This window comes from Schistocerca gregaria, chromosome 8 (assembly GCF_023897955.1).
Source record: "Schistocerca gregaria isolate iqSchGreg1 chromosome 8, iqSchGreg1.2, whole genome shotgun sequence".
NCBI classification, from domain to species: domain Eukaryota; kingdom Metazoa; phylum Arthropoda; class Insecta; order Orthoptera; family Acrididae; genus Schistocerca; species Schistocerca gregaria.
The window spans coordinates 290,652,705-290,941,062 of NC_064927.1; the positions used below are offsets into that span (position 1 = coordinate 290,652,705).

A 288,358-nucleotide genomic window follows, 5' to 3' on the forward strand; every position below is an offset into this window, starting at 1 on the left:
GGTGACACATGTGCAGCAAAAATCTATACTGCAAGAACGCAAAATTTGCTGCATGTGATCACAGAAATGCATGACATTGTCATTACATCAGAACCACTTCCCGCATTTACATCTATATCTACGTGATGAGTCTGCTACTCACAATAAAGTACCAGACAGAGGATTCAATGAATCATCTTCGAGCTGTCTCTCTACCTTTCTATTCTCGAACAGCATGTGGGAAAAATGAGCACTTAAATTTTTCTGTGCTAGCCCTGATTTATCTTTTTATTGTGATGATCATTTCTCCGTACCTAGGTGGGTGCCAACAGAACATTTTTGAAATCGGAGGAGAAAAATTGTGATTAAAATTTCATGAGAAAAAACCATTGCAATGAATAATACCTTTGTTTTAATGATTGCCACTCTAATTCACATATAATGTATATGGCACTATCTCCCCTAATTCACAATAATACAAAATGAGGTGCCCCTTATTTGCACTTTTTTGATGTCATCCATCAGTGCCACCTGATGCGAATCCCACACCACACAGCACTACCACTTTTTTTTGGACTGTGGCAATATTCCAGGATAGGGCGGACAAACATGGTGTAAGAAGTCTCTCTAGTAGATGTGTTACACTGCACCATCTAAGTGTTCTGCCAATGAATTGCAGTCTTTGGTTTTGCTCTACCCACAACATTATCTATATGACCATTCCAATTTAGGTTATTTGTAATTGTAATCCCTAAGTATTTAGTGTAATTTACAGCCTTCAGATTTGTGTGACTTATCTTGTAATTGAAATTTAGTGGATTTCTTTTAGTAATCATGTGAATAACTTCACACTTTTCTCTATTCAGGGTCAACTCCCACTTTTCTCACCATACAGATATCTTATCTAAATAATTTTGCAATTCACTTTGGTCATCTGATGACTTTAAAAGATGGTAGATGACAGCGTCATCTGCAAACAACCTAAGAGGGCTACCCAGTTTGTCTCCTACGTCGTTAGTATAGGTTAGGAACAATAGAGGGTCTATAACACTTTCTTGGGGTCCGCTGGATATTACTTCTGCTTTACTCAATGACTTTCCATGTATTACTATGAACTGTGACCTTTCTGACAGGAATGAAAAATCCAGTTGAACAACTGAGGTGATATTCCAGAGGAAAGCAGTCTGGTTAGAAGATGCTTGTAAGGAACAGTGTCGAAATCCTTCCAGAAATCTAAAAATATGGCATCAATTTAACATCTCTTTTGATAGCACTCATTACTTCATGAGTATAAAGAGCTAGTTGTGTTCCACAAGAACAATATTTTCTGAATCTGTGCTGACTATATGTCAATAAATCATTTTCTTCGAGGTAATTCATAACGTTCGAACACAGTATGTGTTCCACAACCCTATTGCAACACGTGTACACATGGTCACACAAATGCATAGCATCATTGTTTTATCAGACTTGCTTTCCACACGTGAACATGCAGTCTGGGAATGTGTGCCAGCTCTTGATCACAGCAGAATCAGCAACATATGTATACGTCAACAGTTATGGAAACGTGTGACAGAATCAGTGACGAATGTGCATAAAATATGTAATGCGACATTTTTCAGAAGCACTGTGCAGTGATTTCCACAGAAATACACTGCATATATGCAATAAAAATCATTTCTGATGGAATGTGATAGTTGTCAGTATGCTGTTGATATATGTAATGCATTCTGCAGAAAATACAATTTTTGCTAAACAACTTAGTGATATTCCCAAACAGAGAGAGAATGCACATGAAATCCAGACACTGTGCATCCTGTAGGCTGACTCACACAGCAAGGTTCTTCTCCTCTCATGGCATTCTGTTCCCCAGATATTATCAAGCCACTGTCAGCTTGTGAAGTATTAGTATGGACCGTGTAGTGTAGTAACATTGTTATAAATATACAGATACTAAAGCAGCAATGAAGGATGCTCTTACATGTGTCGCACCACTACTCTCTTTGTTTTTTCCCTTTTCCTAATGTTAATTTGATCCTGGTAGGGCTGGCAGAGCCATTGTGGCTACAGAAAGAGCAGCAACTGGAGCAGTTGCAGGTGGTGATAAACCAGAATGCTGACTTGCTTCATACCAACTCTACCTGTGGGGGAGAGGGGGGGGGGGGCGGTAGGTGCCCATCATGCAATTTTCTTTGCCATCAACACCACCTCCATGCCATTATCTGTTTCATTGAGTTGACAGAAATGTGGCAAAATTACTTGCACCAGTTCTTGCTGCACTGTGCAAATGGCAACACAGTTGCAGTTTAAACAGTGTCACAAGTGGCCAGAGCAAAACGTTATGCAGCCTGGATTGTTGATCTGCAGGGCCTCTCACACAAGTGTTGTTTTCAGCATTCCAAGTGCACTAACTCTAATGGGTGTTCCAAGTGCACTAACTCTAATGCAGACTCGCTAATTCGGGACGTCATTGTCTGGTTAGCTGCTGATCCCAAGGTTCAGACTAGGACACTGACCATGTCCAACCCTTCATTAGCTGACATTTCCCAAATAGTGGAATCATATCACTTTATGGTAGTGGCAAGGGATGACACACCTGATAATTGGCAGGTGGCACAATTAGGTATCCACAGTAAACAGTCCGCTGTGTGCCGCGAGATAACTCAGGTGACCTTGCCTCCTGCCAGGTTGCTGTGTGCTACTGCCATTGGCGATTCCAGTGCAGTGGCATTCATATGCTGCCTGTCCTCACCTGTGCTCCATGCTAACCTCACTATGTTTGCACTGCTTAGAGTCTAATTCCTGCCAGTGATGTTTTTTGCATCCTTTGTATCATTCTCATTCCACTTGGATGAGGAAGTACTTCTGTCCCAACTGACATTTGCTGCATGTTTTCCTCATGTGGAGGCCATGTGTGGGGTAAGCCATTAGATAGGCCATTTGGCAACTGTTTATGATGGTTGATGTGCCATGAGCTACTCATTGGATGCCCCAGAGTTTTCACTGTACTCTGGGGCTGCCTCTGATGCCCCACACATGTCGCCATAGTGTATTTTGCTGGTGTTGGTGGTGGATGGACAACCACTCAGATTTCAGGTAGATGCAGGGGTGGTGGTCAGTCTCATTAATGTAGATATAAACAGGCTCTTTTGGATGCTCAGAGTTGGAATGGCCACTCTATCAGTTTATGCCTCACAATAAATAGCACATTTCTTTGTGGGGGCTATTCTCCAACCCAGTGTATGAGAAGTACGTGGAATGGCAACTTACATTGTTGGTGATCAACTCACTGTTGGAGCAAAATATCTTTGAGCTAAACACTCTTTTTGATTTTGTCTTTCAGATCATTGATGAGGAGCATTTAGTGTCTCAATACATTTCTTTTCACAATTTGCACACCTTACCACAGTACTTACAGTCTGCTGTTTGACAATACCTTGGGCCATGGCAAAAATTTTGAGGCTCATGGTTCTCTTAAGCTGCCAGCTATATCTAAATTGTTATCTCCACCCTATTACCTTCTCCAAGCATGGAAAGATAAAGGCAGAGTTACAACATTGGCAGGATCAACACATCATTTCTCCCACTTTGTTGAGTCGCTGGGCCACCCACTTACAGGTAACTCAGAAGCATGGTGGCACTGTGTGCCTTTGTGACAATTTTAAACTAGCTCCCAAATGCAATGTATTGTAGATTTGTATCCCACTCTGGAGCAGGAGTAATGGTGAGTCAAGTTGTCAGAGGGAGAGAGGGACAACTTGTGTGATGCTCACCTAGTTGCCACCGGATGTGTTTTCTCATACCTTTCTGGTCTTTAACCCCATCTTTTGACTTTACAATTTTAATTACTTGCCCTTTGGAATCTCGTTTGCACCTGGAAGTTTCAACAACATTTGGAGCAACCGATTCAGTACATTTTCTGTTGTGTGAATTACCATGATGATACCAGGGTAATGGGTGCTTTTCGGGAGCATCTGTCAAACCTGCAGTTGGTTTTACAAAGTCTCCCGGAGAATGGCCTTCGCTGAAAACTGGAAAAATGTACTTTTTTTCCCCCAAAGGTGTATTTCTTTGGACATGTGCTTAGTGAAGATAGATACAGATGGCCACACCAAAGCCATCATCAAAATGCCAGAGCACAAGAATAAGTAGGAGCTCCAGTCTTCTTCGGGCAGGATTTTGTATTATGCTCAGTACATTCTGTGACCCATGCACTTCTGCCAACCTCTTAACCAGCTTCCTCAGAAGAGCATTAAGTTTGTCTGGTCTGTGGACTGTCAATAGGTTTTTCAATGTCTCAAGCAGTATTTATGCTTGTCTCCTTACCTGGTTTCCTTTTGATGGGTAACCTCAGCAGTGGTAACCGAATACTTAAAGGATAAGAAGCACCTTTGTCCTGCCAATGGCCTTTCCAAAGAAGGTGGAGGAGCGGGTAGTTTCAGGGCATTATCTTGCCTTGGAGTTGTGAACTGCCCTTAAAAGGTGGAAGAATCAGCAGTGATCAATGGCATGAGGATGCAGAAGGCAATGGAAACCACTGCATTAAAGATACATAAAGTGTATCCACAGGACATATGGCCTATAACTGAAAAACTTTCATGAGGATCTCTCCATTGGCAAAAGATTCTGGACTAGTCCCCCAATTGGATCTCTGGAAGGGAACTGCCACAGGGGAGGTGACTGTGAGAAAAAGATGAATAGCCAATGAATGGGTAACATTCTATGAAATGGGGTGTGGAATGTCAGAATTTTGAATGTGTTAGGGATGCTGGAAAACCTGAAAATGAAAAAGCTAAGGCTTAATCTAGAGATAATAGGGGTCAGCAGGTTGCTGTTACAGATGGAAAGGCAGAGATATTAATGTAAGATGGGATGGTAGGGGTGCTGATCAACATTAATGTGATTGAGGAGCACAAGAGGTGTAGTGATTTTAGTGGTAGGAGAAGAGTGAAGAAACTGGTGATAATAGGGATAGTGGTAACAATGTGGGAAATGTAATAAACAAAGAAGCCAACAACAACATAATAAAATGAATTATGAAGATGGTAATGACACGAGGACTATGGTGAATTTGATAAAAACAAAGTAGATGGAATAAACAGAAGTTTAGTGTACAATATTGCATCTGAATAGAAGAGCCTTAACAAGGTGCAGAGTAGTAACTGAGAAACTCTAAGCACCTGTTGCTATTTTGGTCAATTTTAAGCTGAAAAGCCTAGTCAAACCAGCAGGTACCAAATAAAGAAAGTAGCTCATTTCCTCATATCCAGACTAATGGCACTGTGCTCAATGATGATGATGATAAGTGGTACTACATAGAAACTGCCAACAAAACTCAGAAGAACTTAAAATTATAAATTCGTACCTGCTTACTTGAAGTTATTTCAGTTAAAAACACAATCATTTAAGGATTGTAGAAGCAGTTTGTGTGTTGTCTATAAATCATGTTCATGTTCCTATCCAATTATTAATTTTTGGATTCTATTAGATACTCTAATCACCACTGTATAGACATTAATAATCATTACGTAATTTCCAGCGTAAGTTTGAGAATTTGATCAGATATACTGCTTGTGAAATTCGCAAATACGGCAGTGTACACAAATGTGCTAATATGAAAGAATGCTTGTCTGGTTATTTTGTCTCAGGATTGTTTTTTGTGATTCAATAGAGCTGTGTCATCTTGATACTAATTATATATAACTGTATTGCTAAACTGTTGCTTTGGTGTATGTAGCCATACATATTAAAATGCTGATTCCATGTCTGGGGAGATGCATTGGACCTGGATTGAATCTACCCAGCAGATTGATGATGGCCCGCTTGGTAAGGGAAAGCGCCGGTAGATAGGCACAATAAATAAAACACACAAACACACACACAGAATTTCTAGCTTTCGCAACCGGCGGTTGCTTCTTCAGGAAAGAGGGAAGGAGAGGGAAAGACGAAAGGATAAGGGTCTTAAGGGAGAGGGTAAGGAGTCATTCCAATCCCGGGAGCAGAAAGACTTCCCTTAGGGGGAAAAAAGGACAGGTGTACACTCGCACACACACACACACACACACACACACACACACACACACACACACACATATCCATCCGCACATATACAGACACCAAGATATATATATATATATATATATATATATATATATATATATATATATATATATATATATATATATATATATATAAATAGAAAGAAACTTCCACATGGGAAAAATATATATTAAAAACAAAGATTCCAAGACTTACCAAGCGGGAAAACGCTGGCAGACAGGCACAAGAACAAAACACACAAACACACACACAGAATTACTAGCTTTCGCAACCGATGGTTGCTTCTTCAGGAAGGAGAGGGAAAGACGAAAGGATGTGGGTTTTAAGGAAGAGGGTAAGGAGTCATTCCAATCCCGGGAGTGGAAAGACTTCCCTTAGGGGGAAAAAAAGGACAGGTGTACACTCGCGCGCACACACACACACACGCACACATATCCATCCGCACATGTATATACTTTTTCCGTGTTAAGTGACAGTATATTTTCTCTCGGAACTGTAAAACTTATGAATCATTTCAATGGTTATGGTTTCTACAGCAACTTAGGATTTCCGGCACTATAAAAAACGTAACTGGGTAAAAATAACATGTTTTGGAAAGTTCTCTGATGTGCAGCAACATGTACACTGGATATTTTCATATTGCTAAAGTATAAATTCGCATTCCACCAAACACGGCATGTTACTCTCCAAAGTAGTTGAGTATTTAGTATGTTACAAAGCTAAATGTTTACATTGCCTGTCTATACTGATAATAAATCTGGAACACTGCAGTCGTCTGTTTGAACGCACTTCTCCAAAACTACTAAAATTTTCATGGAGTTTTTGCAGGTAGCTTGACCACTGCTTGGGGTACTGTATAGATTTTAGTTAATCAAAAACAGATAATGGAAAAAAGATATCAAAATTTAAATTTTACTAAATGCTTCTTGTCTGTCTGTCTGCCTGAACACACTACTCTCCAAAACAGCTACACAAATTTTATAGGGTTTTCACTGGCAATTTCAGTATAGCTTGTAACATCATAAAGGATTTATTTTATTCAAAAAAAGTGCAGAAAAGAAAGATATCTTGATTAAAAGTTTTATCCATGCTAATATCATACAATGAGGTGACAAAAGTCATGGGATAGTGGTATGCACATAAAGAGATGGTGATAGTATCATGTACACAAGGTATAAAATTGCAGTGCAGTGGCAGACCTGTCATTTGTACTCAGGTAGTTCATGTGAAAGGGTTTCCAAAGTGATTATTGCTGCACAATGGGGATTAACAGACTTTGAATGCAGAATGATAGTTGGAGCTAGATGCACAGCACATTCCATTTCAGAAATCTTTAGATAATTCAGTTTCCGAGTTCTGCAGTGTCAAGAGTGTGCTGAGAATACCAAATTTCAGGTATTACTTCTCACCATGGATAATGCAGTGGCTGATGGCCTTCATTTAATGACCAAGAGTGGTGATTTGTGCAGAGTTGTCAGTGCTAACAGACAAGGAACACTGCGTGAATGAACAGCAGAAACCCATGTGCTTTGTATGACAAACATATCCATTACAACAGTGTAGTGAAATATGGTATTAATGGTCTAGGGCAGTAGATGCTTTTACTAACAGCATGACATCACCTGCAGTGCCTCTTCTGGGCTAGTGACCATATCAGTTGGACCCCAGGCAATCGGAAAACTGTGGTCAGATGAGGCCCAATTTCAGTTGGTAAGAGCTGGTGGTAGGGTTTAAGTGTAGTGCAGACACTGTGAAGCCATGGACTCAAGTTGCCAACAAAGCACTGTAAAAGCTGGTGGTGGCCCAGTGATAGTGTGGGCTGTGTTTACATGGAATGGACTGGGTTCTCTGGCCAAACTGATCTGATCATTGACTGAAAATGGCTATGTTTGGCTACTTGGAGACCATTTGCAGCCATTTGTGGACATCATGTTCCCAAACAATGCTGGAATTTTTATGGATGACAATGTGCCATGACTCTGGGCCACAAGTGTTCACAAAATTCTGGACAGTTCGAGTAAATAATTGACCACCCACATTGCCCAACATGAATCCCATGGAACATTTATGGGACATAGTCAAGACATCAGTTCACGCATAAAATCCTACACCAGCAACACTTTCACAATTACAGATGGCTATAGAGGCAGCATGGCTCAATATTTCTGCGAGGAACTTCCAATAACTTGTTGAGTCGATTCCACAGCGAGTTTCTACATTATGCTGGGTAAAAGGAGATCTGACATTGTATTAGGAAGTATCCTACAACTTTTGTCACTTATGTGTAAATGTGAAAGTAACTCTGTCTGCCGGCCAGTGAGGCCGAGTGGTTCTAGGCGCTTTAGACTGGAATCCCGCCTCAGGGATGGATGTGTGTGATGTCTTTAGGTTAGTTAGGTTTAAGTAGTTCTAAGTTCTATGGGGACTGATGACCTCAGATGTTAAGTCCCATAATGCTCAGAGCCATTTGAACCATTAACTCTGTCTGTTAGGTTTTCATGACTAACCTGCTGGCCTGATTTTGATGAGATTTGGTATGGGATTAGCTTGAACACTTAGGAAGAACACAGACTAATTTAGAAAATGTGTAGCACCGGTAGAAGATACTTACTGATTTGAAGAATACTACATGAATTGTGGATAAATATTTACTCCTTGAAGAAGCTATTTACTCTATGGAACTGAACGTATAGTAGCTTAATTACTATTGCTCATCATAACAAAGCTACTGATATACAAGTGCAGCCTTGGGTAAAAGCTACACTGTGCAGCACATGTAAAGGATCACTTTTTCAAAAACCCGTAACTGACTCCCATTGCGATGTGTATGTTTGAAATTTGGCTCAGAGGTGCCAACAACCTTCCTCTGTAATGATGAAAAACCATGGCACTGTGTGGTATCACCCTTGGGCTCAATGACACACACAAGAAAATGCCAGAACTCAGCAGTTCATGTGATGTGTGACGTGACTTAATGTTGTCACATTGGCACCACATTTTGTCAAAATTCTGCCCAATGGACCTGTCACATTATGGGAAGGTTGTCACATCTCATCTTACCCACCTTTCAACCCTTCTTTTGATGCCTCTGCAATGGAGGTCATAATGGCAATACCCAGTGTTGAAATCATGTTTTTCACATGGGTGGCTGAGAAAAAGATCTCAGACACACTGCCACTAAGAAACAACATGAAGAGGTCTCAGGGTGTGGCATAGAGGGTGTCATTGATACCACCATTTTCCTCGGGGCATTGATTTTGGCACATTTTGTAATTATGGTAATAATATAACGTCAGTAAAAAATTTGTACAGAATTTGTCAAGTGTGACATAGTTGAAGATCTTACATTATGTGTAAATAGAGTGAACTGAACAGCTGTATGAGTATTGTTGACTGCTATCATGAAAATTATACACACACACTTGTCAACCTGTTTAGTTTTATTTGGAATGACTGTAATGTTTGAGTATGCACACGCTAAGGAATTATCTGAATGGGATGGAAATCAGTTGATGTGATGTACTTGTACAGACAAATTAATGATTGTTGTGATCTTCAGTCCTGAGACTGGTTTGATGCAGCTCTCCATGCTACTCTATCTTGTGCAAGCTTCTTCATCTCCCAGTACCTACTACAACCTACATCTTTCTGAATCTGCTTAGTGTATTCATCTCTTGGTCTCCCTCTACGATTTTTACCCTCCACGCTGCCCTCTAATACTAAATTGGTGATCTCTTGATGCCTCAGGACATGTCCTACCAACCGATCCCTTCTTCTGGTCAAGTTGTGCCACAAACTTCTCTTCTCTCCAATCCTATTCAATACTTCCTCATTAGTTATGTGATCTACCCATCTAATCTTCAGCATTCTTCTGTAGCACCACATTTTGAAAGCTTCTATTCTCTTCTTGTCCAAACTAGTTATTGTCCATGTTTCACTTCCATACATGGCTACACTCCATACAAATACTTTCAGAAATAACTTCCTGACACTTAAATCTAAACTTGATGTTAACAAATTTCTCTTCTTCAGAAACGCTTTCCTTGCCATTGCCAGTCTACATTTTATATCCTCTCTACTTCGACCATCATTAGTAATTTTGCTCCCCAAATAGCAAAACTCCTTTACTACTTTAAGTGTCTCATTTCCTAATCTAATTCCCTCAGCATCACCCGACTTAATTCGACTGCGTTCCATTATCCTCGTTTTGCTTTTGTTGATGTTCATCTTATATCCTCCTTTCAAGACACTATCCATTCCGTTCAACTGCTCTTCCAAGTCCTTTGCTGTCTCTGACAGAATTACGATGTCATCGGTGAACCTCAACATTTTTATTTCTTCTCCATGGATTTTAATACCTACTCCAAATTTTTCTTTTGTTTCCTTCACTGCTTGCTCAAAATACAGATTGAATAACATTGGGGAGATGTTACAACCCTGTCTCACTCCCTTCCCAACCACTGCTTCCCTTTCATGTCCCTCGACTCTTATAACTGCCATCTGGTTTCTGTACAAATTGTAAATAACCTTTCGCTCCCTGTATTTTACCCCTGCTAACTTCAGAATTTGAAAGAGAGTATTTCAATCACCATTGTCAAAAGCTTTCTCTAAGTCTACAAATGCTAGAAACGTAGGTCGGCTTCTACTAGTTTTTCCATTCGTCTGTAAAGAATTCGCGTTAGTATTTTGCAGCTGTGACTTATTAAACTGATAGTTCGGTAATTTTCACATCTGTCAACACCTGCTTTCTTTGGGATTGGAATTATTATATTCTTCTTGAAGTCTGAGGGTATTTCGCCTGTCTCGTACATCTTGCTCACTAGATGGTAGAGTTTTGTCAGGACTGGCTCTCCCAAGGCCATCAGTAGTTCTAATGGAATGTTGTCTACTCCTGGGGTCTTGTTTTCACTCAGGTCTTTCAGTGCTCTGTCAACCTCTTCATGCAGTATCGTATCTCTCATTTCATCTTCATCTACATCCTCTTCCATTTCCATAATATTGTCCTCGAGTACATCGCCCTTGTATAGACCCTCTATATAGTCCTTCCACCTTTCTGCTTTCCCTTCTTTGCTTAGAACTTGGTTTCCATCTGAGCTCTTGATATTCATAGAAGTCGTTGTCTTTTCTCCAAAGGTATCTTTAATTTTCCTGTAGGCAGTATCTATCTTACCCCCAATGAGATTACCCTCTACATCCTTACATTTGTCCTCTAGCCATCCCCGATGAGCCATTTTGCACTTTCTGTTGATCTCATTTTTGAGACGTTTGTATTCCTTTTTTCCTGCTTCATTTTTATATTTTCTCCTTTCATCAATTAACTAATTCTTCTGTTACTCAAGGATTTCTACTAGCCCTTGTCTTTTTACCTACTTGATCATCTGCTGCCTTCACTACATCATCCCTCAAAGCTACTCATTCTTCTTCTACTGTATTTCTTTCCCCCATTCCAGTCAATTGTTCCCTTATGATCTCCCTGAAACTCTGTACAACCTCTGGTTTAGTCAGTTTATCCAGGTCCCATCTCCTTAAATTCCCACCTTTTTGCTGTTTCTTCAGATTTAATCTACAATTCATAACTAATAGATTGTGGTCAGAGTCCACATCTGCCCCTGGAAATGTCTTACAATTTAAAACCTGGTTCCTAAATCTCTGTCTTACCATTATATAATCTATCTAAAACCTGTCAGTATCTCCAGGCTTCTTCCACGTATACAACCTTCTTTTATGGTTCTTGAACCAAGTGTTAGCTATGATTGAGTTGTGCTCTGTGCAAAATTCTACCAGGTGGCTTCCTCTTTCATTTCTTTGCCCCAATCCGTATTCACCTACTACGTTTCCTTCTCTCCCTTTTCCTACTACCGAATTCCAGTCACCCATGACTATTAAATTTTCGTCACCCTTCACTATCTGAATAATTTCTTTTATTTGCTCATACATTTCTTCAATTTCTTCGTCATCTGCAGAGCTAGTTGGCATATAAACTTGTACTAATGTAGTAGGTGTGGGCTTCATATCTATCTTGGCCACAATAATGCGTTCACTATGCTGTTTGTAGTAGCTTACCCGCATTCCTATTTTCCTATTCATTATTAAACCTACTCCTGCATTACCCCTATATGATTTTGTGCTTATAACCCTGTAGTCACCTGACCAAAAGTCTTGTTCGGCCTGCCACCACACTTCACTAATTCCCACTATATCTAACTTTAACCTATCCATTTCCCTTTTTAAATTTTCTAACCTACCTGCCCGATTAAGGGATCTGACATTCCACACTCCGATCCGTAGAACGCCAGTATTCTTTCTCCTGGTAACGACATCCTCTTGAGTAGTCCCCGCCTGGAGATCCGAATGGGGGACTATTTTACCTCCGGAATAATTTACCCAAGAGGACGCCATCATCATTTAATCATACAGTAAAGCTGCATGCCCTCGGGAAAGATTACGGCCGTAGTTTCCCCTTGCTTTCAGCCGTTCGCAGTACCAGCACAGTAAGGCCGTTTTGGTTATTGTTGCAAGGCCAGATCAGTCAATCATCCAGACTGTTGCCCCTGCAACTACTGAAAAGGCTGCTGCCCCTCTTCAGGAACCACTCGTTTGTCTGGCCTCTCAACAGATACCCCTCCGTTGTGGTTGCACCTACGGTACGGCTATCTGTATCGCTGAGGCACGCAAGCATCCCCACCAACAGCAAGGTCCATGATTCATGCGGGGAGGTTTACAGTTTCAGAAAAATTGGATCATTTACTCAAGAGAAAGAGCTTCATAATTTGAGTAAGTCAATAATGCAGTGGTCTAGCTCTGACCCTTATGCTAGTGGTTATACAGCTTAGCATTGGTTGATAAGAGTTGTTGGATGTCCTTCTGAGGGATGTCACGCCAAATTCTGTCCAATTAGCATGTTAGATTGTCAAAATACTGAGCTGGTTGGAACGCCCTGCACAAAATACTCCAAACATACTCATTTGATGAGAGATCTGGCGACCATGATGATCAGGGTAGGGTTTGGCAAGCACAAAGACATGCAGCAGAAACTCTTGCTGTGTGCAGAAGGGCATTATTTTGCTTAAATGTAAGCTTGCCATGATGGGCAACAAAATGAGATGTATAGTATCATCACCATAATGTTGTGCTGTAAGGGTGCCACAGATGAAAACCAAAAGGGTCTTGTTATGAAATGAAATGTCATCCCAGACCATAATCAGTCCTGGTTGTCAGGCTGTATGGTGGGTGACAGTCAGGATGGTATGCCACCACTGCCCATGGAGTCTCCGGACAAGACTTCACTGGTCACCAGGACTCACTTTGAAGCAGGACTTATCACAAAAGACAATTCTACTCCAGCCAAGACATGTCTGGAGAGGACCAGTGGGATATCGATCTGAGTGTCACCTGCCACACAGCTTAATAATCAGTGGTAGTTTGGTGTGCCATTTCCTTCCAAACGGGTGGATCAGCATGTTATTGACTTGCACAATTTGTGAAGCTCTTTCTTGTGAATAAATCATCCAATTTATCTGAAGTTGTAATCCCTTGTTTGTCTGACATTGTACCTCACATCTACTGATTTCCATCCCATTCATATAATTGCTGTATGGTGGGTCATTGTTTTGTCTCCTTTTCTGTCTTAGAGTGTATGATTGCTTCTGAATGCTCAATCTTTGTATTTTATGACATAAAAATCTGACCTGTCCAATATCATGACATATTTGCTGTACAATTTTTATTAAAAACTGGCCAGGTGGAAGTAGGACTCACACGCTGAGAGTTCCGTGCAAACTTCTTTATGTATATAGACAGTCCATCATTGCAGGAATCAAGAATCTTGACAATTTTAGCTCATTATCAACACTGATACTGACAAGATTTCAGTCTCAGGGATTCCAAGACTTTTGAGAATTTCTTAATTTCGTGTTTGAAGCTGAATAACAAATGATAAAAGAAATATTTTTTCATGTGATATAATTACAAGCTAACAATTTTCTGATTTTTTTCCTTTACTTGTACTGTGAAATCTTTCTTCTAGTCTAATTTCATGAATCTTTAACAAGGGGAAGTACTCCTAAGTTTCGAGTGAGTGAGTTTGTGAGTATTAAAATACGTGACATAAATGGTCATATATTTTTATTGTATTGACTTAGAAGCTAATACCAAGGTACCATAGACCTCCATCTGTAACACAAATTTCACTTGATATGTCCAACTGTTCCTGAGATAAAGGAGTCCTAACAGACAGATAGATAGCCAGACAATTTTATTTTATTTCATTTTTGTGTGATATAATTACAAATTAACAATTTTCAATTTTTTTTCATTTGGTTGTAGTGTGAAATCTTGCTTCTTGTCAAATTTCATGATTCTAGATCAACAGGAAGTACCCTAAACGTTTTGATGAGTGAGTTTGCGAGTCTCAGAATGAGTGGCATAAATGACTGCACTGACTTAGAGGCTTCACTTTTTTACATTATCAAGCAATCATAGACCTTAATACATAAAAAAAATTCAACTTGATACCTTTAACCGTTCCTTAGAAAAAGGGCTTGGAAAAGTTGGACAGACATCCAGATGGACAACAAACTGAGCTTATACACATAAAAAAATGTTTGCATCACCTCAGTTCTGAGAGTTGTGGAACCTGTGCCAAAATTAGGAATAGAGATCAACATAAACATCATTTCCGCCCTTTTAATTGCTCACAAAAACCACACCGAGCATGTTGTACTACCATACAGCGAGACCTTCAGAGGTGGCAGTCCAGCTTGCTGTACACACCGATACCTCATCACACCCAGTAGCAAGTCCTCTTGCATTGATGCATACCATGCATTGATGCATGCCGGTATTTGTCATGGCATAATATCCAGAAGTTCATCAAGGCACTGTTGGTTTACATTGACCCACTCCAAAACAGCGATTTGATGTAGATACCTCAGATTAGCTGATGTGTCACATTGTCCATAAACAGCCCTTTTAAATCTATTCTAGGCATGTTCAATAGGGTTCATGTCTGGAGAACATGCTGGCACTCTAGTTGAGATGTCGTTATCCCAAAGGAAGTCATTCATATGGGGGAGAAAATTGTCATACATGAAGAGGAATGCCTTGCCAATATGCTTCTGATATGGTTGCATTATTGGTTGGACGGTGGCATTCACATATTGTACAGTCATTAAAGCATCTTCCATGACCACCAGCGGGGCATACGTTGGCCCCACATAATGCCACCCCAAGACAGCAGGCAACCTCCACCTTGTTGTGCTCATTGGACAGTGTGTCTAAGATGTTCAGCCTGACTTGGTTGCCTCCAAACACGTCTCCGACGATTGTGTGGTTGACGGCATATGCGACACTCATCGGTGAAGAGAACATGATGTCATTCCTGATTGGTCCATTTGGCATGTTGTTTGACCCATCTGCACCATGCTGCATGGTGTCGTGGTTGCAAAGATGGACCTCGCCATAGACGTAGGGAGTGAAGTTGCGCATCATGCAGGCTATTGCAGACAGTTTGAGTCATAACATGATGCCATGTGGCTGCACAAAAAGTATTATTCAACATGGTGGCGTTGCTGTTAGGGTTCCTCCAAGCCAGGTAGCGGTCATTGACTGGAAGTCAACAGCTGTCAGACCCCCTCCGTGTAATAGGCGATGTTCATGCATGGTTGTTTACATCTTTGGGCGGATTCAGTTACATCTCTGAACAGTTAAAGGGAGTATGTCTGTGATACAATATCCACAGTCAACGTCTATCTTCAGCAGTTCTGGGAACCAGGAAGACGCAAAAAAATTTTTGATATGTGTATAAGGGTTCCATTTTTACCAATTCAGATATGGAACCCTGAAAAGGGCTAATGAAGAATACAATACAATGGAAAACACAAAAGTGACAACCACATGCTCTGTTGAAAAAGCTTACAAATCTAGAGCTCCATGCACACAACACAAAAGGAGGGATCTACATTCTCACTATGCCAAGTACAATCCTCAGGCAGAATGGCACATTCCATGCAGAAAGAAATTATATAATAAATTGCCTGAGCATATAAAAACAAGAAAACAAACTGCAAAATTAAAGACATTTCTACACACCTGTCTCTTCAGTAAACATTTTTATAGTATGAGTATTTGTTGGTATAAAGAAGTAAGATATCATCCAACTCATTTTCATCAAGATGTCGCATAAATTGTAAAAACCTTTCAGTTTTTAAAACTGTATCTTTTATACCAGAAACTATCCAAAAATTGAGAGCTTCTCAGGCAGCAATGAAAAGGTGAATCGTGGGAATCATTAATAGAGACTGGGAAACAAACAAACTGATCAGGCATAATCAAGATTGTAATACAAACAAAATAGTCGTGAAGGGAATATTGTATCCAAATGGATAGATGGGCTAAGGAAGCATAGCAGCTTAGCACATGAAACATGGTGGAAACAAGGATACTTATAAATAAAGGCTGGTATGATGAATGTTTACAGGCAGTGGAATAGAAAAAGGAAGCAAGAGTCAAGTGCTTACGGCAAAACAAAATGAAATGAGGTACTACATAAAGAAAAGATAAGAGAGGCTGAACTGATATTTAGAAGAAAAAAGGGAAGTCATAATGAGAAAGGTAGAGGTGGAAGAGTACTATCAAAGGCAAGACAACAACAAAATTTATAAGAAAATAAAAAAAGGGCACACTAGACCAGAAAACAACAGCATGTAAAGACAAAGAGGGAAATTAGCTAACAGAGAAACAAGATGTTCTAGATAGTAGGATAGAAATCTTTAAGAAAATTCTGGGGGGGCAGTCTGCCAGTGGTGAGCAGCCTCACTCTACTACACTGCAGTTCTAAAGACAAAAGAACCCATAATAGAGGAAGTACAGAAGTAGCAATCTGTCTAAAAAATTACAAAGCACCAGGTACTGATAGAATACCTGCAGCATAGGAAAAATATAGGGGAATTGGTCTCCGTAAGTGGAGTCACAAACTTATCAAGCTGTTATAGAATCAGGAAAGAATCCCAGAAGAGTGGACCTTTAGGGTAATCCAACCAATCTACAATAAAGGGGACAATTATTTGAATTACTAAGAAATTACCCTGCTGAATGTAAGATTCTCTCTAGAACTATCTATAACAGGCTCCCCACATGCAGAAGGGATTCTGGGAGAATATCATTGTGGATTTTGGGCTAATAGATTAACAACAGATCGGATATTTATGCTGAGGCAAATATGTGGAAATGTGTATGAGTATGATATTGAGCTTCATGAACTCTATGTAGACTGCAAGCAGGCCTTCAATGGTAATGATAGAGCAGAAATGCTAAATGACTTGTTACTGCTTGGTACATTGTCTAAGTATGTGTCACTTATCCAAAAAATATTGGCGTGTGAGTGGATGAAGAACTAAGTAAATGTTTTAGCATTAGCACAGGAGCCAAAGGGATTTCTTCTCTGCTATGCTTTTTAATGTGACTCTTGAAGTAGCTATTCAAAAGCTTCAAATATCTGCTTACAAGAGCATAAAGTCAACCAAGATAAGTGCATCTACTGATGATGTAGCAATTGCTCATAGAAGAAGAGTTTCACAAGAGTTAGCTCAAAGAACCCACACTATCTTAGAGGCCGTGATACTGATGAAATGAAAGCTACATACATAAACGTTACCAAGATGGAAGATAATAACCTGCCGAGCGCCCATGTGCTGAGTTGGGCAAATGGCTTGCACACACGGAAAAACAAGGATATGGTGGAGTAGAGCCACTTGGCAAGTAGCTTATACAGCCCATGTCTGCCTGCATGTGAGTTGATGGGGGGCTTGGGGGTGCCTGTGCCCCCTAAAAAACATTGGAACAGCTTGTGTTGGGTGATAGTGGATGATGACGAGCTTATAAATTGTACAATAAACAGAAAATGATGAAGCAGAAGAAAGTAATTAAGAAATTCAGTAATAATGTAGTATTTGGAGGAGGCTCTGCTGATGATTACTAGAGGTATCACATGGAAAATTTGATTCATACAAGTGAATGGCTTCCAAGTCTACATTTATAGTAACCTAATACAGTTACTGGTTTGCTGTGAACAGAAGATCTCAATAAGATAGGTCTTTCAATAATTTCTGATAGTTTTTTTTCTGTAGATTTTTTTCAAAGTGCACTTTGTCTAAAATGGTAGGTTCTCTAATTATATGTTAGTTGTGAAAACAATACAGGAAGCAACTCCTTAGGCTAACAGAGTTCAAGTGGGGCATGCACTGGAGTCTTATGTTTGTACTTCAGAAATAGTTTACTATTAGCACTGCATTACTAACAGGAATTTTCAATATTAGAATTAAAATATTGGGCAATTTACAGACAGTGTTACTTTAAGGGACATTCTTAATCTAGTTATGAATATACCAAACTCCAAATTTCCTGCTTCCTTCCTCCTAGGAAACATAACTAAAGGTGTATTGTTGAATAAAGATTTGTATTAAATGATTTACAACAGTAATAAAGTGTTTTAAAACATAATATGTCTGCAATAATACCACCAATATTGTTTGAGAAGATGTAAATAACCAAGTAACTGTAATAATTCAGTATGTTTGTTTGAAGTAATCCCAAACAAATGTTTAAAAAATATTATTTTGTTTTTATTAGAAGATTAGTAGCATAAGAGCTACATAACATGCAAAGCATGTAATACACAAAAAGTTCATTCAGAAAACTCATTTTGTACCAATCATCAGGTTGGAATGGGTCCATAATCACTGCTGGGATGATTCTGGAAATGCAGAACTATCCTGGAAAAGGAGATAATCATTTTTTCAGTAAATGTATGAAACCTTTTATAAGATCCATGTATGATAAATTTTGTTCTCACTTTGTCTGTGTAAAAGTTATGCCCAGAAAATTGAAAGCAAAAAAATCTATAAGAATATTCTGTACAAGTCACCAAGTACAAGGAAAATGAAATATTATTAATTCAAATTTCAGTTATATAATGCAGTAAGCATAGGACATAGGCATGGTACAATGGGTAAAAGAGATTTCATCTGTTACTAACACAGAAACTTCTTGTCAATGTGAACTACTTGCTATAATTGAGAAATACCAATAGTGTCTAAAAACAATCAGTCTCCTAACTGAAACTTTATGGCAGATGGAGACTGTATGCAAGACCAGTACTCGAATCCTATGGGCTTCAAGCTCCAGTCTGGCACACAATTTTAATCTGCCAGGAAGTTTCATATCAGCACACATTCTTTCTGGAATCATCTAATTTTCCATAATAATTGTGGTTGTTAATGGGATCCTGTCATTATCCAATATGCTTCCTATATTTACAGACTTATCGAATGAAACATGAATGAGGTCAAGTATTTCATGTACAAAACCACACATTGAGCAATAAACACAGTACTCTTCCTCTGTTTCTATAGTACAATGGCGAATTAAAAGTTAGAGCACATAATATTGAGAAATGTGAAAGGAGCTTTGAACATTATTGTTCACCTGCAGCAGTCAGGATGAAAGAGCTATAAATCTGCACCACAGGTCAACATTTTACTAGCTATACTGTCCATTAGGGCACTTAAATCTGGGAAGCAACTGCTTTAACATGCTTGCATTTCATTTTATTTATTTTTGTGTCAGCTCATTTTAAATAACAGGTAAAAAGAATTGGAATATCAAATACAAATAGCAGTTAATGCCTAAGTTAAATAACAAGAATTTGAAAACCAAATACAAGTTATAAATACAAGAAACTCTTTAAATGTGTTAAAACATAATAAAGTGCATTTATTCCACCTGCACTAGTTCTACTCCTGTTAAATAACTAACTTTTCCCCTCTTAACTTAAGACTGTGTCCTATTTATACATGTAAAGTATACAGATTGTGTTCCCAAAACTGCCGAAATACTGTTTGTACAATATTTTACAGAATTTCATTACGTATGTCATAGTTTGCAGTCTCCTGACATATTTGGTTTTGCCTAAAAGTTTGTTAATTGGGGTAAAATTGAAATTGTTACTACATTAAGTAATCAGCAAATTAACGTGAGCTAATCAGTAGCTATGAGAGGATTGATACTGCTCATTAGAAAGCCATGATCTTTGTTTTTCCAGTAACTAGTTTCATTTTTCAAAAAAGATCCTTTTCACATGAATCCTTAAACTAGTTTGATTTCATGATTTGACTTTATATTTTTGCTGCCCTAAATTTTTAATTCAAAAGTCTATCTGGTTATCTAATTAAGTCACTAATTAAGAATTTAAATAAACTGGAAAAAAAAGGAAATTTAACATGAAAGTTGATAGCAGACTGTGTAGGTAAATGCCTTAAACTTTCTTCTAATACATGGTTAATTAAAATTATTAGGGGAATCAGTAGGATGATTGTTGTTGTTGTTGTGGTCTCTGTCCTGAGACTGGTTTGATGCAGCTCTCCATGCTACTCTATCCTGTGCAAACTCCTTCATCTCCCAGTACCTACTGCAACATACATCCTTCTGAATCTGCTTGGTGTATTCATCTCTTGGTCCCCCTCTACGATTTTTACCCTCCACACTGCCCTCCACTACTAAATTTGTGATCCCTCGATTTCTCAAAACATGTCCTACCAGCCGATCCCTTCTTCTAGTCAAGTCGTGCCACAAACTTATCTTCTTCCCAATCCTATTTAGTACCTCCTCATTAGTTATGTGATCCACCCATCTAATCTTCAGCATTCTTCAGTAGCACCACATTTTGAAAGCTTCTATTCTCTTCTTGTCTAAACTATTTATCATTCATGTTTCACTTCCATACATGGCTACACTCCATACAAATACTTTCAGAAACGACTTCCTGACACTTAAATCTATACTCGATATTAACAAATTTCTCTTCTTCAGAAACACTTTCCTTGCCATTGCCAGTCTACATTTTATATCCTCTCTACTTCGACCATCATCAATTATTTTGCTCCCCAAATAGTAAATCTCCTTTACTACTTTAAGTGTCTCACTTCCTAATCGAATTACCTCACCATCACCCAACTTAATTCAACTACATTCCATTATCCTCGTTTTGCTTTTGTTGATGTTGATCTTATATCCTCCCTTCAAGACACTATCCATTATGTTCAACTGCTCTTCCAAGTCCTTTGCTGTCTCTGACAGAATTACAATGTCATCGGCGAACCTTAAAGTTTTTATTTCTTCTCCATGGATTTTAATTCCTACTCTGAATTTTTCTTTTGTTTCCGTCACTGCTTGCTCAATATACAGATTGAATAACATCGGGGAGAGGCTACAGCCTGTCTCAATCCCTACCCAACCACTGCTTCTCTCTCATGTCCCTCGACTCTTACAATTGCCATCTGGTTTCTGTACAAATTGTAAATAGCCTTTCGCTTCCTATATTTTACCCCTGCCACATTCCGATTTTAAAAGAGAGTATTCCAATCAACACTGTCAAAAGCTTTCTCTACATCAACAAATGCTAGAAATGTAGGTTTGCCTTTCCTTAATCTAGCTTCTAAGATAAGTCATACGGTCAGTATTGCCTCAAGTGTTCCATCATTTCTACGGAATCCAAACTGATCTTCCCCAAGGTCAGCTTCTACTAGTTTTTCCATTCGTCTGTAAAGAATTCGTGTTAGTATTTTGCAGCAGTGGCTTATTAAACTGATAGTTCAGTAATTTTCACATCTGTCAACACATGCTTTCTTTGGCCTTGTAACACTAACCAAAATGGCCTTGCTGTGCTAGGGGAAACTACAGTCAATCATCAGACTGTTGCCCCTGCAACTACTGAAAAGGCTGCTGCCTCTCTTCAGGAACCACACGTTTGTCTGGCCTCTCAACAGATACCCCTCCGTTGTGGTTGCACCTACGGTATGGCTATCTGTATTGCTGAGGCACCCAAGCCTCCCCACCAACGGCAAGGTCCATGCTTCATGGGAGGTAGTAAACATCCACTGTTTACAGTACACAGTTCATAAAACTATAGTCACTTATGTGTCGTTCTTAGAGTGGATCATGAACACATTGAATGTAGGCTTGACTGTTACACACACTTTGACAAAGAGATATTAATTCAGTGTTAGGTTTGCTACATATTGTTATCGAGAGGAGTGACACAAAGATGTTACTGGCGGCAGGCTTTAATATGGAGAGGCTGACTGGAGGATAGCTGAGTGTGCATTGACTTTAAAGAAATAAGTTTACAAGGTGTAACACAAAATGTTTCTATGTGCTTTTAATACATTGAATGCTGTTCTCAGGCTGACTGCATCAAGGGTTTGCACAACTATTTATAGACCTGTGTAGGAATGATAGTTAAACGTGGCTATTACATTTATTTTGTAATGAGAACAAGGTCAAATTTTGAAGCAGTAGGATGATACTGTTTCGAAATTTGACCTTGTTCTCATTATTAAATAAATCTAATAGCCAAGTTTAACTATGATTCCTACACTTGTATATAAGTAGTTGTGCAAACCCTTGATGCAATCAGCCTGAGAATTGCATTCAATGTAATAAAAGCACATAGACACATTTTATGTTACACCTTTGTAAACTTATTTTATTTCAGCTATCCTGCAGTCAGCTTCTCCATATTAAAGCCTGCCACCAGTAACATCTTTGTGTCACTCCTCTCTATAACAACATGTAGCAAAGCTAACACTGAATTAATATCTCTTTGTCAAAGTGTGTGTAACAGTCAAGCCTACATTCAATGTGTTCATGATTCACTGTAAGAACTACATATGTTGTTGTTGTGGTCTTCAGTCCTGAGACTGGTTTGATGCAGCTCTCCATGCTACTCTATCCTGTGCAAGCCTCTTCATATCCCAGTACCCACTGCAACCTACATCCTTCTGAATCTGCGTAGTGTAGTCATCTCTTGGTCTCCCTCTATGATTTTTACCCTCCACGCTGCCCTCCAATACTAAATTGGTGATACCTTGATGCCTCAGAACATGTCCTACCAACCGACCCCTTCTTCTGGTCAAGTTGTGCCACAAACTTCTCTTCTCCCGAATCCTATTCAAAACTTCCTCATTAGTTATGTGATCTACCCATCTAATCTTCAGCATTCTTCTGTAGCACCACATTTCGAAAGCTTCTATTCTCTTCTTGTCCAAACTATTTATCGCCCATATTTCACTTCCATACATGGCTACACTCCATACAAATACTTTCAGAAATAACTTCCTGACACTTAAATCTAAACTTGATGTTAACAAATTTCTCTTCTTCAGAAACGCTTTCCTTGCCATTGCCAGTCTACATTTTATATCCTTTCTACTTCGACCATCATCAGTAATTTTGCTCCCCAAATAGCAAAACTCCTTTACTACTTTAAGTGTCTTATTTCCTAATCTAATTCCCTCAGCATCACCCGACTTAATTCGACTACATTCCATTATCCTCGTTTTGCTTTTGTTGATGTTCATCTTATATCCTCCTTTCAAGACACTATCCATTCCGTTCAACTGCTCTTCCAAGTCTTTTGCTGTCTCTGACAGAATTACAATGTCATCGGCGAACCTCAAAGTTTTTATTTCCTCTCCATGGATTTTAATACCTACTCCGAACTTTTCTTTTGTTTCCTTCACTGCTTGCTCAATATACAGATTGAATAACATCGGGGAGAGGCTACAACCCTGTCTCACTCCCTTCCCAACCACTGCTTCCCTTTCATGTCCCTCGACTCTTATAACTGCCATCTGGTTTCTGTACAAATTGTAAATAGCCTTTCGCTCACTGTATTTTACCCCTGCCACCTTCAGAATCTGAAAGAGAGTATTCCAGTCAACATTGTCAAAAGCTTTCTCTAAGTCTACAAATGCTAGAAACGTAGGTTTGCCTTTCCTTAATCCAGCTTCTAAGATAAGTCGTAGGGTCAGTATTGCCTCACGTGTTCCAACATTTCTACGGAATCCAAACTGATCTTCCCGGTCGGATTCTACTAGTTTATTTTGCAGCTGTGACTTATTAAGCTGACAGTTCGGTAATTTTCACATCTGTCAACACCTGCTTTCTTTGGGATTGGAATTATTATATTCTTCTTGAAGTCTGAGGGTATTTCACCTGTCTCGTACATCTTGTTCACCAGATCGTAGAGTTTTGTCAGGACTGGCTCTCCCAAGGCCGTCAGTAGTTCCAATGGAATGTTGTCTACTCCGGGGCCTTGTTTCGACTCAGGTCTTTCAGTGCTGTGTCAAACTCTTCACGCAGTATCGTATCTCCCATTTCATCTTCATCTACATCCTCTTCCATTTCCACAATATTGTCCTCAAGTACATCGCCCTTGTATAGACCCTCTAGATACTCCTTCCACCTTTCTGCTTTCTCTTCTTTGCTTAGAACTGGGTTTCCATCTGAGCTCTTGATGTTCATAGAAGTGGTTCTCCTTTCTCCAAAGGTCTCTTTAATTTTCCTGTAGGCCGTATCTATCTTACCCCTAGTGAGATAAGCCTCTACATCCTTACATTTGTCCTCTAGCCATTCCTGCTTAGCCATTTTGCACTTCCTGTTGATCTCATTTTTGAGACGTTTGTATTCCTTTTTGCCTGCTTCATTTACTGCATTTTTATATTTTCTCCTTTCATCAATTAAATTCAATATTTGTTCTGTTACCCAAGGATTTCTACTAGCCCTTGTCTTTTTACCTACTTGATCATCTGCTGCCTTCACTACTTCATCCCTCAAAGCTACTCATTCTTCTTCTACTGCATTTCTTTCCCCAATTACTGTCAATTGCTCCCTTATGCTCTCCCTGAAACTCTGTACAACCTCTGGTTCTTTCAGTTTATCCAGGTCCCATCTCCTTAAATTTCCACCTTTTTGCAGTTTCTTCAGTTTTAATCTACAAGTCATAACCAATAGATTGTGGTCAGAGTCCACATCTGCCCCTGGAAATGTCTTACAATTTAAAACCTGGTTCCTAAATCTCTGTCTTACCATTATATAATCTATCTGAAACCCGTCAATATCTCCAGGCTTCTTCTATGTATACAACCTTCTTTTATGATTCTTGAACCAAGTGTTAGCTATGATTAAGTTGTGCTCTGTGCAAAATTCTACCAGGCGGCTTCCTCTTTCATTTCTTTGCCCTTTTCCTACTACCAAATTCCAGTCACCCATGACTATTAAATTTTCATCTCCCTTCACTATCTGAATAATTTCTTTTATTTGATCATACATTTCTTCAATTTCTTTGTCATCTGCAGAGCTAGTTGGCATATAAACTTGTACTACTGTAGTAGGTGTGGGCTTCGTATCTATCTTGGCCACAATAATGCGTTCACTATGCTGTTTGTAGTAGCTTACCCGCATTCCTATTTTCCTATTCATTATTAAACCTACTCCTGCATTACTTCTATTTGATTTTGTGTTTATAACCCTGTAGTCACCTGACAAAAAGTCTCGTTCCTTCTGCCACCGAACTTCACTAATTCCCACTATATCAAACTTTAACTTATCCATTTCCCTTTTTAAATTTTCTAACCTACCTGCCCGAACTACACATAAGTGACTATAGTTTTACGAACTGTGTACTGTAAAAAGTGGATGTTTACAAAATAAGCTGCCACTGATAATTATCACTAAGTGTACATGCTAACCTGTTTTATATGAAATACTAATACTTTTAAATTGGTCATCACCCAAATGTGGTTTACAGAAATAATTGGGCCAGTAAGTCAAATTTAAATCTATGGTGGGGCTGCTGTTACTGAACTGTGAGATCACAATCTAGTTTTTCAGGTATGAGACTTCAATTCTATGAGTGTCACCAAGAAACTTTAGTCTGCACTAGGTTAGCACACTTACAGTGTCTCATAAGTGTTCTTCAAAATAATGACCATGGTGTATGTGATAAATTTAACGCGTATGTCCCTTCCCGTAATCTCATTGGTATTTTGTTTTCTCGACTGAAGGTGGGTCTCAGAAGTATTTTCTTTATAAATTATTAATTCAGATGGACCCATAAAAAGAAATCAAATGAATGAAGATCCGGCAGTCTACCTGGCCAATTCATTGTACAAGAAAGTAATTGCCAAGGTGGCATTGCAGTGTGTTGCAGTAATACACTGATCAGTGAGAACATTATGACCACCTACGTAAGAGCTGGTATGTGCACCTTTGGCACAGTTAACATTGATGACACTTCATAGCATGGAAGCAGTGAGGCCTTGGAGGGAGTTGGCAACACATCTGCACACACAAGTCACCTAATTCCTGTAAATTACAGGGAGAAGCACTGATGAGCTCTGACACCACATTCACTCACATCCCAAATGTGTTTGATCGGGTTCAAATCTGGTGAGTTGGGGGGGGGGGGGGGGGGGGGGGCAACACATCAATTGGACCCCACCACTGTGTTTCTCGAACCATTCCATAACACTCCTTGTCTTGTGACACAGGGCATTATCTTGTTAAAAAATGCCACTGCTGTCATAAAACATGATCATCAAGAAGGGGTGTACATGGTCTGCAACCATTGTATGATACTTCTTGACAAGCATGGTGCCTTGCACAAGCTCCACTGGACCCATGGAGGCCCTTGTGTATGTTCCCTAGATGTAATGGAAGTGCCATCAGCTTGTCTTCATCCTGCAGTACAGGTGCCAAGGTGCTGTTCCCCTGAAGATGACAGATTTGCGCCCTCTCATTGGCATGATGAAGAAGGTATTGGAATTCACAGACCATGCAATGTTCTGTTACTGTGCTGATGTTCAATACCAATGGTCACGTGTCCATTTCAGTCATAGTTGCCAATGCCATGCTGTTAACAATGGCACATGGATGGGTTGCCAGTTGCGGTGGCCAGTCATTAGGAGTGTTGGGCGCACTGCATATTCAGACACACTTGTATTGGTTCAAATGGCTCTGAGCACTATGGGACTTAACATTTGTGGTCATCAGTCCCCTAGAACTTAGAACTACGTAAACCTAACTAACCTAAGGACATCACACATCCCTGCCCGAGGCAGGATTCGAACCTGCAACCATAGCGGTCACGCGGTTCCAGACTGAAGCGCGTAGAACCACATGGCCACACCGGCCAGCCCACACTTGAATTCTGCTCAGCAGTAAAATCTGATTTAGTTCTGCCACAGTTCCTATTTTACCAGTCTGATCAGCCTATGACATCTGTCTACCGTAATGATGGGTGACCGGCTTACTTTATGATGTCTGGACATGGTTTTACCTTGGGTTTGCCACTGTTGAAGACATACACCGCAGCACTTCTTGAAAACCCAACAAGTTCTGCAATTTCCAAAATGCTAGTGCTCAGTGTCCGGCACAATATGCCCTCAGTCAAATTCAGATAGATCATCTGCCTTCCCCATCCTACAAATAGACTGCACGCTCACTAATACTTCGTGCAATGTGTGTATGTATGACTAGCAATGATTCCTCATCAGATGGCACTGCTATGGTCTCGATGGGTTTATGTTGATAGTAGGTCAGTGATCATAATGTTCTGGCTGGTCAGTGTATGCAAGAACTACATCTTGTGTGTGCAGTCTCTGACAAAAAAAAGTCCTGGTTGTTACTGTTGTTAAGTTCAAGTGATTGATAATGTGACAATAAACTTGACCTTATTCATAGTTGTAAATTTGAAAATATGGCTGGCAACAGAGTAGCTTGTGGCACATTATAAAGAGAAAGTTCTCTTCTGCTTAAACTATACGTTGCTGTATTTGTTACTGATCTAAAGACACATAGTATAAATATAGAGTAGATGTTTGAGGGCACTCATTGCATAATTTATTTATACCACATTTTGTCTGTATGCTAGAAACATGTGTCTAGTGGAGCAATCTTATGATTTATTTCGGTTTCTGATCCTAGAGGAGTATCACATGGATCAATCAATGCACAGCCACTGAGGATGAATTGAGCAGCCCCACAGACCTCTAACAGATGCCTGTGTGTACTTATATGGAATTCATATCTGTTGCATCCGAAAGATTCAGAGAAATGACTCTTCTTGTGGTGTTTGACTTGACTGGTTATCATGATCTGGCCAGTATTATGACAAAGTGGCAAATGTTTACTGTATGAACTGCTATTGGTACTCGTACTTGTCTAATTAGAAATAAATCCTTCTATTGTTAAGCACAGGGTGTGTACACAGACAAGAAAAGAAAAATTCCTGGATTTTTCCCGGTTAAAATTACACTTTCACCCCAGGTGAAAATACACCTTTTCCATGTTAAGTGACAGTATACTTTTCCTTGGAACTGTAAAACTTATCAACCCTTTTAACAGTTATGGTTTTATACATAAGCATAGGACTTCCTGCCCTTTGGTTTTAAACCAAACTCAGTTAAAAAAAACTTTTTGGAAAGATCTTTGATGTGCAGCAACATGTACGCTGCATATAGGCAGTCAGAGATCATGTCACGCACTCTCACCAGCTGATGGCAGTGGATATTCAAAGCATAGGACACAAGATGTAGTCAGCCAATAGCAATATCACTGTTAAGTAGTGTGTTCACACAAATAGGAAAAGTTAATGGTTTAAATGAATATACATAGTGTTGCTACAAGTAAAGCAAAGCTTTCACATATAATATTGGTGTCAAAGATTAATAAGCTGCAAGAGAAGCTAAGCTTTCACATACAATGTTGATCTTTTTTTGCATGAGTCACACTTTAAGGTACATCACACAAATGTGCTAGTAAAATTTTTAATAAAGACATAAATGTCTGATCTTCTGGGTTCGAAATTTTTCTAAATGGCCATCCTCAAAGAGTTGATTTTTAAATGAGAACCAAAAGCTCTGTGATTTAAGAAATTCATCTTACATTCTCACACATAGTTCGTCTTGCATAAAAGGATATTTACTTTGAAAGTAATGCTTTTCAAACAACCATTCGCAATATTTTCCCACGACCTGTTAGAAGTGGGTTCCTTTCAGTAGTTGCTAGAGAGCGCCAGATAATGGGCATCACCACACTTGTGCATCTATGATGTTGCAGGAAGTCCATATGTTTGTAAGAGTAAAACATTAAGAGATCTTACATTATGCCATAAAAGAAACAAGACATCAGAGGATACCCCAAGAACATGGGAATTTTGTGAACAATACTAAAATGCATACTTCGGCTTAAAGTGCACATTCATATGTCCATATTCGGTTGTAAATTTTCTTGGAGTACCAGTACTGTATTATCTCATGTTTGGTTCTTTATTATGGCATAATGCCATATGTGCTAGAAGATGAAAACATGCACTTCTGAAATGCAGTGAATAGTTGAAACTAGCCAATAATGTGGAATTAAGCACTTTGTTTCAAATAAATTGATTGCCTCAGTGGAAAGGATTAATAAACGTGAAATTTCTTTAGCAAACTGACAAAAATAACTTCATTGTTCTGCAAGGTGATTAACACTTGACTGTCAGAAAGGTGGAAATAAAATAAAATCTAAAACTAATAACATATTTTAGTTTTCCGTACTCATGTCAATGTATTTTAATTCAGTTGATAGCTCCTGGGCACAGAAATTCATTTTGTTTTCATTTGACGTGAGAGCAATAAATGAAGAGGAAACAGCAAACTCATTAAACGTAAATGTGGGTCATGTGGGGATTATCCACCTCCCCACGATAACTCAGACTGCTTTGTGCATCTATAAATGTAGCAGGTTTCTCCAGTATGGGGACCACTAGCCTTGCCTGAGCCAGGCTGTTCTGGCATGTAGAGGTCCTCACCTACCATCAGCAGTCAGCAGCCATAGCAATAGCAAGTAATATCAATGTGGCATCACCAGACCATAATGGAGAGGTTTTCCATTATAGTGGGCTCTGATGGATTCAGAGACATTCAAGCTGAGCTTCAGTTCATCAACAGCCTTCTTACCAACATTCAGTGGATGCCCAGGTTGTCCCTTTATCTTCAGAACCAGCTCTTGAAGGGTATCAGCTGCTACCAAGACACTACTTGCACAAAGTGGGTCAGTACTACCCAACTCTGTGGGCTGAAAATTGCAGGCCTATTTATTCTGGACTAATGTTGATTCCTTTCCCTGCCATCCATTCACATAAAAAAGGGATATTTAGTACAGGCACTTTGCTGGCAATGAAGCATACATGACACTTGATTTACAAATGGTTTGTGTTGTAACATACCACTCCACAGTTGCAAAATGTATCCCTACAACTTCTTACCAATGAATGACGTGAGTTTTTCTAACAGCAATTATGAAGCTGTCAGTGAAGAAGTTGATCATAGATTTTCAAGAGGGCAGGGTCTGAAAATTATTTAATTGGGTATGATTCTTCAATTTCTCCAGGCGTATTTTACGATGAAATAAATCTTGGGTGAACAGCCTGGTATGAGTGTGCATAGGACACAATATTTAGGCAATCGACCAAGTTGCCTTCATCAGGTCATCAGCGCATCTGACGATGGCAACGTAGTCGATTGCCAAAATATTGTGTCCTATGCACACATACCAGGTTGTTCACCTGAGATTTATTTCATCATTTAATTGGACAGATAAAAAATCTACTCACCAAGTGGTGGCAAAACACACACATAAAAGACAGCTGTAATTGGCAAGCTTTTGGAGCCAATGGCTTCTTCTTCAGGCAAAAGGGTTGAAGGGGAAGGAAGGGGGCTCAAGGAAAAGGACTGGAGAGGTCTATGAAAAGGGACAGATTTCAGGAAAGTTACCCAGAACTATGGGTCAAGGGAGACTTACCATGTGGGATGAGAAGGGAAGACTGAAGTTCTGGGTGATTTCCTAAAATGTACCCCTTTTTGTAGACCTTTCCAGTCCATTTCCTTCACACCTCTTCCTTCCCCTTCAACCCTTCTGCCTGAAGAAGGGGCCACTGGCTCCAAAAGCTTGCCAATTCCAACCATTTTTTATGTGTGTGTTCTGCCACCGCTTAGTGAGTAGATTATTTATCTATCTAATAAAATAAGATTCACAAATTTGCTGCCAAGAATTTGCAGGGGTACATAAACAAATTTCATACTCTACAGTAAGGCTTAATACTTTAAAACAAAGTAAAGATGGAGATGAAATAGCACTCTGAAGTTCTGCTTTCACAATAAAGAAATGTGTGATTTAACTGAGAGAGGGGGAGAATGATAGAGAGAGAATTCTGGTCCAACCTGCTGGAGATGGTGGTCTTGTGTGCATGAGTTGTGCTTGCTTGTGCGATTGAATGTGTGTGTATTTCTCTTTCTTTCTTTTTATGAAGGCTATGGTCAAAAGTTAACGTGAAAGTGCCTTTCCTTACATTGTAGATACTCCAACCTGGAGTTTCCATTGTTTGATTTAAACAAACCAGGACTTCATTCAAAAGCAATTAAAACCCTAGTGTTGAGTTTACCTAACAGCAATTATGAAGCAGTCAGCAAACAAGTCTATCACACCATTCAAGAGGATTCAGTCCAAAACTATGAACAGGTAATAAAGCATCTCTATGGATTAACACATCCAGTGAAATGAAACCCCACGTGTTTCACAGCTTTTGTTTATATGTACAGAATGGACGAAAGGTGCTGATACACAGGTGTTACCGTGTATCACACAGCCTTTAATCTTGTTTCAGGAGACTCTCCACTCCTCCTTTTTATATTAAATTAAAAATTCATTCATCAAATTGGCATTTAACTACTAAATGAAACTGAAAAATCTGCCTATTATTCCTAATTAAAAGAGAGTCCCAGGAGGAGTACAATAGCTTCTTAATTGTCCTTCTCAGAAAAAAAGAACCGTCTGTCACAATTTATAATTTACAAATTAACTCCGCCTCTTCTGTGGTTCCACCAAAAGGAACAATTCTGTGGATTTGGGTCCCACTAACTCCCTGGAGTCAGAATTAAACACGGAAATAACTAACATCTGAAGAGATGTTTCCCAATGCAGAAGCCTGCTTCTCAGAATTATCTTGCTGTCACAGGTGGCACATCAAAGAGAGCTTAACCAAGGGGCTGAAAGCAGTTGGCACATGAATCGGCTATCTCTTGTCAATGGGAACTGCCCGCAAAGGTCCCCAAGTTTCCTTAAATGTCTATTCTCCAGGAAGTGATGTGGCACCGCCTTGTAACTAGTGACCGGATGTAGATGTAGCCTTGCAATGCATCCAGTGAGCTACTGCTGCTGCCTGACAAGAAATTTGTTGGTCCATAGCTCTCATGCGCATCCTGGTGGTCTGGGAATACACTAAAATATCCAGCATGGCTGCTATGGACTGCATGCATGTTGCAAAAATCACATTTATTTTGATAGACTGAGAAAATGTATGTTCTCTTCATCTGTATACATGCATGATTGTTCCACTTTCTAACAAGTTCATTTCTATAAGTCTGGGGTCAAGTAACTTAGATTTTACTTTCATTATGCACAAATCCCTAATCCAATCATTTAGCAGAGTATGTTTGAGCAGTTTAGTAAAAACTATTCAAAGTGATATGAAATGTGTCATGAGCTTGTTCATCTGCATAATACTTTCCAATACTACAGACACCCAGGATAATATCATCAAAAAATTCTTGTAGTTGGTGGACGGGATAATGGGGACCAAAAACCAGGTTTTTATACATTTTTTAAACAAGTAACATCAGTGTTACAAAAGAAACAATCATCTGGACGGTGACATAGAACACATTTTCTTCATATCATCTGCGGCGTCTGGCATCTCTGGCTTACATAGATCAGCCAGTTTATTTCCCAACAATGTGAAGCATATTTTCTTTGCCAAATCTTGATGCTTCTCAGTTATTCACCCAAATAGCTGTGAACATTTCACTTGGCTTCCTTGTTAGGGGAAGTGTGATGGCCTCTTACTGAATCTGACTAGTGGATTAACATTGAGGCATGAACTGCTGGCCAGCCTGGATGTGGGTTTTAGGTGGTTTCGTACGTTCGTCTAATCGAATATTGAGCTGATCCCTGGGTACTGCCTCATTTACATGATTTGCAAAAATTTCAGAACCATTCACACACTTTCACATGTTCATTATGTTTCTTAATTACAAACTCATCACAAATGTAGCAAAAACTGTCAGGGCAATTCTTACTGTTGTTATCAGTCACTGTGCTAAACACATGCACTAAAAGGTAGTAAAGTGAGGCTATATTGTTACATAGCAAATAGCTACAACTAAAGAATAACACCCAAAGAGCTTGTCATAATAGTTAAAACATACACTAATGAGCCAAAACATTATAGTAGGTTTCCAGAGGCATGTGGCACAATACGTCTACTAACAGGTCATGATTTATCTTACATTACAGGCCAGTGGCTCATCGGTGCAGAGCTGCAATCACTCAACAGAGGAAAGTCCACTGGACCTGACAGGATACCAATTCCATTCTACACAGAGTACGCAAAAGAACTTGCCCCCCTTCTAACAGCTGTGTACCACAAGTCTCTAGAGGAATGGAAGGTTCCAAATGATTGGAAAAGAGCACAGGTAGTCCCAGTCTTCAAGAAGGGTCATCGAGCAGATTCGCCAAACTATAGACCTATATCTCCGACGTCAATCTGTTGTAGAAATTTAGATCATGTTTTTTGCTCGAGTATCATGTCGTTTTCGGAAACCCAGAATCTACTCTGTAGGAATCAACATGGATTCCGGAAACAGTGATCGTGTGAGACCCAACTCACATTATTTGTTCATGAGACCCAGAAAATATTAGATACAGGCTCCCAGGTAGATGCTATTTTCCTTGATTTCCAGAAGGCGTTCGATACAGTTCCGCACTGTCGCCTGATAAACAAAATAAGAGCCTATGGAATATCAGACCAGCTGTGTGGCTGGATTGAAGAGTTTTTAGCAAACAGAACACAGCATGTTGTTATCAATGGAGAGACGTCTACAGATGTTAAAGTAACCTCTGGTGTACCACAGGGGAGCGTTATGGGACCATTGCTTTTCACAATATATATAAATGACCTAGTAGATAATGTCGGAAGTTCCATGCGGCTTTTCGCGGATGATGCTGTAGTACACAGAGAAGTTGCAGCATTAGAAAATTGTAGCGAAATGCAGGAAGATCTGCAGTGGATAGGCACTTGGTGCAGGGAGTGACAACTGACCCTTAACATAGACAAATGTAATGTATTGCGAATACATAGAAAGAAGGATCCTGCATTGTACGATTATATGATAGCAGAACAAACACTGGTAGCAGTTACTTCTGTAAAATATCTGGAAGTATGCGTGCGGAACGATTTGAAGTGGAATGATCATATAAAATTAATTGTTGGTAAGGCGGGTACCAGGTTGAGATTCATTGGGAGAGTCCTTAGAAAATGTAGTCCATCAACAAAGGAGGTGGCTTACAAAACACTCGTTCGACCTATACTTGAGTATTGCTCATCAGTGTGGGATCTGTACCAGATCGGGTTGACGGAGGAGATAGAGAAGATCCAAAGAAGAGCGGCGTGTTTCGTCACAGGGTTATTTGGTAGCCGTGATAGTGTTACAGGGATGTTTAGTAAACTCAAGTGGCAGACTCTGCAAGAGAGGCGCTCTGCATCACGGTGTAGCTTGCTCACCAGGTTTCGAGAGGATGCGTTTCTGGATGACGTATCAAATATATTGCTTCCCCCTACTTATACCTACCGAGGAGATCACGAATGTAAAATTAGAGAGATTTGAGCGCGCACGGAGGCTTTCAGACAGTCGTTCTTCCCGCAAACCATACGCGACTGGAACAGAAAAGGGAGGTAATGACAGTGGCATGTTAAGTGCGGAGTATAAATGTAGATGTAGATGTGGTGCCCAAGAAAATCCCAGATGTGTTCGACTGGGCTCAATTCATGTGAATTTGGTGATCAAGACATCAAATGTGAGTTCATTATAATGCTCCTGAAACCACTGTTTATACCTAAAAAATAAAGGGTTATATCCGTTTTATAAAAATCTAAAAATCTGGGCCCCAGTAACAGATGATGTTGATGTATCAACATGGGAACATGTAGAGATCATCTGCTGCAGATCCCCATGTCCAACAAAGTGGACAAGACAGTGTGCTCCAAAGCACTTGTGCTGCACCAGCATTAAACTCTACTGCAGGCTGTTGCCTAACCTGCTTTGTGCAGGAGGAAAATCTCCAAGCCCCATGTTCTATGATGAGGTGTGGAATCCTGCATCTTGTTATGCATTCATGGTTTCACCATCCTTCAAGCATTTTCCATAGATGGTCACAACAGTTGCACATGAGTAGCCAACCAGCTTCACCACTGCTGAGATGTCTGATCCAAAGTGCAGGTTCATAACAGTCTATCATTTCTCAATTTGAGTAAACTTTAAGTGGCAGATAGACACATTGGGAAAAGATTGCTAGTTACTTTTTAGGTATCTTAATTACTGCAGAAACTTCAAGAAGAAAAGGGAAATATAAATCAAATGCACAATACAGCTGCTACAAAACGGCAAATATATTTTAGGATAGCAACAGAAGACAGTCATACGCTACACAGCATACAGATTAATATAAAAATTCCACTTCAACACTTACCCTAAATGTTTATATTGTGGAGTACTTTACTTGACACATTTCAATTATGATTTAAAATATTCAATCCAGACACATGGCACTGGTTCGGTGAGAATATCTGCAGCTTCCTGCTGCCCAGAGCATGCTCGATGGCTAGCTGACCTTCATGAATTTTCTCATGAATGTAGTCATGGTGAACATCAATAATCTTTGACCTCTTGTGAAATTGAGTACTTTTCCCAGATCAATGGCATTTTCATTATGAACAAGAAGAACAGGAACACTCTGCAGGGGTGAAATTTCTTCATAGAGCTTGGATGGCCATTTTCCTTCACTTGCATCTTCACTGGCATTCACATATTCTGACTCAGTTGTTGAATGTGATAAGCACTGTTGCATTTACTGGCCTACGTAATCATTCCCCCACAAAATCTCACACTCACTCTGCTATTATGCATCACATTGCTGGATCACTGGCATAGTCAGCATCAGTACATACAGTGTAATTCAGGAGGAATGCCACATAATTTGTGAGGTGTACTAAATGTGAAAATAAACCAAAGAAGTTCTTTGAACATGTGCCTGATCTTCAATCATTATGGAACTGGAGTAGACTGAAGACTACACACATCCAAGAATGGATATGAAAACAAGCATGAAAATTATTTACCAAATTGCTTTGCAGACACTGTGATGGACAGAATAATGGTGGGATGGATGGCTGATCCACCTTACAAGAAGTGTGTGGGTTCTCCAATGGATGGCAGCACTGTGATGTCACACCAAGGCAACAGCTGCAAACATACCTAGAGTAAAATTGTAGGTTGGCTCAGTGAGTAGTTGTGTGGCCATGTGAGTGTCATGTCTGAGTGTTGTTTAATTGAGAACGTCTGCAGTATACATGAATACCAACATGCAGCATATGTTCACCCATGCACAATATGCAGACACGTTTTTTTTTTTTTTTTTTTTTTTTTGGTATGGATACTGTAAGGGAAGTGTCTGTGCAGCTGTGACAGATACCAACATGCAACATGTGTTCACCCATGTACAATATACAGACCTTTTTTCTGTATGGATACTGTAAGGACAGTGTATGTGCAGCTGTGACAGAATACCAGAGATGTTTCGCTGAGTGATGAACTCCTGGGCCGGGTATTTTCCGGGGTTTTCCAAACATTACATGAATCCAGAACACTACCCTTTTCTCAACTGACTGGACAACTTCACATTCTGATGTTATGTGTATACTGGATAGTATTCCAGATTCATGTAATGTTTGAAAAATTTTGGGAAATACTCTGGCAGATGGTGTCCATCAATCAGGGAGACACCTCTGGTATTCTGTCACAGTCACAAGAGTGCTGCCATTACAGTACTGTACACAAACAACATGTCTGCATATTGTGCGAACTTGCTAAATTACATAACATTCAAGTACAACAAGCAAATGCCCTCATGGCTGCTCACTGATCCATCTCACAACTGCACACTGGGTATGCTTGCAGCTATTGCCTCAGTGTGACGTCACAGTGCTGCCATCTATTGGAGAACCCCCAAACTTCTTGTATGTTGGATCAGCCATCTGTCCCACCATTATTCTGTCCATCACAGTGTCTACGCAGCATTTTCCCACCATTATTCTGTCCACCATAGCGTCTACACAACATTTCAGTAAGTAATATTCACACTTGTCTTCATAATCATTCATGGATATGTGTAGTCTTCAACCCACTCCAGTTCCATAACAATAAAAAATCAGATACTGTTTGATTGAAGTTGACACTGGACTTGTCTCTGTCATGTTAAACCATTGAAGAATGTCTGTAGAATAACTTTTTTGATTAACCTCTGCTCAAACTCACCTCGACCAGTTCACCACCTAGTGCAACCAGTGGCTGCATTGCATCCACCCTTCCAAGACCCAGGCCGGTTGTACCATCTGCTACTTCTGGCTCCACAATTTTTACCTACCTTTATGTTCGTCCTGTCCAACTCACTCCTACCATGAAACACCTTGGCCTCATCCTCGACTGCCACATCACCTGGGCTCCCCATCTCCTTACGATCCAACACAAAGCTCACAATAGACCAAGCCTCCTGAAACTCCTGCCCAGCCAGACATGGAGACTGTATCCTTCCACCACCCTTCACACCAACAAATGCTTGATCAGCCCTATCTTTTGTTATGACAGCGTTGCCTGAATTTCCAACCAATTCTATAAAGCCCTCATATGCCCTGCACTCTGTCTCGCCTTCCGTACCTCCCCAGTCCCCCCACCCACACCCCCAACATTTGAGGCTTTAATGAAACAAATTGGTCACATGTGTATCACTCAAAGTATTTCCCATCCCTGGCGACTACTTTCTCCCATCTTTTGGGCAGTGTATAAATCAAACATTGAAAAAATTGTTCATCTTTTGAAGTGATCCATGAATCTATCCAATTTGTGACTTCTTCATGAGATCAGAAGTGTTCATCAGACAGGCCCTGCGCCATTGATCTAAACAGGTGATAGTCAGAGAGAGCAATGTCTGGAGAATTCAGCGGGTGGGATAGGACTTCCCATTTTAACGTTTCCAAGTACGTTTTGACCTCTTTTGCAACGTGGGGTTAAGTGTTGTCGTGCTGCAAAATCACTATATTGTGCCTCTCGCTGTATTGTGGACAATTGTCTTTTTATGCTCTGCTCAAATGCATTAATCGTGTTCAATAACGAGCACCTGTGATTGTTTCACTTGGTTATAACACCTCATGGTACACGTAGCCGATCTGGTCCCACCAAATGCAGAGCGTGATCTTGGAGCCGTGAATATTTGGTTTGGCCATCAATGTGGAAGCATGGCCAGGATATCCCCATGACTTTTTGCAGTTAGGATTATTGTAATAAACCCATTTTTTGTCCCCATTCACAATGTGATGCAGAAATCCCTTCTGTTTTTGCCTCTGAAGCAACAGTTTATAAACACACAAATGCCGTTCAATGTCTCTTGGTTTCAGCTCACAATGGACCCAAGTTCCTTCTTTCTGAATCATGCCCATAGCCTTGAGATGTTTTGAAATGGCTTGCTGTGTCACTCACACTAATCATGCCAATTCTTCTTGAGTTTCTGCATCTTCGAAAACATTCTCTCTTCCACCACTATGTCGGTCTATGACGTTAAAATCACCGTTCTTGAAGCATTGAAACCACTCATGACACGTTCTTTCACTAATAGCATCCTTACCATAAGTACTTGAGAGCTTTTGATGAGACTCTGCCACTGTTTTCTTCATATTGAACAAAACGGTAACACATCCCGCAAATGATGAGAATTAGGCCTGTAAACAGACATTTTCAATCAAGAACAACTTTTTATGATGCAGACACACATTGACTAATGTTTGAATGAGGTTATGTTGACCAAGGTCAAAGCCAACTGTTTGACATCTGCTATCGGTTTCTTTCGACCAATACTTACCACTGTTATCACCTATCGGCAAACAGTGGAAGCAAAGTTGTACACCTTGTATCTACATCTACATCTACGTCTACATCCATACTCTGCAAGCCACCTGACGATGTGTGGCGGAGGATACCTGAGGATACCTTTAGTACCTCTATCAGTTCTCCCTTCTATTCCAGTCTTGTATTGTTTGTGGAATGAAGAATTGTTGGTATGCTTCTGTGTGGGCTCTAATCTCTCTGATTTTATCCTCATGGTCTCTTCGTGAGATATACGTAGGAGGGAGCAATATACTGCTTGACTCTTCGGTGAAGGTATGTTCTCAAAACTTTAACAAAAGCCTGTACCGAGCTACTGAGCATCTCTCCTGCAGAGTCTTCCACTGGAGTTTATCTATCATCTCCGTAATGCTTTTGCGATTACTAAATGATCCTGTAACGAAGTGCGCTGCTCTCCGTTGCATTTTCTCTATCTCTTCTATCAAACCTATCTGGTCCGGATCCAACACTGCTGAGCAGTCTTCAAGCAGTGGGCAAACAAGTTTGCTGTAACCTACTTCCTTTGTTTTCAGATTGCATTGTCTTAGGATTCTTCCAATGAATCTCAGTCTGGCATCTGCTTTACCGACGATCAACTTTATATGATCATTCCATTTTAAATCACTCCTAATGCCTACTCCCACATAATTTATGGAATTAACTGCCTCCAGTTGCTGACCTGCTATGTTGTAGCTAAATGATAAGGGATCTATCTTTCTATGTATTCACAGCACATTACACTTGTCTATACAGAGATTCAATTGCCATTCCCTGCACCATGCATCAATTCGCTGCAGATCCTACTGCATTTCAGTACAATTTTCCACTGTTACAACCTCGCCATACACCACAGCATCATCTGCAAAAAGCCTCAGTGAACTTTCGATGTCATCCACAAGGTCATTTATGTGTATTGTGAATAGCAACGATCCTATGACACTCCCCTGCGGCACACCTGAAATCACTCTCACTTCGGAAGACTTCTCTCCATTGGGAATGACATGCTGCATCCTGTTATCAAGAAACTCTTCAATCCAATCACACAATTGGTCTGATAGTCCATATGCTCTTACTTTGTTCATTAAATGACTGTGGGGAACTGTATCAAATGCCTTGCGGAAGTCAAGAAACACAGCATCTACCTGGGAACCCGTGTCTATGGCCCTCTGAGTCTTGTGGACGAATAGCGCGAGCTGGGTTTCACACGACTGTCTCTTTCGAAACCCATGCTGATTCCTACAGAGTAGATTTCTAGTCTCCAGAAAAGTCATTATACTGGAACATAATACGTGTTCCAAAATTCTACAACTGATCAACATTAGAGATATAGGTCTATAGTTCTGCACATCTGTTCGACGTCCCTTCTTGAAAACGGGGATGACCTGAGCCCTTTTCCAATCCTTTGGAACGCTTCGCTCTTCTAGAGACCTACGGTACACCGCTGCAAGAAGGGGGGCAAGTTCCTTCGCATACTCTGTGTAAAATCGAACTGGTATCCCATCAGGTCCAGCGGCCTTTCCTCTTTTGAGCGATTTTAATTGTTTCTCTATCCCTCTGTCATCTATTTCGATACCTACCATTTTGTCATCTGTGCGCCAATCTAGAGAAGGAACTATAGTGCAGTCTTCCTCTGTGAAACAGATTTGGAAAAAGACATTTAGTATTTCGGCCTTTAGTCTGTCATCCTCTGTTTCAGTACCATTTTGGTCACAGAGTGTCTGGACATTTTGTTTTGATCTACCTACCGTTTTGACATAAGACCAAAATTTCTTAGGATTTTCTGCCAAGTCAGTACATAGAACTTTACTTTCGAATTCACTGAACGCCTCTCGCATAGCCCTTCTCACACTGCATTTCGCTTCACATAATTTTTGTTTGTCTGCAAGGCTTTGTCTATGTTTATGTTTGATGTGAAGTTCGCTTTGTTTCCGCAGCAGTTTTCTAACTCGGTTGTTTTACCACGGTGGCTCTTTTCCATCTCTTACGCTCTTGCTTGGCACATACTCATCTATCGCATATTGTACGATGGTTTTGAACTTTGTCCACCGATCCTCAACACTATCTGTACTTGAGACAAAACTTTTGTGTTGAGCCATCAGGTACTCTGTAATCTGCTTTTTGTCACTATTGCTAAACAGAAAATTCTTCCTATCTTTTTTAATATTTCTATTTACAGCTGAAATCATCGATGCAGTAACCACTTTATGATCACTGATTCCCTGTTCTGCGTTAACTGTTTCGAATAGTTCAGGTCTGTTTGTCACTAGAAGGTCTAATATGTTATTGCCACGAGTCGGTTCTCTGTTTAACTGCTCAAGGTAGTTTTTAGATAAAGCACTTAAAAGAATTTCACTGGGTTCTTTGTCCCTGCCACCCGTTATGAACGTTTGAGTCTCCCAGTCTGTATCTGGCAAATTAAAATCTCCACCCAGAACTATAACATGGTGGGGAAATCTACTCGAAATATTTTCTAAATTATCCTTCAGGTGCTCAGCCACAACAGCTGCTGAGCCAGAGGGCCTATAGAGACATCCAATTACCATGTCTGATCCTCCTTTAACCATGACCTTCACCCAAATTATTTCACATTTTGGATCTCAGTCAATTTCCTTTGATACTATTGCACTTCTTATCGCTATAAACACGCCTCCCCCTTCACTGTCCAGCCTGTCTCTGTAGTATACATTCCAATCTGAGTTTAGGATTTCATTACTGTTTACGTCTGGTTTCAGCCAACTTTCTGTCCCTATTACTATATGGGCATTGTGACCGTTTATTAATGAGAGCAGTTCTGGGACCTTTATATAGACACTCCTGCAGTTTACTATTAGCACATTAATATTGTTATTCCCTCATAGAGGCCTTCGATATACTCTTTCCAACTATCCACTGTTTCCTCAGCATATAACAGTGGAAGTCCCGTTGTGCTCTTAAGGTTACACCCTTTGCTTTTAATTTCACTGAAGATTGTTTTGACTTCCCTATATGCTGAATCACATTTTTCATGCAGCCATTTCATCTTAGCTTCCTTGCACTTCCTGTTTATTTCATTCCTCAGTGACTTGTATTTCTGTATTCTTCAATTTCCCTGAACATATGTACTCCCTCCTTTCATTGATCATCTGAAGTATTTCTACTGTTATGCATGGTTTCTTCATAGTATCTTCTTTGTACCTATGTTTTTCTATTCAACTTCTGTGATCACCCTTTTTGAGATGTTCACCCCTTTTCAACTGTACTGCTTACTGAAGTACTCATTACACTTATACCTGTAGCTGTAAAGAACTCCAAGCATATCTCATCACTCATTAGTACATCCATATCCCACTTCTTTGTGTATTGATTCCTCCTGACTAATCTCTTAAACTTCAGCCTACTCTTCATCACTACCACATTCTGATCTGAGTCTGTATCTGCTCCTGGGTATGCCTTACAATCCTGTATCTGATTTCGGAATCTCTGTCTGACCACAACGTAATCGAACTGGAATTTTCCCATGTCACCTGGCCTTTTCCAAATATCCTTCCTCCTCTTTTGATTCTTGAATAGAGTATTTGCTATTACTAGCTGCAATTTATTACAGAACTAAGTTAATCTTTTTCCTCTCTCATTCCTTGTCCCAAGCCCTTATTCTCCTGTAACCTTTTCTTCTACTCCTTCTCCTACAATTGCATTTCAGTCCCCCATGACTACTAGATTTTCATCTCCCCGTATGTACTGTATCACCTTTTCAGTGTCCTCTACACTTTCTCTATCTCTTCATCTTCAGCTTGCAATGTTCGCATGTATATCTGAACTATCATTGCCGGAGTTGGTTTTTCTAGATTCTGATAGCAACAACCCTATCATTGACCTGTTCACAGAAACACACTCTCTGCTCCACCTTCCTATTCATAACAAATCCTACTACCGTTCTACCATTTCCTGCTGCCGTTGATATTACCCTAAACTCATCTGACCAGAAATCATTGTCTTCTTTCCATCTCACTTCACTGACACCCACCATATTAGGACTGAGCTTTGTGTTTCCCTTCTCAGATTTTCTAGCTTCCTTAACATGTTCAAGCTTCTGACATTCCATGCTTCCAATTGTAGAATGTTATCCTTCCATTGGTTTTTCAATCTTTTTCTCATGGTCACCTCCCCATTGGCAGTCCCCTCCCAGAGATCCAAAGGGGGGCTATTCCGGAATCTTTTGCCAATGGAAAGATCATCATGACTCTTCTTTTCAATTACAGGCCAGATGTCCTATGGATACATATCATGTGTCTTTAATGCAGCAGTTTCCATTGCCTTCTGCATACTCATGCCATTGATCATTGATGATTCAGTTACAGACAGTTTTTGTTTGTGATTGACATGTTGACGCATTATTTTTAATTTGGCCAAAATCCAATGCAACTGAACATTTCAGCTTCTTTTTGCTAGTCAACTTCTCGCATTTATTGGATGTAGTAACATTCATGCCAGTGGTACCATCTGCATTTTTTGTTTCTTTAATGTTTGCCTTCGTAACAACTGTGCAACTAACTTGTCTCATTTCCGCCTCTGAAAAGCACGACAACTTTTTTAAGATGTTAACATGTCCATTAAATGTTTTAGTATCTGTTATTCTTCAAGTCTTGCCCATCATGTTTGTCAAAGATTTTCGTGACTGACAGGCAGTTTGTCAACTAGCCACACCATTAAAGATGATTAAGAACCAAGTTTTCAAAATGAGTGAGATGTGTCACCATGTCATTGTCTGAACTCGCATGAAAATTGAAGAATGTGCAGTGTGCTTTGTTCTCTCAGGTCAGACACATCATGTAGATTATTCCACATCTCGTGCACACTCTCACATGCAACCAACAATGTCATGACTGCTGCTGTGACAGTTCTGATAATGATCTGACTCACTGTGTGATCGATTTTGTCCCATGTTTTTAGCACACCATTGAATGCATCTATTTGTGCTGATGTTGCATCCACTGGCAAAGCCACTGGTTTTCCTATGTTGCTAATACACACTGTCTGATGCAAATAATAAATTTTGTACTGCAAACTTCCATATGGTCTAATTTTCAGACCCACACAGTTTCTCAATACCACAGAAATCCATTTCTACCCAGTTCACATATATAGCTGCAAAAATTCCATATGGATACACGAAGCAATTGTTCATTGTATGCAATATGAACCACATGTATTGCACAACACATGCTAAAGCCATTCTCATAAAATAATGATCCAGGAATAATAAACACATTCTTCAGCCATAAATAGTTCCACAAATACATCTAGTCAGCTAGAGGCCCTGCCACAATTATCAACTACATAATTTCCAATAAGGAAACTTGTTCGTTAGTGAAAGATTTGGGGGTCTTCAGAGGTCCAGATGTCTCTTCAGATCATTTCTTGCTAGTTTCAAAAATTATTTAAAAGATGACAGTATTATGAAAAGGATAGTTGCTATTCAACATATAACTGGGACACATATAGACACAACAAAAAGGCTGTCAAGCAAAGATTTCAGCCAGACATGCCTTGGGCAGAATTGGACAACACACACACACACACACACACACACACACACACACACACACACACACAAACCACAGTTTGGTCTTGGCAGCCAGAGACTGTGGTCATGTGTGTGTGAGTTGCGTTTGAAGTGTGTGTGTGTGTGTGTGTGTGTGTGTGTGTGTGTGTGTGTGTGTGTGTGTGTGCGCATGTGAGTTGTCTAATTCTGATGAAGGCTGACTGGCCAAAAGTTTTGTTTGACAGTCTTTTTTTGTGCCTATCTGCAACTCAGCATCTCCACTATATGGTGAGCAGCAACTATCCTTTTCATAATATTGTTATTATTCCGTTCTGGATTTTCCATTGTTTGACTGCTTAAAAGACCGGAGGTATCCTCCAAACAAAAACAAAACAATGCTGAACCAACATTTAAAGTATATTTACTTCAAGAAGAGAGTATCCAATTACTATATCAGAAAAGGCTTGAAAAATATGTTAGTTTAAATATAAAAGCAGATAACATTAAGCAGAAACAGAATAATGTAAAGGAAGTTCTCACTACAAGGAAGAAAAGCTTTTTCAAAAGGAACCAGTGATACTGGAACAATGAAACAAGTAGCCTAATTGAAGATAAGAAACATGCCTACTTAAACATGCTTAATTGTGTGGACAATTGAGATCAGAGACTAGATTATAAAAGGAATTCAGTTTTAGTAAAAAGGAAAGTCAGGCAAGTTCAAAAACTTAGTTGGGAAAATATATCGCAGATATTGAACATGATGTAACAGGAAGACATGACAAAGCATATAAAGTAATGAAACATTTAAATAAAGAAGATAAGGACAATCTGCAGATAAACACTGTATCTGAATGTATTTGGTTGCAATGCTGTAAAACACTCTGGATGGATATGCAAGATATACAGGTGGTTCTGTCTGAACCAGATAGGAACAAAGACTTAATAATGTTGGAGGAACTACAGGATGCAATAACATCTACCAGGAACAGGTAGACTACAGGGCATGACAAAATCAATATAGAAATGATAAAATACCCACCAAATATTGCAAATATAAGAACACTCAATTTTATGAATAACTACTGGCAAAGTGGTTATATACCGGAAGAGTGAAACGTAATCCAGATATGCACAGTTTATAAGAAAGGAAGTGGGTATGAATGTCAGAACTACAGTGGTATTAACCTTCTGAATTCATGTTGTAAATTGTATGCTACAATGAAAAACAACTATCTTGAAGCACTGAAATTGTGTTATCTGTTGCCCAACATGGTTTTCGAAATATCAGATCATGCTCAGACTGTATCTTCTCCATGGCACAACTAATAGAAAAACATCACGATTCAGATTACTAACTTTTCTTGCCTTTATTGACAATGAAAAGGCATTTGATATACAAATCAAAACAAACTCTACGAAGTTAAAGAAACAGAGGGATTACATCTCATTTTATGATGCTGTACAAGATTTATATATGAATAACAAAGTACAAATAAAAATAACAGGCCACAGACATAATATGACTGAAATAAACAAAAAGGTTAGACATTGGTGTCCCCACTCAGCCACTCTTTTTAATATGTGTGTTGAAGATGTAACCAGAACTTGGTTACAGACAATACAACATTTTAAAATTAATGATATAGATGTTTCCTCAGAGTCTTTCATGGTGGCATGTCTGAGTAAAATCTTCTTGGTTTTCAAGCCACGCCAATTTTTTTTTTCTTTTTCTTTTTTTTTCTCTTGATGACAATGGTGGAGATAGCCATCGAAAACTCAAGAATTTTATTCAAATTGATGTGGCTTGAAAACTGAGAATATTTTATTCAGATGTGGATTTTAATATACTTTTTTTCTGATGACCAAGTAATTGATACTCAGAATGAAAATGACTTAAAAGAAGCTGTCTTCAATTGAAGTACAGTAGCCAGATAATACAATCTGAATGTCTCAATCACAAAGACTAAATCTGTAGCATTTTAGGCTTTTACATATAATATTGGTCATTAAAAATTTTTGCTGCTTTTTTCTGAGAGTGGTGTTAGCAGGACCCTAAGAGCACCAGCTTAAATTGCAACAGCTGAATATTTCTGACAAGCACGATTACAAATTTCACTGTTGTACCCTGAACATTTTGTGGGTTAGCTGATAGAATACATGTTTCGCCGAGAACTTCGATTTTTTCCATAGTAAAGCCAATTATGTGTGAAACTGCTTAAGATCCCACTTCGCACTTTTTTTATGGGCAGTTATTCTTTTTCCCATTATTACTGAATAATTTGGAATCTATGAAAGAACTGCAATAAATATGAAAAACTAATCCTGAAACTTGGTCTTTCATAATGCTTGTTACCTTTTTAAGACATAACATAGCACAAATGTACCAGTAAAATTTTAAATAATGGCATAAATGGTTGATCTTCTGAGCCTGAAATTTTTCTAAGTAGCTAGTCCTCAGTGTTGAGTTTTGAATGAGAGTAACACTTCTCAATTTAAGAAATACATCACATATTCTCAACTGTAACATAATTCATCTTGCACAAAAGGAAACTTACTTTGAAAGCAATGCTTCTCAAACTACCATTCAAAATATTTTTCCATGACTTGTTAAAAGTGTAAACAGTTGTGACGTCACTTTCACTGAAACAAGGCCCGCAAGAAAGGCACATCAGAAGGAATTTGTTGTTACCAAGTGTTGCATAGTCTTTAACAAATTTTGCTGTCAGCAAATGCTTGGGTGTGCACTGTGTTTTGTTATTGTAAGTAGTGCATTTTCTTTTTAACTAAATTTTACTTTGATGTTATTCTCTCATTTAGGGCCACGCGGGGTAACAACACAGTCTCATGTGTCTTGCCACAGTTCACGCAGGTTCCCCCCTCAGAGATTTGAGTCCTCCCTTGCACATGGGTGTATGTGTTTTCCTTAGTGTAAGTTAGTTTAAATTAGATTAAGCAGTGTGAAAGCCTAGGGACTGATGACCTAAGCAGTTTGATTCAAAAGGAACTTACCACAATTCCCAAAACTTCTCATTTAGATTTTACTGCTGCAGTATTAAATATATTGGTTGTGGTATTAAATCAGGGCAAACAATGAAATACAAAATAAGTTAGACCTATTTAACTATTTCTGTGAAACTTTACGCAGAAATTGGGAAAGAAAGTCCACAGAGATACTATATTAAAGTTTTACATGGTTATTTCTGTACCAGCACTGTTTTATGGATGCAATAACAGTACTCTTACGAACACAGAAGAAAAGAGAATAGAAGCAAGTGAAATGAATTTCCTTAGAGATGTGGCTGGATACACTTTGATGGAGAAAAAGTGAAATAATGACATCTGAGCTGGCTAGAATATGCTAAACATAACTTATATAATAAAAAATGGCAGTTAAGATGGAAAGAACATGTAGACCATAAGCCAGATGCAAGAATTAGATTAGATTAGATTAGATTTACTTTCATTCCAATTGATCCGTAGTGAGGAGGTCCTCCAGGATGTAGAACATGTCAGAAAAACAATACATGACAAATATTTACAACTCAAACAAATAAGCTAATGTACCATTCCACAGGTCCCAAGTGGCATGGTCATCATTTTTTAATGAACGCTATATGAAAGAATTATTTTACAAATACTAATGCACTGAATTTAAAATAAAAAAGTTGTTACTTATTTATAAGGTAGTAAACGTGTAATACATCTACTAAATACTTATTTACAATGAACACATTACTGCACTGCACTGGTGCGGAAGTTAGATTGTACTTACACACACACACACACACACACACACACACACACACACACACACACAAATCAGTTGGTTCTACTGAGAAATTCATCAATGGAGTAGAAGGAGTTGGCCACCAATAAATCCTTTAGGCTTCTCTTAAACTGAATTTCATTGCTTGTTAAGCTTTTTATGGCTGCTGGCAAGTTATTGAAAATGTGTGTTCCTGAATAATGCACACCTTTTGGTACGAGACTAAGTGATTTTAAATCCTTGTGAAGATTATTCTTATTTCTAGTATTGATCCCATGAAATGAGCTGTTGGTTTGAAAAAAGTGATATATTTTTAATGACAAATTTCACTAAGGAACAAATATATTGGGAAGCAGTAGTTAGTATCCCTAGTTCCCTAAACAGGCTTCTGCAGGATGTTCTTGAGTTCACACCACATATAACTCTTACTGCATATTTTTGTGCCCAGAAAACAATGTAAACCAAGAGGCAAAAGATCTTTTGGAAGACCAATGATGAGAGGGCTTGACCAGTTTTGAAGGAGACAGAACAGACCAAAATTCCCAATTCTTGATGTAGATGAAGATATGCCTTCCTCACCACACCACATGCCCAAAACATGACCAGGTTGCAGTGAATCTCACAGTAGGCAGAGATCTTAATATTTTGGCTTATTAGTGAATACCAATCTGTGCAGTAACTGCCATTAAAATTTCAGTTTCATATTATTAATTCAAAATGTATAGGAAATACATGTAATCAGAATCACTAAAAAGAATTTTTAAATACTAAGTGTTAAGTGTAAAGAAAATTAATTTCAAACTGCCACAGTCAAAAACTTTTCCCTTCATTGTTTTTCCTTAATCAAAATGAACTTGTGTCACTGGTGTCCTAAAAGATGTCATAGTTCTTGTTCTTATTTGATGAGTCATTATGGCTTTTTATATTAATTATTGAATACCTACTGAAGTCAATACACGTTGTCAATATAGGTTGGCCTATATGTGGTCATATACGTACCTCATAAGGACAGTAGACACTGAATAAATCACAGCTGAGATAAGAAAGAAGGCACTTGGGAAGGTGGCAATCGTCCCACTGTAAATCTGACTATATATGGTAGCTGCTAATAAAGGTGTTAATGCCTCTGCAGCTGCTGTCATTGAGAAAATTTTCCCTATAAAAAAGAAAAGAAGAAAAATCACAGAAGTGTAGAAGTGTTAAATGACATTTCAAACATAAAGAGTAGTATTTCCATTTCACATTAGGTGAAGTAAACTAATGGTAAAGTTAACTTAGAATTTCTTTGTTAAGAAGAAATTTCTGTCTGTAACTATGTGAGATATATGAGACAAGTAAAATTCCATCAAATGTAGTGAATAATGTAATACCTCTTATTCCAAAAAAAAACTCATAGAAGCTGAGTGTGGAGAAGTTTGGTTTGGGTTATGGAGAGATGTAGGGTCCTTCACGGCTGTATTGACTCTAGGACTCATCTTAAAAAATGAGTTGGCGAAAGGCAAACTTATGTTTATAGAAATTGTGAATTTGAAGAAAGGTTTTTGACTGCGTTGAGTGGAACACACTCTTTGCAATTCTGTAACAGGGCTTACACTCTTTGAAATTTGGAAGGTACCATGGCTGAAACATGAGGAGTGAAATGTTATCTACAACTTATTCAAAAACCAGCACACTGTAATTTTAAGTCAAGAGTCAAAGGACATGAAAGGGAGACAGTGGTTGAGAAAGGAGTGAGACAGGTTTGTAGCTTGTTCCCAGTATTATTCACTCTGTTTACTGAGCAAGCAGTCAAGAAAACAGAGGAGAAATTTGGAAACGGAAATGTAGTTCAGGGAGAAAAACTAAAAATTTTTAGGTTTGTCTAAGACACACTGAGAGACGAAAAAGAACTTAGAAGATAAGCTGAACAGAATGGATAATGCGTTGAAAAGAAGTTATAAGTTTAACAACAACATTAGTAAAACAATAGCAAGGGAATGATCTCAAATTGAATCAGGCGATATTAATAGAATTAGATTACTAAATGAGTTACCTATTAAAAGCAATCGATGAGTTTTATTATTTGAGCTGCTCAGGGGAACAAAATGGTAAGCACCAAAATCACAGTTTCGAGATACAGCGCATCTAAAGTTTCAATTGATCTGCAAATCTGAATAATTTTTTTTGAACAGTCCTCTTATCCTGTAGTGATTCTAACATCTATCTTCTACTATACAGACATAAATGAAAATCAGAATTGCCTAAAACAAATGAAATATACAAAAATTATTATATTACCATACACCATTAACAACACATAGTGATAGAACATTACATATTAAATTTTACAGTGTCTTTAACACTTTACTGAAACTGCAAAACCATTCATCACTCTCATTATTCATGTCTCTTTCATCTAAAACTGTTGGTTTTAGAGACAAGGAAAATCCAACATGGACAGGAGGTATGTAATTTAGGAGTGACAGGACGTCAGCAACTTTCTTCTTTTCAATAAGCCTTGGCCCATTGTATTTAAGTCGAAGCGTAGCAACTGGTCCTAGCCTTCCACTTTTCCTGAAGTTTATTTCATGCCAAATGTCATGACAAAAGTCTCGCTGATGAATAAAGATGATGGATATTCGGAGGTCACCTTCCACCTACATATTTTCCTTAGGTTGACATCTCGATCATCAACTGTCTTCTTTCTGAAGACAAACGCTTCTTTAGAGTGTTGTATTTGATACAAATCCCCTCTTTTCATATTATATATACAAGCCAACTTCTTGATGATCTCGCACCACTTATCTGGACTGTACACATCTTGTACTTGTCGGCGAACATAATTTTCAATTGTACTTCACGAACATAATTGTATGTACATGCACTTACCATTATGTTTGTGAAACGTACTAAAGACAGTATATTTACATATTAACATACCTCCGAGTCATCTGAATCGTTAGGAATGTATTCTGGATCCCTCTCGAAGATATTAGTATCATTGGAAGTATATTCCTCGTCTTCTGCCATGTTCACTGTTGCCATAATCTCAGAGATGTTTTTACTTGCAGCCATTCTCTCTGTCACTTACCATTATGTTTCCGCAACAGACGGACAGTGGCGCTTACCATTAAGCTCCTCCCTGACATCTGGTGAGTGAATTTGGAACTACTAGTAAGTTTACTACATTGTGCATCCCACAGGTGGTGTCATTAGCCATCTACCGCAAAATACACGGTGATGGCGCTTACCATTATGTTCCCCCGAGCAGCTCATTTGTGCAGAGAAACAGTGGACACTGTCCAAAGTAGAGAGGTATAAAAAATTAACAGAAAGAAAATTGTTTCCACAAAAGAGAAATTTGTTAACACAGAATATAATTTTAGGTGTCAGTATGTTTATTCTGATAATGTACCGAGAGTGTAGTCTTGTCTGCAGGTGAAACAAGAATGATAAACAGTTCAGACAAGAGAACAGTAGCTTATGGAATGTGATGTTATAGAATGGAGTAAATTGGGTAACTAATGAAGAGTTATTATACCACATTAAATCAAACTGGAGAGAAAACCAATGTATGGCAAAACTTGACTGAAAGAAGAAATAAGTTTATAGAAAACATGGTAGATCAAGAAATTTTCTGTTTGGTAGTAGAGGGAAGAGTGAGGGTTAAGAATCATAGAGGAGACCTAGGCTTCACTACAGTAAGTAGGTTCAAATAGATGTAGGCTGAAGTCGTTATGCAGAGATGAAGAGGGAGGGTTGCACAGGGCAGACTAGATTGGAGAGCTGCATTAAAGCAGTTTGGACTGTAGACCACCACCACCAACAACAACAACATATTGACCTACAGATCTGATATATTTAAATTTTTCTTGAGACTCATGATCCTGTCATGGGGCCCTAGCTTTAATTTACAGCTAGCTTGAGGATTTTTCCAGCTCAATACGTGTGTGTTGTCCTCATCATTATCAACATGCAAGTTGTCAAAGTTGTGTCTTGCTCTGTCTGTATAAGTTTGGTGTCATTCTGCTTTTGACTGGATTTGAGTTAACAATCTAAGAAAGCTCTTTGAAAGTGGACATAGACAAAGAAAAGAGCTTGAAACTGTATATTTTGATTTTTATCTATGACATTGTTAAAATATGTATTAAATAAATTGTAGAAGGTCAAATAAACAATGATTTATGACTGAAGAATGTACTCCAATCTGTGTCATTCAAGAACACCAGACTTATAAGTGATATTACACAACAATACCACCTGTAGACAATGTTGCTGCTTTACAAAGTACAGTGAACTTTTTAAGTATTGTCTGATGCTACTTCTCTTGCACCTACAAATGCATTGCTGTGAAACAGTTTTAGTGCTGAAGTAATGTTTATTAAATTTAAGTTTTAGAAGACATGTTCATGAGAGAATTGTGTCATATGGTCTAGATGTAAAGTGTGTGCGTCAAAACAAGGTCATGGACTGAATACCAATTGGAGCACAAAGTTTTTAGCCTGTCTTTTAACTTAGCATGTACCTCTCAATGACATGAAGATTTCTCAGAAATGACATGCAATTCCGACTCCTCTTTAAAGTGTAGGTTCTCTTTGTCAGTTGGATAACTTAACTAAGTAAGAGACATGCAACTTGCTGATGTGATGTCCAATTTGAAGATCTGCAACAGCCTATTGAGCTACATTAAATCATTATTACCAGAATCAATTCATATTACCTTCTTCTATACATATTGTAAATTAAAACCAGAGAGAGAGGGAGATAGATAGAGAGAGAGAGAGAGGGGGTGAGATCCACATGTAGGGTGTTAGGGGAATTTAATGAATACTTTTCATTGATGCCTATTGTCAGCATGAACTGGTATTAACTGCAAAACCCTGCACCCTTAAAACAAATGTCAAAGTAAATAGACTAGCTCCACGAGCCCCAATATTGTATAGATAATGCTGTAAAATTTCTTAGGTTTGAGTACTCATGCCCCAAAGAAAGAACTTGAGATCTCATGAGGTTTACCTTCTTGTGAATAAATACAGCACACTGCAAGTCTGAAAACAAAACGATATGAAGGCAGACAAACCTGATGTAAACATCAATCAATAACAAAACAGTGCAAAACCAGGCCACAATATATATATGTAATTTTGATGGAGAATTGTATGGTAGCATGTTTAGCCATTGATATCAAATTTCCCAACAATTTGTCACATTAAAAGATACCAGAAATGACACATTTGAAGAGAATGTGATTTATTTCAAGAAGTCCCTTCCGTACAGCCTAGCCACCCGTGGTCAACTCATCCGCAGTGGTGAGCAGTCCCTCTCTAAATATACCAAGGGTCTCACTGAAGCCTTCACTGACCATAATTATCCTCCCACCCTTGTACAAAAGCAAATCTCCTGCGCCTTATCTTACCAGCCTCCCACCACCTCCCAAAGTCCCACAGTCCGGCCACAATGGAGCATTCCCCTCATAACTCAGTACCATCTGGGACTAGCGCAACTGAATTACATTCTCTGCCAGGGTTTCGATTACCTCTCGTCATGCCCCGAAATGAGAAGTGTCCTACCCACTATCCTTCCCACCCCTCCTACCATGGTACTCCGCCATCCACTGAACCTACACAATATACTTGTCTATCCTTACACAACCCCTGCTTTCAATCCCTTACCTCATGGCTCATACCCCTGTAATAGACCTAGATGCAAGACCTGTCTCATAGATCTTCCTACCACCACCTACTCCAGTCCGGTCACTAAGATCACCTATCCCATCAAAGGCAGGGCTACCTGTGAAACCACTGTGCTGCATTCTATGTAGGCATGACAACCAACAAGCTGTATGTCTGCATGAATGGCCACTGACAAACTGCGGCCAAAAAACAAGTGGACCACCCTGTAGCTTAACATGCTGCCAAACATGATACCCCTCATCTCAGTGACTGCTTCACAGCCTGTGCAATATGGATCCTTTCCACCAACACCAGCTTTTCTGAAGTGGGAAGGGGGGAACTTTCCCTGCAATACATCCTGCATAACCCTCCTAGCCTCATCCTTTGTTAGTCACTTCCTCACCCACCCAGCACCCTCCCATTTCCCATTCCAGCACTACACAGCCGTCATTTCACCACCACACCCAGTCTTTTAATTTATTTTTATTTTGTTTCTCTCCTTTCCGCTACTTACCCCACCCCCCCTCTGCACCTACTCTTCTATCCTCCGTCTAAACTGCAACACTCCATTGTCTGCCACTCCCACCATATTACCCCTTCCCCTCCCCACCCCAGCCTCCTCCTTACCCCCACCCAGTCGCCATTCCCATCATGCACTGGTGCTGCTGCTCACAGTGTAGTTTCAGCTCTCTGAGACTGCAGATGTGTGTGAAAGTTGCACTTGCACGAATGTGTGTGCGTGCAAGTGTGTATGTGTGTCTACTGCTGACAAAGGCCTTAATGGCCGAAAGCTATGATTATGTGAATCTTTTTATTGTGCCTATCGTGTCTCAGCATCTCCGCTATATGGTGAGTAGCACCTTTCCCTCTCTCGTATTGTTACAGTCCACCCTGGATTTTCCATTGTTTGATTTAATGAACAACATTTGTTTTACAGTCTCTCACTTACCAATATCTTTCCCAGGGACCACCTTAGCAATAATTGTGCGGTTAAGAGGTCCTGAGACTCCAGAAAACAATCCTACAGCGCAGCCTGAAACAAAATATTTCCTTCCTATATAGAAATATAAATTGCTGCCATGAATAATTGTATAGGCATTGTGATTGGGAGACCATAAAGAACATAACATTGCATAAATATGTTGGGAAATAGTTTTACACAATGAAATAATTAACAAAAGTACATACAAAATTAATGCAAAGGAAATATTACACCCTTCCAAGCCTTGGTAGGGAACTAATATTTTCTACTCTAAGGCAGTACATCTGTTATTTTTATGGAAACTATTACTTCTCCTTGTTGGGCTAATACAATTAAACAAAAACTAAGTACAATTAAACAAAAACACTCACCTAAGTACAGGATTCCAACATTTGGTGCTGCAGCAGATATTAATGACCCTAAAATTTTTGTTATGTAGCAAATTGCAGACACAGCTGTATCTGATAAGCCTACAATTTTACTACATATATGCAGTCCACTGATCATTGCTGAAAGTAAGTTTGAATTTTATTAGGTAACTACAAGAAATGTAACTGACCACTTCATTTTCTTCTTAAATTTGAATACTTACCAATAACTCTTGCAAGTATTACAACACTGGTAAACAGTGAGAATTCCTGAATATCCCATCCAAATTTCTTGTTTGTGAAGAGGAAGTAGACAATATTTTCCCCTGCAACATATTTTCATGACCAATACATTATCTGTTATAACTTCAAGTTGAACAAATATATTTCAAGGAAGACACAATACATGAAAGTCACAGATCAAGTAAACAGAGTAAGATGTGTGTACACTTTAACAGTCAAATCATAACTGAGTCCATGTCTAGTGGCTGCTGGCTGGCTGGCTGCTTAGGTGACGCTGCTGCTGCATGGCTGGCAGACAGCGCCACATGTAGAGGATGCGCGTAAGTGCGTGGCGGCACTTTGAAAGACTGGCGAGTCACAATATTATCTACTTTTCCTATGAAGACTTAGTAATTGTTATGGTAGGGAAGCAGTAATAAGCAGTGTATTCTTTTGTTTTTTATCCATAGTAAGTCATGTGCACTCAACACCAATTAAAGGACAAAAACAGATTACATGCTCTAACAGCAAAAGAAAATTATTCCAATCCAAGAAATAACTATTAAACCACTCACAATCCATGGTTAAACTATTAATTAGCAAAACCAATCTCAAAGAAATGAAAAGAGCAGAACAGGTAAGAACCAAGTTTGGTACAAACATTGATTTTTTTTCACATGAAACTTATTCCCCCCCCCCCCCCCCCCTTTTTTTACTGTTGTAAATATATTCCTCTTCTTGTTGCAAGCTGTGCTCATAATAGATCCAGTTTTAAAGTAAATTAGATTCTACTGGATCCTTTCAGTAAAAACCAATGCTGATCTTTGTTTTGAATTTATGTTAATGAATATAAACAATATATGCAGCTGTTGCTCCAGATTGAAAATAGTCATGTTTATAATTACACTGTTTGTAAAGTGACACATTCTTTGCTAACCAAACAGTTGGGGGATTCTACTTGCTGAAGCTGTAAGTGGGCTGAAAATTTTGTTATTTCTTTACTGACAGATTGTTATCAATATTGCGACACCAAACTTGGATCTGCGATATTTGCAAACTGGGGGAAAAACTTGATAATGACATCTCCCCCTTCCAGTGTTAGAGAGAGAAAGTCAAAAATTTTAAAAAAATCAAATTTTCAATAATATGTTCATTTTGTAGCGCACACCTTTCTAAAGAGTTTGATTAGATTATTTTATATTTACTTTCATTCCAATTGATCCGTTGTGAGGAGGTCCTCCAGGATGTGGAACATCCATAAAACATATGTTTTACATAAAACATATGTTTGAGCAAATGTAAGATGTGTTATTTGGTCTTACGTGAGCCAAACAGCAGTGTCACACACTTTCACACAGTGTTTTTCTATCACACGTCACTGTATTTCACTCAGCAGGATTCAAATGTGTATATTTGGTAATGGAAGCCATCAAACCTGTATTCAGGATAGTGGAAAGTAAAATGACTGTGGTACCTCTCCTGCTCCCGGGCACCCAGTTTGAAATCCTATGATTATCTGTAACTGTGAGAATAAAAACTCTTCAGAAAATTAGTACTATTTATTGCCTATTAGCTAATAACTTTCTGTTTTGTGTGATGTAAAATTAAATATAGCAAACATAAAACCAGTAAAGACAAGAGACAAATCTTGGGTCGCAGAATTTTTTTTTATCTAATCTTGCTAATGCTTTACAAAGCATGCTTTCCTTTTTGGAAAAGAATCTATCACCTCCTCAAAGTTCATTAACGTTTTGCTACATGAAAAATCAAAATGTCATTGTCTAATACTGAAAAAACTGTTAATATGAATAATACCCAAGACTGATGTGGTTTCTTGATTTGACTATGTCTATTTTGTCACTGCCCACTGGAAAAAGTGGAAAAGGCCTTTCTAATATTGCAGCAATTGTAACACATATCAAATAAGTGAGACTGTTTTGGTACCAATGGTCATTTTTATAACGATGTGATATAAGTCACAAAGTACCAATATCAAATGCCTATTAGGCCTACTACAAGCAAAAAGTTTTATGTTAGGAAATAGTTTCATATTTCATTCATACACTCTAGTTTCTCAAGCAAGAGATCGAAAAGTAGTAATACAAAATTTTTATATAAATTAGAAATCATCATATTCCTCCATATAATTTTGTGATGCCTCTGTTTCTTCTCCTTCATTGTTCCAGAATCACTGCTTTAGTTATCCCATGTTTGTTCTCCAGTTAGATGTTATTACGTGTTCATGCAACGCATTTTCCAGGCTATTCCAAGAATATAACTTAAGTGGCTGGTAGGGACTGTACGACTAGCCTTTACTAGTGTAGCAATCTGGCAAACATTTTCTATCAAAATTTCATTTTCTTGGGTACATTGAGAAGATAATATGTAATCTTTCTTACCTGTTATTCCTGTTAGTCATTTATTTCCACTTTGGTAGTCTAAACCTATGGATTTCACTAATAATTATGACAACACTAAATCATTCATACAAGCATTCAATCACATAAACAAACAGTGACTGGCATTCGCCCATTCGGGTTTTTCTGCTCAGCTCGTATAGCCCCATCCCCTTCTGTCTGCAGGAAAGTTTATTTCTAGACACGATGGGGATTCCCATGGCAGAGACATCATGTACACTACACACACATTCAAAAATCAACTTATGATTTGTTCAGAAATCAGCTAAGAGTGTATTAAAACATGTTCAAAAACCAACAGGCATACATTTCAAAATAGTATGAATAATCGATAGACCAATGTGTGTTGGACGCTAGGCACTTTGTGAAACAAGGTTTTTTGCTTCAAGAATAGGAATTTGGTGCCCCCTGAAATTGCCGACTGGCGGAGATACTCCAGTTTGCCCCCCCCCCCCCCCCCCATTAGATTTGCACCTGTATGACACAAATCTTGTCATGGCCATGGGAGTTTGCATATAAGTGGGTGTGACCTATTTATGAAAAAGAGCAGTGTCAATAGCTAGTGTGAGTGTTGTTTTCTGCTATGAGTTACTGTGCTCCATGCATTGATCCACTATAGGTGAATGGTTGCCTTTGCCTTATTTTACATACTGTGACACATCTGACATTCTTCTGGTAACATTTTGTTGTTACTGATATCATATTCCCATTTCTCATTTCTGTCTCTCCTACAACCCAACAATTGGTTCACACTAAAGTCCAGGTCAAACAATAGCTGGATACCCAAGCTAGACTTCTCTTTCTTGCAGTGGGTAGCTGGAGGCCATGATTTTCCACAGAGACAACAGCAGTCAAGTGTCGGACATGTCAGAAGAAACTTAAAAACAAATTATCTGGTGAAAGAATAAATATTTTTGTGGGATACACACCATACAGAATATAAAAATGTTCTGAGAAAAATGGCAAAGTAGAAGGAAATACGCGCAAGTCTAAATCAAACAAGTATTAATTTATTCCATACTAGCTGTTCCCAGCCACGTGCTCCTGTGGCTCAGTCTGGTTAAATGGAAAAGAAATAAATGAGAAAGCACATGTTTCTAATCTGCATGGGATTGGATCTACATGGTTATCTCCTTCACCTCCATATCTCTGTCCTTCTCTCTCTCTCTTTGTCCCCATGCTCCTCCTTTCTCCTCCCTCTGTCCATATCACCTTTTCTCCTCTTTCTCTGTTCGTCTTCTCCTCTCTCTCCCTCTCTTCCTGTCCCCTGTCCCTCTTTCTCTGCCCATCATGTCCTTGCCCCTTTCTATGTATCTTAGGTATAGAAGAGACTGGAACAGCACATTACGTCCACATGCTAACACCTTTTTATTGGTCTTTTTCACTGATGCACATGTACATTACCCTTGACAGGATGTTCGAAGGGCGTTTCATAGGACGTGGAGGACGCGTAAATTGGCCAGCCCATTCTCCTGATCTTACACCTGTGGACTTCTTTATGTGGGTTACGTTAAAGGAGAATGTGTACCTTGATGTGCCTACAACCCCAGAGGATATGAAACAACATATTGTGGCAGCCTGCGGTGACATTACGCCAGATGTACTGAGGCTTGTACGACATTCATTATGCCAGAGATTGAAATTGCGTGCAGCAAATGATGGCCACCACATTGAACATCTACTGGCCTGATGTGTCGGGACACACTCTATTCCACTCCGTAATTGAAAACGGAAACCACGTATGTACGTTTACCTCACCCTTCATGGTAATGTACATGTGCGTCAGTAAAAAAAGACCAATAAAAAGGTGTTAGCATGTGGACGTAATGTGCTGATCCAGTCTCTTCTGTACCTAAGGTCCATCACCATTCCCTTTGGAGCCCTATGTAATTTGGTGCTCTCCGATACACACAAACGAACAGTGGAGGAGTGGTACTCAAGCGTCAACTTTAGGTTACAATATCTCTGGATGTAATTAACATTTTACAATGCAACAAACATCACTGATTATGTATTTGTTTATATGTTCAGATGTGCTAACAAAACTAACGGGGTTCCATTTTTAAAAAAACGTATGTTTGTGTTAAAAAACATACTTCCATGCATTTTTTTATGGTTTGTATTAACCAATTACACTAGCCCCTCTCCACACATTCGATTTGTGGAATCTATTCGTCAGTATTTGATGTGGTTTACGAAACATATCCAGCGGTAACGTTATGTTGTTGTGGTCTGCAGTCCTGAGACTGGTTTGATGCAGCTCTCCATGCTACTCTATACTGTGCAAGCTTCTTCATCTCCCAGTACCTACTGCAACCTACATCCTTCTGAATCTGCTTAGTGTATTCATCTCTTGGTCTCCCGCTACGATTTTTACCCTCCACGCTGCCCTCCAATACTAAATTTGTGATCCTTCAATGTCTTAGAACATGCCCTACCAGCCGATCCCTTCTTCTAGTCAAGTTGTGCCACAAGCTCCTCTTCTCCTCAATTCTATTCAGTACCTCCTCATTAATTATGTGATCTACCCATCTAATCTTCAGCATTCTTCTGTAGCACAACATTTCGAAAGCTTCTATTCTCTTCTTGTCTAAACTATTTATCATCCATGTTTCACTTCCACACATGACTACACTCCATACAAATACTTTCAGAAATAACTTCCTGACATTTAAATCTATACTCGATGTTAACAAATTTTTCTTCTTCAGAAACGCTTTCCTTGCATTGCCAGTCTACATTTTATACCCTCACTACTTCGACCATCATCAGTTATTTTGCTCCCCAAATGGCAAAACTCATTTAGTACTTTAAGTGTCTCATTACCTAATCTAATTCCCTCAGCATCACCTGACTTAATTCGACTACATTCCGTTATCCTCATTTTGCTTTTGTTGATGTTCATCTTATACCCTCCTTTCAAGACATTGTCCATTCCGTTCAACTGCTGTTCCAAGTCCTTTGCTGTCTCAGACAAAATTACAATGTCATTGGCGAACCTCAAATTTTTTATTTCTTCTCCATGGATTTTAATACATACTCCGAAGTTTTCTTTTGTTTCCTTTATTGCTTGCTCAATATACAGATTGAATAACATCGGGGATACGCTACAACCCTGTCTCACTCCCTTCCCAACCACTGCTTCCCTTTCATACCCTTCGATTCTTATAACTGCCATCTGGTTTCTGTACAAATTGTAAATAGCCTTTTGCTCCCTGTATTTTACCCCTGCCACCTTCCAAATTTGAAAGAGAGTATTCCAATCAACATTGTCAAAAGCTTTCTCTAAGTCTACAAATGCTAGAAACGTAGGTTTGCCTTTCCTTAATCTTTCTTCTACGATAAGTCGTAGGGTCAGTATTGCCTTCCCCGAGGTCGGCTTCTATCAATTTTTCCATTTGTCTATAAAGAATTTGCGTTAGTATTTTGCAGCTGTGACTTATTAAACTGATAGTTCGGTAATTTTCACATCTGTCCACACCTGCTTTCTTTGGGATTGGAATTATTGTATTCTTCTTGAAATCTGAGGATATTTCACCTGTCTCATACATCTTGCTCACCAGATGGTAGAGTTTTGTCAGGACTGGCTCTCCCAACGCTGTCAGTAGTTCTAATGGAATGTTTTCTACTAAAGGGACCTTGTTTCGACTCAGGTCTTTCAGTGCTCTGTCAAACTCTTCACGCAGAATCATATATTCCATTTGATCTTCATCTACATCCTCTTCCATTTCCATAATATTGTCCACAAGTACATCGCCCTTGTATAGACCCTCTATATACTCCTTCCACCTTTCTGCTTTCGGTTCTTTGCTTAGAACTGGGTTTCCATCAAAGCTCTTGATATTCATGCAAGTGGTTCTCCAAAGGGCTCCTTAATTTTCCTTTAGGCATATTTACTCACATTTAGAGGCTAGATCTGTAAATAGTATTATAACAATATCGTTCTGGAGCATCGTTTAGTAACAGAACAGCAGAAAATGTGACACCCCTAGAACAGTGGGAAGGTTATTTAATCCCTAGTAGTATTTGCATTAAAAATCCATTCGTTGTTGTGGTCTTCAGCCCTGAGACTGGTTTCATGCAGCTCTCCATGCTACTCTATCCTGTGCAAGCTCCTTCATCTCCCATTACCTACTGCAACTTGCATCCTTCTGAATCTGCTTAGTGCATTCATCCCTTGGTCTTCCTCTACAATTTTTACCCTCCACACTGCCCTCCAATGCTAAATTTGTGATTCTTGATGCCTCGGAACATGTCCTACCAACCAATCCCTTCTTCTAGTCAAGTTGTGCCACAAACTTCTCTTCACCCCAATCCTATTCAATACCTCTTCATTAGTTTCATGATCTACCCACGTAATCTTCAACATTCTTCTGTAGCACCACATTTCGAAAGCTTCTATTCTCTTCTTGTCCAAACTATTTATCGTTCACGTTTCACTTCCATACATGGCTACACTCCATACAAATACTTTCAGAAAAGACTTCCTGACATTTAAATCTATACTCGATGTTAACAAATTTTTCTTCTTCAGAAATGCTTTCCTTGTCATTGCCTGTCTACATTTTATATCCTCTCTACTTCAAGCATCATCATTTATTTTGCTCCCCAAATAGCGAAACTCCTTTACTACTTTAAGTGTCTCATTTCGTAATCTAATTTCCTCAGCATCACCCGACTTAGTTCGAATACATTCCATTATCCATAATATGGTTACAGTACGACCTTTATTTCTTCCATTAATTTCAGTGTCGTGTGACCATTTCAATTAAAACCTTAACACAAAGTTCTAACAGTTTGAGACTGATGTTTTGGACACAATATTTTGCTTTGCTGCCCAGAAATATGACCTATTTCTGAAGTCCCTAACATTTCTTCATTTCTGTCATATGTTTCCAAATACTGAAATCACACTTTGAGCAGATTATTGGTATTTTTTATCAACAGATGGCTTTTTTGCATTCCTCACAGATATAAGTGCTCTCATTAACCTTGCTCATTCCAATTTAGTACACTTTTTGCTTTTTTATTTATCTGGTCCTACAGCCACTTCTTCATTCAATTAGTTTCCTTGCCCCTGTCCCATTCTTTGTTCTAGATATACTATATGAAATTTCCATGAAATAGAGGAAATTCACAAACTGTGGTACACTACTGTAGAAGAAATGAAGAAAAGTTATTATGTTTCATGGAAAATGTTAAAAACAAATTTTTTTATTGCTGAAATAAAAGTTGACAGACATCCTTCAACTGCTTTTACTGTTCTAGTACTAATAAAATTCTTTAGTGTCTATTTATTTTCACGTTATATCTTTTGACTACTGAAAAATGAATGCTTTCCTCTTTTGATTATTTGATTGTAGATGAACCAAGTGTTTACTGATGCCACATTTAGAATATTGGAAAAACACAGACCAACCATTTATTGCAAACACCTTTCATTGAATATTTATGAATCATTTGATGAATGACATGCACATCACACCTTGTCATGTTATAGACGGTAACAGCTTTTGTTTTCTTTTTTCCTTCTGCACTCACTGCTGCTTTGAAACATGTGCTGGAAATAATGACATTCTTATTCTTTTTGCCTTCGTACACTTTCAGAGAGCATTCTGTCTTATCAGACCCTTTCAAGATAATGGTAGAATGTACCCTAATACTGTTCTTCTTCATGCAGTTGGGGATTTCTAAGTGAATCTTGTTCACCAGCCCCTCTAAAACAATGTTTCTTTCTGTCTGAGTTTCTCTGCAAGCTGAAAGGATGTGAAGAAGTTGTGTGTGTGTGTGTGTGTGTGTGTGTGTGTGTGTGTGTGTGTGTGTGTGTGTGTGTTTTATGATAGACAGCATCAGTTCTTTAAAAATAAGTTAGACAGCACTGATCATGGAGTCATATGCTGCAGATTCTCCTCTCTCCTTCTGTTCCATCTCTGGCTGCCATCTTCACTGTTGTAGTAGTTGTATCCTGATATTGTTGTGGAAAGATTGGTGATGGGACATCACCTACTGATATTAACTCCTCAGTTTTGCTACTTTCATCACCTGCTAACTATGGCACAAAATCAGCATCTGAATCTGGGTCACCTTCTCATTAAGTATCCAAGTTCTACAGAATATGCAAAATCTCTTTGTTAGTAAGATCATAAACTCCATCTGAACATACCTTCAAAGGCCCAATGATACCAACTGACCACTGTGTTATCCATGGACCAAAGGCACCATAGGATGTGGATACGGAGGGGCATGGAGTCAGCACACTATTCTCCAGGCTGTTGTCAGTTTTCATGACCTGCAGCTCCTACTTCTCAATAAGGTAGCTTCTCAATCGGCTTCACAGGGACTGAGTGAACTCTACTTGTCAACAATGCATGGCAAACACAAACTGTAACCCATACAATTGCTTAGCCACACCTGATGGTGCTTCATTTTGGTGATCTGACAGGAACTGGTGTGTCCACCATGGCAAGGCGACTGGCAGTAAGACCATGCTGATGCAAAATACTTGGAAACACCTACTACAGGGCAAGAAACACTGTTTAAATGAGGAGATGAGTAACAACAGCAGTATATGGAACATTACTGAAATGTTACTTTACAATGTCAAGGACAATAAAAAAAGTTAAAAACTGAATGTATTATTACATAAATAAAAGTTATAAGTTGTCTTCTGACCTGTGTCACTGTTCAGCTGTCTATTCAGTAAGTAGGGAATGTTTTGGTCTGACACTGCTACGTGCGCACCGATCGCATATGTTTTGGTATGTCTGTGCTCGGCAGCTCAGTCGGCATGCAATCCGTGACAGTGGCAACATCTCTGTGCATCTGTTTTTTTTTTTAAATATTTGAATTTGAAATGCATGCTGCAATAGAAAATCCTGCCAATTGTGAGGTGCAGTCTGTGATACGGTTTTTGTTGGCAAAAAACCTAAAACCTACAGAAATTTATCATGAACTGTGCGAAGTGTACAGAAACAACGTAATGAGTGAATATTCCATCTGGAAATTCGGTTTTAAAATGGCTGAACCAATGTTCACGTTGAAGAGAAGAGTGGGCACTCGAGCTCTGTGACTGACGATCTTGTCACTGAAGTTGATATTTTCCCTCATCCACCCTACAGCCCCGATCTTGCACCAAGTGACTTCCACTTGTTTCCCAAAATGAAGAACTGGCTTGCAATGCAGCACTTTGATGATGACGTGGAACTCCAGGTGGGCATGACTCACTGGCTGAAGTCTCAGGCAGCAGAATTTTAAGACAAAGGCCTTTCAAAGCTTGTCCACTGCTATGATTAGTGCCTCAATGTGTTTGGTGCCTATGCGGAAAAGTGGTATGTCAGTCGGTCTTTCAGATGTATGTAATAAAATGTATTTCTTGTACGTAGTTTTTTTCTAATGGCAAATTGTTCAAATTATTCATGAGGCAGACAAAAATAACTGAAAAAACTGTCTTCACAAGACTTCAAAAATTCTTCACGGATTCATTTGGAAATACAATACAATGTTGCAATCAAATACACATGTGTTTCTATGTACATACTAGAGTGCCATATAGTATATAAATTATGCATACACTATACACAGAATAAATAAAAATGTAATAAATATAACATGTATTTACATATCATATGGTGCTCCAGTAGGTATATAAAAACATGCTTATTAGAATGAAGTGTAGTGCCACAATTTCAAAGGAATCAGTCAAGAGCAATCAGAGATTTCAGATTTTGAACAAATAAACATGAGACTTTTGCTAAAGATGTATCCCCTTTTTCTACTTAAATAAAAATGTAAATATTAGTCTGCACAAAATCATAAATCTCTGAAAGTTTTTTACCGATTTCTTAAATGTCCAAAAGGTCTTCACCTATTCCTTTCAAATTTTGACACAACATTGCATTTGAATACACATGTTTCTTATATACCTACAGGTGTGCTGTATGGTATGTGAATATATACACAATATACATAAAATCATAGTTATAACTGTCTGCATCAAAGGGAACAAAACTGTACATTTTTACAGCAGAGCATTTTCTTATTCACAGTCAGTTTTCACAGAAAAACTGTACACTGTTGTTGACAAACGTATATAGTCTATGCCTGTCTGAATGTTCAATAGAGTATCATGACACTGAAACATTTCCAGCAAAAATATCTAAAAAAAGTTCATGACTGATATACGTCAAATTTTAAATTATATGCATACCGTAATTTAGAGTAAATCAGTAAAGAACTTTTAGAGATTTTTGCTAGCAATGTTCACTATTATGATACACTACTGAGCACTCACACAGGCCCAGACTTTATATTTTTTTAAACAACAGTATACAGGTTTTCTGTGAGAACCAACTGTGAGAAAGAAAATGCTCTGATGTAAAAGTGTGTGGATTTGTTACTTTTGTTGCAGCCAGTTTAACTATGATAGCCATGCATTTAAACCATTAGACAAATTATTTCCCCCATACATATCCTTTCTCATTATACATATTCTTCAACATAAATTGTATACAAAAAATGTGCTGTTTTGTTTTCTACCCCATAGATAGTTACTACAGAAAACAAGGAAGTTGTATTCCCAGCGTATCACCTTATGATTAGGCAGTAGTACAGAATCTGAACTTTCAATAACAACAAACAAGTCTTAATGTGTGAAGACTGGGTGGGAGGAGAGGAAACGGATACAGGGGTGGGAGGATTGGACGTAGAGAGTAGGAAGGAGATGGACAGATAGAGGGTGCAGGAGGAGATGGAAATAAAAAGTGAGGAGAAGATGGACAGAGAGATGGGGGGGAGGTGATGGATAAAGAGAGGGGGAGGAGGAGATGGACAGAGACAGAGGGCACAAGAAGATTAGAACATACATCCAACTTCCTTACATATTAGAAATGTGTGGTTTCTCTTTTCTTTCTTTGGCATTTAATCAGACTAAACTACAGCAATGTATGGTAGTGTACAGCTAGTAATAATAATAATTGATTACATAATGATGTAATAAGATGTAGTTATATTAAACAATGGAAACTACAGATTGGAATGTCAACAATATACGGAAAATGATGGATTGCTACACACCATAAAGATGACTTGTTGAGGTGCAGACAGGTACCATGAAAAGACTGTTACATATTTAGCTTCTGGCCAGAGCCTCCTTCAGAAAAGAAAACACACACACATTCCTTCACACAAGCACACACACCTCACACACCCTACCATAGCCATCAGCTTGCAACGAAGGCTTTGAGCTAAAACTAAATGTATAACAGTCTGCAACTCAATGTGATATCTTTACAGTGAGCAGCAATATATGATTTTCCTTACACTATTTGTAATTATATTAAGATTCACACAATTTTGGGGGGACAGGCGTTCTGGTGTGCAATATTGAACATATGCCTATCTTGATGTATCTGAGTAATAAAAGAACACTTATCTATGGAATTTGTGTCCAACAGATAATCACACTCCAAATCCTACCTATTGCAATACCATTACTAGTAAGATCTACTTTAGCCCACCTGGTTAGCTCAGCGATCTAACGCATGGCTTTATGGATTGGAAATGAGCGTCTGGTCCCTGGCACGAATCCGCCCATCAGACTTGTGTCGAGGTCCGGTGAGCCAGCCAACCTGTGGAAGGTTTTTAGGTGGTTTTCCATCTGCATCGGAAAATGCAGGCTGTTTCCCATAATTCTGCATCAGCTACACTATGTTGGCAATTGCTCCACAAACAAGTTCTCCACGTATGTGTACACCGCCATAACTCTACTACGCAAACATAGGGGTTAGGCCAGTGTTACACTATCAAATTTCTTTGTCCAATACCTTTGTCAAAGAAATTTCATGGTGTAATAGGGAACTTTGTCAAATGTTGCCAAATATTTGGTCAAATCTAGGGCCTCGCTGTAGATTTGATAAAAGAAGTGGCTTGTCTTCTGTTCACTGCAATGTGACATTCTTAAGTAATTGATGTCCTCCACTATAAGCCCACGTAACAAGTTTTGTTGAATGCTTTTATCATGTCATTGAAAAACCACGGCTTCCCCCAGGTAGGTTTCCTTTTTTTCCCTGCTTCTCTTCCTCTTGTGCACACAGTGTAGTAGTGCAGTTGTGGTACTTGCAACTCCTGTGGTTAATAAGAAGTTGTTGTCAGCCATCTTGAACTTTGACAAAAAATATGATGACAGTGTAATACCCCTTCTAGTGCTACGTCAAAGATCTTTGTCAAATATATTTTAAGGAATATTGGATCACATCTTTGATCAAATCTTTGACAAACAAATTTGATAGTGTAATACCGGCCTTACACTCGTCTAATGCGTCTAATGTTTGACGTTCCTGGGAAAGAGAGGGGGGGGGGGGGCACCGGGGGCTGAACTGCACAATAATCCTGAAAGAGTGGTTTCAGTGTAGGGCAGCAGAGGGCAGCCCCCGGTTAACATACAATGAAATACAAGATTTTTTGTTTGTTTTTTTTACTACTAAGTTTGGTAATATACAATACCTTATGGCAGAAGAAGCTCTGTTTCACAAATTTGCAATAGATTCTTAATTCCATCACCAATACCTGAGAACTTTGAAAGCCAGAGCTTGGTTTCTGCCACTCACATTGGCCTCAATTCAGATAAATTACTCTTGTCAGTATTGTCCTCTGTTTAATTTATCTGCTTTTCAGAAATTACTGCAACCAGTCGCCTTTTATGTAGATGTATTTTATTTAACCATGACCGGTTTCGAGCTGCCTAGCAACTCATCATCAGATGGTATATACCATCTGATGATGAGTTGCTAGGCAGCTCGAAACCGGTCATGGTTAAATAAAATACATCTACATAAAAGGCGACTGGTTGCAGTAATTTCTGAAAACCTTTTCACACCACAGTCACAGTGTTCCACATCCACAATGGATAAAAGTCTTAATTTATCTGCCTCCACCCTATTATGTCAGTTATCAATTCCCATATATTAATTTTTATTTCATACCATTTACTTGTTTTACAGTTTATCATTTGGATATACTTGCTCCTGCAATACTTTCTTCTTTCATTTTTATCTATTGTATGGTACCCTCACTTGTCTCACTAAGGTTTTACTTTCGGTTTATGTTTATCTTACCTTGGATGTGTTGAGTGTCTTATGTGGCTGTTATAAAATTTTTAAGTTTTGAAACTTATTAGTCATGTGCAGTTCATTGTTGAATTTTCTCTTGTATTACTTTGTTTCTGTGGTGTCACCGCCAGACACCACACTTGCTAGGTGGTAGCCTTTAAATCGGCCGCAGTCCGGTAGTATACGTCGGACCCGCGTGTCGCCACTATCAGTGATTGCAGACTGAGCGCCGCCACACGGCAGGTCTAGAGAGACTTACTAGCACTCGCCCCAGTTGTACAGCCGACTTTGCTAGCAATGGTTCACTGACAAATTACGCTCTCATTTGCCGAGACGATAATTAGCATAGCCTTCAGCTACGTTATTTGCTACGACCTAGCAAGGTGCCATGACCAGTTTCTATTGATATTGTAAATCATGTACCGTCAAGAGCGATGTTCATCATTAAATGGATTAAAGTTAAGTATTCCACCAGCTACGTCTGTTTTTCTCAATTCTAATTCCCTTGTCATGTTCCAGACCTCACGCCAGCCTGCATGAGCTAAAACGTGTGCATTTCGGCCTCCTTTAGCAACCCTGTGTTGGCTCTCCTGCCAACCACAACATTGGCGACGAGAGTAAAAATGTTCTTATCTAAATTGCCCTGATTTACTTGTGTAATGGCTTCGCCAAAATCTCCAGATGTACTGTCCGAATTTTATTGCTTACAGAATCAGCAGACGCAGGCCTTACTGGATGCCCTTGGACAGCTCGACCAGGGTCAACATGCAATGCAAAACGATGCGGCAGCAGCTGCTTCACCGCTAACGCAGCCACAACACGCTGTTGCACCCACTTTTCGACCTTTTGATGCTGCACTGGATAGCTGGATGGAGTGGTCCCGCCAATTTGGATTCCATCTCACCGCCTACAGAATTCAAGGTAACGAGCGCCAGCCTTTTCTTTTGTCATCCGTCGGTGTGCAAACCTACCGTGTGATAGTCAAATTATTTCCCTGACGCGACGTAGCAACTCTGTCCTACGATGAAATTTTGTCTGCATTAGATGCATATTTCAAAGAATCAGTCAATGTAGTTGCCAAACGATATACCTTCTTTCGTACAAAACATACGGCACGTCAGACTAATCGGGAGTGGGTTGCAACCTTGCAATGCCTTACTAGGGATTGAGCTTTTGAGTGTCAATGTGGACTCCCTTATTCAGATACTATGGTACGTGATGCAATTGCACAGAATGTTTCTGATGTTCGTATAAGGGAACAGATTTTGAAACTAGTCAATCCTTCCCTTCAACAAGTGATGGACATATTGGATCGGCACGACACACTTGACTTTGCAGAGGAATCATTTGAAACTTCGCCAGCCATGTGTCAGTTTAACCAGCCTGCCGGGCGAGCTGCACGGAGCAGTAAACAGCCCTCGCGCAAGGCCGCGCCGCTGCCGCCAGGCTCTCAGCCACGTATGCCACGCAGGCAAGCAAATGCAATGATCAAATCATGCCCGCGGTGTGGTACTAAACATTTGCGTGAGAATTGCCTGTCATGCCAAGCTATTTGCTTTTATTGTAATTAAAAAGGACATGTTCAGAGTGTTTGCCAGAAAAAGCTTCGATCAGAAGCTCAAATCCGTTCCAGGCCCTTTGTTTCGCGCCGGAATCGGAATCGAACCAAGGATACTCAGGCTCGTGAAAATTCGCCAATGGAAATTCATGTAGTTCATTCCACTCCGCCCAGTGCCACTATCTCTCACAGTGACTGTGTTCGTCCCAAAAATAGTGTGCGTCGACATCGCCGGAACTCCCGTCAAGTCGCAAGTGATTATGTACCAGTGTCAGTTCACGTTGCACGAGACAGTCGCTCTTGTCAGCAGGACAATAAACTTTTTGTAGACTTGGACATTAACGACAAAGTGATACCATTCCAGCTCGATACCGGAGCTGCAGTTTCACTGATCAACCAAGACACTTACAAACTGCTGGGCACACCTCCATTGCGTTCTGCAAATGTTAAGTTACATAGCTATTCAGGTCAAAACATCCCAGTGTTAGGACAGTGCAGCCTTCTTGCAACATACAAAGGACAAATCAAACTTGTGTCATTTTACGTTCTTCGTTCTTCTCCTGCAGTGAACTTGTTTGGTTTCGATTTATTTCGGTTGTTTAACTTGTCTATAGTAAATAAGGTCCTATCAGTGAACCAAACTGTGCCTTCAGACAGTGTTTCTCATCTATGTGATGAATTTGCAGACATTTTTGCACCAGGCCTTGGTTGCCCTAAGAACTATAAAGCGCGTTTGGAACTGAAAGTATACGCACAACCAAAATTTTTCAGAGCACGCAATGTTCCCCATGCATTGCGTGATGAGGTTGCAAAAACATTAAACGATTTGGAATCACAAGGTGTAATTGAACGTGTGCAGGCTTCTCTCTGGGCATCACCCTTAGTAATTTTGCCAAAACCGTCTGGAAAATTGAGACTTTGTGTGGACTTCAAGGCAACAGTGAATCCACAACTAGTGATTGCAACTTTTCCTTTACCCCGCCCGGAAGATCTTTTTGACAAACTGTGCCCGGGTAAATATTTTTCAAAGTTGGACCTGGCAGATGCGTACTTGCAAATAACTGTGGATGAAGAATCCCAGCGTGTTTTGGTGGTTAACATGCACCTTGGGTTGTATCAATTCAAACGACTGCCATTCGGGTGTGCATCCACCCCTGCATTGTTTCAACAATATCTACAAACTGTTTGTGCGTCGGTCCCTACTGCAGCAAATAATCTGGACGATATTGTGATCTCCGGAAAGATGGAAGAACATTTGGCCAATCTCCGAACATTATTTCAGGTCTTGCGACAAAATGGTCTTCGATCGCGAAAGGACAAATGTGTGTTTTTTGCTCGGGAATTGCCGTACTTGGGACATGTACTCAATGCCCAAGGCATACATCCCAGTCCCACGCACCTTCGTGCCATACAAGACTTGCCTTCGCTGCAGAAGTTGAAGCAGCTACAGAGTGTGCTGCGAAAAATTAATTATTTTCACCGTTATATACCATACGCCTCTTCCATTTCAACTCCGCTTCATTGCTTACACCGTAACGGTGTTCCCTAAGTCTGGACGACAGAATGCGAACGCGCCTTTCGCCAGTTGAAATCGGCGTTGCTTTCCAATACTTTCCTTACTCCATTCGATCCCCAGAAGCCCCTCTTGTTGATGGTGGATGCATCGGATTTCGGGATCGGTGCTGTGCTTGCGCACAAAGATGGATCGCACGATCGCCTTATTGCCTTTGCATCCAAATTGCTCTCGTGTGCGCAAAGAAATTGTTCACAGATCAAGAAAGAAGCATTGGCTCTCGTATTTGGTGTTACAAAGTTTCATGATTTCTTGTATGGTCGTCACTTTACCATAATCACAGACCACAAACCTTTGACATCGCTTTTTCATCCGACCAAGCATGTACCTCCACGTACAGCGCAGAAATTCATTCACTGGTCTATTTTCCTCTTGCAGTACTGCTACAATATCTTGTATCGGTCCACTGCCAAACACGGAAACGCCGATGCGTTGTCCCGCTTCCCTGTTGCTGAGGATAGGGCATTCGATTCCTCCGAACTTGCTTGCATGTTCATTGATGCGGAAACCGATGACGTGGTCGAATCGATTCCGATTGATTTTTGTCGTGTAGCTACAGCCACAGCTGCCGCCCTGTCCTTTCTCCCGTTCTGCGTTTTGTTGCCACGCAATGGCCCTTGTCAAAGTCACGGATCGGGGACCCGTTGGTTTGCCGATTTTTTGCTCACAAGGAGAGACTTCTTGTACGACGTGGTGTTTTGGTGTTGCGTTCTGATAATGATCAGTCCAGGGTCGTGGTACCACTTTCGTTACAGTCCTCTGTCTTACAGCTTCTCCACCAAGGACATTGGGGTATAGTGAGAACGAAACAACTTGCTCGTCAGCACTGTACTTGGTTCGGAATCGATGCCGCTATTACGAATATGTGCTCTTCTTGCATGGTGTGTGCCGAACAACAATCAGCACCACCGCAGAAATTATTTGCATGGTCAAAAGCCACTTCCCCTTGGCAACACTTACACATTAATTTTGCTGGTCCATTCTGGAATGCTCGATGGTTGGTTGTGGTAGATTCATTCAGTAATTTTCCTTTTGTTGTCCGGATGTCTTCCATGATATCATCTGCCACCATCGATGCATTATCTGCTATCTTTTGCATTGAAGGTCTTCCACAGACTATTGTTTCCGTCAATGGCCCACAATTCATGTCAGCAGAATTTCAGTCATTCTGCAAGGCCAATGGTATTCAACATCTGACGTCCGTGCCGTTTTAGCCACAGTCGAATGGTGCCGCTGAACAACTGGTCAGGACTTTCAAGTCACAGATGTTGAAGTTAAAAAAGCCGCATACTCGGAAGGACGCGTTATTGCTCTTTTTGTCCTAGTACCGCTCTCACCCCGAGATGGTCGCTCGCTGGCTGAGTTGCTCCACGGTTGTCATCATCGAACCTTGATGTCTTTGCTACATCCGCCACATCAGGTTCCTGTGCAGCGGCAGACACCTGCTTTTGCTGCAGGCAACGTTGTCTACTATCGCCACTATCGAGGTTCACGGTGTTGGCTCGAAGGGTGCATTCTTCGCTGCCTTGGACGCGCTATGTATCTGGTTTTGGGAGCCTCTGGTGAGGTGCGTCAGCATCTCAATCAGCTGCGCCCCTGTCGTCGCACGGGATCTGTCGCTCGCCGTCTGCTTTCAGCGATGGTGCCGTCCGGTCAGCGTCCTGGGGACCCATCTACTGGCTCGCCTCAGCCCCAGGTGTTACTGACACTGCCTTCCATTTTGCCCCATGGCGACGCGCCACTGCCGCCGCCGGTTCTCTTGCCAGCGTCGCCCGCAGTGGACGCGTCGCTGCCACCGCCGGGCACCTCCCTGTGTAACGCGCCGCCGATTGCTTCCCGTGACCAGTTGTCATCCGACATGGAACTCTTGCCCGCTCCGAACCATATGTTGTCTTCGCCCGACCCGATGGAGGTCGACCCTTCAGCCCCTCCTGTCTCTCTACAGGCACATACACCGCATGTTGGCGTGCACCCTGGAGCAGGTTTTCATGCGTTTCCTAGCTCCCCGCGGTCCGAATGGCAGGGTGCGAGTGGCACAGCCTCGCCTGTTGTTAGGCTCCCCACCTCATCGCATATGTCAACATGCGGTCCTCCCCACGGCGGGCGGAAGTCTTATGCTACAACCGTATGACGATTTGCAGGGGAGGAATGTGGTGGCACCGCCAGACACCACACTTGCTAGGTGGTAGCCTTTAAATTGGCAGTGGTCCGGTAGTATACGTAAGACATCGTACTGAAATATTGCATTTCTCTGCTGATACCGGGCAAATGATTTTCAAGTATAATGTATGACCTGTATGAGATTACACACAATAGATGTATGAGTACAGGTCATAGATGCATGGTTGATGACATATGGAAGTTTGAGTCTGGCCATGAGTTGTGCACAGATAGCCAAGTGGTATGGCAACCGCTCATAATAGGCAGGAAATCTGGTTATGAGTCCCTGTCATTTAGATAACACATTCTGCTGTAATAAAAGTATTGGAGGGTACCCCTGAATTTGTGTGTGTGTGTGTGTGTGTGTGTGTGTGTGTGTGTGTTTGTGAATGAAGCCTGACACAACCCACAGCAACACCATATCCGCTGTAGAGGCATGTTAAGTGAAGTAACAAGTGGCCAGGAATGAGTCTAGACTGAGACCAGGGACTAACAGTGCCATTTAAAGAGTAAACTAACTTTCAGATATTGTTTTTTGATGGCCACAATTTTACACTTCTGATCATTTAAAGCAAGTTTCGAATCTTTGGACCACTTTGGAATCTCATCAAGAGCTGACTGAATATTTATGCAGCACCTTTCAGACAGTACTTCAATATAGAAAACTGCATCCTCTGCAAAAAGTCTGAGGCCACTATTAATATTGTCTGCAAGGTCAGTAACATACAACATGAACAGTGAGTGTCCCAACACGCTAATCTGGGGCACATCCAAAGTTACTTCTACATCTGACAATGACTCTCCATCCAATGTAACATATTGCATCCTCCCTATCAAAAAATCCTCAGTCTATTCAGGAATTTTGCTTGATACCCCATATTATCATACTTTTGACAGTAAGTGTTGATGTGATAATGAGTCAAATACTTTTGGAAATCAAGAAATACTGCATGTGGCAAACTACCTTAATGTAAAGCTTTCGGTATGTCATGTGAGGAAAGTGCAAGTAGGGTTTCGCACAAACCATGTTTTCGGAATCTATGCTGGTACACATGGAGGTCATTCAGATGAGATACCTCATTATTCTGAAATTCTACAACAAATCAATGGCAGGGATACTGGATGGTAATTTAATGGACCACTTCTACTACGCTTCTTGTGAACAGGTACCTGTCCTTTTTTTCAACTACAGGGAACAGTTTTTGTTTAAGGGAACTATGATAGGTTATAGTTAGAAGACGGACTATATCAGCCACAAATTCAGTATAGACTCTGGCAAGGATTCCATCAGGCCAAGGAACTTTGTTCAATTTTAATGATTTCAGCTGTTTCTCAACACCACTGACACTAACACTTCTTTCACTCATCTTTTCAGTGGTATGAGGATTAAATTGGGGCAATTCTCCTCGGTTTCCTTTTGTAAAAGAACATATAAAAATGGAATTAAATATTTCAGGTTTTTCTTTGCTGGTCTCAGTTTCAGTTCTTGTCTCATTCATGTGTGAATTGACTGTAACCTCAGTGGTGCCTCTAACAGCTTCTATGTACGACCAAAATGTCTTTGTCTTTGTGAAAGACCATTTGACACTTTTCTTATATGGTATTCATTGAAAGCTTCAAGCATTGCTCTCTTGACAGCCAAACATGTTTCATTTAGCACCCTATATCTGTAATCCTATTTTTTTTTCCACATATTATGCAGTAGTCTCTGTTTAGAAGTTTCTTCACAGTGACTATACACAATGAAGAGTCCCATTGGAGTACTGTGGTAGGGAGGAGCTGGTACAGAAGAAAAAAAAGAGGAAAAATAAAACCATAATGGGTACAAAAAAAGACAAACAAATGCAAGAAGCAGAAACAACAGCGTGGCTATATATCGGTATCTTAAAGAGAACCACCAACTGATACAGTAGTGAAATACCTTAACAAGAAAGGAATACTGGTAAAACTAGAAAGTGAAGAACTGCACACACTGGGTGACTAAAAAGCTTTCAAAGTACGCAATTCGTTTGAAAATCTACAAATCACACAAGAACCAGAATTCTGGCCTCAAAACATAAAAGTACGTCGATTTCGTTTCCCAAGACGATCAACGGAAGAGGGAGCAGAGCTCAACTAAAACTAGGAAGAAAACCAGATAAGTAAGAAATTCTGCAAAACTCAGATCTTGCAATTCTAACAGAAACCTTCCTGATAGACAACTGTAACATAAAGATTTCTACAATTATCACCTAATGGCAAAGAAGGGAGAAAGAGGATGACCCATGCCCACCAAAAAAATCATAAAACAAGAAAATAGTATGCTAGTAGAAGCAGCAAACATAAATATAATTGCAGCCTATTTTAAACCGCACCCAAATGCTGTAGAAATAATTGATGAAATAGTCACACTCGTGAAACAATGTGACAGCAAAACCACCATTACTGCAGGTGATCTCAACTGCAGAACAGACACAGAGAACTATACAACAAGACTAGCCATTGAAACCCTAGAAGAAGATGATTTCACCCTACTGATCGATAGACAGATACCTACATATATATGCCACAATGGGAAAAGCACCATTGATATCACATTAACAAGAGGAGAAATAAAAGGAAGTATTCAACCAATGACTCAATCACTCTTATAAGAAAGCACATTCCAATGAAGTTAAAAATAAATAACGTCACATCACCACCAGCAAAAAAGACCCACCAAATCACACAAAGAAAAATAGATAAAGAAACATTAACAAACCAGCAAGAACAAATAACACAAATAGAAACTTTAATAGAGGATGGAGACCTTGAAAAAACAACAGAAAAAATAGAAGACCTCCTAAAAAATTCAGTGATACAAAGAAACCCAAAAATAAGGACGGCAAAAAGATGGTTCGATGCTGAATGTTACAGTAAAAGGAACACTGTTCTAAGAATGTTCCACAGATTAAGAAACCAGCACAATGATAAAACATACAAACTGTATGCAGAAGAGAGGAGAATCTACAAAAAACTAATAGAAGAGAAGAAAAAAGAATACATAGAAAGAGAGGCAAAAAGAGAAGCGGTTGAAGCAGAGAAAGACCCATACTTAGCACCAAGACCAAGAAAACTGGCTTATACACCAAATATAGACACGAAGGAATGGGAAGACCACTTCAAATGAGGAATCAAAACACCCCCAAAGAAAGAGGAACAACATCAAACTAAGGAAAAAGACAATGTATGGGAACCTCTAAATGAAGAAGATGTAAAAGAAGTAATAAAAGCACTGAAGAACAAGAAAGCAGCAGAATCCAATAATATATATAATGAAGATGCAAAAGAGGCTCTCCAACACGTATGGATCAAACTATTCAACAAATGCTGGGAACTTAGAAGAATTCTGACCTAATGGAGACACTCGACAATAAAAGTTCTCTACAAAGGTAGAGGAGACCCAATGGACCCAAACAAGTACAGAGGCACAGCTCTGAAAAATACTCAATTCAAGATGGTTTCAAAGATAATTGCACAAAAAATCAAAGCTGTGTGGACAGTCATCTCCCACAACGACAAATGGGATTTAGATCTGAAAAATCAACACTTACGGCAGTCAGGCTCCTTCTAAACAACATTGATGAAGTGCTACAAAAGAAACAAATATTCTACACAGTGTTCATAGACTTTACCAAAGCCTTTGACCTACTGGAAAAGAGATCTCATAGTCCGAAAACTGGAAAACGCAATGGGAGAAGACAGTGTATGGGCAAGAATAATTAAGTCAATCCTCAAATACAACTTAATTACAATATCAGACAACCTCTCTTTTTCAGACCTCATCCTCCAATCAAACAGAGTCTTACAGGGTGACCCAATGACCCCTTTGCTGTACATTCTTGCTACTGAAGAAGTACTGGGAATTGCAGAAAATGAAGAAGGTGTACACGTATATGCATACGCTGACGACATAGCTGCAGGTTCGACAGATATACGGAAGCTGCAGAAAATCATTGAGAAAGTAGGCAAATGGTGCAGTGAACGCAAAATACACATAAACATAACAAATACAGAAAAAGAGGTGAAACACCCAAGAAGAAATCAACATCAGAGGTCTAAAAATAAAAATATCATCAGAATTTAAATACCTAGGGGTGACATTGCAAACCAACAGCCATATGCTTCACAAAACATACAACAGAATGTGCAGCCCAAGCAATGATAGCAATACATGAAAAACATCCGCCTACTCAGTCTAGAAATGACCATGAAATTACTCAACGCAAAAATCTTGCCAATCCTGGCCTATGTGATGGAGGTTATACGGGACCAGTTGACAGAAAAAAATCTAGAAACATTAGAAAAGGTTAAATTGACTTATCTAAAAAGAGCACTAGGTCTCTCAAAGACAATAAGATCTAGACTAGTGTACCTGCTAACAAGAGAGACATTCCTAATTGACAACATCAAATTTTGATATATGTTGCCACACACCAGAGCTTCCAGAAATCAACTGAAGATCATGGAGGACAAACGAGAAAAAGTATGGCCGGAGTTCTATGGCACCGAAGCAATGACAAACCGCTCATGGACAGCATCGAACTTCAACCTGCAAAACGTTGTAACTAGATTTTCTATTCACAGCTTTCATCATCTAATTTGCAAAAACAAAACTTTTCACGACCCAACCACAACCTGTGTATATGAACTGTGTAATGAAGCCTGTGAATGATACCACATAGAACTGTGCAGTAAAAGAGTGAAATCAATAAATGAATATGCAAAAATATAAAATGTAAATATAAATGTAAAATGTTAAGCAAAGTAACTATAATTGCCTATTTGGCTGCAATTTTATTAAATATAAAAAATTATGAACTGTTCCACTGGGTACATGAGTATCCAGTGTATTGTCAACTATTCTTTTGAACTTGAGCCATAGTACTTCTACATGCTCCTGCCTTTTGCTGAAAATTTAGAGTTCCTCATTGAGATGTGTCACTACTGCATTTTTATCTAGTTTACCGAACATATATATCTTCCTACTTGTTATGACTGTCCTTTGGACTTTGGTAATCATTGTTGCCACAAACATTCACCATCACTGACATCAGTTTCGACTCTGACACCCTCAAAGAGATCAAGTCTATTCGTTTCCATTATGTCCAATACATTTCCATTGTCAGAGGGGTTCCAAACTAGCTGTTCTAGATAGTTTTCAGAGAAGGCATGATTCTTAGGATGTTTTGCACATTAAAAAAACTAAAATTTTTCCAGTTAATTGTTGAATGATTAAAGTCTCCACCAAAGATTACTGTATGATCGGGGGAAATTATGTACAAGCAAACTCAGGCTTTCTCTGAAGCTTTCAGTTATATTATGAGATGAATTTGTGAGCTATGACATGTCTAAAATCAGCCAATATTCTCAATGCATCACATAAAGATGTGACATCACATGGCTATTTATCACTTTCTGATTTATCTCATAATACAGGGTGATTGTAATTAAAGTTAAACTTTCAAACCACTGTAGAAATAACACCACTGGTCAGAATGATATCAAATTGTGATGGAATATTATAGGAGAAGAGGGAAACGTATGAGAGGAAGAAAAATAAATGGTTACAAACTGTAGCAATAGATGGCGCTGTAAACATCATAATTTAATAGTGGTCGACTATAAATGACAAATGAATCATATAACAATGCCTAAGTTGTATGTTTGAAGTTAAACAAATTGTATTACTCAGTGTGCATGGGTGTACAGGTGTGATACTGTTAGTTATGTAAGCCCATCCACCACGGCAAAGTCATATCGCATCAGATGGGAAAAATCGGTTCTTAATTGTCCCAAGGTCCAAAAACCACATAAAAAGCACCAATCAAAATCAAATTGGATTATTAATTTCCATGTGACTGGCGTAAAACATGTTCAATATGTTGTCCACCATTTTCTGCAATAAGCTGAAATTGAAAAACAGCATGTTCCACAACTGATTGAAGTGTTTACGGGGTCACATCCAGAAAGTGTTGCACAATGTGTGCCTTCAATGCAGATAATTTTGCAGTCAGAACACTGAACACATCTTTCAGATAGCCCCACAGCCAGAAGTCACACAGATTGAGACCAGGTGATTGGGATGGCCAGGCTGTAGGGAAATGCCACTTCAGTAGTTGCTTAACTGGATTTGCAATGTGCGGAGGTGCACCATCTTGCATAAAAATGATCCCATCCACACATATACGCTGTTAGAGAGCTGAAATAATGTGGTTGTGCGAAAGACATCCTTAGCACTTACTAGTGATGGTAAAGGTAACAGGACTGGAAGCACATGTTTCTTTGAAAAAATATGGCTCTATGATAAATGATGCCATAAACCTGCACCACACAGTGACCTTTTCAGGATGAAGTGGTACTGGTTGATTTTATGTTGCCCATATTTGGCAATTCTGTGTATATCCAGTCACGTGGAAGTGGGCTGCATCTGTCCATAAAATCTTCCAAGGGCAATCATTGTCCACTTTCATGCAAGCAAGAAAGTCTAAAGGAAAGGTCTCTCCTGCTGGCAGGTCAACAGGAAGCAACTCGTGCACATGGGTAATTTGGAATGGAAAGAAAGAAGAATGTTTTGTAGGATTTTGTGCATGGTGCTCATAGGTATGTCCAATGTTCCACGAATTCTCCATGCACTATACATTTGCACACCACCACTCATCTCCTCCTGCATAGCTGAGGCCACTGCTTCCAATGACGTCGAATCAATTCATTTCCTCCCCCTACCAGGTTGCACACCAAAAGAATCCGTCTTTTCTAATCTCCAGATGATTTTCTTCATATCCACGGCAGTCATCGGACCAATGCCTTTTTTCAAACCCTCCAGCGTCCAGAACTTCTGCAGAGTGACATGTGCACAGTCATCATTCTTGTAATACAGCTTTACAAGCAGAGCGCGATCCTGGATTAAGAGAGTTATGGCAAACGTTGCAGAGGCGAAAGGAGTATAGGACATGTGCCTGGTGTATTTATACCAACTTCAATGGGTCGTGCACATGACAGGTGTTTTCATTTACGTATTCTGACACATACAACACCCTCTATTGATCAATTTTCACACTATTTTTTTTTCTTCTGCCATACGTTTTCCCCCTTCTCCATTGCAATTTGACATCATTGTGACCAACAGTGTTTTGAAAGTTTAACTTTAATTATAATCTCTCTGTACTTTGAATATTGGTTGTTTTGTTTGGAACATACAATTCTCAAACATGGTCCTCCATCATTAAACCTTGAGAACAATTTGTGATATGCTAAACTCAAAAGTATGTCTGATTAGTAAAACTACAACATTAAGTAGAATTATATTGAAAGAAAAACTATAATGGTTAATAATACTATAACAAGATCTTCTAAAACCACAAGTGACGAACGGGTACAATGTACTTCCTAGTATGGTATTAATTTCCGTAATGTACTTAACTGCCCATTGCAAATATGATTAAATAGGCATGATGCTTTTATAGACATAAAAAGTAACACACCTTCTATAGAAACATCAGTTACAACAAGTGCAGCAATTATCAAAAAAATTATAATACGTCCATTGTTTGGCCTCCATCTGAAGCAAGTATATATCATGTCTTTCACCATTCCGCACTGAAAGAGTTCCCCAAAACAGCAGAAATGTGGACAGCTTTGTGTGTTCCCAGCCTGTAAAATCACAGAGAAGGTATTTTTTTCAAATTTTCCATAATTTAATGTCTCACAAACAGAACAACAGGAAACAAGAAGACAACACTAGATGAATTTAGTGTCACACTTAAGAGCCACTGAAAATGAGAGTTAAAATAGTTATGTAACATGTTCAATAAATAAGTTGCTAATGGATACACATCTTAAACAAATAAAAGTATACATTTGAAAAATTACTTTCTGTCTCTTCATGGCCTCCTTATACATTAAATAATTTTTCTCTTCATTTCATATGCCCTTGAAACACACAGAGATCGTAACATGTTCAATAAATAAGTTGCTAATGGATACACATCTTAAACAAATAAAAGTATACACTTGAAAAATTACTTTCTGTCTCTTCATTGCCTCCTTGTACATTAAATCATTTGTCTCTCCATTTCATACGCCCTTGAAACACACAGAGATCTCCTCTTGTACAGTTTCACTGTCTTGCAATAACATGCATCCAAAATATTAGATGGATTTTGATTTTACTCATGATGGATACAAGATTGTTATTGTTAAACTCAATGTTAAAATGTAGGCTCAACCACCATTCGGTGAGATACATTCCAATATTAGTGGCGTTATCTCACTGGCACTTATTGGCAATCATTTCAGAAATTAACTGATTTATGAACTTCTTTTCGGAGCCACCTGTGGTGTAAGTCCTCACAGTTCACCAATACATCTAAGAGCTACAAGTTAACTGACTCTAGTCAAGACAACCATTTCTCACAATAGCTGAACGTCCACTGTGACAGAATTTCATCCATTAACTTTTTCAGGAGGAGCATTCTCTCCTCCTTACTTCCAGCTGATGACAAATAGCACTCCTACTACTCCATACTTTGATTTACCACAAAGGATATGATCTCAGCTAAACAGTATAGGAACCATGTGAAAGAGATGAGCAAAAATGTTGATAAATAAATAATTTTTTGCATTGTTAGGAAGTTGTTCTCATGAGAGATGTTGCATAATGGGAACATACAAATGGAAGTTGCTGTATTATTAGCAGTACAAGGAAAAGCATGGTCATTCATGATCAATATCTCTGTAGTGAAAGGGTCTGTCATTTCCAACAAACAATCTTAAAGAGTTTCCTGGTAATGTTAAAGTACACGATTGTATTAGAACATGTTCTCAAGGCTGGAATGCTCTAAGCTGGATGCCTTTTTTTTTAGTCTCATATGACTGAGCATCATTTTCATCATGGATGGTGTTTAATTCCACAGGATGTGCAAATGTAAGATATGGAGTTATTGGTATGTTTAACATCACTCATGTCCAGTGAGCACACATGCCATGGAAGCATTTTTGATGTAGCTAGCTACTCAAGTGAATTTCTTTAACAGGTGAAAATAAGGCTACCCAGTGATAATCATATCCTCTGCCTCTGTTATCTTACTCGTCTGTACCAGTAGACTCCAACTGCCTTGACTGTTTACTGTTGGCACTGTGACACAAATTATGAATGAGTAGTTTCCAGTACTCTCAGGAGTAATGGAATTTTATTTAATACTGGGCTAACTAAGCATGTACATAATGTACTAGAAGTGCTTGGACTTTATCAGGAACTATCTCATGTTAATTTCTGTTTTGGCCCATATAAAGTTCCACCAAGAGTTATTACAATTTGGTTTCACAGATTAACAGACAATTTAAATTTGTTGTTACAGAAGTTTATTTTTCTTCAGTAAATGCTGTTGGACCTTAGAGAGGGTTTCAACTCTGGCAATGAGATGGTTGTAGTTTTGATTTACCAAGTCCTGCTTTGGATGCTAAATTTCTTGAACTGTGGCAGTAGCAGCTATACAAGCATCAGGAACTCACACATTTAACTACACAATAGTTCAATGCGGATTCAGTCACAGGCACTTTCAGCCATCCCAGAACATCAGTCATTTAACAAGGCTCAAGAAGACTTGAGAAAAATATAAAAGATACCTTTCATTGCATGACCAGTTGTGTCCCGATCACCAAAAATGCCTTTTTTGCTATCTTCAAATCCACAGGTATATTACTTGGTTCATAATTAACTGCATTGTCTGGCCCATCTGTATTACTGTTGTCTGAATTATTCTCTTTATCAAATATTCTCTTTATCACCAGATTATATTGTCAACAGAATGCATGTGGTAGTGGCAAGGCTTGAATTGTTATCGCCTTGGAGTGTGGAGTATCAGAGGCTGAGATGAAAATTTAAAACCCCATGTGAGTGGAGTAAATTACACATGGATAGCTTATGTGATGTAGTCATTCATTTATCCCCTGATAAGGATGTCTGCATACAAACCTTCATACTGCCTGACCCCTCTCTGCCAGAAGTGCAGTAAATTGCAAGTTCATTTGTAGTACCGCAAACAGCTTATCGAACTTTCTCAGCAGACTTTGATATTTTACATGTCGTCCAGAGCTGTAATGGTACAGCACAGTGAGTTGCTGTTAAAGAGTCTCTGATGGTAAATAAATTCCATACAGCAGCAGTCACCTTGTCACATTCTCTGCAATCCCGGGCTACTACCAGGCATCAACTGGAGTGATATACTTTATTTCCAAGTTGCCCAGATTGTTTCTCCTTGCATCACAGGCACGAATGTACAAATTATGAGGAGGGGTGTCATAAGTGTTTGCACAGATGTGACATTGCAGAAGTATGCCACAGCATGGCAGCATCAACCCCAGACAGTTCAAATTAATAACATTTCAGGCAGTGATCAGGTGCTAGTATTGCATAAAATTTTCTTACATGCAGCAGAGCTAGACATTCCAGTGACTTTTTTGTTGAATACTGGTGCATCAGCTTCAATCATAAACCTGTGTATGTACTTTAGTAATGATGTTCCCTCGCTCAGTGAAGTGCAATCAAAGCTGTGGACATACAGCCACATTACTTAGGTTATGTGCAACTGATGCCCACTTACAATAAGGTGTTTGTGGCAGATCTTTCAATCAAGAACATTTGACTTTGATGCATATTTCGTCACTGAATTTGCATTACACCATGCATTGCACTCAACTGGTCATTGGTACCCTGTGTTGTCATTGATATACTTTGTACAAAATTTGCACCACAATTTTAAACATTTATGGTGAAAGCAATTGAATTTCAGGTCCACATTGTCTTAAGGCAAATCCGAGATTTTTTAAGGCTTGCCTGATTCTGTTGGCCATTAAAGGTAAGTTGAGACTGAACTAGATAGTCTAGAACAACAAGAAGTTCTCTCCCCATTTTCTATAGTCATTGGCTTTCACTGTTAATGGTGGCTAGGAGACCTTGAGGGCTCTCTATGTTACTGTGGACACTTTAAGGAAACTATTAATACTCATGTTGACTTTGATCTTATCCTTTGGCTCATCCGAATGAGCTTTCTTCTAAGATTTCATGAAGAATATTTTTGTCTTTTCAGAATCTGATCTAGTAGAGGTTTAGTGCCAGCTGCCTGTTGATGAGGACTTATGGAAGATTTCAATCTTGAACATATCATTCAGCCTGTATCAATACAGGGCTGTTCAAGAAGAAGGAACAGATTCCAAACATTTATTGCTTTCAAACTACAAAAGATAGAAACACAATTCCATCATTCCTGAAAAGAGAAAAGATCAAATTTTTATGCATTCAGTGTGAGCACCCTGTGTTACACAGCAAACATCAAAATGGTGGCTCATTTCCTGCCACAAATGAAGCAGCTGGTCTCTCATTATTGAGTTCATAGTTTCCACAATGTGATATCACAGACTTTCCAGACTGTCAGGCATAGAGGGGTTAAAAATGCAATCTTTTATGTAATCCCAAAGATGAACATCACAATGTGTGAGGTCTGGAGACCTGGGAGGCCACTGGTAATGAAGTTCTTCTTCTCATCCTCCTCTTCCAATCCAACGTCCTGGAATGATGTCATCCAGGTAACATCAGAATGCTTAGAGAAATGAGGTGGGGCACAATCTGGAATGAAGATGAAGTCATCTGAATCATCCTCAAGTTGAGGAAATAACCAGTTTGAAGCATGACTAGATAGGTTAGGCCTGTCACAGTTTCCTCCATGAAGAACACAACAGTGCCAATGTGGCTGTGATTGGAACATCTTCCTAGACTGTTCAAATTTTAAACTGTTGTCTATCCAGGAACATTGGAATTATGGTGCTACCTTTTATAATTTGGAAGATCTAAATGTTTGAAATCTGTTCCTTCTTTTTGAAAATCCCTTTATAACAGCTTGCCTTTTTGCGTGATTAGGTCCTCACTACATTCCTGTTACATAAATTGTCTCAACAATGTCTTGATCATTGGTCACACAACACAAGAACGTTTGCACAATCCACATCTTGTTTCTGTGGCCCTTGCACAGAGAAGCTTTATGTGCAACTTTTTCAAATGTGCCTTCTTTCAACTGTGGTCACTTATGTAGATTGTAGCCCGAGTGAAGAGGGCCTATCGAACACAAATGAACATGTAGAGGCTATTCCGAATGTGCTTGTGCCTAAATCTATTAAGGATCTTAAGTACTTATAGAAAAAGTGAAATACAATGTATGATTTATTCACCAGCCAGACTTCACAGCCCAATTGAAAAATTGTCTCAATAAAAATGGAGTATCTTTTCAATGGTCCAAAAAGCCCAATAGTGAAATACTACACGATTTATTCACCAGCTGGACTTTGCAGCCCAACTGACAAACTGTCTCAGTAAAAATGGTCCAAAGAGTGTCATTGTGATTTGCAGAAGTTGAAATTGGCCCTCCAATCAGCGCCTTACCTTATGGCTTGACAGGCCTCCTTGCCATTGATGTTGGCAACAGATGAATACCCACATGGTTTTGGCTCTCTCCCATGTTAATGGACAGTACACTTACTCTAGCTCATGACATTATTAACCAGATCATAAACGAAGTGTTGGCTATCATTTTTGGTATCCTCAAATTTGTCATTTTTAATAATATTTTGCTTTTTCTATAAATACTTCTTGTAGATCCTTAATGGATTTAGGCACAAGAACATTCTGAATAGCCTCTACATTTTTTTATTTTTTATTTTTGGTGTCACTCAGTTAACAACCTAAACAAGTGGCCACAGTTGAAAGAATTCATATCCAACCATAAACTTCTGTTGTCATTATTTGGCCCTAAGGCAAAATTGCCAGAGTTTGTGGAACATGGCCTTTATCAATTGGCTCTCAATTTCACAAATTTTCAATGTTCCATTCACTATAATCATTCTAATGGCATGTTCTTTCTTAGCTTCAAGCAGGCCGTGATCCAAAATTTGACCCCAAGGAGACAGCTTAATTTCAGTTAGATAAGTACTCTCCCAATTCTTACGACAGCCTGGAGGTGCAACCTGCTGCTCCAACAGGTCTTGGGTCTTGAAATATGTCCAGTCACATGGCCTAACAAGTTCTCAGATAACCACCTGGCACTCATCACCCCCTCTCCCCCTCCAAGAGCACCAGGTTTTGCAATGTGTGGTGCTGCTAGTGAAAGTGCTGTGTGGTGACACCATGTACTCAGTGATGTTATGTGCTTCAGTTCATGCATTGACCCCAGTGAGGGATTGCAAGAATGAAGCAACTGGAAAGCCACTGTTTCTACTGGCCTTATATGGGCAACAATGTTGTATGGGTTGTGCAACAGTATGCTGTCTGCCAGGCATATCAACTGGCCTTATCAAATTCATGCCGATTTCATGGGAAGTTTAATTGGATCCAAGTGGTTAACTGTTGTGAACTCCTTTCACTTCCCATATTTTAGCTGCCTCCACCAGACAACATGGCGGGAGCCTTCTAGTGGATATTTGCAATAGGAGGGGCGCTCTCCTGCAGGTGACCTACAATGGTTCCCAATTCACGTTGGCTCATTTGCACCCACAATGGAATTAAACATCTTACCCCATACCCTTTCCATCCAGCCTTAAACAGATGGGCAGAATGGTTTGTATACAATTTCAAAGTAATTATGTTTGAAAATGTAGCCTATGGCTAGTGTCCTTGACTAGTTATCAAAAAGTCCTGTGTCCCGGGTTTGCACCTCACCACTGCTTAAATTTTTAATAAAAAACCATCAGCAGTGGGAGCCAAAGATTTCCTGCATAAGAAGTCACTGTTGTTCTGCCAATGGCTCTGTCAAAGAGGGCAGAGGAGCGGACAGAGGTTCAGGGCAGTCCCTTACCCTTGGGGTGGAAAACTGCCCCTAAAAGGTGTAAGAATCAGAAATAATCAATGGCATGAGGATGCAGAAGGCAATGAAAACCACTGTGTTAGAGCCACATAATGTGCATCCACAGGACATGTGGCCTCTAATTGAAAAAGTATCTTGATGATCTCTCCACTGGCGAAAGGTTCCAGACTTGTCTCACATTCAGATCTCCTGGAGAGGCTGTCAAGGGGGAAATGACCATCAGGAAAAGACTGAATAACCAATGAAAGGGTGTCATTCTATGAATCAGAGCATGGAATGTTTTAGGCATGGTAGGGAAGCTAGAAAATCTGAAGAGGGAAATGCTAAGGCTCACTCTAGATATAGTGGGGGTCAGTGAAGTGAAGTAGAATGGAGACCAGGATGACTGATCAAACAAGTGTAGGGTAATATCAACAGCAGCAGCAAATGTTATAATGGGACTAGGACATGTTATGAATAGGAAGGTACAGTATATAGTGAGTTACTGTGAACATTTCAGTAATACAGTTGATGTTATCAGAATCGACAACAAATCAAAACCTACAACAATAGTTCAGGCATACATGCTGGCATCAGAGGGAGAGGATGAAGAGATAAGGAAAGTGTCTGAGGATTCTGAATGGATTATTCAGTATGTAAAGGGAGATGAAAATCTAATAGTCCTGGAGGACTGGATTGCAGTTGTAGGGGAAAGAATAGAAGAAAGGATTAATGTAGAACATAGGGAAGGCAGTAGAAATGAGAGAAAGACTAATTTCTGCAATAAATTTAAGCTAGTAATGGCAAATACTCTGGTTAAGAATAACAAGATGAGGAGGTACACATGGAAAAGCCAGGAGATATGAGGAGATTTCAGTTATATTACACTAGGGTTAGGCAGAGATTCCGAAATCAGATATTGGGTTGTAAGGAGTACCCATGAGCAAATATAAACTCAGATCACAATTTAGTAATGATGAAGAGTGGGCTGAAGTTTAAAGAGACAAGTCAGCAAGAATCAATGTGCAAAGGACTGGGATACATAAGTTTAAGGAATGAAGAGATATGCTGGAAGTTCTCTGAGTCTGTTGACACTGTGACAGTGAGTAGCTCAGCAGGCAGTTCCAGTTGAATATCTCCAAAAAGAACAATCACAAAAGTTGGTAACAGAAGAAATACTTCAGCTGCTTGATGAAGGAAAGAAGTACAAAAAAGTTTAGGAAAATTGAAGAATACAGAAATACAAGTCACTTAGGAAATAAATAAAAGTACCTGCATGGAAGCAAAGATAAAATGCCTGCATAAAAATGTGAAGAAATCAAAAAAGAAATGTTAGTTGAAAGGACTGACTCAGCATACAGAAAAGTTAAAACAACATATGGTGAAATTAAAAGCAAGGGCAGTAACATTAAGAGTGCAATGGGAATTCGACTGTTATATGCAGAAGAGAGAGTGGATAAGTGGAAATAGAGCACTGAAGTCCACTATGAAGGGGGGACTTGCCTGATGATTTGATAGAAGAAGAAACAGGAGTAAAACAGGAAGAGATAGCAGATACAGTATTAGAACCAGAACTTAAAAGAAATTTGGATGACTTAAAATCAAATAAGACAGAATGGGCATATAACATTCCAGCAGACTTTCTGAAGTCATTGGGAAAAGTGGCTACAAAAGGACTATTCACATTGATGTGTAGAATGTGTGGGACAGGTGACATACCATCAGACCTTTGGTGCATGATGCACATAATTCCAAAGACAGAAAGACCTGACAAGTGCAAGAATTATTACACAGTCAGCTTAACAGCTCATGCATCCAAGTTGCTGACAAGAATAATATACAGCAGATTGGGAAAAACAGAATCTGTTAGAGGAGCATCAGTTTGGCTTCAAAAAAGGTAAAGGCGCCAGAGAGGCAGTTCTGATACTGTGGCGGATAATTGGGGCAAGCCTGAAGAAAAAGGTTTCCATGGGTAATGGATTAATAACGGAACATAGGTAGCAAAGATCAAACAAGTGAGAAAGCCATAATGTTGGATTTATTATTACCTGCCACTTTCACAATTTGTTTGATATGAGCACCGAAGATGCCAACAAGATGCTGCATCCATAAAATCACATGATCAATAGTTGCTCTGAGTAACTAGTTCTTGTTTACTGGTCTTCAGATCAGGTAGGAGAGTGAATGTGTCCCTGATAAATGCATTCTTTTATATATTCCCATAGCCAAAAGTCACATGGATTCAAATCAGGTGATCTTGCAGGCCATGCATCTGGGCAACCTCTGGAAGTAACGTTTGTGGAAGGTTGCATTAAGCAGATCTTTTACTGGGTGATCCTCATGAGATGTTGCTCCATCTTGCATGAAAGCAGTAGTTTCCACACAGCTGTGCTCCTCCAAAGCAGGAATCACATGTTGCACAAGGAGGTCTCAATAACATGCAGACATTACAGAACATCTGACAGGCCTTCTGGGTATATTCTCTTCAAAGAACGAGGGACTGAGAATAAAGGTGCTTGTAATCCACACCACACAGACACAAATGGTGAGTGCAATGGCTGTTTGTGCACAAAATGTGGTTTAATAGTACCCCAGATGCAGCAGTTCTGTGTATTCATTACATCCTGTAGTGTAAAATGTGCCTCGTCTCTCCATAAAATATTGCCTAGCCACATGTCATCTTTGATCCATCCAGTTTCTAAACATTGTTGTGAATCATGTGGTTTCAGTTGCTACACTGTCTGGAACTTGTAGAAGTACCAGCATAAAATAGACTGCAAAGCTTTCCATAATGCACATCATCATGAAACTCCACTACATGGGTCATTGGATGCACGGTCATTTACAGCAACAGCAACCTTGTCAATAACTTCGAGTGGTATAGGATGCCGTCCTCTTCCAGATGCCCTACTAAGCTAGCAGAAGTTTTCAAATTTCATCATCATCACCTTCCATAAACCATTTAATATCACTGGGCATCTTCTCAGACCATTAAGTCAGCAGTACTCTCTTAATGCAGTATCGTAACTGTTGCTGTTCTCATAACACAGTTTCGCTAACAATGAATGATCTCTCTCTCTCTATAGCCATACTGTTTACTCACATTATGGCTGATCAAATGTCCATCAGGCGAACAGTAAACAGAGCCAGATTTGCACCTAGCTGTCACAACTGGAACTAATTTGTTTTCCAGCATAAACTGGTCCCAAAAAAATAGATCTCTATGAGTAGTTGCAGTTCAATTATAACTGGCCAGTACTGTCTGTGTGCAATATGGCAAATTGCATTCATCTTGAGGGACATAAGAAGTAAAGTATTACTTGAGGCAGAACTCCGAGTCTGTGTGTACTGTTTGATTTTATTGAGTTATATGTTACACTGATTAGTCACTTTGTGATCATAATAAGAGGTGAGATGTTGATTAGTCAATTGGTGATCACAAAACATGGTGTGTTTTCAAATACTCTCCATAATCCACAATGGGGATATTGACTGATCAGCCAGAACATTATCACTGACCTACTATCGATACGATAGCAGTGTTACCTGATGAGGAATGACTACTAGTCAGACACATGCATGGTGCACATAGTACCAGTGAGTGTGTGCCTGTGTGTAGACTGTGGAAGGCCTGTGATTTATCTGAGTTTGACCAAGAGCAGATTGTGATGGCCCACAAACTTGGCATGAGCATTTTGGAAAATGCTCGACTTGTTGGGTGTTCAAAGAGTGCTATGGTGAGTGTCTTTAACACAAGTCAAAGCCAAGGTGAAACCACATCCACATATCATGGGATTGGGCAGCCACACCTCATTACAGATGTTGGAGATCTTAGGCTGACAGACTGGTAAAACATGACATGTGGTGAACTGTGGCAAAGCTAACATCAGACTTTAATGTTGGGCAGAGTACAAGTGTGTCTGAACACACAGTGCACTGAACACTTGTATTGATGGGCCCCAACAGCAACGAACCAGGCATGCGTCTTCCAGGGGGACAGCTACCAACAAATGCACTATGGGATGGAAACAAGTTGGCAGCACCTCCATTATGCTTCGGGCAACATTCATGTGGCCCTCCATGGGTCCAGAGAACCTTGTGCAAGGAGCCATGCATGTGTCATTGTTAATATCATGACACTGACAACTATAACTGAAATGAGTGCATGACCATCTGCACTGGATACTGGCACAGTGGCAAATCATTGCAAGGTCTGATGAATCCTGATACCATCTTCATCATGGTGATGGGAGAGAGCGAATCCTATGTCTTCCAGGGGAATAGCTCCGGATATCTCTACTGTGGGACAGAGACAAACTGGCAGCCACTCCATTATGCTCTGGGGAACATTCACATGCACACCCATGGGTCCAGTGGAGCTCATACAAGGTACCATGATGGCCAAGGCATATCGTATATTGGTTGTAGATCACATACACCCCTTCACGATGATCATGTTTCCTGATGGCAGCAGCTTTTTTCAACAAGATAATGTGCTGTCTTACAAGGCCAGGTGTGTGATGGAGTGTTTTGAGGAACACAATGACAACTTCCAATTGATATGCTGGGCCCCCAACTCACCAGATCTGAATCCACTTGAACACATCTGGTATGTGATCGAACATGGTGTCAGAGCTCATCACCACCCCCTCCCCAGAATTTACGGGAATTAGGTGAGTTGTGTGTGCGTATGCAGTGCCGTATCTCCAGCAATCTACCAAGGTCTCATTGCTTCCATGCTATGAGGCATTGCTGCTGTTATCTGTGCTGAAAGTGGATGTTAGGTAGGTGGTCATAATGTTCTGGGTGATCAGGGCATATCATGTACTAGCATGTGACAATAGCCTGTCTGATAATAGTATATATGTCAAAATTGTCCAATAATACATTATTTAATGAAGAGGCAGCCTTACTGCAAGAGACTACATTTTAAAATGCAGGAATTTACTAAAAGGTGAGCATTGCAAAGGGTATAGTCTGACAGATCTATTGCAGTGCTTTCCATCTGAACAATTACAGCACTCCAACATGGCAGCAGTACCATGATGTATCACAGTGTAGGGTGCATGGTACAGTTACTTGTAGCTGTCAAAAGCACAGCTGTGGCATTCTGCAAGGGCCAGGTGAGAGGCACACACGTATCAATACCAGATTTTGGTGCAACTGGCACTTCCAACATACTAGTTATGTGAGTACATGTGATGCCAGTATTTGATGTGTGTTACTTATCTTATGATATCATTTAAGATATATAGAAGAATTAATGATACTTTATTTTAAAGAATATGGTACACTACACTTTTTGAAACCACATATTTACTAGTACTATGTAAATATACAGTGTTGCTATTAGGGTCAAGAATATGGCAGCAGAAAAATCTTGGAAATCAACCTAGGCTAATACATACAGATAGGGGTGTCAGATAAAAGAGATTGCTGAGACATATCTTCTGATGTTCTTACCTTTGTCAGCAACATCATATGCTAATGAGAAAATAAATTTTATTACAATTTAATGAACAATCTCTTTCATTAATGAAAGATGTCAGCTACATGTTATAACATTGTGGCAGCTGCTAGGTAACTATCATACACGCTACACATTATTTACAGAATATACATTTTATATAATTTTGTTAGGTTACTTTCAACCAACAAATGTTTTGATAATTAAAATTGCTCTTAGAATGACATGCCACTTTATCTGTCAGTAATAACTTTTCATCAATGCTAATAATTTAGGCAAATTATGTAATAATACAAATTATATTTTTATTAGTTATTATAAACCAACAAGTAGTTGCAGCCTATGAGTAAATAAGGACCAGCCTGAACCAGACGAGGGACTCAGTTTTCAACTATGCCAGAAGTGGGAGCTGCATTATTCTGCATGGCATTTTGGACACACATTTCTGTTGTGACTCAGTGTTATTCACAGTCATGCTCTCAGTGTTTGTGAAAATGTCACAGTTGAGTCACTCTACATGGTGATTTCAAGAATTGTGGGTGCTGGTTGCATGTTGAGTCCCTTTACATAATCAAACTTATTTGTCAAATTCACATTTATCTATCCATGGACTTGTCAAACAAGCTTGTACCCAATCCAACAAGTTTGTCACTTTAACCTAATTTCTGAAGTGGACACTGTTCATGTACACATACACTAGTGATATGGCACCAAATGCAGATAAAGCACTTCAAGCATTCTCTCTGGCAATGTGTTTAAAGAAGGAGCAAACAAGACACTGATCAAGTGAATGGCTTCAAATGAGAGAGAAATAGAGCTGTGAAACACTTATCACAGGAAATAATTACATCAGCTTTCCCTGAATGGAAAGTAAAACTTTTAATAACTTCTTTAGAGTTACTTCAATCTAAAGTTGAGAAAGAAGTTACAAATATACAAAAATGTATTCTTTTTGCTCGGTCCTCTAATGACCGGTCATTGAAATATGACAGTGTGGGTGTATATAGCCTAAACCATCCATGGAAGTACCTGAGGGCTTCAATTTCTTAAAATTTTTATTGATGCATCACTTGTACATTGTGCATACAATACTGATTTTCTTCCTAACCTCTTCCTGCATAATTATGGCTGGGAAAGGTGTGACAAATCTACCAATTTGGTAACTGCTAGTGCTATTTTGTTTTTATTGTTCATCATAATTTCTGTTGTTGCATGGAAACTCATGATACAGTGAGATAAATTGTAATAAAACTTTTCACTAAACATATATGATGAAACATCAATACAAACAATGTCTGCCATTTTGTCAAATTTCCTGTCACTCAAAATGTTTCTCAAACATGGTACATATTTGATAAACATGTCAAACAGCACCATACACATCCAGATCTTTGAGAAACCTATCAAAGTTTGACAACTTGTTTGATCATGTATGAGAATCTTTAGAAGTTTTCATGAGTTAGCTGCAGTAGAAATTTGTATTTATTTGTGACTTGACAAACAGTTGCATTTTGTATTTATTTGTGGCTAGTGCTTCACTCTGGACTTGTAATTCTTTGAGTTTGCTACAATTGGGATCTATGTTTATTTCATGGTGCAACTAACAGTTAGGAAATTATTTATTCTTTGGGTCCAGAACACTGATTTACTTGGGCCATCAGTGCTCAAAACTTAGAAATTTCACAGCATTATCTACACTGTATGGATGCTCATGAAGGTTTAACATTTGTTTTAAGCTCAATTGGTGCACCATTTTGCTGTTGACACCAGTTCCTGCACACAGTAGGCATCAGTGAAGAGTGTTACTGAAACCTCATTAAATAAGCTTTTAGTTTAAATATAGATAATAGCATAAACTGTAGTTTGGTTGCAATTCATTTCAGGTATATATTAGAGGAATATTTTGTTATTATCAACTAGGCACATTCAGCAATATAAACTAAACTAACTCTGTCTGAACAGGCCTTGGAAAGCCCAATGGCACCAACCAACTGCTGTGTCACCCTCAGCCATAGGCGTCACTGGATGTGGATATTAAGGGGCATGTGGTCAGCGCACCACTCTCCCAGCCGTTATGTCAGTTTACGAGACCAGAGCCACTACTTTTAAATCAAGTAGATCCTCAGTTTGTCTCACAAGGGCTCATTGCATCCCGCTTGCCAACAATGCTCGGCAGACTGGATGGTCGCCCATTCAAGTGCTAGCCTAGCCCAAAAGTGCTCAACTTCGCTGATCTGATGGGAACCGGTGTTACCACTGTGGCAAGGCTGCCGGCTGTTCAGCAGCATACTCTGATTAAAATTACTCTGTGACTGACAGATTGTGGCTGTCAGGGGCAGTGTTGCCAAGGTGCAGGCATCCATGCTTCACAAGCTGCTGCATGTACCTACTAAACAGGCAATACAGTGAGCATATGATGCTCAAGAAAGAACAATGATTAGCTGGTGGCTGGACCCTACCACTTGACTTGCAGAAAAGTCAGTTACAAAGTCATTTTAATTGGAATATAGTACTAGTACTGTATTGCCACATTGATAACACAGTTATTGCGGGTGTAAAATTAGTATCACCAAATTGTTGTTTTTATTCAGTACACATAATATGAGGTATTACCCTGAACTGATGTGGCAAAAGGTCTGAGAATGTTTTATGCTTCACTGCAGAGATTTATGTCTACTGAAAGGGTGACTGTTATTCAACAATCAACATTATTTCTATTAATTAGCCATAAACCAGCAGTGACATACAAACAAATAGTTTGAAGTGGAAATAAATTTAATGCAAATAGGCCAGAAATGCTGTAGGCTACAGCAATCTTCCTCAGATTTGACTACTCTCTTTTTCCATTAACAACTGCTTTTGAGATCTCTCAAATGCAAAAGTTAGATGAGAAATTTTATTTCATTGTATATATCTTTTTGTAACACTTTCAGTGTAGATTTTCATTAGGAAAGGCAAGGATTAATTTCAACAAAAGTGACTATCAATATCAAAATGTGATGTGCCTCTGAGATAGTTACATTTAACACAAATAAACACTTCTCAAAAACTGAAACTACACAACATGCAAGACTGTAGAAACCTCCACTCTGTTACAAAAGTTCCAAAACTATGTGCATGACTCATTCATTCATCACACTTTGAAGATCCCATAACAAAGAAATACTCTCTAGGTTGTGGAATGAGCCAAGATAAATGAACCATATTAAATTTTTTTTTTAAATTATCATTGAACTACCACAGGACTACACCGTTTGTGATTGCTCAAGCAAAATCTACCACTAAAATTAAGAGCAAATCTGTTAGATTGAAAAATGTTGCTGCTTCATCAGTTGTATTAAACAGCTTTTGTTTCTCCCCTAGGGCTAGTTTAATGTCTACATCACTAAACAGATATTTGATACAGAACATAAGTCAAGGTTGTGCCATTAGAAGAGAAGCCTGTTAACATAAAAATGCGAGACATGGATCTAAAAAGAATCTTCAGTCCCTGAATATACACAGCCCAGTCATATTAATATGACCACCATCTATGTTTGAGGTCAACATGTGATAAACCACTCACAGACAGCAGGGGGCAATGTAAGCAGTGGAGGGTGTATAAAGCATGTCGGGGGTACGTGGGAAACAGTCAGCCATTGTCATAATCCAGAAATGGAATGATTTATATGACACCCAAAAGTACATGACTGCTGGCTTTCATGCCAAGCATGGAAGCATTTCCAAAATGATTGAGTTTATAAAGTGTTTGCATGGTGTCATAATTAAAGTATACTGTGCATAGCAAGATGGCACTATCCAAAACTGGCAAAGAGGCAACTATGGTGCACCGCAGTCAATAGAGAACAACAGCGAATGATGGCTATGGAGCTGTATACAGGTATGTAGATATGCAACGTTTGAGCAACTGACAGCCCAGATGAACCACAAAGCTACCAAAAGTGTCTCCTCAATGACTCTTCGGCAAATGTTGTTGCATATAGGTTTCCACAGCAGGTATCTGGCTCATGCACCCATGCTGACTGCTGTTTATCAGTGACAAAAGCTGAAGTTTGCATGCCAGTACCACAACTAGATGTTCACTGAGTGGTGAGCCAGTGTTATCTTCTGGGGAGTATTACGGTGGCATAATGGATCAACACAAGTATGCATCTACGCTTGGAGACCATCTCCATCCCTACGTGCAGTTTGTTTTTCCTCAGCACAATGGCCATCTACCAACAGTACAATGCAATGTGTAACACAGCCCTTAGTGTATAAGTGTGGTTGGTTCAAAGAGCACCAGGATGAGTTTAGCATAGTCCCCTGGCCACTAAACTCTGCAGATTTAAGCCCTATCAAGAATCTGTGTGACCACCTCGATTGGGCTGCTTGTGCCATGGATCCCCAGTGAGAAACCTAGTGCAGCTGGCCACAGCACTAGAGTTGACATGGCTCCACATCAGTGTTGGTACATTCCAGAATCTCATTACCTCTCTTCCTGCACATCTCATAGCAGTCCACACTGAAAAATGTGATTGTTCAGACTTTTTGACAGGTAGTCACTAGTGTGACTGGGCAGTGTAAATAATCATACACTGAAATTATTTTGATGTGTTGTATTGAAAGTGTGTAAATCATATCTCACATGAAATGGATTCTTGTGTAAATTATAGTTCAGAAGAAATGGACTCTTGCTGTTAGCAACAAACACAATTAAGGAATAAATATTGTAGAAAGTAAGTGTTATAGCTCCAAGACTACTGAAGAAACCTCTGCAAGATCTGCTGACATGTACTTTTACACATCTCTTACTTATTGGTTTTGACGAAGAAATACTTTGCTTATTTTTGATATAATTCCCTAAAAGACAACTTCATAAAGAAACAGAGAGTGAAAATTTAGCTGTAAAATATAAGCCAGCTCTGACCTTCTCATTGATAAAAGAAGAGACACTTCTAAGGGCAAAATATGCTAAAATAAACTTCTTATTTATGTATGGACTCTACATTGCCATCCAGTTCTACCTGAATTAATTATACACATACTGTTGTTACTGAAGATTTTCTGGCATTGAGCACTATTCAGCTGCAGAATGAGTTATTATTTAAATTCTGAAATCACTATTTTCACTTAATTATAGATTGCTTTAGGTTATAATGTGGAGGAATAATAAATTATGGCAAAGAATACTACAGATCTCTCTTCCCCTCCCCCCCCCCCCTCCCTCTCTCAATGTAAACAGCCTTCTTTAAGTAATTAATTAGGTAAGTTTAAAGTAATATTAACAGCTTGTATGTGTTAACAAATGTGATTTAACTGATTTAACTACACATGAAGTACTTCTTTTTGACTCACCATTGGTTTGAGAATAGATTCTTGAACAAAACATAGTACATATAAGAAGGATGTAATGCAGATGACAGCTGAAGTCATGTAAACACCAATGTACCCTGATGCATCAAAAAGTGGTGTGACCCCAGCATTACCAAAGAGTAGGCTCATATATATACAAGCATCAAGCATACCAAGCCTGTAAACAGAAAAGCTGTTCATATTCACAATACAGCTGAGAACTAATGTAATATTAACTTGCACAAAGCCTTTCCATTTCTGTTGTGATTTCTAAAACAAATTTGCAATATTTTGTTGTAAACTTAGATTTGTCATTGTCTGTGTACAGGACTTTAGAATGGATGCCCTGATGTAAGAAATGTCATACTATGAAAGATTCTACTGAAGTGCTTTGCCAGTTCCTTCCTATTACCATTTATTCAAAATAAATTTATTGAATGTGAATATCTAGGCATTGACTGTTTTAGGTATAGACATATTACCTGTTAGTGACATAAAATTTTTGCCAGTCCGGGACTCAAACCCAGATTTCTTGCCTATCATGACTAAGCATCTTAATCATCCATGCACACCTCCCAGACTGGCCCAAACTTCCATATGTAATCTACATCACTACACCACTACATACTATACCATAGTTTGGGACTGCTCATGACAGGCAGGAAGTCTGGCTTCAAGTACCAATCCGGCACAAGTTTTCATAAGCTACTAATAGGCTGTGCATCTATGCTTAACACAGCTGATGCCCAGACATCTGCAAATTTATTTTGAATTAATTTAGGATAGTTATCAATTATCATTCCTGTCTGTTTGTCCAGACATACACACAAATGTTATCAGTATTATGAAAGGGATAGTTGCTACTCACCATGGTGAGTAAATATAATCATTTAGTTTTTTCACTCTAAATTAGTGACTCTGTATCCAGTACATTTAATTGTAGTTGTAGAAGACTGCAAAGTATTAGTCTAAGACCAGACGGAATGTCCCCACAGATAAGAAACTCAAAATTGTAGTGGTCAGCCACTGAAGCATTCAAAACCAAGTCCCAAAGTTTGAAACTTTCCTAAAAAGCAGTGAGACTCATATAACATTAGGTACAGAAAGCTGGTTAAAATCCAGATGGAAGATCAGTGAATTTTTTGGGCAAATCTAAGTTTGTATTGAAATAATAAGCCAACAGAAAATGGAGCTTATATATTTGTCAAAGTAGACAGGAGACTCAAATCCAAAAAGACAGAAATTGAAGCTGCATGTGAGGTTTCTCAGCAAAACACACTATCAAGGGTGTATATAAACTTATAACTTGGTCCTTCCAATGATCAACAGACTCATCCCAAGATTAACTGGAAACTTTAGAGAAACCACCAGCTTACTAATCATAACGCCATCACTGAAGGAAAGATTTAGATAGTTTATTAAGTGCCCGGCAAGACAAGGCAACCTCTAAAACAATATTAAATGCTTCCTCTGAAATCTACTTAAAGAAAGCAATTCAGATACCCACTCATGACAGTAATACATTAGATGTAATAGCAATAAATAGACCTAATTGCTTTGAGGATTCTCATACTGAAATTGGTAGCAGTCACTATAAGGCAGGTTTTATAACTATGATAACAAAAGTAAAAAGGATAAGTTAACTAAAACATGTTGAAGGTGGATCAAGCCACAGAGTGTCATATCTCGGAGAGGTAACAGTAGCCTTTTTCTCTGGCTAGGAGCACTACAGGGACTGTGGCTCACATTTAGAATAATAGTTGATTATACACAGGAGGTACCCTCCATGGTATACAGTCAGTACAAAGAAACTTTTAAGAAAACAGTGACTAATGCATATTAGATGTAAATCAAAGCACAGGGCTGTAGATAGAGAAATTCTGAAGCAAACATTTGGCTACCAAATGAGCGATAAATGAAGCTTTCAATGACTACTTTAGCAGAATCTTACTGAAAGATCTCTCACAAAACCCAAAACAATTCTGGTGATACATAAAGGCTGTCATGGTCCTGAAGTTCAGTGTGCAGACACTAATCGATGTCACAAAAACCAAACTGCAGGTAATAAAGCAGCAATATACATACTAAACACTCCTTTCTAAGCTACAAGAGTTGTTGTTGTGATATTCAGTCCAAAGACTGGTTCCATGCAGCTCCCCATGCTACTCTATCCTGTGTAAGACTCTTCATCTTGAAGTGACTACCTACTGCAACCAAAGTCCCAGTGAATATGCTTACTGTATTCATCTCTTGGTCTCCCACAATGATTTTTACCCTCCACGCTTCCCTCCAGTGAAAAATTGGTGATCCCTTGATGCCTCAGAATGTGTCCTATCAACCAATCCCTTGTTTTAGTCAGGTTGTACTACAAATTTCCTAATCTAATCCGATCAGTATCACATGATTTAATTCAACTACATTTCATTATCCTCATTTTGCTTTTGTTGATGTTCATCTTATATCCTCCTTTCAAGTTACTGTCCATTCCATTCAACTGCTCTTCCAAGTCCTTTGCTGTCTCTGACAGAATTACAATGTCATCAGAAAACCTCAAAGTTTTTACTTCTTCTCTCTGGACTTTAATTCCTACTCCAAATTTTTCTTTTGTTTCCTTCAGTGACTGCTCAATATACAGATTCAATAACATTGGGGATAAGCTCTCACTCCCTTCTCAACCACTGGTTCCTTCTCATGCCTCTTGACTCTTACAGCTGCTATCTGGTTTCAGTATGAATTGTAATAGCCTGTCGCTCCCTGTATTATAGCCCTGCCACCTTTAGAATTTGAAAGAGATTATTCCAGTCAACATAGTCAAAAGCTTTCTGTAAGTCTACAAATACTACAAACATATGTTTGGCTTTCCTTAACCTATTTCTATGAGAAAATGTAGGGTCAGTATTGTCCCGCATCTTCCTACATTTCTGTGGAATCGAAACTGATATTCCTCAAGGTTCCCAAGGATTTCTAGTAGCCCAGGTCTTTTTACCTACTTGATGCTTTTTATCTGCTCCATGCTGCCTTTGCTATTTAATCTCTAAAAGCTACCCTTCATTCTTCTATTGTATTCCTTTCCCTTGTAATGAATCATCCCCCTCTAACATTACCTTTTTTTATACACTCCTGGAAACTGAAATAAGAACACCGTGAATTCATTGTCCCAGGAAGGGGAAACTTTATTGACACATTCCTGGGGTCAGATACATCACATGATCACACTGACAGAACCACAGGCACATAGACACAGGCAACAGAGCATGCACAATGTCGGCACTAGTACAGTGTATATCCACCTTTCGCAGCAATGCTGTGGAACGGCTTGCCATGCCATTTCCACCTGGCGCCTCAGTTGGACCAGCATTCGTGCTGGACGTGCAGACCGCGTGAGACGACACTTCATCCAGTCCCAAACACGCTCAATGGGGGACAGATCCGGAGATCTTGCTGGCCAGGGTAGTTGACTTACACCTTCTAGAGCACGTTGGGTGGCACGGTATACATGCGGACGTGCATTGTCCTGTTGGAACAGCAAGTTCCCTTGCCGGTCTAGGAATGGTAGAACAATGGGTTCGATGACGGTTTGGATGTACCGTGCACTATTCAGTGTCCCCTCGACGATCACCAGAGGTGTACGGCCAGTGTAGGAGATCGCTCCCCACACAATGATGCCGGGTGTTGGCCCTGTGTGCCTCGGTAGTATGCAGTCCTGATTGTGGCGCTCACCTGCACGGCGCCAAACACGCATACGACCATCATTGGCACCAAGGCAGAAGCGACTCTCATCGCTGAAGACGACACGTCTCCATTCGTCCCTCCATTCACGCCTGTCGCGACACCACTGGAGGCGGGCTGCACGATGTTGGGGCCTGAGCGGAAGACGGCCTAACGGTGTGCGGGACCATAGCCCAGCTTCATGGAGACGGTTGCGAATGGTCCTCGCCGATACCCCAGGAGCAACAGTGTCCCTAATTTGCTGGGAAGTGGTGGTGCGGTCCCCTACGGCACTGCGTAGGATCCTACGGTCTTGGCGTGCATCCGTGCGTTGCTGCGGTCCGGTCCCAGGTCGACGGGCACGTGCACCATCCGCCGACCACTGGTGACAACATCGATGTACTGTGGAGGCCTCACGCCCCACGTGTTGAGCAATTCGGCGGTACGTCCACTCGGCCTCCCGCATGCCCACTATACGCCCTCGCTCAAAGTCCGTCAACTGCACATACGGTTCACGTCCACACTGTCGCGACATGCTACCAGTGTTAAAGACTGCGATGGAGCTCCGTATGCCACGGCAAACTGGCTGACACTGACGGCGGCGGTGCACAAATGCTGCGCAGCTAGCGCCATTCGACGGCCAACACCGGGGTTCCTGGTGTGTCCGCTGTGCCGTGCGTGTGATCATTGCTTGTACAGCCCTCTCGCAGTGTCCGGAGCAAGTATGGTGGGTCTAACACACCGGTGTCAATGTGTTCTTTTTTCCATTTCCAGGAGTGTATATAGAGATAACTGATACCATGCAAACTATTGATTATTGCATAGGTTAAAATTATCACAGGTGTTTCACTAAAAGAATTCATATGTTTTGGATATGCTGTATTATATTTCAGGCTAAAATTTATAAAAAAGAAATTGATGTGTTACAATCGATATGTACAAACAGTTAAAATTACTCTTATTTTAAAAATAATTGAAATTACAAAATTTGTGACAAACTTAAAATTCATATTATTAATCGTACAATCTAATACTAATTATAATAATTTGTTTCTGGATTTATTTATGATGTAATGATATAATTTGTTAAAGGCTTTTCTCCTGTCAAGAAAGTTTGTAAGCTCTTTTACTTTGTAAACTCTTTGGAAATTGTGAGTACTGCGGAATTTAAGTAGTGGTGGGCATGACTCTGATGGAAACGCACATATTTTACTAAACTTGTCAACAACAATGTAATTAATGGTTTTTTGAATGAGGAAATTGTACAGTCAGTGTGATTTAGAAGAATAGGATAAAATAATAATATATTCATTCATAGCAACAAGCAACTCTTCAACAGTTATTTGTCATCAAGAACATAAGAAATCAAAATTTTCAACTATAAGGATATACTCCTAGACAAGACTTTGAGCCATTGACAACGAGATAATCAAGGTAAGTAAAAAGTTCTACTTTTGTACATCTTTCCCCTCCAAAATAGTTTGAAACTTTTGTAAATAACAGAGAAATATAATGGTGATGTGTGGGAGGGGAAGATCACACCCTGTTCTTATCCATAGATTCTTAATGCTCCCTCTGAAACCCTCTGCAACAGTTTATCCAGGTCCCATCTCCTTAAATTCCTACTTTTTCGCAGTTCCTTTAATTTTCATTTACAGTTCACAACCAATAAATTGTGGTTTTAATCTGCACTTCATAACCAATAAAGTGTGGTCAGAATCCACATCTGCTACTGGAAATGTCTTCCAATTTAAAATCTGGGTCCTAAATCTCTGTCTAACCATTATGTAATCAATCTGAAACCTTCCAGTGTCTCCATGCCTCTTCAACGTATACAGACTTCTCTCGTGATTCTTAAACCAAGTGTCAGCTTTGATTAAATTATGCTCTGTGCAAGATTCTACCAGGTGGTTTTCTCTTTCATTCCGTTCTCTCAGTCCCATTCCCTACTGCTTTTCCTTCTCTTTCTTTCTGTATTATTGAATTCCAGTCTCCCATGACTATTAAATTTTCAGCTCCCTTAACCAACTGAATAATTTCTTTTATCTCATCACATGTTCCTCAATCTCCTCCTCATCTACGGAACTAGTTGGCATATAAACTTGTACCACTGTGGTGGGTGTAGGCTTCATTTATATCTTGGCTACAATAAAGCATTCACTATGCTGTCCATAATAGCCTATCCATTCCTGCATTACCCCTATTTGATTTTGTATTTATAATCATGTATGCACATGATCATAAATACTGTTACTCCTGCCACCGAATTTCACTAACTTCCACTGTACCTAACTTTAATCTATCCAGTTCCTTTTTTAAATTTTCTAACCTACCTGCCTGATTAAGGGATCTGACATTCCACACTCCAATCTGTGGAATGCCAGTTTTCTGTTTCTCCTAATGACAACATCCTCCTCAGTAGTCACCACCCACAAATCCAAATGGGGGACTGTTATACTTCCAGAATATTTTAACGAAGAGGATGCCATCATCAGTTAACCATACAGAAGAGCTGCATGCCCTTGAGGAGAATTATGGCTGTAGTACACCTTGCTTTCAGGTGTTTGCAGAACCAGCACAGTAAGGCTGTTTCGGTTGTTGTTCCAAGTCTAGATCAGTCAATCATCCAGACGGTTGCCCCTGAAACTGCTGAAAAGGCTGCTGCACCTCTTCGGGAACCACATGTTTGTCTGGCCTCTGAACAGATACAGATACCCTTCCATTGTTGTTGCACCTACGGTAAGGCTCTCTGTATCATTGAGGCATGCAAGCATCCCCACCAATGGCAAGGTCCATGGTTCATTATTTTGATATAATTTTCTGAGAATTCAAAACTGCAGCCTTTTCGTAGAAAAACAGGTTTAAAAATGTTTGGGAGATTGTTGAACTTGAAAATACATTGTATTCCATACTACATTGAATATGGCGGATGAAAAAAAGAGGAACATTTGTTCATTCTAGAAAACTAAGTTCATAAAGGATTTTAAAGTTAATTTTTTAAAAGTTTTGTTCACTATTTTTAGAATTTTTTTGAAAAGAAATAATTATTTATTGTACAATAAATCATCAACTATTTTCACTCACTAAAATAAGTACAACTAGGTACATATAGATTAAATAGATGAGTAGAAAAAGTACAGCACTTCTGGCTCCAGTTTGAAATGTTAAACCATTCTGTTTTCATTTTTGTGGCTTCAGTGTTGCTTACTGATTCTCATAAAGTTCCATATGGGGATACACACTATTCTCAACGGAGTCCAGTGTGACTTACACTACTGATGTCATTAAACAAAACCTAAGTTGAAGCAAGGCCCCGGGAGTAGACAACCTTCCATTAGAACTACTAATAGCCTTGACCAAACGCTACCATCTGGTGCAATATGTATGAGTTAGGCAAAATACCTTCAGACTTCAAGAGAAATATAACAATTCTAACCCCAAAGAAAGCAGGTGTTGACAGGTGTGAAATTATCGAACTATGAGTTTAATAAGTTAAGGCTGAAAATACTGAAAAGAATTCTTTACAGATGAATGGAAAAATGGGTACAAGGCGATCTTGGAGAAGATCTGTTTGGAACACATGAGGCAATACTGACCCTGTGATTTATCTTAGAGAAAACTTTTGATAATGCTGACTGGAATACCCTCTTTCAAATTCTGAAGGTGGCAGGGTAAAATACAGAGAGCAAAAGACTAGTTACAATATGTACAGAAACCAGATAGCTGTTATAAGACTTGAGGGGCATGAAAGGGAAGCAGAAGTTGGGATATAAAGGGTGTCCATAAATTTCCATAACAAAGTTCTAGAACATGTAGAGGGGACTGAGTAGACAAAATTTTGAACTGTAACCTAACACCAGATGGGCTGATGTCATTTGATGTTCATCTTACCTCTCTGACCTGTTTTAGCCTTATTCATGTGTCTGTGACTGTTTAATGACATCAATAGTGTAAGTCACACTGGGCTCCATTGAGAATAGTGTGTATCCCCACATGCAACTTTATGAGAATCAGCAAGCAACACTGAAGCCACAATAATGAAGTACAGAATAGATTAACATTGCAAACTGGAACCAGAAGTGCTGTACTTTTTCTACTCACCTATTTAATCTATATGTACTTATTTGTACTTATTTTAGTGAGCGTAAATAGTTGATGATTTATTGTACAAAAAATAATTATTTCTTTTCAAAAAAATTCTAAAAATAGTGAACAAAATTTTAAAAAATTGTTAGGGCAACATGATGGATTATACACTTGCAGTATACACTGACATGATCCTTCTGTAGGATGAAGCACACAGTAACAGAAGAGCTGCTTGTTGCCTTTATCAAGATCATTATCTACAACATGTGACTACATTTGATACTCTTTTCACCTCAATTACACAATGGCTTTGAGGAAGGGGTACCTTCACTGTCAGCAGGCATGACTGTGGTACTCAAGGGAGGCACCGAATGTCCGAAGTGGAAGAGTCTATGCTGCATCACATTGAAGGGAACCCATCAACGAGTACACAAGCAGTTTCTTTGTTTATTAATGAGTGGAAATGTAAAACAAGTGATGTACTGGATCACACCTAACATAAGAGGCATTCAAATGAAATCCAGTCACTAGTGTAAAGTAACGGTAACAATTTTATTAACTCAAAACTGTAGTTATACACATTAAACATACTCAAAAATAGTCACCAAAACTGATTGCACATTTTTCCCAGTGTGACACTAGCCCGTTGATTCCATCCTTGAAGAAGCTAGTAGGCTGCTGTTGGATCCAGACCTGAACCCAGTCACAAACTTTGTTGTCTGTTGAGAATCGATGTCCGTGAATAGCTTGTTTTAGAGGTCCAAACAAATGAAAGTCACACAATGAAAGGTCAGGACTGAATGGTGGATGTTCCAACATTACCCAGAAAAACTGTTGCAATGTTGTCTTCACCACATTGGCCGTTTGTGGGTGGGCCTTATCATGCAGGTGGATAATGCCATTGGACAACATGCCTCGGCGTTTCGACTTGATGGCTCGTCCAAGATTCCGTAAAGCGGCTTGGTTATGCTGGGCATTGATGGTGGTTCCCCATTCTAGGAACTTGACAGCAGTGGGCCCTTTTGGTCAAAAAAGGACATCATGACCTTACCAGAACTGGTGTGCATGGCCCTTGATTTATTTGGAGGTGGTGAAGTACGTTTCCACTGCTTGCTCTGATGCTTGCTTTCCGGTTCAAAATGGTGACACGATATTTCATCACCCATGACAATACGTGACAGAAAGCAATATTCCTCCTCACGATAACATAGCAGATGACTCAACAACAGTGCCACTATTAGAGTATAGTGCTGTTCAGTGGTCAGTTGGGAGGGAACCCACTGCAAATAGATTTTTCAAAAGTTCAAATGTTGATGCATTATGGTGTGGGCGGTACCCACGCTAATACCTAGTAACCAATGTATCTCATCCACTGTGATTCTGCAGTTGTCCAAGACTAAAGCATTCACTTCTGCAACCATTTTCGGTGTGATGAAACGATGAGCCTGTCCAGAATGAGCATCATCTTCCAGTGACTTGTGCCTCTCAAGGAATCACTTGCACCATTCCACAACATTCAAATGACCCAGACTGTACTCACCACACACATCATTCATCCATTGATACATTTCATGGCCTCCAACTCCCTTTGCCACCAAAAATCGAATCACTCCTCATTCTTCCTGCTTACTAGCCTGCATGTTCAGTAGTGGACGATAACTTGTGTGACCACCTTCTCTTCAACATGAAATGACATTGGCACTATGAAACATCAAACGGTGCATACACATCAGTCTCTCTACCAGTAGATGGTGCCACTATACCCACAGATACATGGTGCCACCTTAAGTGTAAGCCAAAGGTAGACGTGTTGCCCAGGTTTCATTTGAATGAACCTCATACGTTACTCATTACCAACAGGTTTTCAGGTGGTTGTAGCACGGGAACAGTATGTTTTTGGACATGGGTTCCTATTCAAAATATTATGCACTCATTTCATTCAATACCTAGAAACTTGTAACAGGAATTTCTGAGCACCCTGTAGAAATTAGAGAAAGTGGCATTGAGAAACAGCTAAGACTGCTAAAATGAAACAAGGCTCTGAGGCCTAGTGAAATCCCTGTCAGATTCTATGCAGAATTTGCAATGAGATAGTCACCATTTTAACTACACTACTGGCCATTAAAATTGCTACACCACAAAGATGATGTGCTACAGATGCAAAATTTAACTGACAGGAAGAAGATGCTTTGATATGCAAATGATTAGCTTTTCACAGCATTCACACAAGGTTGGCACCAGTGGCAACACCTACAATGTGCTGACATGAGGAAAGTTTCCATCTGATTTCTCATACACAAACAGCAGTTGACTGATGTTGCCTGGTGAAACGTTGTTGTGATGCCTCATGTAAGGAGGAGAAATGAGTACCATCACATTTCCGACTTTGATAAAGGTTGGATTGAAGCCTATCATGATTGCAGTTTATCGTAGCGTGACATTGCTGCTCGCGTTGGTCAAGATCCAATGACTGTTAGCAGGATATGGAATCGGTGGGTTCAGAAGGGTAATACAGAATGCCGTGCTGGAACCCAACGGCCTCGTATCACTAGCAGTCGAGATGACATGCATCTTATCCGCATGGCTGGAATGGATCGTGCAGCCACGTCTCGATCCCTAAATCAACAGATGGGGACGTTTGCAAGACAACAACCATCTGCACGAACAGTTCGACGACATTTACAGCAGCATTGACTATCAGCTCAGAGACCATGGCTGCGGTTACCCTTGACTCTGCATCACAGACAGGAGTGCCTCCGATGGTGTACTCAACGACGAACCTGGGTGCACCAATGGCAAAACGTCATTTTTTCGGATGAGTCCATGTTCTGTTCACAGCATCATGATGGTCGCATCCGTGTTTGGTGACATCGCGGTGAATGCACATTGGAAGCATGTATTCGTCATCGCCATACTGTCGTATACCCTGGCGTGATGGTATGGGATGCCACTGGTTACACGTCTTGGTCACCTCTTGTTCGTATTGACAGCACTTTGAACAGTGGACATTACATTTCAGATGTGTTATGACTCGTGGCTCTACCCTTCATTCGATCCCTGTGAAAACCTACATTTCAGCAGGATAATGCACGACCGCATGTTGCAAGTCCTGTACGGGCCTTTCTGGATACAGAAAATGTTCGACTGCTGCCCTGGCCAGCTCATTCTCCAGATCTTTCACCAACTGAAAACGTTTGGTCAATGGTGGCCGAGCAACTGGCTTGTCACACTACACCAGTCACTACTCTTGATGAACTGTGGTATCGTGTTGAAGCTGCATGGGGAGCTGTACCTGTACACGCCATCCAAGCTCTGTTTGACTCAATGCCCAGGTGTATCAAGGCCGTTATTATGGCCAGAGGTGGTTGTTCTGGGTAATGATTTCTCATGATCTATGCACCCAAATTGCGTGAATATGTAATCACATGTCAGTTCTAGTATAATATATTTGTCCAACGAATACCCGTTTATCATCTGCATTTCTTCCTGGTGTAGCAATTTTAATGGCCAGTAGTATATAATATGTCCCTTGAACAAAAAACTGTGTCCAATGGTTGTAAGAATGCTCAAGTTGAAGGTGTCTACAAGAAGGGTAGGAGAAGTGGTCCACAAAACTACTGCCTAATATCATTAACATCTATCTAACTGTTGTGAAATCTTAGAACATATTGTGTGTTGAAGCGTAATGAGGCACCTCAAACAGAACAACATTATCTATGGCAACCAGCACGGATTCCAAAACCATCAGTCATACAAAACCATTCTCAGGCTTTTCTCACATGACATCCTGAAAGCCATTAATCAATGCAATTAGGGGGATTCTGTATTTCTTGACATCCAAACAGCAGCTGACATAGTACCAGACCAAGGTTTATTACTGAGAGTACAATCACATGAGGTATCAAATGAAAGTAGTGACTGTACTGGATTTTATGGTAGAGAGAACACAACATGTTATCTTGGATGAGGTATCACTGCTAAAAATAGAAGGAACTTCAGTCATTTACCAGGGAAACTCATTGAGACCCTGTTGTTCATATTGTATATTAATGACTTGGAAGAAAATATTAATAATAACTTCCCACAAAATTGTACTTATAAAGTTTCAGGGACCGGTATTACTTAAAGAATTTAGGAATATGTTGTTCTGCAAGTATCAATCCCATGGAGACCACAAAGACAAGACTGGACTAATTACAGCAATAATAAGGCATTTAAACAGTCATTCTTGACATACTTCAAATATGAATGGAATGAGGTGAAACTCTAATAATTGATACAATGGAAATTACCTTCTCCCATGCACTTCAAAGTGATTTGCAGAATATGTATCTAGACGTAGGTTAACTTTGAGATCAATTCAGTCACTTGAATATATTACTGTTAAATGTAAGCGACTATTGAATTTGCATTTGAGAAAAGAAGAAGAAATCAAAGGAACTCTTTCCAGAAATATACTTTTGAGCAATTAATTTACAAATATCTTTTACTAATCTACAGTACTAACAAAGTAATGGTGACAGTGTGGTATGGGACAGAATTCAAAAAATACTGGATAGGTTGAGAAAATGTGGTCATGAAACTGCAGCTTACAGTTCACAGACTTATGTTACAGGACAGTCCATTCCTGTTCATATTCTGAGAGCATCCCAGATGCGTCCAGTATAGTTGAAGTCAAGAGGCCTTATGGACTGTGCATGTAATCTCACATCTGCACATTACTTAAATCTTTCTTGATACAATTTTGAAGTGATAGGATGTGGTTAAGTACACTGTTCAAAATCAAGAACATGGACATGATATTCCTACAGGCCCCTGTATTATTCACTTGAAAGAAGCAAAGGTAGTCATTCAGTGTACCTATTCAATGTCTGCAATAACTTGCCAAATGAATACATCATCACAGGGCAGAACTGTAGTCTGTTGGTAAGAGTGACATGCTCAACAAAAATGTTCCCACAGATTACATGAAGGGAAGTCTCATAGCATTACTTTTAAATTACCATATTTATTTTTACTGTCTACTATTTTGCTACACCACCTTAAACCTATAAATTTCCTAATTGCCCTCATTCAATTAGATTTTGTTTTAACCATTGTTGAAATGTTCCTCTTGTTATTGTGGTCTCGAAGGAAGTATTCATGGCCACAGTCCACATGCTTCAGGTGCGATGCAAAGTTTGCTATACAATGTAATTAGATCATCATAGGTGAAAGCAACATTGTTTCGCAGACACCATGTGCTCTTCACAATCCTGTAGTTTGCTAATAGCTGCAAAATGATGCTTACCAGACTTTCTTAGTCTCCTGAGTAACATTAAGTAATTACAACTCCTACTCCACAGATATGAGCGCTGTTGCACTCTCATATGACTCCATAAACATCTACAGCCATTGGACCAAAATATACTGTAGCTATGGTTCAATTGATTTTTGCCTCTATAGCGAGTGTTCTCATTGATTTTTCTGCCTATTGTACAACTATTAATCACTTAATGTTCAGAAAAGTTCCGACAATATTATAGGAAAATAAAGCTAATCAGCATAAATAGGCAACAAAGAGAGCAGTTCAGTTAGATGTCGTCTGGCCATGTCTTCCATAAATCCATTAGATGCCATTGTTCATCTTGTTAACACAGAAATTACATGCCACTATGATTCTGTCTTTTGTGTGGTCCTTAAACATAACTTTCTCCTACCAGGGTTACAAATGGTATGCTATTTCTTCTCTAATCTGCTTTGGAATTTCTGTGCATATACCTCCTACACTTCTTTTATTGCTTCTTCTGAGTATGATAAATCTATGTACCAGGTTAAACCTAGACTCTGTATATGTGGAATCTTCTCTCTCTGTCTGTTTGCCAACTTTATAATCATTTCTCACGTTTTGCAACTTTGACTTGCCATTATGTTATCTGCTCAGATTTTCTCTGTTCTGTACTTGCTTCAAAGCTTCTGCTTCTGAAGAAAGTGTAAAGGTTTAAAATTCAGAAATATAATTTTTACCTCTGAAATTACGATAGTTTTGGTATCACCTCAAAGTGCTTACCCTGTGACCAAGCTTCTGGATTCAATACAAGGCCATTCTACTTCCTTATTTCTATCTTTTTACATTGTTAACCATCCATGAAATGTACTAGGATACGTGAAAACATGTACTTCAGTCTTAAATATTCAGAAATTGTCTCTGGGTTTATTATACTGGATATATAAACACTATTAAATGTATTATGTTATGAAGAAAGACTATTTACCTAACACTCCTTTTGTCCTCTGGAAATACATCAGCGATGTAACTGTTGGAACCTGCCAGTACTGAAATAAAGCCGCCACTCAAACCAAGAGGAATGGATGCAGGAAGGAAGTACTCTGGTGCCAAGTCTTTCTTCATTGACAATGCACCATAAATGATGTATGTAATACTATAGCCTGAAAAATAGTAATTAAGTTGCAGCATGCTTCTGTGAATATGTATACAGATAGCAAAGAATGGCATAGATCTCCTACAAAAGAGTTATTGTCACAGTTAAAAGTTTCAATGTTTGTATTACGTTTTCAAAAATTATTCTTTCATATCTTTACAGTCACATATTTAACCTGCAGTGTGTAAAATACCAATTGCTGCACACAGTCTCCTTTTAAAGTAGGGAATGAAAAGCTGTGCCTAGTTTTTGGATTGGGATAATTTGGCAGAGAGTGTAGGTTGCACGTTTGTTAGTTGCCAGAATAAGTGCCACTGAAATATTAAAAAGAGCTTAATGGGTAACAAATTTGATGTATATCATGATCAAGTGTGTACTGCATGTTTATTATCAAAAAAGTTTCTGAAAGAAGAAACAGGGTGGTGCAAAATTGAAATCGCATATGGAGCAAGCACATCATTGTACAAACTGTGAGAGCAGAGATCTCAACTTTTCTACTGCAGGACATGTGCTGTAAAGGGTATAATGTGCATATTCAGTAAAACTATGTATCATTTTACATGAGTAAATGGACATCCGAGACGGAAACAATGGTGTTGCAAAAGTTGTAGTGTACATTGCCTTGGGCAAAACAATAATGAAAGACTGCAAAGACGAAATCATTTCCATGCTGTTAGAAGATATTAATGCTTTAAAATATAAATATGACAATCTCAAGTAACAAAACAGCGAATATGATAATAAAAGAACCAGTGAATTGTTATTAGCTACTAATATTATGCCTTGGAGCAAAAAATGTTATGGAAGATGTAAAAAATGCAGGAAAACCATTAAAAGTGGTATTGTATGTGTGAAGTGTGAGTCAAAATTTCACTTTCAATGTGCAAAGATAGACTCCTTGTTGAAAGGAAATGAGAACTTCACAAAAACATCGAAGTGCAATATATGTACTGATATAATAAATAGGCCAGCAAATATTCCTGTAACAAACAAATTTGAAGTGCTTAGTGTCAATAGCAACAATAATGCTTTTGCAGGACACACTGAACATTGCCAAATACCAAGTGTTTCAATAACTATTCTCAGGAAGACTACTGTTTCCAAACATGAACATGAAGATATAAAAATTTCACGTGGTGCTGTCCCTGTTCCTGAAAACATCTGCAAACATGGTTCAGATTGTAACTGCCTGAGAAAGCTTGTAATTTTTGCTGACAGCCACGGATGAGGGATTGCCTCTTGAGTAAATGAAGTAGCGGAAACTGTGAAGGCAACAGGCTTTGTCAAGTATGGGGCATTGCTGTCTCAAGTATCAAAGTACGTTCATTCGGAGGATTATGTTGTACTGTTTGGTGGCTCAAATGATGTGTACCAGAATGAAACTTTAATAGCCTACCAAGAACTAAAGAAGTACTTCAGTTATCTGGGCCAGACAAATATTATATATGTCAACATTATACACTGATATGATTTACTGCCCTGGTCTTGTGTGAACAAAGAGATCAGCACTGCAAATGAACAGCTCTCAAACACAAACAGTCAGTTTGCAAATGTGAATGTTCTAGACATCTGCAGCATTGGTCAAAGATCACATATGGCCTTCATTTGAATGGCCTTGGGTAAAAATTCATAACTCAAAAAACAGTCGAAACAATCACATGTAATTCTATCATGTCAGATGCAAGAAAAGTTACACACACACACACACACACACACACACACACACACACACACACACAATCTTGTATCTCCCACTACAAAAGAGGAATAGTGAGTATTTGCCACTGTAGCATGTTTCTATAGTAGTTAACACTTAAAGAAAGCCATTTTTAGATTAGAGGATAGGGAAGTTACAGAGTAAATGCTGTACCCTTTAATAATAATTTACCTCATGTCAAATCTAACATTATGAAATCTGTAAGAAGTACAACAGATTATCTGAATAGCCTAAAGATATTTCACCAAAATACAAGAGACCTTTTAAATAAAGAAGAGGGACTACTGCTTTCTCTTCAAGAAACAGCTGACACTGATGAAGCTATTGCTGATGTGTTCTGCCTAACTGAACATCAACTGGAAGATATAGAAATCAGTCAAATACATTTAAGTAGTTCTAGAATTGTTTCTCACTACTGCTGGACCAACTTCAGGAAAGGTGGTGTGGCAATTTATATTCACAATACTCTTAGATCACAAACCACAGATGTAGCTCAGTAACATATCGAACAACATTTTGAATGCTGCACTGTCAAATTAGAACTGGAAACTCAGTTCCTCATAATAATTTCAATTTACAGGGCTTATGTGGGAAACATTAAAATGTTCCTCTTGCAGCTAGAATTAGTTCTTACAAAACTTTATAGGAATAACAGTCAGATTACAGTACATGGCAATTTTAACATTAATTTTCTTTCAAATAATAACAGCCATAAACAACTGGAATCATTCTCAACTCTCAACCTACTCCCGATGGTTTCATTCCCAACAAGATTATATGACTACAGCAAATGCTTGATAGATAATCTGTTACTAGATCCCACAAATTACAATGATGTAAAAACAAGAACCATATCTGATCACAATGCTCAATTAACAACCTCAAAACTGACCAGTAGGAAAACAAAAATTATCACACCCAGGTTAAACATATTAGAACAATAAATATGGAATCTACTAGCTTGATTAGAAACAGTTTACATCATGAACAGTGGGAGGAAGTGTACCAGGCAGTTACGATAAATGAGAAATTCAGTTCATTCCCGGACTTACTTCTCAAACATTTTCAGCAAAGACAGGTTAAAATGAAATCAATCTGTCTTTCCCTCTCCTTCCCTCTCATACCATCGCTTTCTCGTTTGGTAAGTTACAGCATTTTTGTTTTTTCCCTCTATTATATATATAGAAGGCTTCACTTCCTCATCCCCTCAAACCCAGAACTTCCCACAGAAGAACCCCAAAAGTGCCCCACTTGTGACAGGATACTTTCCGGAACTGGATCAGACTCTGAATGGGGCTCTCTAGCAGGAATATGACTTCCTCAAATCCTGCCCTGAAATGAGATCCATCCTTCATAAAATCCTCCCCACTCCACCAAGAGTGTCTTTCCGCCATCCATCTAACCTTCGTAACCTCTTGGTTCATCCCTATGAAATCTCCAAACCACCTTCCCGACCCTCTGGCTACTACCCTTGTAACCGCCCCTGGTGCAAGACCTGTCCCATGCACCCTCCCACCACCACCTACTCCAGTCCTGTAACCCGGAAGGTGTACACGATCAAAGGCAGAGCCACATGTGAAAGCACCCACGTCATGTACCAACTACACTGTGAAGCCTTCTATGTGGGAATGACCAGCAACAAACTGCCCATTCGCATGAACGGACACAGGCAGACAGTGTTTGTTGGTAAAGAGGATCACCCTGTGGCTAAACATGCCTTGGCCAGCACAATTTGGCACAGCGTTACACCACCCGGGTTACCTGGATACTTCCCACTGACACCAACCTATCAGAACTCTGGAGATGGGAACTTGCCCTTCAAAATATTCTCTCTTCCTGTTACCCACCAGGCCTCAACCTCCGCTAATTTCAAGTTGCCACCACTCGTACCTCACCTGTCATTCAACAACATCTTTGCCTCTGTACTGCCTTGACTGACATCTCTGCCCAACCTCTTTGCATTTACATATGTCTGCCTGTGTCTGTATATGTGCGGATGGATATGTGTGTGTGCGAGTGTATACCAATCCTTTTTTCCCCCTATGGTAAGTCTTTCCGTTCCCGAGATTGGAATGACTCCGTAGCCTCTCCCTTAAAACCCACATCCTTTCATCTTTCCCTCTCCTTCCCTCTTTCCTGATGAAGCAACCTTGGGTTGTGAAAGCTTAAAATTTGTGTGTGTGTTTTTTAATGTCTCTATCAACATACCAACACTTTCTCATTTGGTAAGTCACAGCATCTTTGTTATATATAGACACTCACACACTCACTGATGATGTTTGTAGCCAGCAGCAAGCAATTATTCCAGAAAAACTGTGACATTTACAATCGTAACACAAGACATGGGAATAATTTCCACCAATGCTCTGCAACTCTGACAAAAGTCCATAGGGCACTAACTGAGTCAGAAATAAAAGTATATAACAAGTTTGCCATCAGCATAAAAAAGGAAACTGATAACATGCAGGTATTCAAAAGGAAACTAAAAAAAAAAAATTCCTCAGAGAACAAACTTATTATAAAATGAATGAATTCCTAGAGTAATATGGCATTCTTGTGAATAAATATGGAGACAAGAAAATTTTTTGTTTATGCCATTAAAACAAAATTATGTACTTATAATATAAATTATAGTAATAAAATGTAAATTTATTTATATCATATGTTAAAATGTGTACAACCATTTATTATACTCTATTAACTATTAATCTGAACTTACTTATGTGATGAAGATAAAAATTTTGTGTTTTAGTTTAAATCATAATGACAAAATGTAAATTTCATTATTTATATGTGACACTGGAATAAAAATGTGTACTTCCATTCATTCTGCTATTTTAAGCATTAATTTGGACTTATACAAGTAAAATTCAGGTTTTAATATTGTCCACAGTCAATTGTTCATAGAAAATAAGTATTTGCATGATATATAAAATGCTCACATAATTTTGTATTATTTCACTTAACATGTACTATGTTACTACTACACCCTTTGTCCAATATGTAACCAAAAGGACCAAGTAAAAAATCAAATCAAATCAAATAAATTGGAGCAGTAAGTTCGTTCCTTATGGAGAAAACAGTGATAGGTTGAAGTAGGGTGGAAAGGATGGGTAATCACTCAGACCCCAGGATGGGAGAGATCCACCTGTTGCGAAAGTGAGGAAAGACAGAGTTCACTTGGAATTGATCTCACTGAACAATATTTTTATGTAAACATTGCTGATCACTTTTTAAAACTACATTATTGTCATTTTATCTAAGGAATGGTACCCAACTGTTGTTGCACGCATTTTGAATCTACAGAGTGTTTCAAAAATGACCGGTATATTTGAAACGGCAATAAAAACTAAATGAGCAGCGATAGAAATACACCGTTTGTTGCAATATGCTTGGGACAACAGTACATTTTCAGGTGGACAAACTTTCGAAATTACAGTAGTTACAATTTTCAACAACAGATGGCGCTGCAAGTGATGTGAAAGACATAGAAGACAACGCAGTCTGTGGGTGCGCCATTCTGTACGTCGTCTTTCTGCTGTAAGCGTGTGCTGTTCACAACGTGCAAGTGTGCTGTGGACAACATGGTTTATTCCTTAGAACAGAGGATTTTTCTGGTGTTGGAATTCCACCGCCTAGAACACAGTGTTGTTGCAACAAGACAAAGCTTTCAACGGAGGTTTAATGTAACCAAAGGACCGAAAAGCGATACAATAAAGGATCTGTTTGAAAAATTTCAATGGACTGGGAACGTGACGGATGAACGTGCTGGAAAGGTAGGGCGACCGCGCACGGCAACCGCAAAGGGCAACGCGCAGCTAGTGCAGCAGGTGATCCAACAGCGGCCTCGGGTTTCCGTTGCAGCTGCGATCCAAATGACGCCAACGTCCACGTATCGTCTCATGCGCCAGAGTTTACACCTCTATCCATACAAAATTCAAACGCGGCAACCCCTCAGCGCCACTACCATTGCTGCACGAGAGACATTCGCTAACGATATAGTGCACAGGATTGATGACAGCGATATGCATGTGGGCAGCATTTGGTTTACTGACGAATCTTATTTTTACCTGGACGGCTTCGTCAATAAACAGAACTGGCGCATATGGGGAACCGAAAAGCCCCATGTTGCAGTCCCATCATCCCTGCATACTCAAAAAGTACTGGTCTGGGCCGCCATTTCTGCCAAAGGAATCATTGGCCCATTTTTCAGATCCGAAACGATTACTGCATCATGCTATCTGGACATTCTTTGTGAATTTGTGGCGGCACAAACTGCCTTAGACGACACTGCGAACACCTCGTGGTTTATGCAAGATGGTGCCCGGCCACATCGAATGGCCGACGTCTTTAATTTCCTGAATGAATATTTCGATGATCGTGTGATTGCTTTGGGCTATCCGAAACATACAGGAGGTGGTGTGGATTGGCCTCCCTATTCGTCACACATGAACCCCTGTGACTTCTTTCTGTGGGGACATTTGAAAGACCAGGTGTACCGCCAGAATCCAGAAACAATTGAACAGCTGAAGCAGTACATCTCATCTGCATGTGAAGCCATTCCGCCAGACACATTGTCAAAGGTTTCGGGTAATTTCATTCAGAGACTACGCCATATTATTGCTACGCATGGTGGATATGTGGAAAATATCGTACTATAGAGTTTCCCAGACCGCAGCACCATCTGTTGTTGACAATTGTAACTACTGTAATTTCGAAAGTTTGTCTGCCTGAAAATGTACTGTTGTCCCAGGCATATTGCAACAAATGGTGTATTTCTATCGCTGCTCGTTTAGTTTTTATTGCCGTTTCAAATATACCGGTCATTTTTGAAACACCCTGTATCTAGTGTGTTGAATAGCCAATATTGAAATATCAAACAATGGAAACTCCAGTTTAGAATACTGATGATTATAAAAAGAATAGATCACCACTCACTGCAAAGATGACACACTGAGTTGCAGACATGTACAACAAAAAGTTTGTTACAAGCTCTCAGCCAGAGCCTTCTTCAGAAATGAAAGGAACATATACACATGTTCACACAAGCAGGCACACCTAACACACACACAACTGCCATTTTTGGTCACTCAGCAGTTGGGTTAGAGTAGCCAGAGATGGCTGGTGGTCATGTGTGCCTGAAGTGTGTCTGCTTGTGTGAATGTGTGTGTGTTTTCCTTTCTTTTTTGAAGAAGGCTTTGCCTGAAAGCTTAGTGGGTAACAGTCTTTTTGTTGTGCCTGTTTGCAACTAAAAGTGTCATCTTTACAGTGAGTAGCAATCTATTCTTTTCATAACTTCAGTATCGAAATATGAATACGATGCAAATTACAGCTGCTATGGGCAAGAAATGTGGGAGCTGCAAGCTGTCAAATGTAGACTATGAGTACACATAGACACAGGAAGCCTCATGTGGATTGGTCCAGATGTGGCTGAATACTGTGGGTGGATGAGCAATTGCATTCAGTAATGGAAATTTGTACTTTAAAAGACGTTGTTCACATTTGTAGCATTCATGTATAATGCCATGTTGTTTTTGCATTCCAGTGAACTGATCATATACCTCAACACTTATTCTTTCTTGTAGCACCTTCCTGTTGCTGTCATGTCATTTCAACATCTTTTTGACATTTTGCAAAACTGTCTTAGTTTTTATTTGTCTTTCTTTTGACATTACAGTAGCAAATTTGACACAAGGGAACATGTCTGGGGCTACTCCAGAAGAGCATCACTGTGGAGGATCATTACCTCTTGACTGCTTCGTCCAGATTTTGTAGGTATTCGCCACATAACCTTCAGAAATTTTTTTTGTATTCTTCTTTGGTGGTGATGGACAATATAAGGAACCACAGCTATTGTCACTGACATGTAATGTTGAACCGTTTTCTCATGTCAGCCCATTATCTAGCTATATCTCTGGATCATCCTCAAAATCACTCTCAGTATCATCTTCATTGGTGACTTTTTTTTACCTTCCATAAGGGTTCTATATTCTTCAACAACAATATCTTCATCAAATAGCCTTTTTTCAAATATACAAAGGGCGTTCAAAAATTTTGCACAGTCACGTCTAATTTTTTGCAGGAGGAGAATGAAATTTTTTGTGAACATGCTTGGAACATTTAGCTATAAGTTGGTGTAGAAAAGTATTTTCTTTTATTTACAAGTGAGCCATAATGGACCATGAAGTAGATGTCAGGTTGCAACCACGTTGGTGATGGAGTTCCTCTTCAAGACCGGCGATGATTCTGCCACATTAATTCACAGTAAATTTCTCCCTGTTGATGGGGAGGACACAGTGGATTTCAGCAGTATCCAGTGGTGGTTGCAGAGGTTTCAAGAAGGTGATTTATCTCTAGTGGACAATCCACAATAGACCATTGACGGCAGTGAGTGATGTGAATAAGGAGACCATTGATCAAATCATCCAAAATGACAGATGTGTGATGACATGACAGCTTGCTGAAATGACTCGTTTGTCATTGGGTAGTGTGGTATCACTGGTACAGTCACTAGGATAAAGAAAAATCTGTGCATGTTGGGTGCCTAGTTTATTGACAAGAGATATGAAAACAATGAGGAAGAATGCGTGCCAGGTTCTCATGAAGACCTTTACTAAAGACTGGAAACAGTGATTTAACAGAGTCATTACCCAGCATGGTTGTTTTTGTCTGAACCTGAGAGCAAAACCCAGTCCATGGAGTGGCGTCATCCAGGTTCCCCTCGGAAAAAGAAACCAAGACTTTCATGAACAGCAGGCTGAAAGGTGATGGCCTCCTTCTTCTGGGGTCAGTGTGGTGTCATTTTCATTGAGTTTTTGGAACCTGGCTCCACAATTAACCAGGATTGTTACTGTTTGTGAATGCACAAGCTGCGCCATCAAGGCCCACAGACCACAGCTTCAGACTACACAATGACAATGACAGACCCAATACAGCCCTTATTACGCAGGAGAAAATAAGGAAAATGGGTTGGAAAATTGTTCCTTATCCTCCCTACAGTCCAGACGTGGCTCCATTTGATTTTTACCTCTATGGTCGTCTGAAGGCCCACCTGCACAGTAAAACATTTGATAGTGAGAAGGACTTTATTTCCTGTGTCAAGCGATAGTGTAAAAGTCAATCCCCAGAATTTTACCAAAGTGCATTTACGTCATGGAAAGAACGTTGGGCCAGATGTGTCACAGCTGATGGAGGCTACATTGAGTAGGCTTAATGTTTAGCTAAATGTTCCAAGTATGTTCACAAAAAAATTCATTCTCCTCCTGCAAAAAATAAAAAAAAATTAGAGACAACTGTGCAAAACTTTTTGAATGCCCTTTGTATATTTGAAAACTATGCAATCTGCCCTAGCTGGCCTTTCCCCAAAATACTGAAGAGATCCACCAACAACTTACCGACCACAGCCTAGGCATCTAACACATAGTATTCACTCTAATATGTAACTAACAGATCAGTTCTGCATCTACTCCCAACCTTGTGCTCCCTATTTCCCTCTCCCTTTTTCCATTTCCAACGGTCCATAGCATGTCAAATTGCACCAAATGTCATATTTTTATATTCTGAAAAATAAATAAACTGGTCTCATTCAAAAGTTAGTCACAACTATGGGTACCTTTCCTCAAAATTAATTTTTCAAAAGTAAATCAATTTTATGCTTGATCTTTGACTATTGTTCCAGCTTTTAATTTACATTTCAAGATAAATCAGTTATGATGAATACATGCATTAACCGTTAAAAAAACTGAAATATTTATTTAGAGTACTGGTAAGATGAATATAACTACCAAACGTAATGGATATGAAATAACAATAAAAGTAAAAATCAATAATACGCATATTACCAATCATGGGACACATCAGAAGTGGTAGCCGCCCGCCCCTATCACTCCATGGCCCAATGAATACAGTCATTATGGCAGGCACTAGGTTTTCAAGTAGGGCCTTTGCTGTAAGCAAATTGGCAACTTGTGGTTGAATCATGTTCTTTGCAGTATCATTTAGTGACATACAGTGATCCTGTGAAAGACCTAGTTCTTTCTGGCAAACACGGTCTAACAATAGTTTCTGTGTCACAGTACCGGTTAGTGCGCTTGCCAAAAAGGTCATGAAAACAGCAGGTTCCACTGCCAGTAATGGTATGCTGCTCCTCCCTGTCAATATATGAACAGAAAGTAAATGTCAGTGCTATACTAATGAATTAGAAAATTGGACATATCAGTGGATACTCAGAGTAGTTGCAAGAAAACATTTAAACACCATGTTTCTACAGTTTTTCACAGCAGCGTGCCTGAATAAACTCTTCTCAGTTTATAGGCTGCATCATTGAATAAAACGCTCAGGCTTCTGAAGACCTTAAGTTTCTGCAGCCCCATAACATCTGCCAGTATTGAATATTGTTAGTGGAACACAGCAATGCATTAGGAATCGCTCTCACAACACAGCTGATGAGGTCAGGTTAATTACCAGCCAAATTATATCAAAAGCTAAGTCACCAAAATCTGATACCAGCCAGAAGGAATGACATAGTTTACACTTGTTATGTGAGTGTGAGGACTTGGGTGTTTTGTTAGGTGATAAAGGAAATGCCAAATTGGTTCTGATCACTGAAGACCTTACCTGAAGGTGCTACATACTGGAAGCTGATTCATGATCTGACACAGGCCTTATCAGAAAGACAGGGGCATTATTAAAAAACTTTGGCTTAACACATGAAGTGCTGAAGAAATTAGTGCCTTGTGCCACCAACCTACGAGGCTTTATGGATTGTTGAAGATATACAAAGAAAATGTCCCTCTTAGGACCACTGTTATTGCACCCACAATGGGACATTGTGGACATGATGTATGAAATTCACAGACATTTGTTGAGCCACTCAAGAAAATGAAGACAAGTCAAAATGACATAATGGGTGGTTTGGACATAGTGCCATTTTTGATGTGGGTGCCAACAGTACAAGACAAGCTGGATCTTTTGGCCCATCGGTTTCCAATTGGAATTGTCAAGATGTTTGATATGACACAATTTCAGAGGCTTTTATATACCAGGTGATCAAAAAGTCAGTATAAATTTGAAAACTTAATAAACCATGGAATAATGTAGACAGAGAGGTAAAAGTTGACACACATGCTTGGAATGACATGGGGTTTTATTAGGGGGAAAAAAAAGTTCACAAAATGTCTGACAGATAGCGTTGGACAGCAAAACGTCAGTGACTGCGCATGACAATCATGTATAAAAGGAGCTGTAATGAGAGAGTGAGAATCAGATGCGCCAGCAGTCTCAGCATGTTGACGTCACCTGAAAAGGCGCTTTTAGTGAAGCTGTATTATCAGAATGGGGAATGTGCTACTTCAGCGTTACGATCCTATTGCCATAGGAAGGGGATTCGAATGGGTATAGGTCCGTTGACAAATGCAGCTATGGTGAGAATGATTTCGAAGTTTGAAGCCATGGGTTGTTTAGACAATAGACCCCGTAGTGGCCGACAGAGTACAAGGCGTAATGCTGCTGAGACAGTTCAGGAAAAATGGAGACTGTAGCAGGTTCGTCTATGCACAAGGAAGTCAGTGCTCATGCAGTCGCATGTCGCACCGGCATTCCATACACTACTCTTTGGTTGGCACTTGGCGTACCCTCCGATACTATCCGTACAAAATCCATCGGCATCATGTACTGTTACCTGGCGATTTAGTGAAGCAGAGGGCATTTGCGGTGTGGTCGTTTCAAAAGATGGCTGAAGATGAAGATTGGTTGAATAACGTGTTGTGGACTGACGAAGCTCATTTCACACTCTGAGGGCCTGTCAACGCCTACAACTGCAGAATATGGGCTACCGAAAATCCTAGGACTGTTGTGGAAACTCCATTGCATGACGAGAAAGTCACGGTATGGGTTGGATTTACCACATCTACTGTTATCGGGCCTTTTTTCTTCGAGGAAATGTATGATTCTGGTTTTGTAACTTCTACCATGATGGGTGAGAGGTACGCTGATATGTTACAGAATCACATTATCCCTAGCCTGGCTGATAAACACCTACTGGAACGTACGATGTTTATGCAGGATGGCACTCCATCCCATATTGCTAGATGTGTGAAAGATCTCTTGCGCGCGTCGTTTGGTGATGATCCTGTGCTCAGCTGCCAGTTTCGTCATGCTTGGCCTCCCAGGTCCCCAGACCTCAGTCCGTGCGATTATTGGCTTTGGGGTTACCTGAAGTTGCAAGTGTATAGTGATCGGCAAACATCTCTAGGGATACTGAAGGACAACATCCGACACCAATGCCCCACCATAACTCCGGACATGCTTTACAGTGCTGTTCACAACATTATTCCTCGACTACAGCTATTGTTGAGGAATTGTGGTGGACATTTGGAGCATTTCCTGTAAAGAGCATCACCTTTGCTTTGTCTTACTTTGTTATGCTAATTATTGCTATTCTGATCAGATGAAGTGCCACCTGTCAGACATATTTTGAACTTTTGTATATTTTTGGTTCTAATAACACCCCATGTCATTCCAAGCATGTGTGTCAATTTGTATCTCTCTATCTACATTATTCCGTGATTTTTTTCAGTTTTCAAATTTATAATGACTTTTTGATCACCTGGTATATCGGTTCACTTTGGCACAAGTTTTCACCTGCCACTTCAGTCTATCTACATAAAATCATACCTGTATGAGACCCAGTAAAATCTCCAAAATTGTGTCATTTCACTGAACTTGGGTTTCAGATTGTATCAACGACTTAAATCCAATGCTGAGGTGCTATTCAAGAACATGGAGAGCCTTGACAATTCAGTTCATGTGTAAGGGAGAGTATAAAGTAGTGAGAATTTGAATGTGCCAAGGTGGCTTAGTGGCTAATGCACTTGTCTAGTAAGCAAGAGACCTGGGTTCGATTCACGGCCTTGGTAGTACAAATTTTCACTTGTCTCTTCAGTCTATGTACATAATGTCAAGTTATTTTGACATATTCAAACAACAATGACCTCATGTACTGTGATGAATATTGTGAGATGACTGATTGCACAGTGATCAGATCCCAATTTCTCTAACAGTTGCAAATTTCATGATGGATCACTTTCAGGAGGAGGCCCTGAACTCTTTGACATTGGATTCATCTTGCTTCCTACAGTATGCTGATTACACTTTTGCGATGTGGTGACATAGTGAAAATGCACTACAGCAGATCATTGATCACACAAGCCATGACCATCCCAACAATAAAAGGTAAAGAAGGATGGCAAGCTATCATTCTTTGATGTGTTAGTTGAGCAGAACGCAGGAGGTAAGCTTGGTCATTCAGTGTACCGGAAACCAATGCACACTGATTGGTACTTGAGTGCCAATAGTTTTTACCGCTCTATACACAAAAAGCAGTTCTGAACATGTTAGTACACACAGATAAAATTATTTCTAACAAAGATTACTTAAAGTCTATATTACAACAATTAAGAAGCATGTTCTAGAAGAATGCTTACAGCAAGGGAGACACTGCAAACACTTTCAGATGCCACCAACGAATAATGCCTTGTGAATTGGCAAAGAGGCCAAGCCAGCTGCATTCCTGCCATAATGTTGGACAATGTGCAACAATTTAGGGCACATATTGCAGAAACATGGACTGGGATATGTGTTCCAGCCTGTCCCCAGACTATGAGATACATTGCACCCTGTTTAAGACAAAATACCTCTTCCATTGCCTGAAGTTTGTGACATCCCATGTGAAAGTGGCACCATCCATGAAGTTCAAAGAGTTCACACAGTTGTGGAGCTTTGTACTGAGTGCAAGTGACATATTAAAGAGAGTGCGCTTGAGAAGCCGGCCTTAAGTAAGCATTGTCGGGAAAAGGACATAAAATACAGCTTCAAAAGGTGAGAATCTTAACTCATGCAACATCATATTGGGATTCCATTACATAGGAGGTGGCTGAGATTAGAATAAACAGCAACAACTTTAGCAGAGTCTAGGGGTACAGACTTAGTAGAGCATGAGGGTGGGCTTTGGATATAAATTCAAAGCAAATCTGGATGCCTGATGCTTCTAGGAAGATGGGAGTGGCAGTTTCAAGTGTGGTGCTATTGTTGTGTCACCTGACATCATTGGCCGTACGGCGGACAGGAGCTACTGTGATCTTCACAACTTGTCTTCTGCACACGCACCGCTTCTGTCCTCTCTGACTGGTTCCAGATGCTGAAATCATGTCCATATAAGCAAAAAACCCCGACAGCCCCAGCAGTCAATTAATTTTTACTCCTGATGATGATGGAGCAGATAGCCATTGAAGGCTCAAGTGTTTTACTCAATATGACATGGTTTATATGTGAGTGCAGTTTTTCTTGGTGAATTTCGTATATGAAGCCCTCACGGGTTGTCAGCCAAGTAGCATCGTCATCTCATAGCTACGTTTCGATGGAATGCGACCCCTTCATCTTAGTCTGAAGATGATGGAGACACATTCCATCAAAACGCTGCTACGAGACGACAATGCTACTCAGCTGAAAACCCATGAAGAATTCATATATGACATGGCTTGTAAACTTTATTCATTAAATACATTTTAGGAATATGGAAATGTTAAAGCAAAGTGAAATAAAATAAAGAATTTGTAGAAATGTGTGTGTCTATCCAACAAAATTTCTTTAAGCATTGTACTAAAAGAAATTACGTTGTTACCATAAACTACACTACTAAATTGTTGTCACAGGGGGTCTCACATTGTATTTTATTTAATTATTCAATTGGTTACACTGACCAGATTGTACAACATAAAACATCACAAAATGATTTATTAGTTGTTATGTGGTACACATGATAGCTATTCCACTTTCATTGCTCACTTATTTGTGTTTGCTCTCTCTCTCTCTCTCTCTCTCTCTCTCTCTCTGTTAATTATGTATATTCAGATTTCAGTCAAGTCTGAAATTCCATGGTAGATAAAAACTGTGTGTTCTCTCCCTCCCTCTGTTACTTATGCATATTTAAATTTCAGTTAGGTTTGTAATTCTGTGGTAGATTAAAATTATGTGTTTGACTGGGATTCCTAGCAGGAACCTTGCTTTTCACAGGCAATGCTGTTAATGAGTGAATTACCCAGGTATGACACATCATCAGCTGCCATTCTGATTTAGGTTTTCCGTGATTTCCCTAAATCGCTTCAGGCAAATGCCGGGATGGTTCCTTTGAAAGGGCACGGCCACTTCCTTCCCCATTCTTCCCTAATTCGATGAGACCGATGACCTAGCAGTTCGGTTTCTTCCCCGCAAATCAACCAGGAGTTCTAGTCTAGCAAGGTATGCTGGAGAACTTCTGTGAATTTTGGAAGGTAGGAGATGAGGTTCTGGCCGAAGTAGAGGTGTGTAGGTGGATTGTGGGTTGTCTGGGTAGCACAGTCAGTAAGAGTATTACTGACAAAAATTGAGGTTCACTGTAAGAGTCCTGTTGCAGCACACAGTTTTTGTAAAAATTGTAAATGTGTGGTAAGATCATATGGGACCAAACTGCTTAGGTCATTGGTCCCTAAGCTTTCACACTACTTAATCTAACTGAAAAACTTACGCTATGGAGAACACACACACCCGTGCCCAAGGGAGGACTCAAACCTCCGGAGGGGGGAGCCACGCACACAGTTTTAATCTGCCGTGAAGATTAAAAACAGCACAAGGGTTAGGCAATTATTTGACTGGCTGCACTGATGATAATGAGATTGGAAAAATATGTAATGAGATAGAAGAAATAATTCAATATATTACGGGAGGAAAAGGAAGAGCTAGAAGAGGGGAGACAAATGAGAGGGGAACATGATTAGTAAACACTGTTTAATCACCACTAACAATTGATTTAAGAATCATGCAAGAAGTTTGTATACATGGCAAAGACATAGTGATAGTGGAATGCTTCAGCTAGGTTATACAATGGTAAGATAGAGATTTAGGAACCAGATTAGAAACTACTAAACATTTCAAGATCTGAAAACAGAAAGCAGAAAATCTGTTTCTGATGTTCTACCACGAGAATAGGGGATATGAAGGTGTTAAAGAAATTTAGTATTCCATGGACTAATTTGAAAATGAGAGTAAAAAAAAAAAAGGCTAGTACTACAGAAGGTTCACAGAAACATACGTCTGATAGTTTGGATCTAAAATTTGCGATATGATTTCCTTTATTTTGATTTAAATAATTAATTGCTCATTATTTAAATCAGGAAACATAATTAAATGTAAATGATAAAACTGAAATTATTGAAATTGCTAACTACATTTTACAGGGACGGGGGCCATAAGCCTTTTTTCAGCAAACAATAGGAAAAGAAACTTGTTGAATATATGCTGCAAATGGAGAACTGGCGATTTGGTTTAACTCTGACTGAGCTTCAGATGCTGGCTTCTGATTTAGCAGAGAACAGTATACTTCAGTAAAGCTTCAATAAAAAAAGAAGGTGATGAGTAAATACTGGTTGCATTCATTTGTTAGTATAAATCTGGGCATTAAGTTATTGTTATGATGGATTGAATAATATTGGTAGAACAATACATAAAATAAGGAAATGACAACCATTCACCTATGTATGGCATACAGACAAATGTAACAGAAAATAGATTTCACCAACTTTCGAGCTATGGCTCTTTTTCTAGTAGAAAGTACATGCATTCATACAAACAACTACACAGGCACACAAACACACACTACTGATGCCGTGATAACAGTGATTACAGATTAATTATTATTGAGAGGAACTGCCTCGGCTGATGGACGTGAGGACGGAGTAGGGAAGGATGCATGAGGCAGGGATGTTGTCGTGAGGTATTGCATGGCAAGAGGGGAGAGACAGATGACTAAATGACTGCCTAGCAAGATGAAAGGAATTCTGTTGGGGCAGAGTGTATAAGAGATTCCAAAGAGAGGGGAAAGGGAGAGGGAAAAAGAGAGGTGAGTGGAGATGGAGGGGGAGATAAGGAGGGAAGAGAGAAATGGAGAGGGGAAGGGGGGAGAGGATGAGAGAAAAGGCCCGTATGGGAGGCAGGGGGGGGGGGGGGGGTTAGTAAGAGAAGGCAGTACACAGTCGTACAGGGAAGGAGTGGTGTGAACAACAGAAGACAAAAGGGAGAAGGTAAAGGGAGCCAGTGGGAACAGGGTAAGGATTAGGCCAAGGAGATTGTGAGAATGCAGGATATGCTGGAGAGACACATTCACCTGAATAGTTCAGAGAAACCTGAGTTGGAAAGGAGTATCCAAATACCACACATTGTTAAATAGCTGTTAAAGTAGTGTGGTGTGCAGCATGTTTGGCAACTAGATGGTCAAGTTTGCAGTTGGTCACAGATTGGTGTTGACCATTCATGTGAGGAGAGAATTGGTTATCTGTCATAACTATATACAATGCTGTACAGTGACTGAAGCACAGCTGATATGTAACGGGGCTGCTTTCACTCATGACCCTGCCTTTTACCTTTTATAGAAGGAAATGCCTGTGACTGGACTGCAGTACAAGCAGGATTGGAATAGGGATGGATGAGGATATTCTGTAGATTTGTTGGGTGGCAGAACACCACTTTGGGAGATGTGGGTAGGATTTTGGGTAGGACATCCCTCATCTCAGAGCATGGTGAGAGGTAGTAGAAGCCCTGGTGTAGGATGCCACTGAGATGGTCAGAGCAGGTTTTGTTTATCGATTTGACCTTCAAATCTGAAATAACAGTGCGTCAGGATGTGAGTGGCCAGGAGGATTAGGGAAGAGGTGGTGGGTCTGAGAGAACACTGGGAAAGGTAGTGTAGGGCACAGGCATGGGCATGGGATGTGTTTGTGTACAAGTATATCACATCCACAGCCAAGCTGCCAACCTTGAGAAAAATCTCTCAGTAATCAAGTGGCAAGTATGGAGACACGCCAAGAGGCCTTCACCTGGGAAATTTTGCAAATTAAGAGGTCTGATTTAGGCTTTTAAATGCTATATTTCAGACCCTTTCTCACCGTATCATCCATTTCATAATGATTGACCACTGATTTGAGCTCATATTCTGGTCACATCACATGACAAACGTCGATGTGTTGTACATTAGCAGAATCGTGGAAATGTCAACTTTTATTTGGGGTGTGAATATTACATTTTAGTTGAAAAGGGTGCTTTAGAAGCGGTAATACTTAAGAGAAGGCGTGATTTTTCGATCATTTTTTTGCGAGTGTCGAATTTGTCGAGTTGTAAACATCAGACTGCATTCGGCAGAAAAATTTGCTTTGCACAGTTTAAAAATACAAACTATACTCCACTTCCAACTGTCGTTGCTTTCCATTTAGTCATTTTGACCCAATAATGTTGGGTGTAGATTGCTGCAATTCGCCTAGTGAAGATATGTATTAACAAGAGGATGACCACACCGAAAGTGTTACCAGTGACGCAGCTGTGGCAGCAATAATTACCTAAGTACAAAGGACAACTAAACCAAGCAGAAAGATAAATACGTGTTCAGTAAACTAGATAAAAAAATCGGTAGTGTCACATCAAAATTAGGAACTTGAAACTTTCAGCATAGGGTAGAAGCATGTAGAGGAAGTATTACTCGTGTTTAAAAGAATAGTTGACCACGCACTAGATAGATATGTACCCAGTAAAACAGTTCATTCTGGAATGGAACCTCCATGGTATACAGTCAGTGTAAAGAAACTTCTAAAGAAACAGACATTACAGCATAATAGGTGTACAACAAAGCGTAGGGCTATAGATAGAGAAATGCTGAATGCAATGCATTTGGTTGTCAAGGGAGCAATGTGTGACACCGTCAATGACTACTGTGCCAAAATATTGTCAAATGACATTTCACAAGATCCAAAGAAATTATGGTCAGAAGTAAAGGCTATTAGAAGCACCAAAGTTAGTGTCCAGTCCCTAGCGAACGAGACAGGAACTGAAAATAAGGATAGCAAAGCAAAAGCTCCTTTTTCAAATGTTCCTTTAGCAAGGACCCAGAAGAACTGCCATAATTTAATCCTTGTACCACTGAAAAGAATGAAATAAGTATTACTGTCACTGGTGTTGATAAACAGTTGAAATCGTTAAAACTGAACGAAGTTCCAGGCCCCACTGGAATCGCTGTCGGATTCTATACTGAATTTGCGGCTGATTTACCCCTTCTTCTAACTATAATCTATCTTAGATCCCTCAAACAAAAAACGGGTAGAGGAAGTGATCCAAAAACTACCGTCTAATATCCCTGACATCGATCAGTTGTAGAATCTTAGAACATATTCTGAGCTCAAACATAATGAGGTATCTTGAACAGGATGACTTCCTCAATGCCAACCAGCAGGGATTTCGAAAACATCGATCATGCGAAATCCAGCTTGCATTTTTCTTACGTGACATACTGGAAACTCTGGATTGAGTCAACCAGGTAGATGAGTGTTTCTTGATTTCTGAAAAGCTACGGTGGTGGACTTCGATTTACTGGTACAACACTGCTTACAAATCACTCATCCTAGAATATTGCTCAAGTGTGTGGGACCTGTGGCAGCACGGTTTGTTTCATCTGTGGGAGAGTGTTACAGATGTACTGATGGAACTGAACTGCCAGGCACTTGAAGACGACGTAAACTATCCCGAACATGCCTGTTAACAAAGATTCAAGAACCGACTTTAAACGATTACGTTAGAGGTATACTACAAGATGATGAAGATGGCCGCCGAGTGAGATCACAGGTATTTTCTTCGTCCGCTACAAAAACTTATTTAAGAGAAAATAGTGACAAGTTTAAATATTCTTTGTTTTTATTACTTGCTGTAGTGTCCGTTCTTGTCACACAACTGAATATTAGCGTCCAAGCAGAGCTTGTTCTTGAAAAAACTTGTTCTTTAGCTGAGGTCCCGATAATCGCGACATAACCCGTAATTTTGCGTGACATAAACACAACAAATTCTATTCAAGTTTTCTTGATAGTGCAAAAATCGTTTAAAAAAGACAGCTACTAGTTTCATCAGTATCTATTGTCGCAATAAAAGTGTAATTAAACATTTCTGAATCGTATTTAACTAACACATTTCGTATTGTTTACTAGTTAGATAGACGCGATCTAGGTCTAAATTTTCCGAGTTATAAACGTTTAAAAACCTGACCAAACACGCCTGATAACTTAAATTCTCTAAAAGCAAAGTAATTACAAATTCATTCTTCTGTTTTTGCATCTCTAAATCAGTAGAAAAACAACAACCACCGCACATAAGATCTTTGTGTCGTTTTTTTTTGCTTGCAGACATACAATCTCGCGACCTTGACAAATTTAAAACATTCTTTAAATTTAACTATTCTTTCGAAACTGACCATGAGTGAGAAATGTGGGAGCTGTTATAGGGTAGTGAGTAGAGAAATTTGTTGCCAATCTTGTAGGAAATATTTTCACTGGGGGGATGCAGTGGGGAGAATGTTGGGAGAACAGAAGAGGCTCTCTCCTGGAACTGCAGAGTATGCAGTAGGAACATTTTGATTGGGGAGCAGGAAAGGAAAATCTGTGCCCTTCAGGCACAGTTGGAGGAAGCAAGGAAGGAACTGATAAGGATCAAGGGAAATAGGGGGGAGGAGGGTGGTTGGGAACTGGCAGCTGGTAGGAGGATAGGAAGAAAGAGAACGCGATCTGATAGTTTTATCATCAACACCAAAAACAGGTATCTGCCACTGCCAGAGTTAAGTGGAGAAGAGCCTCAGGTAGAACGAGGAGCAGGAAATGTGCAGCACACTTCAACCGAGGCCAAGAAGCCTAGGAATGTACAAAGTGTTAGGAAGAAGAAAGTGCTGCTGCTAGGTAGTAGCCATGGGCGAGGTGTAGGCCCTCAGTTACAGGAAAGTTTAGGGGCAGCGTACCAGGCCACCAGTATCTTCAAACCAAATGCAGGGCTAAGTCATGTGATAGAGGACCTAGGGTCTTTATGTAAGGATTTTACAAAAGAGGACCATGTAGTGATAGTGGGTGGGGCGGGAAACAGTTTGCACAGGGATGGGGCATATGAAATAGGTGGTGACCTGGACAAGATAGCTTCCCTGACTCATGGCACCAATGTACACTTTGTTGAGCTGTTCCGGCGTCATGATCAGCCACGCCTTGATGGAGCTGTGAGGCGAATCAATGTGGGGCTGGGGATGGCTCTGAGGACGGCCAACTTTGCTCATGTTTCTCTGGTGCCCGTCGGGACTATCAACAGATGGGGTTTCACTAGGCATGGCCTACACCTAAACAGGACTGGGAAGGGAAGATTGGTACAGCTGATTCATGAAAGTATAGGGGGTGGATCTCGGGCCACACATGGTCAAATACCTGTTGTCATAGGTAGGAAAAGTAGGTCTTTTTTAGGATAAATCCAGACAACAGGTTCCCCTGCCTAAAGAGTATCTCTAGCAGTTCAAAAAATACTGAAACAATCACTCACAAGACAGATTATAGCACTTCAAAAATCACACATACCAGATGTCACAAAGAAAAACAAACCATCGGAAAGAGTAACATGGGGCATTTCACAGACTTAACAATCCTCCATCAAAACATGCAATCAATAAAAAATAAAATACAAGCATTAGAAGTTGAGCTCCAATCTTTGAACCGCACAGTAGTTTGTATTACTGAGCACTGGTGTAGAGACACAGAAATCCAACATGTAGTATTATCATTGTATGAAAGGGCAAACTCTTACTGCAGAACTACTTCAAGGGGTGGAGGATCATGCATTTATATCAGAAAAGGAACACAGTTCAAATCTAGACATGACCTCAGTACAGTAAGTGAAGACAAACACATTGAAATATCAGCTATTGAATTATCAGGGCTCGATATCACCAAGAAATTAATCATTTTGTGTGTGTATAGATCTCCCAGTGGTAGTGTGGACACTTTTTTCAATAAATTAACAGAAGTTCTAGATAAAGTCTCAAGTACAAAGGTCAACATAATTCTGTGTGGGGACATAAACATCAACACTAATATCATAAATGAATCCAGCAGCACCTTCATAAATATCCTTCAAAGTTTTGGCATGTCGCTATTGGTCAATAGTGCAACAAGGGTTACTACAATGACTGCATCAGTAATTGACCATGTGGCCACAAATATAGACAGGGAAAAATGTGATGTAGCTGTAAAAGATCTCGGACTATCAGACCATCTCTGTCAAATAACAACAGTAAAATCAGGCATCGAATCATTCCCTAAACTACAAGCCTATAAACGACATCTATCAGAAATCAAAATAAAAGATTTTTCAAAAGAACTAGAAAAACAAAGCTGGGATGAAGTGTATAAGGAAACCAATGTGAATATGAAATTCTCCAAATTCTCCACATTGTTTAAATTGAACTTTGAAACAGCATTTCCAAAAGTATGCATGACTGTATCAACATCTCACAAAAACAGATGCATAACAGCAGGTATTAAGAAGTCCTCCCAAACACTTAAACACCTCAGTTCCATGAAAAAGATTCACAATGATCCAGAATTCTTAAATTTCTATCATAGATACAAAAAGATTTATAGGAAGGTGCTGATTGCTGCAAAAAAGTCATTTAATGACAAAATAATATATAATGCAGAGAATAAAAGCAAAGCAGTCTGGGATGTTATAAAAAAGGAAACGGGGAGAGGCAAACAAACGCAGAATAACATACTGCTAAGGGAGGGGGATAAGGTAATAAATGATCCACAACACTTAGCAAACTATGTAAACGAGTATTTTTCAAGTATTGCAGAGAAGTTACAGCAAAAATTCCCCAAAACAAATATAACACCTGCAAAAATTGTTGCACTAGATACAATGATGTTACTTCCAACCACAGAGAATGAAGTCAATAAAACTGTTCAAAAGCTAAAAAATAAAAAAGTCAGAAGGCTTAGATGATGTACCAATGTGTGTACTGAAACAATGCATAGGGATTATACAAGGCCCATTAACAAATATAATAAATGAATCCTTCACATCAGGGACATTTCCAGAGCAGCTAAAACAGGCAAGAGTTGTACCTTTGCTTAAGAAAGGTAATGCAGAAGACATAGAAAATTACCGGCCCATTTCCCTGCTGTCAGCATTCTCAAAAATAATAGAAGCAATTATGAAAGACAGATTAATGAATTATCTGAATAAATACAATCTTTTAAGCAAATCACAGTTTGGTTTTCGAAGTGGCAAAAATACGGAGTCAGCCACAGTAGAATTCACAAAAGTTGTACTTAATGCTCTTGATAAAGATGAGTGTGTCACAGGCATATTTTTGGATCTTTCTAAGGCTTTTGATACAGTCGACCACAAGATTCTATTAAATAAATTAGAAGCATTAGGAATAAGAGGGGTAGCTAATGACTGGTTTCGATCATACCTAACAGATAGGGTACAAAGAGTAGAGATAACACATACTTCAAATAGATCTAAACATTTAGTAAAATACTTATCAGAACCAAAACATATTAATATAGGGGTTCCACAAGGTAGCATATTAGGACCAATACTATTCCTGATATACATCAATGACTTTCCCAGTAGTGTTACTCATGGTGAGAAAATTCTCTTCGCTGATGACAGCAATATTATAGTCACTGAGAGAACAAGAGAACTCCTTACCGAGAAAGCAAATGAAACTCTCAAGGAAGTTTACAATTGGTCAATAAGCAACAAATTGACATTAAACATAAAGAAAACTAATGCCATGAACTTCAGTTTGAAGAGGAAAAATGACAATGTTAAATTAAATGTAGATGGCACCTCTATAGACTGTGTAACAAATGCAAAATTTCTAGGAATGAATATTGACTCTCAGCTGAAGTGGTGCGAACACACAAAGGTACTTGCAAACAGAATGTCATCAGCATGTTATGCCCTTAGAATTCTATCATCTGTGTGTAACATGCAGTGTGTTTTAGTTACATATTATTCATATGTACACTCAATTCTTAGCTATGGCATTCTTTTTTGGGGAACAAATCCACAAAATATGAACACAATTTTCAAACTCCAGAAAAGAGCCATAAGAATAATAACCAGAAATAGTAGTCGAGCTCATTGTAAAGATCTGTTCAAAACACTGGGAATTTTAACTGCTCCATGTGAACACATTTACCAGTCAGTTGTACACATCAAAAGTAACATTGGCAATTAATGCACAAACAGCTCTGTCCATGACCATGCAACAAGAGATAGACTCAACTTACATTTACCAAGAAAAAATAAACATAAAACTCAAAACAGCATTTCCTACCAAGGAATAAAACTGTACAATAAATTACCAAAAGAGATTAAAGAAATTTCAAAAATACACTTATTTAAGAAGGCAGCTAAAAAGTACCTGTTATGCAATACATTTTATACATTGAAGGATTACTTAGATAAAGCAGAGTAGGGGTTTGATAAAAAAATGTTATACAAACAAATAATAATAATAATGATGATTATAAAACATCCAATATTCCACATAACACCTTCACTTTATTATTTTTCTTCTTTTTTCCTTTCTAGAGACACTCTCCCCTCAAGCTATGCATAGCACAATACTAACACCTCTTCCTCTTTCTGAGCTCAACATCTCACTCATTATGAAGGGATGCTGACTCAGTTTTTCAGGATAGCAAATGGGAACTTGCAGTACAGAAAATGGCCCAAGGATCACCTGTGTGTGTGTGTGTGTGTGTGTGTGTGTGTGTGTGTGTGTGTGTGTGTGTAGTGAGTGAAGTGTTATGAAACAATGTGTGTATAGTGTGTGCAGTGACTGATAGTGAAATATGAGTGAATAGTATGGCATTACATTATTTAATGAGTTATTTGTAAATAAATTATTGTATACCAGGTCTGTAAATATATGTGTATACGAATTAGCTTATTGTAAATTGATCTAAGCTTGTAAATACTTTGACATGTCCTATATCCTTGTAAAAAGAGATCTACGGATGAATAAAACTACTACTACTACTACTACTACTACTACAATCCCCTAAGTATCGCTCACATGGGGTTCAATCCCGTCTCCGGCCATCCTGATTTAGGTTTTCCGTGATTTCCCTAAATCGTTTCAGGCAAATGCCGGGATGGTTCCTTTGACGGGGCACGGCCGATTTCCTTCCCAATTCTTCCTTAACCCGAGCTTACGCTCTGTCTCTAATGACCTCGTTGTCGACGGGACGTTAAACACTAACCACCACCACCATGGGGTTCATGAGGATAAGATTAAAATAATTAATGCACGTGCAGGCATTCAAACAATCATTCTTCTGGCGTCCCATACGTGAAAGGAACGGGACGAAACCTAATAACTGGTACAGTGGGAAGTACCCTCTGCCATGCACCTCACGGTGGTTTGCGAATTATAGATGCATATGTAGATGTAGAAGACGAAAGTGTAAATGAAAGCTCTGTTATTGCCTTTCACGGCTGTTATGTTTTTATGCACGTAAATCTACATAAACCGTTAATATGACATCTTTAATTTATTTGCTTTTGCATTTCCATGAGCCGCATACTCCTCTGTTCTACATTGCCGTAACTGAACAATATTTCCACTTCATTGTTCATTGTTGCTGAGTTTACGTAGCAGCTTTCCGTCAGATAGGAAACAATTGTGGCCCCATTTGTTATTGTGTATTCGTGTACGACAGTTCTCGTAACGCAGTTAGTTGCCTTGTACTTGTGTGAAAACACGCATCATTAACGGAGTTGTGAAAAGTCTATGGCGACCAGTGCGCTTGCTTACTTTGAGACCGTACTTTGAGACAGTCAGTAAAGAGAACTTCCGAAAGTCCGGTATTAGTGAAAGTACAGGAAGCGAATTTCGTGAGAATATAAAGAAATTTCATATCTTGTATCATCAGAAAAGAGTATGGCAGAGAGCAGTAGTTTGTATTGGACGACTTTACACAAGGAATCATAAGAAGAAAAATCCACGGCTTGTATGTGGTAACGGAGTTTCCAACAGTGGCAGCAGTGTTGGGAAAACTGAAGTGGAAGATTTTCCTGATATGAGTGTAACTGCCTTTACGTGCTATACGAAAATTGGGCCTCAGATACAAAAAGTTCAACAAAAAAAACTATGCTGCTGGAAAATAACTCAGTACCAAGAACACGAGACAGGTTCACAAGGGAAATACGACACTTGCGCAACACTGGTCAGACTATTCATGGCACTGATGAGAGAGAATGTGGAGCAAATCATTCCAAAAAGTTTGGTGTGCAGGAGCATAAATGCCTTATGTATCAGAAATTATCACAGAGGAAGTGTTCATGAGTGGAATGCCTGAAAAGGAGGAAATCAAACACCGTCCGCTTCTGAAACAAAGGAACGGAGATGGCACAAAATTGTTAAGGTTTTCGTGGCCACTTCTCAACAAACTGTCTATTTGTTACTGTCTCGGGTTCTTCGGCCGACGTTCGTCTGATGATTTTACTGACAGATTGCAAGAGGAGAACAGCACCGGAAATGACCGCGGAGAATCCCTCGGCCGTTTGAGCGCCAGGTACAAATAGTCTGCGGCCACGAGTTCGGCTCCAGTTCACCACCGGCAATGGAGGATGAAGCTTTGACTTAGCCAGCCGCTCATGCTGGCGAAACGCCAGTAAAATCATCAGACGAGCGTCGGCCGAAGAACCCGAGACAGAAGCAAATAGGCAGTTGGTGACAGAAGATGGGTCTATGAAAAATGCTGGCTAATGTTTTATTGGTCAAAAAGGGGGTGTAGCATCCCATTCTGAAACGAGTGCCAGACGCTACGCAGATTGATTTAGGATCGTTCTAGAAAAATTACCGAACAAATCTGCGACTGCCTTACATCACGATCCATATCACATGATAAATCCAGAATCATGAAATTCATCTGCGAAGTCATTCTATTATTGAGTGGATGGATAGCAATAATGTAGAGCTTCCATCTACTACCACGTCATATGAGCTGCCGCACTGGAACACGTGCGACCGTACTTCAGGGCGGAGGAATACCTTTCGGAAAGTATACTGCGGTCAGTGGACAATAAAATTAAACTCGAGTGGTTGCCTGACACGCACTGCGAATTGAACGCCATTGACCTTATTTGACCATGTCTCAAGGACAAGGTAGCAAAAGAAAATAAGAACTTTAAAATAAATGATACTTTATAGTTGTATCGCTCCGCTCAGGAAAGTGCTCCGTACGTGTCTGGAGGAATTCGGTTAGTCATGTACATACAAGAACTTGAAAACAGTTATGCACAAAGAGCCCACAGTCTTGACAGAGCAATGGAACCGTTACTGATCCAAGCAGACTACTGCAATAACAGCACCGTGACCCCAGCCCCAGAAAGCAATTAAGGTAGATTTTATCGTAGTCATAGTTCTTTACTGTAAAATTTATTCGAGCTAATCGACTTTTCCATTTACTGTTGAAATGCGCTATACAAATGTCCATTTATTGTGAGGTGCTTATGTATCGAGCATTTGTTTGCAATTTCCCATATCATTTCCCTCTGCTCGCAATAAACACTGGACCCTGCAGTGCTGTTCCGCAATGCTGTTACGAAGTTGGCGTTCTCCGCTGACGAACAGGCGCTTACGCCGTTAGAACAATTATGCTCCACCACAGCCTCGCATGTATTGCAGCTACTAACACAAGTGCTTTACAAACTGTTAACTAATAAACACTAGAAGTATTCGTTAGTAAAGACATATGATGTAAGCAACAAAAGTTCCAGCTTAACACCAGTGCCTTCTCCACCGCAATAGCTACACTGGTAAGCTCAATCGCAGCATATTGAGTCTTGACAATACAGCGATGAAACGAGTAGGCAGGAAATAACGAAAATCAGCATGAAAATATAACAATGGTGTATCTTTAAACTGTACAAAGGAAATTTTTCTTATAGTTGCTGTCTGACTTTTATGCGTCCTTGAAGTTGACACTCACTGAAAAAAGGTAGAAAAAACACGGTTTCTCGTAAATATTTCCGCGTATGTCGCCCTCATTTCAACAAAGATGTAATATTCAAACACTAAACAAAAGCAGACATTTCCACGATTCTGGCAAGGTACTGGTGTAACGTATCGATGTTTGCAATGCAGTGTGGCCAGAATATGAGCTCAAAGTCAGGGGTCAATCGTTATGGGATGTTTAATAAATAAAAGTTTCTAGGGAAAACAAGCAGATTACATGGAAAGTCATCGAAATGGTGTCTTCAAAACTCCAATGCTATGATGTTTTCTTTCATATTACTCAGAGCATCAGGAAGGTCAACAAAAGCAGATAACTGTAACCAGCCACAATGGGACAACCAGCAGAGACATGTGGCACTGGGTTTGCGTAGTTCAGAGAGCAGGGAAGGGTAAGAATTTGGAGGGACGATGGTGTGAGGATTTTTTCAGTCACACCGTTTGCCTCCTAATCATCAAACATCAATCTCTGCCTATTTCACAGTCGCCAATACCGAAAACTTTTTATTTGCCCTATGAAAACTAAAGGCACACACCCTCTTTCTGAAATCTTGCCTAGCACATGATATGCTTACTGTTCAAATTGGAGTCTAAGGCTGTCACCCATCTTATCACAAGAACCATTACCCTTTCCATTTCCATCAGTTCCTTACACTCATCAATCTCGTCCTTCATTATCATATAACCCAAGTTCAAACCATACTTGACAGCCTATGCTCATTTTATAAAACCCTTTTCTTTGTGTGACAACAGCATCTAGAATACTATCACGGCAATGGAAACTATTGTCATTCACCAGCTGGAACAGCATTCCCTGCACCGTCTGAGGAAGCTGTCACAGCTACTCGTGCCTTATGCCTGCATGGGATTATCTCTGGCCAATAAAGAGCTATATCTCTAATACAACCCTCCCATCAGCCCCTCATAGCTCCCTGACCATGGCTTGCTGACTTACTCCGCCTTCCACATCCCCAGAAACTTCCTCCATCTTCTATAAAGCCTAGTCCACACTCAATGTTGCCTGTTTGTGTTGCACAGATATACTGAGTCTGAATCAGCATTGCTGCAATTCAGACCTACAACATTTTCCCATCTGCCTGTGCTTTACTGTGAATCAAAAGTGATACAAGATTTGAGTTCAAATGAAAAAGGATTCTCTGAAACAATGTTGCACAACATTGCAATTGTGGACAAGTTCAGGTGTAGTTTGGCTCAGTCCAGTGTAGTACCACAACCATTTGAGACCCTATATTCTATTCCAATCTCATCTCCACTCTCCTGAACAGGGCATATATATTATATTAGTAATTTAACTAATTGCACAGGGTGCAGCCAACTGCAGGTGGTGGCTCATGTCAGTACCAATGATGTGTGTCACTTTGGATCAGAAGAGATTCTCTCTGGTTTTGAGCAGCTAACAGAAGTGGTAACGGCTGCCAGTCTTGCTTTCGAGATGGAAGCAGAGCTGACCATTTGCACCATAGTAGACAGGACTGATCGTGTATCTCTGGCACAGAGTCGAGTGAAGTGCCTGAATCTGGGGCTCAGACAATTCTGCGACTGTGTAGACTGCACATTCCTCAACATGAGCCAAAGGGTGATTGGGTTTCGGGTTCCACTGAATAGGCCAGGAGTTCACTATACACAGGAGGTGGCTACACGGATAGCAGGGGCTGTGTGGCGTCGACTGGGCAGTTTTTTAGGTTAGAGGGTATCGGGAAAACACAAAAGGGCTTTAGTTACAAAGGGTGCAGGCCGAACACAGGAAGAAGAACACAGATACAAGAACCATTGGTATAACAGTTGAAAAGTGTCATAGCTATGTAGGGGAAGTACCAGAACTCCAAGCGTTAATAAAAAGCACTTATGCTCAAATCGTTATAGACACTGAACGATGGTTAAAACCGGAGATAAACTCAGCCGAAATTTTTGTGAAGAACCTAACTGTGTGCCGAAAAGATAGGCTAAACACGGTTGACGATTACGTGTTCGTTGCTGTTAGAAGTAGATTATCTTGTTGCGAAATTGAAGTAGATAGTTCCTGTGAATTAGTATGGGCAGAGGACATTATTGGCAACTGCAATAAAATAATAATTGGATTCTTTTACCGACCTCCCAATTCAGATGATACAATTGCTGAAAGGTTCAAACAAAACTTGAGTTTGGGTTCAAACACATACTCGACTTATTCCGTTATAGTTGGTAGTGACTTTAATTTACCCTTGATGTGTTAGCGAAAATACATGTTTAATTCCGAAGGTACCGGTATGCACAAAACATCGTCTGAAATTGTGCTAGACGCATTCTCTGAAAACTATTTCTAGCAGTTAGTTCATGAGCCCATGCGAATAGTAAACAGCTGTGAAAACGCACTTGCAACAAATAATCCTGCGTTTATAACAAGCAATAAAATGGATACTGGATTTGGTGAACACAGGGTTGACGTAGTGAGACTGAATATTGTAACCCCTAAAACCTCCAAAAATAAATGAAAATCATACCTATTCAAGAAAACAGATAAAAATTCACTTGACACCTTCCTGAGAGACAATCTCTACTCCTTCCAAATTAACAACATAAGTGTAGACCGTATGTGTCTAGAATTCAAAGAAATATTATCGGCAACAATAGAGATTCATACCAAATAAGTTAACAAACGACGGAGCTGATCCTCCTTGGTACACAAAACGGGGCAAAACATTATTGCAGAAACAACGAAACAAACATGCCAAATTTAAGCAGACGCACAAATCTCCAAGATTGGCGATCTTTTTCGGGAGCTCGAAATTTAGCGCGGACTTCAATGCGAGATGCTTATAATAGTACCCACAACGAAATTTCGTCTCGAATCCTGGCAGCAAATCCAAAGTATATGTGAAGTATTCTAGCAGCAAGACACAATCAGTGCCTTCTCTGCGCGATAGCAATGGAGATACTAGCGAAGACAGTGCTGCCAAAGTAGAGTTACTAAACACAGCTTCCGAAATGACTTCACAAAAGAAGATGAAGTAAATATTCCAGAATTCGAATCAAGAACAGCTGCCAACATGAGTAACGTAGAAGTAAATATCCTCAGAGCATCTTAAATCACTCCATAAAATCAAGTCTTGTGGTCCAGATTGTATACCAATTATGTTCCTTTCAGAGTATGCTGATGCAATAGCTCCATCCGTAACAATCATATACAACTGTTCGCTCGACGGAAGTTGTTGTTGTTGTGGTCTTCAGTCCTGAGACTGGTTTGATGCAGCTCTCCGTGCTAATCTATCCTGTGCAAACTCCTTCATCTCCCAGTACCTACTGCAACCTACATCCTTCTGAATCTGCTTAGTGTATTCATCTCTTGGTCTCCCACTACGATTTTTACCCTCCATACTGCCCTCCAATGCTAAATTTGTGATCCCTTGATGCCTCAGGACATGTCCTACCAACCGATCCTTTCTTCTAGTCAAGTTGTGCCACAAACTTCTCTTCTCCCCAATCCTATTCAATACCTCCTCATTAATTATATGAGCTACCCATCTAATCTTCAGCATTCTTCTGTAGCACCACATTTCGGAAGCTTCTAATCTCTTCTTGTCCAAACTATTTATCATCCACGTTTCACTTCCATACAAGGCTACACTCCACACAAATACTTTCAGAAACGACTTCCTGACACTTAAATCTATACTCAATGTTAACAAATTTCTCTTCTTCAGAAATGCTTTCCTTGTTATTGTCAGTCTACATTTTATATCCTCTCTACTTTGGCCATCGTCAGTTATTTTGGTCCCCAAATAGCAAAACTCCTTTACTACTTTAAGTGTCTCATTTCCTAATCTAATTCCCTCAGAATCACCCTACTTAATTCGACTACATTCCATTATCCTCATTTTGCTTTTGTTGATGTTCATCTTATACCCTCCTTTCAAGACACTGTCCATTCCATTCAACTGCTCTTCCAAGTCCTTTGCTGTCTCTGACAGAATTACATTCTCATTGGCGAACCTCAAAGATTTTATTCCTTCTCCATGGATTTTAATACCTACTCCAAATTTTTCATTTGTTTCCTTTACTGCTTGATCAATATACAGATTGAATAACATCGGGGAGACGCTACAACCCTGTCTCACTCCCTTCCCAACTGCTGCTTCCCTTTCATGCCCCTCGACTCTTATAACTGCCATCTGGTTTCTGTACAAATTGTAAATAGCCTTTCGCTCCCTGTATTTTACCCCTGCCACCTTTAGAATTTGAAAGAGAGTATTCCAGTCAACATTGTCAAAAGCTTTCTCTAAGTCTACAAATGCTAGAAATGTGGGTTTCTCTTTCCTTAATCTTCCTTCTAAGATAAGTTGTAAGGTCAGTATTGCCCCACATGTTCCAACATTTCTACGGAATCCAAACTGATCTTCCCCGAGGTCGGCTTCTACTAGTTTTTCCATTCGCCTGTAAAGAATTTGCATTACTATTTTGCAGCTGTTACTTATTAAACTGAGAGTTCAGTAATTTTCACATGCGTCAACACCTGCTTTCTTTGGGATTGGAATTATTACATTCTTCTTGAAGTCTGAGGGTATTTCGCCTGTCTCATACATCTTGCTCACCAGATGCTAGAGTTTTGTCAGGACTGGCTCTCCAAAGGCTATCAGTAGTTCTAATGGAATGTTGTATACTGCCGGGGCCTTGTTTCGACTCAGGTCTTTCAGTGCTCTGTCAAACTCTTCACGCAATATCATATCTCCCATTTCATCTTCATCTACATCCTCTTCCATTTCCATAATATTGTCCTCAAGTACATCGCCCTTGTATAGACCCTCTATATACTCCTTCCACCTTTCTGCTTTCCCCTCTTTGCTTAGAACTGGGTTTCCATCTGAGCTCCTGATATTCATACAAGTGGCTCTCTTTTCTCCAAGGGTCTTTAATTTTCCTGTAGGCTGTATCTATCTTACCCCTAGTGAGATAAGCATCTACATCCTTACATTTGTCCTCTAGATATGCCTGCTCAGCCATTTTGCACTTCTTGTCGATCTCATTTTTGAGACATTTGTATTCCTTTCTGCCTGCTTCATTTACTGCATTTTTATATTTTCTCCTTTCATCAATTAAATTCAACATTTCTTCTGTTACCCAAGGATTTCTGCTAGTCCTTGTCTTTTTACCTACTTGTTCCTCTGCTGCCTTCACTACTTCATCCCTCAGAGCTACCCATTCGTCTTCTACTGTATTTCTTTCCGCCATTCCTGTCAATTGTTCCCTTACGCTCTCCTTGAAACTCTGTACAACCTCCGGTTCTTTCAGTTTATCCAGGTCCCATCACCTTAAATTCCCACCTTTTTGCAGTTTCTTCTGTCTTAATCTACAGTTCATAACCAATATATTGTGGTCAGAGCCCACATCTGCCCCTGGAAATGTCTTACAATTTAAAACCTGATTCCTAAATCTCTGTCTTAGCATTATATAATCTATCTGATACCTTTTACTATCTCCAGGATTCTTCCATGTATACAACCTTCTTTTATGATTCTTGAACCAAGTGTTAGCTATGATTAAGTTATGCTCTGTGCAAAATTCTACCGGACGGCTTCCTCTTTCATTTCTTAGCCCCAGTCCATGTTCACCTACTACGTTTCCTTCTCTCCCTTTTCCTACTGACGAATCCAGTCACCCATGACTATTAAATTTTCGTCTCCCTTCACTACTTGAATAATTTCTTTTATCTCATCACACATTTCTTCAATTTCTTTGTCATCTGCAGAATTAGTTGGCATATAAACTTGTACTACTGTAGTGGGCATGGGCTTTGCGTCTATCTTGGCCACTATAATACGTTCACTATGCTATTTGTAGTAGCTTACCCGCACTCCTATTTTTTTATTCATTATTAAACCTACTCCTGCATTACCCATATTTGATTTTGTATTTATAACCCAGTATTCACCTGACCAGAAGTCTTGTTCCTCTTGCCACCAAACTTCACTAATTCCCACTATATCTAACTTTAACCTATCCATTTTCCTTTTTAAATTTTCTAACCTACCTGCCTGATTAAGGGATCTGACATTCCACGCTCCGATCCGTAGAATGCCAGTTTTCTTTTTCCTGATAACGACGTCCTCCTGAGTAGTCCCCGCCCGGACATCTGAATGGGGGACTATTTTACCTCCGGAATATTTTACCCAAGAGGACACCATAATTATTTAACCATACAGTAAAGCTGCATGCCCTCGGGAAAAATTACGGCTGTAGTTTCCCCTTGCTTTCAGCCGTTCGCAGTACCATAACAGCAAGGCCGTTTTGGTTAATGTTACAAGGCCAGATCAGTCAATCATCCAGACTGTTGCCCCTGCAACTACTGAAAAGGCTGCTGGCCCTCTTCAGGAACCACATGTTTGTCTGGTCTCTCAACAGATACCCCTCCGTTGTGGTTGCACCTACGGTACGGCTATCTGTATCGCTGAGGCACGCAAGCCTCCCCACCAACGGTAAGGTCCATGGTTCATGGGGGGGGGGGGGGGGGGCTCGACGAAAGGTCAGTGCACAAAGACTGGAAAGCTGCGCAGGTCACACCAATATATGAGAAAGGTAGAAGGGCTAATTACAGACCCATATTATTAACGTCGATATGCAGTAGGATTTTGGAACCTATATTGTGTTAGATGAATAAGAATTACTTCGAAGAAAATGGTCTCTCAACATTCAGTCAACGTGGAATTAGAAAACATCATTCTTGAGAAACACAACCAGCTCTTTACTCTCATGAAGTGTTGAGTGCTATTGACAAGGTTTTCAGATTGATGGCGTATTTCTGGATTTCCGGAAGGTTTCTGACACTGTACAACAAAAGCAGCTTGTAGTGAAATTGCGTGCTTATGGAATATCATCTCAGCTGTGTGACTGGATTCGTCATTTCTTATCACAGAGATCACAGTTCATAGTAAATGATGGAAAGTCAATTCAGAACTTGTAAGGGGTGTCCCCGAGTACATGCCTAACAAACTATAACAAGCAGAAAGAAGAAGTGGACAGAGTTAAATTCTTGGGATTACAGCTTGATAATAAACAACTGGGAGGCAGCACACCACAGAGCTGCTGAAGCACCTTAACAAATCTCTGTTTGCAATGCGAATTGTGTCAGACATAGGGGATATAAAAATGAAAAAGCTGCATACTATACTTACTTTCATTTAATAATGTCATATGGGATTATTTTTTGGGGTAATTCATCAAGCCAAGCTAAAGTTTTCCGGGCACAAAAACATGCAAAAGAGTTATATGTGGTGTGAACTCAAGTACATCCTGAAGAAGCCTGTTTAGGGAACTAGGTATACTAACTACTGCTTCCCAATATATTTATTCCTTAATGAAATTTGTCATTAAAAATATATCACTTCTCAAACCAACAGCTCAAATCATTGAATCAATACTGGAAATATGAATAATCTTCACAGGGATTTAAAGTCACTTACTCTTATACAAAAAGGTGTGCACTATCCAGGAACATGCATTTTCAATTACTTGCCAGCAGCCATAAAAAGCTTAAAACCAATAAAATTCAGTTTAAAAAAAGCCTAAATGATTTATTGGTGGCCAACTCCTTCTACTCCATTGATGAATTTCTCAGTAGAACCAACTGATTTTCAAGCGGGAAAGCGCCGGTAGACAGGCAAAATAAAATAACACACAAACACACACACACACAAAATTTCTAGCTTTCGCAACCAACGGTTGCTTCTTCAGGAAAGAGGGAAGGAGAAGGGAAGACGAAAGGATGTGGGTTTTAAGGGAGAGGGTAAGGAGTCATTCCAATCCCGGGAGCGGAAAGACTTACCTTAGGGGGAAAAAAGGATAGGTGTATACTCGCGCGCGCGCGCGCGCGCACACGCGCGCACACACACACACACACACACACACACACACACACACACACACACTCATATCCATGCATACATATACAGACACAAGCAGACATATTTAAAGGCAAAGAGTTTGGGCAGAGATGTCAGTCGAGGCAGAAGTGCAGAGGCAAAGATGATATTGAATGACAGGTGAGGTATGAGTGGCGGCAACTTGAAATTAGCAGAGATTGAGGCCTGGTGGATAACGAGAAGAGAGGATATACTGAAGGGCGAGTTCCCATCTCCGGAGTTCGGATAGGTTGGTGTTGGTGGGAAGTATCCAGATAACCCGGATGGTGTAACACTGTGCCAAGATGTGCTGGCCGTTCACCAAGGTATGTTTAGCCACAGAGTGATCCTCATTACCAACAAACACTCTGCCTGTGTCCATTCATGCAAACGGACAGTTTGTTGCTGGTCATTCCCACATAGAAAGCGTCACAGTGTAGGCAGGTCAGTTGGTAAATCACGTGGGTGCTTTTACACGTGGCTCTGCCTTTGATCGTGTACACCTTCCGGGTTACAGGACTGGAGTAGGTGGTGGTGGGAGGGTGCATAGGGCAGGTTTTACACTGGAGGCGGTTACAAGGGTAGGAGCCGGAGGGTAGGGAAGGTGCTTTGGGGATTTCATAGGGATGAACCAAGAGGTTACGAAGGTTAGGTGGACGGCGGAAAGACACTCTTGGTGGAGTGGGGAGGATTTCATGAAGGATGGATCTCATTTCGGGGCAGGATTTTAAGAAGTCGTATCCCTGCTGGAGAGCCCCATTCAGAGTCTGATCCAGTCCTGGGAAGTATCCTGTCACAAGTGGGGCACTTTTGGGGTTTTTCTGTGAGAAGTTCTGGGTTTGAGGGGATGAGGAAGTGGCTTTGGTTATTTGCTTCTGTACCAGGTTGGGGGGGTAGTTGCGGGATGTGAAAGCTGTTTTCAGGTTGTTGGTGTAATGGTTCAGGGATTCAGGACTGGAGCAGATTCGTTTGCCACGAAGGCCTAGGCTGTAGGGAAGGGACCGTTTGATATGGAATGGGTGGCAGCTGTCATAATGGAGGTACTGTGGGTTTGATGTGGACGGATGTGTGAAGCTAGCTATTGGACAGATGTAGGTCAACGTCAAGGAAAGTGGCATGGGATTTGGAGTAGGACCAGGTGAATCTGATGGAACCAAAGGAGTTGAGGTTGGAGAGAAAATTCTGGAGTTGTTCTTCACTGTGAGTCCAGATCATGAAGAACTTAATATGATCATTCCATTTTAAATCACTCCGAATGCGTACTCCCAGATAATTTATGGAATTAACTGCTTCCAGTTGCTGACCTGCTGTTTTGTAGCTAAATGATAAGGGATCTATCTTTCTATGTATTCACAGCACATTACACTTGTCTACATTGAGATTCAATTGCCATTCCCTGCACCATGCGTCAATTCGCTGCAGATCCTCCTGCATTTCAGTACAATTTTTCATTGTTGCAACCTCTCGATACACCAAAGCATCATCTGCAAAAAGCCTCAGTGAACTTCCGATGTCATCCACCAGGTCATTTATGTATATTGTGAATAGCAATGGTCCTATGACACTCCCCTGTGGCACACCTGAAATCACTCTTACTTCGGAAGACTTCTCTCCATTGAGAATGACATGCTGCGTTCTGTTATCTAGGAACTCCTCAATCCAATCACACAATTGGTCTGATAGTCCGTATGCTCTTACTTTGTTGATTAAACGACTGTGGGGAACTGTGTCAAACGCCTTGCGGAAGTCAAGAAACACGGCATCTACCTGTGAACCCGTGTCTATGGCCCTCTGAGTCTTGTGGACGAATAGCGCGAGCTGGGTTTCACACGACCGTCTCTTTCGAAACCCATGCCAATTCCTACAGAGTAGATTTCTAGTCTCCAGAAAAGTCATTATACTGGAACATAATACGTGTTCCAAAATTCTACAACTGATCGACGTTAGAGATATAGGTCTATAGTTCTGCACATCTGTTCGACGTCCCTTCTTGAAAACGGGGATGTCCTGTGCCCTTTTCCAATCCTTTGGAACGCTTCGCTCTTCTAGAGACCTACGGTACACCGCTGCAAGAAGGGGGGCAAGTTCCTTTGCATACTCTGTGTAAAATCGAACTGGTATCCCATCAGGTCCAGCGGCCTTTCCCCTTTTGAGTGATTTTAATTGTTTCTCTATCCCTCTGTCGTCTATTTCAATATCTACCATTTTGTCATCTGTGCGACAATCTAGAGAAGGAACTACAGTGCAGTCTTCCTCTGTGAAACAGCTTTGGAAAAAGACATTTAATATTTCGGCCTATAGTCTGTCATCCTCTGTTTCAGTACCATTTTGGTCACAGAGTGTCTGGACATTTTGTTTTGATCCACCTACCACTTTGACATAGGACCAAAATTTCTTAGGATTTTCTGCCAAGTCAGTATATAGAACTTTACTTTTGAATTCATTGAACGCCTCTCGCATAGCCCTCCTCACACTACATTTCGCTTCGCGTAATTTTTGTTTCTCTGCAAGGCTTTGGCTATGTTTATGTTTGCTGTGAAGTATCCTTTGCTTCTGCAGAGTTTTCTAACTCGGTTGTTGTACCACGGTGGCTCTTTTCCATCTCTTACGATCTTGCTTGGCCCAGACTACATCGAAAGAGTTCAAAGAAGGGCAGTACATTTTATATTGTCTCGAAATAGGAGAGAGTATCACTGAAATGATACAGGATTTGAGATGGACATCATTAAAACAAAGGCGTTTATCGTTGTGGCAGAATCTCCTCACGGAATTCCAATCACCAACTTTCTCCTCCGAATGCGAAAATATTTTGTTGGCACCAACCTACATGGGGAGAAATGGTCACCATGATGAAATAAAGGAAATCAGAGCTCGTACAGAAAGATATAGCTTTTGTTCTTTCCACACACTATACGAAATTGGAACAATATCAAATCATGAGGGTGGTTCGATGAACCCTCTACCAGGCATTTAAATGTGATTTGCAGAGTATCCATGTAGATGTAGAATTTAAACTGTTGTTTTGACATTGTTTACATTGGGCCTCACCAGTTTATAAAATGAAGGAAACAAGTTGTATTAAAAACTAATGTACCATCATAATTTACACACAATACGAATTTCAGGAGCATGGTAGGAATGATATTGCTATTGTAATAATGGAATAATTTACAATTAACGTTCCGATATTTCCAAGTCATAAGAGAGTCAGATATTTTTATGTTTCGAAACCAGAAATTGTTTGAATCGCTTTTAAAAAATATGACATAATGATTTTTCAGTTAGAATCAAGCATTGGCGATAAAAATTAATTAGATGCATCTGTGCCTTTCATTCAATACAACTAATCACTCTGATCACCTGAAAATGATAGCATGATTTTTCTTTAAGTCCGTTAAACTCTGCAAATTAACAAAATATATTGTTGCAATTATAAAACATGTAATTTATAGTCTTAATAGAAACAGATTCTTTCCTGTCTTTGTATGAAATTATTCACTTTTATTCTATGTAAATTTCTATGTAATTTGTGAAGATATATGTGAAAACTGTAACTACAAAAAGGTAAAATTCATTATGTAACAGTGACAGTAATTGTTTAAAACCAAACAAATAGAGGGGATTTGTACGTCGCCAAACTGCAGTCTTAGACCGAATTTTGTATCAACAGCATGTAGTCAGGCTTCATAATGCATGTTCGCCGCCGAACATTTAGTGTGCAAAATAAAATCCGTTGTAAACAAGAAGCACTGAAACTTATTTAAACTACTGAATGATTCCCATGTGATGAAGCAGTAACATCAAAACGAACCTATGGCAGCATCAAGAAGCTGCATTTGGATTACACAAGTTACATATAAAATTGATGTAGAATGTGTGTGATAAAATGTGACATACTGAACATTGTTTCTCTTGTGTTAAACAGCGATATATATCCCAAACTTCACAAAAACATTTTCGCCACGTTTTATTACAATGTGGTGAAAAGAGCTGGATGTGTATAAAACTGCATCGTATACTAATTGTTATCAAGTTTCAAGTGGAATAATTGTTTGCCGTATACCATTAGTGGGACGTGAATAGAAATAAGGACCTGTGTGGAAATAGGGGGACATTTGAATCAATGGACTAACACCAACAGCCAGCAACATGGATTGTCAGATGAGAACCAAACATATCATTTACATACAGAGAGTTGGAAAAAGTTGTCTGATAGGAAGTGAAATTGCATGCTAACATCAATATTATAGGAAAGATAGTTTTTGTAAATATTTTTTTTATCATCTCATCAAGTTGTGCAAAATTTGTTAAAATGAGTAGAAGCAACTTATTTTATATATGTGACCAAGTTGGAAACACAACAAGATAGGGTTGGCAGCTGCATGCATCGACGCTGAATCTAAACATTCAAAGCCATGAGAGGTCATCAGGTAGAATAATTTCACCTTTCCATGGATCTCAACAACTGGAAAACCTATTGAAACAATTTTCTACCTTACTAGATAGTAAATTGTCAGAGCGAAATAAAAAAATAGAGATGATGCTGAAAACAATTTTAGAAAAATAAACAATAATCTCGAAAAAATGGACAAGAAACTAGCAGCGATTAGGGAAGATGCTAATACAGCAAATAGAGAAATAAACACTGTAAATGAAAGAGCAGACACATAGAATCTGAAGTGGATTGTTTGCTGTTACTGAATTACAGCTAGTTAATAATCATATTGACGTAGTCAATGAATGAGTAAAAAGAACAGAACACACTGTCACTGACGATCTCGACAGACGAAAATCAGAGTTGCACAACATATAACCTTATACTGAAACCAAAAATAATTTCACTGGCGAGAAACTAAAATTAAATTCTATACTTATTTCAGAACAAATTTCTTCTGTAAACAGCAAAGTGAATTAAGTAACAAATAATCTTCGAACAGTCAGCTCTAAAGTTGTAAATCTAGAGACTAATATGCTTAGTAATATATACAGTGGTAATAACATGTTTCAAAACAACTGCAGTAATGTTATTATGAAGATTTTTCTAAGTAATTTTTAACTACACACTGCCGATTACGGTACTTGTACCAGTGTGAGGACAGCTTTGCACCGGGTATGCCAGACAAGTGAAAGTGAAATTTGCTAAAGGGTTTTTAGATGGAGAAGCTTTATCCTGGGGCAACCAGCATGTTAACCCAGAAAAGACAATTGTGGAGTTTGGAAAATTAATTTTAAACAAATTTTGTTCAGAAAGTAAGCACGCATGAATAAAATCAGAATTTTTGAATGGAAATAGATTTCGCAAAGGAGATATGAAAATGTGACAATTTTGTGAGAAGCAGTTTAGGACTTTGGCACATTTAGATAAACCACTTGATGAATTAATGCAAACTGACATGCCGAAGTGTCGTTTACCTGCCCACGTTCAGTGGAGTCTTGTTTACGAACCAGACGGCACTACTGAGGAATTACTGAAATACAAAGTTAAATTAGATAGTGGTTGGGAGAACAATTTTCAGAATGGGGGGTCATCACAACACCACCAGAATTGAACAGGATCAATAATAACAAACATGATGATAATAGAAGTAATAATAATTTTGGTAACAACTATCACAACCTGAGTAATAATAATATTAATAGGAACAAGCAGGGCAGAGGTAATAAAAGTAGAAATGGTAACAGATTCTATTAAAATAACAATTTGGAAAAAAGGTAAGTGCCTCATTGCGAACTTGTCACTTTGAGGTGCAGAACAGTTACAGAAACCAGGCTAGAGGAGGAGGGGAAGGCGGAATTCAGATCACAGACACCGCAATAGACACAATAATTACCTGATAAACAGATTTGATTATGATAAAGCATTTTGGGACTTCATGCTGACTGAAGTGAGTGAAGATTCTAGTAAAGTAGAAAATAAATTTAATCTTAGTACAGATGATTCGATTAACTTATTTGATGAGAGTCAGGTGTTTAGTAATAGTAACATTTATGATGATACTGATGAGTACAGTTTAGTTAGCTTATTTCATGATAATGAATTTTCAGTACTGTCTGAAAAATATGTGGAGGAAAGTAAGGATCATATACGTAAGTTAAATTATATTTATGTGCCTGCTGGCACAAGTTCTACTACTTTTGATAGTGATTGTGATGTGGAGACGTGTGTAGTTGAAGTGAGGTTAATGTAGGTGCAGATGATGTTGTTAATGAGTATTTTGATAGTATTGATGCTGATCTTTTATTTTATGATGAATTAGATGGTATGGTTTATGAGGAAGTACTAGGCAATAATATGAGTTATAGAATGGTAGGATATGATGATTTAGAATTGAAGAAATAGGTACATGAAAATCAGTTGATACCCACTGAGGTCAGTGAGATATTACATAGTTGTTACAGTAAGGAGGATCAAGATAAAGCTAATTAGTGATAAGATACTGAAAGTCTTGGAAGAGAATAAGGAGTCTGTAGGAAAAGGTGATTACTGTGATACTATTAAGCACACATGCTCTAGGTGCTAAGCTACCTTTAAGTACGAGGCGTGTTTTTTTAAGTAAGTACCGTTTTGAAATTTAAAAAATATGTGCTAAGATACCTCAATAATTTTATTTTTACATGAAAGCCTGTACCTTAATCTAATTTCCTTCATAATTTACATCAATATTGAGGCACTTGTCATAACACTGTACCAGTTTTCAAACAACCTCCTCATAGAAGTCTTAACCACTGCATCACCACTGTTTTGACTTCCGTCATCATCTTGAAGATGATGACCACCCAGGTGCTTCTTCAAGTGCAGAAACAAGTGGGCACAAGATCGAGGTTGTACAGAGGATGATCTAGAGTTTACCATTGAAAAGATGGGATGAGATCTTTGGTCTGATTCGCCACATGCAGACGGCATTGTCTTGCATCGTACTTTACAACCTAAATTAGGAAATGAGGTTCAAGCAACTGCAGATTTAAATTGTAGGGATACTGAAGATGATTTATTGTCTGAAGAAGGTGCAAGTAATAAGCATGAAATACTTGGTAGTCCATATACTGAAATATCTACAGGCAACTGGTAGCCCGGTAAATGGTGTATCTGGTAAATTAAGAGATAGATTAAAGAATACTGAACAGTATACTGAATTTCTAATTACTGGTGTTAAAATAAAAGGAGCCACAGGAAACTTGGTAAATTAATCAGCAGGCAATCATTAATTTCATTTGCTGACAGTAATGTTGTATTTGAGCAAGGATGTCTGGTAATAACTGACCTGAATGAGCACATGTTGTTAGGGGTGAATGGGATACTGAAAGTTAATGCTAGGTTTGATTGGTTAAATATGAAGCTACAATTTATTGATCCAAAATCTGGTGTTCATTGTGAAACTAAATTATACATGATGTTTGATGAAAACTGAAGAAATAATTTAAGAGAAGTAGAAGTATTTGATGACAGAATTTGTTTAGATGAATATAATGAGTATTTTGATAACCAGGTGGGTAGTGAAGATTTTTTGAAGATTTTTCTCAGCAGACAATTTAAGTAGCAATGAAAAGAGTGACTTGGAGGGATTCCTGTGGGAATATATTAGCATTTTCAATGATAAGCCAAATAGAGTAAAAGATTACATGTGTAAGTTAAAACTGAGACCACATGAACCATTTTTCATTAAGCTGTATGGTGTACCTCTTTGTAAAAGGAAGGTTGTTCGGAAGGAATTGGAGAAATTGGAGAGTTGGCTGATAATACAAAGGAGTAGCATCAGTACAACAATCCTATGGTTGTAGTAGCTAAGAAAGATGGTGGGGTTAGAATAGTACTTGACTCTCACATTTAAATAAATTCCTGGAAAAGGAAACTGACCATCCAGAATCAACGGAGAATTGTTGAATAAATTTCATGAAGCAAATTATTTTACAATTTTGGATTTTAAATTTCATGAAGCAAATTATTTTATAATTTTGGATTTGACATCAGGATTTAATCGGATTACTTTAGAACCCAATTTGAGGCGATATACTGCAATTTTGTATAATGAGAAAAGTTTTGGATTAAACTTATGAGTTGCTGAATTTATTAGGGCTTTGGATTTTGTTTTGGGACATGAGTTACTTTCAAAGTTAGTCATGTAAGTGGATGACATTCCGGTAGTCGCCACACTATTAATAAGAAAGGAATTCTGCCTGATAAAGACAAATTGTTGACCATTGCAGATTTCCCCAAAACTAGATCAAAGAAGGAACTTAGGGCATTTTATGGTTTATGCAATTTCTATAGGAAATATATAAGAACACAAGCTTTAAATGCTCCATGTCTTCTTGTGCCTTTGAAAAAGAACAGTATTTGGGAATGGACTGATGAATGTCAAACAGCTTTTGATGAGATTAAAAGACAGCTTGTCAATAGTGAAAACTATCATAGACCAGACTTATCTTTGTCATTTTGTATGATGACAGAAGGGTGTAATTATGGGTTAGGAGTTTGTTTATTTCAACAGAAGGAAGTTGAGGGAGAGACTGTGCACTGTGCTATTAGTTTTGCAAGTAGAAGTTTACAAAAGCATGAAAAAATTATGCAGTCACCAAGAGGGAGCTTTTAGCCATTGTTTGGGGGTTTAAAAAATTTCAAAATTATTTAGTGGGGCAGAAGTCATTGTACGAACAGATCATAAAGGTTTGTGCTACATTCAGGAGTGCAAGCTATATCACAATAGGATTACCAGGTGGGCAATTTTCTTACAGAAATCTGGCTATTCGATCCAGTACATTAGAGATGATCAGAATGTAGTTGCTGACACTCTATCTAGATTACCAGTAGGAGGTAACCTGGACAGTGAGAATATTAAAGAGAATAGGAATTTTAGGGTTGTGTACATTCAAGGTATTAAGGAAAAGAGGGAAATTGTGAGAATCTGTAAACAATTGAGACATAATCAGGATGAGACATAAAAGCTAGTCAAGAGCTACTTAGGTAACAAAGGATAGGTTAAAACAATATTACCAAGTGTTTAAAGAAATTTTATTTAGAGGACGTAGTCCCGATGTGGATAAGTGGAAGGTTTTTTGGCCTAGACAATATATTGACACTTTTATTAACTATATATATAAGAGTTACAGCCACTGTGGATCCATGAAGTGTATCCAATAGATACAGGAAAATGTGTATTTTGATAATATCTCCAGAGGATTAGGAAGTGTTTGAGTTCCTGTGATTGATATCAGAGAGTAAAGGCTACCAACCAGTAGCATAAAGGTTTCATGCAGAGTATAATTCCACAAGGTAAGCTAGAAATGATGGAAACTGACTTATTTGGTTAACTTCCCTGCACTAAAGAAGGCTACGAATATTTGTTTGTTACTGTTGACTTGTTTTCAAAACTGCTAAAGCTGTACCATTAGAAAAAGGTACAAGTAAAGAAAATAATTCAGTGTTTTATTAATGATTATTTTAGGAACATTGGCAAACCACATGCTTTATTGTCAGATAATGGAAGTCAGTTCGCATTTCATTCATGGAAGGAATTTATTAAAAATGAGAACATTAAGCATATTTTAACATTTTATTCTCCATCATGCAATCCTACATGGAGGTATATGAGGAAAATTGGTAGGTCGTGCAAAATGTAATATTACAAGGATCACATGAATTGGTACACTTATATAAGTCACTCTAAACAGTTTGCAGCATACTACAACTGGATTCACATGATATGAAATTCATTTTAACCAGAAACCTGCTAACTTACACGGTGAATTGATTGAGTTTCCAACCTGTACAGAGTTAACTGCTGCTGAGAGGGAAGAGGTGGTGAGGAGAAACTGGAGGCATATCATGGGAAGAGAAAGAAGAAGCATGACAAAAATCTTAAAGTTACACAGTTTAAAGTAGGAGATTTCATGTTGACTAAAAATTTTGAAAAGTCAAAAGCAATTAACAAAGAAACAAAAATGCTCTTCAATATATACATTGGACCATTCAAGATCTTAGAGATATCTCATCCAAATGTGTTTAGGTTAATTTATCCAAAGACACATAAGCTATTTGGTTTAAGAAATATCACACAGCTGAAGCCAAATGTTCAATTTGATCAATGTGATGGAGGGGTACACACTCTGTGTGTGCCATGTGGGCAACCGGGGTGGCTGAGCAGTTCTAGACGCTACGGTCCGGAACCGCGTGACTGCTAGGGCCACAGCTTCGAATCCTGCCTCGGGCATGGTTGTGTGTGATGTCATTAGGTTAGTTAGGTTAAAGGAGTTCTAAGTTCTAGGGGACTGATGACCTCAGAAGTTCGCTCAGGACCATTTGAACCATTTTTGTGGCATGTGTCTGGCAAGCACAAGGGTCGCAGCTAATGTAGTATCTGCTTCGTTATCTTTAACCTTGGTACTGCATTCATTATTTACGCTTAGCTTCTGGCCATGTGCGTAAATTACTTCTTGGTACATGAAATACTTCACTGAGTTGATAATAGTATCTTATCTCATCTTTACTGACTGGAACTAACTATATGCATTTTGAAGAGAAATATAGCCAACTGGATCACACACATGCATTTATTTAGTTACTTACGGCTTAATCTTGGTCACTTGTGCAACATTTGGTATTATACCACATCTTTATGATTTCTACGATTATTCAACTTGATGTGAATCTGAAATAATTTGTACATACATGACGGAATATTCAGAATGATTATTATGGAGATTTTTAGCAACATTTGACATGAAGTTTATACATGACACATATTCAATTGATTTCAATTATTTACTTATTATTTACGTTATCTTGACTATAATGAATCCCATTGCTCTACGGTGGATCTGTTGTTGTCTTTGAAAGCTTTTGATTAATATGATTTAGGAGTGTTTTGCTTGCTATTCATAGGGTGACAATAGCCTCATTAGTGGATTTTGGCTACATGGCTATAGATGACCACACTCTTGACGAAATATATGGATTGGCTGATTAGCCTGAGAAAGACATCAGCCAGAGAGGAGAGATTTTGGTTGGATGTTCCAGCTGGACATCAACCATTTCTTTGACACACCAGTCACACATGGAATTTAAGCTACATTTCCATATGTTAAGTGTATTACACTGCTTTGCACTATGCTTATGCCTTTATCCATATTTGATTCTGTTACACTTTGTGTCATGTTTTCTGTACTGGTTGTTAGCAATCATCGTATATGTTTTTTAGTGCTTTGATGCTCAACATTGTAACCAATATGTGTTTTTTTGTTCTCATCTTAAACATTTATATTTTCTGTACATGACCAATTGATCAACATATTTTCTGTGGCATAAAATTTATTTCATATAACTTACATGTATTCTCTCCCAATTTAGTCTCCATGTTGGAGTTTGCTATAGATTCTTTCACATCACTCATGTGAACTATTTTGTCTGGATAACTTCTAACATCAGTGTCATGATGTCACTAGTGTACAGGGTTTTGTCATTGTGTTTCCTCAATTGCCTGTTCAGGATATTATTGAATACTTCCATTGCTTTCCCCATTGAATCATTCAAGTGTCAAGATACATACTTATCTTCAAACAAACACTTGAATGAACATGAATAATATTACCTATCTGGAAGATTTTCCCATATTTGACATGAGTTGTAATCATTATTGACACTTTACTGTATCACTCAGCCTTTGTGCTCCAAATACTAACTTCTGTTTGTCTTGTGGTATTGGGTGACATTTGTCTGGAGCTTGAAGTTTCACATTGTATTAATTGGCATATTTGCATACTTGTTTCTTATGGACTTTGATATTGTACTAATTGATTATAAACTTTCTTATTGGTTACTACGTGGTGGTTTGCATTTTTCAGGTCCGTCCGATTGTCGAAAATGTAGGCCTTGGACATTTTCAATTTGGTTGAGGCATCTCATGCCAAGTTCTAGTTTCATGTAGTTTTGCTTACTATATTCATTTGAACCATTTCTATGTTCTTTGGGCTTTGTATTGAAACAGTAGATCTCACAGGTGCATTATAGGTTAATTCTTGTACTTGACTGTATGTTAGGATGAAAAGGAATTTCTTTAAATATAACTTGTTTTGTGGCTTTACAATTATTTGCTGTAATCGCATTTCCTATGAGTGGATGATTTATGCAAGGTTCTACGCACTACTTCGGACACAGTTAATAGATTGGAGGGATTGAAATTTCTTTGTTTTTCTACTTTTTGGTTAGGATGACTGTTGAATCTGATATGTCATTCATGGACACAAATATACATTTTGTCTGGTATATGAGGGTGGTTTGAAAAAATCTCAGAACAGAATAGAAAAAAAGTACTTTCATCACTGAAACATTTTTTATTTTTCAATGTAGACTCCTTGTAGAGATTGCACTTGCTCCAACGATGTTCCAGTGCCTTGATCCCATCTCGAAAATGAGTTTTTTCCTGACCTGCAAAATAGTTGTCAACTCTGGCTATCAATTATTTGTTTGAAGTGAATCTTGGTCCAACAAGAAAATTTTCAGTTTTGGGAAGAGATGGAAGTCTGACAGAGCTATATCAGGCAAATAAGGGAAGAGTGGCTACAATTCATACCTCTAGTTCATGTAATTTTGCCATGGTGATGGCACATGTGTGTGGGTGCGCATTGTCTTGATGGAAGATGACTTTCTTCCTTGCTAAACCTGGCCTTTTTTCACGTATCTTTTGTTTCAACTTGTCCAGGAGGTTAGCATAGTATTCTCCAGTAACTGTTTGCCCAATGAGCAGATCTACAAACAAAATCCCCTTCGCATCCCAGAACACTGATGCTACAACCTTTCCCACTGAAGAAATTGTCCCTGCTTTCTTTGGTGGCAGAGAATCAGAATATTTCCACTGCTTTGACAGTTGTTTTGTCTCTGGGGTACAGTAGTGCACCTAAGTTTCATCTGTGGTCACAAACCGGCACAAAAAATCTGGTTTGTTGCTCATAAAACAGGCCAAATATTGTTCCGATATGTCCATTCTCATGCTTTTTTTAACCAGTGTCAAGAATCGCAGCACCCATCTTACAGATAATTTTTTCATTTCTAATTCTTCAGTTAAAATGTGACATAACCTTCCAGGTGACATCTGGCAAGCATCAGCAATTTCACATCCTCCATGACCATTTTGTGCACTTTTGCAATGGTTTCTGGTGTAGTGACACATCTTGGCTGACCACTGCGCAAATCATCATCTAAGCTCTCCCGACGAAATTTAAATTCATTTGTCCACTTGGCAACAGTTGAATATGAAAGAGCTGAGTCCCCGATCATAGTCTGGAAATTGGCATGAATATCTTTGGATTTCATACCTTTCTTTACGAAGTACTTAATCAGTGCTTGAATCTCAATTTTTTCCATCTTTACAAGTCACTACGTGAGAACAACAGCAGGGCCATGTCACCACCATAGCTCTCTTGCAAGAACACTGATATAGCACTTCTTTACAGGCAACAGTTCAATGAATATTGTGTGAACAACTCATGGTAGCACTGACCTCTCATGGTGATTATGAGAACTTTTCACACTACCCTTGTAGTATATTAGATTTTATGCTATCATCTTGAATTTTGTTCTGTCACATTGTCTCATATACATAAAATAACTTGTGATGAAGCAAGCTGGAATATTTATAATTCCATTCTTGTTTTGCCATTTGCTTCCTTAAAATTCAATTTTTCATGTCTGACTAAGTACGATTAACAAATGTGGGTGAAATCTTAATTTTCATAAAAGAGGAAGGTTGGCCCTCAGTTTTAAAGAATATAACAACAGATCTAATTTTTGTGCTTAGTTTTATGTATGTAATTGTTTTTCTAATTTATTTTCACTATCTCTAGTTAGTATCTTTTGTTGTAGGGTGATATCAATATCCGTTTTGTAACTTAAATTCTATTGTTGACTGTTGACTTATAAACAAATATAAAGTCTGTACCCATTATAAACATTTGGAGGAACAATTAATAGCATTCTTTAAGTATTTACTTGGATCTATTCATAAACATGTTAGCAAAGCCAGCCTTTAATTAATTCCAAAGTAACTAACAGTTTGGTCAAAAGTATTGTTTGCATAACAATACCTGTTAATTAGATCATTTAAACAAATAATTCAGCCTAACTCTTGTAATCGAAGAAACTGTTAAAAATACGCAATTTTTTGATGTATTCAGTTCATTCAATGAGTTAAGTTTTAATTGTAATTTTTGTAAATTAAACATTGAACATGTATAGTTTCAGTGCCTATTATTGTGGAGATATTTAAGGGCACGAGTTTTGGTCCCAAGACAGCCAGTCCATGGCCGAGTTTCACACGAGGAACCTGTATTGATTAGATCAACAACAATGCATCCTCTCACCTGTGAAATAAGTGTAATAGGCCGTGTGCTAAAACAATGACAGTGTCTGTTCAATACAGACAGTATTATGCAGCAAGAACTGTGTGGTTAGGTTTTTACTACTCATAGATGTTCAACAGTAAACTATTAATGAGGCTTATCGAAAGTTAAAAAACAATAGCTCACTGGCCATATAACTGTGTGGGGGTTATGAAGAGTGAAAGTAAAGAACTGTGAAACGCAAATGTGCACCTATTGGCTACATCATTTTAAGTAGTAAGTGTTGAACTTCCACTCTTATTTTTCAGCCAGTATAGCAACATAGTACACTGACACCGAGAACAATCAACGAAGAAATAAAGCAGGTGAACACCACGAACTCTTTATATTGTACAGTTTACCATACTTCTGAATTTGGAAGTTACATGTGATTAAATTAATTAAAAATTGTGTTTACATTTCATACTTTGGGGTATATGTATATATGAGTAAACTAATGATGATTTTGTGCTGATACAAGTTTGAAATGAATCATGGAAAGAGTTGGAATAAAATGATGTGAAATGGAATATGATAAAAACACAACACTTTATACTCAATATTGTTTACAACATTTAAAAAACTCATAAGGTAAGAGGTAAAGTACTTACGTTGACACAGGGGTTACTCTGAGAAACAATTAATTTTGTTTACTGATCTACATGCACATTTATTTGAAGATGCTGATCTAGGTGTGATCATTCTGACCATCAAAGTTCCACTATTTATTTTTTCATGAAGCATTACATATTTACAGATTCTCTCATCAGAAATTCTTCCCTAACACCTCCACACCCAAGCATATGAAATTGTAGGTGGCATCAATTACAGCAAGCACAACAATGCTGAGAAGCTACTTATAATTAAAATGTTTGCTTCTACTGTGTTATGGAGCCAAAATTCGTATTTTTTAAACCTTTAGCAAAAGCAAGATAGATAAATCTGCATAGTCTAATTCACAAGACATTTCAAGTAAAACTGTCCCTAGTAGTGTGGACAAGCCTTTTCGTTGTGAGGCTGTCCTGAACAGATGGGAGACATCAAACTGGGGAAACTCTGCAACGAATATCTGCAACTTTGTTCTGGAGTGGACTAGGCCTGTAACAGACTGAATGCCCATCCTGTAAGACCTTGTCAACCTTTCTGCCACAACTCTATCTCCAGCAGCTGTCTCAGTACTTTCTAAACACATCACCCTGGACTTGTAAAGAACTATCTTTCCTTTACTCATTCTCCACGTTGGAAACATTTCTTCACCATGCACGCCTCTGGCAACAGCAATCATACCCCACACAGAGCCTTGTTTAAAACAGTTCCAACCTCCCTCTAACTGAGATGTTTTTCTACCTCCACTCAGTCAACCATTGGTAATAACATTTGAAAAATGCCTCACTTCTAATCTGGTCTCACCTTCACATTCCTTTCTTGTGAGTCTAACATTCCAGATGTTACCTGGAAACAAATACAGATCTTATCAACCTTCCTATGCGCAAAGGCTCAACCACAGTGATCATGAATAATAATGACGTTTGGCTGAGGCTCACTGCCAAATTTCCAATATTTCTGCACAGGAACCTTACAACCATGATCCCATATCAGAAGTCCACCATGACCTACAGCAACTCCTGAGGGTCTTTTGACCCAGAAACACCCTGCATTCTTACTTTTTATTTTCTCCCTGAACTCCACAAGCCCAACCCCACAGGTCTCCATATTGATTGCCCCATTGTGGCTGTTTATGAAGCTCCCACCAAATGGATCTGTACCTCTGTTAACAAACAAGTCCAAACTACTGCCCCTAAGCTCCAATTCAACAACCAAACAGTACTCTTTTCCTTTAGAGCCTTTCCACAGTTTCCTCTGCCTAATCACTAGATGCGATGTCCTTGTGCACCATGCCCCTCACATCTTTCCAAGCATCTTCTTGATACCAACTCACCACATATTTTCTAATCCTCCTGGCCAACATCGTCATAATTTCATGTTCAAAGGCCAAATCTGTAAACAAATCCAGGGTACTGCCAATGGTAAATACATGGCATCATTCTCTGCCAACTCATTTACGGACCTTTTGTATGAATTCATGCTATCCAGCTATCCAGTCACACCTAAACGCCTTTGTCTGGTTCAGCTTCATTAATGTAATTACGTAATTTCCATGATCTATGCTCATAGCAAGTACAGCCATTGTTCTTTCCTGCACAACCTCAAAATCTACTCCCAAATCAACTCAATGACCCATCTTCTTAGATGGTGATCTCTATGTCTTAGATGGCTTTATTATTATGTCTATTCATATGAAGCACACCAACCACCAGCAATATCTCCACTTTCACCGCTGTCATCCATCTCTCCCTAGTAGCCTCACTGCCTGCATTATAAAACAGATGTTCCTGCCCCATACACTTATCCACTCACTCCTGCCACAGTGTAGTCACAGGCATTTCATGCCCTATAAAGTGCAGTATCACATGTGAAAGTAGCCATGTTATATATCTGCTGCTGTTCAGTTACCATGCGACACTCTAAGAGTACATGACAGTTAACATGAATGGTTGATGCCAAACTGTGGCCAACTGAAAACTTAATCATCCAGTTGCTGAACATACTGCATAGCACAATGCAAATGACTTTAACAGCTGTTTCACTGTGTATGGTACTTGGATATTCTCTTCCATTACAAGTTTCTCTGGTCCATTTATGTAGGGTTTGTCTTTCCAGCATATTCTTTATTCTCACAGTTTCCATGACTTAAACCTCCACTATCCTGTTTCCACTACCTCACCTTACTTTTTTCCTTTTGTCTTCTATTACAGTTCATGTTTTCCATAAATACTGGGCCCTGCCTTTTCCTATCACCCCCCCCCCCCCCCCCCGGCCCCCTCCCAATCCCTCCTCCCTTCCCACACTGTCCCCTTTTCTCTTCCCTCCTTATCTTCCTCTTCATCTCCACCTTCCTCCCCCTCCCCCTCTTTCTATATCTTACATGCTCTATCCCCTCATAACTCCTTTCATACTGTCATACTTTCAATGAGTCATCTATCTTTCTCACTCCTGCCTTGCACTAAATGCTCCTTGCCTCAAGTGCCCTTTCCTGTCCGTCCTCGCATCCATCAGCCCAGCAAACTAATCTCAATAATTGGTACTCTTTAATCAGTGTCACTGCAGGAGTGGCAGTGTGAATATGGGTGTGTGTTGGAATGTGTGTACTTTCTACTCGAAAAAGACCAAAAGCTCAAAAGCTAGTGAAGATAGTTTTCTGTTAGATGTGTCTAATCGTCACACGTCTGCTAAATGTGAGTGGTTTTGTTTATCTTATTTTACATACTGAGAGTGAACATTACATGCCAGGGAAACAGGATTCAACAGGGTTCATGTTAAGAAGTCCCATTACGAAGGTCTGTGACAAGTACATGCTCATTCCACATAGAATCTACAACACAGATGAAACTGGAATAAGGGATATAACAAACTGACAGACCAACATCTTAGTTCTGCAGGGAAAACAATAAGTTGGTGGTCTGATATCTGTAGAGAAGAGCACACTGGTAGCAGTTGAGAGTTGTATGAGTGCAACAGGGATCTACATGCCTCCAATGTTGGTGTTTCTTCCTTTCATTAAAGCAAATTAAGCAGAAACAACCAGAAACAGTGGTAAACAGGTTTATAAAGAAGGTACCTATCCTCTTGATCCAAATGTGTTCACTGACTGGATATTAGAACCGAACTTCTTCACATGAGGATTCAGCCAGTGAAAGTTCATTAGGGAAGGATCCTCAAATTTCTAGAAGTATTTCTGGGTCTAAGCCCATATCACTGCTTCTGCCTTCAGTATCTCATCTAAATATACTAAAGGCATCCTCATGGCTACTAAAGTAAGAGAGCAAAACTCACAACAAACAAAACAGAGAAAACTGCTCTTCTGACATGTTAATGCTACAAAAAAGAGTTGGCTGCTTCATTGACTACACATAGAATTACAAAGACAAAATTAAGGCTTGGTGCTAACAAAATGACTGGAAATAAAAAGAGGAAATATCAGAAAAATCCCAGCCCTGTGGAAGTGATGGTGGTAATGACATAGTCTGCATTTTTTGCAATGAACTTTTCTCCAATGCTTAATCAGAAGAAAGTTTGGCGAAATTTTCAAAGAGCAACGATTGGATTCATGAAAAATGTTCTGAACTCATTGCTGAAGATGATGAAAGTTTTTTGTCTGTGGCTTTTGCAGGCAGGATAAGTAACAATATTTCAAACAGTTTAATTAGCTATAAATTAGTTTAATGTTATGCGCTGATTACATTTACCAAACATTTATTAAATAAAACATATTGTGTGCTTAGCCTCTATTTATGAAGGCTTGCCAAAAAGTAATGCCAATGAATCTAATATGCGAACACTCTTTAAGCTTTTTAAATAAAAAAAAGTTACTAACATTCTACCTCTTTACTCTTCATGTCTACATTTTCAGCTCTCTGCTGCTAGAGGGCTCCGAACTGTAGCATATAATGTGACGGTATGTAATATAACTGTGTCGCTGCATGAGAAACAGCTTGCTCTAATCGAGTTTCAAATTCAAAGAATTCATCCGGAACACCCTCTCTTTCAGCATAACAGTGCCAGATCACATACAAGTGAAGTGGCATCTGTAATGATCTGATGCCTTCGGTTCACTGTCATAGACCGTTCTCCGCACAGTCTCAGCTTGGCCCCATACGATTTACATCTGTTGAGACTTCACTTTGATAGTGATGAAATTGAGCAAACATAAGTGAGTTTGTGCTTCCATTAACAAAGTCAAACATTCTATTGATGAATAAACTGGTCTCTCAATGGGAGAAGTATGTTCATCGCCAGGGTGACTATTTTGAAAAATAACTGTGTAGGCAAGAAGAATAAAGATCTAGAACGTCAATAACATTTGTTTTATCTAAAATCTTTAAGAGTTTCTGTTGTGGACTGGAAGTGTCCAATTACATGAAAATCTTGCTGCCGCTCAAAAAGACTAATACAAGTGTCCTGGTAGGACAGATGCATGGGTTCTAGGACAGAACACACACACAATGGATGAAACACATACTAATGAATAGTAAAATAAGTTATTCAACTTTCGTAACACTGGTTGCAGCGATCATAGAATCTAGGTTTCACCTATCTATCCTATATTGACTGCAGTTCCATGAACATGAACTAAATAATGTTCTCTGAACTAAAGTCAGAAGAAAACTAATCTTCTGTCTTGATCTACTATATGAACTCTGAAACTAAAAGCACACAGTTAAACCTCTATGCAGGCTGTCTCTGTCCATACACAATAATTCTATTCACTGTTCTGTTTCTACTGGATCACCCACTGTTTCGATCTCACTTAACAACTTGAAGACATGATGAACATTTTGCAAGGACTCCCTATCAAATTCGGATTGACTTACAACTTGCATATGATTACTTCTGCTCATGCATGTTTACTAAGTGCATCTGTCGTCCTGGTGGCACTGCTGCTTCGGGGGCATGATTCTCTCAGGTAGCAGGATGGTTTGCTTGCAGCAATGTTCCTGCTATGGACAGACATCCCTGGTACTTCTAGTACCAACTGTTGCAAACTCTTCTTGTGTGGTATCTCAGTACATCACAGATCCCACAAAAAATTTGAAGGCACTACTTTTCAGCAAGGCCTCACATTTTATGAGTAGTAATACTGAAGAGCTTGTTTTTACCTATCATGATAAAACAGATTACTTTAGAATTTTTCAAGTTAACTAATTTATTCCTTTTATTACCAAATGAGCAGCAATTCTAAAAGTGAGATATGAAGGAGATGTTTTTACTGCAACAAAGTACAAAAATTTGGTAGTAATAGGCAAACAAGTTCATGAGTGAGTTAGAAGCAATAACTGATTAAGTACTCTGTGTTACCCAACTGTTTGCTACTTTCTGGTGCTTTTGTGTAACTAATAACTTCAAAGAAAATAGGATGTTATACACTTTAATATAATAATAAACTGCTTCATGTTATTTAAGTATAAAATATGTTTCTTGTCATCTTATTGAGCACTATGGGCCAGTTTCCACAACTGTCATATTGATTTTCAATTGAATAAATGCACGAGAAGCACTTTTATTTTGCTTTAAAATGTCATGAACAGTTCTAGTCCCCAGGAAAATTTTCCAGTGGCTGCATATCTAGTGCCCTGAAGGTACCCAGACAGCCTCAAATAAAATATGTATCCACAATATGATCAAGAAATATTTCACAACTGACTCCTCCTGTATCTTACTGTACCTTGATAGTAGTAGTAATAATAGTTTTATTCATTTGTGGACCACTTTTACGTAGATATTGCACATATGCTATCGTAGCTTAAAAAGAATAAACATAATTCTTATGTACAGAGTTTTACATACTTGCAGGTCTAGTTGCCGAATATATGACAGGTAGTCAGCTTTGGCTTTATAATATGTGCTATCCCCCTGCCTGTAGTAATTTAAGGAAACTACAGTAAAATTAAATCAGGATGACCAAATGTGAGTTAGAGCTTCCATCCTCCAAAATACTAGCTTTTATAGTGACAGAGGTTAGAGGAAAACAGACTGGATTTAGAAGTGAGGATGAGGCAAGAACGGGTAGCACAGGAAAATGATGAGCCACAGGTAGCAAAAACATTTATTTAACATTTCTTAAATGTAGTAGAAAGTATAGGGACCAATAGTTCAACAGAAAAACCAAGCATGTTGAGGCAGTAACTTTCATAAAATTTAACCATATGAATGTATCTTCTTCTTCTGAAATTAAGAAAATTACACATTCTCTCAAAAACAGAAGCTCATCTGGTTTTGATGGTATTCCCAGTAGAGTACTAAAGACTTGTTCCCATATAATAAGCCTGGTCTTGTCTGAAATATGTAACACATAACTAACTCAAGGTATTTTTCAAGAGAGACTGAAATATGCCACTATTTAAGACAGGTGATAAGAGAGATGTTGGTAACTACCAACCTGTTTCATTGCTGACATCATTTTCCAAAATTTTTGAGAAGGTTATATATTCTAGAGTAGTAGGTATCTCAAATGAGAAACAATAACATCCTCAGAAAATCACAGTTTGGATTTCAGAAGCGTTGCCCTACTGAGAATTCCATTTACATGTTCATTCAGTGAATCTTACAAGCATGAAATAATAAAATTGTGCTGTCTGGTATTTTCTACAACTGATTTAAGGCATATGACTCTGTGAATTACAAAGTTCTCCTAGATAAACTTAAGTTTTATAGGACTTTTGGTTTAACCCAACAATGGATAATGTCATATCTAACCAAAAGAATGCAGAGAATTGTACTTAGTAATTCCGCTAATGTAGTCTGGGGGCAGTACTCTGACTGGGAAGTAATCACATATGGGCTACCCAAGGCTCAATCTTAGGTCCACTATTGCTCCTCATATATATAAACAACCTTCAGCCTAATGTACAATAAGCAGAACTGGATCTTTTTGCAGATGGCATAGGTATTGTAATCAACCCAAGTGTATATACGGAAATAGAAGATATGCTAAATGATGTTCCTGAAAATACCTCTGACTGGTTTTCTGAAGACTGTCTCACCCTCAATTTTAAAAAGACATAGTATATTCAATTCTGCACATCTAAGGATACTACACCAATTGTAAGTGTAACATAGGGTTAGGAAATTATAAATGGGGTGGCAACTTCAAAGTTCTTTGCGTCAATCTCGGTGAGAAAAAGCATGTTTTGGAGCATCTAAAACAACCTTGTTCAGCCACATTTGCACTTAGAATCATTCCAGGTCTTGGAGAGTGACAAATCAGTAAGTTGAAATACTTTTATTCAATAATGTCATATGGAATAATGTTCTGAGGTAACTCGTCTTTAAGAAAGAAAGTCTTCTCAAAATTTTTTTCTGTATGAATAGTTTGTGGTGCTCACCCACAGACATTTTGTAGAGATCCGTTTAAGGAGTTGGACATTCTGACTAATGCTTCCCAGTATATTTACCAGCATATTTATTTCCTCATGAAGTTTGTTGTAAATAATCCACTGCAAATCAAAAGGAACAATGATGTACATATTACCATACCAGAAGGAAAGATTATATACGGTACATTCTTTGGCACAAAATGGGGGTGCGCAATGCTGCAACTTAAGATTTTTGATATCTTACACAATGATATAAAATGTCTAATAGACAGCAAAGTAAATTCAAAACTAAAATTAAAAAGTTTCTCCTTGATAGCTCCTTCAGGTCTGTAAAACTATTTTTGTTATATAATGTGTAAAAGTTGGTGCATAGGAATTACTAACTCATATCTGTATATTAAAAACAAAAATACAATAAAAATCTTATGAATGTAGCGATTTCTACAAATTAATTTGCAGTTTGAATGTATAATGATCCATTCCACATCATTATGATTTATCAGAAAAATGATCCAGGCAACATGAAACTAAGTAAGTAACTAACAATGAAGAAGAGGTAAAAAAATGAAGATTGCAACAAAACAAACATTAAAACAGAAATAAATTGAGTATACAATGATAACACTAATTGAGCGGGTGATTGAAAATGGGCTAACAACTACAATAGGTTGCTATTTGAGGACGATTGATTAGGCCTATAGGTACAACACATGTCACAGAGCAAGTTCCATTCTGAAAAGTTCTGAGATATTTGTCATTTGAGGAAGACTTCATGTCATCTTTGTGGAGAAGCAGGTAGTATGATCATGGTTGCTGTGTTACAGACCACACTGTGTGACAGGGTGTTATATACATGTTACCATAACAGCTACTAATCATGTCCATTCATCAATGCTGCCAGCTACGAAGTTGTCATGTCAGTGAAAAAAATTAATTAATCAGTTAGTGGTATGTGGGATTATGAAAAAGAGCAAGATGGGAGAGAATATTATCAGTCATGATATATAGGCTGGTATAGGGAAATGGTCAGGACAGGCAGTTCCAACCACACATGTAATGTTTGGAAGACCCAGATCAGCCTTTTGATGAAGCAGGTTGCAAGATCATGGTTCACTACCACATACCATGCTGAGTGTGGTAGATATTACCAGTAATTGTCAAACTGGTGCAGAGACCTTACCCATGATGGCACGCCACTTGGATCATCTTACTACTGGTTCCTCCTTTGACACCTCCTTTGACACACACACACACACACACACACACACACACACAAACACACACATACACACAGGCATATGATGCCAAAAATGTCTTATTTTAGTGTCATAGTTTTCTAGTCAACTTTCTGTAGCCTATGTATGTAGATACTTATTTCATGAACAAGTAGACGTGGATCACATGTTCCCATGGAACAAAGGAAAATATATACATATAAATAAACAAGTACACAAATAAAATGCATCATGTTCAGATGAATACTGCCAAGAAACACTCCCTATTTGGATTTTACACCATCCCTTACCACATCTTCTTACTCAATGGCTCTTACCTATGTGAGTGTTAAAGTTTGAAACTTTTCTATATTAGAATGATCAGAATAAGCCAGAGCAGATGGCAGTCAAAATGCAGGCAGAAAAGTGGTTTGTTGCCACATCACAGCAATACAGTAGTTTTACACAAGTTTCACATATTGCCACTTTTCAATGACACTGAAGTGGCTTTTATCACTGATGGCAGAATTCTGACAAGAAAGTTTAAAAAAAATGCATAAGCAAGTGTTAGATAGAGAAGCATAGAATGACCTTGTAAAAACTAATTCTTCTCAATACGATTGGTACTGGTATCTTATTTCTATCCTATTCTACTCCTGAAATGACATTATATGCTAAAAAACCCTCTAAGAATTTCATTCAGTGTATAATATTGTTTCGAAAACTTATCTGGCAATGAGGTTCATTATTATCTGAGGCTCTGAACAAGAGAGTAATGTCAACAATTTTTGAATTTAACAATTTAATAACTGGCATTCCAACTGACAACAAAAAACCAATAGATGCGAAGAGAAAGAATGGATCTGATTTTTCAAGACAGGAGCTTTTAACACTACTAGTTCCTGAGTTGTGTCCTACTGGAAAACTCAATACATAAACATTTGCCTTTGGAATTTATTTTTTACTACATACAAGAAACATATAGTGCAGAGAAATGAAAGAGTTCTCCTTATGAGAGTTTTAACATATCAACTTGGATACCATTCATGCAAACAATAATATTATAAAAAAAAGAAGAATCAAATAAACAATGTGACACAAGATGCTATTTAGTAAATCTCCTTTTTATAATGCTAATGAGTGGTTTTTGCACTGACCTGGTATTAGTGGCATGTCTTCACTCTGCTTCATGAAAGGCTTCCAATTGTGTGGTTTGTAAACAAGTCTGGAGGAATGTTCTCCAGCAGAACTACTGATTGTGTCAGAATCATGTTTATCAGTGTTAACTTCTGCTGTAGTTGCATCAGAGTCACCGAATGTTTCCACTGAGGGCATCTGTCCGAGAAGTGACAACTAGTAGTCAGGCATCTTATACCATAATAACAGGCTACGAAACAGTTACAGCAAAGAAAACAAAATCCAGTGAAATGCTGTGTTTCCCTGTGATTATTTTGTGATGTAACTAGTGTGGCAGTGGTATAAGTTAGGAACTAGTGGTAAGTCTCTGTAGGAAACTTGAGACTATACTACTACGTAAGTTAACATAATACTGAAAAATTATCTACACTGAGTAAAGTAATAAAGGTTTGTTGAAATCGATAGTCTCGGCCTTGGCATAAAAGTAAGTAAATACATAAAGAAGGAAGATTAAAGTACCAGTTATAAACAAGTTGTCTGCTGCTTACAGATTTTATCAGTAAGAATGACATGATAAAACAAATTACCGGTAATCACTCGAGGTATCTGGGATCGGTTACAGATTTCTGAACATTGACACTGGAAAAAAAAAAAAAAAGTGCTTTGAAATTTAGGGAAGGACTCGGCAGAAAAAGCCGCACACGCGCGGAACATTTCCGCAAACTGGGAACTATTTTCAAGACATTTATTTAGAGTCGATGCCCAGCCTGCGCTATATGCGCTGAAAAGAATCAGAATTACTGGGAAGACAGGTAACAAAATTTTAGTTCTGAAGGAAAAAAGGTCGCACAGTATAAAATTTTAACATAAACACTACGCTGTGGTCCTTTGCACTAAAATATGTAGTACGAGAATGGTTTTGTGAAATAATAACTATTGTCACGACACACGCAGAGCACGGTATAACAATGTTATGTATAAAGCGCTCGTCCAGAAATTCGTGTACGTACCTCAGCGGTTTCCGCGGTTAACTGTGCACCTGACGAACGCTCAAGGTTCTTCGTGAGAACCGGCTTGTCTGCTGATTTGGAAGCGATCCAGATTTATGCGGTCTGTTGTGCGTAAACGACGACGTTACCCAAAGGGTTGCGCCAAGCGTTAAACAACAATCACTACACCACACACACAACTTCGTCGTTGCCCACAGCCACACAGCCTGGTACTTAACCGCTATTGGATGCGCGCAGATGACAAAAAATATCGCGAACGGGGCAAACTAGCTTATAAATGTACAAATTTGCATATCTTTTATTTCATCTGTGAGCATAGTTACATGCAATCGGTGCCGTTAAAGTTAACACACCAGTAACAAGAGTACTCATACTGTAAACTTGGTCGTGTTTCATTAACTATACGAAAAGAATCCAGGATAGATACACAACGTATTTAAATAAATGTTAAAAACAACAAAAAGTTTCCTAACAGTACAAGACATATTTAAATAAAAGTCAATAACAACAAAATGTTTCCTAACAATTATAAGGTAAATGAACAACATATTTATGTAAATGACAAAGAAACTGAATAATTAACAATAAGTATATGAAACATTAATAAAATAATTACCCAGTGTGACATATTTAAAGTATGTAGTTAATTTAGTGTTCAGTTCTCATAAGAAAAGTGGGTCATTTGACACACATTCATGGAACTCTTTGGCAGAGTAAATTATTTTTCATCCATCTTGGAAGACTAGTTTTTCAGTTTATTTACTGGCACTGTGTAGGCATTTCTAGGTCAAGTCTAGCGTATGGCACATTAATTGTATGTCCAGTTCTTGCGTTGTGGTCATGAGCTGTTCTCCTTGGGTGAAAAAGACAAGGTAGTTGTAAATATAGGCTAGGCATTGACATTATATTTACTTTCTTAAAATAATCTCGATATGATTCATATGGACCGAGTCCTGAAATGCACATTACAGCTTTCTTTTGCCCTTTAACCACCAACTTTGAGCCTACGGAATTGCCCCACAATAGTATCCCATAACTCAGGTGGAAATACAAACACAAATGTTTTATTCCACCGTTGAGCATATTTACGTGTAATTGGTGTCGTCTGTGTTTACATAATAATATAAACTTTGACATGACAAATGTTATTAACTACACTATAATAATCCAGGATGGATGCAATACATATTTGGGCAAATGTAAATAATAACATGACGTTTCCTAATAGATCAATTACAAGGTAAATGAACTACACAGTTCAGTGAATAACAAATAAATAATCAAACGGATAATTAACGATAAGTACATGAAACAGTAATAAAATAGTTGCACAGTATGGCATATGTGTAGTTTGCAATTAATTTATAGTTCATTCTCATAAGGAAAGTGGGTCGTTTGTCACATACTCAAGGAACTCTTGAGCAGAGTAAATTACTTTACTTTTGATCCACCTTGAAAGACTGGTTTTACATTTATTTACTGGCACTGTGTAGGCATTTTCAGGTAATTTGTTGAAGTAGACAGGACCAAGATGTTTGTAGCTGTTATGTGTCTTTGCAAGCCTAGCATACGGCATATTAATTGTATGACCACTTCTTATATTATAGTCATGAACTGTTCCCCTTAAGTCGAATTTGCTCAGATTCTCTTTAACAAAGACTTTAATGCAAAATATACGTATAATAGAAGTTCTTTACTGACACTGGTCCTTACCTTGTACAGCAGGTAGATGACACGTGCTAGCCTGCCACATAATTTCATTGTGGTAGTGTCCCAGCTGATCTATGTGAAATCCTAATAGTTTGACTGTATTGTTACCACCACTGGGAGCATTTAGACAGAACAGAATGTCTTCAGTTTTACTATCATTCTCACACAGTACATTTGCCTAAAAGGAATTAGTACAACTCTCCATTGCCACTGCCATGCTGTATTGCACATTTTCAAGGCTGGTACCACATGTGATGAGTGTTGTGTCACCTGCATGTAACACTGTACCACATGGTACAATTGTGGGTAAATCAGTTAGTGCTGTTGCAGTTTCTTTTATGAGAATATTGTGGGAGACCATATCACAAGCTCTCCTGAGGTACAAAAGTGTTGCATAGATAAAAGTTTTAGTTTCAAAACAATAGTATGTTTTTGCTACCATGCTCTAAGCTGCTTTGACTGTAGATAGGCTGGATCTGAAACCAAACTGTGAGGAGGTGTATACATCACTATGCTCAAAATATTGACCCATCTATTTATGCATGCAGTATTCTATTATGCATAATGATTTCCGAAAAGGCGAGACAAATGATACTCTTCACATATGACTGCTACGTTTGGAAATATTTAAGAACAGTCCAGAATTCAGATATCGCATAGCTTTTGAGTATACATCAAATGTTAATTTACTCGCTAATCACATAAATTAGCGAAATATCAGTAAACCCTTGACAGCTGCAACGTCTGATAAATTTACAAATGAGTTAATGTGTCAAATATTTTATGTTAAAGGTGTAAAGTCTTTACGACTGAAGACTCAAACGCTAGTTTCTCTTGCATTTCAATGTTTATGATTTCATATCTCCAGAAGTATTGGTATGTGTTGTACAAAGATGTAATTTTGTAGGTATCTCCAGTGGTATATGAAAATACTGTCGGCAAAACGTGATGCGAATATTGTTAGTAGTAAAGAAGTAATAAATTAGAAAGTCATGACAGATGATAAAGTCTTGCTGCATGAACAACGAAAATGTCGTAAGTTATAAACTTCTTTATTTTTTTTATGGAGGATGTTAGCGAGAAAAAAAATTCAAAAATACTTGAAATTATGGGTAAAGTTTGTTGGAAGTCTGTAAGTCCTTTCATTTTCAAGCAATGAATGAACAGAGTGTGGGTAATTTGTGGGTCGTGATTAATGCTGCCTGGAGACATATACACAGTTTCTACCTTCAGTGCTTTACCTAATGAGTTAAACCTTTAACGTAAGATTATACATCTGAGTGAGTATATTATGGCAGCATTTTAAAATTTTAAATTCGGTCCGTGTATGAAATACTGGAAACCATGAGACGCCCAAACTGCATCTGGGATTGTGTGACATTCCATTAATACTTGTTCCATAGATCATGAAAACGACATTTTGTGTTGGTGTGGAACGTGACTGTGCACCGACTTAGTAACCGCTATCACCGTCTTCAATGATTAGTCTTTAGGCTTGTCCCGCCTCACGTCAGTATTGTTCACGCCATCTCTTTAACTCTCTGAGTACCAACAGTTTGAAAAAAATATACCTTTAAAAATTTTCACATATTTAACCTTTATTATCATAGTAAGCAACGAATATCTCAAACACAACGACCTCCTCCATGACAACCAGTATGGATTCTGAAAACATAGATCATGGAAATCCAACTCGCTCTTTTCTCACATGGCATACTGAAATCTTTGGATCAAGGCAGTCAGGTAAATACAGTACTTCTCGAGTTCTGAAAAGCATTTAACTCAGTATCACACATACGCTTATTGTCGAAAGTACGATTATTTGCGATATCAAGTGAAATTTGTGACTGGTTTGAGGTTTTTTTATGGTAAGGAGGACGCAGCGTGTTATCTTGGATGGAGAATCATTTTCAGATGTAAAGGGAACTTCGGCTGTGCCCCAGGGAAGTGTGTTGGGGCCCTTGCTAATTATATCGAATATTAAAGACATTGCCGACAATATTAATAGTCATATCAGACTTTTTGCAGCTGATGCAGTTATCTCTAATGAAGTACTATCTGAACGAAGCAGCATAAATATTCAGTCAGAACTTGATAAGATTTCAAAGTGGTGCAAAGATTAGTAACTTTCTTTAAATATTCTGAAATGCAAAATTGTGCATTTCATCATGCATAAAACAGCTAAGATCAATGTATTATGGACTTGTCTTCTCACGTTTGTCTTATTCAGTTCATATACGGGGAAGTGCACAAGCTAGCTACATAAAAAGAATTTTCACAATTTAGACAAGGGCAGTGAGATGCAATGCAAAAATACCACCAAGACCTGTAGGCAAGCTTTTGTACACTATAATACTATGACAGTATATTCAGTGTACGTATACCAAAGCATAATGGCGGTAAGGTCAAGTGATAAACACCTCCTAAATAAAGATGTACACAAACACAGTACAAGAGGAAATGAAAATTACTACATGATAAACAGAAATCTAAAACTGTCTATGTCTGCCCCTGAAGAATCAGGCAAAAGGTTTTTTAATAAACCCCCCAAAATCGTTAAAAAGGAAACAGACCTAAAATGTTTTAAAAATCATTTGAAACTATATCTCACAGAGAAATGTATATACAGTTTGAGTGAATACTAAGATGGTGTTTAAATATATTATATCATTACTGAAATGTACCTTTAAAAATTATCATTTCTGTATGTTGTTTGGACTTGTGTGAATATATAATGTGAAACATGTAATACCTTTGTATGTTTATAGACTATGTCTGTTTAAGTATTTGTTTCATTTATATAATGAAATCAAGTGTGATGTTAATAGCCTATTGTATGACACACCCAGTACTCTCAGCTGGATTCTCAGCTGGACTCCATGGGCAAGGAATAAGTATATAAATAAATAAATAACGTATTAGACTATTATTATAACAGCAGTGAGTCACAGGTGAAATTGGCTAACTCTGACAATTACCTGGGAGTAACACTATGTAGGGCTGTAAAGTGGAATGATCACATAGACTCAGTCGTGGAGAAGGCAGGTGGTAGACTTCAGTTTATTGGTGGAATACTGGCGAAATGTCATCAGTCTACAAAGCAGGTTGCTTACAAATCAATTGTGTGAGCCATTGCAGAATATTTCCCAATTCTGTGGGACCTGACCCAATGCGACCAACAGGCAAATAAAGGCAGCACAAATGGTCACAAATTTGTTTGATCTGTGAGAGAGTGTCACAGGGATGCTGAAAAAAGTGGACTAGCACACTCATGAAGATAGACGTAAACTGTCCCGAGAAAGCCTCCTTACAAAGTTTGTAGAACTGCTTTTAATGATGACTCATGTAATATTCTACATTCCTCTGAAACCCTAATAACTGGTACAATGGGACGTACCCTCTGCTAAGCACTTCTTAGTGTTTTGTGGAATATAGATGTAGATGTAAAATTCGAGAAGAAATTGGCAAAAGTAAACAATCAACTGTTTGAGGGCGGTGGTAGCATTTTGGAAATTCGTGGTAATGTCTTATGGGACCAAACTGCTGAGGTCACCGGTCCCTAAACCTACACACTGCTTAATCTAACTTAAACTGACTTATCCTATGGACAGCACACACACTCATGCCCGAGGGAGGGCTCGGACCTCCGACAGTGGGAGCCGCACGGGCCGTGACAAGGCGGCCAAGACCGCACGGCTACCCCGCGCGCCGTAGCACTTCAGAATTTAATGTAATATATAATGTAAAATTTTTCACAAAATGAGTCTTTAAGCCTATTATCATAGTAAGCAACCAATATAAGATGATAATCGCAAAGGTAAACAATCAGGTGTGTTAAGGATGTGGTTTCAGTTTGGCGCCAACAGTTTTCTACCACCTGTCACTTCATGTGACATTTGAAAGCAAATTCGGATTTTTTCCTATACAAAATCCCACATTTCAAAACTTCCACGAATTCCTAACTTCTAAAACAAATTATAGTCCATAGTAGCACGTAAAGTGGGCCTAAAATTTAATAAGTTTTGTATTACAATTACATGCTGTCCCAGTCGTTTCATTTCAGTAATACACATTAAAACAGTAGCAGAAACTCACACTTCCGTTACAGTAACTTAGGTGTACTTGGTTCACTGTCGATGATCTCTTTAGTATGGCCACTATAAAAAGAACTACATGTTGCCAGAAGCTCCTATACTCACGTAGCGCAGTCTTAGAACGTGTTGCATCGTCGACACGGGCTACGTAACATGCAACGCCATCTTTGAGATGACCTTGTCAACATAAAATTGTTGGCATAAACAAAACTGACTGGGGCTGCATTTACATGATGCGCTAACAGATGGCGTTTGACCCTACGGCTTATCTTAGAAGCTAGATTAAGGAAGGGCAAACCTACGTTTCTAGCATTTGTAGACTTAGAGAAAGCTTTTGACAATGTTGACTGGAATACTCTCTTTCAAATTCTGAAGGTGGCAGGGGTAAAATACAGGGAGCGAAAGGCTATTTACAATTTGTACAGAAACCAGATGGCAGTTATGAGAGTCGAGGGACATGAAAGGGAAGGAATGGTTGGGAAGGGAGTGAGACAGGGCTGTAGTCTATCCCCGATGTTATTCAATCTGTATATTGAGCAAACTGTGAAGGAAACAAAAGAAAAATTCGGAGTAGGTATTGAAGTCCATGGAGAAGAAATAAAAACTTTGAGGTTCGCCGATGACATCGTAATTCTGTCAGAGACAGCAAAGGACTTGGAAGAGCAGTTGAATGGAATGGACAGTGTCTTGAGAGGAGTAAATAAGATGAACATAAACAAAAGCAAAACGAGGATAATGGAATGTAGTCGAATTAAGTCGGGTGATGCTGACGGAATTAGATTAGGAAGTGAGACACTTAAAGTAGTAAAGGAGTTTTGCTATTTGGGAAGCAAAATAACTGATCATGGTCGAAGTAGAGAGGATATAAAATGTAGACTGGCAATGGCAAGGAAAGCGTTTCTGAAGAAGAGAAGTTTGTTAACATCGAGTATAGATTTAAGTGTCAGGAAGTCATTTCTGAAAGTATTTGTATGGAGTGTATCCATGTATGGAAGTGAATCATGGGCAAAAAATAGTTTGGACAAGAAGAGAATAGAAGCTTTCGAAATGTGGTGCTACAGAAGAATGTTGAAGATTAGGTGGGTAGATCACATAACTAATGAGGAAGTATTGAATCGGATTGGGGAGAAGAGAAGTTTGTGGCACAACTTGACCAGAAGAAGGGATCGGTTGGTGGGACATGTTCTGAGGCATCAAGGGATCACCAATTTAGTATTGGAGGGCAGTGTGGAGGGTAAGAATCGTAGAGGGAGACCAAGAGATGACTACACTAAGCAGATTCAGAAGGATGTAGGTTGCAGTAGGTACTGGGAGATGAAGAAGCTTGCACAGGATAGAGTAGCATGGAGAGCTGCATCAAACCAGTTTCAGGACTGAAGACCACAACAACAACAATAATTATTCCATCAAATTTCGGGGGTGCAGCAGCATTATTTCACTTCCGCCTCTGATGTTTCGGCTGTGCACCGTCAAGCCACCTTCAGAATGAGCCGAGGCTGAATGTTATACAGCTGAAATGTTAGAAGCAGAAGTGAAATTTTTGCGGCTGCACGCCCGAAATTTTATGGAACATCCATGTAATTGTGTTCTAAATAAAAAGTATTTGAATAAAATAAATGTTTTACTTAATTTCTACAGCCCCCCATTTCAGAGCGTCCCGACGATGTCTCAGCTAGATATGGCAACCCTAGCTGCAAGTGACTACTATGACTACTAAAATGGTCTACATTCGTAGAAGTACCTCAGCCTACCACTGAAAGTCTCACTCTTGCAATAGAAGCGGTGGTTTCACGAGGAAGACAGCTGTACTAAAAAAAAAGTACCAGAATGGTGGTTTCAGGCAGAAACCACTTCAGAGTAACACATATAAATGACACTAATTTTTAACATAGGCACCACGTCTCTGGAAACAATGGCAGGAACTCTCTACCAATCAGTCAATTCCTCAACGGTAGAAATCCGCTCATCGTCGACGGAGCCATTCGAGAACTGCTGTGTGGGCGTCCTCATCGTTGAAAAATTTGTTTCCCGTTATATCCTTTCAGTGTGCGGAAAAGATGGACAACGTATGGTGCAAGGTCTGGACTTCCCGTCATCTCCTTCTGTGCTTCCTCGGTCAAATCGTTGGCACCATTTCACTACGATAGGACGCGATATTCCATTTGGCCCATATACTGCCAGAATTTAACAGTGAATCTGTGTGCAATTTAGACGTTTTGTCCAGAATAAGCGTAACGTCCCGCGAACTTCAGCTCTGGAATCCTTTGCCAGTTGCCACGCCATTTCACTCGCACGGTGTAATGCACCTTTAATCTGTACCGCAGCAGAACAGTTTGTGCAGAACACCCTTCTGTCTTCTGACAATGCGCCACGATTTCTACTGGATGTTCTTAGCGTAGAATGACAAGTGCTATTTCTTATTTAAGTCTCTACGCATACGATACTGTCCAGATTGGGAGCTATCGATACTTAGTTCTTTAAGAACAAGTAATCTCCCACTGATCTCTACCATGTGCATGACATAAAATGTAAACGATTATGAAACATTAACACACGAACCTATAGAACTCGGTCAATTGATACGAAAGTCCGAAATTATTGCATTCATTTCTAATTAACATGTAATGAAATGGTGTAATGCAATGGTACTGATTGCGCCTGTTAGCCAAAGTACCTGAAACAAAGTTTGAAATAACAAGTGAACTGAAGTTAAAATCTTCTGGGTTATTAGGCTGTGTCATATTTCCTCTAATTCTATGAACGTGCTGATGGCCGTGTTATGGGCTCACCCATTTCGCCAGTTGCAGCGGATGTGTTTATGGAACATTTTGAGCAATAGGCATTAAGTGATATTCATTTGAAGCCTTCTTGTGGCTGTGGCTGCGGCAAAATGTATGTAGGTGAAACGGGAAGAACTGTAGAGGAACGCATTAAGGAATACGAACGGCACACGCGGCTAAAACAAAGTGTAAAATTTGGCAGTAGCGGAACATCATGAGAACTATGGCTGTGACATCGATTTTAATAACGCACGTGTGCTGGCTAAGGAAACAAACATTTGTAGAAGGAAGGTCCGAGAAACGGTTGAAGTTTCCAAGAATTCAATAGAGAGGATGTCTGTAGGCTTCCGGCACCGTGGCTTCCAGCCATCAAGGAAGTGAATATGCGGCCGCGCTGTGCGAGTAACATGAACAACGTCCTGCAAGTCACCTCGGCGGACAAAAATATTGGGTAAACATTCTCCCTCTCTTGCTCTGTCCGTTCGTAACCGATAGCAGTAGGAGGAATTACAACTAATAACCCTTCTCCAGCGTAAGTGTGGGATAGTGCCTTTCTATCCAATGACGATGGGCCACCAACAGTATCCACAAGAGCTTAGCCAACAACACCCCTCCGTCTACATCAGTTCGGGAATATGACCCCATGACGATGGCCCACCAATGGTGGCCGTAAGAAGTTTGACCAATACTACCACTTCTCCAGCACGAACGCGGGAAAATTCCTCTTTAAAAGAGAACGCGACATTAGACTGTGACAGTGTTCTAGCAATAGTGGACACAGGGAGATCCTGAGGAAGATCCCAGCACAGGGGTCGAAACGCCGATTAATTTCGGGGAAGAATGACGCCACCTGCTTACCCAGAAGATTTCAACTTCAGTGACAACGGCCACGAAAGTCTGCAGACTTACATAAAGTGTGAACTGCTATTATCCATCTGTATAACAAATGTATGTGACGAAAGTCACTAATCTACAAAGTAATTAAGATAATTTACGGAATTACGCAACCAAAAACATGCCAACACGTCGTCAAAAGGTACTTTCTGTGTAAAAGTCCTATCCAAAATGCTTTCATGTAGATCATTACAACGAGGGGAATTTTTAAGATTTTTAGTAGACTGATGTAAAATGCGCGCAAATATTATCCTATAAAATCAAACAATTTATGGGTATGTCAGCAATATGACCGTATACATAAGGAAAACTATCGAAAAATATGGAACATTACATAAAATCGGTAAAATTCGAGAAAAACTTGGTACAATTACGAAAAATTGAAGGAAAATACATAAAATTGAGGGAAATACGATGAGGTATGTAAAGTTGCGAAAACATAGCAAAATTATGTAAATTGACTGAGAATACATAAAATTAGGTTCAGATGGTTCAAATGGCTCTGAGCACTATGGGACTTAACATCTGAGGCCATCAGTCCTCTAGAACTTAGAACTACTTAAACCTAACTAACCTAAGGACATCACATGAAATATGGGGAATTGAGATGGGCTGAGGGTGCCCAGACACTTAACACCGAGAATTGCTTCAAGATTATGCTCTGCATGCATTCAGCTTTAATCCCCCAATTGTAAACAATGTGCAGGTCCGTAACACATACGAGGGTTGGAACTTAAATAGTGCAAACTATTTATTCACAACCGATACAAAAGAGTTACATGTTTGCACCTGTTACTGTCCTTCAAAGTAGTCACCAGCGTTGTGTAGAAGCCGTTGCAAGCGATGTGGAAGACGTAGTATACCGTTAGCAGAGCATGTTCTATTGATGGTGCGAATGGAGCGGTCTATTACCTGTCGAATCTCTCCAACAGTTCTGAAGCGAATGCCACGAAGTGGTTCCTCCATCTTCGGAATCAAATGTACAGTATTACTGTTCGTTTTTGGAGCATCACCTCCGACCATCTTTGCGAAAGAAACGGCGACACTTTATGCGCAAACCACCCATCATTTTGCACGATAATGAGCGGGCGCATACAGCGCAAGCTGTGGCTGCTCTGTTCGGTCGATGGGACTGGGAAGTACTGTACCATCCACCATATTCCCCCGGGCTTAAGTCCTTGTGGCTTTGATTTGATTCCGAAGATGAAGGAACCACTTCGTGGCATTCGCTTCAGAACTGTTCCAGAGATTCGACAGGTAGTTCCATTCACTCCCTCAACGGAACAGGCTCTGCTAACGGTATACTACACCTTCCACATTGCTGGCAACGGGTTTTACACAACGCTGGTGACTACTTTGAAGGACAATAACAGGTACAAAAATGTGACTCTTTTGTACCGTTTGTAAATAAATAGTTACTGCTATTTAAGTTTCAACCCTCGTACTTCAACATAGAAGATATTACACAGAAGCTTTGTATTAAAGAAGGCGAAACTTACGTCTCCTTATAAAGAACGGCGTTCTCACACATGCACTCGCATATAGGTATTAGCAAACTAGGGTTGGATCTCACAAACAATATTATTCCACAAGTATTAAGAAGAAGAATCAACACGTTAAAAAGACTTGGGACATTCCCTAGCATGTACTATAGAAGAGTAGACCGATGTCACATACATTTACCTCAATAGGGTGAAGAGGGGCACTCTAGAGATGTGGGGTCTGGACGAAGTTGCTATATTATCCTACACATGAGCAAAACTACTTAACATCGGTCCATGACTTCTGTGTCTCAGAGGAAGGCTACCAGGGCAGTGGTGGTGATGCTACTGTAAACTGCAATAAGACTGTTGCGTCTCATTAGGCTACTGATCGAGTTGTTTACTTCTTCATAAGATGTCACTGTTTCTTCTTATGCATTTTCATGCAGCAGGGCATGAGTGGCATCTCCATGAAAGTATTCATATCGTTTTTTCTCGCTGTATTTGCTAGTGATGTATGGCTGCATACTTCAAAATCGCTACTGCTACTAATAAGCACAACTGACATGGGAAACGTGATTGAGGGTAGGTACATTTCTGATTTAAAAGACGTATAATACCAGACAGTTTCCCAAGAGAGAGAGAGCAACAGCTATCTGACTATACCTTCGCTGTGAGGAACAGCTCAGTCACTTCCTAAGACACCAAATCGTCTCCACAACAACAAATATTCACAATGGAGGTAAAAAGGACCGACTAGACGTGCTGTTTACGACAAATGGGGGGAACCTAGCATACAGCGATCAACATACACCTGGGGCTATACATGCATAAGCCGTCAAGTCATCAAAAAGAAGAAATGTCAATACACTCGAGACGAATATGTGAGATACAACACCTAGAGAATTTTCTGATGAACAATGGGTGCTCTACCCATTCTGTAAGAAGCCTCACATCATAGGAGGAAAATGTTGGGTACAGCCTTTCTACGATATACATAGTGGTCCATTGTTAGTGACCGGGCCAAATATCTCACGAAATAAGCAGCAAACGAAAAAACTGCAAAGAACGAAACTCGTCTATCTTGAAAGGGGAAACCTGATGGCGCTATGGTTGGCCCGCTAGATGGCACTGCCATAGGTCAAACGGATACCAACTGCGTTTTTTAAATATGAACCCTCATTTTTATTACATATTCGTGTAGTGCGTAAAGAAATATGAATGTTTTAGTTGGACCACATTTTTCGCTTTGTGATAGTTGGCGCTGTGGTAGTCACAAACGTATAAGTACGTGGTATCACGTAATATTCCACCAGTGCGGACGGTAATTGCTTCGTGATACATTACCCGTGTTAAAATGGACCGTTTACCAATTGCGGAAAAGGTCAATATCGTGTTGATGTATGGCTATTGTGATCAAAATGACCAACGGGCGCGTGCTATGTATGCTGCTCGGTATCCTGGACGACATCATCCAAGTATCCGGAGCGTTCGCCGGATATTTACGTTATTTAAGGAAACAGGAAGTGTTCAGCCACAAGTGAAACGTCAACATGTGCAACAAATGATGATACCCAAGTAGGTGTTTCAGCTGCTGTCGCGGCTAATCCGCACATCAGTAGCAGACAAATTGCGCGACAATCCGGAATCTCAGAAAGGTCGGTGTTGCTACATCAACATCGATTGCACCCTTACCATATTTCTATGCATCAGGAATTGCATGGCGATGACTTTGAACGTCGTGTACAGTTCTGCCACTGGGCACGAGAGAAATTACGGGACGATTACGGATTTTTTGCACGAGTTCTATTTAGCGACGAAGCGTCATTCACCAACAGCGGTAATGTAAACCGGCATATTATGCACTATTGGGCAATGGAAAATCCACGATGGCTGACACAAGCGGAACGTCAGCGACCTTGCAGGTTAATGTATGGTGCGGCATTATGGGAGGAAGGATAATAGGCCCCCATTTTATCGATGGCAATCTAAATGGTGCAATGTATGCTGATTTCCTACGTAATGTTCTACCGATGTTACTAAAAGATGTTTCACGGCATGAGAGAATGGCGATGTACTTCCAACATGAGGGATGTCCGGCACATAGCTTGCGTGCGGTTGAAGCGGTATTGAATAGCATATTTCATGACAGGTGGATTGGTCGTCGACGCACCATACCATGGACCGCACGTTCACCGGACCTGACGTCCCCGGATTTCTTTCTGTGGGCAAAGTTGAAGGATATTTGCTATCATGATCCACCTACAAGGCCTGACAACATGCGTCAGCTTATTGACAATGCATGTGCGAACATTACGGAAGGCGAACTACTCGCTGTTGAGAGGAATGTCACACGTATTGCCAAATGCATTGAGGTTGACGGACGTCATTTTGAGCATTTATTGCATTAATGTGGCATTTACAGGTAATCACGCTGTAACAGCATGCGTTCTCAGAAATGATAAGTTTACAAAGGTACACGTAATCACATTGGAACAATCGAAATAAATTGTTCAAACGTACGTGCGTTCTGCATTTTAATGAAAAAAACCTAACTGTTACTTACTGTTCGTCTAAAATGGTGAGCCATATGTTTCTGACTATTACAGAGCCATCTACCACAAAGCGAAAAAAGTGGTCCAACTAAAACATTCATATTTCTTTACGTACTACACGAATGTTTAATAAAAATGGGGGTTCTTATTTTTAAAAAAACGCAGTTGATATCCGTTTGACATATGGCAGCGCCATCTAGCGGGCCAACCATAGCGCCATCTCGTTTCCCCCTTCAAGCTAGACAAGTTTCGTTCTTTGTAGTTTTTTCGTTTGACGCTTATTTCGCGAGATACCTGGACGGGTCACGATCAATGGACCACCCTGTATACCTATTGTGACTGCCAGTGATCGTGTATAGTGGGAGGTAGCTTATAGTCAGTCCCATTCCTGTTCTGCCCACAGCTGTGTGTTATTCCTAAGTGTCCTCTGCCTGCAGGGTGGGAAACCTCTCTCAGTTGTGTAGTCTCTGAGGAACATTTTTTAAAAAGTCTTCCTTCGTGTGGGGTGTCTTATGAATGGTTGTAGGAGTGAAGATTGGAGTTTACTGCGTGCATGTTATTAATCGTGATAGCATTGGCACTTCTGAACTGAGAGGGGCAAATTAGCATCTTGTGTGTGTGTCAGCAAAAGAAATTGATGGAAGATTTAAATTTTTCAGACAAGTATTTAACGACAATTTGTAGTAAAGTATTTGACATGTCAGAATGCAGGATAGAACTTGTGAAATCGGTTGGCTCATGCTTGCAATCATAGAAATTCCGTACTATGATCAATGTGCTGAAATATGTAGATAGCTTAATTGCACAGATGAAGGTGGCCGTTTTAAAGGCACGTATTCATGCTGAGCTTTTATTAGCAGAAAACGTATTTATAAGTAATGAAATAAAGAAATAATTTTAGCCATAGATATACTCCATGGCTGTATAAATATTATATGCAGCCGCTGGAAACATTTGAACATTTTTGATCGTCGTATAATTAGACTAAGAGGCACCTTTTGTTTTCTAGCTCTGGTCCAGATAGTACACAAAATGCCTCACCGCCATTAATGCTACATTATTCTATTAATACTTGATGAGTTGCAACCAAATGGAACTCTAATTGCATAATGTAAATGTCGTACTTTAAATTGCGTTTTTATTTCAGAATATGTTGTTATTACTAACCTATATATGTTTTATTTTGTATCTTTAGTCGTTGTAAGATTGTTGAGCGACTTGGCATGGCAAAAGGTTTCGTACTTTTAAGCAAAAAGTCGTCCAGTTCGATCCACCGTCATCTTCGGGTGCTGTCTTTTCACTAAGTCCGATTTGCCACAGGGAGAAGAAACACGCCTAAAATACATGAACTGACCTTTAACAAAAAGAAGCCATGCTCAAGCGCCGAGAATTTGTATGACTGTTTTTGATATTCATTACTGTAATTCATTGTATTGTCTCGATCAAGGAACGAATGAGCTAAAAAAAGTACACTTTGGTGTATATGCTCAAGAGTTAATCCGAACAGACATGCTGCACAGTCATCTATCTATCGAGAATCGTACTCTAGTACATAGAAATGACACTTTAGTCGACAAATTTGTAAGATTTGTGTGTTAAGTCTATAATAGTTGTATGTGTAAACATACATCAGTAATATGTAGTGTGAAGCTCGAATGTACTAACAGAAACGCAACTGACGAGCTTCAACCTGGCTGTCCAAATGTGAGATGTCACTGTGTCGATTGGTTCTGAAACAATACTGTAGAAGTATCAAAAACACGAAAAGAATACTGCTGCTCCCAGTCGTTAAGGGTGACAGATTTGTTAAATAGCAGTCTGTCATCGATTATGACTGACTGAGTAACATGTATATTAAATCATTTTGTGGAAGTGGCGGAGTCGAGAAACCTCGTGAGGGTGATGCATCTGGGGGAGAGGTGACGTTTTCATAGAAAATAGCGAAACCCTCCGAAGTTACTCTTTCTACAATAAGTATGTCAGTTCTTCCTGTTCTGCCATTTGCTGACTGTCGTACAGGACCATAAGTAACATAAATACGATGAGGGGATTTTAACAGTAATTGCATTATTTACTCCTCGTCTAATATGTGATAATTACTATATGTCGGGAGGGTTTTGCTACGATACTCAGCTGTTGCGAATATGGAAGTACCGTAATTTTTCGGACGCTGTATCCTATAAACGATAGTCAGAAATGATAAGGTGCTGGAACATAAAGTTACTGTGGTTAGTGTTCCGACATCTGCACAGAAAATGACAGGGGCGGTACTGCGTCCAGTCGTAAAGGATGCGATTGTATTGTTTAATGAAAGGTCGCTTATAAGAGGTACATTGACTTTAAATACAACTGACCCAATGAATTTTCTATTACAGAACAGTGAACATATGTGGAGGTGTCTGTGGTGTGCAGGGGACCCAGTGCTTACAGGTGCACATTTTAGGAAAAAACGAAACGTGTGTCTCTTCTTTGTTTTGTAGAGTGACAATGTGGTCCACTGGCCTGCCACAAGCTCTTAATGAGAGATCAGGGCCTTCTGCTGCTGGGTGGCTCAGACATCTGCTTGCATCATCTACAGTGGCTGGCTCATCTTACGTTTTGTTAACACTGCACGATATATCATTGCAGTGGTAAAATGGGACCTGCCATAGTGTAAAAACAATGTCCTCTTGAATTATAGCTGGTTGTGCAATCTAAAAATTTCCATGGGTGAGTCATAGGAGAGGGGGGTAACATTGTAGGATTGGGGGTGTGGGTGAGTTAGGTTGGTGGAGATGCCTAGTTGCCCTATTTGCGTCAGTAATGGGTGGTTTTTGAATTCCAGTTTAAAAAAATAGTTCAAATGGCTCTGTGCACTATGGGACTTAACTTCTCCTAGAACTTAGAACCACTTAAACCTAACTAACCTATGGACATCACATACGTCCATGCCCGAGGCAGGATTCGAACCTGCGACCGTAGCGGTCGCGCGGTTCCAAACTGTAGCGCCTAGAACCGCTCGGCCACTCCGGCCGGCAATTCCAGATTACCCTACAATTTCCCTCCTTATGCTGCTTCCTTGTGTTGTTTTGGTGCTGAGAGTGTTCACGAGCGCGACATTCAATTCTACAGAGACTTTTGCAGCGTCATACTCTTATTTTTCGTCACGATGTTCGCCAACGACCGTCTACGTTGTGACTTAGCCGATAATGTTGTCCTCTTTCGATGTATTCGCTATAAATGTTGAATACAGTGTCTCTTGAAACACCAAACGCTTCGGCTCCCTTGGTTGAGGCAGCTCCCACAATACGAGCACCAACAGTTTACTAACGTACGATTTCAGTTAGCTCCGACATAATGCCCTCAAAACTACACAGACCACGACTGACGTTTGAAATGTATTGAGGACATTGCACAGTTTCCGTTTGTGGTGAAATAGAACAGCGCAACCTGTAGGCTTGCGTAGCATCTGCATTTATGTTCCAGCATGAATTTATCGCAGTGCTTCTCTACTTTTCTTAGGCCGGTATTACACTATCAAATTTCTTTGTCAAAGATGTTTGATGGTGTAATAGGGACTTTGTCAAATGTCGTCCAATATTTGATCAAATCTAGGGCCTCGCTGTAGATTTGATCAAAGAAATCGCTTATCTTCTGTTCACTGCAATGTGACATGTTACTACATGGAGCGCTAGCATCGCTGCAGCGTTCTGTCTTCTGTGGTGTTTTTATAAACATTGGCGGTAAATACAATTGGTGTGTGCCGACAACTACAAAATTAATAGATATGTATGAAGCTGATGAGGCGCTTTACAACGTGAGGCACCCTGAATACGAAAATAGATTAAGAAGATTGGAGACCTGACCTGACCTAACCTAACCCTCTCCTGTAGCAAGGAATAGGGGTGTTACAGTGAGCCTGTCTTCTGAAGATGTAGCAGTTCTTAAGTGAATATTGTGCTTTGTGATACGAAGATACACATACAGAAATGTATGCTCATCCATTCTTAAGTAATTGTTGTACGACTTGTAACGTTCCCTGGCATCACACTCAATATTAATAAAATGAAATGACATTTAATTGTACTATGTACGCCGCTATGAAGAAATTCGAATGTACTGTAATTGTTTAACAAAAAATGTTATTTAATTTTGTGTAAAGGACGTTGGTTATTATTGTAATATTTTCTGTAATAATATTCTCGATGTATTTACGATTGTAATATTTCTATACTCATAATGTAATTACGAAATATGTTAATATCTGCGATGAAAAAATGTAAAATAGAGCCACAGAGGAAAATAATGTTGTAAGATTACAAAGAGACATTCACAATCAGCAATAATATAAATAGCGCTACATAATGTGTATTCTTTGTCGTCTTCCTCTAGAGCCGAGAGAGAGAGGAACCTGTGACGTAGCATTATATGAATGAGTAGACTTCGTTTGTCTGTATCTATCTTTAGCCGCCATTAGAGGAGAAATCATCAAGGTGTGTAATTTTGATTATTGGTATGGTCTAAATACATTATAATTTATCAAAATTGTGTATTACTAATGTAAATTAGCTTGCCCATGACATATATAATATTTCTTTAAAGAATTTTCAGCACTTTTATCGATTATCGTTGGTGTTGTTGGGCTGTGCCGCGACCGAACGATTTGCAGTGGCGGCATATTTAAAAAAATTGTTCCGCTATAAAATTAACCAAACCCGTAAATCGGGAGCAGGTAAAATTAGCAGTGAATTACGAAATATTTTTCTTTTACAGCGATCCTGAGGCTGACTGAATTTATTACTGGTTTTACATTTGTGCATTCATAGGCGGATAATTAACGTTGAAGTTGTTAATCTGTTGGTTCTTTCCATTTCTAAAGCAAATAACTTAAACGTATAGTGAAGTGTGTTTTGTCAATGATAATTAAACGTTCATGTCGGCTTGGCAATATTTAACCATTTTATGCTAACAGAGACAGTCTTGTGTTCCATAGCTAACGCCGGGAAAGAATACAGTAAATATTTAAAAACCCACTGCATCTAGAAAATGTGTACCAAGGCCGAAATACGTAAAAAAATAATTTAAATAAGTTTCAAATAAATGTTATTAATCAGTTAGGTTGGATTTATCAGCATGAGAGGATTTCTAAGGTTCACGTAATTTTAAATGTGCTTAATTCTGTCTAAATGAATTTTTATTACCACACTTAAATAAGAGGTTCTACAACAAAGTTCATACTGAAAGAGTAAATAACATAAATATTTAAAGCCATTTCTTCCCCATTTTCATTTTTTCATCCATTCACATTTTTACATAATAAATATTCTTTTTTTTTTCATCAAAGACTTGACGTTTGCCGGCCGCGGTGGTCTAGCGGTTCAGGCGCTCAGGCCGGAACCACGCGACTGCTACGGTCGCAGGTTCGAATCCTGCCTCGGTAGGAGATGGCTACTGGCAGAAGTAAAGCTGTGAGTACCGGGCGTGAGTCGTGCTTCGGTAGCTCAGATGGTAGAGCACTTGCCCGCGAAAGGCAAAGGTCCCGAGTTCGAGTCTCGGTCGGGCACACAGTTTTAATCTGCCAGGAAGTTTCATATCAGCGCACACTCCGCTGCAGAGTGAAAATCTCATTCTGGAAACATCCCCCGGGCTGTGGCTAAGCCATGTCTCCGCATATCCTTTCTTTCAGGAGTGCTAGTTCTGCATGTTTCGCAGGAGAGCTGCTGTAAAGTTTGGAAGGTAGGAGACGGATACTGGCAGAAGTAAACCTGTGAGTACCAGGCGTGAGTCGTGCTTCGGTAGCTCAGATGGTAGAGCACTTGCCCGCGAAAGGCAAAGGTCCCGAGTTCGAGTCTCGGTCGGGCACACAGTTTTAATCTGCCAGGAAGTTTCATATCAGCGCACACTCCGCTGCAGAGTGAAAATCTCATTCTGGAAACATCCCCCGGGCTGTGGCTAAGTCATGTCTCCGCAATATCCTTTCTTTCAGGAGTGCTAGTTCTGCATGTTTCGCAGGAGAGCTGCTGTAAAGTTTAGAAGGTAGGAGACGGATACTGGCAGAAGTAAAGCTGTGAGTACCGGGCGTGGGTCGTGCTTCGGTAGCTCAGATGGTAGAGCACTTGCCCGCGAAAAGCAAAGGTCCCGAGTTAGAGTCTCGGTCGGGCACACAGTTTTAATCTGCCAGGAAGTTTCATATCTGCGCACACTCAGCTGCAGAGTGAAAATCGCATTCTGGAAACATCCCCCGGGCTGTGGCTAAGTCATGTCTCCGCAATATCCTTTCTTTCAGGAGTGCTAGTTCTGCATGTTTCGCAGGAGAGCTGCTGTAAAGTTTAGAAGGTAGGAGACGGATACTGGCAGAAGTAAAGCTGTGAGTACCGGGCGTGGGTCGTGCTTCGGTAGCTCAGATGGTAGAGCACTTGCCCGCGAAAGGCAAAGGTCCCGAGTTAGAGTCTCGGTCGGGCACACAGTTTTAATCTGCCAGGAAGTTTCATATCAGCGTACACTCCGCTGCAGAGTGAAAATCTCATCCTGGAGTTGTAATATTATGTTTCAAATGCAAACTCTCTTTTTTCGATGTGTTTACTGAAGATGATTATGTAATGGTAACTGTTCTGAGAAGGAGGAAGTGTAAAAGAATCTTTTATTTACGTGAAGAGGAATTATAAGGTAATTTTTTGAAGTGCCATTTTCAACTACTTTATAATGTTTAATTGATCATGGGTTTTTCAAAAGTAGAAAAGGAACCAAGTGAGTTCCGAAAGTACTTCGATTTGAAACTAACAGAGAACTCATTGCACCTCACGAGTGTCTCTGTGTAGATATAGTAATTTGTAGCTTTAGCACAGCGGCGCGCAAGACAGAGCAGTACTGCAACGCATTATCCGGATTTGTGCAGAATAGAGGTAAGGACTAAATATTTTGATGTTTTTTTATTCAATCTGGGCCAACTTATGTCATTCAGAGACAGTTTGTGTGTGTTGTGTATCAGTTTTAGTTCTGGGATGTGTAATCAGTTTTAGAATACTAATTATTGTAGGTTTTATGTCAGAGTACAATAATCAGGCAGTTTATACTGTTCAAAATTCTTGCAGACAGATTATTCAATTTATCTGTATTAAAGGCTTGCCTTCGCATTACCTCAGTTCAGTTTTCTATTACGATTCATTGCTACACTGCTGGCCGTTAAAATTGCTACATTAAGAAGAAATGCAGATGATAAACGGGTATTCAGTGGAAAAATATATTATACTAGAACTGACATGTGATTACATTTTCACTCAATCTGGGTGCATAGATCCTGAGAAATCAGTACCCAGAACAACCACCTCTGGGCGTAATAACGGTCTTGATACGCCTGGGCTTTGAGTCAAACAGAGCTCGGATGGCGTGTACAGGTCCAGCTTCAACACTATACCACAGTCATGAAGAGTAGTGACTGGCGTATTGTGACGAGCCAGTTGCTCGGCCACCATTGACCTAGATGTTTTCAGTTTATGAGAGATCTGGAGAATGTGCTGGCCAGGGCAGCAGTTGAAAATTTTCTGTATCCAGAAAGGGCCGTACAGGACCTGCAACATGCGGTCGTGTATTATCCTGCTGAAATGTAGGGCTTCGAAGGATCGAATGAAGGGTAGAGCCACGGGTCGTAACACATCTGAAATGCAACGTCCACTGTTCAAAGTGCCGTCAATGCGAACAAGAGGTGACCGAGACGTGTGACCAATAGCATCCCATACAATCACGCCGGGTGATATGCCAGTATGGCGATGACGAATACACGCTTGCAATGTGCGTTCACCACGATGTCGCCAAACACTGATGCGACCATCATGATGCTGTAAACAGAACCCGGATTCATCCGAAAAAAATGACATTTTGCCATTCGTGCGCCCAGGTTCGTCGTTGAGTATACCATCGCAGGCACTCCTGTCTGTGCTGCAGCGTTAAGGGTAACCGCAGGTATGGTCTCCGAGCTGATAGTCCATGCTGCTGCAAACTTCGTCGAACTGTTCATGCAAATGGTTGTTGTCTTGCAAACGTCCCCATCTGTTGACTCATGGATCGACACGTGGCTGCACGATCCATTACAGCCGTGCGGATAAGATGCTTGTCATCTCGACTGCTAGTGATACGAGGCGCTTGGGATCCAGCACGGCGTTCCGTATTACCCTCCTGAGCCCACCGATTCCATATGCTGCTAACAGTCATTGGATCTCGACCAACGCCAGCAGCAATGTCGCGATACGATGAACCGCAATCGCGGTAAGCTACAATCCGACCTTTATCAAAGTCGGAAACATGATGGTACGCATTTCTCCTTCTTACACAAGGCATCACAACAATGTTTCACCAGGCGACGCCGGTCAACTGCTGTTGTGTTTGAGAAATCGATTGAAAACTCTCCTCGTGTCAGCACGTTGGAGGTGTCGCCACCGGCGCCAACCTTGCGTGAATGCTCTGGAAAGCTGTATTGCATATCACAGCACCTTCTTCCTGTCGATTAATTTTCGCGTCTGTAGCACATCTTTGTGGTGTAGCAATTTTAATGCCCAGTAGTGTACTTCTGCACAGCTCTTATTATTCAAAAGTCATATTTTTATTATTTAAAGAGAACTTTCAACTTTGACAGTGTTTTGAACCTTTGAACATGTAAGTAATTTCTAGAAACACTCGTCGAGTGCTACAGAACGCTCTTCTTCACTGCTAGACAGGGAAAAAAATGCTTGTATCCTACATTTGAAAAGCTGCTTATCCCAGAAAGGACCACAGGCTTTGCGGAAATGTCTCTCCCAAGAAGTGTTATTCCGTACTCGAATGAGGTACAGTGATTTCAGGAGCAGCGGACAAGTTCTGTCAGTCAGTGGGATGCAGTGGCGGAAGGGAATTGAAATGAGAGAGCCGTTTTGCAGTGCAAAGTGCGAGTTTATTTGCGCAGGTTTCTACAAAAGCGTCGGGCGGAGCGGCGTCAGTGGTGGCCGTGGCCGTGGCCGTGGTAGGTGACCTCGGGGTGGCCGTGCGGGCCCGGCCGCGACACCACGGCGCGGAAGCCGGAGTGCGGGTCGGCCGAGTAGTGCACGGTGCGCAGCGCGCCGCCCGGCTCCACCAGCGAGTAGTGGCCGTGCACCGCGTCGCCGTGCCGCGACTCCGACTGCTGCTTCACGTCGCCCGTGTGCGGGTCGTGCACCGCGTACTCGAAGTCGTAGTTGGCCGGCGCCTGGGCACGCAGGGCAGAACAACGAGCAGGTTACGCGGGCCAGCGGCTGCGCGGCACAGGCAAGCACCAACTCGACCTCATATTTTGAACAGAAAGAAGCACACGCGCAGGACGCCAGCACGAGAAATTCACCCTGTGCGAAAATTTCTGCCATTCTTCTAATTGTACGCGGTTATCATCTGAAAGTACACCACCAGCCACAGGTTACAAACCGTGCGCACGAGTTGTTTGGCGATCCGAGCAACTACCCAGACCTGTGATAGCAAAAGTAAATGTAGAGAGCGGGACACAGAGAAGCCTGTGCACGAACGCTCTGTACGCCTCCGATAGTTCATATAGTCCGATGTTTGATGAAGGTTATTGTGAAGCCGATTAGTTGGGACATTCCGTGTGGTACGACAAGTGTCTGCAAGGCATAATTCTACGATCGTGTACGAGCAATTGGACGACTCGAAGCAGGTCAGTGTATCACTACTTTGGCCACAATAATGGGTGTGTCTAGCAGTGTCATCTCGCGACCAAAAAACGCAGCTGAAGTTGGAAATGGCAAGCGAAAGCCGCACCGCAAGACAACCGCGACGTAGCCCTAGTGGATGAAAGGGACAGACGTTTCAGTCCTAGGCAGAACGCTGCAGACCTTGTAACCACTACCGAGACACAAACATCAAACGGGACGATTTTGTGACTGTCAAATCAGGCTGGTTTGTATGCTCGGAAGCCTGTGAAATGCTTCCCACTGAAACTGTGCCGTAGTCGAGAAAGAGTTGGTGTAGGGAGCATTTTGTTTGGGGTCAGAAACAATGATCCAGAGAGATGTTCTCCGACGAATCCCGTTTCACTGTGGCAAGCGATTCTGGCCACCAGTTAGTGTGCAGGGAGATGCGAACTCGTCACATACTAAAGAATGTTCGTGACCGTCAACGGTCTGGCCTAGGCGTTATGGTGTCGGCAGACGTTCAGGACTCGCACAAAAGAATTTAAGTGCTCGTTTTCCCGCGGGCCGTTCGAGAGTGGAGCCATTGAACTCTCTACCGGGCTCTTTATTGTGAATCACATAGATGTATGCGCAATGGCCGAACACCATTGTATATCTTTGCGAGAGGTACCGTTACAGCACGGCTATGTTGCACGAAGATTGTTCTGCATCATCTCCGTATGTTCGTGCGTTTAGGACTGCAGTAAGTACCGTATTTCTTTTTACGGACGACAGTGACCAACCACACAGGACCGCTGAGGTATCGAAACACACGGGAAAGTGAAGATATTGAACGTATGGAATGGCCTGCTTACTCCCCGGGCTTACCTACACCTTTACCACTCCAGTGATGCTAATGGCAGACGTGTTTCGCAACATAGACATCCTCCCTGAACTGTGCAAGATTTGTAAACCGTCTTGAGAGAGGAGAGGGACAATATTCCCCAAAGACTACTTAACAGTTTGGTAGCCAGCATCAATAATGCGTGCAAAATGTGTTTTGTTGCCCGAGGACGGCATCTTCCTTACTGAGAGTCCGATATCGACCTTTATGATGGTACTAACCTCTGTCAAACATGAAATTTATGTCCCTTAGCCTGCTTTCCCATGTGGTGAAATCTGTACCATTTTTCACTATAAATAAATCGTTCCATCTCTATTACGTACGTACTGTGTTTCATGTCGTCATTGCCTCTGATTGTTCTTGCCCAACGATTCTTCGTTTCTTAGCAATTTTCAAGCACTGCACTGTACAACGAAGTAATAAGTCGAGCCCTCATATTCACCAGATGTTGCAAGCGAGAGAAGAAGGGTGGGAGAATGAGAAAGGCGCGGGAGGGGGGGGGGGGGGGGGGAAGGGAAGTGATAGCCTCTGCCCAACGTGTTTCAGATCTTGTTCAAGTACACATGATATTCTACGCAAAAAGTAGTGAGTAATATGGGTACGTAACAGATTTAACGCACAGACACAGGCCCTATTCTTTGAACGATATTATTGTACTATCACATATATAAAAATGAATACACATAAGCAACTGAAGCATTGTTATGAAACAAAATTAATGATTTACAATTTGATCGTGCCAATCTCGTTCAAGAATAGCGGGTTTCCTGCAAATTTACTTTGCTTTAACAGTGACAGATTCAAAATCCAAAGGAAATAACCCACGTCAGTAATAATAACTAAACATCGCTTCGCTACTTGTTAATGACAAACTAATTTTTTTCATTCGCTTACACAGCATTTGAGAATTTGCAACATAGAGATGTTCAAAGCAAAGAGATCTCTAGCACCAGTTGCAGGTTAGAAATCGCGCACTTTAACATAATGAACAGAGCATATCATCAGTCTCAAAACAATATTTGACAAAGCTCTAACTCACTTCAACGAGCGCCGGGGCGTACTCGGGAATTAGGCAGGTTGTAGGGAGACGGAACAAGTGACAAACAACAGATGTGCGCGAAAGCTTAAAAACTGTTGTTTCAGAAGGTCATAACAGCGTTCTGTCAGAACTAATTTTCGCGCGGTATAAATTTCTGGGGGTGATATCTCGCTGTGTGCTTTTTTCTACTTAAAATATGAGGTCAAGTTGCTGATGTTTCCTTGTTAGAACATATTACGATAGCAAATGTAACGAGGTACCTCGAACACAACGACTTTCTCCATGTTAACCAGCGTGGATTACGAAAACGTCGGTCGTGTGAAACCCAACTCACATGACATCGTGAAAGCAATGGATCAAGCTCAGATGCAGTAGTCTATTTCCTCATTCCTGGTAATCTTTGCATTCAGGATCTCACATACGCTTCCCATAGAAAGGGCAATTGTATGTTGTTTTAAACGAAATATGTGACTGGAGTGAGGATTTCTTGGTAGGGACGACGCAGGTATCTTGGATGGAGAATCGTCTACAGACCTAGAAGTAACTTAAAGTGTGCCCCAAAGAAGTATGTCGGAACCCTTGCTTTTCATGTGTATATTAATGATCCTGCAGACAATATTAATAATAAGGTCTTAATTTTAGCAGGTTATTTATAATAAAGCAGTGTCTGCAAATTTCCGCAAAAAAGTCAGCCAGATATCGATAAAATATCGAAATGATGAAAAGACTGGCAACTTACTTTAAATGATCAGAAATGTAAAATCTTGCACTTCACAAAATGAAAAATGCTTAGTATCCTTTGGCTATAGTAACAATGAGTCAGAAAGACTTATATGTTCCCTATTTTAAAATTTTGTGACTAAAGCTTTATCGCTTGATATTTATTTTATATGTGACATGCCAGTTTGAATGTTTTATTTCTTAGTAGTTGCCGAAACCTAGGTCAAAAACACTTCATTTCTGCGACCGAGGGCCGTTATTGCTTTAATTCTGCTTTATTTGTTTGCCTAAGGACCTGAATCATGATGAGCGGTAACACTGTTATCTAGTAAGGACTGCCCTACGAAATGAGTATAGAAAGTGTTAACAGCATTAATTGAAAAAATAGATGGGGGAAACCATACTGATCCCTTCTTGCTCTTCAGGCTGTAAGAAAACGAAGATAACCGCAAAGGAGGAACTAATTTTTTTGACCAACTTGACGGGCTATGTAAACTTAGGATAATTCCCTCCCCCCTTACTACAATATCCATTGCAGATGTGTACCAACACCCGAATAGGGTGGCGCCACGTAATGACACCGTTTGAACGGCTGACTGCCGTCTTAATGAAAATAATGGAATCACAAAGCGAAATTAATATCACTAAAGCAATTGCATGTAACAGTAGATCACTAGATAAGGAACAATATTAATAATATACAAATGATAGAGCACGACAATCGGTCGTCCTTTTTTGCAGGGCTTATTTGGCAAATCTAGATTTCGGCTAGTGGCCCGCCATTATCAGTGCACTATTTTGTAGTACCAGTGGATGTCAGAACCTCGTTGTTCGGGCGTCTGTCATAGTTCTTTGAACTCTGAATAAATCTAGATTTGCCAAATAAAACCTGCAAAAAAGGACGAGTGATTGCTGTGCTCTGTCATTTGTAAATCATATCACAGTCGCTGAGTGTACCCACATTCCTAATGGAAGGTTATCTGATGAATAATAACAATGGTTACGTTTACCGAATGGACAACACTAGTATAACAAGAAATTTATTTAATATAATAATTAAAATAGGTAAAAATTAATTACTTGGTTAGAAGTCAAGTAGTACTTACGAGAAATGAAGATATAGTCAGAGGACGCAAAGATTACTGTAAATAATTAATCAATGTGAATTCACTGAGCACGAGTAACTTAATTTAAGTGAAGTAATCCATTTTTGATTGTTTTCAGATACACGTCCGCAACCTGGTACTCAATGAAATGTGCACAATTAATCGTTGTCAGCTTTTGTAGCTGTCTGGAGTGTGGTGTTATACACTGAAGAGCCAAAGAAACTGGTGCACCTGCCTAACATCGTGTAGGGCCCCCGAGAGCACGCAGAAGCGCCGCAACACGGGGTGGCATAGACTCGACCAATGTCTGAAGTAGTGCTGGAAGGAACTGACACCATGCATCGTGTAGGACTGTCCATAAATCAGTGAGAGTACGAGGGGTGGAGACCTCTTCTGAACAGCACGTTGCAAGGCGTCCCAGATATGCCCAATAACGTTCATGACTGGACGGTTTGGTGGCCAGCGGAAGTGTTTAAACTCAGAAGAGTGTCACCAACTGCGATATGGTCTCGTATACAAACAGTGATCAAATACTGTCAAATGTTTTTTATTTCAGTCTTCGATCACAACATGTATTCTTTAGACGACGACCGGTTTCAGTCCGCAATAATCAACCTCAGATCTTTTTGGAGTTGCAGTAATGACTGTGTGGACGATGCGGCCTGTTCTACACCTTATTTTAGATCTATATGACGATGCTATGCTGATCATATGTTTTGATGATGCCATTATGGCCTTATCAATTTAGGACATGGTGTGAAAAAGATCTGAGGATGGTCATTACGGTCTGAAACCGGTCATCGTCTAAAGAATTGATATTGCGATCAAAGACTGAAATAAAAAACATTTGTCAGAAGAGTGTTCCTGGAGCCACTCTGTAGCAATTCTGGACGTGATGGGTGTCGCAATGTCCTGCTGGAATTGCCCAAGTCCGTCGGAATGTACAATGGGCATGAACCGATGCAGGTGATCAGACAGGATGCTTACGTAACAGGCGTGTCTAGATGTATCAGGGGTCCCATATCACTCCAACGACACACGCCCCACACTTTTACAGAGCCTCCATCAGATTGCACAGTCCCCTGCTGACCTGCAGGGTCCGTGATTGTCTCTATACCCATCCGCTCGATACAATTTGTAACGATACTCGTCTGACCAGGCAACTTGTTTCCAGTCACCAACAGCCAAATGCCTGTGTTCACGGGCCCAGGCTAGGCGTAAAGCTTTGTGTCGTGCAGTTGTCAAGGGTGCACGAGTGGGCCTTCAGCACTTCTGTCATGTTGAACGATTTTCTTCAATCGTCGTTGGTTCTGTTCTTGCAAGATCTTTTTCCGGCCGCAGCGATGTCGGAGATTTGATGCTTTACCAGATGCCTGATATTCACGGTATTCGTGGAATGGTCGTACGGCAAAATCCCCACTTCATCGCTATCCCGTACACGCTGTGTTCCAACGCTCGTGCGCCGACTATAACACCACGTTCAGTTTCACTGAAATCTTGATAACCTATCATTGCAGCAGCAGTAACCGATCTAACAACTGCGACAGACACTTGTTGTCCTATATAGGCGTTGTCGACCGCAGCGCCGTTTTCTGCCTGTTTGCATATCCATGTATCTGAATACGCATGCCTATACCTTTTTCTTTGGCGCTTCAGAGTAGTATGTATTACTTTATAAATTCCATAAAGATCTCGCCACAACGAAAAAACTCCTGATTATCGCCCCAACTCGCAAATCATATCCACTGTACTCTCGTCCTCGCTTTCACCGACCCAGCGACGCGGCATTGATATCATATTTACTGACCAATTACTGAAATTGATCATGAAAGTAGTTTTGCATTATGCGTCCCTGCAGTACAATTACACTCGCCAGGTAATTGAGATGGGAACCGCTGGACAGAAGGAAAAGCTCTTTTCGAGGAACGCTTTACATATTTTTGTATTTGAATATGCATGACTATATCAGTTTCTTTGGCGCTTCAGTGTATATCCTTCAGAGCGAGCATGTTTCTGAATCAGCACAGCGTCATGGAAGGTAACGTTCCATTCGTTAAGCATTTGTGCGTTCTGATTTCTCGAAACATTCATTTAAACTGGAAGTTATTTGACCCGGTAATATTTACTTGCTTTGTGAACTACTGCTGAACGCCTACTCGAACTAAACACATCAAAATGTAACGTGCCGTTTAGGGGTGTAGTTTAGTGAGGGACGCTTGCAACAGTTACTACCTTCATTTAGAAATTTGCAATTATTCTCTGCAAAGGTGATGAAAATTATGGTGATCAGAGGCTAGAACGCTAGGCGTAAAATGAGAGGTCTACGGAAGACGGCAGTTATACAACACGGACTTTAACAGCGGGGTTTTGAAGCCCGCACGTGGGGCAGCAATCAGTGCACGTAGCGTCTCGCTTCTCGCCTGACTTGCTCGCTACCTGCTTTGAGTATTCCGGTAAGTCGAGCTCTAAGCCACTTGGTCCACAGGTATTATGTCACTGGAGAACGGTACGTAAAGCAGGTGGGTGTGACTGGTGCTAGAGAGACGGCGTGGCGCGACGGAGCGGCAACGCGAGGCTGCGCACCGCGGCTGTAGGCACGCCTGTGGTTAGCGGTACTCACGTGGTAGTTAGCGGTACTCACGTGGTAGTTAGAGGGTACTCAGGTGGTAGTTAGCGGTACTCACGTGGTAGTTAGCGGTACTCACGTGGTAGTTAGCGGGTACTCACGTGGTAGTTAGCGGGTACTCACGTGGTAGTCGAGCTGAACGTTGTGCCCGTAGCCGCCCTCTTCGTAGCCGGGGTAGCCGCTCGTCGCCGTCGCCAGGAGTGCAACTGCTGCTGCGACGACCTGTCAACACGTCACGTGTCACCTCCCTCAGTCAGAAACTCTTCTCTCCACTCTGTCTACTGGGGCGGGGGAAGTACAACACGGCTACAGCGTAGGCTCCTTTCAAGCATTCTTGAAAGGATTTAACTAAATTACTTGAAGGGTGGTCAAATGAAAACGAGATGGGGAAAAAGCAAATAAACTATTTCTTATTTCGAAAATAATCTTCATAACTTTCAAGATCGTACAGTGGGACAAGACGGTTGGTTGGTTTAAACATTAAAGGGATCAAACTGTAAAGGTCATTGGTCCCTTGTTTCATAAACACACAGAGCTTATTGAAACCATCCACCAGTCAGGCAAAGCACTAAAATAAAAATTCTTGGGGAAGAAAAGCCCCAAGGTCAATGGTAAGGCAACATGGAAAATGGAGCACAGCAATAAAAACAATATATAGAAGAAAGGCAGAAAGAATTAAAACTGTACAGCAGAGGACCGTGGGTGGCTGATCACGAAAATAAAAGGATGAGCCAGCCTCTCTGCAACACGTTAAAACCTCCAGCCTAAAAGATTACGGTGGAGGTAAATTACAACACAAAACTAAGTAAAATATACAGCACAAAAGAGGGTGACGCAATAAAATGAGATGCACCTATAAAAGCTTCTTGTGCGAATAAAACTTAAAACCCGATCTGCCATAGAGACATTGTTACCTAAAAGAGATGATAAATCACCCAGGAGATTAAAAGTTCGCCTGAGGGCGGTTAAAAGAGGAAATTCCAACAACATATGCGCCACCGTCATGTTTGCACCACAGCGACTATGTGGGGGGTCCTCTCGACGCAGCGGATGACCATGCGTCAGCCAAGAGTGACCAATGCGGAGCCTACACGGAACAACAGAATTCCTGGAGAGACCCGCATGGAGGGACCCCACACAGTCGGGGTCTCCTTTACTCGCCGCAGCTTGTTGGATGCTGCCAGAATGCGCCATTCGTCTCCCCACGACCCAAAGACGCGACGACGCAACACCGATTGGAGATCAGTTGCCAGGAGGCCAATCTCCATAGTCACTTTGCGGATAGCCTCTTTGGCTAGCTTGTCGGCGAGTTCGTTTCCTGCTATCCCAACGTGTCCTGGGGTCCATATGAACCCCACAGAACGTCCACGCTGTTCAAGAGCGTGGACGGACTCCTGGATGGCAACAACAATGGGATGGCGTGGGTAGCACTGGTCAAAAGCCAGCAGACTACTGAGAGAGTCACTGCAAATGACGAAGGACTCTCCAGTGCTGGTACGAATACGCTCAAGGGCACGAAAAATGGCTGTCAGTTCTGCGGTGTAAACACTGCAGCCTTCCGGCAAGGAGCGCTGGTCGACATATTCCTCATGAGCATAAACGTACCCCACATGGCCATCAACCATCGAGCCATCTAGGAGAGCAAGACTGCAAGAGGAACTGAATCTTTTTGCCATCGTGAGAGCTCCAGCCGAAGCTGCGGCCGACGAATATAACAAGGTGGTGTACGTGGGTAGACCTGGAAAGCAGATGGAAGAGGCAAAGACTCGAGTTCACTAAGGAGTGCCCAAACACGGATCCCAATTGGATGTCCTGATCGCGGTCGCCGGTGTGGGATATGGACTGCCGCATTAGCGAAAAGGAGACGGTGGTTAGGATGACGGGGCGAACAGCGGACGTGTGCAGCATAGTTAGCTAAGAGTTGTTGAAGCCGGACGCGAAGTGGAGGAACCCAAGCCTCAGCAAGTAGGCTATTAACAGGGTCGGTGCAGAATGCTCCTGTCGCCTGTCGAACCCCACAGTGGTGAACGGGGTCCAACAGTTGCAACGCTGAGGGCGACGCTGAGCCATACGCCACAATCCCATAATCGAGTCGGGACAGCACGAGGGCTTTGTAGAGCCGCAGCAGCGTATTACGATCTAAGACGGTCAATGTCTTCACGGAAAAATGTTGCCTACGGAACCACGATTGTACCCTAGCGTGCACCTCGTCGCCCCAAGGAAATCGACGGCCACGAATGTCTTTCTTCAGGGCTCCAAAAGTATGGAAATCGCATGCGGAGAGACCGGGAATGTATGGCGGATGTGTAACGGCTTCCCAGATACACCTCTGCAGTGTAGTCGAAACAACCTTGGCGACATGTGATCAGGCAATATCCTGCAACAAAATTATGCCGTCTGTCAACATTCCTGCGCGTTTGGACTTGGCGGCGAGCTGCAGTTTTTACAAAGTGGTCACGTGGCCATCGATTTGCTTCAGACGAACAAGTGCGCGCCTGGGTACGATAATGGTTCTGTAGGCTATCGCAAACATTTTTCCATGAAGGCTTTCACCGTATTGTCTCACAGTTAAGGCGATAACTTTTGAAATAATCCGATCTGTGTAGTCTTTATTTGATTACTCAATATATAAACCCTTTCAAAGGGGTGATATATTTTTTGACAGGGCAGGGTCTATATCCCGTGTATTTACGTAGAATTAACAAGATTAGGATATAGGCAGGCAACTGTTAATTGGTAGGCACACGTGAAGATACTTGGCTTGGATGTGAAAAAGTACTGAATTTAGACAGAGAGTACTTGTAAGAATGTATATGGCGTAGTCCGTAATGAGGAATGGTAGTTGCTTAATACTGTAGTGAATAAGACATTCAAGGTTAAACGAGGTGAATATCAAAATACGTGACGTCTCTGAACTGTTTTGACTATTATCGAGCTGATAGTAGTCAAAACAGTTCGTCGAGAATTACATTAATTTATAACGACCGCCGCAGACAGAGAACCAGCACTAGGAGTTATGACACGGTCAAAATGAAGACGTGGCCCTTCCAACGACTCGGGTAGTCTAGAGTCTACCGAAGATCAGTGACAAAAGAACTGCTAATACAAGACAATTTTGTGAGTATAACTGAGAGGGCGTGGTCGCGCATCCTGTGCAATTCTATATTGAGACATTCTTGGACAAATGGCTCCTCGTTAGTTCGATTTTGATGCAATGTTGGATGCGGACACAGTACTACTCTGAAGATGTAGAGCCATCGATGTGATACCAGGATATTTTTCCTGGTAACACGGTGGTCATTTTATGCTCAGATAAAGAAAACAATTTCACGCCAGAAACACTTCAAGTGGACTCGAAAATGTAACACTGGATAGAGTAAATCGGTCGATAGAGTGTGTAGTTTGGAATCTGAAAACATTCTGATAACAGAATAAGATTGTAACGACTTTTCGCTCTGATTGTATTAAAAAGTATTATTAAAGTATAAATACTGTAACGAGGGGAGAGGGTGGAAGCATGAAACTAAATTTTTTAAAACATAAGTGCCGAAAATCGAGAAACTTCGGCTTAGCATTAAGGAAGTTTACGAGTAGCAGATTATAACAGAGTAATGTTGCAACGACGTTTCACCGTGTATGTAGTAAATAGTTTTATTAATAGTAATAAATATTGTAAAGAAGGAGGGTAGAGTCTCAGGAACTAATGTTTCTTAAAAGATAATTGCTAAAAATAGAAAAAAAATTTCACTTAGCGTTAGAGACGTTTACGAACAACAAATGAAGCTCATCAACAAAACAATGCCAAAATTCAGATTAGGTTCAAAACATTACTGGAATATGGCGGAAAGTCTAATAGTAACGCTATGTACGTGTAAAAATTGTCATACAAAAGAGACCCGTAAACATATGCTATGTGGCCGAGAGGAGCAGCTTCAAGCTGATGAGGAAGTTCTTGCGTGCCAGCTGCAGCTGATTATTCAAGATGTTACCATATCTTTGAGCTAAATGCTTGAATATTTCATGTTCTTATAACAAATCTAACTTCAGCCTATTACCTCTTTACGTAGAATTACTGTTTCTTTCTCGGAAATAAACAAATGCTCTGCAAAGGAGGAGTTATATACATTGCCACCTTTCTTTCACAGCAGATGCTTCTTTACCCCACTTTATTAGCCCTTGCAGTCTGTCTTGTACAATAACTGGGACAACTCTGACAGACCAATTTGTACATGTCTGAGGTTGTAAAAGGATATTCTCAGATTTTAGCGTGGCAACTAGATTTTTCTTCACACTGTTGTTGACGAAAAAAGAAACTTTTCAGCCGCATTTTTTGGTAATTTATAAGTCTTATTACGGAATCCTTGTAAGACCGTTTTGTTGTCTGTCTGTCCGACTGTTAAGAATCCTTTTTCTCAGGAACGAGTAGACGAACCAAATTGAAATTTATGTCACAATATTAAGGTCTATAGTCCCTTGGTGGTGTAAGGATTTTATACTTCTAAGTCGATTCAGTCAAAAGATACGGCCATTTATGTCACATACTTGAATACTCGAAACCTGTACATAGGGCACATCCCGTTGACCTAGAATCATGAAATTTAGCAAGAATCAAGGTTTCACGGTACAAGTAAAGGGAAAACTGCGAGATCGTTAATTTGTAATTACATCACATGAAAAAATATCTCTTTTGATATTTGTTATCAGACTTCAGATTTGAAATTAAAATATTCTTGAAATTCTTGGAATCCCTGGGACCAATATTTTTCCAATACCAATTTGGAGAATAGGCAAAAATCATCAATATCTTCGATTCCCAGAATGGATGAACTGTCTGTGTACATGATTAAGTTTGTACGTAACCCTGAATGCGTGAGTCTTGGCCATTTTTATTTATTCATTCCGCTTTGTGGTGTCTAACGCAACTCGATAACTTTGAACGCTGGAAAAACGAATTTTCGAGAAGGAATTCCTCATTGCTGCAACGAGGTAGCAAATAACCTGTCCAGCCACCTAAGCCTAGGTTTCTGTTGTTGCCCAGATGTCCAAGGAAAATGCCGGAAAGAGTCCTCTGAAAAGAATATGGCCGCTTTTATTCTCCATCCTTTACATTCACATCTACATCTACGTCTACGTAATTACTTTGCAATTCACGATTAACTGCCTGGCAGGGAGTTCATCGAACCATTTTCAAGGTATTTATCTACCGTTCCACCCTCGAACAGCGCGCGGTGAAAAACGAACACTTAAATCTTTCCGCACGAGTTCTGATTTATGTTATTTTATGATGATGATCATTTCCCCTTACGTACGTGGGGGCCAACAAAATACTTTTACACCCCCAGGAGAAAACTGATGATTGGAATTTCAGGAGAAGGTCTTGTCGCAACGAAAGACAGCTTTGTTTTAATGATTGCCACCCCAGTTCACGTATCATATCCTTCGCACTCACTCCCCTATTTGGCTCTAAAACAAAACGAGTTGCTCTTCTTTTTCGATGTCCTCAATCATACCTATCTGGATTAGATCCCACATCGCACAGCGATACTTCAGAAGAGGGGAACAAGCGTAGTGTAAGACGTCTCCTTAATAGACCTATTGCGATTTCTGAGAGTTCTGCCAATAAATTACAGTCCTTGGTTTGCTTTCCCCACAAAATTATCTATGTGATCGTTACAGTTTGCTGAAACACTCGTGTTTTCCGTCTTCTTTTATTGTTGCGAAACATGGATCATTAAGGCTAGAGACAAGCAGCGTATTGGCACATTTGAGCTTTGGTGCTGCCATAGGATGCTGCGCATAAAATGGACTGAACGAAGAACACATTTTTCCATTATCGAGCAACCCAATATCTCCACTCTTCTCGTGTCAACTCAAAAAATTCTCCAGTGCTTCGGCCATCTTGTGAGAAGAGATGGAGGAAAGGAAGGAAAAATATTCATGGAGAGCAAGAGACCGAGACGGAGAGCAGCGAGAAGGTAGATAGGTTAAATCAAGAAGATTTCAGGTCTACCTCTTCGCCAGGCACTAAGAGAAACTGGTGAGAGATGGAGACGCTTGGTTCATGCGGTCACGACGCTCAGCAGTCAGCACAACGACTTGTGATGGTGATATAGCTGTGAAGATGATCTCAGGCAATATTTATGTATGATTTCTTAAGAATTGTTTGAGATCCTTCCTTGTTAGAATTAATTAAGGGTATCGAAGGCACACTGAGATGTGCTGCTAGATTTATTTCTGTTTCCTGTCAGCAGTAGAGTGCTGCAGAGATCCTGAGCAATTTAGCATAGTATTCTGTGGAAGAAAGACTCTGAAATAACTCGTTTTCACGTTTTAGTGGCGTATTTGCTGCGCAGAAAGTTTATGAAAAGTTGTCTGCCCGACCGGGACTCAGAATCCTGCCTTTCTTCGACAGTGCGCTGTAAGCTGTGTAATCCCAGCCTGGTTGATGGACTCGCCTCCCGTTGGTTGCTCTCTCTATCTCGTATTTAGGCTCCATGAGTCTGGGTGTTTACCTAGGACTGATAGAAAGATCCAAAGAAGAGCGGCGCGTTTCGCACAGGATCGTTTAGTCCGCTAGAGCTTTACGGAGATCCTCAACAAACTACTGGTGGACGTTACGACAGAGGCGTTGTGGATCACAGAGAGGCTTAGTATTAAAATTTCGTGAGAGCTCTTTCCGGGAAGACCCGGACAACATACTACTTTCTCAAAACACATCTTTCGGAAAGACCACGACGAGACATTTCGAGAAATTGGAGCTATTACAGAGGTTAACCGACAATCGTTCTTCCTACGAGCTATCTGCGAGTGGAACAAGGACGTGGGGATCAGTTAGTGCTACCAGAAGTACTCTCCGCTACGTACCTTAGCAGGCTCTCCGGGTATGATGTAGATGTAGATGAAAAGTGTTGGGTTGGCAGAAGAGCCAACACCGTGTCGCTAGAGGAGGCCGAAATGTACGCGTTTTAGCTTACGCAGGCTGGCGTGAAGATGGAAGAACTATACTGACGTGAGGTCTGGAACATGACAAGGAATGAGAATTCATAAAGCGGACGTAATTAGTTTGATACTTAACTTTAATCCATTAATGATGAACGTCGCTCTTGACGGTACATGATTCACAATATTATGTTAGTAACTGAATATGGCGCCTTGGTAGGTCGTAGCAAATGACGTAGCTGAAGGCTATGCTAAACTGTCGTCTCGGCAAATGGGAGCGTATGTAGAGAGTGAACCATCGCTAGCAAAGTCGGTTGTACTACTCGGGCGAGTGCTAGGGAGTCTCTCTAGACTAGACCTGCCGTGTGGCGCCGCTCGGTCTGCAATCTCTGATAGTGGCGACACGCGGGCCCGACGTATACTAACGGACCGCGGCCGATTTAAAGGCTACCACCTAGCAAGTGTGGTGTCTGGTGGTGACACCACAAAAAGTGAGACGAGAAACCAAAGGCAGGTTGAATTTTTGAGTTGGGCAGTGAGACGTGCAGCACAAATGGTTGCCACAGCTCGCAGCAGACAGGGATACGACTTCGAATCCTTCTTGACTCGGCATACAATTTTAATACTAGTGAATAAAGCAAAAATAAACTAGTCTTTCACGAAACGCAGTTGCAAAAATTCAAGGAACTATTGCTTCAGGCCGACAGTAAATAATTGTACTGCCTCTATTGATCACCACTGTTAAATATCATAGCGACAAGATAGGAGAGATGAAAATACGTATACAGACACACGTACAGCAATGTCCTCCGTCGTTCCGTTCACGGGAATGGGGAGTACCAAACAGCGGTCTGAAGTATCCACCGCCGCAAGCTTCGCGGCGCCTCGTTTGTTCTCAGGTACTCACCAAAGCCTTGCACGCCATGCTGAGTGGTTGACGTCGCGTCGAGCGGCTGTGAGGTAGATGTGTGGGCACTGACGACGTCCGCGGCCGCTCGCCGTATATATAGGGCGGGCCGCGGCTGGTACGCTCCGGTACCCGTGCTCTTCCTCCCACACCCACACCCTCCCCCACCCCACCCCCTCCCGCCGAGCGCCGTTTCTCCTCGCATGCTGCCGCATTTTTGGTAATGGCCGCCCGCACTGCTCCGCACAATAGCACCAGGAGCTCAATTTCGCCCTAATTACCCAAAATCGTATTGTTAGCTGCTCTTGGCTAAGTTCGTAAAGCAGCACAACTGTGTTCGTAGTACTCTTTCTGCTGCCAGTGACGACAATCAGCTGCATTTTTTCCTTTTTTTTGGCGGTACCGGGTTTCTTATAACATCCACAATATATATAATTATTACGAGTGAAATATGAACGTGTGGATAATATTCATACAGTTATGTAATTATTTCTTAAAAAGATGATAATTATGTAAAACAGAGACAATATTTGTCTCGAATTCTCTGTTAATCTATGCCATTCTTTTCTTTTGTTTTGTACTCTTTCGTCGTCTTCTTCTGATGTACATCGCCGACGCAAAACGCGAATCGATTTGAGGTCTGTTAAATGAAAAAAAAATTAATGTAAAATTATTGTACTTTTATGTTCATTTGCTGGTAACACAAATAGAGCCAAATGCGTTAAAACTATTTATGATTAATTATTAAAAATTCACTTCCTCTTTTAATTATAATTTTGTATTAATTGCTTTATCATAGCTGCAAGAAGCGCAGCCGTTGCTAGTTGCGATTACATAGCAACTTCGTCTGTACTTCTAGTTGAAAATAGCATGAGTTTGTGTTAAACTAATTTTCAAAACAATTTAATAATTTTTTTATTGGTGGCATCAATTTAAAAGATTTATTGGGAAAAGGAAAATCTTAATTAAAAAAGAAATCCTCTATCTTTTGTTGGCCGCCATCTTAACTTTTATTACAGCTGCAAATTTAAATTACTTGAAACTGCAAACTTTCAATATTCCGATGTGAAAGAAATAAATGTGCATCGGTGGTACTGAACTCTATTTATAAAAGAAAAAATTAATCGAATGAGACTGCGTTTTCTAAGAACAGTGCTGATGGTATTTTTTGTTGAACAAGATTTCATTGCTGATGTATGTGGCCAAAATTAAACTACGCACGAGTCACGGAGAAAGCTATTTCTGGTAGCATACGTCAGTGTTGTGTGCGGGTGGTATTCTGTGATTGAATCGAAGACAAAAATTATAAAAGCTCTGATGTACGATCTGTAATTTTAGTGATATGAACACAGCTTACAGTCAACATTATTACACTACGTCAGGTGGAATTCTTGTGCAATTTGATCAAAATAATTATCCGGAAGAAGTTGCAGTATGAATAATGCATTATACATGTGTATAATATTGTCAGTATCATTTACAAAATCAAATCAATGCAAATGCTAAAAAAATAGAGTGAATTCAAACCGCAGAATACCATAGAGTATCGTATCATTCATATTCATTGCACTTGTCGATGTTGATGATACGCAAAAACAGCCACATTCTGGATGTTAGGCCTGAGACATAAATAACTTTCCTTCTAACTTTCGATTCGTCTCCTGCTACGAAAGACAACCTAAGAGGCAATAGCACAGGTGTTAAAATTATCCGACGTTTATTTCTTCAAAATATACGGTCTGTGGTCATGAAAAAGTAATTTTTTTTGGTCATCAGTCTACTGACTGGTTTGATGCGGCCCGCCACGAATTCCTTTCCTGTGCACTTGCAACCTACGTCCTCAATTATTTGCTTGACGTATTCCAATCTCTGTCTTCCTCTACAGTTTTTGCCCTCTACAGCTCCCTCTAGTACCATGGAAGTCATTCCCTCATGTCTTAGCAGATGTCCTATCATCCTGTCCCTTCTCCCTATCAGTGTTTTCCACATATTCCTTTCCTCTCCGATTCTGCGTAGAACCTCCTCATTCCTTACCTTATCAGTCCACCTAATTTTCAACATTCATCTATAGCACCACATCTCAAATGCTTCGATTGTCTTCTGTTCCGGTTTTCCCACAGTCCATGTTTCACTACCATACAATGATGTACTCCAGATGTACATCCTCAGAAATTTCTTCCTCAAATTAAGGCCGGTATTTGATATTAGTAGACTTCTCTTAGCCAGAAATGCCTTTTTTGCCATAGCGAGTCTGCTTTTGATGTCCTCCTTGCTCCGTCCGTCATTGGTTATTTTACTGCCTAGGTAGCAGAATTCCTTAAATTCATTGACTTCGTGACCATCAATCCTGATGTTAAGTTTCTCGCTGTTCTCATTTCTACTACTTCTCATTACCTTCGTCTTTCTCCGATTTACTCTCAAACCGTACTGTGTACTCATTAGACTGTTCATTCCGTTCAGCAGATCATTTAATTCTTCTTCACTTTCACTCAGCAGTAATTATCACCTACAAAAAACGAAGTTATCTAATTACTTTTTTCCATAATCTTCTCCATTGTCTTCGATAGAGAAGTCTATTTGCAGGCCCTTAGGAATTTTGGAAACAGTAGATTTGGAACTTTTTTTCTCGTTTTATTTAATTTTATTTCATTTTCTTTGCAACAAGTTTCAATGAATATGTGCGGATAGCGTTCGAGGGAAGTCACGGCAGTTCGCTTTATCGAAAGGGAGCAAACACCTACAGCTTCCTGGAAGCACAAGCATAATACTCCAATGACATGATAATTAAATCAAGATCCTAAGCTGTCGACAGTCGTTGATATATATCAACGGGGACAGTTGAAAATGTGAGTCCCGACTGGGACTCGAACCCGTGATATCCTACTTACATGGCAGGCGCTCTATCCATCTGAGTCACCGATGACACTGAGGATAGTGTGACAGCAGGGATTTATCCCTTGCGCGCTCCCCTTGATACCCACATTCCCAACTTAATATCCACACACTACATTCGTAGTGCACCTGCCCATTACACTCATTACTCGCGGTATACAATCTTACCAAGTCCCGTAAGAGTTATGCCCGAAATAACAGATACCATATTCATATAATTAAGGTCACCAGTCATTGACCTCCTTCTTCTGTGTTGGATGCATACCCATTGCCCGAATTCTTACGGACTCGGTAAGATCGTCTGCCGCGAGTAATGAGTGTAATGGGTTGGGGCACTACGAATGTAGTGTGTGGAATTAAGTTGGGAATGTGGGTCTCACGGGGGAGCGCGCAAGGGATGAATCCCTGCAGTCGCACTATCCTCTGTGCCCTCGGTGGCTCAGATGGATGGAGCGTCTGCCATGTAATAGGAGATCCCGGGTTCGAGTCCCGGTCGGGGCACACATTTTCAACTGCCCCGTTGATGTATATCACGCCTGTCGACAGCTTAGGGCCTTGATTTTATTATCATTTTATTCTAAGGGAGTTGCATGGTAAACGATGGTATCTATTCTTTCGGACATGACCGAAAGAACAGATACCATCTTCATAAAGCATAATACTCAGTCCCGTCACATTAATGTGACCAACGTCTATGTTCAACGTCAAAGTAGCAGCTCTTTTAGTAGAGGGTGTAAAAGCGTGTCGGGGAGACACGGAAAACAGTACAGTTTTTGTGATGCGGGAACGGAGCGGTTTCTCTGACGTCCAAAAGGGCATGATTATTTGCTTTCGCGCCAAGGGTGGATGCATTCCAGAAGCGGCTAAGTTTGTAAAGTCTTCGCTTGCCCCCATGGTTAAAGCGTTCGGTTGATGCCAAATAGCGCTACCGAAATCCGGTGCCGAGGCAACAGTGGAGCTCCGTTGGCCAGAGATGACGGGGGTACGACACCTGTGGAGATGTGTATGGCGAACAGTCATCCAATTGTTGAGCAACTGGCAGTCCAGATGAACCAAGGGGTTACCGACAGAGTCACCTCAACGGTCGTTCAGAGAACGTTTCTACGCATGGGCGTCTGGGTCACGCATGCATGCTGAACGCTGTTCATCAGTGACGAAGGCTGGAATTGGCGCACCAGTACCGCAATTGGCCGTTCACTGAGAGGCGCCAGGTGACCTTTTCACTTTAGTCTTATGCTCCATCGAGCATTTACGATGTGGTTCGTTCAAATGGTTCAAATGGCTCTGAGCACTATGGGACCTAACATCTGTGGTCATCAGTCCCCTATAACTTAGAACTACTTAAACCTAACTAACCTAAGGACATCACACACATCCATGCCCGAGGCAGGATTCGAACCTGCGACCGTAGCAGTCGCACGGTTCCGGACTGAGCGCCTAGAACAGCGGATCCACCGCGGCCGGCACGCTGTGGTTCGGAGAAGGAAGGGAAGGAGATGAGGATGTGGTTTTACTGTCCTGTCGACGACAGAGGCATTGTAGATGGAATATAAGAGCAGACTGGGGAAAGATTGGGAAGATAATCGACCATCTTGTTTTAATAATGTCCTGCAGCTCCTACGATGCTGATGAACGACTTTATATAAAGCTGTTTTTTTTTTTTTTTTTTTTTTTTTTTTTTTTTTTTTTTTTTTTTTTTTTTTTTGACCGGTATTGGTCTACACGTCCATGGTCACAGCTCGAGTGATTTATTTTGCGCCACCATATAATTTTTGTTGATGTTTCCGGAGCTTTTACTTTAATTTTTCTACATAGTTTCCAATGCTCATAGTGTTATGGATGAGGCAGCATCTCGTACACTTATACAGTATATGCAGTACTGATCTTTCTTAAATGTAGTAATAGATCACTGGCGCAGGGTACAACTACTCGAGATAAAATGTTTCTTTCCTCTGTTTGGTCTAAGACTGACGTCGTTCTCGTTATCTATGTTGTGTACATTGATGTCATACCACCCCTCCCACGATGGGGGCATCAGAGACATTTTACCTGCTGGCCAACCTGGTTTACTAGAATGTTCATGAAATTGATTTAATCAGTTTCACTGTGATTCACCATGGGAGATTTTCTTTGCTCATCCTCGGCATCTGTTAATAACATTTCTGCAGATGTTTAAGTAGAATCCCTTTCAGATACACATTCGGTGTGGTTGGCGTAGCAGACGTAAGCGACAACTACTGCGGGAGAGTGATGCACCCTCAGATCTTGTACTCACGCACACCACGAACCTCACTGACGCCACTTTGCTAAACCGCGCCGAGCTTTGCACGTTGAAACCTTCGTCTCGATTAAAAGCGGCTTAAATACAAACTTCGATCTTTTACAGGTCACTACCGTTTATTGCATTTGTGTCCAAGCGAGATAACACAATTTAGACACTAGACTGGCACTCGCAGCGAAGGCCATCCTGATTTAGGTTTTCCGTGCTTTCGCTATATAACTCTGTGCTACAGTTGGGTGGTTCCTTTGCAAAGAACGACTGCTGCCTTCCTCATTGCATCTCCCTGTTAGCTCTTCGTACTTCAACCGACTGTATGGATTTATGACACTCCTTACACCTCTGAATCAGAAACATTCGAAACCCTGCCACCTCCACTAGTCCCGGGCGGTATGGCAAATCTCCTTACCAAAAGCTTAGAGACAGACTTCTCGTTTCTTAGAGGCCCGAGCAGCTCTTAAACGATAATAGTTTTCGTCTGATCAGTTTTGCAATTACAAACTGATTAGCTTTGACCTCGGTAAGAAGCATTTTCATTGATCCCACCAGCTTTCGCTAATTACTCGTCCCTCTCGTAGTAGGTTCTTTCGTTACCAGTGTGTCCAGTAAGGAAATCAGGAAGAGTTGACAGATTTTTGAATCGTGAAGGAGAAGGTCTTATTGATGACTAAAGTCTCTGATATGTGTCTCTGTTGTGTTTATTATACTTTTAGAAAAACGCTAGGAACTTATGCACCAACACAATACATACAGGGTGATTAGAAACACTGTGAACAACTTGTAAGGGTGTTGCAGGGTAGGTTGTACTGAGATACAATTGTTAAGAAAAAATTCCATACGTTGCACCGTTTTCGAGTTAATTAGCACTGAAGTTAGCCAATCACACCGTCGCGCGCAAATTGAAGCGACCCTTCAGGTAGAGTTCAGTGTCAGCCGCTCTAATGACGGATATTGTATCATACCAGACTGCTCAGCCTTTGGCTGGGGTTCGGTTCTTATTACCGTCCCATGTCCAAATTTTGTATCTTACTCTTGTTCGCTTTTAGAAAACGGAACGAGGTCGCTTGAATTGGCACGCGCAAAAGCCTGACTAGCTAACTTCAATGCTAATTAAATCGGAAACGGCTCAACGTATCCAAATTTTTTCTTAACAATTATTCCTCAGCAAAACATGCCCTGGAACATCTTTACAAACTTTTCAGGCTGTTTTTGACTAGCCAGTACACGTAAAAAAGAAAGCAGCCGGTTTCCCACTCAAAAATTGCATTTTCATGATGCTTGTTTGAAAAAATCGTGTTACTCCTCGTATAAAAAGAAGAAAAAAATGTCAAGCAGGATACACTAGAAATCGACAGCGGCATTAACACGGCCAGTCGAGAAGGTACTTTATCGTCCCGCGCTACTGCTGCCGTCGTTGCTCGGGCTCACACGACTGTCCTTCGAATATGGAATCGAAGGTTTCAGGACGGTCCTGAATAATGTCATGCAGGGTCTCAACGGCCCCACGTGACTAGTGCTCGAGAGGTAAATATATTGTCCACATTGGCTTACAGGATCGTGGAGCTACATCACATACCTTGGCTCTGATAACAGGATCATTTGCAGCAAGATAGTATCCATACGGACAGAGCACCGAAGTGTGGAGTACCACAGACTGCCAGCATGGAAACCTACACTCCTGGAAATTGAAATAAGAACACCGTGAATTCATTGTCCCAGGAAGGGGAAACTTTATTGACACATTCCTGGGGTCAGATACATCACATGATCACACTGACAGAACCACAGGCACATAGACACAGGCAACAGCGCATGCACAATGTCGGCACTAGTACAGTGTATGTCCACCTTTCGCAGCAATGCAGGCTGCTATTCTCCGATGGAGACGATCGTAGAGATGCTGGATGTAGTCCTGTGGAACGGCTTGCCATGCCATTTCCACCTGGCGCCTCAGTTGGACCAGCGTTCGTGCTGGACGTGCAGACCGCGTGAGACGACGCTTCATCCAGTCCCAAACATGCTCAATGGGGGACAGATCCGGAGATCTTGCTGGCCAGGGTAGTTGACTTACACCTTCTAGAGCACGTTGGGTGGCACGGGATACATGCGGACGTGCATTGTCCTGTTAGAACAGCAAGTTCCCTTGCCGGTCTAGGAATGGTAGAACAATGGGTTCGATGACGGTTTGGATGTACCGTGCGCTATTCAGTGTTCCCTCGACAATCACCAGAGGTGTACGACCAGTGTAGGAGATCGCTCCCCACACCATGATGCCGGGTGTTGGCCCTGTGCGCCTCGGTCGTACGCAGTCCTGATTGTGGCGCTCACCTGCACGGCGCCAATCACACATACGACCATCATTGGCACCAAGGCACAAGCAACTCTCATCGCTGAAGACGACACGTCTCCATTCGTCCCTCCATTCACGCCTGTCGCGACACCACTGGAGGCGGGCTGCACAATGTTGGGGCGTGAGCGGAAGACGGCCTAACGGTGTGCGGGACCGTAGCCCAGCTTCATGGAGACGGTTGCGAATAGTCCTCGCCGATACCCCAGGAGCAACAGTGTCCCTAATTTGCTGGGAAGTGGCGGTGCGGTCCCCTACGGCACTGCGTAGAATCCTACTGTCTTGGCGTGCATCCGTGCGTCGCTGCGGTCCGGTCCCAGGTCGACGGGCACGTGCACCTTCCGCCGACCACTGGCGACAACATCGATGTACTGTGGAGACCTCACGCCCTACGTGTTGAGCAATTCGGCGGTACGTCCACCCCGCCTCCCGCATGCCCACTATACGCCCTCGCTCAAAGTCCGTCAACTGCACATACGGTTCACGTCCACGCTGTCGCGGCGTGCTACCAGTGTTAAAGACTGCGATGGAGCTCCGTATGCCACGGCAAACTGGCTGACACTGACGGCGGCGGTGCACAAATGCTGCGCAGCTAGCGCCATTCGACGGCCAACACCGCGGTTCCTGGTGTGTCCGCTGTGCCGTGCGTGTGATCATTGCTTGTACAGCCCTCTCGCAGTGTCCGGAGCAAGTATGGTGGGTCTGACACACCGGTGTCAATGTGTTCTTTTTTCCATTTCCAGGAGTGTATGTTGTGGTATCCTTGGCATGGTAGCAGATGGAGATGACACTGGTGCACACAAAGTAGTGACATAGTATTGACTCCACCCCGTCTTTTCAGACGAGATCCAGCTACTCATACAATATCACGACCGACAGATCGATGTGGGTGGTTCCGAGGAGAACAAACATTGCTAGATTGCTTTCGTCATCGACATATGGGTAGTGAGCAATGTGATGCTACAATGTGTCACCGGGCTTTCGTAGACAAGATTTTTGACTGCAGCATCACCCTTCTGACGTGCACCCTATCTTTCAACATCATAACGCAAGACCGCATGTTGTCACCTCGACAAAGGTGATATTTGTCCTAATCATCACGTTCTCCAGATTTCTCATTAGTTGAAAAAATCTGTGCTTGGGTCATCGAGTACCGTACATGGCACGGCCAGTCACTAAGCTTGATAAACCTTGCCACCTACATAAAGCAGTAGGGAATGACGTCAGTTTGACTCGAAGATCAACAATATTAGATTTTTGCCGCCAGAATTAGCAGCTCTTTGTACTGAATTTTGTATTCTTCCTCCTTTTCTTCACTGTTATGAGTGCTGATTAGGAAGATGTATATATTGGGAAGTGTACTCTCAGAGATACCATCAAATTAGACACACGCCTCCTCAACCATGGTCACTAAGCAACGCTGATGCAGTACTGCTCGGCTTGTTCGTAACCATTTCGAATCCTGGAGGTTGAGCAAATTCTCAAGGCCAAGCCGTGTCGCTAAAACTTCAGTCCGTCCGTCGGATGAGATGGCCTCATTTATGCAAGAACAGTATGCTGTGAGCTGGCACAGAGTTAAACCTCATCCTTCTCTTTCTTCATTGTTTCTACACAAACACGACATTCCACTTCTGAAGATGCTACTATAGTCATTATGTAACTGTTTTCTTTTTATTCTTTTCTTTTCGCTTGGGAGAATGTTGCACTGGTTTACGTATTGTATTTTTTGTTTATATAAACGTTCTGTAGCTACCATTTACGAAACTGTTAAGCCGGCCATGGTGGCCGAGCGGTTCTAGGCGTTTCAGTCTGGAACCACGCGGCTGCTGCGGTCGTAGGTTCGAATCCTGCCTCGGGCATCGATATGTGTGATGTCCGTAGGTTAGTTAGGTTTAAGTAGTTCTAAGCTCTAGGGGACTGATGACCTCAGCATAGTGCTTAGAGCCATTTGAACGAAACTGTTATTTTCAATGTTTTCTGAAGTTACCGACTTCACATCTATTAGTGAGTGGCTTGAAACATTTCTGCTTTCATAGTAGTACTGAAATTGTAATTTCGCTTAAGAGTCTGAAAATTGTAATCTTTGCCATGTGATGTGAGAAAGATCGACCTCGAAGTAATGTATCGAGAGGTCGCTAAGGGAAAACGGCAACAAAGGCGACTCGGACTCGAGAGAAGTGGAGGGAAGGGATTGTCGTCTCGTGCACAAGAGAGGGAATGTGTGTCCGCAGAAGCACCTTTAAATAAAAGGGTGGCTATAAAGGTAACTGCATGTTGACAAGCGCGCATGCGCAAGCCTGCTTGTGGAAGCCTGCTTGAGCCTGTGGAGGACAAGTTTGCGCTAAGATCAGGACTTTATAAGGAGCTTGAAGCTTGATGGAATTTAGATTATGCAGGCTTATGCAAGCATTCAAGCGTTTGCATGCTTGAGTGTGTGTACCAAGAATAGGAGAGGTTGTGCAAGCAAGCATCAGTGATTTGTTTGGATTTAATTTTTATTTGGTCCTGTTAAATTAAATTCTTTACAAAAGTTGTACTGTAATGCAGGACTAGTCAAAAAATGCAATAGTACATGAAGAAAAGGCAGAATGAACACAGCAGTACTGTGAGAAGCTTCCGTAGTGTGTGTACAGTAAATAGTTAATATGAGAGTAATATTTTCTTTTTTAACCACTCTTTACTCTGTAATCCACAATCACGTTTTCCTTTCTTTTTTTTGTAACATAAAACGTTTTTCAAAGCCAGCGCATGGTAGCCTCAATTCGACATTTACTCTAACTCATCTTGTACTAGCAACTTTGTGTCGTGTAGGTGTGAGACATGTGTGCACACTTGCGCATGCAGTTAGTGTATAGCTACGTTTAACATGTAATGTTTTTTCGGTGCGTGGCTGGAAGTGTTTCGGTACATACCGCGGATGATAAAATTAAAATATGAACATACTGAACTGTTTCACATTTTTCTGGACCTGCATTTCTCAAGGTGGATTTGAACATGCGACGCGCATACCATGGAGTCATGTGTTTGCGTAGTGGACTGTTTTCGCCATGCCGAGGGCACTATGAAATTAGTGAATGCACTATTTAATGTGATTTTCACTGTGAATTGTCGTGCAAGAACTTAATAAGAGGAAAGCTATTAATCGTGACAGTGGAAAGACAGTTGTACCAAGTAGAATTGATTAAAAAATTTTGTTATTAAATTAACTTCCTGTTAAGAACTAATAGTCCACGAAATAACAGTAAGAAAACTATTGTGCTATGACCGTGGTTCGTACCCAATGCTCCCTCCCGAACGCTCTGGTTGCCCCCTTTGTACTAAATGACGATTCGCTAGAGATCAAATAACGGCTCCGCTGGGTTTGCAATTATCCACGATGTTCCCCTATTATTTTCATACAGAGCAATAATGTGTTGATACTGGTAGACACGCATGGATCTATTGCATAGAGACCTGAGTTGATATTCTAATTCTTGGTTTGTACAAGACTCGATACAGTAGATATGCTCTCTGCCGCGATTACCAGCGGGCTGTGAGCAGTAGGTTATGAACGTCTCTGGCTACAGCTGATTACTCAGTGATACACGAATTTTCTTTTTCTTTTGCCTTTAACTCGTTCCTTCACAGCGCTGGCATATAAGTCATAGAAGGTGGCTTTTTTAATGTCAGCCGGCCGCGGTGGTCTCGCGGTTCTAGGCGCGCAGTCCGGAACCGTGCGTCTGCTACGGTCGCAGGTTCGAATCCTGCCTCGGGCATGGATGTGTGTGATGTCCTTAGGTTAGTTAGGTTTAAGTAGTTCTAAGTTCTAGGGGACTGATGACCACAGCTGTTAAGTCCCATAGTGCTCAGAGCCATTTGAACCATTTTTAATGTCAGAAGGTATCTTGCTGGATGTTCTTCCTGTCCCCACCCCATGTATCCATCGGGACGGCATTTGTGTACCGTACCCCAGCTGGTGTTATCCTTGTGAAAATGTGCGAATGTTATGTAAAGGTTTGTGACTCGTGTAACTGAGGCGGGACATGAGTACCAGCCTGGTATTCACCTACATGCATGTGAGGAAGCGCCTAAAAACCACATAAATACTGGGCGGCACAGTTTCCCTCGTCGCTAATCCACCGGGTGGGTTCGTTTCGAGGATGACGCTCCTGCCCGAGAAGTGCCGTGCTTAACACGCACGGCTATTCGGGCGTATTTTTGATATTTTTTTTATTTAGCCACCGAGAACTCGTGTTGACATAGACTACATGTTTGTGCATGGAAAATACACGAATGTACATTAAGATAATTGAGGGCTCAAGCAATCAATGTTTTTCCACAAAAGATGTTTCACAAATACAGTGAAGCGCCAAAGAAATTGGTATAGGCATGCGTATTCAAATACAGAGATATGTAAACAGGCAGAATACGGCGTTGCTGTCGGCAACGCCTATATACCACAACAAATGTCTGGCGCAGTTGTTATATCGATTACTGCTGCTACAATGACAGGTTATCAAGGCTTAAGTGAGTTTCAATGTGCTGTTATAGTCGGCGCACGAGCGATTGAACACAGCATCTCCGAGGTACAGATGGGATATCTCGTACGACCATTTCACGAGTATACTGTCAATATCAGCAATCCGGTGAAACATCAAATGTCCCACATCGCTGCGGCCGGAAAGAAATCCTGCAAGTTCGGGACCAACGACGACTGAAGAGAATCATTCAGCGTGACGGAAGTGTAATCCTTTCGCAAATTGCAGCAGATTTCAATGCTGGGCCATCAACAAGTGTCAGCGTGCGGATCATTCAACGAAACATCATCGAAAGGGGCTTTCAGAGCCGAAGGCCCAATCGTGTACCCTTGATGACTGGACGACATCAAGCTTTATATCTCGCCTGGGCCCATGAACACCGACATTAGACTTGTGATGTCGGGAAACATGTTGCCTGGTCGGACGACTCTCGTTTCAAATTGTATCGAGCGGATGGACGTGTACTGGTATGGAGACAACCTCATGAATCCATGGACCCTGCATGTCGGCAGGAGACTGTTCAAGCTAGTGGAGGCTGGGTAATAGTGTGGGTCGTGTGTATTTGGAGTGATATGGCATCCCTGATACTTCTAGGTAGACTGACAGGTAACACCTACGTAAGCATCCTGGCTGATCATCTGGATCCTTTCATGTCCATTGTGCATTCCGAGAAATCTGGGCAATTCCAGATGGACAATCCGGCACGCCACACTTCCTGAATTGCTACAGAATGGTTCCAGGAACCCTCTTCTGAGTTCAAATACTTCCGCTGGCCACCAAACTCCCCAAACATGAACATTTTTGGGCATATCTGGGATGTCTTGCAACGTGCTGTTCAGAAGAGATCTCCATCCGCTCGTACCCTTACGTATTTATGGACAGCCCTGCAGGGTTCATGATGTCAGTTTCCTCAAGCACTGCTCCAGATATTAGTCGCGTCCATGCCACGTCATGTTGCGGCACTTCTGTATGCTCGAAGGGGCCCTACTCGATATTAGAAAGGCGTACCAGTTTCTTTGGCTCTTCAGTACAGAGTGATAAATGAACCAGACATATTTTTGTTATTGACTCATACTACTTCTTAAATTAAATAATAAGTGATACAGATAAGTGAAAATATCAGTCCTTCAGAATTTTCTCTGTAGTCCTATAGAACTAAGAGTCACTTCAAACAGGCGAATGTCTTCAGAAATCAGAAGAGAAGACGCTGATTCTGATCGTTCAGTATCAAATTTGGAACACTAAAGCGAGATGTGGTTTACTTCAGCTTCTGACTCGATTCACATGTACGGGAATCGTAAATTTTGATACTATACAGATGCACAAGAAACGAGGTATGGTTTAAACGCAATGGGGCAAAGGTGGAAATCATAGATTCGTTCAAATGCTTACTCGTAAACCAAGAACTTGTAGGAATTTGATGTTTTAGTAACGCATAATATCCGCCTTTCGTTTGTTGGAACACGTTTCATATCTCTAGCCATTGCTGTTTTCCGCCTTTCTTGACTTCACGTAAATAGTCCGTCTAAGGTAAGTTCAAATCGAGAACACTTCCTGTTGATGCAGTTCGCTTCGCTAAGACATCAACTGCCTCATTCCAGCGGATGCCAGCGCTGGAAAGGACTCATAGCAGAATGATTGTATGCTCTCGCCGTTGACTACGAATATATTCCAGTACCAGTATACGGTATACGGTTGGTTGTTCTACGCCATCTTCAGTGTTGAAAACTTTTAGGAACAATGTGGGAGTCGACGCGATTAATACCTTTAAGAAGGAAGTTGAATATACGAACGTAATTGTTTCAAAAATAACCGTAGGGACCGCCGTAAAAATTGCTACACTTTAAGGCAGTTTGTAGGCTTTGGTGATTGGATTTGAGGGCATAGAAAAGCGCATCTAGTTTACTCCTCTTGTGGAATTCTGGATCCATCAGTATGTATGCAGATATAAGCAGGCGACTGAGCCTCATTGAGACAATTAAATCTGCAATTTACAATGTCATACCTTGTGTACCACTAATGATTTGGTTTTCCTTTGAGGCCGGGAATAATACTGCTGAGACATTACGTACGTTCAGGAGCAGTTTAAAGTCGCGTTTGGCTAGCTCCAATGATGACCTATCAGACCTCAGTTCAACAAAATGTAATTTTTTTAAAGCCTTATTTTACTTCCATATAAAGTATAAGTTAAAAAGTGAACGTATGGCATCGGGAGGCCCCATCCGGGAAGTTCGTCCGCTAAGTGTAAGTCTTATTTCATTCGACGCCACACTGGGCGACTTGCGCACCGCTGATGAGGGTGAAATGATGATGAGGACAACACAACACCCAGTCCTCGAGCGGAGAAAATCTCCAACCCGGCCGGGAACCGAACTCGGGCCCCCTTGCATGGGAGGCAAGCACGTTACCACCCAACTAAGCAGCCGGACAGAATAATAGGTAACCCGTATTTAAAATGTATTTAATTTAAGCACTAGCTTGTCTTTTAAGAATAATAAAGCTTTCCATCATAAAACTGAAATAAAGTTTTGTAACAAGTACTTGCTTAGGACGTGCACACACAGCAGTTGATCGAGTGACGAGCGCGTTTTCATGAAATGGGAGGATTAAGGTAACCTCTGTAACATTTTTTCAATTACTGGCAAGCATAGGTGACAGTTTCCACATCTGAGGTGCTGACTTGTACATTCTCGTGATTAATTACAGCTGACGTTTAAAATTCGCCGTATTATAGGTGCATAAGACTGGAGAGAACAAAATTTAGACAGAATTTTTAACACGATACTACACAGTAAAACATCGCAAATCACCTATTGGCAGGGCCATGTATCTGAATGGTCATAAAAAAAATTACTGTAAAGACAAACTGGCTGGATGTAAAATTATTAAAAGAAACATAAAATAGTATTGCAAAAACAACACTAAGTGAGCCACGTTATCACTGATCTAAATTCACTTCAGTTCTTATTGTACGACTTTTTAGGTTAGCGGCTTACGTTATTTGTTGCGAAGCTATAAAAACAAGTGATTTTAGGCGAGTTCTGTTAACAATGTAGAGCAAACAGTTTCTATTGAAAACACTGTAGTGCAACTGAGTGCAGCAGTTATACGAAAAACGTAGTTAATACAGGTAAGTTACTCATTATTATGGCAGACCAAGTAACTCCTATTGAAGGCTGCACTACACTTCAAAGTGACACAGATACACGACACCGTTTTCCAACATAGTAACGAAGTCTCTAAAAAAGTTCAAATGGTTCTGAGCACTATGGGACTTAACATCTGAGGTCATCAGTCCCCTAGAACTTAGAACTGCTTAAACCTAACTAAACTAAGGACATCACACACATCCATGCCCGAAGTAAGATTCAAACCTGCGACCGTAGCGGTCGCGCGGGTCCAAACTGAAGCGCCTAGAACCGCTCGGGCATCACGGCCGGCGAAGTCTCTAAACAACGGTCGGAACATTCTACAACTCGTTCACTTCCTCGACTCTAGAAATCCCTTTCTTGGTCAGGGAGCTATTCGAGTGTGCTAGTCATAATCGTCAGAAAACCTGCTACTGCTGCAAATCAGCTCCTCGATTGTCTCGACATTGCTATCCGTGGTTGACGGCCTCCCTTTCCGACCGCATACCCAATCACCAACGCCTATGCAGCCTTGGTCAAATGATAGGCCCCATTTCAGTACAGTTGGATGAGGCACTGCATTTGGTCCACATACCGACAGAATTTCACGGCGAATCTGGAACTGCCTCGCGCATTTCAGCTTTGGAGTACGTTTGCACTTGCCGCGCCATTTGACTCCCACACTGTTATGCACATGCTATGCGTACCGCAGCAGGAATCCCGAAGCATGTACTCTCTGGCGACGACTCGTTCCTATTGCGCAATGGTCTCAGCGTGAGAGAAAATGTGTCTTACTTTCTAAAGGTGCTACATATTCTTCAAAAGTTCAAAATAAACACTATGTCTGTTGTCTATTTTTTCACGATATTACGATATCCAGTTAAAGACTGCTAATGGTTAAATTTCCTCCTGAACAGTGAGGCAGTGGGGCACTAACAGCGCTTTGCCAGTAGCAGGTGCTACGAATGCAGTATGGATCAATGTGCATTCGCATCGATGTGCAATTATCCACTCTCTATAGTGATTCTGTATGGTTTTACTCCAAACTGTACCAGGCCGAATATTCCTCTCACTCTATTACTGGTGACCATGACTGATTCCCTAAATGTAATGACCAGCGTGCAGACCTATCAGAGAAAGCGCAATAACGTGATATACCATAATGGGCTGCAGTGTTTGTGCAGAGAAGAAGTGAACAAGTACCTAGAAAGCGGAGCTGCAAATTGCTGTTTTTAACAGAAATTATAGAATTCTTACCCGCTTTGTTGGCCACGTGAGACTTCTCTGGAACGGCAAACCTCGTCCTCAACCGCTTCAGTACCACTGCCAGAACTAAATACCACCTCGTTAACTCATTCCTGTAGTTCTTAACGTTTGCAGGTAATTTTTAACGATTGCTTGTCTTACTACTAATTTCATAAACCTTGCTACAACCGGGAACAATTAGGGAAATCGTTCTCATATGTCTATCCACACATTAACAAAGCCGAGACCGAATATATGTCCATTCATTCTTTAACTTATTAGTGGTCAGTCACTAATAATTACTATGTTGATGACACGCTATAGAAAAAATAAAAGGCTCATTTTGAGACTTAATTCGCTCCATCAGTGATGATTTTTTATGGTACTTTCGTCACATATGTACTGCAATAGAACTATATATTCAGTTCTCTGTGCAGAGCAACATGTCCTAAATGCCCTCGAAAAGATTATATTTTCGTATGCAAGAAGTCGGAAGGAAATATAACGAAACATCCGTTTATTACTTAAGCACATTTATCGTATTCACATTTAATCATTACGTGTTTACATTATTTCAAAACACGAAAGAACAAAGCGTATTGCACGTACACGTTACAATGGCGGCTCTTTGTGGCGACCATCAACGTTTTACAGACATTGTACCTACGAAGCACATTCTGGTACACACCCTACATCCCGCCTGGTGTCTCTTCAGTTCTAGTGCAGCGGCGAAAACCAGCAGATTTACCTCTGTCTCTACAGGAGTCTCATAAATTAAACTTTGCATACGACTCCATAAGATGTACTCTGACATACATAGTGTGATCAAAAGTATCCGGACACCTGGCTGAAAATGACTTATAAGTTCGTGGCGCCCTCCATCGGTAATGCTGGAATTCAGTATAGTATTGGCCCACCCTTAGTCTTGATGACAGCTTCCACTCTCAGTCAGGTGCTGGAAGGTTTCTTGGGAATTGGCAGCCAATTTTTCACGAAGTGCTGCACTGAGGCGAGGTATCGATGTCGGTCGGCGTGGACTGGCACGAAGTTGGAGTTCCAGAACATCCCACAGGTTTTCTATAGGATTCAGGTCAGGACTTTATGCAGTTCAGTCCATTACAGGGATGTTATTGTCGTGTAACCACTCCGCCACAGGCCGTGAATTATGCAGGTGCTTGACCGTGTTGAAAGATGCAATCGCCAGCCCCGAATAGCTCTTTAACAGTGGGAATCAAGAGGGTGCTTAAAACATCAATGCAGGCCTGTGCTGTGACAGTGCCACGCAAAACAACAATGGGTGCAAGCCCCCTCCGTGAAAACACGATCACACCATAACATCATAGCCTCCGAATTTTACTGTTGGCACTACACACCCCGGTAGATGAGTTCATCGGGCATTCGCTATACCCACACCGTTCCATCGGATCGCCACATTGTGTACCGTGATTCGTCACTCCACACAGCGTTTTTCCATTGTTCAATCGTCCAAAGTTTACGCTCTTAACACAGAGTGAGGCGTCGTTTGGCATTTACCGGCGTGATGGGTGGCTTATGAGCAGCCGTTCGACCATGAAATCCAAGTTTTCTCACTTCCCGCCTAACTGTTATAGTACTTATAGTACTTTCAGTGGATCCTGATGCATTTTGGAATTAATGTGTGATGATCTGGATAAATGTCTGCCTATTACACATTACGACCCTCTTCAACTGTCGGCGGTCTTCGTTAGTCATCAAACGAGGTCGGCCTGTACCCTTTTCTGCTATACGTGTCTCTTCACGTTATCACTTCACTATCACATCGTAAACAGCGGACCTAGGGATGTTTAGGAGCGTGGAAATCTCGCGTACAGATGTATGACACAAGTGACACCCAGTCACTTGACCACGTTGGAACTCCGTGAGTTCCGCGGAGCGCCCCATTCTGCTTTCTCACCATGTCTAATGACTACTGAGGTCGCTGGATGGAGCACCTTGCATTAAGTGGCAGCACAAGACACCTAATATGAAAAACGTATGTTTTGGGGTGTTCGGAAACTTTTGATCACATAGTGTATCATACGTCATCCTGTCTGCTTTACTGCTTACCAAGACAAGCAACGCTGAGACTGTTCTCTTTCCCACAGCAGATGTGGGCGCATTACACATCCGAATTGAAACAGTTTTCTTACATGAGTTTCTATTCAAGTCCTAGAAATCTGTAACGGGACTTTTCGAACACCCTGTATATCTTAAATCGCAAGAGAATGACGTGAAGCGCCAAATTTGTTTCACAGTTTCAAATTTTAAGTGGAAAGTAGTTATCTTTTAATGTCACCAATATTGCCTGCATTCTGTAAAAGCAATTCAATCAAATAATTATAAATTTTGTTCCAAAACAAATGACATCCTGGGAAAAACACCATTTACAACTATTTTTTGCGCTACTGGCCATTAAAACTGCAACGCCATGAAGGAGGTAAGGAACAAATTTTCATGGTATTCTACATGCCTGGATATGAAAATGATTAGGATTTCAGCATAACCGCACAAAATGGTTATTTATATGAAGAAATATTACTTAGCGAGCTTCTGATTCAGAAATCGCATTTGAAAGTTGGTTATTGTGAGAAGATGCTGTTAACGCCTTGTTGAAGAAGCAGGAAAGCCTTCTAGCACGTATCGATATTCTACATGTGGCAGGACCATGTTCTATAGAGAATACTATTTACTGTTGTACAGGGTACTTGTTCGGGATCCCACAACCGTCATTCGGATATGGAATAGTTGGATTCAGAACGGCTATACTGAGTGCTACTCAAGATCTCAATTCAGAGGCAGTTATTGTTTGATCTGCTGCGCTGGATCGAACAACCACTTGATGTACTTTTAGTCAGGAAGTGGGCTTGCCCGCAGAAAGATTGTAACAATCTTTCCAGTTTGGAGTTTCTTTCACTGTGCCGCGCTTTTAGCTTGCTGCGACATTTTGCTGAAAAGAACGAAGTTTGTAGTACAACAGCCCGCCCGACTATCAAGCATGGGGAATGGAAAAAAAGAAAGAACTCGATAGTACTGCTCCATATTCAGTATGCTACGCAAGTTGATAAAGCACGGTTTTAAATGATATTTGCGAAAATATACTCAGATTCTACCAACGTACTCTGTCATTCTGGTGATGTTTATGTGAGACCTCGTCTGAAAGTCACAGTCATTCAGTCGTCGTTTGCGAGTTATTTTGTAGCAGGCTGATAATTTCTTCTTCGACCTCCCAGTGAACAGTAAATATTCTTGCATTTGAAGACAATGTTTCCTGCAGGTATTTCGGTGCACTGAGTGCCACATCTTTACTGGGACATGCTTAAGTACTGAACGCAATAATTAGAAGTAAATTATCTTCTCTGCTATTTCTTCCATTATTATAGTATAAATTACAGTTAAATTAAAACTTAATTTGATGCGTAATCAACTGAGAATACAGTTTTTGTTATTTGCGTCGGCTTATTCCATAGCAGACAATTGTTACAGGAAAGAGAAGTACCTTTTGTACTGTTGTTCAACGGGTCAACATGGACGAGGCATCTTAATTAGAGCTGGTGGCGAACTGTTTAAGACCTTCGAAGAAGTATGCGAGCTTACCTTCGATAAAAGAACATCTATAGCCGAACAACTTACATCTTCTGAGATGATACTTCAATTGATGTTGCCCTGCAGGATATTTGCGGCATGGAAGCAGCAGTTATGTTGAGACTTCGACATTACATTGGGTAGTGATCTCATAGAAACAATGGTAAGGAAACCAGAAGAATGTAAATATTGTCACTGTGGCTTGCAATAGGGCAGTTGTGCTGGCATAAGCTGTCGCCAGCACACCGGTCGGCAAAGATGTGGGAAGATAATAGGCGCTCTATCAAGAGAGGCCAGAGACAGACTCGCAAGGAACTTGCCGCCAACACCCTCTAGACTGCAGGTATTTAGGCCGTAGCAGCTGACTGGAGGGCTCAATCACTATCTCAGTCGACGGCCGCTGTGACCGAGCTTCAGTCCGGAACCGCGCTGCTGCTATGATCGCCGGTTCGAATCCTGACTCGGGCATGAATGTGTGTGATGTCCTTAGGTTAGTTAGGTTTAAGTAGTTCTAAATCTAGGGGACTGATGACCTCAGATGTCAAGTCCCATAGTGCTTAGAGCCATTTGAACCATTTTTGAACTAGCTCAGTCACTCAGTCACTGATTTACGAACTAACACTCCAGTTGGCGTCTGTCATTCATTCGCGGAGCGGTGTAGTTCAACACAGGCTACACCAGTACATAGCGTCCAGAAATGGGTAATAGCAAGAGGACTATAACAGAAGAGCTTGTATCACACCCACATGGACTCTATTGAAGACAGATAGTTTCTTGTTCATGTGAGAATCGTGTTAATCCACTTGTGCATTTGTGCTGTAGAACGGTGATACCGGCCACCCATAACCACGCCCTCTCCCTTGCTTTCATGGTAAAAGACTCTACAGTGGCGACAAGGATATTACATCAGTGAAAAACTTGAAAGTGTGGAAGGAACTTAGGCTAACATCAAATAAAAAGCATTTCTCCAATCATACGGATCATGACGCAACAGTATGTATCCTGTAATGTACCCATTGCTGCAACTGCATAGAAACCATCGACTAGACAAAGGGCTTTTTTTGCTAAATGGTATGACCAAGATAAAGAAGCTAATGTAAAATCTACTGGGTCTGATGAAAGGAGGTCTTTCAACTCGCACCGTACTTCAGAGGCGCACCTAATATTACCGGGCGTGCACGCCAAAGTGTGTGGATAGCCGATAGAAACTTTTATGTCGCTCTGTGCAAGCTGAGAAGTATCTCTGAAGAAAACGTGTAGGTAATATTTCTTGACTGGTAAACGAAACGTATTAAATTCGAGGTACCGCATAGACGCAGGTGCAGATGCAGGTGAGTGCATTATGTCGGAGATGGGTGAAATAGAAAGCCAGTTGTTGGTCGTCCCAAGAGTGAAAGATGGCCAGTGATCTGGCCAGCCATGTCATGGTAATCTATGGCCATAGTTACCCTGGAAGGTCGCCTTACTGCCAATGATTATGTGACAGTTTTGACTGATCAGTACCATACCATGATACAATGTATATTACCCAATAGGGATGCTGTGTTTCGAGGTGCACGGCCCCTGTTTACACAGTTCGCGTCGTCCCACACCGGTTTTGTGTGCGCGAGGGTGAACAGTCGCATCTACCCTATTCATCACAGTCACCAGATCTCAGTATTATTGAGTCTTTGTGGTCTAAGTTGGACAGAAGGGTGGGTGATTAGGTATCTAACTCCATCGTCATTACTTGAATGTGCAGGAAGAACGGTATAAGGATCCCTTGAAAACCACACAGGCTGTTTTCATCCTTTTCTGCACGCTGTTTTGAGTGCTAAAATTTTTGCTACACTGTATTAAGCATGGTGACGTGTTATGTATTTGATGATTCTATATGTTTCTTCACAGCCTGTAAATAACATGGGAGAGTATTACATAATGATTACTACTATGAAAACAGAGAAGCAGGATGCTCCATACAACATTCACCAGGAATGCGAACGCTTTTTCTTTATCTGTTAGTGCTATAATTGCCGAGGATAGAATCCAGCCAGTTGCCTCTACTCTTCTAATTTTTAACAAAGGCACAAGATTGTGGTCTAGATAACACGCTTCCCCTTCCTACATAAACATTCAATGTGCCCTAGTGTGCAACGCTGTGACAAAACAGCTTTTACGTCGTTACTAACTGTGTAATGTTTCATTTCATAATTCAGTACGATGTGACTCGGCCATTAGTTTTAACCACAATGTTAATACTAATTTCCTCTGGTCCTCATTTTACTCGTTTGCTACTAATGCTGTGCATGAGGAATGGATTCCGTGTTTTGTGGGCCGTCTTGTTGAGCGATACTACAATATACTTGCTCAAATAATTTCACAAGGTATTCAGTTCTCACTAAAAGGGATAATGACAGCCTAAACCACACCACTACTCACATTATATAAACAACTACTACTTGGCGCCTGCAGCTAGCGGAGATGCCTGGTCTCCTCAATGACGTCACGGTAGGCAGCCTTGACTGACCTAGATCTGCGCGGGAAGCCGGAATCACCACCTTGGTCTACCCACTGACAACGTTAGACACAACAGTGGCCCAATGCCATCTTTTCGGACGAGTGTCGGTTCTGAGTACAGTATCACGATGGACGTATCCATGTGTGGAGGCTCCAAAGAGAACGAAATTGCCAGATGGAATGAGTCATCTCCATACGGACCCAGCGTCCGGCATGCTGGTATATGGTGCCATTGGGTACATAAAGCGATCACTTATGCTCGCGTAGTTGGTAATTTAGATAGCAGAGATTACATTTTAGACTAGCTAAGGCCTTCGAAGTCTCCGTGACGTTACCTTTCAACTCGTTCACGTAAGAGGGTGCTGCCCTGACCTACCTTGATAGATACAGCATCACTTGCCAGACATTACGAATGATGAAATCTGGCATAGAATTCAAGCAACGTGTAATCACGTATATATATTTGTCATGTAAGCTCAGTTCGATCGATACCCACGCATGTTTAGACATTTTTGTTGCCAGAGCTCCCATCTCTATACCTACATCTACATTTACCGTGCATCTACATTCCGCAATCCACCTTTTGGAGTGTAGCAAAAGGAACAACATTAACTGAATGCTACAATGGATGGCTGACTAGCAAGTAGTGTACTCTTGTGGATATTTTTGAAACTAAATCCGCTTGGGTCTGAAAGACCCAGCCTGTCTGTTCTAGGATTAACCGAGAATGGGAGAATGTTGGTGTTCAGAAGGAAGCTTCAGAAGCGGTGGGAACAAGACTTGAAGAATGTGATAAAAAGTTATTAAGAATATGGGTACCTCTGGTACCACTAACTGATTCCCCTTCCGTTCCATTCGTGAATGGGCACTTCGGAAGACTAGTTGTCAGTAAGCCCCTGTATTAGCTCTAATTCTTTGAGTTTTTCATCGTGGTAATTTCACGAAATGTATGTGGGAGGAAGTAATATGTCGTCTTCCCGGAAAGTGCTCTCCGGAAATTTCAATAGTAAAACTCTCTGAGTTGCACAGCGCCTGTCTTGGAACGCCTGTCACTGTAGTTTGTTTAGCTTCTCCAAAGTTCTCGCGCCGACTAAACGATCCCGTGACGAAACGTTCTGTTTTCCGTTGGACATTCTCTCCTCTTCAATCAGTCCTACCAGGTAAGGATCCCGGATTGACGAACAGTGATCAAGAATCGGCGCAACGAGGGCATTTTAAGCCACTTATTTCGTGGATAAGTTACATTTCCTTAAGATTCTTCCTATCTACCATTCCTACCATACGTTTTGTATGATCGTTCCACTTAAGGTAGCTCTGGATAGCTACTCCTAGATATTTTATGGGAGATACTCCTTCCAGCAATAGTTACATAGTAGTGGATTTATTTTCTATGTATGGGCAATATTTTACATTTACTTACGTTCAGAATCAAGGAATGCGGCACCAACGTCAGCTCTGTTGTCTACAACGCTGTGGATCTTTACACCCCAAAGACACTCAAACTTAATCATGTATTTTTCCTACACAGCAGGTTTCTTTTTTAGATCCCACGTATGTGTGTTGTTTGATTGTGAGAAGATGGTTTTATGCCTTGTGTAAGAAGGAGCAACGTCTACCAGCACAGTATACTCACTATAAGTAAAATTTTATTTGCTATACTTACTGGTATTGCAGTTTTACTGTATGTGGTTATGTTTGCATTTGCCCTTCAGCAAAGAATAACGTAACTTAAAATGTCTTTTGACCTACAGATAACGGCCTAATGCTGCATATGAGTAGTATTGTTTACAAATAGTAGGGGATTTGGTTGCAGAGCTCTGTTAAGAACCAGACGTCTGTGTGTCTTTTATTAAAATTAATCACCAGTAATTTTGGAATAGTGAACCTGAGGACTTAGACTTCACAGTCGAACGCAAAGATAAAAATTTACATCTATTTTGTTAATAGGCAGTCTTATAACTGCGGTGTTTACCAGATGTATGTATCATCTGCCACGTAAAAGAAGCTTTGAGCTTGTGAAGAACGTCACGTGTTCCGAACCGTGGAACTCCTCTCCGTTGACTCATTCAACCAGAAGACACGTTTATGGTGTTGAAGCGTTCTTCCTACTTACACACACAGGATACTGTGTTGTCCGAAAGAGCACATTCTGATGGATTGCCCACAATAATACCCTCTGAGGATAGTTCAAGGACTTCAGTCCTGAACTACGCGGCTGCTACGATCGCAGGTTCTAATCCTGCCTCGGACATGGATGTGTGTGATGTCCTTTTGTTAGTTAGGTTTAAGTAGTTTTAAGTCTAGGGGACTGATGATCTCAGATGTTAAGTCCCATAGTGCCTAGAGCCATGTGAACCATTTGAAGTTCAAGGATGTATTTTCAGGGCGTACTATATTGTTCCATATAAACCACTGTTTGAGAGTAAATATTAAATTGACATATCACAACACGTTATACCTATGTGTAACGCGATTATTCACGTTTTGCACTCAGTAATGCGGTGTCTGGAGTGGGCATGACAAAAAAATCAACCATAATTTTTCTTATTAATGATTTACTTATCCTGATAAGACTTGGGCCGTTAGTCTCTTATCCTACACTTAATCAGGCTTCCTACGTACCCGTATTTTACGTCATATTCACGTGACGATACATCTTAAGGAGACACAACACTTGAAAATAACTATAACAAAACGCACCAAGCAGTACTAATTGTAGTATATAAAAAAACGGAGTCTGTACTAGTTCATAGAAAGTAGAATAAAAGAGCCAGGTCACATCAGGTATACACCACTACCCTTTGCCTTCATGACGGCTTGAGTTTAGCTGGACACACTTGCAGTGAGGTATCTGAAAGAATGTGGAGGAATGGCAATCACGTTTCTTCAAGAGCCGAAGCCAGGGAAGGTAGTGATGCTGGACACTGTGGTCACTCTCGCCAGAGGTATTCCATAGGGTGCATGTAAGGTATCCGGGCACGCCCGTCGATTCAGGCACGTCGCTGTCCACAAACCATTGCCTCGCTGATGCTGCTTTACGGCAGGGTACATTGTCATTGCTTGCACAAACAGTCATCGTCTTCGAACTGTTCCTCTGCTGTTCAGTGAACGCCATGATGTATAACGTGTTTACAGCCCTCTGAATTCAGCTTTTTCGTAAGCGCAATAAGGGAACCACACACAAACTACAAAAAATTACCCCCATATCGTAAAGCCACACCCACCATACTGCATTGGCACGATGGGATGCAACATTCCTCCAGGCATTCTCCAAACCCAAACGCTATAGTGTGATTCGTCATTCCAAATCACCCGTTTCCAGTCGTCTGCTTTCCAGTAGCGTCGCTCTTTGTATCATCTCAAGCGTCGTTTAGTACTGACTACAGAAATATGCGGCTTCTCACGAGCTGTTCGACAACTGTGAACCGTGGATTTACTTTCAAAATCTTTTCTTAAAGATTTTACTTTATTTACTAGCGATTCATCAAGAATATTAACACATTTAATCACACTATGTGAGCGTGGAAATAGTTGCCAGTTGGTAACTGAAGAAAAATTTCTTTTAACAAATAGAAAATTTATTCCTAAAAACCCCTTCTTTTTTTTTAAAAAAAGAAAACAGTTTTAAAAATTATGATCAGGAAGCACCCTCTAAATATCAAGTTACAATTTATTCAGAGACAGAAATAGCATTTTTTTTTTTTTTTGACAGTATGAGCTTTCGGGCTGAGAACCTTGCCACTCCCTTTTAACACGGCCGTAGTCACGACCGCTCACAACAACCTCTGAAAGACTGCACTGGTGCAAATCTGCAACACAGCAGTTACTTTAAAATAAAAATTTTAACAACTCACACAAAAACATAAACTATGCACCCCGTAGGAGGTATGGAAATGGTACAAAACACTCAAATTAAAAAAAAATTACTTGCCACCGAAAGTGCAACTTGTTTTCAAAAGAAAACTCTTACAGTGGAAGGGTGGTAACTTTATATACTAAAATGACAATTTAAATAAAAATCCATGAAATGTAGTCTTACATAAAATGTACAAACATGCTCTACATTACACATATCCCGCCTCTCAAGATGAAAGAAATAGAAACCCATAAAATGCAGTCTTATATAAAATGTACAAACATGCTCTACATTACACATATCCCGCCTCTCAAGATGATAGGCGAGATAAAAACATACTTCAGAAATTCGGCCGTTACACTTCAAGGAATAAATTCGTTAACACCGAATCCGACAAACATGACAGAGGCAGCTATTAACATACGGCAGACCGACAGACAGACAGACACTAACTGCCTAACAAATGCGGACGAGAGACAGACGAGAAAGCTGGGGATGAGAAACTGACCAAGAACACAAGTAGAATTTAACAAGTAAATGAAACAACACATCACGAATCACTTAACGTTTAATAAACTGCGATGTCTCGCGAAGACCTGGCGCAGCACCCCCAAATCGCTCTCCCGAACCGTCCGCTGCCAGCCGCTTCAACCGACGCAGGAAGACGCGTCGATCTCCCGTCTCACGGCGTCGCAACTTGCCGGCCAGACCTATGTCGTGGGTTGACTCCTGTTGCTTTCATGTCGGCCGCGAAGCTCGCTATACGGCGCGGCCCACTGGATTCACGTGGCGACCTCACATGCGCCGACGCTCAAGATGGACAAGTCATCTTGTGTCCCAGTGCGCGACCGACCAACCGATCGATCGACCCGCCAATGACGATTGCCTGAGCAAACTAGAGCAGACTGTCGGCCTAACACATACTAGCAGTCCGGACGACAGGCAGACACTGACTGGCACACACTGACCAGGCTGACCAACTGACCAGACTCGCCGAGACTGACAAATGATTCAAATGGCTCCGAGCACTGTGGGACTTAACTTCTTAGGTCATCAGTACCCTAGAAATTAAAAGTACTTAAACCTAACGAACCTAAGGACATCATACACACCCATGCCCGAGGCAGGATTCGAACCTGCGACCGTAGTGGTCTCGCGGTTCCAGAGTGTAGCGCCTAGAACAGCCCGGCCACCTAGGCCGGCGCCGAGACTGCCAGACTGTCCCTTTGCCGAGTTCATAGTGCCCTTTAAATGCACGCGAACAGGCAACTTTTCCCCTTTCCCACCAGAGGGAGACACCCAAGTTGCGATTGCCACAGCGGCGCCACCGTCAGAAACGGAAGGCGACTGCTTTACACTACGCGCTGCGCCGCACTCTTCAAAACAGCAAATTTTACCACGGCTCACACTGTACCGCATTCTTTTTAACTCCCTTCGGTGAGTCACTGTGCTAGCTCAACCACTGGTAGTGCTGTGGAGCTCACCAGTGATTCCTTCTGCTGACTTCACGCAATTTTTTACAACCAATCTTCCCAATGCTCGACCGTCTCTGTGCGTCAGTACACGACGTCTGCCTGGTTGCCATGTCTTAGTTCAGCTGTGGTTTATTTTCCTTCACGTTTCCGCTTTACAGTAGCATCAACAGTCGACATGAGATGCTTTAAAGGGGCTGAAATATCCCTTTGGATTTGTTACTCGGGTGAAATCCAATGATTAGTGCACGCTCGAAGTCATTGAGTTCTCATGGCTTACCCATTCTGCTGACATTACAAGACTCCGTCGTTTTTCGGTTTATACTGGAAGGTCTACCCCCCCCCCACCCCCCCCCCCCCCACCCCCGCGCACCAACCATGAACCTTGCCGTTGGAGAGGAGGTTTGCGTGCCTCAACGATATAGATAGCCGTACCGTAGGTGCAACCACAACGGAGTGGTATCTGTTGAGAGGCCAGACAAACGTATGGTTCCTGAAGAGGGGCAGCAGCCTTTTCGGTAATTGCAGGGGCATTAGTCTGGATGATTGACTGATCTGACCTTGTAACATTAACCAAAACGACCTTGCTGCGCTGGTACTGCAAGGGGAAACTACAGCCTTAATTTTTCCCGAGGGCCTGCAGCTTTACTGTATGGTTAAATGATGACGGCATCCTCTTGGATAAAACATTCCGGAGGTAAAATGGTCCCCCATTCTGGTCTCCGGGCAGAAACTACTCAGGAGGACATCGTTATCAGTAGAATTAAAATTGGTGTCCTACGGATCGGAGCGTGGAATGTCAGATCCCTTAATCGGGAGGTAGGTTAGAAAATTTAAAAAGGGAAATGGATAGGTTGAGGCTAGATATAGTTTGAATTAGTGAAGTTCGATGGCAGGAGGAGCAAGACTTCTTGTCAGGTGAATACAGGGTCATAAATGCAAAATCAAATAGGGTTAATGCAGGAGTAGGTTTAATAATGAATAAAAAAAGAGGAGCACGGGTAAGCTACTACGAACAGCATAGTGAAAGCATTAATGTAGCTAAGACAGACACGAAGTCCATCCATACCACAGCAGTACAAGTTTATAAGGCAACTAGCTCCGCTGATGATGAAGAGACTGAAGAAATGTATGACGCGATTAAAGAAATTATTCAAATAGTTAAGAGAGATGAAAATTTAATAGTCGTATGTGTCTGGAGTTCGATAGTAGGGAAAGGAAGAGAAGGAAAAATAGTAGGTGAAAATGGGCTGGGGATAAGGAATGAAAGAGGAAGCCACCTGGTAGTATTTTGGGCACAGCAGTTGTATACATGGAAGAAACCTGGAGACGCTGGAAGATTTCAGATAGTCATATAATGATAGAGATTTAGGAACTAGGTGACTCTGACCACAATTTATTAGTTCTGAACTGTAGATTAAAACTGAAGAAATTGCAAAAAGGTAGTAATTTAAATAGATGGGACCTGGATGAACTGAAAGAACCAGTGGTTGTAGAGAGCTCTGGGTAACAGAAGAGATATTGAATTTAATAGATGAAAGGAGACAATATAAAAATGTAGTAAATTAAGCAGGCGAAAAGGGATAAAAATGTCTTAAAAATGAGATCTACAGGAAGTGCAAAATGGCTAAGCAAGAGTGGATGGAGGACAAATGTAAGGATGTAGAGGCATAGATCACTAGGGGTAAGATAGATACTGCTTACAGGAAAATTATAGAGACCTTTGGAGGAAAGAGAACCACCTGTATGAATATCAAGAGCTCAGTCCTAAGCAGAGACGGAAAAGCAGAAAGGTGGAAGCAGTATATAGAGGGGCTATACAAGGGCGAAGTACTTAAGCGAAATATTGTGTAAAGATGAAACGGGAGATGTGATATTGCCTGAAGAATTTGACCTAAGACAAAAAACGTCCCCGGGAATAGAGAACATTCCATCAGAGCTATTAAAAGCCTTGGGAGAACCAGCCATGACAAATCTCTATATCACATCAACAAGACGTATGAGACAGGCGAAATACCCTCAGACTTTAAGAAGAATGTAATAATTCCAGTCGCAAAGAAAGCAGGAGTCGACAGGTGTGAAAATTACCGAACTATTAGTTTAATAAGTCATAGCTGCAAAATACCAACACGAATTCTTTACAGACGAATGGAAAAACTGGTAGAATCCGAACTCGGGGAAGATCAGTTTAGATTCAGTACAACTGTTGGAACACGCGAGGCAATACTGACCCTACGACTTATCTTAGAAGATAGATTAAGGAAAGACAAACCTACGTTTCTAGTAGTAGTAGACTTAGAGAAAGCTTTTCACAATGTTGACTGGAATACTCTCTTTAAAATTCTGATGGTGGCAGGGGTAAAATAAAGGGGGCGAAAGACTATTTACAATTTATACAGAAACCAGATGGCAGTTATAAGGGTAGAGGGGCATGAAAGGGAAGCAGTGATTCAGAAGGGACGAGACAGGGTTGTAGCCTATCCCCGATCTTATTCAATCTGTATATTGAGCAAGCAGTAAAGCAAACCAGAGAAAAATTTAGAGCAGGAATTAAAATCCATGGAGGAGAAATAAAAACTTTGAGGTTCGCCGATGACATTGTAATTCTATAAGAGACAGCAAAGGACGTGGAAGAGCATTTGACCCGAATGGACAGTGTCTTGAAAGAAAGATATAAGATAAACATCAACAAAAGGAAAACGAGGACAATGGAAGGTAGTCGAATTAAGTCACGTGATGCTGGGGGGATTACATTAAGAAATGAGACACTTAAAGTAGTAGATGAGTTTTGCCATTTAGGGAGAAAAATAACTGATGATTGTCGAAGTAGAGAGGATATAAAATGTAGACTAGCAATGACACGAAAAGCGTTTCTGAAGAAGAAAAATTTGTTAACGTCGAGTATAGATATAAGTGTCAGGAAGTCTTTTCTGAAAGTATTTGTATAGAGTGCAGCCATGTATGGAAGCGAAGAATGGACGTTAAATAGTTTAGACAAAAAGAGAATAGAAGCTTTCGAAATATGGTGCTACAGAAGAATGATGAAGATTAGATGGGTAGATCATGTAAATAATGAAGAGGTACTGAACAGAATTGAGGAGAAGAGGAAATTGTAGCATAACCTGACTAAAAAAAGGGAACGGTTGGTAGGACACGTTCTGAGGCGTCAAGGGATCACCAATTTAGTATTGGAGGGCAGCGTGGAGGGTAAAAATAGTAGAGGTAAACCAAGAGATGAATACACTAAGCAGATGCAGAAGGATGTAGGTTGCAGTAGTTACTCAGAGAGTAAACCAGTCTCTGGACAGAAGGCCACAACAACAAAAACACTGGTACGTCCGTTGCTCATAACACCTTATGGTCAATTCCGTATTACATAATGGTGTCCAGATTCCTATAATCGGAGACTGTATTTAAACAGAGGACATTGGCAGCATTGGACGTGGGCGTTGGAGTGGGAGAAGAAGAGAAAGAGGAACATGGTGGAAGCACAAATACTGAAGAGGAAGGAAGAGAAAGCGGCGTCACTGCCGGAGAAATTAAGAATACATGGAAGAATAATAAGTTATTTGCTTTATTTTTTGATGGAGAGAAAACTGAAAGACTTGTTAATTTTTAGAGAAAAATTGCGACGTTTCAAAAGGAAATAAAATGAACTATACTCCTCCTGAAAAGGCCATGAAGGCCCGACGGTAGCGACGTGCCGCCGTGTTAGCCACAGCCCACAGGCGTCTCTGGATGCTCTCCAGGCATCCAAGTGCCAGCCCAGACCGACAGCGTTTCATTTGGATGAACAGACGGGAACCGGTTTTACCACTGAGGCAAGGCCGTTGGCCTGACAAAAAGAAATGCTTTACTTTTTCTTAAAAGCAAGAACGCGCTGAAGCGTACGCAGAGTGCAGGGTGGATAATGTCAGTGGCGGACGCAAGCTGCATGAAAGGTGTTTGCAAGGTTTTTTATTTACGGATGGGCAGAGCTGGGATACTTGATAAGTGAGACCTTGTGTTGCGATTATAATGAGATTGCACATATTTAATTTCTGATATGGGTTACTGTGTGGCATGCACACTGAGGAGCCGATTTTCCTGCTCAGTCCGGATAAGTGTAGAGGGTGGGTATGCTTGTCATTGGGAGCTCCAATGCTAGGCGGGTGATGGAGCTCCTCACAGAAATAGCTGGCACTGGCAAGGCGGGAAAGAGAATATTCGTCGTCACAGATCAGCGACAGAAAAGGTTAATAAGACGTTAGTAAAAGGCTGTAGCATCCAAGGAAAAGTCCCTTAATTAGTATCACTTTCTGAAGGTTATAGAGCACAGATGGTATTACGAACGGAAAGTTGGTTAAAACTAGACGTTAATGACAACGAAATTCTAAGCTCAGATTGGAATATTTATCTTAAGAATAGGTTAGTCGACAATAGCGGCGCCGGCCGTGGTAGCCGAGCGGTTCTAGGCGCTCAGTCCGGAACCGCGCGACTGCTACGGTCGCAGGTTCGAATCCTTCCTCGGGCATGGATGTGTGTGATGTCCTTAGTTAGGTTTAAGTAGTTCTAAGTTCTAGGGGACTGATGACCACCCAGATGTTGAGTCCCATAGTGCTAAGAGCCATTTTTGACAATGGCAGCGGCGTATTTACCGCAGTAAAGAATTCGACAAAATGTAGCGAGGTTATCACGGATTCCGATTGGGAATTAATCTGCGAGAAGTATCAAAGATCATATTTGGATGCTTTTATAGACAACCTGGATCAGGATCCCTAGTGCTAGAGCGCTTCATGCGGAACTTGCGGAATATCTTTAATAATTTTTCTGATCTTGCCATTGTAGTAGGGGGTGACTTCAACTTGTCAGGTATAAATGGGGAGTGTCATGCTATCAAAACTGATGCCAGAGATAGGGAATCGTGTGGCATTATTCGGGATGTCTTGTCCGAAAATTATTTTGAGCAGAAAGAACCAACTCGTGAGAGTAACGTCTTAGCCCTCCTGGCAACAAACAGACCTGAAGTTCCCGAATCAGTTAACGTAGAGGAAGATATCAGTGATCATAAGACTGTGGTAGCATCTATGATAACGGATCTGACAAAGAATATGAGAAAGACAGGAAGATATTTTTGCATAGCAAGAGGGACAGTATACAAATTTCAGAGTATCTGAACAGTCAACATAAAAATGGTGACGACGTGTGGAAAAAATGGAAAAAATTCAGAGGAATGATGCAATACGCCCTAGACAAATGTCCCGAGTAATGTCTTAATGGATATGAAAGACCGACCATGGTATAATAGGTGTTTTACAAAACTGCTACGTAAAGAAAATGAACTTCACCTTATATTCAAGGGAAGTAAAAGCCCAGCTAATGAACAAAAACTGAATGAAGCGAAAATGAACATAAGGAGAGCAATGTGAGAAGCGTAAGTGTTGAAAGTAAAACTTCGTCAAGCGATTTGAATAAAAACCCTAAGAGGTTTTGGTCGTATGGAAAATCAGTAAGTGGGTAAAAATCATTTATTCATTCACTCAGTGACCATACTGGCACGAAACGGAAGATGGCAGAGAGAAGGACGAAATACTGGATTCGATCTTACGAAGTTGTTTCAGCGCGGAAGATCGTACCATGGTCCCCCCTTTCAATTTTCGTACTAACTCAACATGGCAGATATTGAGATAACCGATCACGCAATAGAAAAACAACTGCAGTCGTGTTTAATAGTGGAAAGGTGTGAGGACCAGATGAGACAACTAAAAGACTCTAAAAAGATTATGCGAAAGAACTTACTCCCCTTCTAGCAGTAATTAATTTATCGTAGATCGCTTGAACAATGAATAGCACATAGCGAGTGGCAGAAAGCGCAGTTCATTTCCGTTTTTAAGAATTGCATTAGGACAGATGCATACAATTATGGACGTATATTGTTGACGTCAATCTGTTGTAGATCTATGGAACACGTTTTATACTAAAAAATTATGACGTTCTTGGGGAAGGGAAATCTCCTCTATAAAAATCAACACGGATTCTGCAAACAGAGATCCTGCGGAACTCAGCACGCTCTGTTCCTCCATGAGATCCAAACTGCCGTGGACAATGGCGCTCAGGTTGATGCCGTGTTCCTTGACTTCAGGAAGGCATTTGACCCCGTCCCGCATTACCATTTGGTGAAAAAAATACGAGCTTATCGAGTATCGGAATTCATTTTCAACTGGGTTCAACACTTCCTTGCAGACAGAACTCAACACGTCGCTCTCAACGGAACAAAATCGACAGATGTAAAGGTAATTTCCGGTGTACCCCAATGAAATGTGATAGGACCGTTACTATTTAAAATATATGTACATTATCTTGTAGCTCTCTAAAGCTGTTCGCAGATGATGCTGCTGTCTATAACAAAGTAGCAACGCCACAAGATAGTAACGACCGGCAGAGAACTGATGAATGGTGCAGACTCTAGCAGTTGACCCTGAACGTAAATAAATGTTACATGTTGCGCAGACATAGCAAAAGGAAGCCACTACTGTATAGCTACACGCTGATGACAAACCGCTGGAAACAGTATCTGCCGTAAAAGAGCTGTGAGTAACTATCTGGAGCGATCGTAAGCGAAATGACCATACAAAACAAATAGTGGGAAAAGCAGATGCCAGACTCAGATTCATAGAAAGAATCATACGGAAATGTAACTCATCCACGAAGGAAGTGTCTTATCAGGCGCTTGTTCGACCCATTCGTAAGTACTGTTCGTCTATCTAGGATCCCCACCAAATAGCACGTATAGACGAGCGGCACGTTTCGTCATGGCATCGTTTAGTCGGCACGAGAGCGTTATGGGCACGCTCGAGAAACTCCATTGGCAAACATCACATGACAGGCGTTGTGCATCACGGAGAGATTGACTACCGAAATTTCGAGAGAACAATTTCCGAGAATAGTCGGACAACACATTACTTCCCTCCATGAACGTCTCGCGTAGAAACCATGAGGAGAAAATTCGAGAGAGCCAATACTGAGGCTTACCGGCAATCATTCTTCCCATCGAGTGAAACAGGGTTGAAGGGTTTCAGTTAGTGATACAAAAAGTACCCTCTGCCACACCATGAGGCGGCTTGCGGAGTACGGTATAGATGTAGATGTAGATGAAGTGGGCATAGCGTATGGCAGTTTACAGCAGCACAGGTAAACAAGAACCAACTTGTTTCAATACATTTTCATATGTGTGGTTTTTCAAATGATATTTACTATAATTATTATTATTAGTATTCTGTGCAGGTCGTCGTAACAAAGAGGTTATTGCTTTCTTATGGTATCTGCGATGAGCTGCTCAGTTTCTTTAACCCTGAAGATTCTGCCTCTGCATTAAAATGTCGTCCGCACCGACGAGCTGGAACTGAACGATCATAATTTCGTTAATAATCTTCTTCTTCTTTTTCTACTCCCCTTGGGGTTTAAAGCTTGCCAATTCCTTTTTGAAATAAATTGAGCACGTAAGAAATGTGTCTCCAGTACAGTGACCTGAAGATATTTCAGTTTTTATGCAAGATTTTGACCCTGAAATAATTATTAATGCTAACTCAGATCGGTTTAATTACACTCCTGGAAATTGAAATAAGAACACCATGAATTCATTGTCCTAGGAAGGGGAAACTTTATTGACACATTCCTGGGGTCAGATACATCACATGATCACACTGACAGAACCACAGGCACATAGACACAGGCAACAGAGCATGCACAATGTCGACACTAGTACAGTGTATATCCACCTTTCGCAGCAATGCAGGCTGCTTTTCTCCCATGGAGACGATCGTAGAGATGCTGGATGTAGTCCTGTGGAACGGCTTGCCATGCCATTTCCACCTGGCGCCTCAGTTGGACCAGCGTTCGTGCTGGACGTGCAGACCGCGTGAGACGACGCTTCATCCAGTCCCAAACATGCTCAATGGGGGACAGATCCGGAGATCTTGCTGGCCAGGGTAGTTGACTTACACCTTCTAGAGCACGTTGGGTGGCACGGGATACATGCGGACGTGCATTGTCCTGTTGGAACAGCAAGTTCCCTTGCCGGTCTAGGAATGGTAGAACGATAGGTTCGATGACGGTTTGGATGTACCGTGCACTATTCAGTGTCCCCTCGACGATCACCAGAGGTGTACGGCCAGTGTAGGAGATCGCTCTCCACACCATGATGCCAGGTGTTGGTCCTGTGTGCCTCGGTCGTATGCAATCCTGATTGTGGCGCTCACCTGCACGGCGCCAAACACGCATACGACCATCATTGGCACCAAGGAAGAAGCGACTCTCATCGCTGAAGACGACACGTCTCCATTAGTCCCTCCATTCACGCCTGTCGTGACACCACTAGAGGCGGGCTGCACGATGTTGGGGCGTGAGCGGAAGACGGCCCAATGGTGTGCGGGACCGTAGCCCAGCTTCATGGAGACGGTTGCGAATGGTCCTCGCCGATACCCTAGGAGCAACAGTGTTCCTAATTTGTTGGGAAGTGGCGGTGCCGTCCCCTATGGCACTGCGTAGGATCCTACGGTCTTGGCGTGCATCCGTGCGTCGCTGCGGTCCGGTCCCAGGTCGATGGGCACGTGCACCTTCCGCCGACCACTGGCGACAACATCGATGTACTGTGGAGACCTCACGCACCACGTGTTGAGCAATTCGGCGGTACGTCCACCCGGCCTCCCGCATGCCCCCTATACGCACTCGCTCAAAGTCCGTCACGGTTCACGGTTCACGTCCACGCTGTCGCGGCATGCTACCAGTGTTAAAGAGTGCGATGGAGCTCCGTATGCCACGGCAAACTGGCTGACACTGACGGCGGCGGTGCACAATGCTGCGCAGCTAGCGCCATTCGACGGCCAACACCGCGGTTCCTGGTGTGTCCGCTGTGCCGTGCGTGTGATCATTGCTTGTACATCCCTCTCGCAGTGTCCGGAGCAAGTATGGTGGGTCTGACACACCGGTGTCAACGTGTTCTTTTTTCCATTTCCAGGAGTGTATAATATTCAGAAGTATGAATTGATTTTGTTCCGCAGCGGAGAAGAAAGGGGGATTGAACGAATATCTGAATGAATTCAAGATTACGGTTACACCCTCTAGATCCCTGGTACGATGTACGTGATTGTGTCCTACCTTACAGGCAGATCACGTGGATTAACGATGTGAACCCTCACCTTGGAAGGCTAACTTCATTTATAAAAGAGAACATGGAATGCAACTGTTACAGCGAACATCGTTTGCAACAGCGTGAAGTCTCGAAATATCTCCAACATTGGCTTATCTTATTGGCTATAATATGTACGCAAGGAATTCAAAATATTCCTGCTGACGGCAGTTCTTTTTTGAGTAATAATTTCGTTGAAAGCAGAAAGTACGTGATAACTTGTTATCAGATCAAAAGTGTAGGAGCACATAGAAAAAGCTTAGAACTCGAATGAGTTTCCTGAAAGACTGGCGGATGTGAATACATGGGAAGTACTTTGGGGTAATTCCTTATTACTAAATATTAGCTCAATAAAAGTGAGAGGCACGAAGTTACATTTGTCGTATGATGGACCACGTGGGTACAGTTCCACGAAACACAAGAAACAGACCGAAAAGAACGTCCATACGCTCTAGGTTGCTGACAACAATATCAAATTAGTGGGAAAGTAATGAGTGCTGTACTTTAATCTCACCTATGGACAACACCGATATTGTTCCGTGAACATGTAGGAAACATATCTCTCTCTCTCTCTCTGAACAATGGATATTAAGTCTGGACACAACTGAAGGATCATCTATGGCCCTGAAAGTGTCGCCGATCTCATCACAAGTCTTACAGGTTACTCAGTGGGAATGACTATGGGAACGTAACGTCAACTCAATGCACCCAGCGTCCTCTCGTCACTCTCGAAAAGTGTGAAGTTCTAACTCGACCAGAAATAGCAAACAGAACAGAACAGAGTACCTTTGACTCACGTTCACCGAGGCATTCTTCAACCGAAATATGCCAAGTAGACCCATGACTGGTCAGTAACTAAGTCTCCAAAGATATCGACCAGACTTCTTCATGTTGCCAGCTACAAGACGTAGTACGCTTAGTAGTCGAGATTGCGGGAGTATTGGCTCTACTTTTTCGATTCACTACTCGCGTAAAAGTAAATGATTTGGAAGGCGACTTTTAATGAACTTCGTTCAAAGTATAAAGCCTTTTTGTGTTACGGTACCCATCTCTTCTTTAGCCTTGCGTGATTTTGAAATTTCTGACTGCGCAAGGAAATAAGATAGCTTACGGCCTCCATTACAAATATTCCTTAATCTTGGTTTTCAGCTGTTGTTGCTCAGACGGGAAAGATTGCGATTTAAGGCACAAGAATTTATGAGATCACAGAACCTGTAGCTCAGTCAGGATATCTACGTATCGTTCAAGCTAGATAAACACTGTTGTCAAGCAGTAATTGCATCGGCGTGGAGGACTATTAAACTGGTACCAGCGGATATTAACCGCACCCAGAGACAGGTGCTGCGTGTATCCTTCGTTAATAAATTTCGAATACCCTTAGGGCAGTCATGTTTGGTGCCTTGCTAGAGCATGTACTGTTTCTCCTGGGTGGACTTGGGTTTAAAAAAATGTAAGCTAAATATTGCGATAAATTTTATAAATAAACGACAAGTAAGCCAAAGAAGAAGAGATAGAACTACAATGTACATGTTGCGCTTACATGCATGAACTATCTTTCCTTTGTCTTTCACTTATCTGCTTGGATTCGGACCTGAGAGGACGTTCTTGTGAAAATCTCATCTTGCTGTACCAGCTGATAATGTAAGTTGTACTTAAAACACGAAAAATACAATGGTTATTTTGTCAAAAGATATTGTTTATGTCGTCAATCAGTTGGTAGTCTGAAACCTGGCTTGTCTTAAGCAGATATAGGCCTTAACAAAGAATTTTCATTGTTAGGCGCCATCTTAGAAAAATCCTTAATATTTTTCTTTTAGCTCATCTACAAGACGTGCCGTCGGTTAGGACAGTGAACCTTATTTCAGATCCCACGAGACCGGGTTGCAGCTACTAATGATTTAACAATTTTCTATTATAGTATATTATATGTTCTATTATAGGATTTCATTTGTAGGTGCTACTCTTGTTATATCGGGGAGCGGGCAGCGGTGGCCGAGCGGTTCTAGGCGCTCCAGTCCGGAACCGCGCTGCGACCGTAGGGTCGCGGGTTTGAATCCTGCCTCCGGCATGGATGTGTGTGATGTCCTTAGGTTTAAGTAGTTCTAAGTCTAGGGCACTGATGACCGCAAATGTTAAGTCCCATAGTGCTCAGAGCCATTTGAACCATTTATATCGGGGAATCAAGACGAAACCACGATGTTAAATTACGTATTGCAATAGTGTACATCGAACAGACAAATATTCTCTGGTGCAATAAGCACACGACTTCTCATGAGCCTGGTATAATATCTGTAGTATTGGGTAAATAGGAAAAGTACAATTAATTATCAACGATTACGTAACTACCGTGAGAACTGAGCTAGTTTACTGAGTGCTTGTACACGTCGGGCTAAATTAAACAACATATTACACTGTTAATAACATTCCTACATTAGTTATTTCTATTTTATGCTGAGCCATTGAATTAATGTGTGTTTCTTTTTTTATATAAGTCACGGTTCATATTCATTCTATTACATTACACTTATAGCTAAGAAAAAGAGTCACATATAATTTTTATTTTATTACATTACAAGCACTTAGTCACCAGTACAGGCAGCACATATTGTGTATTGTGTTGTTAAACCGGGGACCTAGAAACGAGGGTGAGGCTTCGTTCCGCCTTAACCCTCAGTGGTTCGGCAGCACATATAGAGCGTCAACAAACATTTCAAATTCTTTCCGGTTTTCTTCGTGAATGTTTTTATAAAACTCTACACAAGTGTAGAGTGAACTATTTTATAGTCTACTGTAGTTGCCACTATTTACTGGAAGACTTCTTTGCTTGCAAGTCTGGTTTACCAACTGTGGAAGAGAAAGGTAGCAGTTCTGCCGGCAGGCACATGCGATAGATGTTGCCTCACCGCCGCTAATGGGCTTTCTAGGTAATGCATTCTAAAGTCAAGGCTGCATAACGATAGTCAGCAAATTATAAAACGGAGGTTACTCTAGTTGCACAAACAAACACGCAGAACATTCCCCGTCTTGAAAATTACACTGGTTCGAACCATAAGGAAGTCAGTCAAGAAAGCCTGATACATTTTGCGAAACATGATTTTTTTTGGAAGAGTTTGGAGGACAACCACTCGGTACTACCACAAGAAGGGCGGTAATTAATAATGTACTGGAACTTGTGCAGTAGTCGTGTTAGGTTCTATTGCACCTCTCTAAAAGACTTAAGATGACGCGGAGGAGTGTCAGCAACATAAATTACGAGAATCTGCGGGGTGAAGAACTTTTGGTAGGAGGGAACCTTTTCAGTCCCAACCACTACCATGGATTCGATTTTAATTCACGGACGGCATCCGACCAGGAAGCAGGCAAATGTGGCTGCGTATGGAGAATGTGTGGAACAGGGAACATCAAAAAAACTTCGAATATATAGCAACACAGGGGCCGATATATGGTTCGATCTGGCGAGGGGGATGGGGGTAAGTGTCGCAGTTTGTTATATCCCTCCCAATCTAGAACATAAATTGCCCACTCCCTCAATTTTTGTGTTCCACAGATACCTAGAATAGCATCAAAGTATATAAAATATTTTAATATCAAAATACTAAATTATTTGATTAGAATAAAATGGATAAATGTTTTAATATATTATAATGGGCGATGAAAAAGTTTCCATTCGAAGGCCATAAAGTCTAAAACCGGCATGCCAGTCGGGCAAAATCGCTACGAGCGTTGAGGCTTTCATCCCACCGACGCGTGAGGTTGCAGATACCTCTCTGGTAAAACAGCTTGTCCTGCTGCGTGGAGAAGTCCGTAACATACTGTTGCACATTCTCATATGAGAGGTATCTTCGATCTTTCAAGGCCACTTTTAAGGGACCGCAGGCGTGATAATAACACGGTAAGCGATCAGGACTATAAGGCACGTCATACCGTGTCTCTCACTTCTCTTGGTATAACTTCTGCGTTACGGTATTTACGTCGTGGAGGCGTGCGTCATCATGAAGCATCAGTACTACCTTGTAATAGCGTCGCTCGCTGCTCCCCCATTTAACGTACAACATCGCTGCTCGCCACGCTACTCGCTACTCGATACGGTCGTCGATGGCGGCGATATTAAGGTAGTCTGAGTTCCGGTCCCGGCGGAGGTTCGCGTCCTCCCTCGGGCATAGGTGTGTGTGTTTGTCCTTAGGATGATTTAGGTTAAGTAGTGTGTAAGCTTAGGGACTGATAAACTTAGTAGTTACGTCCCATAAGATTTCACACACATTTGAACACTTTTGAGTCTGTGTTTCACGCTGCGGCCGACCATCGCTGTACTTCCTGAGACTTGAGCAGTCATTGCCTGCCTCGGGGTCACTCCAGCAGAGTGGCGTTTGACACTATACTCCGTATGTGAGCAGCCACACGGTAATTAGTCCCTGCGGGCAGCGAGCAGCGAGGCTATCAGCGAGGTGCGATGTGCCAGCAGAGAGGATTCAGCATGAACGCATCCTTAATTGCACGCTTTAATTTCTCCAGGTTTCAATGGCTCTGAGCACTATGGGACTCAACATCTGAGGTCATCACTCCCCTAGAACGTAGAACTACTTAAACCTAACTAATCTAAAGACATCACACATCGATGCCCGAGGCAGGATTCGAACCTACGACCGTAGCGGTCACGCGGTTCCAAATTGAAGCGCCTAGAACCGCACGGCCACACCGGCCGGCTCTCCAGGTTTCAGACATTGGTCACAAATCCTCCTTCCCTTTAGTGAATAGTTAGATGTTATTTGTTTTATATTATTAGCCACAAGAGAAGACGGAGCGGTGTTAAAAGTTGGCACACTCAGTGATTGTTCGCCGTTACTAACAGAATGATTAGTGACCATGGGAAGAAATACGAGTATTTCAAAACCAATATTAAAAAAAAAATTGTATACATGTCTGGAGCAGCAACCGTAGGATGAAATCTTCGTGTAGAAACAATAAACAGCCAATCAGTTGCAAAATGGAAGGTTTATTAAATCCTCTTTACCATCGTTTAAACATTTCAAAATATGTGAATGTAGGCTTTCCTGGTGTATACTGCCAGAAGATTATAAGAATGACATTCATCGAAACGTCGCGGACTTTCGACGCAGCTACCCGGATGGGAGCCCGAGAAGATTTCATCACCACATTTAAGAATGCCTTCTTTAATAGGAAATGTTGAATACCGGATTATATGTTCTGGCAGAGGTACATTAAAATAAAGTCGGAAGGCTGTTTGTAGGTGAGGAAATACCAAATGACAACAACCATGTTGAGCATCTTTTAATTATTATGAAGGTGAAGTTTTATATTTGTCTGACCCCTTCTGGCTATATTTTAACGTATCTCTGCCACAACATGTAATCCTGTTCTCAATATTTCCCTGTCAAGAAGACGTTTTGCCGGCCGATGTGACCGAGCGATTCTAGGTGCTACAGTCTGGAACCGCGCGATCGCTACGATCGCAAGTTCGAATCCTGCCTCGGGCATGGATGTGTGTGATGTCAAGGGTCCGAAATATTTATGATCTGAAACACGAAGCAACAAGCCACAGTATAAGCAACACATAGTACATTAACAATTACTTCAGGTTGGCAACAACTTAACAAGCATTTGAGTATGAGAATTTTTAAAGTATATTAAATGAATTCGCAATTGCGAATGACGACAACCATCGGCTGCAGAATGGAAAGACGTCAATGAACATCTGTGCCGGACCGGGACTGGAACCCAGATTGCCCGACTATCGTGAGCTTTCGCCTTACCTTTCTTTTTTTGTATTTTGTTCGTTGTATTTGGTCGTAGCGGACATCACATGACTTTCGTTGTTGATCCTTTCACTCAGTTTTTTTTATTACAGAGACCATTCGGCTCTCTGACCAAACACGCTGAGCTACCGTGCCGGAAAACCATTTGGCTCTACGTGCAGGACTCACGGCCACACCCAAACCTCCATATACCGTCAACCATGAGTCTACGACCTGTACTCATAATCAGAATAACACAGGCACTGCAATATCGTATTTTTTAAAGTAATTATGTGCCCAGCACAGGCCTCGAGCTAACAACATTCTTGGTCGAGTTTGCATTCACCAAGGTGCTTATAGGAAACTGCTCTTGATTATACGCATAAAGAGTCTTTCGAACGGCCGTACAAGCCGGCACTTCAGAAATAAGAAAATGCTCAAAGAATTTATACAGACTAATACCGAGTGGTAAGACGGCGCATAAAACAAGAATCTTAAGAAGGCAAACCAAAAACTATACATCGCTACACACACACACACACACACACACACACACACACACAACACACAGAAAATATTTCAAGGCACATTAACAGCATTCTAATAACGGAATTATACCACGTTCAAAACAAGAAGTAACAAGCGTCCACAGTCTTAACAAGACGTCGTTAATACGACAATAAATATGTACTAGATTAAGGGAAGGACTCCGGCTGCGAACCAATATCTAGGCAGAATGACACACTAATCTATATGCAGCAAGTCATGCTGAGAGCAGAGTAATCACAGGAGTAACACGAAGGTAACATTCGGTAGCTTTCATTCAGTGTGCAATGGTTCACCTTCTTTACTAACACGTGTTGAAGCCACAACAAGACTTCGACCTTAGAAACATCATTACACATACACCGAAGAAACAAACATAGACAATATCAAGTTACACACCGGTAAATCAAAACTTACAACATACATTTGGCAAAACCAAATACTCAGTAGAAAAACCTTTAGTCTCGAGAGGCTAGCCATTTCCCAACAGGATAACCAATATAATTTCAAACAGAAAATGCCTAGTGTACTGTGGCCACCCTTTCTCAAGACAGTTCCTCAAATTTCTTTAGCCAGTAACGTGCGTCGGTCGCGCCGTTTAAACAGAAGATGTAAAAATGTCATGCAGTCATGAGCCTTCCGTCAGTCGTACTGTAAAACAACAGCGACATACATTTATAAAGCAAGTTAATTGTCCAGAAAAAAGTACACAGCTGCTCGCTGTTCAAATCCGAGCACTCAGCAGAATAAAGGAGTTAAAACTGCCATGACTTGCCAAACAATTTACTTAAGATATACGACCGTAAACACCTTTAAATAACACGATGACACAAGGTACAGTAGAATTGAGAGCAAAACCAATAAAGTATGTGAAAACATGCACACAACCCCCCCTGTTTAACTCTGACAAGTCAGAGGTAGAAAGTAGTTATCCAAAATGGACTTACGACTTGCCACACAATTTATTAAAGGCACATGACAGCAAACAAATATAAACAGGGTACAGCAGAATTACCAATTAAACAGAAAAATGGCTCTGACAGGCTAGTTCTAAAAGTATGTTCAGCCCAGCCAAATTAGCAAAAATTCAGGAAATGAAATTCGGAAATTTGTGGTAAGATCTTATGGGACCAACCTGGTGAGGTCATTGGTCCCTAAGCTTTCACACAGTACTTAATATAACTCAAACTAACTTACACTAAGGACAATACACACATCCATGCCCGAGGGAGGACTCGAACCTCCAACAGAGGGAGCCGCGCGGACCATGACAAGGTGTCTCAGACTGTGTGGCTACTCATGACTAAGAGATTTAGTACTTCTAAACCACAGGCCAAAAATTACAGTAGAGAAGTTCTCACTGGAAATGAAGTGGTTAGTCTCTATCACAATAAGAAATCCAACTCTTCCTGCTAACTCCGGTACATGTGGCTGCTTCGTCGCCAACAGCTCCTGTTTTCAATGGTTGCGCCAGTGGCAAAATTAAACCTTCTGCAGCAGAGTGGCACTTTGCCCCCCAACGATGGGTGCCTGCACACTTTGCTCATATGGGAACAAGAACTTCTCTACCAGAGCACACGCACGTCTTAATACACTTTCCTAAGGGCTTTCCTGCCTGCAGCAAGCGCCGCGGTTCTTCCAAACATTAGCTCACAAAGTAGTTATGCAAAACGAAGCGTTATCGATAATGTGCCGCTCATCAGTTACACTGGCGTGCACGTCACAGTAGGCATTCAGAGAATACTGTGTACAAAATGCCACGAGGAGAGCGGCAGATAAGGCGCTAAGTCCGGAACCGCGTAACTGCTACGGTCGCAGGTTCGAATCCTGCGTCGGGCATGGATGTGTGTGATGTCCGTAGGTTAGTTAGGTTTAAGTAGTTCTAAGTTCTAGGGGACTGATGACCACAGATGTTAAGTCCCATAGTGATATGCTCAGAGCCATTTGAACCATTTAGAGCAGCAGGGGCAGGGGGAGGGGGAAGGGCTCACTCAGATCGCTGTAGGGGAAATGCTGAGCGCTAGAGGGAAAGTGCCGTTCTAAACTGAAGTCTATGCTCACATTTTTTGTATATCTTGAGGCCCCTCCACACGCACACTTTCTTGGGTACCTCTGCTTTGGTTAGTATCTAAAAATAATTCAGCCGATAATATAGCGATTTATTTTCGCCTGGCTTGTTAACCCTTTGTAACGTTTAGAGAAGTGTCATGAGTGGCGAATTTTGAATAAAATCTACACATTTCGCTTTTTGCCAATATCAAAATTTACTTCCTTTGCCAAAGCTCAGTGGAGTGTGTACTGTCTCACTTCATTAACATGTTGTGCAGACACAATTGCGAGAGAATTCTGAAACAGTGGTTTATTATTAGAATGAGATTTTCACTCTGCAGGGGAGTGTACGATGAAGTAGAGCACTTGCCGGCGAAAGGCAAAGGTCCCGAGTTCGAGTCTCGGTCCAGCACACAGTTTTAATCTGCAACGAAGTTTCAGTGGTTTATTAAGTGAGGGACTGAGTAAAGTAAAGACAGTAGCTTATGAAAAAGCACACCCTCGCTACAAAAAAAGTGTAATGTCTTTGCATACGTTGTTCCAAAACCCATAGCGTATCTCGTTTAACTAGCCATTGTTGGCCCTTAAAAATCACATTCTTTCACCAAAAAAGTCTGTAGTTATTGGGATAACATGGTAGATAATGAAGTTTTACATAATAATGATGGGGCAAAATACTCTCCTCATTGTGTGATATAATTTGCCAAAATCTCATTTCGATATCTGAAACCGTTTATGAAATATGTGGAATGTTGTGGATATTTCACTCTGGCTTTATCCATGGCGTGGCGCGATCGCAAATAAGTGTGCTACATCAGATCAGTTTTCTCGAGATTGGTGACAGATAGATACATCTACCCAAGCCTAAAGTAAAACTCAGTATGTTAGCTAAATTTCATATGCAACGACATGTTATGTAAAATGCACCAAATACAAAATCATAGCGACCTTTTCTTTGCACACTTTTCCGAATTTCGCGCAATGTCTTACTTCCGTGTCCATATCACAGTGACTATGACCATTAATGAAATGATGGCCAAGTCATAATGAAACCGACACATAAAGCTGTAAGTAACGGAAAAATTACTTTTTTTACTAACCAACAGTTCCTGTAAAATCGTATGAGAAAGATCGCAGGACGTGCGCCTAGATTCTCACATCGTCGACCGCCCGAAAGGTGGAAAACACTTAACCTTTCCCCTTCCGAACAAACGAATGACTCCGCCCAGCGCTTTGAATGAAAACTGGTCAGTGCACATTGGCCCCTATATCCTGCGCGAGCTATACGTAAGTTGCAGTAGGAAGTGTGGTGATAGTGCCACGGTCAAGTGTCTTTATCATAACATGACTTTATTTCGCCGTGTTGGTGTATGTATCGAATAGAGATGGCACGACACCAGAGTTTGAGAAGTGTAGGAAATGTTTGTTTATTTTCGCAGTTTAGAACGCGCAATGTCACTGAGCAAGGAATATGGCGCTCTATGTAAGCACTGTAATTCTGAAAAGAGTTTTACTAATGCGTTCATATTAAATGATATTCATTGTACTATTTAACGTTATTTGCAGTTGTGGTCTTTTTATACACGAATTGCCAATAGTTCATGCCCGCGTGGTCGTAAGAGAAATACAATTATAACGTTGTTATAGGAATTCATATTATAATATTGTTCGTCTTCCGGCAAGGAGGATTTCCTCAAAAAGAAAAAAAATAGCGCCCTTCACAAAGCAGCTGTTTTTCAGTCAAGAGTATGATGCTTTCCTATTCTCTTATTTACAGGGAAAATATGGTCCTTTATATGTGTTGCCGATGTAATGTTGCTTTTACTTAAACCTAAAGAGAAAGTTTAACACTTTTCACAGAAGATAAAAGTGTTAGCTGCGTCAATGCTGGAACATAGTCGGCAGTCTGCATTCTGGTGCATCTAAAACCTGCTGAAATTCTGGGAAACCTTAAGAGAGTACTTGGGTAATAACTCGTCGTGAGGTGATGATGCAGTTTTCTCTGAATAAGCTGGCCACTGCAGCCGTATTTAAACAAATTAGTACTCGGATTAAAAAGATTGTAAGACAGTGATGTAGTCTTTCACCCTTACTGTTCAGTCTATACATCGAAGAAACAAGGATGGAAATAAAAGACATATTCAACAGTGGTATTAAAATCCAACATGAAAGGATATCTATGATAAGATTAGCTGGTGATATTGCTGTCCTAAGAGAAAGTGAAGAACAATTACAGGATCTGCTGAATGGGATGAACAGTCTAACGAGTACAGAATATGGACTGAGAGTAAAGAGAAGAAAGACAGAAGTAATGAGTATAGCAAAAATCACAACAATGAGAAACTTAACATCAGGATTGATGATCATGAAATAGATGAAGTTTGGGAAATCTACTGCCTAGGCAGCAAAATAACCCATGACTTACGGAGCAAGGAGGACATCGAAAGCGGACTAGTACAGCCAAAAAGGGCATTCCTGGCCAAGAGAATTCCACTAGAATCGAGTATAGGCCTTAATTTGAGGAAGAAATTTCTGATAATGTACGTTTGGAGCATAGCATTATATGGACTGTGGGAAAATCGGAACAGAAGAGAATCGAAGTATCTGCTATGTGGTGCAACAGACGACCGTTGAAAATAGGATGGACTGATAAGGGAAGGAATGAGGAGGTTCTGCACAGAATCAGAGAGGAAAAGAAAATATAATAAACACTGACAAGAAGAAGAGACAGAAAGATAGGGCATCTGTTAAGACACCAGGGAATAATTACTATGGAACTATAGGGTGTTGCAGAGAGTAAAAATTGTAGGGAAAAACCGGGAATGGAATACATTTACCAAATAACTGAGGAGGTAGGTTGCAAGCGCTACTGTGAGATGAAGAGGATGGACAGTTGAGGAATTCATCGTGGGCTGCATCAAACCAGTCAGAAGACTGAGGACTGAAAAAAAGACAAGTACATAAAAACGTAATCCAGACACTAATGGCTGCTAACAATGAAAATCCCCATCTGAAATTAATTATGCAGTTTCTCCGAGAAAGGATATATAATTTTTACGTAAATAAAAATCGCATATCACTGTAACAAACATAATGTATATTTTCAAGATAACAAATTCATAATTTCCAGCAGCACAGACCTTTTACCAACCGAACCAAATAAGAACGTCCAGATATTAAAAGCAGTGCAGTGATAAGACATAAAGCAGAAATACCACAAAGAAGATCGTAATCTTTACATTACAAGGACAGACATAGAGCAAAATGCTTTCTTGTATTAAACGTATGTGTCCCTAAAAGAATTAGAGCTAAAATCGTAAAACTTGAGACTATTATGTACAACATAATGCTCGATATTCTGTGCAATTTTCGTTTGAAAATGCACATCAACATATATTTTATAAGGATTTGAGCTTTTAATTACCATAGTTTCTATAATGCATCTTCGCTCGTAAACTAATCAAGTAATTAAACTGGAATTTCACAGTTTTTATCTGCATAAGAGGCTAATGAAATGGCTGAAGCAGATTTTAGTTCAAGGTCGTAGATGCTTTGAAATTAACTTCTCAGTATTGTGTTACGCGGGACTGTTCTATTTTTCTCAAATTTTAAAGGAGAACTTTTCTCAGAGAAAAGATAACGGAAAAGTACCTCAAAGGATTATTCAGAAAGTAGTTCTTAAGAACTATGCCACATTTCAGGATGTTAGCTTTTATAGTTCCTGAGAAACCGTACATCATAACTCAAAAAAGTCAGTTTATGGCATTCGAATTTAAAATTTTCAGTTTTTGACAATATTGCTATACCTCCAGTGAGTAACGCTATCCATAGTCGTTATATTTATTCTCTTCCTCGTCTTCTTGGAGTAATCTCTTCCACTGCCCCATTTGCCTAACCGCCTTTTGCATTTTTTCTTCTGCTGCCTGAGCTTTGTCCAGTCGCCCTTCATCTTTGCTTCTGATTGTATCTTCAGTGTTAATGCACCTGGGTCGAAGCCTAGTGTCTGCAGGTACTTAACCCGACCTAAAGTTCTACTACTAATCACTAGACAGGCATCACATGCATGTATCTTCACACCAATTGAGGACACAGATACTTTTTTATGGACATGCATCCATACAAGGTGATTTTAGCTCTCAATTGTAATCTGTGTTTTCCCACGTACACATGTTTTCAGCAGTTCAGTATTGACTAGTTACGCGAAACTAAGTTTTATAAAATCTAAAACAGCAAATGTGAATGTTTGGCTTTTCACTGGCTTCTGCCTGAAGATATTTTCACCACGATATGTGTCAAAGAGGATGTTGAGCATTATCATCGGTGCAAAGTTTGTGCAACAATGTTGCCCACACAGCCTGCTGCATTGTTTTCACACTATATAAGTTATGCCTAATATCTTTTCCATAATATATTCGTAAAGTGTGAATTTCCTCGTCTGTCAGTCTGTTAACACCCCCTAGTGGCTTTCCATCTTCTAATTTCTTGCCTTCCATTTCTTTCTTCAGTCTGGGAAGTCTACCTCCCATTTGCTTTTGAATGTGCCCCACATGTTCAAGTTTTTCAATTTTAAGAATTGCTCTCTAAAACAGTCTTAAAAGCACTGGAATCTCCGTCGCCTAGGTATTTCACACACGGTACCTAACAGCCTATTGTTCACCTGACCATGGTATATTTGTTTTATTCCAGCTCCTTCCCTACCACCACTAGACACTTGGTAATTCTTGCTGCACACTTTCTTGCGTTCCTGCTGCCACCTTTCTTCTTCACAGCCGTCGTTGTTCTTTCTTCTGTCACACTGAGAGCAATATTTGCTCATTAGTTGGAAGTCTACGATGTTCCCTGCGTCGACACTAATGACAGATGATACACCACTAAGAGATATGTACACAGATCTGTCTGCACTACATGGTCTCCTTCATTGTCAATTTCTACAGCTTCCTCAACATCTGCTTTCATTTCTTCCTTGCACTCAACTTCAAGAACGCTGAGGAGTGTTCTGTTGTAATTACTGATCCTAGTCACTGGTGCAGGCCTGCTCATGAAGCCACAAAACAAATTTGTGTCTTCTGTATTTACACCTAAGCATCTCGTGGTGTATTCGCCTCATACATCTTCCCACAGAGAGCAGAGGCCTTGAACTGAACATCATATTCACAAACCTTACACAAAATATGTACTTGTGTATTACTTACAATGCCAGTTCTGTCACTGTCATCATACAGCGCTTTGACCCACAATTACCACATGGACATGAAACATTAACCATTTGGGCAAGGATAGAAAGTCAGTTAACCTAAATCCACTGGAAAACTAGTCTTTGGCACTGCAGACAACATCATCAGTCATTAATTTTCTTTTTCGATGAAGTCAGTCAAAAATTGGTCTTCACACTTAGGAGCAACATCTGTAACACAGCTACTTAAATTTCCTGTATCTTTTGCACTTGAAATTCGACATTTCGAACAAAGCAGGTTGATATACGCAAAATAGAAATAAGTTGTAGCACTTACTACTCATAAAATCACGTTGTAAACAAAGGCAAAATCAAAGACAATATGTCTCACAGCCTTCTGTACTCATCTGCAGTTCGTTTCGATTGTGTGAACGAAAAATTAACACCAAAAAATTTCTAACGTAGAGAAGGAGTGGATCACAGCATAGAAAGAGGGTGGCATCGCAGGCGCAGATGCCCAAACAAACTTTTTTAACACACATTTCTAGCTAGAATTCGATTATGAAACTTTGCGATGTTATTCTTAAAGGATCAATCTAATAAATTATGCAATAAAAAAATCGAATTTTTTTCGTAATTTTGCCCTACATCTCAGGGTATTCTTTGGTTTGGTCGCATCATACGAGTAGATGCAACTTGTATATCCATCTGCAAGCCGATAAAATTTCTATGATCCCTGTTCCTGTTTTTTACGTAGTTTTGACACAGTTCAGTTATATTTTGCACTAAATTTTTCCAGGAGACGTTACAACATGTAAAGTGGTGACAAGTCTTTGGATAATAGTACGTTTAAGTGTCTTTGTCGTTTGTGTTTGAGTAACTGATAATGGGGTCACGCCAGAGCGGATTTTCAACATCATAAGGGGTTACCACGGAGGAGACGTTAAAAGTTGTAGCAGCCGAAGTAGATTACAAACAATCCTGTCGGAGAAACATCTGCCACTGGTCGTTATAGTAAAGGTTGAAAATACTGTTTCAGTGGTAAGGTTCTTTTTATTTAGAAAAGTCTGGATTGTTTTAAGTGAAAAGGACTCTACAACTGAAGCGGTATTTTCAACCTCTGCGAAGTAGATTAGTTACAAGCGAACAATGCAAAGTTGTCTTAAGAAATGGAAGCAAGCGGACAATGCAAAGTTGTCTCAAGAAATGGAAACAGTCCGGCCTGAGGAGAAGGAAAGAGCTTCTAACTATCGTCCAGCTTATGCAGAGGAGGTACAGAGAAGACTCGACTACTGATGGATTAAGAGCGGGCCTCTTGATGTGAGGGGTAGGAAGATTTTAGCAAGGATGGAGAGAAGGGCAAGAGAGGAAGCAAATAAGAGGAAGAAGGAGAAAGCTGAAAGTGAGGCTTGTGTCTAGTTTGCATGTTTCTGCAAGAAATCCAACTACCATTGGTATTGTCAGGACTACCAATTCTGTGAAAAGTGGGATGATACTTGACAACTGGTAGGATGGTCTTCTGAATGGGAAAATTACGATAGTTAATGAAGAAGATGCTATCGTTGTGCAAATCCCAGAGACTTTACGCAGTACGCAGAGTAATAATACTGAAGATATTGAAACGAATATCGTGGAACTATCAGCTCCGGTATCACGTGGAATTGTGGAGTCTGAGATAGCTGTACAATAAGACAGAGTGTAGGCAGTATCAAAGTAAATAAGTGTGTGGGTGGCAGTGTAAGTGAGTCAGGTGCAATGGTATCTGGTCCACTGGGGCTGTTGTTTTAGGGCTCCGGAGCCTGGCCCAGATCCATAGGGAAGTGCATGTGCAACTGATTTTTGCAACGCACAGAGTTGCTGTCGATGATGTTACTGTAGGTAGTCCAGCGAATGCACAGCAAACTGTTCATTTTTATAGCTGTGCTGCAAGTGTTGTAGAAGAAACGGCACAGAGGTATGTACACTCCTGGAAATTGAAATAAGAACACCGTGAATTCATTGTCCCAGGAAGGGGAAACTTTATTGACACATTCCTGGGGTCAGATACATCACATGATCACACTGACAGAACCACAGGCACATAGACACAGGCAACAGAGCATGCACAATGTCGGCACTAGTACAGTGTATATCCACCTTTCGCAGCAATGCAGGCTGCTATTCTCCCATGGAGACGATCGGATAGATGCTGGATGTAGTCCTGTGGAACGGCTTGCCATGCCATTTCCACCTGGCGCCTCAGTTGGACCAGCGTTCGTGCTGGACGTGCAGACCGCGTGAGACGACGCTTCATCCAGTCCCAAACATGCTCAATGGGGGACAGATCCGGAGATCTTGCTGGCCAGGTTAGTTGACTTACACCTTCTAGAGCACGTTGGGTGGCACGGGATACATGCGGACGTGCATTGTCCTGTTGGAACAGCAAGTTCCCTTGCCGGTCTAGGAATGGTAGAACGATGGGTTCGATGACGGTTTGGATGTACCGTGCACTATTCAGTGTCCCCTCGACGATCACCAGAGGTGTACGGCCAGTGTAGGAGATCGCTCCCCACACCATGATGCCGGGTGTTGGCCCTGTGTGCCTCGGTCGCATGTAGTCCTGATTGTGGCGCTCACCTGCACGGCGCCAAACACGCATACGACCATCATTGGCACCAAGGCAGAAGCGACTCTCATCGCTGAAGACGACACGTCTCCATTCGTCCCTCCATTCACGCCTGTCGCGACACCACTGGAGGCGGGCTGCACGATGTTGGGGCGTGAGCGGAAGACGGCCTAACGGTGTGCGGGACCGTAGCCCAGCTTCATGGAGACGGTTGCGAATGGTCCTCGCCGATACCCCAGGAGCAACAGTGTCCCTAATTTGCTGGGAAGTGGCGGTGCGGTCCCCTACGACACTGCGTAGGATCCTACGGTCTTGGCGTCCATCCGTGCGTCGCTGCGGTCCGGTCCCAGGTCGACGGGCACGTGCACCTTCCGCCGACCACTGGCGACAACATCGATGTACTGTGGAGACCTCACGCCCCATTTGTTGAGCAATTCGGCGGTACGTCCACCCGGCCTCCCGCATGCCCACTATATGCCCTCGCTCAAAGTCCGTCAACTGCACATACGGTTCACGTCCACGCTGTCGCGGCATGCTACCACTGTTAAAGACTGCGATGGAGCTCCGTATGCCACGGCAAACTGGCTGACACTGACGGCGGCGGTGCACAAATGCTGCGCAGCTAGCGCCATTCGATGGCCAACACCGCGGTTCCTGGTGTGTCCGCTGTGCCGTGCGTGTGATCATTGCTTGTACAGCCCTCTCGCAGTGTCCAGAGCAAGTATGATGGGTCTGACACACCGGTGTCAATGTGTTCTTTTTTCCATTTCCAGGAGTGTATTTGCAGAAGCACCGTGTGCGGGAGAGGAGATGTGTTCATAAAGTTAATGATCGGAGACGCTATTGCGCGCTGCGAGCTGTTTACAACACAGCCGCAGTCTGATGTGCGTGGTGGGTGTAGTGTAGGTAAAGGACACGACGTAAACCTGGGATTAAATTTTATTTTCAGACATAACGCCAAAACTAATCTTCGACGACTCTCGGTAAAACTTCGACGTCGAAACTCCAGCTAAGGGAAGCTGTAGCCTGTGGATTGCTGTCACAAGATTAATGATCGGAGACGCTATTGCACGCTGCGAGCTGTTTACAACACAGCCGCAGTCTAATGTGCGTGGTGGGTGTAGTGTAGGTAAAGGACACGACGTAAACCTGGGAGTAAATTTTATTTTCAGACATCACGCCAAAGTAATCTTCGACGACTCTCGGTAAAACTTCGACGTCGAAACTCCAGCTGAGGGAAGCTGTAGTCTGTGCATTGCTGTCACAAGATTTGCCCACCTTCAGCTAAAGTGTGAACAAAACCGCTAGGGCTTAATTCGTATGGTATAATGCCACAAGGCACCAGGAAGTTGCTTTGAGTGAGCAGGCACATCAGAAAACCGAGTATTTCGAGAGGAATTCAGTCTGCAAGTAGCACTGCTATAAGAGGGATAAGGGGGGCTATCTGTCGACGTTATGTGTGTAATAAAACAGAATGAGGATGGGTTCGGGAATATATTTTCTAGGAAAGTATAAGGGGGTCTGTTATCACAAAGTTCCGATGAACTAAAGAGTCTCGCGGTTCTAGGCGCGCAGTCCGGAACCGTGCGATTGCTACGGTCGCAGGTTCGAATTCTGACTCGGGCATGGATGTGTGTGATGTTCTTAGGTTAGTTAGGTTTAAGTAGTTCTAAGTTCTAGGGGACTGATACCCACAGCAGTTGAGTCCCATAGTGCTCAGAGCCATTTGAACCATTTTTGAACTAAAGAGATTCATAAGAGTTTAATGGAACCAGTCTATGTGCCGTTAAAGATTTGTAAACTTTTTAAGAGAGGAAGGGATACTCAGTGTCAAATGTAGTTTATAAGTGAAAAGGGGAAAGTAAGAGATGATTGTTGCCTAAGTGGGAATTACGGTGGAAGGCGTGTTAAGAAGTATGTTTCCTAGTACGTAAGGTGTTGTGGAACTCTAAAAGAGTGGGCCATGGTGCCGTTGAGATATGAGGGAGATGCTGAGCGACACATGGGTAGAATGTATGAAGCCATGTCTAGTGTAAGAGCACATTAGTCGTAGTAAGTTGTAAGATTTTTATGAGGAACGAGGCGAGGAGGTAATCAGTATACAGAAAATTGTCCAGATGACATGACTAGAAGGACGCTATTAGTTGCACTGTGGTGTTGAGAGTTGTCACGATAACTAGTGAACTATTAATTAGTGTAATAAAAATGAAAATCTTTTAGCTATAAGTAAGGATTTGATGAACTAAACATTGTATGGTAATTCGTAGCTTCTGAACCTTATGGTTCAAGCCGCCTAGTACTTACGAAAAAAAACTTGTAAGTATTGTACATTGAGTTCATGTTCGCCGAGTTCTGTTGCAGACAAGTCAGTGGTAGTGACTTGGGGTCGGGGCTTTCCAGAGAGGAGACGTCTGTAGCGCTACCGCCATTTTTTGATCGATGGGTTAGATGACGATAGGGTTGGCTTTAGGAAAGGTAAAGGCAACAGGGACGCGGTTGATAATGGAAGATGGTCTCAAGGAAAATCAAGACACGTACATAGGGTTTGTCGACCTGGTAAAAGCTATCGACAAAGTAAAATGGTGCAAGTTGTTCGAAATTCTGATAAAAATAGTGGTAAGCTGTAGGGAGAGACGAATAATATACAATATGTACAAGAGCCAAGAGGCAATAATAAGAGTGGGCGATCAATAACAATGTGCTCGAATTAAAATGGAGATAAGAAAGGGTTGTAGACTTTCGCCCCTACTGTTCAATCTGTGCATGGAAGAAGCAACTTTGAAACAAAAAGAAGGTTCAGGAATGGGATTATAATTCAAGATAATGAAATGTCGTGTGACGAGGGCCTCCCGTCGGGCAGACCGTTCGCTTGGTGCAAGTCTTTCGATTTGACGCCACTTCGGCGACTTGCGCGTCGATGGGGATGAAATGATGATGATTAGGACAACACAACACCCAGTCCCTGAGAGGAGAAAAATCTCCGACCCAGCCAGGAATCGAACGCGGGCCCTTTGGATTGACAGTCTGTCGCGCTGACCACTTTTTTTTCATAAACCAGTAATCATAGAAAGCAAAATTGTACCCAAATGGCTCTTTTTTAATTTTTTTGCTTTTGTAAGAGAAAAATAAGATAAAAATAAAAACGCGGTTCCTCCGCTTTATGGTCCAACAACGCGACCACTTATTTCGTTTTTTTTTTTTTTTTTTTTCTTGGGAACTGGAAGGTAGGGTAAACGAACAATCTTTATTCGTACAAGTGTGCTGTCCTAGGGATAAGAAAAGTATCGAGACAGCAAAAACAATTTGGAAACTATAAAATCAACGCAAAGGCCGCCCTCATTTTTTTCTTGTAACAGGAATAAAGTAAATGACAATCCTAGTCACGGGCGGACACCCCAGCTGTCGGGCGGATTGTGAAAAACACTTCCTAAAAAATTGGAAAAGTAAGTCCTGTATTTCGTGTGACTCCGTATGAGCTCGTGTTATTCTTGTAAATATAACCAATAATCCATCACGGACTTAATATCGTACGAATACAAATATTTCGTCGCATGTCCAGCGGTCCAATTGACCGCATACGTCTTTTGTTTGAGAAAAAAGGTCTTGTCCGGTAGAAAAAGTACATCCGATGTGATTTCTGTGTAATTATTTCGCCGAAGGAAGGACAGTATTCGACGCGTCAGCATCCAGACGTCCCTCGCTGCGCCACACACTAAACCATGTTCTTCCGTTGCTAACAGTCCACAGTTTGTGCAAAGAGGAGAATCGACCATATGAATTGTATGTAATCGACTCCTGGTCACAAGTTTACGGTTTATAAGAACATACCACATCGATCTCGCTGCTGTTGACAGCAATGGAGTATGCACTGCACACCAAATGTGGTTCCACGTTCTCGACGGGTATTTGATTTACATGATGTTGCGGCCATGATGATCCATCAAGCATCTATATATCTCCCGAGTCGTGGGTATTTTCGTCGAAGGTACGTTCAGACGAACATAACTGTAATCAACAAGAAATGAGGCAATGTGTGAAAGAGAAGGCGAAATATTGCCCACCGCAATAGGGGGTTCGTACGAAGGCGGAACAAGTACTTCTATCAGAGCTGACGTTATGGTATGCTTTCTTTGTTGCCAATTTCATGTCATCGCTCGCATGTAAAGCGCCAGAGCTATGTTTCGCACGTTTGTGAGGTTGAGGCCACCGTTCCGGAACTGTAGCGTTAACGTATCATACTTGATCTTAAATAACATCCCAGTACTAACAGGGTAACCAAAGGCAGCCATGAGGCGGTCTGCAGTGCCCTTCGGTATTGGTAGGATCTGCGCTAAATGGGGCAGTCGTGACGCTATGTGAACGTTGGTGTATGCCACACGTTGGATCATGTCAAAGGCTCTCAGTGAGTTGTTGAGTATCGTCAGACGAACATTCTGCAGAAACCGCCGAGAACTCGCCGCCACTGACCGCCGTAGTCAACGGGTAAATGTAATCCCCAGACATCTCAGCGATTCCACCGTTTGAAACGGTCCCGGTACGTCTTCCAGACCCCGTCCAATGTGCATAATTTTGATTTTCGTCATGTTAACGACACTGCCTGTCGCCGTCCCGTAAGAGTCTAGATGTTCAACAGCCTGGCGCACTTCATGTCCTGATCTGACAAGAAGGAACAGGTTGTCCGCATATGCACGATATACGAAAGAGTTCTCATTTAGCGCTATCCCAGTAAGTGAGCGCCTCATAACACACATCAGCGGCTCAAGCGCTATCGCAAACAGCTTCATGGAGAGTGGGCACCCTTGTCGGACTGAGCTGTTAATAGGGATCGAGCCCGCTTCCCGACCGTTTACAATCACCTTCGATGTAGCCCCTCGTATTAGCCTCATAACGATGGAGATGAAAACTGGTGGAATCGCCATTCGGCTCATGACGATAACGTCACGGTATTCACTTAACGCAGAGGAGATGTTGCTTCGCACTCGTAGGCAAGCCTGATCAGGGGATATTGTCCTGGATATCGACAGCTTGAGACGAGTCGCTAGTAGTGCAAAGATTTTATAGTCGGTGTTTAGCATAGTGAGAGGCCGATATTGATTAACACTGCGACTCCCCGCCATATTCGGGATAGGAAGAAGAAAGTACACTGCAGCCACCATTTAAGCACGGAGGGATATGTTGGTAGACGGCGTTGACATGTGGCCCACACCTCGTCGACTCTCTGCGACATTCGGGGTCCGCCAAAAGTGACGAATCGAGCTTCCATGTCCCGCGGCTTCTCCACACACTTTGCCTAGGGAGTGATATGGTACAAATGTAAGCCAGATGATCAGTAAATGCCGCAGGCCATCGTTCCGCGTCGACCACCTTATCCTGTAGGCCAACCGAAACATATATTCGATCGAGTCTGCTCGCCGAGTGACTGGTATAAAAAGTATATCCCTCACGGTTCCTATGAATCATGTCCCAGGTGTCGCTTAACTCCAGATCCCGGCATAGCACATGCAACTCACGACAGGTATTGTAATGTGGAGTCTGGTCTTTTTTGGGCTAAAACACAATTGAAGTCACCACCTATAATGAAATGATCGAATCTGCCGGTAAATAAGGGCACAATCTCTTCCGAATAATATCTCGCACGCGCCCGTCTGTTGTCGGTGCCGGAAGGGGGATAAACATTGAGAATGCGAATTCCATTAACAGTTATCGCCAGTCCTCGTGCCGAAGGTAGATAAGCCAGGTCGCGAACCGGAATCCCGACCCGGACAAATATCACCGTTCCACTGTCGTTGTTCGAGTGCGGCATGGTGTAGGAGATGTAGTCATGGACTTCCTGGAACTCAGGTATGTAAATTTCCTGCACCATCAGTATATCCACATCCGACGCGTATATCATATCCCTAAATAACTGCTGTTTCACGGGCGATCTAATGGTATTTACATTCACCGTACCTATTCTGTATGCCTGGGGTCGAGTAGCTGTCATCTCCACATGATGTTAAAATGACAAAGTTTCACCGTATCGACAGTCCCTTTGCACATCCGCAGAGGGCCACCCGACGGACGTGTCCCTGCGGCTTTAGGTTTCTTGAGATGCGGACGGATGCGAGTCCCCACCAGTAGAATGGTCCGCATCGGTGATTTCGTCGTCCTGCTCATACCAGCTGATATTATTGGGGTGCTCCAAGTTTTCCTGTGCGGCATTGATGAGTGACTTCTGTTGTTCTTTTGCAGCTTTAGACTCCACCGCAGAAGGGGTAGCAGGCCCCTGAGCGGATGCGTCGTCGGAGCGACATGACATCTTTTCACTGTCCGAATTCATATGGTCTGCGATATCCGAAGCTTGTGGTTCCAAGTCAGACAGGTCCATAGTGTTAGACTCATCTGGGCTCCCAAGTAGAGAAGGGAGCGTCTCCGCAGAGTTTAGTCGGCGCTTCTTGCGGCCCTTCGGCGAGCGTTGTTTGCGGGCCCTAACCTCGGCGTCTGGTGTTGTTGAATCTTGTATCTCCTGCTGTCTCGCCGCCGCCACAACGCCCTGGGGCCGTTCCACTTCATCTTCCATGCCTGTTGTGATGCTGTAAACCTCTTTCTGTATCACCTGTAATGTCTGGGGTTGGAGGTTGGTCGGAGCCATTCCTTCTTCAGTGTGGTCCGAAGGTGCCTCAATCAACTGCGGTGTCGGTTCGATAATGCGCTCCGACCTCGGCGTCGGCGTCACCTTCCCGCGAAGCGCCGCCACGTAAGTCATCGGCAGTGACGTTGGTGTAGTCAGATTTTGGAGGTCTCCGCTGGGGAGTTGCAAGAGTCTCCTCTGCATACACGCAGATCGAAGATGTCCTTCACCACCACACCCAGAGCACGTCCGTGGCTGTCCATCATAGATGACAATAGCTCGACAGCCTCCGATGTTGATGTACGATGGCACATGGTACAAATGGCTCTGAGCACTATGGGACTTAACATCTATGGTCATCAGTCCCCTAGAACTTAGAACTGCTTAAACCTAACTAACCTAAGGGCAACACACAACACACAGCCATCACGAGACAGAGAAAATCCCTGACCCCGCCGGGAATCGAACCCGGGAACCCGGGCGCGGGAAGCGAGAACGCTACCGCACGACCACGAGATGCGGGCGATGGCACATGTTTCGTAAGGGCAATTCGCACCTGTCGGACGCCATTGAGCACTGGATACGTGCTAAAACTTGCCCAACGTTCGGCCGTATGAGTGATAACTATGGCATACGGCTGGAGCGATTCCGTGACTAATTGTTCTGGTACCTCGAAAGGCAGCTCGAAGACTCGAATCGCACGCACGCCCAGGCCCGAATGAGCGACTAAAACTTCGCCAATATGACCATCGGAGTGTCGGAACTGGAACCCTCGTTTGGCGGCTTCAATGATCCTATCGCATGCTGCGTCGTCAATCATCTTTACGTAAAGAGTGCTGCTCACGACTGATAAATGAATTCCAATAATCTCCATGTAATTAAGTTGCACTTCGTCCCTCAAGAAACGTTCGATTTCGAAAGCCTTCGGTCTTGCGTACTCGTTACAGAACGTGAACTGTATCGTGGTTTTTCGGAAATTGTGTGCCATTGCGTTCGATTCAAACAGTAACACGAGTGACGACGGTGTAAACACCGCTTCTTCCGCGAACGTTTGCAGCCGGGACGTAAACAAGTCCGAGCTGCTGCGCGGCTAAAGGCGGACTGCCACTCATCTACCGGGGCGGACACATTCAAGGTGAAATGATATCAATGATACGATTCGCTGATGACATTGTTCTCCTGAGTGAATGAAAAAGAATTACATGATCTGCTGAATGGAATGAACAGTCTAATGAGTATAGAATGTGGATTGAGAGCAAATCGAAGAAAGACGAAATTAATGAGAAGAAGCAGATATGAGAACACCGTGAAACTTAACATCAGGGTTGATGGTCACGAAGTAGATGCAGTTACGGAATTCTACTTCCTAGACAGCAAAATAACCAATGATGGATGGAGCAAGGAGGACATCAAAAGCAAACTAGCACTGGAAAAAAGGGCATTCTGGCCAAGAGATGTCAACTAGTATCAAACATAGGCCGTAATTTGAGAAATTTCTGAGAATATACGTTTGGAGCACAATATTGTATGCTAGTGAACATGGACCATAGGGAAACCGGAACAGAAGAGAATCGAAGCATTTGAGATGAGGTGCTATAGGCGAATGTTGCAAATTAGGTGGACTGATAAGGTAAGGAATGAGGATGTACTGCGCAGGATCGGAGAGGGAAGGAGTATGTGAAAACACTAGCAAGAAGAACGGACAGTATGATAGGACACGTGTTAAGACTTCAATGATTTATTTTCGTGGTACTAGACGAAGCTGTAGAGTGCAAAAGCTATAGAGGAAGACAGAGATTTGAATACACCCATCAAGTAATTGAGAACGTATATTGCAAGCGCTACTCTGAGATGAAGAAACGAATTCGTGGCGGGCCGCATGAAATCAGTCAGAAGAGCGATGACTCAGAAAAGCACAGAACTAGTAACCTAGCCGCAGCGATTGTAGGCCGTCACACTCCGTTCAAGTGTCGGCAGCAATAAGAATGTTCATACAGCATGATGTCGACTAGGTCAAGGAAAGCAATAGTGCAACGCGGCCGTAAAATGGAGCACTTGCAGGACGAATTAAGCTGTTTAGACACCACCAGGCCGTGGAATTGATGCCCCATGCATAACGGGAAACAGAATCCCGGCCCGACAAGTGAGCCGGGAACCGTTAATTTTAGCAGAGTGGAGAGCAATCCAGGAGCGCCTACTGTGACCACGACAGACGGTTGGGTGATATGGGACAGCACGCAGGCGCTACAAATTCTGCCCTCCACTGTTGCAACTTCTATTAGTGCCCAGTCATCCTTCTTGGAACTTCTCCACCGGCGGGACGCCTCCCGACCCACTACCGCAGTAGTCAGATTCCTGTACTGGGTATAGCGAAATGAGACTAGGGAAGTATAGTCGCCCAGCTTTCCGTGCTGAGGTGGGTGCCTAGACGCTGTGTTCTGTCACTCACAGGGGCGACAGCCGATACCGGAGACTGGTTTCCCATTACAGGACAGCCTTCAGTACCGCTGGTTCCGTCTGCGAACAGACGTGTCTCGCTGACTGGGGCTGTATAAACTTCTGGAATCAGCATTCCTGGGCACCAGCATAACGGCTCGGTAGCCTTCAAGCGTCGTTCTCTCCACGTGCTGTAAGAGGGCGTGGCCTCCACCGAGACGCTACGAGTAGAGTCACGTGGATCGTAATAAAATGTTTTGGATTTTGGTGCTGTTTGCCTTAGCTACCAGCAGCCTGCTCCCTCGACCCAGTACACCACCAAGAGCCAATCCCGCTTAGAAGTGCTCCTACACCGCTTCAACCACTCCCACGCAGTTGTGGCCCATACCACCCTACTGACACCACATATTAAAACACACATGTGTAGGACTTAGATGACTCAAAATAATAAAAATACAACACAATAAATAAAATACAGTAATAAAAAATAATAGCAAAATTCTCCAAGACACTACTAATTTTCCATTAAATCGACCGTGAGCTCCAGAATTCCTTTAATTTAGCATTTTTGATACCTGTGACACCACTTTTAGGTTACTTAAACAGGTGTCTCCAAGGCAAAAACCTATTTATGAGTTCTCAAACAATAAATGCGTTTCAAATGAAACTCAAACTATGGCAAGCACGAGTAAATTGCAAACTATATTGTTTCATTGTAACATGTTTGTTTGACGTTAGTTCTAAAGACTTAATGAAATACGCAGCCACGCGTTTTGATTGAATTCAAGAATTTGAAAATCGATTTCAAGATTTACGAAAGTATTTATGTGACTCCTTTCACAAACAATGTAGGTACATTGCCAGAAGGTTTGAAGATGGCAGCATGTAACTAAAAGAAAAATTTAATCATGTATCTTTATTGTATTTTTACAAATTATAACTACCCAGAGATAAATATCCCTTGCTGCACAGCCATGCATTATACTTTTCATGTTTCTTTGGAAGTACGTACGTTGGTGAACAATTAGTTTGAAGGGGAAACCACACAAAGAGTAAAAATTGAACCACAATCTCAGACGTAAACCTTGAGAACGCCCTGAAAATTACGTACAGTTCAATCGAACCTGGCACTGACACATTAGTTTCTGAAATTTGAGCTAAATATCATATTAATTCTGTGATTCGTAAATACATTTACATAAAATTAATAATGACATCTCATATACAAAGTGTCAAATTAATTCCATGTAGCATCTTAAGGATAAAGAATGATAAATCAATAAATTCTAAATTACTTTAGTGTTTTGAATATACTCTTAAACCACCGCCCATCTAAATGGCTTTATCACTTGCTGCGTACAGGCCTTGGTGCAAGGATTGGGCAGGTTTCTGCAGATCGGGAGATGTTATGACTAACAATAAAAAACACTCAACACTCAATATCCATTAAAATTATCATAAAAATTGCAACAATTAAAAAGTCAACAGTGCTGAGATGTTTCCCAAAGCTGCATAGCTGGATGAAGATGCTTTATTCATAACTACCGGTTTCACGTCAATACAGACGCATCTTCTGGTTAATAATTGATATATTTCCATTATAAGCATGAAGATGCGTCTGTACTGACTTGAAACCGGTAGATGCGAATAGAGCACCATCATACAGCTATGCAGCGTTTGGAAACACCTCAGCATTTTTGACTTGTTAATTGTTACGTTTTTTGTGATAATTTGAACGGTTATTGAGTGTTGAGCGTTTTTTTATTCTTACAATTTCTTAGAGCTATGGTTTCTCTCCACAGAAAGTTGTTTGATGATGTAGATCCTGAAGGTCATCACACTCACAGAACTCGTCTTCACTCATGATGCCCTCTTGCTAAGGCTTGCTTTGTGTCTTGACAGTCCTGTCTTCAGTCAGTTTAGTGCCTTCCATGTCACTTACCGGCAGCTGAAATATGATGGCAGGTTGTTTCTGACGTTGGCCTAACCCTTTTGGGTTAATTAATTTCGCCGCAACTCTGTTCGGTGTCTGGGATCAATTTCCTACTTCTTTTTCTCCGTTTCTGCGGCTGTTCTTTTGCTGATGTCAAGTGCCACTATATCTGTAATCTGATCAATTTTGGTGACAGGAGTAGATCATAGGTGTCCAGTTCCGCCAGACTGATGCTGCGTATTCTGTTGTAGAGAAGTATAATGCCAGAGCAGATGTACAGAGCACTTTTGGCTGCATTACCAGTAATTTTACGTATAATGTTGATCCGGGCAGATACTTTTACTTGGTTTCTCAGCTATGACCTCTGAATTTGAGACTACGGTTCTACTTTACTTGGAGTTCCGCAGTGGCGTAGTTGTTGCCTTCTCAGGGTAATATTTAACTTCCTCCTTGTTTCCCGGTTTCTGAGATGAAGGGCACAGACCGGCGTCTTTCCGGGTTTTGGCTTAAGTTGGTTATCATTATAGTACTTCCCGAGATCTGCGAGAGCTGCTATCAGCTTCATCTAAAATTTCTCAAAATTTTGTATAGAAATGTTGTTGTAGTATCATCTGTGTAAATAAATGTTCTTGTCCTAGGGTTGATGATGAAAATTACACCGTTCAGTAGCTAACACTCATCTACATCTACATGACCACTGTGCGTCCGCCCCCGGAAGCTGAGTGGTCAGCGTGACAGAATGTCAATCCTAAGAGCCCGGGTTCGATACCCGGCTTGGTCGGAGATTTTCTCCACTCAGGGTCTGGGTGTTGTGTTGTCCTAATCATCATCATTTCATCCCCATCAACGTGCAAGTCGCCGAAGTGGCGTCACATCGAAAGACTTGCAACAGGTGAACGGTCTGCCCGACGGGAAGCCCTAGTCACACGACGACCACTCTGCAATTCACAATTAAATTCCTGTCAGAGGGTTAATCGAACCATCTTCAAGCAATTCTCTACTGTTCCATTCTCGAACAGCGTGCAGGAAAAATGAACACTTGAATCTTTCCGTGCGAGTTCTGTTTCTTCTTATTTTCTTACACTGATCATTGCTACGTATGTACATAAGAGTACAACAAAATATTTTCACATTCGGAGAAGAACACTGGAGATTGAAATTTCAAGAGGAGATCCTGCCGCAACGAAAAATTTCTATATTTTAACGAATGCCATCCCAATCGATGTATCTTATATGTGGTACTCTTTCCCCTGTTTCGCGATAATACGTACAAAACCAGGAGTCCTTCTTTGAAATTTTTCTGTGTCTTCCGTTAATTCTATCTGATGTGAATCCCAACCCTGCAGCAATACTCATGATGAGGTCGGACAAGCCTAGTGCAGGCAGATCGACTGCAAATCGGCGTCAATGATATGAGTCTGTTATTTTTCGAATTACTCCCATTTACTTTCTTCAGCACAGGTGTGACCTATGCAACTTTCCAGTCTTTAGATATGGATCTTTCCACTGGGAGACTTGTATCTACTCAGTGCTCTGCTAATAAAATGCGGTCTTTGATTCGCTTTCCCCACAACATTATCTATGTGAACGTTCCAATGTAAGTTATTCTAAGTATTTAGTTGAATTCACAGCCTTTAGATATGTGTGATTTGTTGTGTAACCAAAATTTAGCGTATTCCGTTTACTACTCTTGTGAATTCCTTGGCATTTTTAATTATTTAGAGTCAATTGCCGCTTTTCGCACCATACTGATATCTTATCTGAATCATTTTGCAATTGGTTTCATCATCTGATGACTTTACGAGGCCGTAAGTCACAGCATCATCTGTAAACAATCTAAGAGAGGGTCTCCTAAATGGTTTATATAGTTCAGAAACGGCACAGGGCGTGTAACAATTCCTTGGGAATAGCCGTTTATGAGTTCTGTTTCACTCGATGACTTTCCGTCGGTTGCTACGAACTGAGTGTCTTCTGACAGAAAACCACGAATCCAGTAGCACAACTGACATGATACTTTGTAGATACCCAAGTTGATATTGAGTCCCTTGTGAGAAACGGTGTGAAAAGAGTTCTGGAAATCTAAAAATATGCAATCGAGATCCCATGTCGATAGCACTCATTACTTCGTGTGAATAAAGAGCTAGTTACGTTTCATCTTCTGAATAGTCCGCCCCGATAGCTGAGTGGTCATCGTGACGGATTGCCGTCCTACGGACCCGGGTTCGATTCCCGGCTGGGTCGGGGATTTTCTCCACTCAGGGACTGGGTGTTGTGTTGTCTTCATCTCTCCATCCTCATCCGGCGCGCAGGTCGCCCAATGTGACGTCGAATGTAATAAGAGATCTGCACCAAGGCGGCCGGACCTGCCCCGCAAGGGGCCTGCCGGCCAATGACGCCAAACGCTCATCTCCATCTTTTGAATACGTGTTGGCTATTTGTTAATAAACCGTTTTCTTGGAGGTAATTCATAATGTTCGAACACAGTATATGTTCCAGAATGTGACTGCAAATCGAGGTCAATGATAAGAGTCTGTAATTTACCAAATTACTCCTACTTACTTTCTTCAGCACTGGTGTGACCTATGCAATTTTCCAGTCTTTAGGTACGGATCTTTCACGAGCGAGCGGATATATATTTTTGGTAAGTATGGAGTTGTAGTATCAGATTACTCTGAAAGCAACCTGACTGCTATACAATCTGGACCGGAGGTCTTGCCTTTGTTGAGTGATTTAAGCTGCTTCACTTCACCGAGGATATCTACTCCTAAGCTTCTCATATTAACAGTTGTTGTTGATTGGAATTCTGGAATATTGATGTTGTCTTCCTCGTCGAAAGAATTTTGAAAAAAATTGTTTAGTAACTCTTCTTTAGTGGCACTGCCATCAGCAACATTACCATTGCCATCGCGCGTTGGAGATATTGTGTCTTGCAGCTGGTGTACTTTCCGTACGACCTGTATCTATTGAGGTTGTCTGAAGGATTTCGCGAAAGAGTTTCGTTGTGTAAACTATTAAAAGCATGTCTCCCAAATTAAAATAAAATTTACTCTTGACACAAACTCAACAGCTACACCACTCAAGTTCTAGCGAATAGAGGAATGATGTCTGTGCATTATTCCAAGGACTGCACGCATACGCTGTTTTGTGTAAACCTGAGAAGTACTGAGTAACCCATGCTACCTCCCGGCTTACACTAACTGCCATTCCTCTAATGATCACTCCTCTGAATGTGGACTGAATTCGAATCCCGATTAATTCGTCTTTAGTTTAAGATATCATATCGGCCACTTCTTAAAGAACAAACGTGGACTATCGTAAAGCTTTGTTGGTGGTATAAATTGTGGACAGTACGTTACGCGCACAGCTTGTCGTGTTCCACTGGAGCCCAGCATCCAAGTGCGGTCTACCCAATGCATCGCCGAGTAGGAATCCCTCTGTTTCGGATACGGCTTAATTAACTACATTTTTTTCCGAGTCACTGTGTGTAGTACTCTTCGACAAAATATATATTTCGGTGTAATGTTTGATGAAGTTCCCGATATAAGTCTGCAGACGGAGAGTCACATTTGCGCCCTATTCTCAGAAGCCTTTCTGCTTTCAGCTTTTGATCTCTGGCGAAACTTGCAACTTCCATTTCGGAGGCACATAGCTGGATTGGTACGCTTAAGTTCTTCCGCGGAAACATCACAGTTTTCTGACTCTGAACTACGAAAAGAAGCTCCATAACATATCTGAAGCAAAGAATCTTGATATGTCAGTGCCGGATGTTGACTTAATGTGTGTAACAGAAAAATTGCATTCTTGTTTGTAAATTTTGGAGCTACGACTCCTGTGTAAACTAACCGCAGTAAGACTTACTTCGGTTACGCCAATGACTGGCTGAGGTCCAACTTATTCTGGTGCTATGGTCGGATGTTACGTAACAACCACCAGCTGGATCAGCTAACCTGAAACGGAAGGCTGCCGAAACCTTCAGGTACTGGCAAAGCCTGTTTGTGCAGTCCACCGAATGTGTGCTCGACCTTGGAGAAACACAAAGAAAGAAACTGAGATGCTGAAGGGCCACAATAATTATTTAAAACATAGATAGTATCGTAGAGTCTTAAAACATTGTATGCAAGGTCCAAAGGTTTATACACCTGTGTGTTACCTTTCACCAGACCATGAAGACGGAAGTTCACTCAAACTGTTTGAGGAAGAAGAGATGAAGGAGATAAAAAGGCCCATCCTCTGTGAGAAGTATAAATCCAGCATTTTCAGTGTACCTTTTAATGTTACACTCACAACCGGAGAAAGTGCAGGACCATTGCTTAATCATTACCGTATTCATTTACGATTCAACGTAACTGTACGAAGCAGAGAAACTATGGATGGTAAGATGAGATGATAATTTTATGCAAAAGTCACTAATGGTCTGTCGGATAGCACTGTAAGGCGCTCTTCTGCATTCGTCAGGCCGGACGCAGTGGCCGGGCGGTTCTAGGCGCTTCAGTCTGAAACCGTGCGACCGCTACGGTCGCAGTTTCGAATCCTGCCTCGGGCATGGATGTGTGTGATGTCCTTAGGTTAGTTAGGTTTAAGTAGTTCTAAGTTTCTAGGGCACTGGTGACCTCAGATGTTAAGTCCCATAGTGCTCAGAGCCATTTGAACCATTTTTTTTTTTTTTTTTTGCATTCGTCAGAAGTTGGCTGTGTAACACACCAGTGTGTCTCGCCGAAGGACACAGAAGTGGAGGAACAGCAAACTCGCGCATTGGAACGTAGCAAAGTGAGAACAAATGTTAATGTGACACGTGTCATGATATTGATCGTTCCTGAATTTAAAGGTAACGCCTACGCGGATTAATGAATGGAGCATTTCATTTAGTCTTGGATTCTGGTTGTCAACAAGACGCAATATGGATTGCTGAGGTCTATGGTTTCTTTGGCTAGACTCGCCGTATTAATAGACCTATACAGAAAAACTGGCTTGGTAAAAGAGGCTACTCAGTGAGAACTTTTAAAGCAAAACGCTCAGGTTTTCCGTAATTTCTATAAATCAGATTATTTCTTTAAAAAGACTAAGGTAACACTGCTGATGATGTATCGACGGTCGAACTGTGCAGGACACGTGCTCCTTTGGATTCCACCTACCTCGTCTGTAAAAACACGGTAAAACTTTTTCATTGGTTTCGTGCCTTACAAGTGGCTGACATTTATTGAAATTCAGGTCACACGCTGTCACCTACTAAGAAAACCTTTATTTCTATTGTGTTTCGATGGCTACTGATGGTCCTCAAACACAAGGAAGTTTTCAATTACAGAATCAATGTGAATATGTACATGACGTTCCACCTCAGTCTGCGTAACATCGTAAAAATGAAATGGACAAACAGAAATAAGGCCGTAACAAGATTTAAAATCTGTTTATCGAGTTCTGTTCGCATTCCGTGTTTCTGGATAATAGAACTAAGTATATAACAAAGTTTAAAGTCTATTTATGGAGCTCTGTTATTCAGTTCCTGTTTCTTACTTTGTGGAGAGCAGAACAGAACGTTATGTGTACAGGGTCATAAAATGTGTTTCGTATTTTGAGAGGAGGTGTTATGGACCAAAAGAAGAAACAAATGTCCACCTAAGCATGGGCTCTAAAGTACACGCCTTAAGAGCTATGAGCATTTGTCCGTATTGGCTATTGTGTAATGTGTCTCTTCTACTGCAGGCTCTTCGCTGTTTCAAACCACCTCCAGAATGCAGTAAATAAACGAGAACAGGTTATTCTGTTACTGCAAACACCAGTTCTTGGAATGTAGTCTCCTTGCTACACCATTCGACGTATACTTGAGAGCCATCGCTAACGGAGATGCTCGAGATGGTATCCACTTACAGTCTTAGGGAATCACGCACCCTCTGGAAACTCCAGGTTGGTGACTAATGCGATGGGAGGTTTTGATGACACCACATTCCTGTGTCCTTAATCATTAATTGGGCTTGCACACACGCATCAAGATTTCAAGTGTCCCCACAACGAAAAATACAACGGAATGGAGAAACGAGCTGGCCTGCGTTCTGGATTTCCCCGATCAATCCGCTAGGTGTTTTCGGACATTTCAGAGAAAATAGGCTGGTGATCCATTATGCGTAAACCACATCTCCAGCCGTTGTTGGAACGGTACCTTCTCTAGCAGGACAGGAAGTTCGTTTTATAGGAACTGACGATACCTTGTACCATTAAACCTGTTTGGAGTGTGTAAGGTCCCGTTAGCCGGCCCGGTTGGCCGTGCGATCTAACGCACGGCTTTCCGGAAGGAGCGCCTGGTCCCCGGCACGAATCCGCCCGGCGGATTTGCATCGAGGTCCGGTGAACCGGCCAGTCTGTGGATGGTTTTTAGGTGGTTTTCCATCTGCCACGGCGAACGCGGGCTGGTTCCCCTTATTCCGCCTCAGTTACACTATGTCGGCGATTGCTGCGCAAACAAGTTCTCTACGTACGCGTACACTACCATTACTCTACCACGCAAACATAGGTGCTACACTCGTCTGGTGTGAGACGTTCCCTGGAGGGTCCATCGGGGGCCGAACCGCACTATAAACCTGGGTTCGGTGTGGGGCGGCCGAGGGGTAAAGTGGACTGCGATGGTCGTCGTGGGGTTGCGGACCACTGCGGCTGCAGCGGGGACGGAGCCCCTCCGTCGTTTCTAGGTCCCCGGTTAACATACAATACAATACAAGGACCCGTTAGTCGATCGCCAATAATTCCTGCCCTCACGTTAATTGAAACTCAGCGCTCATGCCTTGATTCTTAAATTGCGTGTAGATCTGAAATCAGCTCTCACATGTTGATTATGAAAATTTACAGTTCCATCTCACGTGAAACCAGCCTCGTCTGTAAACAGTATCTTGGTTGTGAAAAGTGTCTCTTGACCAAAGATCGCGTCCTACCATTTCCTGTGTGATTTCTGTTATGCTGGGAAATGCAAAGATGAAAGTATAATGTAAAAGCATTTTATAAACTTATCAACAAACAGAGTGCTTCCATTATGACTAATGTACGCGCTCCACATACACGCAACTGTGAATACGGTTTACATCAGCAACTCCAGAAGGTGTTTACTGCATGCTCTACAGAATGAAAAACAACAGAGGAATAAGTCCCCATTTGTTTTTTCCAAATTCTGTAGATATTTTGTAACAGCAAAGACCTTGCTTAGAAGTCATAAGTTTCACAGTAGTTAGACGAAGAATGGATAAGTATACTTAGAGAATCATATTTTTAAGGTAGAGAAGCTTCTTAATCCTGAAGCATCTGCATTATATACTGTGTCACCGGTTACACCCCAAACTTAACTACCGTCAATTCAATTCAATTCAGTTTATTAGCGTCCTTGTAGTACATCATCAAAATGACAGGACTTGTCAATAAACATTACAATTTAAAACACACGTAAATGAAAATTTATAACTGAATTTACTTTTCACTTAGATATTACAATTTTAATAGAACTATAAGAACAGTAATATAAAAATATACAAGTAGGATAACAACATACAAAAAAAGCCAATGATTCTCACTTCAAAGATTATTTCCATTCTTACATTAACACTGTTTCACACTTTCATAGAAACAGCAAGTATTTAAATGTGAGCAATTGCACATATTTATTATGTCAGGGAAATATTAACTGCGCTTTTATTGTCAATGATTCATAAATTCTTCAATACTGTAAAAAATACCATGTTTTTTAATTCTCTTTTAAATATGTGCTGTTTTGGTATTATTTTTAGTTCTTTGGGGAGAGCACTGTAGAGGATATCCGGTTGGTATAGTACACTTCTGTGATACATAGCTGTTGTATGAATTTCTCTGTGGAAATACTTCCTATTCCTCGTTTCGTAGTTGTGAAATTCTCTGTTTAATGTAGAAAATTCCTCGTGCTCTTTTAAGAAACATATGCTTTCACATATGTATAAGGATGGTAGTGTCATGATTTTTAATTCTTTGAAAGCATGCCTGCAAGAGTCGCTATATCCTATAACTTTTATTATTCTGACTGCCCTCTTTTGTAGTCTAAATGAATGTTTTGTTAGACTGTTGTTCCCCCAAAACTGTACACCGTATCTTAATAAATGGTGCATGAATGAGAAATAAACACTGTTTTAATATTACATGAGCTTTTAAGCATTCTAAGTATATAACATGTTTGACTTAACATGTTCGACTTAACAGCATACAGATTTTTAAATAAAACAAGCGTTATTAACATTCTATATTTTGTTCTTCGTGTCTAAATATTTATTTCTCAACATGGTGATGAACACATTTCTCTTTAGGAGAGACCAGACTATTATTACCGTCGCTGCAGAATGTTTGACTTTGTTCACGGAGCTACAGCCTGGCCAGCCGTTGGGGCCGAGCGGTTCTAGGCGCTTCAGTCTGGAACCGCACCGCACCGCTCGTGTGTGAACGGGCAATGTTATGCTGAAGGAGAGGGTGCTGTATGTGTGGACGAGCTCTTCGAAATCGAAACTAGATTACAGCCCGCTCTTTCTAACGCACTGACGCGGTTACGTTACACACGACCATGTTACACGCTACAATTCGGAAACTTGTAGCGGCAGAAGGCTGCACGTATGTAGAAATGAATAACAGGTATGTAGAATGTTTTGAACGTTTGTTTGATGTAAAAAGCTTGAAGAGTTTCCCATAAAAATTCTGTGTCATCGCTTTTGAGCACGTCGTCGTGTACTCGACTAACAATGCCGAATAAATTCCCCGTCTAGTTTCTTGGAAAAGACTAGCGAGCGCGGGAGGGAACTCGCTCTACGCTGGATGTCGTTGGCAGTCCGAAGGACACCGGGTCAAGCGGACAACACGCCTAGAATAAATTATTAGGTTAGGAAAAAAACATAAAACCGGTTATCGCTATGGAGGTACAACAAGGATAGTTGTCATGACGTCACAATATTGAAGCCATTTCCGCTATGTAAGTAGCCTCATACACAAGATTCTGTTGGAAATGTTTTGATAAATAATCTCACTTTGAATCATTTACAGATATAGCAGTAGTTTTGATTATAGCCTAATGGGTAAAGGAATCATATATCATTCGCAAGTGGACTCGTTCACACGGTATTTTCTTTTATGAACATGAATTTTAGTTGGGCTGGTTACTTTTACTGTAATAGCTTTATTACCGTAATTTGACTTAAGATCTCATATCAATACAACTCTTAGAGCGCTCTGGTTGAATTCTGTGAGAGGGAAATATTGCAGACCGTTCAGACATTGTAAAATATGTTCTCAGTGTTATGGGTAAGAAGACGTAGACAGAAAGTCAGTTTCGTCATTCCGTATCGAGGAAAATGCTGGCTTACGGTAGCAGCCAACCTACAACACATACTTTCCTTCTTGGTTTTTCGGTACGTGAAAAGAAAGTTATATCACCGAGGCCAAATGCCTGGTATTACTGGATCACATAGGCTGTAAGACCAGGAGAACGTCTGAAAATGCCTTCCTAACACTATGTTATTCACGAAAGCACCGTAACATCTGGTATTTAAAAAAACCTTTTGCGTGGACACGAAAGAAGTTGAGAGAGTTAGTAACATGGCGACGCCAGCTTCAAATAGATGTACAGCGTAAGTCTGTAGCACCGCCTCTTCTTACTATACCTCCGTGGTTATAGCAGATCTACTACACTTATGGAATTAGTGGCTTTATGTGACGTGATAGGAAGCAGTAATGTAGTGCTACAGACGAATGCTGAAGATTAGATAGGTAGATTACGTAGCTGATGACGAGGTACTGAATAGAATGGAGGAGAAGAGGAATTTGTGACACAACTTGACGAGAAAAGGGTATCGGTTGATAGGACATGTTCTGAGGCATCAAGGGATCACCAATTTAGTATTGGAGGGCAGTGTAGAGGGTAAAAATCGTAGCGGGAGACCAAGAGAGGAATACACTAAGCAGATTCAGAAGGATGTAGGTTACAGTAGGTACTTGGAGATGAAGAAGCTTTCACAGGGTAGAGTAGGATGAAGAGCTGCATCAAACCAGTCTCTGGATTGAAGACCACACCAACACCACCACCAACAACAACATGTGACGTGGTGTGCTTCGATCGTTTAAAGAGTGAGTATTTCTCTCTGCAACGACCTTAGAGAGGTTTGAACAGAGATACGACCGAAATTTCGCTATACTAAAACTCCATATATTAAAAAATGGCCTGTTATATTGATGCCATACATCACGATAAATAATTGCATCGGTCACAACAACAGTTCAATGAATTAAGAAGAAAACGGCTTTTCCAGCACTGACAGTATAGTAGCCTGATATTCGCAGCTGCTTTATGTAAGGATAACTGAGATCCGTTCCCCAGACACTCTCAGATTCACGACGTGATCAAGGCGAGTGACTCGGTCTTGTGAGTCCAACCGTGGAGCGGCTTGTTTAACTAACTACCAGTCTCATGGTTCGCTGACTGGCTGAAACGAGCTACAAGCAGTTCCCTCCCAAAGCCAGAGACGCAGGTCAGGCATAGAAAAATACTTTTCAGGTGTTCGGACCGCATCTTTATCAAAACTTCTACATCAATTTGGATTCCAACAATTTGTTTCCAACAATGTATCTTTTTACAAGACTATTAGATTGACGGCGTTGTCTGGAGCGTCATCGAAAACCGTAAATATCTGGTCTGGGTAATAGATTCTTACATTTGTGACAAGCTATAACATCGTCTTATTCTCAAATAATTTCTGGGACATCAACCCTGGTCTTGGACGGAATTTGCTTCCTAACTTTTCCTCTTCTGCCGGAAATAACGTCACTATCTAAATAGACAGGTGTTTAAATTCTAAAACGTGAACTAAGCTCCTCCGTAAAGATAGCGATATGAAGAGAAAACGAACTGTCGCTCTCATCCCTGCAAAGCCACAGTGTTGTGACGTTGAAACTACTGCGTTTTTACTTAAACTTCGATAACTGAGTGAAAGTTCTTAGTATTTTACTGAAGCTGCTGAATGCAACTGAACCTTCTTGAACTGCTGAATGCTGCTGAGTGCTGCTGAGTGCTGAATGCTGGTGAGTGAAACTGAACCTGCTGTATCTTTACTTGTTTTTATCATTTCATTTCACTGACCTACAGAGTTTTCCCTGACAAGTACAACTCAAACTTAACCTATTCATTTATTACCTACAATATAAAAACGCAACGCAGTATGACTACAAATAATGAACACAAAAGACTGGCCCTGAGTTAGAAGAAATCCTAACAATAGCCCATACATTTCAAATGTCACTTAACTCACAGAAAATCTTCATGACACGAACTACAGCAAATACGGCAAGCAGCAACTACAGGTAGCTAAATAAAAAGATTCTAACTGCTGTAGGCTCTAACTACTAGCACGAATATGGTTAGAAAATGTAAGATTTTGTTGCAGAGCAAACAATGTATTTAGGAGATTTTACATTAATCCAAAATAATATAATCATCAGTAATTCCATTTCCCAAATATTAGCGGATACATCAATCATCATTTTACAATCCATTTCCAATGAATAATAAATCTCCATGAAGGACACATGTCCAAACCGGCGGCTCGCGCTAACACTTCTCACTTCCATCACTGTTAACTATTAACTGCCTACTGCGAGTCCTTCCAGCCACAGAGTCTCTTAGCGAGGGCGCAGAGCGCTGTCAGTGATATTAATGCAGTCTATAGCGATAGCGCTGTCAACATAGAATCTTATAAACAGGCTACTTACAACGTTTTACGAAACACTGAGAAATTGAGCTGAATGGAGTCTTTAATTTCAAAGTTCGCTGCATTGTTTATTTTAGACAAAGCCTAACTCTGTCTAAACTGACTCGTTCACTGAGGCCGTGGTTAAGTCTGTTTCACCTTACCTCTTCTGGAGAACAGTCCCAAGGACAATCTGGCGTAGCCTCTACGGCGATTGAAAGAAACGACAAGGAATTATGATTTTCTGTTGCTTCTCTATACATTGTTGGTTAGACCTGTACAAAGCTTTGGTTTCAGAGAATTTTTTTTATGATCTTCTGCAAAAAGTGTATGATCTGCTTCTGGTGATTTGACTGTACCGTTTGTTTCTTAAATCAAATGTTTGATGTTTTTTCTTCTGATTAAATCGTGCTTCCTGAACCTTTGTACGCTGATAATTTCAGCCTAATTAGCCATAAGTAGATTCCCCCTTCTCTTCGGCCCAGGATTATAACTGACGTTTTATGCAGGTATTCATCTGCCTTAATAAGTTTTACTGTGAACATCAGTTCTTAAATTTCTGTCAATGTTTATATGTCTCAGAAAATAAGATGAAAAAAAATTCCCATTACTGACTGTGGGTTGCAATTAATAGCCCAAAAAAATTTAGACCTAAGAGAGCCTCTATTCTCTACAGGAATACACTGCGTATGTCTCTTCAACGTCAGAAAATTATACCAAATTTCAAGTCCTAAATACAGATAGCTGTAGGATGTGAAACGGTCGTGATAGCGTGCACAGAGTGTTGCGGATGGTTGCGTTCTACTGGGGCTTGAACCAGTG

The 288,358-nt window shown here is 40.7% G+C and overlaps 2 protein-coding genes across 4 annotated transcripts; both read right to left on the minus strand.

Annotated features, from left to right (window-relative positions):
* Nucleotides 1–18,474: 18,474 nt before the first annotated feature.
* LOC126284428 (proton-coupled folate transporter-like) lies at nt 18,475–174,890 on the minus strand. Of its 3 annotated transcripts, none has more exons than XM_049983346.1 (11): nt 174,343–174,890; nt 173,353–173,530; nt 122,715–123,023; nt 112,989–113,163; nt 98,944–99,118; nt 81,792–81,960; nt 55,479–55,580; nt 55,258–55,395; nt 54,854–54,937; nt 49,253–49,409; nt 18,475–18,809 (listed from the first exon to the last, which is right to left on the minus strand). In XM_049983346.1, exons 2-11 carry the CDS (start codon nt 173,528–173,530, stop codon nt 18,752–18,754), a joined length of 1,545 nt encoding a protein of 514 aa, XP_049839303.1. In that variant the 5' UTR covers nt 174,343–174,890; the 3' UTR covers nt 18,475–18,751. The 3 variants fall into 3 exon arrangements, with proteins under 3 accessions (XP_049839303.1, XP_049839302.1, XP_049839304.1); XM_049983345.1 differs by lacking the exon at nt 174,343–174,890 and adding an exon at nt 173,920–174,300; XM_049983347.1 differs by lacking the exon at nt 122,715–123,023 and having other exon boundaries at nt 174,343–174,872.
* A 21,890-nt stretch (nt 174,891–196,780) lies between these two features.
* Nucleotides 196,781–211,772, minus strand: LOC126284896 (cuticle protein 19-like). The gene is made up of 3 exons (XM_049984156.1): nt 211,706–211,772; nt 203,983–204,081; nt 196,781–197,049 (listed from the first exon to the last, which is right to left on the minus strand). Exons 1-3 carry the CDS (start codon nt 211,721–211,723, stop codon nt 196,801–196,803), a joined length of 366 nt encoding a protein of 121 aa, XP_049840113.1. The 5' UTR covers nt 211,724–211,772; the 3' UTR covers nt 196,781–196,800.
* Between the last annotated feature and the right edge of the window lie 76,586 nt (nt 211,773–288,358).

Bases quoted from the DNA above. Each gene is read 5' to 3' on its own strand.
- LOC126284428 (XM_049983346.1), bottom strand. From the start codon at position 173,530: ATGCCCTCAGTGGAAACATTCGGTGACTCTGATGCAACTACAGCAGAA. The intron at 99,119-112,988 runs GTAAATAGTCTT...TTCTGTTTACAG, and splicing joins GAGGACAAAAGGAGTGTTAG to GCTTGGTATGCTTGATGCTT. The intron at 54,938-55,257 runs GTGAGTGTTTTT...ATTTTGTTTCAG, and splicing joins TGTTGGAATCCTGTACTTAG to GCTGCGCTGTAGGATTGTTT.
- LOC126284896 (XM_049984156.1), bottom strand. The intron at 197,050-203,982 runs GTGAGTACCCGC...CTGCGTGCCCAG, and splicing joins ACGTTCAGCTCGACTACCAC to GCGCCGGCCAACTACGACTT.